Source organism: Aulostomus chinensis, chromosome 22, assembly GCF_037954235.1.
Source record: "Aulostomus chinensis isolate RoL2024-O1b breed Wild chromosome 22, RoL_Achi_v1.0, whole genome shotgun sequence".
NCBI classification, from domain to species: Eukaryota; Metazoa; Chordata; class Actinopteri; order Syngnathiformes; family Aulostomidae; genus Aulostomus; species Aulostomus chinensis.
This window is the reverse complement of record NC_141341.1, coordinates 23,043,986-23,332,343: the sequence shown is the minus strand read 5'-3', so window position 1 is coordinate 23,332,343 and position 288,358 is coordinate 23,043,986. Positions and strand designations below refer to the sequence as shown.

The 288,358-nt window shown below is 40.6% G+C and overlaps 2 protein-coding genes and 1 long non-coding RNA gene across 6 annotated transcripts; all 3 read right to left on the bottom strand.

The window, feature by feature from the left end:
• Nucleotides 1–86,498: 86,498 nt before the first annotated feature.
• On the bottom strand, nucleotides 86,499–206,134 carry khdrbs3 (KH domain containing, RNA binding, signal transduction associated 3). Of its 2 annotated transcripts, XR_015111152.1 has the most exons (11): nucleotides 205,608–206,134; nucleotides 155,725–155,843; nucleotides 142,421–142,537; nucleotides 133,905–134,051; nucleotides 133,014–133,153; nucleotides 125,959–126,139; nucleotides 116,324–116,406; nucleotides 97,930–97,982; nucleotides 90,802–90,941; nucleotides 88,812–88,862; nucleotides 86,499–86,593 (listed from the first exon to the last, which is right to left on the bottom strand). XR_015111152.1 is itself a non-coding variant. In XM_086192841.1 (9 exons), exons 1-9 carry the CDS (start codon nucleotides 205,696–205,698, stop codon nucleotides 90,850–90,852), a joined length of 1,023 nt encoding a protein of 340 aa, XP_086048967.1. In that variant the 5' UTR covers nucleotides 205,699–206,131; the 3' UTR covers nucleotides 89,448–90,849. The 2 variants fall into 2 exon arrangements, 1 of the variants encoding a protein (XP_086048967.1); XM_086192841.1 differs by lacking the exons at nucleotides 86,499–86,593; nucleotides 88,812–88,862 and having other exon boundaries at nucleotides 89,448–90,941; nucleotides 205,608–206,131.
• A 23,298-nt stretch (nucleotides 206,135–229,432) lies between these two features.
• Nucleotides 229,433–248,728, bottom strand: LOC147241184 (uncharacterized). The gene is made up of 4 exons (XR_015111262.1): nucleotides 248,606–248,728; nucleotides 239,448–239,554; nucleotides 239,147–239,327; nucleotides 229,433–230,074 (listed from the first exon to the last, which is right to left on the bottom strand). It is a non-coding gene; the product is annotated as an uncharacterized LOC147241184 (long non-coding RNA).
• A 6,954-nt stretch (nucleotides 248,729–255,682) lies between these two features.
• Nucleotides 255,683–265,378, bottom strand: LOC147241183 (CMP-N-acetylneuraminate-beta-galactosamide-alpha-2,3-sialyltransferase 1-like). Of its 3 annotated transcripts, none has more exons than XM_086194065.1 (7): nucleotides 265,269–265,378; nucleotides 262,960–263,211; nucleotides 261,189–261,385; nucleotides 260,169–260,336; nucleotides 257,180–257,225; nucleotides 256,966–257,085; nucleotides 255,683–256,449 (listed from the first exon to the last, which is right to left on the bottom strand). In XM_086194065.1, the coding sequence occupies exons 1-7, from the start codon at nucleotides 265,329–265,331 to the stop codon at nucleotides 256,282–256,284; spliced, it is 1,014 nt and encodes a 337-aa protein (XP_086050191.1). In that variant the 5' UTR covers nucleotides 265,332–265,378; the 3' UTR covers nucleotides 255,683–256,281. The 3 variants fall into 3 exon arrangements, with proteins under 3 accessions (XP_086050191.1, XP_086050190.1, XP_086050193.1); XM_086194064.1 differs by lacking the exon at nucleotides 265,269–265,378 and adding an exon at nucleotides 264,519–264,824; XM_086194067.1 differs by lacking the exons at nucleotides 255,683–256,449; nucleotides 256,966–257,085; nucleotides 257,180–257,225; nucleotides 265,269–265,378 and adding exons at nucleotides 257,241–260,056; nucleotides 264,519–264,840.
• Between the last annotated feature and the right edge of the window lie 22,980 nt (nucleotides 265,379–288,358).

Genomic DNA, 288,358 nt, shown 5'->3' with positions numbered 1-288,358 from the left:
TCCTGTTTTTCCTTCTCCTATCCTTGCATGCGTGGCGAGGGGCGGGGCGATCGGTGAGGGCATGGGGCTCCTGGCACACCTGCAGCTCATTCCAGTATTTCTGCCTCTCTCACTCCGTTTCCAGTGCCAGATGATTGTCGTATGCCTCAGACAGAACCTCGAGCTCTCTTGTGCCCTCACTAGATCTCCGGCCTCTCGCCTAGTCAGAGTTTTCCTCGGTGCCCTGCCACTGTTTTGAGTTTTTATGAACAAACTGTGTTTTGTGCCCACATTGTTGGTGAATTTTAGTTAGCGCAGTTCAAAGAGAGTCACAACCAAAAAGTCCTTTTTTTGTTCCCTTGAGAACTGATTTTGTGTTTAATTAAAAACCTCTTTGAACGCCACTCAGCATTTTTGGGTCCTGATTCCTGTGCCTCCCATCACAGGCTGGTTGCTTCTTTGTAAAAACAGTCACAGATAATGACAGTGTTACTGTGTTAGTCTCCGTCACAATCCCAGTATCTGTACTGAATCCTCGTTTCATCCCAAGTTTCCAGGTCATTCCTAAAAGTAGAGTTGAAGGCTTGGGTAGTTTGTCACTGGTATGATTAATGCAGGTCCAAGAGAATTTTTTTTCCTTCGTGAATTATAAAGATGAAGTTTCTATGCTGAGCTCAATGTCCCTCATGACTCATTTAACAGAGTCAAGTTGGACAAAAATAGTGATGCCACTTTGTTTTACCGTCTCTGTTAATCTTCAACTACAATATGAAAATAGAAGAATTATAAATATATCAAAGTAAGGACCAGTTAATCTTTTCATATTAATTTTATTTACTGTTACACCAACAGTATTCTGATGCCAATGTGTTTGGGCTTGGGTTTTCCATCATAATTGAGTAAATAAAAATCCACCAATTCCTTATGTCTCTCTATACCAAGAGATTAACTCTGTTTACATTCCCAGTACAAGCTCTGACTTTCCTGGTCTACAATCACTGTCTGCCTTAACCACTGCCAGAGAACACACTCTCATCTGCTGCTTTATTTCACACTTCACTTGCTATATTCTTTACCGAGCGGGACCTTAGAGTCATCAGAGCCTGACATCACCCTGAGAATGTTATGCAAATGTTTCAGCTGTGTGTGTGTGTGTGTGTGTGTGTGTGTGTGCGTGTGTGTGTGAAAAGTCAAGCGAAGGGGAAGCATGTTTGAGTTGAGCATTGATTCATTCGTACTCATTTAAAAAGGGCAAAAAGTTTCCCTGACGAAGCTGAAATGAAACACCTTTTGTCATGCTGATATCAATTTGCATAGGGAAAATAAAAGTGAGTTGTAACACAAAGAAATTGAATCAACAGTAACCTGATATGTCTCCTTTGTTTGTAAAAGGGTAGATGCTTTAAAAGAATATTTGGAGGTGATTGGGTGAAAAATCCGTCTATCATCCAAAACTTCCAATCAGAATAATGGACTAAGGTACACAACTTGATTTATAATTGTATGTTGGACTCATGCTGTAGGCAGACATTTATATTCCTGTTGTGGTCATTTGTGTACCGCAGGGTCATTTCACCTGGGTCTGAACACTCATTAAAGCTGTTCTCATTGTGCAAGGTGTTAACATTTCTTGACCATCAATTTTTTCTTTAAATATCCATTTACAACCTTTCAAGCGAATCATCCAATATAACGCAGATATACTCCATCCAGCCATATGCTAACTAATCCACAAACACTTTCATTTTGGCTAAAAATAAATAATAAAAATTACTTTTGATTAGACCCACTCAAGTAAATACTTGCTTGTGAAGCAAGGAGCAGAGAGGACATTGGCCCTCATTTATCAAACGAGGGTATGACCAAAAACCAGCGTAAAATATGCGAATGTGTACTTCTACACAAGCTGTGACACTCAGACCTGTCGTAAGAGTTCATCACCAAATATGCTCACGTTCAAATTGCTGAGTTCATGTACGCAAATTTAGAAATGAAATAAGGTGACTTGTGGTTCATAGACAGGTGTCAGAGAGTTGTTTTAAGAGCAGATGTTGCGTCACTGATGAAGATGTGTGCGTCACAACAATCCTTATGGTAAGTATGTAGCCTATTAATTAAAAAATGTTTTTTTAAAAAGTAAGTGTATCCAATCACCCTTCCAATTTGAATTTATGCATGGAACGCTGCTTTAATTAGGAACAGGTCAACAAACAATCCTGTAATTGAAAGCAATATTACATTAACAGATTTGTGATGTGATAGGTGGAACTTCAGTCAGTCACCTAGTTAAATGACCGCTTTGGCTGTGAGATGGTTAAGGCTCAGCATTGACAGATCTGGCTCTGTTAGGACCTTAACGCGCACATCGGGTGGGAGAGGGTTTTCGGGACCTCCAAGATTTTTTCCAGGAGAGTGATTGGTGGCTCATGAGTTGTTTTCATCTCCCTACACATCTCTTCCTGGAGTTACACCACAACCTAGAACCCCAATTAAGGAGAGAATCCCGGCGTTCCAGCGCCATCCTTGTGCCAGAACAGGTGCTATCCACCCTTAGGGTTTTTGGCCACAGGGTCCTTTCAGCAGTAGATCGGTGATGAGTCTGGATTAACCCAACCGTCACTCAGCCGAACTATGCCAGCAGTTCTCGGCTTTATACCCCAGAAAAGGTGTGCGATATTGCACAAAAGAACAGGGTGTCATTTGAGGACATGCACTCGCAGAACCCCCTGCCCGGAGATCCCTGGCCACAACCTCCACAGTCAGGAGCCCTCAGGAGGAGAGGGGAAATGATTCAGCGCTTTTAACATGAAGTGATGTTTGGGTAAGCAATGTTATTTCAAAAGGACAACGTTAAATGTTGCATGAACAAATCATTTATTTAGTGTTTTCAGGTTCTCATTGATGTCAATCAATGTGGTGTTGATTGCCTGAAGTGATTTGTTAATTTCTGCCATCCAACTGCACATATCAGTTTGCCTTTGTAGGACCTCACATTTAACAAGTGTAGCCCATATGATTCCCCTTAGACTAGAGAAAGGCTATAAGTTCGTCTTAAACCTATTTGTTTGAGTTGTTCAGAACCATTAATTCTCTACTAAAATAATACCATGTAATGCAACTTTTTTAACACCTTGAATAACTTCAGACAGACACCAGCACATGAATTTTAGAAATAGTAAATGTATTAAATGTAATGGTTGGGGAAGAGGTAGTTGAGTTTTAGGGAAAAGGGAATAGGGACACATCAAAATAACAAACAATGCAATTGGCTTTACCCAAAAATACACAATAAAGTGCAAAACAAAAAACAATTACACTACTTAGTGCAAATGACTATCAGTTCTTTCTTTTTTAACCAATCATGAAATACCTTCAATCAAAATGAATCATGAACCAGTACCTTAAATGAAATACCTGTTTTGTATATGTATCCTATTTATTGTAAACAATTAAGTACTTCTTTTTAGCCAACTAGATTACTTTTTAAACAATCTGAGTACCTCTTTTAATTTGTTACCTATTTAATTAATTAACCTATTTTAAACCACTAAATTATTGCTTTTAAATAACCAGAGTACCTGTTTTTTAAACCAGATCTATTTCAAACCCTGATATAAATTAAATGTTTTAAATCCTTTTAGGTATCAAAATACCTCCTCACAAAAATAAATGAAATGTAAACCTTATGAAATGTTTCACAAAATACAATATCTTTTAAGTACAACCCCAAAATACTTCAAAATGATTTATCAAAAACCTTTAAAGTGCACTGTTAATATTCCTAAACCGGCATCTAATGAAACGAGACCAAACAAAAACCCACCCACGTTGCAGGCCTGTTATGATTACTGCGGTCCAAAAAATGACATCCTTGACGAGGGTTACTCACAGTTCCAGGAGAAAACTTTCACTTCCTTTACTAACACTTGAAACAGTTGCGGTGGACACGTGATGCTCCGATGTCGAGTCAAGTCTCCAGACTTCGATCCAATGTCTTTATAGAAAGGGAATAAGTCTCTGAACTCTCACCCACTGTGAGAGATCCCGTACTCTCCTTCAACTAAAAGACGTAGCTTGCCGTTGCTAACAAGCACGCTGCACTGACACCGAAGGTCCGTCTGGAGGATAGCTACTAGCTTAGCTAACTAGCTGCTACATACACTGACTGTGGGGTGATCCAGCACGCTCTGTCCGACACATACGGGCGCTCCACAGTTCACAGTTCAGTTGTGTGTCACACAGAAAACTATACTAAATGTTCAGAACAAAAACTGTTTGTCACGCTCTTTCTTACTGTTACTTTTCATTCATAAAATTCTCCGTCCACATGTTACACCTGTTGCATCTTCATCATCCCGGTTCCTTCCCACAATTTCCTCTGCCTCCTGTCTCTACTTCCTGTCACCTGACATTCTCCTGACACTGTGATTCATTCTCCCTCTTCTTCGTTGATGAAAACACAGTTGTACACAAAATACATTACAGAAACACTTCAAGATAAACCCAAAAAAATAAACGAAACATAACACTACAGTTACATTCGTTTGTAAACACTTCTTTAGGTGAAACAAGAAATACTATAAAGTTAACTCTTTGTTTGAAATAACTCTTATTACTCTGAAACTGTAAGCGCAGGGTTACACAAGGAAGGACGTGGTGTAACTGCACAGAGGGAGGAGACGTGCTGCTGCACTGTTGGCTACATCTGGGAGGACTGGCCAGTGTCTGAGTCCCCTTCCACGCTCTCTGGTCCAAAATAAAAATAAGTTCCATGAAATTAATAAACGACACGTGTGATTACTTAACACAAAGCAATTTCATTGTTTAGACATGAGGGATGCCCCCCCTTTTTTGGTTTTGCCATTGCCTTGCTCAAACTTGGGTGCATCTTTGTCTCTTTAGCCCAGAATGCCTGAAATGGAAGAAGAACCGATAAGTGAGGCCACTCTCTCCTCTGCTGTTAGAGGTGGGTCTGACCTGCCTCCGCCAGTTTGTTGCGTTCTGCGCCTCAGAGCGGCAACACACCCATTTCTTCTTGACCTTATTGCAAATAAAACAGTTTTACCCACTTAGAATAGGAACTCAGTTGTTAATCTGACTTGGCACTGGACATATCCAATCCCTTTTCATGCCCTTGGTATCCAGACACTGGGAAATGAGAGTAATTTGAATCAGCATTTAGAATGACAGAAACATTATGGTCTGGGGCTTGGCCGTCAGTAACCGAACTATTTACAGGAGAGGAACCAATATAGATGAATCACATGGGCTTCATACTTATCCAATAAGTTACTAGAAATGTAAATGTCTCCATTTCTAAGAACAGATGTTTCCAACAGAAACACACAGGGCATCTAAATCTGAGGATATATCATGAAGTATTTCTTGTAAGTCATAATTGAGGCAGCAAAATGCCCTCGTAAAAAAAGGAATTTGACCTTTTCCCAGTGATTGTATAGGTAAATTGTGAACAAGAACTCCATGCATTCCATAATGCAGATTTGTGGAAATAAACAAATAGGCTAAGATCATGGCGGAATAGATATTTACCTCTGCCAAGTATATTATGTAAGGGATAATCATCTCATAGGTGTGCATATATACAGTTTTGGATGCACAACAGGGAAGCAAATAACCAACCAACGCGCAGTGGAGTGCATGTTCAGATATGTCCCGGTGCTATTATGGTGTGTTGTAAGTATGTTCTTGAAATTGTTCTTAGTTCTTTGAATTGTTTATCAGCCATTAGTAGAGAAGCTTTGACAGTTTAGAGTTGGTATTGTAACATCTTGGCTGGCGGAGTAATTTCAAACAAGTGTTTAAGCTTGAGCTGAACTAAGCGGTTTTAGTCAACACCCTGACACCCAATCAGAAAAGAGTATTCAGCCTGACCATTGTATAAGTTTGATTGGCTGTCAACCACTCAACGCGTCTTCTATTTCCTACAGAAGAGACCCAGGCAGGAGAACCACAACAGAAGAAGCCAGATGAGCATGTTATTTCATGAAGAAATCCAGATATTTTGTTGTGTCCTGTCTTCACGGAGGTAACCACCTGACGTGTCGTGCATCCAAAACCGTATATACTCATACCTTCCTCGATTATCCCTGACATGTGTCTGCTCTGACTGTCCGCAGGATTATTCAAAAACTACTTGGATTTTCTCTAAATGTGTACAAGTGAGTACGTGCAAAGGAAGAAGCTCAAGAGTGTTAGGCACCATCTGTTTAATATACCGAGATACCTGTTGGTCATTTGAGATCACCGTAGCTGCAGGGTCTACTGCTAATGACGTCACAAGGCAGCTCCTTTGTGTTGTTAATACGAGCAGACGTTGAGCTGTACCAGAGTGACTCTTCATTTAATAAAGTAGTTGTGAGGACTATAACTGGTGTCTTCCCTCATATCATGACATAGGGGAAAGCTGCTTTTTTTCGTGCAGAAGTGTATACTCTCCTGCATAATCTCAGTAGGGTTTTTGACAATTAAAGTAGCTAATCGCTTTGATTGAATATCAAAGACTGTCACTTTGTGTTCCTGAACAGCAAACATGACACAAATTAGACAAAATTAGGGACTCAAAAGTGCATGCAGAACAGCCAAGACAGGTTTTGCAGTTTGTTTTGTTTTTTAGACACACAGTGACTTAAAACATTTTTCCTCTAGGTCCATGAACAAATCTCTTTTTTGTTCGAAAAAAGTATTAGTTTAATTTTTCTTAATCATGTAGACACAATCTCCACTTTGTTGAAACAAACATAAAAGCTTTTAATTTTTATGGAAGTTATTGAACTTAGCTAGCATGTTGTGGCACTAATTTAGTTCATCCTACAGGCTACTCATCTCACAACTAAAGGATGTCCAATTCTATTTAAGTCTGATTTAATTTCTTTGCTCTGTTCCCATTTTGAACTGTACATTTTTTTTCACAAATAACACATAAGGTACAACTTCTCGTCTGCTATTCAAATACAGAACATAATTTTGTTACTGAACAGATATAGATAATGATCTTTCTTTGCACTCAGAGTAGACACTCAAAGTATTAAAATGATGAATCTGAAATGTCCCCTTTAATGCCTCCTAAAAATATTTAAAGCAGTTCTCAAATAGTTAACTTCCTGCATGATGTTTCTCTGATTCCAGTATGCAAAGAAAACATACCGTATTTATACATATATTGAGCTTGAAGTTTATTGTGACTAACTCCTATCAACTGTTATAGGAACAAATCATCAGAAAAACTGTCAAAAGACCTCCACTTTCAAACTTTGATGCAAATTGTCCAATATAATCCATGTCCTCTATCCAGCGCTATGCTAAATAATCCAAAAACTCTTGAGCAGAAATCATACTATAATACTTGTTGGGTGAAGTATCGCTTAAGGAAAGTCTTAATCATTCCAGATGGGTCCCATTAAAGAATTTGTCACTGCCTCCAAAATTGAGATTTTGTCACAGAAAATATGCAGATGCTAGTATTCATTCATCAGTCCAAGAAAATATCTTTCCTGTCTGTGATGGAACTGTTTAGGAGCCTTATTTGAAAAGTTGAGTACTTCCCAAACATTTCACTTTTGATTACCCCCACTGTATAGAAAGTAAATGAGAATATAATGTAAATGTTAGCTTTTAATTCACGTCTCCCTGGGGACACAACTGCCAAGGTCATTCAGCACCATGGGCCTGAGTATTTCTCACCTCGCTAGCAAATGAGCACCGTGTCATCTTACATTGGAATGTGATGGCGTGTATCTTTCTCACAAGCTCAATCTTGTTGTCAGGATTCACTCCGCATAAAGCAGCACATCAGGCACTGTGAAAAGATCTGGATATGAGGGAAATACCAAAAGGAATAAACACATCGATGGTAATTCAAGCTCATCTAGGATATATGTTCTAGGATACATGTTTTTTGGATGTTTTTCAGATTGCTTTTCTTTCTTTAATTTTAAAAAGTGTCTCCCTTTTCTTCATAATTGGTACCTCAAAATTTACTCTGCCAGTTGATTATTAACACCCCAGATATTGCAGCTAAAAGCAAACATATTTTATTACCTGGGGAGGCACTGCAAGGAATCTGAACTCAAATGATTGCAGATAGTAATATTGTAGAGGAAACGCATACCAGGGAATGGGTAATAATAGGACAAAATCATTGTTTTCATTCAAAGGAGAGCTAACTGCAATTAAAACAGAATACAAAGGCAAAAAGGGAAGCTGAAATACAGGATATGGAGCTCTCTTTTGTGTGGCTAATGGCCCTGTTCAAGCTTCATATTAACATCTCCTGGTTAATCAAAAATATGGACTGTTTAGGTGTGAGTGGACCCAACAATGTCTACGTCTACATGGATAGTAACACTCTGATAAGGCATATTAAGACAACAGCATGCTATGTGAATAGTATTTTCTGATGACCTTAAGCTGAATAAGGTCATCGTCAGCGTAAGCAATAATCAGATCAAGGATAAAGGTGCAGAGTATCCACAAAAGCAGAAATTTTTTCCCCCAGGATGCCAGATATGACTGCTGAACTACTAAGAAAGTATTAAGTAATTAAATATTGAGAAGGTAGAATTTTACTAAACCACAAAGTGATTATATCCTGCTAATATTTTATTGAAGAATTTGTGTAAAATTGACAGAACAGATATTATGATATTTCCCTACATTGTGTTTTTTGATGATATCACACAAACGTATTCACATACTTAATTGTCTGCAAATATTCGGACTGACTTCAAAAATGTGCAGTTTTCACACATGGCAGGAGAAGGAGCTTAGATTGCTGAATGTCTGGTTCCCTTGTTTCAAAGTCAATGGGTTTTTTTTACCGTTTTTGATACTTGATTGAAGAACTCTTTTTAATCATTTCTAATACAATATAAAATACATCAGTAAATGCTATACTTTTATGTGTATTGCTAGCAAGTGGCTAAATGAGGCTACAGAGGTTGTCATGGACATTATAATTCATCACGCTGGCAGGAAGGGTAACGGTGATTGTGCTGGCACTGCCAAGTCACCATCATTGTGTAGTTAGTCCATATCATACCTTTAGCTTTGCACTCCTAATGATTGACTTAACAGTAAAAATAAATCATAAAAGAAATGTTTAATTTTGAGTAAGTAAAAATTGAATGATAGTAATTTCACATAACACAAATTCACTGTAAAAAGCCCAACTTTTATTTTTTGGGCTAAAAATGCATTTTAAGTTAATAAAACTTTAAATTCTTAATATTAACATTGAGGCAGTAATTTAAGTGAAACCAGCAAAGTAACTTAGTGAGTTGGACAAACTGACATGTTTCAGTTTGGAGTCAATACAAGGTGCAAAAGTTCATTCTTTACCTTTTGCAGAATGGAGCTCAATGCACACAGCTTTAGCAGGTATGTATAACCTACTTTTCATTTAACTTATCAAATGTTGTCACTATTTATGGTGTGATGAATTAATTTGATAAGTTTAGGAGGCACTATCAACAGTTAAAGAGATATTTATTCTTTTGGGGAAGCCACAGTCTCTCCCCAGTACAGACACACACATAGCATGTAGCAGCTAGCATGACAGAGAGGCAGGGGTGAGAAAGTAGTGCAAAATAATGATGAGATGTAAATTTTTGCTCAAATGCAACTGTAACAAAAGCTTTTATTAGTGTTTCCCGCAGAAAATTGACTTGCCAAGGCAGTGAGTGGCGTGTGCGTTAGTGTGTTCGCACGTGGACAGCTGCTCACGCGTCGTGTGCGCGTGTTTTTCCTCTACTTTATTTTTCTTATTTTTTGTTCGAAAGAAAGTTAGCGAGACGGTGGAGTGAGTTAGCTAAGGTGGCCGCCCTAGCTACAAAGTGCTGCGGGAAACGGTCTCTGTATTTCAATGTGTTTTTCAACTCATCTGAACTGGCCATGCACACTGTAGGACCACAGCCTGAATACTGTTATTATCTGGGCGAACCAGTCAGCACACGCCAGGGCTCCTTAGACTGCATCGGGCCAGAGCCACTGCATTTCCACCTGAGATGGATCAACTGCTGGAAAAAATGGATAATGAGGTGAATTTCAGGCATAATAATACCATTTCCCTGGACATTATGTACATATCAAAAAACTACAAAAAATCAGAAAAAAATATATATATATATAAATGGTGTGTGTTTGTGTTTCAGACATCTGACATCACAGTGCATCAGCAGACTGCAGCATTGAAGGGCCTTCCATTGTATCTCCGAGACTGTCATAAGGAGCTGTTCAAGACCTGTCTTGTGAGTACAGTATTATGCCTTCATTCAACATGCGCTCTGTGTTTATTTCATTTTATTATGCTGTATCTGATTCAGATTTTTTTCCCCTATTGTCCTCTTTCTGGTGGAATTGGTGTTTTATACTGTGTAAAGGGGATACATTTTTGGTGTGACATGTTAAGTAGAGAAGGAAAATCTTGTTTATGCAATATTTGGAATAATTTTAGTAATAGCTTGTTGTGAGCCATAGCACTTTAATGGCAAATAGCTTGCAGTTGATGATTTGACTATTTCATGTTTGTCATCACAAGGAAACTGACCCAGAGGAGCAGCAGACAGAAGGCGTCACTGTGGGTATCCTGACTGTGATGGAAGATGATGGCTCAGCTGCTCCGTCCAGAGTCCAGAACATCGCTGTTATCATGGAAGCACACATTGTCCTTCAAGATCTCCCTGACATACCAACGGCAGTGGCTTACCTCTTTGGCCTGATCCATGCTCTAAACCTTAAGTATCCAAAAAAGCTGAGGTACACTTTTGAAACAATTCAGACGGTTTTTAGGGTCTTGCAACTGATCTCTCAGCAAGGGTCAGGTCCTTACAAAACAAACTACTTCAGTGACAAAAAAGATCTATATTTCAGAGAGCATTTCTCCATAATTGAGCAAACTGAGTTGGTAGATATCAGATAAGACCTTTGTTTATGCTTCTGTGTGTAAGGCTACTGAGCTTTTACTTGATGGAGCAGCATTACTGGAAAGGCTTGGTTCATTTTATTTATACTGCACTTGATTGTGACGTTTTTCCCCACTGAACTCATTCTGGTGACATATACTGTGTAATATGGGGGTACATTTTTGGTTGAGATTGAAATGTTTAATACAGTATGTCTACCTCTCACTGCTTTTATTTTATTTTGTCTCCCTATGCTAAAATAATTCAAAGATGCTCTCAGATTTATCCTGCACCTAAGTGAGTATAGTGTGCATTGATGGCATGATGACACATTTGCTACCAGCATTTGCTGGTAATATGTTGTAGTCTTGTTAGATTGGTGGTTCTGAATCCTTATCAGGACGTATTCAATTTTGTGAAGATATCAGATTTTGTTAAGATGTGGAATAGATTTTGTGAAGATGTGGATCATTTTAAGAGTTGAGTGTGAGATCTCACAAAATGTTAAATCACTGTATTTGATATTCAAGATGTGATTCATGCAATTGGGGTGTCACAATACCTGCTCACAGATTTAAAGCATTTTAAATTGAAATATCCCTTTTTAGTTGGGGTGGCTTTCTAGGTACCCCTAGGACACAACCCCTTCTGGTACATGTGGCTCTTTGTTAACTGCTGTGTTTTCTCTTCACATCAAACAAGGATGCCATTATTGTTTTGGATAGACCTTTGATTTTAAGTTCACAAAATTCAATCATTTTGATCAAGATTGATTTTATTCTAATATGAAGGAAAACTCTCAGAGGACTGTTTTAGTCGAGTTTAGTGACACCCCCATAGTCTTAGGTTTGAAACACGACCTTGATTACTAATCTCATTTCTCCCCCTGAGAAGTTGTTTCACAATAAAAAAAAGGTTTGAATGTAATGTACTTTGTGCATATTATTTACATTATTTATTTGAGGTATTCACCCTACTGTAACTGTTGCAGTGCAATTTGAATTCACATATTTATGACTCAAACTTGTATTATTGTTATATCATTATTATTATTATTATAAATAGTAGTAGTAGTTGTAAGGGCAACTTAGATTTGAGTTGTGTAAACTGAGAATTGAAAGTTAATTCAATGTAAAATTATGAGTTAAGAACATTTATACAACATGAAATTATAAGTTAGGCCAACTTAGAGTTGAGTTAAGAACATTTATAGAACATGAAATTATAAGTTAGGCCAACTAACTAAAAGGTTGAACACAACTTACAAGTTTGTTTGTTTGTCTAACTTAAAAGTTTACTGAAGTTTGTTGCCTTAAAATTGTGAGTTAGCCCAACTTTTTATTTTTTACGTTGTTGTTGTATGAATTGAGGATCGATCCATGTTCTTCAAAGTCACATGAAGGAAAATAAAGTCTCTATTGAAAAAGAGAATAGTAAGTTTACATTATGAATAAAATGCTTCAACATACATTGGTTCTGCATCAGGGGATTCCTGGTGGTTTAAGATTCCTGACTTAATGCTGTGTTTTCCCATTTGGGCACTTGGTTACGGTCTACATCCTGGGGAGAATCCAAAGACGACCAAAGTCATTAGACTTCATTCCCCAAGGACTGTGAATGTCTTGACACATTTCCATGACAAACCATTAATTGTTGAGTCATTACATTTTGCTGTAGTTTTTCTGCAGACCATGGTCTCCCAATAAATTCCATCTGCTTTCCTTAAAACAATGCTCCTTGGGTTAGGAGATCATAAGGCATGGAGTGGGGGTTTGTCTAATAGAACAAAAGAATTAGTGTATAATCAAAGATACATGGCAAGTTTGTAGCAAAAGACCTGCAGTGTGTCTGGTATAGCTTGTTAAAGATCCATCATGAAGCAGTGACACAATTGAGCAAAACATTTTCAGGTGAAAGAAAATATATATAAAATGTGTGTACACCTGGAAATAAGCAGAATGTGTTTTTCTGTTCCCTCTGCCAAAGACTACATTTGTAAATTAATCTTGCAGGTTGTGCTTCAAACGCAACTACTTTTGTAATATTGAGTTTTGACTTCCTAACATGATCTCTTCTGAACTTTCTGCTGCAGCCCAACTTGATCTGCAACTTAGTTGCAGAGGAGGAAACTCTCAAAACAATCTTAATGCATTGTGACTGCAGCCAGGAATTCTGATCTTTATCCTTCAGTTTCCTCTTCAGCTCAGGGAAACTGATGAAAACTAAGACAGTGATACATCAACATTGGTGACATCAATCATTTTATTTAAAGTTGATGATGTAAACATTAAGTGCAAAAAATTGTTGAGACTTCACAGTGGCAGTCATATCTGATTTATAGACTGATGAAAAGTGAATCCAGAGTCCCTTCTACACATTTGACTCTGAAAGTCTTGTTTCATGTTATTGACATTTTAAAGCTTAATTCTGAGAATGTATACACATGAGGGCATATTTTATTTGATAATAGAGTATCTAAATGTGAGTATGAGAAGAAGGGGGATTGTCATGTTAGATTAAAGAAAGTTTGTTTCACAACTGTGACATAGGTCTTGCTTTGATTAATTTATTTTAATAAGGATACTCCTGACTACAAAAAAAAAAATCATTCAGCAAGCTGTATGATCATATTACTAGTGCCGTTTAATTCTTTGTAAAGTTTAAAGACTTTTCCTACGGGCAATGGGAAAGAAGTATAAAAATCCATCATTGGCACCTTTTAAGTACTTGCAAACAGGTGTCTTGAGCTCACAAAGATATTTCTTTGACTCAAAAAAGCAGAAAGAGCCAACCACGTAAGCTTGAAGCTGATGGTGACTAACAGCTCGTAACAGCAAAACTGCCCAAAAATGCCAATTTACAAACTCTACTGAACATCATCTTTTATAATTGATATCTTCTTCTTCCAGCTGTGTGCTCAGTAATCTACAAAAGTTTTCATCTGAGCTAAAATCAAACGATAACCCCTCCAGTTTAGCTGTACCATGGACGAAGGCCAGCGAATTGATTCAAGCTAATGTCCCAGCTAGTCACACTCAATGCATGCAGTTTGTTTACAAACTTGGAAAAAAAAACCCAGACATTTTGGATAGTTTAGCTATTGTTTGTAGTCAGTTGACATTAGCTTCAGTTTACATGAATAAAGTAATGCAAGGAGGTAGAAAAATATCTTTGTAAGCTTAGATATAGGTATTTGGGGAAGTATCTCTTTAACGTGCTATTACTCATTGTGGCAGTATTGTTGAACAATCCATCCATTTTCGTCCACTTATCCTGTTAAGGGTCGCAGGGGGGCTGGAGTCTATCACAGCGGCTTTCAGGCGAGAGGCGGGGTTCACCCTGGACAGGTCACCAGTCCATCGCAGGGCCAACATATATAGACAAACAACCATTCAGTCTCACAGTCACACCTACGGTCAATTCAGAGTATCCAATTTGCCTAGTCCCCAATTGCATGTCTTTAGACGGTGGGAGGAAGCTAGAGTTCCAGACAGATTGTTGAACAATGTCTAATAATAATAATAATCATGTTGGTCTTCACAAACTTCTGATGTAATTTGATTTTGTACCCTCTGGGAACAATATAGGGTATTTTCATTTTGCGTGACATTATTGTTGTATGTGACATTATCTTGTTCCGTGACATTAAGCCCTCATGAGCTGATTTGTCAACACATTTTAATGTGGCAAATTTAAAAAAAAACAAAAAATACCCACGAAGGCCTGAGAGGGTGCGCAGAGGGCTGAGGGGCACATAAACTCTTAATTGCTCTGACTGTTGTCTTCAGCCCGACGTAAACTGAAAGAGAAAGCTGAGAGCCAAAAACAACAAAACATACAGAATCAAGTGCATTTACTTTGGAAAAGACATATGCCTCACCGTAGACTTAGCATTGATTTTTCTGCGTCACCTTGATTTCAGTTACGCCTCTGACTGTGTTGAATTTATTATGCATTATTTACATAATTTATCAGATTGTCTGTGAGCCGTATTGATGGAAAGTGACAGTTCTTAAGATGAAATTGCCGCTTATCTAATTTTGCATTTTTTCCCCTTTTCTCCGAGGCCATTGGAGGGTCTTAATGAGCCAATCAAGTTAAGCAGAATCACCACCTGTATCCCACCAGGAAAGATGATTGCACATTCAGTGCGAGTGAGTACTGGTGTTTTTCTTCTCTCTGCTAATTTGCCGGCTTTATCATCAGTAATTTAATATGGTCCACCTGTCACAGTGGGAGACACCAAAGAAACAGCAACAGATTTTAACCAGCTCTGACCTCAGTATCTCTGACCACCTGGCAATAACCTTGGACATCAACATTCCCATCCCCACCCCCAAACACAAAATAACTTTCAGGAATCTCAAATCCATCCCTCCTTCCGCCTTTTCCACAGCTCTCGCCAACCAAATGGCTGCCTCCCCCCCACCCCATCTGACAACCCCACTGACCTCCTCGACTACTGTAACCACACTCTCTCCTCCTGTCTCGACCAGTTGGCCAACATCAAAACCAAATCCGTCTCCTTCACCCACTCAGCTCCCTGGTTCACCCCTGATCTCCACCACTTTAAAGCCCGTAAGCACCAACAATAGAAGCCCCCAAAGCACTTGTATATTCCCCCAGTTGTTTTTTTTTTAAATTTTTGTTTCCTGTAATCCTTACTTAATTTTCTAGCCTAACAATTATCTGTGGATAAAGAGACACAAACGTTCTGACAGAAGCCATGATACTGAACTGGTGTTAGCTCTTGGTGGAAGAGGGAGACCTTTGATGGCTAATTAGTGCAGGCAGCTGTCAGAACAGCAACGGTGGAGATTTGAAAGTTTTGATACTTAGGTTATATTTATGCTTTCACAGCTTGCTTTGTTCTCTTAGGGATTATTGGGTTGCCAGGGATGGTACCAAGAAAAGAGAGTGGGGGAGGAGAGGGGAACATAAGATTTCTCCTTCCCGCACTGAATGTGACCACATTAATTATAGATCTTTGAACCAGCAGTTACATTCATTCTGCATATTTTTAGACTACACGAGGCTGATTTATTTCTTTAATCAAGATGACAGGTGTCACCTCGGTTCAGGAAAAAGATACTGAAAGCTGCTTAAAGTTGTCAGAGAGAGACATTTTGAGCAGGCTGAGGCAAGGCTGAGGTGTGAAGCATCTATTTGTGAATTCTTGCCTCAGGCTAAAGTGCAGGTGAGGTGTTTCATACTACAGGTATCAAATCACTATGATTTAACCATTTAGAGTATAGATTATGTTCTGGAAATCTCAGCAGCCTTCTGCCGCAGGTGTGAGCTCAGACTGAAGTTTCATTTTGCTGTGTCCTAACTGTGCCTTGGAATGACTTAAAATCTCTCACTGTAGATGTTGTTTCAAAGCCAGAAAAAATGCAGGACTTTTCAATCGAAACTGATAAAATACAGCACATAAATCCTCTCTAAAATTAAAATTAAGGGCTTATTTTATCCTCACCAAGCTAGGTATGGTCTGTTCTTGTCTCATAATACCAAATTTCTTTCTCAAGATGTCACAAACTGCTATGTTTCCATGTACTCTGATGCGCGTTTTTAAGTTTTGCATTAGAAAAGCTTGATAGAAATGGTGAACTTTGCAAAAAAAAAAAATTCCCCCTGATTTCATAAAAGGTTATTACAATTGCTTCTGGTAGTTTGTGCCTTTTCATACAGGAAGCAAATGGAGGGAGTCTTTTTTTATTTCTAAGAGAAGACACACACACCTTACCAGCGTCTACAGTCCTATCTATCTATATCTCTCTCTATCTCTCTTTCTATATAGATATATAATTTTCTTTTAAACTTGTCCTGTTCAGCAGCTGGGGCAAGCAGTATAAATGTTCCTAGTGCCTTGTTGTACTGAAGCAGTTTTACTCTGCAAAGGAGGAATCTGATATACTCCTCTTATCTCCTCCTTCCTGTGTTTAACTTTATTAGGAATGGTATTGGTTCATTGATAAAGCTACCAGACTGAGGCTCAGGAGTGGACAGACAGAGAGAACAGGGACAGGATAGGGAAGACAGGCGGAGGGGGGGGGGGGGCGACACAGAAACAACAACAGCAAAAAAAAAAAAGAAAAACGTTGGTTGCAGGATTTCCAGTGCAAATTTACCATCTTGTTAAATATAATTTAAAATAGATCTATGTGTGTGTATGTGTATGCTATGGTTTGTAATAGGATGCTGTGGGTAGCTGATGTGGGGGACCAGAAAAACACGCCCCCGGTCCAGGATAGCCAGTCCAGGAGACTGCCACAGGCCCAACCCATGCCAGCACCCGCAGGAAAGCATAGGAGCAGCAACCCCCGTCTCTAGGCAGCCCGCAGAGAGACAGAGGAGACAGAGGATCCCAGGCCCACCGGGCACTCCCCCACAGCATGAGCTAAGCACAGGGAAATGGAGCCCCTCCAGAGCCCCAACAGGGGGCCTGCCCCCGGCGAGACCGACACCCGCCCACACCCCAGAACGAGCTCCAGGCCACAAGGCACCACCAGCCAGCGACCCCACCCCCCCCACTCACCCGCCCCCGCCCACGAACGTGGCGAGCCAAAGGTGCCCGGGACCGCCACCCCTAGACAAAAGAAAATAAATAAATAAATAAGCTCTAGTTTATATGGGGTGGTTTAGCTTTCCAGAGAAATTTGGAGATGTTAGAGTCTAGAGCTTTGAACCAAGTCCGGGGAGGTTGGGTTGGAACCATCGAGAAAACAGTAAATTTTTGGCAAGATCATCATTTTCACTGTTGCTACTCTTCCCATAAGTGATATGGGTCTTGTCCTCCACCAGGTGAGATCATCCTCTATTTCTTTAATTAGGGCGATGTTATTTAGCCATGTTAAGTCAGAAAGTTTGGTGGATATGTTGATACCCAGGTATTTAATGTTTCCCGGCCGTAGTGGTGCGGCGAGCGTACTCTGGAAACCTGACTTTATAGGTGGGACAGTCAACTTACACCAATTAATAGAGTAGTCAGAGATGGTTGAGAATTTATCAATGAGTGCTATCCTTTCAGGAGAGATGTTTATGCATTTCGTAGGAAAAGTAATTCATCATCAGCATAAAAGCTTATCTTATGGTTCACATTTGCTGTATCAATTCCCTTGATGTTTTTGTTCTGCTGAACTGCAGCTGCGAGTGGCTCTATAAATATAGCAAAAAGGGAAGGGGAAAGTGGACAACCCTGTCTGGTTCCCGTTTGGAGAGAGAAGCTTGGAGAAGTTTGATCATTTGTTCTAACACAAGCACTGGGAGTGCGGTAAAATGTTTTGATCCAGCTCACAAAGTTATCTCCAAACCCAAACTTTTGTAATGCGGTGAGGAGAAATTTCCAATTTACCCTTTCGAATGCTTTTTCTGCATCTAGGGAGACACTTATGGCATCCTTGCTCTGACTGTTACAGCAGTCTATCAGGTTGATAAGTCTACGTGTGTTGTTGGTAGAGTGCCGTCCTTTAATAAACCTGGTCTGGTCAGGATGTATTATGTGAGGTGTTTCTTTTTCGAGCCTTCTAGCTAGCGCCTTGTTGATGACTTTAATGTCTGCATTTATAAGCGATTTTGGACGATAGCTTGATGGAAGTGCTGGGTCTTTGTCCGGTTTAAGGAGAGGGCTAATAATCACACGGTTCATGGTGAGTGGTAGGGTCGAGGTTTCCTGTATTTCAGTGAACATTTTGTAGAATATTGGTGCAAGCTCATGCCAAAACTCTTTGTAGAATTCTGCAGGAAAGCCATCCGGTCCCGGGGCTTTCTTGTTTGGCATATGTTTAAGGGCTTCTTAAAGTTCCTTGATAGAAATAGGTGACTCCAGAGCCATTATTTGGTCTTGATTTAATTTTGGCAAGTCAACTGTGCTCAGAAAGGTTTCAATGCTGGATTTAGATGGGTTAATCTCGGACGAATAAAGTTTTTTATAGAATTCCCTAAAAATGTAATTCATTTCTTCTGGGTCACATGTTATTTTCCCTGTGGAGTTCTTTATTGAGGATATTGTCTCAGTCTCTCAGTAGGTGTTCCTCTTGGGAGGTGGCATAAGATGTCTCCAAGGCTTTAATTTTTTTTTTTTAGTTCTGTTTCAAGAGCTTTCTCCTGTTTTTTCTTATATGACGAGTAAGATATTATTTTGCTTCACATGACTGCTTTTGCCGCCTGCCATAGCACACAAGCTGAGACATCAGGCTGGTCATTTATTTCACAGAATATTGTCCATTCCTCTTTAAAGAATTTAATAAAATCGGGGTCCTTGAGCAATGATGTATTCAATCTCCATTGTTTAGAAAGTGGGGTTTTTTTTTTGTGAGTGTCAGAGTGACTGGTGTGTGGTCGCTGATGGCAAGGGGGTGGATCTTGGTGTCAAAGACGTCCTTCACAATGGAGTTACTAATTAAAAAGTGGTCTAAACGGGAGTAGGAGTGGTGGATTGGCGAGTACTAGGTGTATTCCTTTAGTGTGGGGTGACGTGAGCACCAAGCATCGCAAAGACCAAAATCACTCATATACTGCTTTATTATATCGGATGATTGGCAAATGTGTTGACAAACTGCTCTACTGATTCTGTCCACTTGTGGGTTGAATACCAGGTTGAAGGCCCCTCCTACTATAAGGACTGTGTCTGAGTGGACTGAAAGTGCTGTGAAGAAGCTGTGGAGGAAGGAGGGGCCTTCAACATTTGGACCATATATACTGGAAATGCATACCTCTGTGTTGTTATTACTAGCTGTGTATGTGTGTGTCTCATGTGTCTCACCAGGTTGACTGCACCACCTGTGTCTTGTTTCCCCTCTTGTATTTAACCTGTGTTTTTTCCACGGTTAGGTTGTTGGGTCATTGTTGTCGTTGTCGCTGCTTGTTGTCCAGCCTCACGTCACGTCTGCCCGTCTACAGTCGTCAAGTCTCCAGTGTCCCCATCTCAAAATAAAACCCTCTTGTGCACCTATCCACTGTCTGCGCCTGGGTCTACTTCCCCTCACACCTCCCCGCACGTAACAGAATGACCCAACCAGAACGGACCCAGCAGAATGCTCCCCTCCATAAATGAATGAACCTCCTCCAATACTTCGCCTACACGGAGGAGAGGGAGTCGAACAAGGAGGAGGACTTCATGGGCACCCGGCTGGCCTTGGGAGGCCCTCGCTCGGTGCAGCGAGCCCTCTGGTCAGCTCGGCCCCCATCTGGGAGACCTCGGAGCTCTCAGCCCAAGGGCAAAAAGAGGGCGGGCCGCCCTCGTGCTCCCGGGCAGCCAGGTCCAGCCCTCACCACTCCTGTCTCGATGTTGGGGGTCCCGGCGGGCGCCACTCCTGTTTCGGCGTCGGGGGTCCCGGCGGACGCCACTCCTGTCTGGGCGTCGGGGGACTCGGCTGTTGCTAACCCTGCTCTGCCAAGGGCCCTGGCGGGCGCCACTCCTGCTCCGCCGAGGGTCCTGGCGGGCACCACTCCTGCTCCGCCGAGGGTCCTGGCGGTCGCAACTCCGGTCCCGGCACCAAGGGTTCTGGCGGGCACTATCCCTATCACAGCGGCTGCTACACCTTGTCCACCGCCACGGGTCCTCGCGGGCATGACTCCTGTTCTCGCTCCGAGGGTCCAGGCGGACGCCTCTCTTGCTCCTGTTGCTCTTCACGGCAACTTGGGCCTCCCCCCGGGTGCTCAGTGCCTCCTGGTGCGGCCCCCTGGCCGCCCCCCCGTCACTGTTGTGGTTCTGCCCACAGGTGTGGTGAGTGAGTGGGTGTTGTTAGTTTCACTGGTGTGTTCTTGCCCTTTCCCGCCTCCTGGCCACCCTGGTGTTGTTGTTTTTTTGGTTTTTGGGCCGTCTGGGAGCCAGCCCTTGGGGGGGGGGGGGGGGGGTACTGTCACGATCCCTGTCTCGTGCTTCCTATTTTATTTTGTAGTAATGTCCTGTCTTCCTGACCTCCCTCCTGTGATTACGTCATGTGTCTCACCTGGTTGATTGCACCTCTTGTATTTAACCTGTGTGTTTTCCTCGGTTAGGTTGTTGGGTCATTGTTTTCTGGCCTCATGCCAAGTGTCCCCGTCTGCAGTCGTCAAGTCTCCAGTGTCCCCGTCTCAAAATAAAACCCTCTAGTGCACCTATCCACTGTCTGCGCCTGGGTCTACTTCCCCCTCACACCTCCCCTACACGTAACATTCTTGGCTCTATTTTCAGCTTTGGCCACATTAACAGTCTTACATGCTAACTAACAAAACTATTGAGAGTAATTTGTCTATGTTATTTGGTGGGGTCATGAAGAACACATGCAGAATTGATGGGAACAGATTGACTAGTCAATTAGCTACTCCTGTATTTGTGGCTTTGTTGTGCACCTTGAATTTATGTTATCAATAATTTACAACTTCTTAAACCAATTTTTTACGTGTAATATAGATTGGAATGAGAAAAATAACATACGTAAATTAAAGTAATTTACATAACTTTTTGCTGAATGTAAGACTGTACCCGTTTGTGTGTTGGCTCATTCCTGTGGTAGCTTTGACACACTGTTTTCATGACCCGGCTCATGAGCCATGACAAAAGTGGAAATACACAGTTACAAAGTATCAGGGATTTATTTATAACAAACAAGAATAAATCATAACAACCCCAAAATGTACTACAAAATGAAGTGTGGATATCAGTGTGTGTTGATGGATGAATGTTCTGATAGGTAGTGTAAAGTGTTGGATGGAAAAAAATGATGAAGTACCAGGCCAAAGCCAACCAAGCAATAATGTTGTGCTGTCAGGATGGAACAAAAAAAGCTCACCCGGGAGAGCTGACAGCCAGGTCTTAAATAAGCCACCTGCAGGGAGAGTTGCCAGGTGCTCCCAGATAGCCTAACTGGGCTCCACCCATCAGCCAGGTACCTGGAAAAAAACCCAAACAGCAAAGAAAACACATAAAACAGACCTTGCTTGGCAGGAGACTGTCACTGTCATTAGAGGGATTTGAAAAAGACTGAAGCACACATTTCCCACTATAAAGTCTGAGATAGGATGATGGTCAGTACCAACTAAGTAACCACCAAGCCTATTTCATGGCTAAACTGGAGAATGTGTGTGCCCAGTATGAGTTTTGCTGTTAGCCATCAACTGTTGTGTGCTTAACTGAAATTCAGTTCTTCATTCATGAACTCACTGGCAACATTTGAAAGGTGGAAATAATCAAGATCAGATCATTGAAGTCAGGCAAATTAAATCTGTTTCTGTGGGACAAGGGTATTGAATAACCAATGTGTAACAATTTTAGGAGAGGAAAAGTCAATCAGGTGAACAAACCAGCCTCCATTAGCATGCGAGGTATACTGTGCCTAGATACATTATCTGACTAGCTATAGTAGTTTGAGATATTTCAATGATTTGACATTTCACTGCTTCTTAATATTAACTTTGTTTGTAATCATTAGACAAATGTGTCAAGCTTGTTAATTCTTAGGATCTATGTGTGCCAGAGTTTCTGTCTATTCATGCAGCATCCATTAGAAGTGTGAGACTAATGGATGACTTACCTGTCTTTTGTGGTTGCAATTATGGGGCAGTGCTGAGGGACTCTTGTGTTCTCATATGGCACCTTGGAAACCATAAGGCCATTAGGACTTGGCAGAAAATAAGACACATCCTATCTCTAATTTGTTTTGTCCAGAGATTAAATTAAATCATCCTTAAACTCAATTGAAAAGGAGAAGATTAAGTCTTATCCTGTGTGTTATTTCATGTGTCACCTTGGGGGGGGGGGGGATTTCCTCTAAATATGGTTGAAAAAGATCAATACCCTGTGTAGTGTAAAATGGCAGGTGACATCCTCTGAAGGGGAGATGTAATAATGGATCTTGCACGATGTCAGCAACATGATACTTTCTTCCTCCCATTTCTTCTTCAGTCTGCAAGTTGTATCATATCAGCTTAATGTTTTCGATGTGACTTTGATTAATATCAGATTCACAATGTTGTCTATTTTATAGACTAGAAGCGGGCTTTCATTGCAGTATCAGTTATTTTCGAGTCACCACAGTAATATTTACTGCAACTATACTTTGCTACCTGTGAGTATCCCTCATTATCCCACATTTGCTGCCTCTCCTCATCCAAGGGCCAGATGCAGAAAAACAGCCCTTTCTATGCTGGCACTGGTATTTATAAAAAGGGACATGCAGTGGGAATGTACATGTACCTACACACATACCTCATACCTTTTCGTTGTCCTTCAGAGTACCGCAAACAAATCAAAGATGTGACATTACTGGGTTTGACAGAATTTACAAGAAACCAATCAAATACAAAGGATGGAGAAAAATAGAAATAATCTACAAGACATAATTCCGAGGGGTGTATTGATCTGTCAAATAAGAGCAACTCTTTCCTCTCTCTTTGATCTATTGAAGGAAGCACCGAAATAAATGTTCAAATGTATTCTTTTCATTACAATGCAACGTGTATGTATGGATCTGTAATGCCAAATGCCCGCTCAGAACAGAACTTCAGAACAGCGATATAAAGAGATTGACACATACCTTATTGTCTTATTTCTGGATCAATCACTATTACTGTTAATTCTTTAGAGATACTGAAAATGACTGTGGCAAAGTTGCTCAGAAAAGTTGATTCTTTCAGCAGGACCCCCAGCAAAAATTAAACATAACAAATGACAAAAAGACAAAGGGCCGGCAAGGCTCAGAGGTAGAATAGCCGGACTGAAGGGTCGCAGGTTCAATCCTCACTACCTGATACTGAGCCCCTAATTGCTCCTGAAGGTCCAGTGATTGACTGGCTACTTATCAATTAACTTGCGTTCAGAATCTGTGCTTAGTAAAAATTCAAGTTGAGCTCTACTTCCTTTTGTGAAATTGATCCAAATCAAAAACAGAACGCACAGTAACCCTGTACTTCCTAAGACACATTCAACAGTAGAGGTAAGTGTGTATTGTACCTGAGGTGACTAACGGACTGACAAAGACAGCGGAGAGCTTCTTGTCTGTATAGAAGAGATGAGGTTGTTGTCCAGGGTGTAACTTTGTAACATTTGAGTTCAACTTTTGGGTGGTACGGGGGTGCAGTGGTTAGCACTTTCGCCTCACAGCAAGAAGGTTCTGGGTTCAAGTCCTGGCTCGGGCACGGGATCTTTCTGTGTGGAGTTTGCATGTTCTCCCTGTGCCTGTGTGGGTTCTCTCCAGGTACTCCAGCTTCCTCCACAGTCCAAAGACATGCAAATGGGGACTAGGCTAATTGGATACTCTAAACTGACCGTAAGTATGACTGAGGGCTGCTTCTTGCCTGAAAGCTGCTGGGCTAGGCTCCAGTCCCCCTGCCACCCTTAACGGGATAAATGGAAGGAGTTAAACTTTTGGCGGGGGGGGGGGGGGGGGTGGTGTTCTTTTCCTTTGGAGGGAGATCTGGGGTTGGCCATCACGCCCGCAACTCCTTTGGATATTTTTGTATTCATAAAAAAACGTATGTAAACTGATACAGCACCCACATATTGCAATGCAACACACATTACATTTGACTGAACAGGCTTCCAATTACAGGTCAGTCCCATGTCTTGTGTTTTGGGGAAAAGTGATGGATTGAATTGTATTTTATTTGGACCGCTCTGCCTTGTGGATCTAATTATCCGTTTTACTTATTAAGTCTTTTTTTTAAGCAATACCTACTTTTGCTGCCACTCAACCTGTCAAACCTGCACTGGCCTTTTCTTTCCCCAATGGATATGTAGGAGGCCAGACAGCCCCCCCAAAAAAGAAGAAAAAAAATCCAAAAAAGCTGGCATTGTTGAATGTCTTGTTGTTTCATCTCAAAATTAGGTTAAATAAGGTCAATGGTTCACACAAGCTGCAATGTTTTGCTTCACGGCATGAAATGCATTATTAATGACATTCTCCTTAATCACACCAAAACAGAAGAAGAGACAGTTGGGTCATGCATACACCATATACTTCTTTCAAAATATGTTAGATTTGTTCCAACAATTGCAGTCAAGGTTAAAAAATTACAATGGTTTTTTTTAAACTTTTGTTTGCCAAAATATAGAAATCTAATTGTCTTGTGCTCAAGGGTACTCATGGTGATGCTAACATTTGTGATGGCCTGCAGATGTATCTAATTCTTTGGCTTGAGCACTGGTTAAAGCGGGACCAATAGAAACTGATTTGGCAACGGCAAAAAAATATCACCTACAAACAAAAGAGGGAAAGTCTCCCCCATAATGCAGCTACCAGAATGTTTATAAAGAAGCAGCTTAGAACTTATCAGGGGGAAAAAATGTTAGATTTCATGTCAGTTGTAGAGGAGAACAAGATGCCTTTTAAATAGGAATGCCCCAGCAAATTTCCTTTGAGCTAAAATGTGTGACAGCTAGGTGTAGAAGCAATGGAGAGACAGAGGCAGGGTTTCTTGTCTGAAGGAGAAACTAACAGTGAGCCACCAAATTAGAGGGGCTTCCAGCTCTGTTCCTGCTCAGCAAATCCCAACAAGCCCCTTATTTAACACCACCCCATTGTGTGTGTGTACCATGGAGTTTACCATTTGGTGCAGTAGAGATTGGTCTGATCATTGCATGTCTTTGTTATTTTATCGTGCAAATGCTTTTGATGTGTAAATTGTTTCACAAAAAATTCTTTGGAAAATATTCCAATTTCCCATTACAGAAAGTAAGATCACTTTCCAGTCTGTGATTCTGCTTACACAATAGGCCCTTCTCATAACAGCCATTTAGACATATGGCAGGGTAAATGCAGGTATAATTGATGATAATTAATCATGATTCCATTTGCGTCACCACCATTACAGTTAGCCTGTATGCAAAATAAGAAGGCCCACCTAGAAGCAATACAGTTATACTATAACCCTGCAATTAAATGTCAAAGACTGCTTAGAAAAAGGCAAATTGTTGTAAGAACAAAAAATAGACAGGGTGAGTAAGTGGCATTGTTGTTGAATGTTGGACTAAAAATCAAAGACTATTAAAGAAAAAATAATTTTGGCAGAGTCCCCAACTACATTATATAGATTTTACATCTAACACACTGTGTCGCCAACTCCCCAGTAAGGAAAGCAGCTGATGGCTGTCCTAAAAGTCACTCAAAAGTCATTAGATGATGTCATAAGGAAGAGAGAGGATTAACGTTATGAGAGTTTTGTCAAAAATAAAATGTCAAAACCTTAAATATTTTTCGACCTGAAAATGAATTTTCTGTTGATACTTGTTTAGTTTTGAATAAGAATTCGATCATCCAGTTGATGATGAAAAAGAGCGAGCAACAGTAAGCAATATTGAACCAACAGCTGCTGGTTTGAAATATGTCACTTTCAAACTCACTTCAAGACTCCAGAGCCACTGGAACTTGTCTGCTGTGGCTTAAGCGATCTTTATTGAAAGTCCTCTGTGCTCCTGCTACTGCCAGGACTGCTAAGCTACTATGACCCAAAAGCAAATGGAATTTTGACGCTTGATTTCCAGTAGTTGATGATCTTCAAAATGAATGCCACTTTTGACTTTTAAAGTATGAATGCAAAAGTTAGAAGAACAGAACTATTGTTTGGCAGTGCAGAACTATGCCATGCTCACATATTCAATATTCGACATCACCACTAGAAGCTTAATGGTTCTTCTTATGCTTTGACCATGCATAATCTGTTTTCTCCCGTATCCAAATGTCTTGACAATCATATCTTTGATGGTTTGTCAATTGTTTTTGCTCTTATGTCTGTCAAAAGGGAAATTCTGTCTTGTTCCAGGCATTATGGAGTCTCACCAGTCGGTAAGCGTGGAAAATGATTGACCTCAGATCCATTCATTTTTATAAACAGACAAACATTCACTCTCACAGTCACACTTTACGGTCAACTTAGAAGAGTCTGATTAACCTAGTCCTCTCTTCCATGTCTTTGGACTGTGGGAGGAAGCCGCAGTACCTGGAGACAACCCATGCAGGCACAGGGAGAACATGCAAACTCCAGACATACATGACTTCTGATCTTCTAGGTCTTTCCAAATTCTTTACTTCTTCTTGAGACATGGACTTCAAAGAAAAAAAAATTGAGCTCAGCAGATGTGCCAAGTGACTTCAGTTGAGTATGGTCGTTTGCCATTTTTACTTTGATCCTGCATTTCCAACCATAAATCTCAGTGAAAGAACCTAGTACTCTCAGACAAGGGTACTACTGTGCCAGTGCCTCAGCAACGTTGCTGAAGTTGGCATCTGTTGGGTACGTGTATGTGTAGTATTCAGCCGGTTTCTCCAATATATCTTACAGCATTTTTGAGCTGGGTGTCAGTCTTTGGCTGTTGTGTGGACATTCTGTGTCATACGAGAATTGTGGGATTGGGAATTCTTTTGGCTACTGCTGTGTCCTGAGTAAGTCTGAGGAAAGGCTGCCAAACAATAACGTGTCATCTGTATGTACAGATAGTGAGGACTCATCACTTTCCAGCCCAGATGAGGAGATGCTACACACTGGTGGATCTACTGTGTCCAAGATGATAGTTGTATCTGGGTCTAACTGCACAACTTTGAGAACAATAAGATCCTTAATTACAGTTGCAGAGGTCAGATTCACAAATATGTTACCAAAATCAGTGTCCTGGAACTGCAGCCTTGTTTATCCATTGAATCCACACGCATTCTTGACCCCCCCAGTAAGTTCTTCCACTGCCACTGAATGAAGGGTGGGATTTTCTTCCCTGTCAATGCCTGTGGATCCCACAAATTTCCGGCACCTTATGGCAATTTACAGCCTGTGAACGTCGGGTTCGTGTGTGCCACAATTTGTCGGAAACAAACCATGAGAGCTCACGGGGAGGTCTGATGAATAGTAGTGAAACCGTAGCTGTCAAGAAAATCATGTCAGGACAGACTTAGATTTCCTCACTCACTATTGGAGGAAACTGCTCATTTTAAACAAGAAAAATCACTCGTGATTGGTTGAGAGATCTGTCCCTATTGGTTTCCCTGGGGTCATTACAAATGTAAAACCCTCCCCTGCAATAACAAAGTATGAATAATATATCTTTATTCATTCACATTCTTGTGATATGCAATTGGGTAGTACATTCATGGAATTGTTATCCTGAGGACTACACTATTATTACCAAAATATATTTTATTGGAGAAAGGAAACATGCACAAGAACATGTCTATGCAAAGAAAGAGGTTCATTGGCACAAACGAACACCACTATGTACAACTATTTACAAACACACAACTATTTACAAAGAGAAACCCAAACAACCTCCTGCATGAGAAGCCTACAATCCTATCACACCATAAACAGTTTGTTTGCAGCCTTGAATTTTTCCATTCTGTCTGCAATTAGTTGTCAGGAGGTGTGTTGCCTTGTATTTGGGGTTTGCTTCCAATCCAGACTCCAGTTTAGAACAGAGTTTGGAGAGCTCCTTGCTCCGAGAGGATTGAGGTTGCATAATCGATCCCGGCAAACCACCAACACCATCTTCCTCATCTGACATTAACTCAACAGTCACACACTTCCATAGCTCCACCTCATCCTCTGCTAGCACACTCCATCTCGTTTCCAGCAGTTTGAAAACAAAATCAATAAAGATAATCAGTACTACACAATCTCCTCCTGGAACCGTTACCTTATCGTGGTGAAGGAGTTTGAGTGCCCTAGTGACCCTAGGAGCTATGCTGTCGGGGGCATTTTGCTCCTGGTAGGGTCACCCAACGCAGACTGGTCCCAGGCAAAGGGCCAGACAAAGAAGGGTTCAACAGACCACTCATGGAAGTAACATCAAAGAATTTCTGTACCCAGCCGGGAGGGGCACCGGAGCCCCACCCTGGAGCCAGGCCTGGGGTAGGGGCTCGATAGGCAGCAACTTGCCCACGCTGTTTACAGTGGGGCCGGGAGGCTGCTGACATAACTGGGGAGATAATAGGGCGGTGGAAGGAATACTTTGAGGAACTCCTCAATCCCATCAACACGTACTCCATGGAGGAGACAGAGTTTGGGGAATGCTTGACGGGGGGGGGGGGGGTGTCCTCCAATTTCCAGGGCAGAAGTCGCCAAGGCAGTTGAGCAACTCCGGTGGTAGAGCTCCGGGGGTGGACAAGATTCGCCCTGGGTATCTCAAGGCTCTGGATGTTGTGTGGCTGTCTTGGTTGACATGTCTCTGCAACATTGCGTGGAAATTGGGAGCGGTGCCTTTGTAGTGGCAGACCGGGGTGGTGGTCGCCATCTTTAGAAAAGGGGACCAGAGGGTGTGTTCCAACTATTGGGAAATCACACTCTTTGGCCTCCCTGGAAAGGACTACGCCAGGGTACTGGAGAGGAGGGTCAGGGTGATAGTCGAACCTCAGATTGAGGAGGACCAGTGTGGTTTTTGTCCCGGCTGTGAAACAGGGGATCAGTTGTTCACCCTTGCTAGAGTGCTGGAGGGGGCATGGGAGTTTGCCCAACCAGTCCACATGTATTTTGTGGATCTGGAGAAGGATTATCACCATGTTCCCAGGAGTACCTGTGGGGGGTACTGCGGTAGTATGGGGTGGATGGCTCCTTACAAAGGACCATTCAGTCTTTCTATCGGAGGAGCGAGAGTCTGGTTCATGTTGCTGTCAGTAAGTCTGACTTGTTCCTGGTGAGGGTTGGACTCCACCAAGGCTGCCCTTTGTCACCGGTTCTGTTCATAACCTTTATGGACAGAATTTATTGGCACAGCCAGGTGGTGGAGGGGGGTCGAGTTTGGTTGTGGGAGGATGTCGTCTTTACTGTTTGCAGATGACGTGGTCCTCTAAGCTTCATCAGGGCATGACCTCCAGCTCTTGCTGGGACAGTTCGCAGCCGAATGTGAAGCGGCTGGGATGAGAATCAGTATCTCCAAGTCTGAGGCCATGGTCCTCAGCCAGAAAAGGCTGGCCAGGGAACGCCTCGGGATTCCCCAGGAAGAGCTGGTGGAAGTGGCTGGGGAGAGGACAGTCTGGGCTTCCTTGCTAAGGATGCTGCCCCTGTGACCCGGACCAACCAGATAAAGCGGAGGAGGAGGAGGACGACGACAAGTACTACACAATGCACTACACATAGAAACAGCACTTATTAATACACCTGAATAATAGTCACACTGACCAACAACCAATCCACTGTCTTACCCTCTTTCTTCTCGAGCGATTCCAAATTGAACTCCTCACAGCTTCTGCCTGCTCAGCCATCTCTGGCTTACCGAACCTGAAGCTCCTAGGTGCAGTCTCATAGTAGGTCTTAGAGGCAGCTGGAAAACAATTAAATGGAGTTGGTGTGGATATAAAAAAAAACTAAAAAAACGTACAAACCGCAGTAAAAATAATCAAGGAATGAGAAAACAGTGAAAGCTACTTACACACAATATCGTCATTCTCTGTTTCATGTAAATCTGGACTTGCATACGGCACTCTAAGCAAGTAAGAGGTCACTGCCTCATTATGAGGCGAGGTCATTCTGTGAAAACAAAATGCACGGTTAAGATTGACATCTATTAATGTACCCATTTCATTGTACAGCAGATGAAAGCATAAATCTTACCCTTCCACTAGTTAGTAGCACCTACCCAGAAACCCAGGTGATTGGGGCTAATGTGGCACTGGTGCTGGCGGCACGTAGCAGCAGGGTGTGAGACGTATGCTATTGTGGCTGTGTTTTAGTTAATACTTTGAGTTTTAATTAATATCCTTTTCTTCTTTTGAGGAATAATGGCAGCAGGGACTTAACTGTGTTTGGTCAGCATCCTTCTCTATTTTATGCTTTTTGTGCCACTTTTTGGGAAGCCTATCTATCCGCCGTGGCTTCCTACTCCTTCCTACTGCTTTGTGACTCCAGGACTGGGAATCTTGGATTCATCGGCAGATGTCCCTATGGAGATATACTGGTTGGATCCTTCCATGGGTTACCAGAGCCGGTCGTTCAGATTGAGGCGCACAAGGAAGCAGGGACTACACGGCGGACTGCACCAGAGGCTGAAGAGGCAGTGTCACCGTCAGATACCCCTGCCAACTTTCATACTGGTGAATGTCCAGTCACTACGGAATAAAGTGGATGAACTTCAAGGACATGTGAAGTTCCTGGCTGAGTACAGGTCTTTTGCCCCTGACAGATATCTGGCTTAAAGAGCAGGACCTGCAGTCAGATTTAGAAATAAACAGCTTCAGATTGCCCTATCACCAGGATAGAGACCCCACAGTGATCGGCAAATGTCTTGGTGGGGGTGTGTGTCTTTACGTTCATACGAACTGGTGTAAAACGGTGGTTGTCAGGGAGACACTGTGCACTGAAGATATTGAATTACTGTCTGTGTCACTGTGACCCTTTTTACCCAGGGAATTCCCCCAACTATTTTTTACTTTCATGTATATTGTCACGATCCCTGTCTCGTGTTTCCTGTTTTATTTTGTAGTAATGTCCTGTCTTCCTGACCTCCCTCCTGTGATTACCTCATGTGTCTCACTTCTTGTTATGTCTTGTTTCCCCTCTTGTATTTAACCTGTATGTTTCCTCAGTTGCGTGTTGGGTCATTGTCATTGTAGCCCTAGTCTGAATTGCAGGTATCGTAGTTGTCACTGTCACTAACGTCATTTGCTGTCGTTGTCAGTCAAGTCTCAAGTTGCCAGTCTCCAGCCGTCCCCGTCTCAAGCCTCCAGCCGTCCCCGTCTCAAGCCTCCGTTGCTCTTAATAAACCTCTTTTGTGCATCATCCTCACTGTCTGCATTTGGGTCTCCATCATCCCACAAACTCACATCGTGACATATAGTCACCCAAAGGCAAAGAAAAAACATAGAAAAAAGAATAGTCCGCACACATCAGCTCCCTTTTGTGCATTTATTTTAGCACATCAGAACACAGCGACGTTTCGAGCGTTGCCGGCCTTCTTCAGACTAAATCATGTGTACAGGACGCCATCTTTAAATCTACCCCGAAGGGTCACATGATCAGGGAAAAAAATTTCTGTATTCGCCGTGACAAATTTTATATATATATATATATATATATATATATATATATATATATATATGATAATAATACATTTTATTTATGAGGCGCCTTTCAAGGCACTCAAGGTCGCCGTGCAACAGTTAAAAAAAAAAAACAAAACATGCACAATTTAAAACAACAACAACAGAAGTCCCTAGCAGAGCACAGGAGAGGCATTCAGCCATACGCCTGTCTAAAAAGGTGAGATATATATATATATATAAATAAACACAACATAATTACAATCTCATATATGCATAGAACTCTAAATTGAACCAGATGGAAAACACATCAGGCCAGCCGGCTGTCATAAATCTACTTGAAAAATAGAGGCGCCTCTTAATATGTTTTATCAGTAGGATGGCTATTTTAACATGTTAAATCTAAGGATGTTTTAAACTATACGATAATTAAAAATGATACATCCTCAGATAGGACCAAAGATACCCATCACCACATTGTATTGAAACAATACACAGGTAGAAATATACAGGCAGAATCTCGCAGGTACATGCATAAGGTCAGAGGTCCATGAAACGCCACCTTCATAAATCACATGAAAAATATTTCGATGGCCACAAGACAATCAAAAAATTAAAAGATCACTCGAACACAGCAGAAAGAGGACCATGACCGACCAGTATGTTATAGAGTTTATAGGAATGGCTTAATGTTGAAGTCCTCATAAAGTCCTTTCGGTGCTAGAGTACCCAATGTGTATTTCCAGTATTAGTTCCCTCCTGAAGAGTAACATGTCCACATTTCCACCTCTGCGAGGGGGTTTGATGGACTCAATCCTGATGTATTTTAATTAGGTGACCCCATGACGGGCTTCTGTGAAGTGGACAGCGACTGGACTGGAAGGGTCCTGATTGCGGATAGCGCACCTGTGTTCAGTGATTCTGGTTTTTAAAGGTCTTGTGGTTTTGCCAATGTAGGAGAGGCCGCAGGGACACTGAAGCATGTAAATGAAATTTTTTGTTTTACAGGAGATGATGCTCTTGATGGGGAATTTCCTCCCAGAATGAGGATGGTTGAATGAGTGCGTTTTGTATGTGGAATTACATTGCTGACAGTTCCCACATCTGTCGTTACCAGGTTTGATCTGAGTGAGGAAATGTGAGGCAGCAGGAGGTGGTCGGTCTGCTCTCACCAGAATGTTACGTAGGTTTGGAGCTCTTTTGAAGATGACTCAAGGGAGGTTGTTGAAGCATCCTTTTAGTAAAAAAGGTCAGAGTTGAGGATGTACCAATGTTGTTTTATGGTTCTCGATTTCCCTTCCCACAGGTGAATACTGAATGCAACATGATATTTTAGTTTCAGATTTTTTATTGTATTGAAGCGTTAATTCTGTGAAGTCTTACGGAATCGTGTTTCAGCATTGGAAATCCAGTCCTCCTTGTACCTATTCTGTCTGAAGTGGTCCTGTAAAATAGCAGATTGCTCCTGAAAATCACCATCCTCACTAAAAATCCGTCTGCTTCGGTTGAACTGGGAACTGAACTGAACTGAACTGTGCACGACTTCTCTACTTATTCACCCAAAGGCAAATCCCACAGCCACAGCCACTCAGACTATGCTAAAAACAGTGCAGTGGCTCCAGGGAATAGCGCTGGATGCACCTCATTTTGTAATGGGTGATTCTAATCACTGCAGACCTGCAAAGTCCTTCTGTAACTTTTATCAGTATATGACGTGTCCCACTCGTTTTGGAAAGTGTCTTGATCTCTGTGCATATAAGTCCTTTAGCAGAGCTAAAACTGGGCTTGTCAGACCACATTGTAGTTTATTTATTTAGTTCCATCATACAAATCTGTCCTGAAGAGAAACAAGCTGGAGAAATGCTTGGTTCCGGTTTTGTCAGAGGAATCAATTCTCTGTCTCCACGACTGTTTCCATTACACAGACTGGGACCTGTTTAAGGAGGCCTGTGTGGATGTCGATAAACTCACTGATGTTGTCTCTTCCTATATGGTCTTTTTGTGAGTTCTCTATTCATTCCACAAAAGGAAATTTTTGTTTACCACAACAATAAGCCATGGGTGACAAAAAATGTCAAAAGCATAATTAATCAAAAAGGAACATTTTCTTCCAACAAGGAGACATTGGGAAACAGAGGGAGCTTCAAAAACTACTCTAAAAAAAAGAGCAAAAACTTGCCAAGTGTCAGTGTAACGACAAGTTTGACAGCATGCTAAGTGCAGGCAGCTCTAGCTGTGCATGGGAGGAAGTAAAATCCATGATGGGGATGCAACCAAAGACACGTATCCTGTATCCCTAAATGGAGGGTCTGATCAGGTGGTTTCTAATGAGCTTATCTCTTTTAACCATTGTAACATCTCTGATTTTACTGATGAACTGTCAGCTTTTACAAACATTGTCTCCTCTCAGAGCAGTGTTGTTGTTGAGGAAAGCAACACTGATAAGCTCTTTAGTAGAGTTAAGGAGATGAAAAGTCCTGGTCTTGATGGTATTGGAGGTTGTTCTTAAGAACTGTGCTGCCCAGCTGGCAGGCATATTTAGTTTTATCTTCTCGGTGTCCCTCTCGCTTCAGAGACTCCCCTCATTCTGGAAAGCTTCCATCATTGTTCTAGTACTTAAACCTGCATCTCCCAAATCTCCTGATGATTTTAGACCTGTTGCACTAACATCCCTGGTTATGAAGTCATTTGAAAAAAAAATCGTTAAGGAGTCTCTTCTGACCTGTGTCCAGGATAATCTGGACCCACTGCAGTTTGCTTACAGGTCAGGTAGAGGGGTTGAGGATGCAGTTGGCACTCTGCTGAACTTAGTTTTAACCCACCTTGAGGGAGCTGGGTCCCTTGCTAGATTTTTATTCATTGATATTTCATCTGCTTTTAACTGCATCCAGCCATATATTTTAGCGGGAGGATTTAGGGATTCCCACAACATTAATCCTGGTCTTGTAGCCTGGCTGACTGACTTTTTAACAGAGCAGCCACAACATCCATCCATCCATCCATCCATCGTCATCTTCCGCTTATTCCTACACATTAAGGGTCGCGGGGGGGCTGGAGCCTATCCCAGCGTCAACGGGCGAGAGGCGGGGTTCACCCTGGACAGGTCGCCAGTCCATCGCAGGGCCAACATAGAGAGACGAACAACCATTCACACTCACATTCATACCTACGGTCAATTAAGAGTCTTCAATCAGCCTAGTCCCCAATTGCATGTTTTTGGACTGTGGGAGGAAGCCGGAGTACCCGGAGAGAACCCACGCAGGTACAGGGAGAACATGCAAACTCCACACAGAAAGATCCCGTGCCCGAGCCGGGACTCGAACCTGGAACCTTCTTGCTGTGAGGCCACTTGCTGAGGAATGACGATCCTGATCATGGACCTGTAGTAAGGAATTTAGTAACTGGTGTAAATCTTCCTTTTTAAACATCAATTCAAAAACAAGGAAATGATTGACTTCCGGAGGAATCCTTCAGATGTCTCCTGTCAACATAGAGAATCAAGCTGTGGAGATAGTTAAGTACCTCGGCACTCACTTGGATAACAATCTGTCCTTTGAGCTTCACGTTGATGCCATGTTTAAGAAGGCTCATCAGCAATTGTATTTTTATCAAAAACTTTGTAGTTTTCATGTTGACAGTACTTTTATGAAAATGTGTTTTATTGAATCCCATTAACATATTTGTTGGTATGGTTCTTTCTCTTAATAGAAACAGACTGCAGGGGATTGTAAGACAGTGTGGGGAAATTGCAGGGATCAATCTAAAAGGATCTATCTGGCCTGTATCAAACATGAGTCCTTTGCAAGGCCCGTTTGATCATGTTGGATCAGAGCCACCCTCTGGCTCATGAGATCCTGCTGCTTCTGTCAGGGTGGAGGTATGTATGCTAAAATGCAGGACAAACAGATTTAAACACTTTTGTCTCTGCTGCCATTACTCTGCTCAATAAGTAGGTTTGCTTTTATCCTTAACTGACCTTTGCTGCCATTTTGTTCTGTTTTGGCTATTTTTCTATAACGTTGCAGTGGTCAATATTGTTAGGTATGACTGTTGGAGTGATTTAATGACTGCTGCTGCAGACCAAATTGCCCCTCTGGGATAATAAAGATTCCTCAAACCTACAGTTTAGTCTCTGTGGTGGAGCAGACATTACTTCCTGTAAATACAAGACTGAACAACACAATTCGATAGCCCCTTACACCGTTTCTGCGCACTTTTTCTTTTACACGGCCACTAGGCAAATTTTAGTTAACTAAAAGCTTACTTTATGGCTTTTTTTTAGCTGAACTAGTGTCAGGGTAAGTAGGCAGGGAAAGAGGACCCAAATGCAGACAGCAGGAGTTCAACCAAAAGGTACTTAATCATCAAAGAAAAAGTGACACAGGAACCTGAAAGTACCAGTGGAAGGGAAAATACAAAGTAGCAACAAACCCAAGATCAAACCAGACTAAAAACTTAAATGGGAACACAAGGGAGAAAATATGGCGCAGGAAACTAAGACATCCACAGATACAAACACTAGCAATGATCCAACATGAGACAGTGGGAAACACAGAGGTTAAATAGGCATGGGGAAAAGAGACACATGAGGTAATCACTGGAAGGAGCACAGGAAGACAGGACACTAACTACAAACAGGAATACGAGACAAGGATCATGACCACTAGCCACCACACAGTCTTACCTTTAGGGTAGCTGGCAACCAAACATTGTCTTGCTTATAGCATAGATGGCACCAAACTTTTTTTTTTTTTTCTGTAGCTCATCACAAAACATTTCTTCGTTTACCTCGTCACCAAACATATTCTTACCGCAATTTTGGGATTTTGCACCATCTTCTCTTTGTAGAAATACTCTCTCAAACACAGACTTTTGACTCCAAAGCAGCCAACTAGCCTCCATGGTCCCCAACCTGGAGTTAGCATTATTATATTAGCATGATGATATTGTTTTAAACCAAAACAGTGTTTATTTAGTCAGTTGAATGATGGAAGTCACGAGACCAAAGAAAAGACCTCGGCGCATCTGTGACCATGGCAACAGTGAAATGTATACTGTACTTTGAGCACAGTAAGCGCTATTTTAAAAATGGAGTTTGGGAGAAAAAAATTAATCTGTTTCACTTCCATTAAATACATCAATTCAAGCTAAAATTTAAAAGCCTATAATTGCTAGCCTGTGCCTGATTTATTTATATCAGAGATTTTCTTAAAAAAGGCACTTTTATGAATCTGCTGTTGTTTCATTCACAAAGTGCTTTAAAAAATATACCGTCATGTAACAGACTACCGTGGTTATAATGCATCCCAATAACTATTACTTAAGCAGAGGGAAGAATACTCAGGACTCTTCTGAATAGCGTAATCTCTAGATGTCTCTAGTAGTGGCCTTCCTTTCATTTTATAGATAGATAGATAGATGCTTTATTGGTTCCCATTGGGAAATTTCATGGTCCCAGGACCTCAAAAACATCACACCTAGCCTGCACTTACAACCTAAACGATATTTTTTTAAAAATACAGTGTACATGAATCGGGCGCGGGATCTTTCTGTGTGGAGTTTGCATGTTCTCCCCGTGCCTGCGTGGGTTCTCTCTGGTACTCCAGCTTCCTCCCACAGTCCAAAGACATGCAATTTGGGGACTAGGCTGACTGATTCTCTAAATTGACCATAGGTATGAATGTGAGTGTGAATGGTTGTTCGTCTCTGTGTGTTGGCCCTGTGATGGACTGGCACCTATCCAGGGTGAACCCCGCCTCTCGCCCGTAGATGCTGAGATAGGCTCCAGCCCCCCCGCGACCCTTACTAGTAAGGAATAAGAGGAAGATGATGGATGGAAGTGTACATGAATGAATTATATGGACAATAATAAAATTAAATAAAAGTTCACATAAATGATCTAAGGATGGCATCAGCATCTCCTTGCAGTGACAGACAGTGTGTGTGTTGAGGGTACTGTAAATAAGTAAGGTAGTGCAAGAAAGCCAGGGGACCAGGATTAAATAAGGACAATATAACATTGAAAAATAACACATACACACCAAATAATATAGCATATATAACAAATATAACACATGGGCCAAGCAAGGCACACATCAGTTTCTGACAATTTACAGCAGTTTTCTGTGTCGCCTGCAAATTGCTGTGAATTGCCGGAAACCTGAAATTCCATGACAATTTACAGTGCTACATACTGATGAAAATCCTACTTTTCATGCGGTGCTTCATCTTGCCCTGATTTCTCTCTACTGTGTCATGTGCTTTCACATGTGAAGGCGTATCAGTTGGAGGCTGAGGTAGAATGTCCAGTTTAATGCGCATTTTACAGCCATAGAGCAGTTCACTAGGTGAAGCAGAGGTGGTGGCATGTGGTTTCGCTCAGTACACCTGGTGCCAGGACAGTACAGCCTCTTTCCATGGCTGTGACTGCTGCATGGCTCTCTGTAAGCAACTTCTCAGGGGTGATGGAATCTTTCGAAAGCACCATTCGCTGCAGGATGGTACACAGATGTTTGACTATGGTGCATGCCACGTGCATCCATGAACTGAGGTCCATTGTCGATAACAATGCACTCTGGGTTGCCGTGGCAGCTGAAAGTCGACATCAGGAACTTAACATCTGCTGTCATGACACTGTGGGAGAAGGCAAGCTCAGGCCACGTAGTAGTCTGTTAGTGTTATGACATAACAGCAGGCAAGGGGAGCTGTTTCAAATGGCCCAACTATATCAAGGCCCAGTTTCTGCCACTGGCCCTCAGGGAGCCTGACAGGTTGCAGAGGAGTAGGGTGAGTGGAGGCTGTTTAATCATTTGACTGACAGGCAACACAAGAGGCTATGCAAGTATGAACCCCTAAGTCCATTTCTGGCCACTAATACAAATATCGCAGGTGCTGTTTAGTACATACAACTCCTTGATGACACTCATGAGCCAAATCTATCAAGGTCTGGCACACAGAGGTTGGCATCAGGAGTATTGAGCCTCTGAAAATTAAATTGTCTTTCACTGAGAGCCCCTCTTTCACCTTGTAGTGGGGATTCATGACCAGGTTCAATGTTCTGATGGAAGGAGACCAGCCAGAGTGAATCTGTTCATGCAGAGCTGTCATTTCAGGACTTGACCAGCAAGCAGCTTTAAAGTCAGTCACTGGAAGATTGTGCAGTGTGGAGGAGATCAGAGCCCCTACTTCAGGTTCCACATCAGCAGACAGCTCAGCAGGCAGCAGCAAGGAGAGATGAGAAAGGCAGTCAGTGGTGTAGTTTTGAGAACTAAGCAGTACACCATGTCATAATCAAAGCAGAGAGGGCATGCAGACCAGCATGCCGCATGCATCCCAGCTCTGCCTATCCTCGTGGTGGTTAGCAAAATGGTGAGTGCCTGATGAGCCATGGGCAAAGTAAAATGATGGTCCCATAAGTATGTCTGACACTTTACTGTAGCCCACACAAATGCTTATGCCTCCTTTTCAACTGTACTTGCATTCTGTTGTAGTAAGCGCATGGGAAGCAAAAGCCATTGGTTTCTCAGTGTCATCAGGCTGTATTTTGGCAAACACCATGCTCAGTCCTTAGTCCCTTGCATCTGTGGAGACAACTGAATAAAGTGTGGTGTCGTAAAGGGAAAGGGCTAGACTAGCCACCAGGAGCCTTTTAATCTCCTCAAAACTGCTTTGAGCAGCTTCAGTCCATGTCTTTGGCACAATCATGCACCAGGGCAACAACTGTAGCAAAGCCTGGTAAAAATTTAGAGTACCAGGACACAAGTTCTAAGATAGACCTGAGGGTGGCTGCGTCAGAAGGGGACGGGGCATTCAGGACTGCCTTAACGTGTTCTTGGTCAGGCAGGATCCCCACAGCAGTGATGACATGACCTAGGAAGCGCAATGTAGTCTGCTTTAAACGGCACTTGTCATTCAGAACTAAACCCGCCTCTTTTAGTTTCAGCAGGACAGTTCAGAGGCCAAAGCAGTAGATGTTGTAGCGTTTGTAGCTGTCACTGGTGTATCGGCAGTATCACCTCTAATGCACAGGTCCAGGGCAGTGAGTAAGTCCATACCTAGCAGTGCCATCCATCTCTCCACTACAAAGAATGTGGCTGCAGCAGAGGTGTTGTCCATGTGTACTTGAGCATGCAGGCATCCTAGCACAGGAATGTCGTCTCTTGTGTAAGTCACCAGCCTCGTAGAGGCTTGGAAGAATGTCTAGTAGATTTGACATGGCAGCATTGACACGGCAGAACCAGTGTCAACCACAAGTTGCATTGACACAGCAGAGGTAGTAGGGGTGGTAAGAATCACATTGTATAAGAGTCTCTTTGGGGCATGTGTCGAATTCTCCAGGTACAATATGGTGACATCTGGTAACTGTACTTCATGCTCATTACTAGATGGGGCTGAACCACAGACCCTAGTGTAATGTCCCTTTATACGGCAGGATTTACACTGCACTTTTGATGCAGGGCTCTGGGAGGAATTAGCTAAATGCTTGTCTGAGCCACATCTGAAGCAAGATCTGCAGTGGGAAGGAGGTGCTGTTACAGCTGTAGAAGTGAGGCGAGAGGTCTTTTTGTTTATCACATTATGGGTCTTAGATTGCATAACCTGCTCTGCAGCACCATCTGACTTAATTTTGTTAGCCTTCACTGCAGCAGCTTCCATCTGGATTGCTAATGTAGAAGCCTTCTCCAAAGTCAAGTTGGGCTCAGTTTATCCCTCATTCTGTCATTGTGCAGTTGGTCCAACAGCTGGTCCTGAATCATCTCATCTGGGTTAGCATCAAAAGCACTTTTAACAGGAAGTGAGCGGAAGGCAGCTATGTACAGATCTACTGTGTTGTGTGGCATTTGTGCTCTTTGTCAAAAAGTGTATCGCTCCACTACAATGTTAACTTTGGGAAAGAAGTGTCTCTGGCAGTGAGTAGAAAATCCTCTGCCACTCAGCGCCAAAGAATGCGTGCCTTACTTTGCCATTTGCACTGTACAAGTTACATTTAAATTATTTGCCTACATTTCTTGTTGTATAGAATTTTCTTTACCTTGTATAGTATTTCTTTTTACTTGTATAGCATTTTTTAACTTATTTATTTAGGTTCTATCGGAGTTGCACACCAATTTTGTTGTATCTGCACCATACAGTGACAATAAAGACATTCTATTCTATTCAATTCTATTGTATTCTAGGCAGTGAACTAAATTAGCTCTCTTGCAAGCTACTGGCGAAGAGTTTCCAGCTGCATTTATCGCTACCAAATAGTTGTTGAAGATATGGAGCCACCAGTCAAATGGCATAGACGGTTCTTTTGGACAAGGCAAAAACATGGCAGGTGCAGAAACACTGCACAGACATCTCATCACCAAATTGTGGGGTAGTCAATAATAAAGACAAACCTTGTATCTTAATAACATTTACTCTGATCGTGCTCAGCAGCCAGTACAAAATTGCAATAATAATTCTTCTCTCTCTTTCTGCACACACCTACATGTCCCTGTATTATTCAGTGGCTGGAGGTGGACCCAGAGGAACCCAATATTTAAAACAGGATGAGTTGTGTGTGATCTAAACGCGTATGCGACATGAGTAGACTTTCGTGTCTTTAGCAGTCTAGAGGGGAATGCGACAGTTGAGCATTTTTTAAGTTTTCCACTCCGGAGGTTGGCTCCAGTTTTTTGCGTTTCAAGCCCCCAAAACGTTGTTGCAGTGTGTTGTGCCAACTCAACCAGACCAAGAGATTAATTCAGAGATGTTACAATTAGCCCAGCTTTCGGCCTGTGAGGCCTAACACCCCTTTTCAAAGCCTGAATTCAAGTGACCACATGTTCTCAGACAAAGGGTCGTAAAAGGTTATGACCACTGGCCCCCCTCTGAGAACTCTGGCCACTCATCACATCCAAGAACCTGTCAAATGCTATTGGCTGAGAGCCAGTATCATCCCACATGAAGTGACATCATTGGCCTCCACATACAAAACTTCTGCGCGAAGAAGACTCTCTCTCTCTGTGATTTTCGCCTCTCGGTGATCTTCTTCTCTCGGTGGTTGTCTTCCCTTGGGTGGTTTGCAAGTCTTCAAGAAGATCCCACCCTCCGGTTCTCCACCTCGGACCTCGAGTACAGTGCAGCAACGACAGAGTCTCCAGAAGGACAACTCTCTCCCTCCTGTTCACTCGTCCAGAAAAGCCACGCAACCCGCGTGAACTGGTCCCTGGTGAAAGAAAGCTCAACAGCTTCTTCATCCTTCCCACCAGTAACTCCAGCAGACCCTGCAGGCTGCCCCGCCGCCGCTCTGCTGCCTTCCGAGTCGAGCCGAACCGTGCTCCGGAACACGGAAACTGAATCCCTTACCGCTCCACCGGGTCAAGTCAGGATTCCTTTAACTAGGCATTTTCTGGGCAGAGAAATAGCTTAGTGTGTTGTATAATGTCTATGAATGCTCTGTTTATGTGACGGAAGTCCTGTAATTAGCAGAAATTACATAGCATTATATATTATTTATTGTCGTTAGTTATTAATAACCGTGACATCTCAAGAAGGTGTTACCGGTTATTAATACTACACAAATGTGTTAACACACACATCTTTGGGTTTACCTTTGTTCTTTCCTTCCTCTCTCTCTCTCTCTCTCTCTCTCTCTCTCTCTCTCTCTCTCTCTCTCTCTCTCGCTAAGCACTCCGCTTAGTGATTAACATTCCGTAAGTTCTACCTCCACGGTGCTAACAAGCGGCTAGCTAGCCTCAGCTAACTAGCCTAGCTTTTAGCCCTGCTGCGACGCTAACTGGTTGCTAGGCAACCATACTACCCCTCCCCTTCTTCACTCACTCACACACACACGTTTACACACGCACGCGCACACGCGCACACACACATATTATCACTTGTGTCTTTCGTTTAGATAACAGTTGTACCAACGTGTTGCTGATTGATTGATACACGGTGTTAATAAATATATTTTGATTATATGAGAGAAGTCATAGTGTCTTTTGTGTACGAACTTGTGGTCACGTGTCTAAGCAATAGCCAGTGCTCGGATCTCATACCTCAACATCAGAGCTGTCCCTAGGTAGTTAATGTTACAGAATATTGACTGTTTAGGAGATAAACTCTGTTAGAGACTGATAACTGTTACAAGTTTGGTCGTATTATAGTTTCCCTGAACTCATCAGGGTGGTGCCCCGTATAATTAATATTTAATATTAATTAGTAATTTATTTATTAATCGATAATGATATTCGTAATTATCAATTATTATTATTTTTCGACCAATTCGCTCTTCAGCGCACAACAAGTGTAAGCAAAAGGCAGATCAGATAAAATATTTTGTTGTTTTCACCCATGAGCATTGTTGTGTAAACAGGGCCTAACTCTGTGTTTAGAGGTCTTGAAGTTCAAATATGCAATTGATTCCTGTGTTTGAACTGGCGAAACAAGTTCCACAATGTCCTTTAAGTTAGCAAGGAGTTGCCAGGCTGGTTCATGGGTGGGCACTTTCTGTGCAAGAAGCAATGGAAAAAATCTTATCAAACTCCAATTCTCATGTGCATTTCCACCAATTGTTTTCCTGGATGCATAGGTTTGTGTAACAGGATGGGGCTCATCTGTTTTATCAGTCCATTTAAAAGGAAAATCTTGAATTGGCTTGTTCAAAGTGTCCAAATCAAAATACTTCTTGGAAATGAGTACAGTCAGAGAGAGTGTTATTTTAACAGGAACTATTCCACACATACATCATGAACAACGTCCGGAGGGAACCCAGAAGTAACATTGAAATGGGAACGTTTTTCAGAACACATTTACTCTTAAAATCATAACAGTTGTTTAAAAGAATTTTCCTCTGTGGTTGTCAAATTATTTCCATGAATCTCTGAAGTTCTCGGAGAGAAATCTCCAGCTGAAAATTCTTTGGCCTGAATTTCTAATCTATCTGCCATACAAAACCTGCAAACATATGTGCCAGGAAAAACTCTCAACAAACCCAGCAAAACCATGTGTGCAAAGGTTGTTGACAACAACACACTGCAATGTGCCCTTTAAAGTTTTCCCCAACTTATCCACAAAAATCCTGTGTTGTTCCAATGTTATTAGATCAGCAATCAAAGGCAATCTAACACTTTCTTATAACCATGGATCTTGACATTATTGCTATTGATTGATGCAGCCAAATGGTCAGAGGACAGCGAGGAGTGACAACCTGTGCAAGATTGCCTAAAATCCAATACAAGGCAAAGATTTTGTGTTTTTTAGATCATTGCCAACTATCCAAATTACATTTTACTAAAATCAAAAAAAGGTTGAATCATAACCATAAATTAGAGGGTTTAGTGTAAATTAGTAAACATAATTTTCAACTCATGTAATGATAAAAAAAAACACAGTCAATGAACAACAACACTGTTTTACTTTTTCAGTACCAACCTTATGATTACAAACAGGTATGACCATGTGACCTTTTTAATATGAACAGTGTAGCTGTTAATATAAGCTAATAGCCAATTACTGCTCCTGGTTAATGTCTGCAAAACATGCCACGTGCTTTTATAGATGTGGTACACTGTGTATAAAAGTGTCATTGGTTCTATGATTTATTGGTTGTATGTATAATTGCCCAATTGCTGACTGCTGATGCATTCTTGCCTTGTCTTGTGGACAAGCCTGCACATCCTAATACCGCTTCAGATATCTAGAGGCAATCACTATATGAGCATGCTGACCAAGCCAATATATTATTACCAGCTCTGTTTGGGTTTTTTCATAAATATAAAAATAGATGTTTTTTCTGGTGCTGAATATAAAGTGAAGTAACTCAGGTATGTGGCTGCACAGATAACTCTGCATGTATGAATGAACAACCATGGTCAAAATATGCTGAGATTCCCATCAATGGAAAATGAAGGCAATTTGTGTAAAGCTTTTTGTCAGCTCTATTTGCTCCATTTCCATACCCCACCCTGCTGTTCCCACAGCCCCACCTCCACCCTTCTCACAAGCTATCAGGAAATAGGCATTCAATGCTTTTGAGATGACTTCCTGAAAGAAATGAATCTCTACGGGGAAATGAGAACAATGAATAATGAAACACTGAATGAGATGTGCCTGACCCGTGCTATTCGCACAACCTGTGCCGACACAGAGAACCATGTGTGAAATGTAAGGTTGTGATCACTGAGCTGGAAAGAGCCCATGTGTAGGACTATTAGACTGATGGGAAACAAATAGGTTTTCACAAGGCACATATAATTATTTGATTGAGGTCAGTTGCATAATATAGTGCTACAGTCAAGACTAATTCTTGTATTTTGCAACTGTAAAATAGATTATATATTCTCCCTTCAGTGGTAACAGCTGCATTTCTTCTGGGGACAGAATCTTTTTGTCTGACAACTTCACACTTTGTAGAATTAGAAAAAAAAAAACATTTGAATCTTTACTCCACTTGCACAGTAAATGCCTGGAATTAACATGATTTCAAAATTCTCTAGTATTGAAAAAAGGATATGGTCATGCAGTGGTTAGCCCTGTCACCTCACAGCAAGAAGGTTCTGGGTACAAGCCCCGGCTCAGGCACCGGATCTTTCTGTGTGGAGTGTCCATGTTCTCCTTGTGCCTGTGTGGGTTCTCTCAGGGTTCTCAGGCTTCCTCCCACTGTCCAAAGACATGCAAATGGGGACTAGGCTAATTGGATACTCTAATTGTTGTCTGTCTCTATGTGTTGGCCATGCAATGGACTGGCTACCTGTGCAGGGTGAAACCCGCCTCTCGCCCAAAGGCTGCTGGATAGGCTCCAGCCCCCCAGCAACCCTTAACAGGATAAGTGGTAGAAAATGGCAGGATGGATGGACTTAAGGTCTTAGGGAGTGTTCTATTTTGCAAACTATAAAACCCCACACAGAAAACAAGAATGTAGTCAAAAACCCATGAGGCTACATGGATACAGAATGTGAAAATAGTATCATCAAAATCTTCTCCAAGTTGCCAAAAAAGATGTTTTGGACTACAAATCCAGAAGATAATCAAAGCCATAAAAGTTCACTTTTAACAATTTCACATTGACCCAAGGAATTTGTTCAACTTTCTTCTGTGACATACATACAAGCTGTGTTGTAGTGTACTTTCACTATGTTGGCGCAATGAGACATCTTATGATCGGTATTTAGCAGAAAAGGAAAAAAAAACAAAAAACAGAAAAATCTGTTCCCTACAAGTTGTGGACCATTTCAAACCCAAAACACCAAAGATTATCATAACCACTGCAAAGCTGTGCATAAGTACAATACGAGAATAACCCCAACAATGAATTTGGTTGAACTAGCATATTGCATTCCATTATGACACATCGTCAAATCCCACAACGAAGAATGAAGGCAGGAGCTGTTGTAAAGTTAGCCACCACTGAGACAGTTTTACTAACCACAGCCAGCTAGACTGCTTCAACAGCCAAGAAGCTTCCTCACCATCAGCTACTTCACATCAGCTGCCTCTACAATTACGATTAAATGAATAATTGATCGTTAAATTCTCATTGATTAATCATGGAAATTTCTTGAAATCTATCCCTTATCAAGTCTATGGTATTGTTGGTATGAAAGTGTGCTTTTCTACCTCAGTCTGTCTGCAAGATGGCACAGTCAAATCCCAACCACCTGGAGGAAAAACCCTATCCAATCCATCACTTATACATCAAACTACATTTGCAAAAATCAAGACAGGACACAGACATAGTACAATGTACAATCATTTTAAGTGAACATACAAATGAACCAAGTTCCAGCATATAAAAAGTGCTACAAAAGACACTTTATACAAATTCAGCATGCAGTCCTCCATCGACCGCCACAATCCTGACATGGAGGAGTCAGCTTGAGCACTTACAAATCTTTCTAATCCCTTTCAACATAGAGCAGCATTTGCCAGACCCCTGCTCCTCCAGGGTCTTAGCAGGAGTGTGTGTGTGTGTGTGTGTGTGTGCGAGCGTGCGTGTGTGTGTGTGTGTGTGTGTGTGCACACGCATGCGTGTGTGTGAACATAGGTCTGTCAGTTAGGGTAAGTGAGGCTGTACGAAGGACTTTTGAGAGTCACAAGGAGAAGAGACAAAGCACAGTCACTGTATGAAACTTCACACTGTGCTGGAGATCATTTACGCTCTGGATAGCTGGTAGCTTACCACGAGTGTGTTATCAAAGGCTGTGAACGGCAAGATCCAGTAATTACTGAACACTGTTGAGCCTCCATTGCATGTGTGTGTATGTGTGCGTGTGTTCCATGCTGCATATTTTTAGTGACGTGAATGAGTTTATCGTCCATTTGGCTGTGTGTAATCATATTGACCACAAGTGGCAGGGGTGCATATCCAACTCAGACTGCTGCGTTTTGGGTCACTGAGCGCTCTTTACGAATCATTGATTTTGTTGTACAACAGCAAAAGACACAAGGCGAGGCTTCGTCTCATTACCGCATTCCCTGTGAGGCGCTAACAAACAGAGGGGGGCCACCGTCAAGTGTCACAGCAACCCAATTATGTTTTTTTTTTCTTTTGTCGTCAGACCCATTGCAGGGTCCCTGGGGGGCTTTCAGCATTTGCTAATTCTACCAGAGTCGCCAATTCCAATTTAATTCACCACATCATTTTCATCTTGGAAATGTTGGAATGGGTAATCGCATGATTGATTGAAGAGAACTGGTGTTCTGACAGAATACTGACAGGGACACAGCTGGCTGCCTGTCAGAGGGGACGACGAATGATATATGAGTATCTGCTCTCCAAACAAAACAAAAACCACTCACATTTACGAGGTGATAGTAAAGCCCTCATGATATGGTAGGCCAAATGTGTCACAGAAATAACTAATAGTACAAAAACAATGGTCAACGATCAAACTAAATTTCAAGCTAATTATTGGATAATTTAATAGTCAGTAAAATTATGTATTAAAAAAATGCATGCAAAAGGTTCCCTTTCAAAAGTACAAAGCAATCACAAAATGGTCATTAGTTACAAGATTTTTAAAAATGCATTAATTAGGGATTTTTCAAATCTATTTGAAAATGCAGGTTTTAAAGAGATAACATCTTAAAATTGAATTAGACATATTGATTTTAAACCGGAGATAAAAATGTAAATGAGAAGTGAATTTATTTTTCTGGTATTTTTCTTTTTCCAATTCGCCATTGTCCTTGCAGCGTCTTTGATCAACCTGTCCCAACTTTTCATATTGCATTTGGCCTGCACTGATAAAAATTGTAATAACCTGGATGTAACTCCATATCTCGTATTGTCACAATCAGAATAACTTGTTTCCTTTCAACCATATTATATTATATTTGATTGATTTTCTGTCAGAACCCTAAAATCAGACTTCAAGTTATGTGTTTAGTCTGAACCCCCAGTTACTTTGACCAGGTAGCATCGTTTGAGGGGAGATAGGTGTGCCTGCAGTTTGACGTAACTATGGAAAAAAACAATGGTGCTTCCTGAAAAGTCAGTACAGATGCCATACAGATGTACATATAGGTGTTTCCCTGTTACATTTTTCCTGATTACAATATTTTTTCTTCATATTAGTGTCTGTCTGCCATTTTCCACAGTTCCAACAGTTTCTTTGGACCTGTTAACTTAGATGAATTAGCATTTTATGTTATAATCATTTTTGCTGCCCAAAAAATGTCAAATGATGAATTTCTTTCTGGGTGGCACGGTGGTGCAGTGGTCAGCCCTGTCGCCTCACAGCAAAAAGTTTTTGGATTTGAGCCCCAGCTCGGGCGCAGGATCTTTCTGGGTGAGTCTGCATGTTCTCCCTGTTCCTGCTGGGTTCTCTCTGGTACTCCAGCTTCCTCCACAGTCCAAAGACATCAAGAGGGACCAGGTTAATCCAGACTCTAAATTGACCGTAGGCGTGGCTGGGAGAGCCAGTGGTTGTCTGTCTATATGTGTTGGCCCTGCCATGGACTGGTGACCTGTCCAGGGGGAACCCCACCTTATGCCCGAAGGCTGCTAGGATAGGCTCCAGCCCCCCCCCCCCCCCCCCGCAACCCTTAACAGGATAAGCGGTAGAAAATGGATGGATGGATGGAATTTCTTTCTATAGAGTAATTAATATACTCTCTATGAAACTACCACACTAGAAGGTGTATTCACTCATAACCAGAACACATTAAATGTAGCAAAAGACCTGTTTGCAATAAAATTGTGCATTTGCGCATTTGTACTCTCTGAACAACACAAAAACTTTGCTGTGAAGTTAAAGGATGTGACCTCTGCTGTTCCCCAAGAATAAAACAAGATGTATTAATTATATCATGCTCATCAAAGTCAGGCCCAATACCTTCAGTGATTAAACTGTAAAGATCTTAATTTCCTTCTGAGAATGATCTTTTTTCCCCTTCATTTTAATCATGGCTGCAAGAGAGCTGCGGAGCAATATTGAAATGCAAGAATACTCCCACACACAATCTCATTGCTCCTTTTAAACACAGACACAGACACGGTCGCGCGAGGTAGAAAACGCAATAGGGTTTCTCTCCATTAAATGTTAGAACTGTAAAAAGCTGCTGTCGCACGTTAATAAAAAATACTGTGTAATAAGTAAATATAAAATACTAAGGCCCCTTGCAATATAAGGCAATACTGCTTGATCGTGTGTGAGAAGCCGATGGGAACCTAAAAATCCATCAGATGGCAGTCTATGTAGTTTCTATGATCTGATTGATGCAGAAGAAAAGTGGTATTGATTGATTAGACTCTCTTTATCATGTTTATTGATTGTGTTTCAGTGCGCTCTGGATTACACCTGCTGGTCCATACTCTCAGTTTCAAACAGAGGAAAAAAAATGCAGCCTCAGGTAATGAAATATGAATATCTATTGAATTGGAAAAAATGCTTTCAAAAATATTGCTCAACAATGCAAAACTGATGGCCTTCTGAAATGATAATTATTTATGGGGGGGGGGGGGGCGGAGAATATGACATGTCGCAACCCATTCAGCATTTTTCATGCAAAAAGATTCAGTACTAGACAGTGTCTATATTGTCTCCATAAAGAAGAATGGGCTCAGGGAATATGTTTAAAAAAAAAAAGCAGGATCAATAACCAATCTAGAGAAGCAGAGAGGATCAGATTGAGCATGGTTATTAAATATACAACGATAATGGAGGATGCTTCAAGATGTTTGGCAGCTTTGAGATACGGTGTTGTTTTCAGAGGAAAATCTTGTGATAGTGTATAGATGAGGGGTGTTGTTTGCAGTGGAGAAACAATTCTGTGTTCAATGGCATTGACATATATGGAAGACATGGAGCCACAAAAACAGGCGTGTCATTGTTGCCAGAGCAGTGAACTGATGGAAGGCTAAAAACTGGGATCTGCTTTACTGTCAGGTTTTGTGTGAGCTGTATATCTATGGTGATTCTCACAATATCTGTCAATGAGCATATTAATCACTGAATGAAAATGCAGCTACTGGTATCCAGATTATTCATTTTGTGCAAGCGAATCCTCTCTTTATAAAACAACAAGTCAAAAGCATTGACATTACTCAAGCAGATGGATGATTTTCACAATTAAGGGGAAATTAACAATAGTCACACAAGATTTTTACATTATGTATTGATTTCAGTACCATCCATCCATTGTCTTCCGCTTGTTCCTATTAAGGGTTGCTGGGGGGCTGGAGCCTATTCAGCAGCCTTTGGGCGAGAGGCGGGGTTCACCCTGCACAGGTAGCCAGTCCATTGCAGGGCCAACACATAAAGACAGACAACCATTAGAGTATCAATCAGCCTAGTCCCCAATTGCATGTCTTAGGATGGTGGGAGGAAGCCGGAGTACCAGAGAGAACCCACGCAGGAACAGGGAGAACATGGAGACTCACACAGAAAGATCCCGTGCCCGAGCCGGGACTTGAACCCAGGACCTTCTTGCTGTGAGGCCACAGTGCTGACCACTGCACCACAGTGCAGCCTGATTTCAGTACCCATATACTCAAATGCAAATCTTTAAAACTTTTTCACAGAGACAGAAACTAAACAAAGAAAACAATGCTTCATTGTTAATTCTTTAAAATCTACCATCATAAACAAAATTTTAGGGCTCAACGATGTGTAACAAATTGTAAGATGAATGTTTATGTGAATGTATATGTACATTGTGGTCAAATCATATTTGTTGGTTAATATCCATTTGTGCAGGACGTTCTCATCCCAGATGGTCAAATAGCCATGTTCTCTCAGACTAGCAAGAAGCAGGTTTTTTAATGCAAAATAAATTACAATTTACTTGCATGCAGTGCACAGTGAAAGAATTATGTTACTATTGTCCAATATTACAACAATATTAGAATAGCATTATAACTTTTAATTGAAAATTGATGGCATGGGCCACATTTGAAAAGTGTAAAATTAGCATGAGATGGAAAAAAAAATTTAAAAATGATTATACATTGTTGTATTATTTTATATGATATAGTAAGAGCTCAAGAGTCCAGAGGCAAAAAATACAGATGGTTTAAAAAAACAGAGCTTCCCATGCACAAACAGTATGAGCTTCAGGTGCTGGTAGGCAGCAGGAACTTTGCCTTTTATTTAGAACAAATGGTTTGTTGAGCACCACCTGGGGTCTACCTGTGCACGTGTGCCTGTGTGACTGGAGAACACTGAATTTGTGAGCTGTGAAACTAAGTATGCAAGAATTCTTTATTGGGTGAAGTCTGTGTCAGTAAAATAAGAAAGTAGATCAGGTTGATGTCCTCATTAAAGCAGACTCCTTGAAAACAGCAAATAAATGTAACTTCTGAATTAGTCATGACTGCATACGGTGGTGCTGGCTGATGACCCACATTGATGGAGTTTCTCATGGTGTGTGTGGTCTGTTTATGGGAAACTGGGTTTGTAAATGACATATCACGGGACCCATGGGTACATGTATTGATTTAATCTGGTGGAAAATAGGAAAAACTATTATTTTGTAGCCCCCAATGAAAGCAGAATGTAATATTTCATACAGTGATGACAGTGGGACCACAAGTTGCATTTGTAATGGGTTTCAAAAATAAATGTTCATACTTTATGTTACTATTTCTTGTGCAGGGTGTCTTTTGTATTAAAATTCCAAAATGAAGATAAAATTTCACACCCTTGATTCATTATATGCCATTTACATTAACACAGACAAAGATACAGACAGATCACAAGATTCAAGCTAAATATACGTGGCTGTTTTTTCTGCATTCTGGAGTTGCCAAGAGGAAATGCAGGAAGGAGAAATAATATGTACTTAAGCTTATGAGAAAAATTGTCAGCACCTTCTTTTTGAGTGAAGAAGAGAACAGGCTTACTAATTAACAGATGCTGCTATTCTTGTCAGACTAATCATGAAAAACATTTCTGTAGTCCAGACATTGAACTGTTAGCCATTGGGATACTTCCATACTGAACACAGTCACTTCTTCCCTCCATTGAATCAGTAACCATGTGTGACAATCTCCTTTGCATGTCAGACCTTTCGTCATGATCTTTAGGAGCTCCAATTTCATAAGATTGGACAATAATTTGGGTAATTCACCCACGAGGATCTATACATTTCCTGATCTGAATCAGTGGATGCTGGAATTTAAAAAAAAAAGACGAGAGAATTTTAAAGAGCCAGATTTTGACAGATGCTGGATCACATGAGATTGAAAGTCCAGGCCAGCATAAGTTCTCCTACAGGCAAGGATGGGAGGGGGAGGCGAGAGGTTGCAACTTACAGCTTCGCTGATGCCAGTGATCTTGTATCATATTCCTTTCATAGACATCTGAAGTGGGTGATTTTTGTATATATCATGACCTTTCTTCTTGCTCCAACCTAAGACCAGAATGTACTTGCACAAAATCCTAGATCTAATCATTTAACAAGGGAATTGACATAAACATTTCATTTCTTTCAAGCAGAAAAGCTTCACAGACTGTCCTCTTCAGAAAAGCAGCAGCATGAGTCATTTCAGCAAATGCCTCAAAAATGGCATGTCTTTTAAGTGACAAAGCCCTCAAGCAGTTGCTGTAAATACAGCTGGAGCAAAGGAGGAGGTCGGAGTGGATAGTTAGTCATGAAAACTTCATGAAAGATTGCTATTCATTTCACATTCCCTGTAGCATTGTGTTGTTTGTTACTCAAACACTAGATTGTTTTCTAACCTTATTTCACACAAAATGAGCTTCTCCTTACCCTGTTGTGTTGAGACTTAATCTTAAACCAACCTTCCTGATGTTTTTTTTTTTTTTTTAATTTCTTCAAATAATTTACAACAGTTTTAAAGAGGCATACATTAATGAAGTGACCTGTTGACAGGAGCTGGCCATCAAGAAATGCCCCAGTGATGGATTGTGAATGGCCAGAACAAATAATGTGTTGAATGTCTGACTTAATAGCACCATGTTCAGTGTATTTTCATCCCAAAGTATATCTGAAAACATGACATGGTAACAGACCACATATAGCTGAAACAGTACTCAGCCTGCTGCAGGAGCACAGACTGACAAGTTGTGCTCTTCCTACATACGGGTGGAGGCAGAGGGAGGAGATATTACCAGATAGGAGATTTCTGAATGTCAGATAGTTGCTTGAACAGAGGTGTGAAAAAAACTAACATCCCTCAAAGTGCATTTTTTTATGACCAAGCCTTGTACTGGAAATAATGCTCCACCCTGGTCACCCTTCAATAGTGAAACAAATCACTTTTAACCAGAGGCTGAAAGAATAGTGAAATCAAATTTTACTCAAGTACTATTGCTTTGGGTGGCACGGTGGTGCAGTGGTCAGCACTGCTGCCTCACAGCAAGAAAGTTCCAGGTTGAGCCCTGGCACAATCACGGGATCTTTCTGTGTGGAGACTCTATGTTCTCCCTGTGCCTGGGTGGGTTCTCTCTGGTACTCCGGCTTCTTCCCACCACCCAAAGACATGCAATTGGAGACCAGGCCAATTGGATACTCTAAATTGACTGTAGGTGTGACTGTGAGTGTGAATGGTTGTTTGCCTCTATATGTTGGCCCTGCGATGGACTGGCGACCTGTCCAGGGTGGACTGCCGCTCGCCCGTAGCCGCTGGGATAGGCTCCAGCCCTCCCGCGACCCTTAACAGGAATAAGCGGAAGACAATGGATGGATGGATGGTTGTTTGAAAACATCCTCCAAAGCCTTTATTGTGGCCTGTGTTAAAACCACTTTAGGTATTAGTGCTATTATTTCTCATTTGAACAATACCATTACCGTAATTATCACAATTATGAATACCCAATTAACTAAAATAGTTGTTGGCTTTACTAATGTAATGTTTGTTTCGGGCGGCATGGCTCAGGGGTAGAGTGGCTGTCTAGTAACCAAAGGGTTGCTGGTTCAATCCTTGACCCCGGTGACCATGTCGAAGTGTCCTTGAGCAAGATACTGAACCCGTAATTGCTCCTGCTCACTGCACCGTGAGTGTGTGTGTGAATGGGTAAATGAGCTGACACTGTAGAGCGCTTTGAGTGCCGTTAAGGTAGAAAAGCACTATATAAAATTGAGTCCATTTACCATTTGGTACTGGGTACACCTTTATTCTGAAGGTCCTACTGCTACTACCGGAAGTAGACTACTCTTATGCTGATAATCACCAGACCGGATGTCAGTGTTACCCGACGTTGTATGCCTGAAGAGGGAATAAACGGAAGCTCCCGGAAAAACTAAGGAATAACAGTTGTACCCGTGTCCATTTATTATTTAGATAACGCTATAGTACAACTTCTATACAGTCTTTAACAACAACTAACATCTGCTATCCTTTCAGACCCCACTCTTGTTCCTCCAGCCATTAGTTTTATTCCTCCCTTTCCTCATCACCTGACCTCCCACCTACCTGTAAACATGACCCTGGCCCTACCCAGTTGCCCAGATTTTAAATATTGACCTGCTTATCATTTTTCACAGAGTAAAGTCAAGACAAATGTGTTTGTATAGCATCAAATCACAACAAAAGTGATCCCATGACACTTTACAAGTAGAGCAGGGGCCTCATGTATCAATACTTGCGTGGATCTCAATTGCGGTAGCAAGAATCATGAAAGTTGCGTACGCACAAAATAATCCGGATGTATCAATATGTGCGAGCGCCGGAATCCACACACGTTTCCTTGATACGTCCCAATCAGCGTGGATTTGAGCGCAAATGTCGGAGTGACCGGGCCCTCCCCCGTTACGCCCACCTATAAATATGCAAATTCATTTAAATAGGGCCTCCGCTGTCTGCACTGGCAAAATAATGTCAAAGAAAAAGAGGTTCACTGCGTGGAGCTGGAGGTGCTGGTAGGAGAGGTGGAGGAGAGACAGCAGATTCTGTTTGGAAGCCTGTCCAGTGGTGTCAGGACGAACAATGAGCGTTGTGAGTGGGATAAGAAGTGAGAGGGTGAAGGCGGTGGGTTCGGACCAACGCACCCCTGCGGAGATTAATAAAAACAGTGGTGGGACCTGTTATTGGCTAAAGTTCCCTTCTAATCACCAGTGTTGTTGATCATCATGTTCATACATCTGAACCTCTTCTAATGATGGAAAGAACGAGTCGCTACGTGTTTGAAGTTTCATGACGACGGTAGAAAAGTGTTGGCTCCTCCTTTACTGAACGATCAAAGTGATACAAAGCACAGTTTTCCTCATGAAACCTGCGCGAGCATCACTATGTCATCAGCTTGCACCACTGCTGGCGCTCTGAAAGATTTCTAATGTCTGCAATTCTAACTTCCTAAACAATGCAAGCTAAACAAAGGACTAAATTCAACACTGCGCAATCACTACATGCAATAACTACAATAATCAATTGGCTTAAATCTAAATTTGAATAACAATATGGAAAATGGCACTAACAGGACCTCATAATGGAGGTCAAGCGGCGTACAGTTGCCCTCCGGAGCAGTGCGGGCCAGACAGATGGGGGTCTGGAAGAGGGGCACCTGACGGAATTTGAGCAGCACCTGTGTGGGGGGGATTGTCGCCACCACCCACACTGACTCCGACAGCCTGGAGGGTACGTGGCAAACGCAACAAATACACAGAATCAGCCATTTAAATATACCAATATGTTTAATGTTTAACAGAAATTGATCCGTCAGCAATGCCGCCGACGTGGAGCACACCTGCTGGCTCCCTGGCCAGCCCGTCCGCTGGCTCAGAGTTATCCGCCAGGACCAGCGGCATGCGGGCCAGCCCTTCCCCCAGCCCCAGCCCCAGCACCAGGCCGACAAGCGGCGGACGGTCCTCCAGCCCACACAGACTTAGCGGCGCATCCTCCGGGTCACACAAATCCAGTGGGAGGGTCCTCAAACAGGCGGTCCTGCAGTCGCGGAAGGACATTATTAGGGGAATAACGGGATCAAGTGCGGCTCGACCGCCTGATGAATGTTCTGGAACGTTTAGTGGATAAAATAAATTAATCTGGCTTCATGAATTGTGTAATCGCTTCTTACCTATTAACATTGTGGAAATGAAATTCTGGCGTGCGAGGACGGCTGCCCGGCCGGGATCGGCATCCGTCCCTCCAGCCTCTGCGCATTGATGATCTTCACATTGATGGAGTGGAAACCCTTACGATGAACGTAAGCGTGTTCCTCAAGGGATGGCGCTTTTATGGCAACATGAGCGCAGTCATTAGAAAATTAGTCAGAATTGTGGAGCAAGTCCTCCCGCTCCCGTCTTATTGCACCGTTTGCCACATCCTCCAACAGCACAAGTGCTGCCATTGTTGAAAGTTGCACATTCAGCACAGTCATGAAGGCTCTTTTATAGTCGCTTAAGTACTGCCATCAGGTCTTTGTCTTTGTGTTTGTGTTGAAGGCTTTTTTGTGCCCGATGTATGTGGGGTTGTCAAATAATGTCAGTTACCAAACACCGCCACAGGGTGTCGCCAACGGACGAAGTGCAGTTAACGCAAGAATCGGCTTTCACTTCTACGGCACCTCCGGGGTTGGCGTGAAACAGCGCAAGAATCGACGAACTTTTCGCGTTGATACATCTGAACGTGAGCGCCGATCCTGGCGTACGCAATTTTTCTTGCGTAAACAGCCTTGATACATGAGGCCCTAGGTCTAGTACCACATTCCTTCAATGAATCTAACCCAACAATTCTCCATGAGCAAGCACATCCTGCAACGGCAGCGACAAAAACTATCCTTTTAACAGGCAGGAACATCGAGCAGATGCAGGCTCAACGGGGACGGCCTTCTGCTTTGACCGGTTGAGGGGAAGAGAGCAGGAGAGAGACAAAGACAGAGACAAAGACAGATAATGGAGGAAGACAGATAAACAGAAGGAAAGAGAGGGACAGAGATAAAGAGAGAGAGAAAGTGAAGAGACTGATGGACAGACGGGTTCGTGAGCAGGTGTTGCTACCAGTGGTAGCTTGAGCCTCTTCAGGTCTGTAGCCTCCCCCAGCAGCAGTATTGGTCAGAGATTTGGGATGTGGGAAAGCCCAAAGGCTCCGGAGAAGAAGACGAGGATAGTGTAGACGAGACATAGTATATTGTATCTCCTACAAACACATTTCACAAAAATGAAGCTAATTCAAGGTGTTATATTGGTTTACTAGGTGTGCTATAAGTACCAGAAAAAATTCATTTATATAGGGCTTCAGGCTGTAGCCATTCTATTTTGTATGAAGTGTCTTTCTGCAATGAGTCTTAACTACTTTTTTTTTAAGCTCTTTCTTGCTGGACTCTTTAATTTTTCAGTTTGTTTGTGTCTTGTACAAAAACTACAAACAAATTAAACCCATGTCCCTAAATCCTCCATTATCCCAAGTGTCTGATTCATCTATTTGTTCAAGGCAACATTTTAAGTTTCCCTTCATCTTACTGTCACATCCCATATTATAGTGGTTCTCCCACTTCATTGGCTTTGGGTGTTGTCCTGTTTGCTCAGTTGACTATTCCCCTGCTATTCCACCTTCTTTTTTGTTTAATTATTTTTATCAGAGCACACTTACAGATATCATTTCTTATAGAAAAATGTGTTTACAATAATAACTCACTTCACATAACTTACATGGAAATGTACTGCACGATATGTTTCAGCAGAAGGTTAAAGACTGACATTAGAAATATTTGATCTTGATAAGAAAGAAAAGTAAAGTATCTTCTGTTGTCAAAATCCTTACTACCAATGCTTCTCTTAATTGTACTATGCACAAATAATAGGAATACTGTCATTAATCCATATAACTCCATAAATTTAAGTCAAATAGCTGTTGACCTGCCTCTGAGAGCATCACATTTAGTATGGATTTGATCCTGTCAGAAGACACCATGCTGTAGAATTCTAGAGAGATGGTGTCACAGCTTTCAAGGAAGTCTGACAGGTACTTAACAAGTTTGTCCAGCTGCACGTCGTCACTGAAGTCAGCTACCGTTATCGGCTAGCTGTTAGCGCACCCTGCTAGCCTGCCAGTAGCCAGTATTTTATACTTTCAAATGAATTTACCATAGTCTGTAGTGTAAATTAACAACTCCACCTGACTGCTCCCTGGTTTTCAGTAAGCTTTCTAGTTTTAGAAAGACATCACTGGTGTAGACACTTGTCACTCAAATATGTCAGGCCAATGAGGAAGTTGTTTTGGATTGAAGTGAAGGGTTTTTGTTTTTTTTTGGTGAAAACATTTTTTTTTTGATTGAAGCAAACTTTTTGTGTCACCTTTGTGACATGCAGCAAAGGACCTCCGGCAGGGTTTCAGACTGGGGTCAGCTGGGTACGTGACATGTGCTCTAACCACTCAACCATCTGAGTGAGTCAATTTTGTGCTACTTATGCAAAAGTAGCAAGTAACAAGAGCAAACGAAAGAAATGTAGTGGAGTAAAAAGTACAATATTTGTCCCGCAAATGTAGTGGAGTGAAAGTAAAAGTATCCCCAATCTAAGTATCTCCAGTATAGTACAGATATGCAAAAACTGTACTTAACTACAGTACTCAAGTAAATTTACTTCCACCACTGTGTTTCGGTAATGAGGACCCAGGTTGTTGAACATTGTGGTTACCTCAGAACTATAGTTTTAATGTAACTGTCAGTCTGCTGTATTTGGTACAGTCTACAGCCATAATCATTGCCCATAATCTCACATCAAAATAAAAGATAAAAACAACCTTTTGAAGACAATAGCCAAAAGAGAAATAAAAGGATTTGGATACTTTTAACAGTCATCAAATATGAGACTGACCTCAAAAACAGGTCTTGTTTGTGGGTGTTTTAACATCAATAAGCTTCTTAAAGCAATGTAATACAGCAACAAAATACCTCAATTAATTAAAACTGGTAAAAGATCAGTAAAGCTCCTTCCCCCCTCTCTCCTAATACTCCCGTATTAATTAAAGATAGAAGATCATTGCTTCCCTTTCTGTACATAGTTAATGAGAAACTTTGAAGCCTCTAAATTAGCTGGAGAAACAATAGTAGATGAAATGTAAACAGGAAGCTATTTTGTATAGGAAATCATGTTGAATCTGTCATTTAGTTCTGAGCTGAAAAGATGTGGCATTAAGAGTGGATTTCAGTTTTCAACCAATCTGCCTTCACAGTCAGAATTTAAATGACATGTTAGGGGATAAAGGGATAAAGCTGCACTGCCCTGAAATTGTTCCACAGTGGCCTTAAGCACAGGAATACGAGGGAAATGGCTTTCATTGCATCATAACCTTGACCGCAGTGACTGCTCTGCTTTCAGTTTTGGCCATTGATGCACTGGAGGGCCACTTTGTGCCAGTATTACCCCTCTCAGTGCAGCAAGCCCACTGGCAAAAAATAATAAAATGAAATGTCAAATCAAAGAGAGGACAGAGAATGGTCTTTACCACAGGGCTAAGATTTTTTGAGTGAAATGGGAAAGTGGATTTACTGCTGCAGTTCTCTGTATTTGCTGGATATGCTGCAAATGGAGTCAGTGGATGGAATGAGATAAATGTACGCTCCACTTGAGAGGACGACGTTCATCGTGGATCAAGAATGGTTCTGCGTAGCATTACAACCAAGATTATGATAGAATAAAGAATAGCCATGCTAGTTGTGAGAAAATTACACCCCCCAAAGTACAATATTTAGTTCATAGCATCGTCAGATGCTGAAAAATTTATTCAGCATCATACTTACTACAAATATTTCAAAACCACTCTCATGTTAATGCCAGTGAACACAATGCCCACACCACAGGCTTCCTCCTTACCTCTCCTTTTATAGACTGAAATATGAAATATGAATTACTGGAATCAGCATCAGGAATATTATAATCATCCTCAAACTTAAAGTCTGGAGGCTTGAAAGGGGGACAGAGGCAGTACTCATGTCACCAGTCTCTCACATGTAAGTGCTGGGCAAAATTTGAAAAAGCAAATTACTGTGGCTGACATTCTACAAAAAAAACTGTACATTGTTGATTATTGTGACCTGCATGCCTTTTACTATGGTATCTGGACTGCATGCATGGTGAGTGGGACAACCAATGAATAAGCTAGGACAGGGGTCTGCAACCTGCAGCTCCGGAGCCGCATGCGGCTCTTTCATCCCTTTGTTGTGGCTCCCTGGAGGTTTTGGAAAGTAAATGAGTATTTTATTTAAATTGATTTTATTTTAATTCATCATTTCTTTACGGTAAATCTAAATTTGAAGATTATAGTGATCTTGAGGTATCAAAATAAAACGTTTTCAATGTCTTGAAGCTCAAAATACTCGTTACATTTGCTGATGTGCAACACCCGCAGTTTAGTTCAGTTTATTGAACTTGTAGATCCCCGGTAGCCCAACCATGGATAAATCAAAGAAAGTTTCTGAAGAAACGTTTTTGTTGCATGTAGAAATAGGATTTCGTTTTCTACGTAGCAGTTCATTGACTTCATAATGGTAACAAAAACGATATATATAGGGGAGGGGAGACAACACATTGAACCAGCCTTTTGGATGAGGCCCATTGGCTGGCTACACTGACAGAGATTGCAGGAAGAAGGAACTGATCTTTGGAACTTGTACATCAGAGCCATATCACTAGCAGTTGCATCTGGAGTTCACCAGATCTCTTTAAATCTTAAGTAGTACACAAGTTAATCAGAAGAAACTTAATGAATAGTAATTGATGTTACAAATAAATGTGCCATGCACAGGATGATTTATTTTTGATTTTTGTTGGCCAGTCTGAGAGTTAGAATCCTCATGGTTTTTTCAATGAAAAGTTGATAGTATTTTTACATTGAATATGGATTATTGCCCAAAATAAATTCAGTTTGATGAAGCATAAATGTTATTGCTAGAAGTGCACAGCTAATATTACATCATGGTTGACTTCAAGGTCAAAACACTAGCTTTGCACTTCTTAGTTTCCTCAATAATCACTATAGTCATATTTTGCCTTTTTTTTTTAGCAACTACTGTTTTGAGGACATTTAGAAAGAATGAAATTATGTTCCCAGGAACATGCTGCATATTGGTAGCTCATGCAGTGATATTATCAACACTCCATGGATCAGGTAGTTGTGGCAGCCTCCTGAAAGTCCAGATGCTGCAGGGAGGACCTCTGCTGACCCCTCAGCAGACCTGGGATCTGTGTAAAACAGGCCCACAATGATCATCCTAGGGCCCTTTTAGATGAGGTGTGCATAATAGGGAGGTTTCTCTCACTGAAGGATGAATCAATGTGGCATGAAGAAGAGAATTTCCACCCCATTTCCCCCCCTGATTACCCCACTGCATACAGCTCCTTAATAGCTTGTTGTGTGTCATAAATCTCTTTTTACCACCCTAGCATCACAGATGTATTACAGTGTATGCCTTACATATTAAAGCAAAGGTGTCATTGGGATTTGATGTTGGTATCATGTGGGGACAGTGCTGGAAGGATTCTGACTCCATGTTTCATTTATCGGGTTGTCAGGAACACACAGCTATGATGTGCGACCAGTCTGCTTATCTACCAACTGCACTCTTGTTTATATTAAGCTGTCCATCTATGGGAGAGTGTAAAGGATGCTGCTTCTTTAACCCCACAGGTGAGACCACAGTGGGCCCATTGGTGATACAAAAAGCACAAATCACCGTCTTCTGACAGCATTACGTAGCCTATTTTACTTATTCCAAAATAATTGGAACAAACCAAATGTCCATCCATCCATTTTCTTCCGCTTATTCCTGTTAAGGGTCGCGGGGGGGGGGTGGAGCCTATCCCAGCAGCTTTCGGCGAGAGGCGGGGTTCACCCTGGACAGGTCGCCAGTCCATCACAGGGCCAACACATTGAGACAAACAACCATTCACACTCACATTCACACCTAAAGTCAATTTAGAGTATCAATCAGCCTAGTCCCCAATTGCATGTCTTTGGACGGTGGGAGGAAGCTGGAGTACCAGAGAGAACCCATGCAGGAACAGGGGGAACATGGAGACTCCACACAGAAAGATCCTGTGCCCGAACCAGGACTCAAACCCGGAACCTTCTTGCTGTGAGGCGACAGTGCTAACCACTGCACCACCGTGCTAACCAAATGTAATATTAATGAAATGAGAATAATGATAATGCACAAAATGACGTTTTGTTTTCGTATGTAACTGGATTGTTGTGAGTTATGAGCAAATATAATTGTACGGTCTGCTATGTGATAATTTTGTCCTCTTTGCAAATTAACTAAAGTGACAAGAAAGATGGTTTAAATAACATAACTACACACTCCACTCATCCATCCATTTTTCTTTTCCACTTATCCGTTAAGTGTAGGGGGGGCTGGACCCTATCCCAGATGTCATTGGGTGAGAAGCAAGGTACAACCGGGATGGGTTGCCAGTCCATCACAGGGCCATCAGGAGCAATTGGGGGTTCAGTATCTTGCTCAAGGATACTTCAACATGGTCACCGGGGGAAGTGAGGATCGAACCAGCAACCCTTGAGTTGCTAGATGGCCACAACACCTCAAAGCCATGCCATCCCCCATAGCTGCACATCGTACACAAAATAATGCATATTCAAAAACTATAAATATACCAATAGTAATAAGGAGGAGAAATGTTGTGTAAAACAACCACTCCTCTTGACTCATATGAAAATGATGTTTGGGAAAAATAAAAAGACATGCCCTATAATAAAAGGAAGAGATGGGAAGAAGGAAGGCATTTTGCCTCAGTGAGCAGAATGAATACCAAGTGTTTAAATACTTCCCATATTCATGCACAGCTGCAGTTGGTAGTGAAATAACTGCTCAACAGCTGATAGAGTTGCTTGACCTAACTGAACTAACATGTGCACCTCTTTTGATGTGCATGTTGATGCAGAAAAAAACAGATTCCACAGTAATTCTTCATTTGATGTTCATCTGATAGGGTTGATATCATTGTGAGATTTCTGTGGATACACAAATAATTGTTGCCTCACATTAGAAATCCCAGCCATCCCAGTGACCATTTCAACTTAAAATGGTCCTTGGTTTTTAATATTGCCATAGATAAACAGACTACTGGACAACCAGGTCTAAAAGTAGACTATAATATCAATCTTGAAATTTAAGAACAAGACAGACATTTTTTATATGAGAGCATAAAAGTATTTTGTTTTTATCAAATAATCTTTCAACAGCCCGGTCAAGACTTTCAGACTTTTCATTTTAATCCAAAATAAATGCAACATTCAAATGAACTTGGGAATCATGAAAATATTTGCTCCGAGTCATGGAGAAATGATTGGAATTGAATGATGCCTACAGTAACTCAGTAATTACCCAGCAGGAACTCAGGTATCTATCCAGAGCTACTACTGCTTTACGTCACTTGCATCATTGAAGATGGTGGATGTGGTCCTTCATTATAAACTTTTTTCTTTTTTTTGATATTTTGTTCCTCTTATTTTTAGTTTTTTAGTGGTTGGCAGATTTCAGGTGCATTACAGCCACCTTCTGTTTGGTGTGTCATTTCTTTTTTGCACTCAGAGGTGACTGCAGTGTGAATGCAACATTGGAAATCTGCTGTTTGAAATTTCCGACATCCGATTACAGGCATAACATCTTCACTGGACTAGCTTTGATAAGACAAACACTGAAACCTCAAAAGTCCAAGTAAAGTACAATTCAGTCTACCTCGGATAGCAATGTAAACCACAGGAAATAAGTCACAGCGCATTGTGACTTGAAAATGAATGCTGGTAGCAAGAGAGAGGGGGGACATGGGGTGTGTTTGTATATGTGTGTGTGCACTTGTGTGTGTGTGTGTGTGTGTGTGTGTGTGTGTGTGTGTGTGTGTGTGTGTGTGTGTGTGTGTGTGTGTGTGTGTGTAGCAGCTCTGCCAGACGAATGGACGAGGAGCGGCTGCAGCATAATAATATCAGCAGGTCTCAGTGAGTAAAAACTCTTTTAGATGTCAGATTCAGACTTTGATGCAACATGTCTCAGAGGTTTAAAGAACGGAAGCAAAGAGGCTGTGTCACACTGTTTAATGTGGCTATGTTTGCACTGCCATCTAAGTAATTTTAAAATGCACCAATTACTGCTACAGGGCAGCTATCCTCTTCTTTCATGTCATCTTCTTTCTAAAAGGGAAGAGAAACATCTGTACCAGAGTACACAAACTGCAGACTGAACCCCGACAACATTAAGAGGCAAGTGGATTTTTCTTTGCTGTCACAGTTACATATGCAAATGTGACAGAAATGTACCAACTGGTCATAAAGAGCAGTGGGAGAGCTCGACACATTAGTCATCCCTGCAGAATGATCCACACTGACAGAACCACTAATTAATGGTTAAAAAAAGATTTGAGTGATTTCCATCCAGCTCTCCTCCACCTAATCAGTCTATAATAGTGTTTTCGTCCTCTGGGAGGATAATGTCTTCTCTCAGATGTCTGCTAGCTATGTCGTTAGCTCAAGGGAGCTTCTTCCAATTCTGATCAAACAAAAAAACCTTTGAAAAAATGTTGGTGGTCAAAGATACTTATCGTCTTTTTTATATATAAACGTATATATCCAATAAGACTGGATATTTTGGTGGTCAGTGGTCAAGGTCCTTGTAATATGCACACTTGATGGCGCACAGCAGTAATGCAGGATTTATAGATGTATTTCCAAGAGATGTTATTCTGTAGTACCTGTCAGAACCCCCCCCCCCTCAAAAAAAAAACATTACCATGACACCTTTTTCTGAGTAACTTTAAGAGAAAAAAAAATGGAAGAAGGATCTCTTTAAATTCCATTTGGTCTACATATAATCAACCAGTTAGTAAAAAATATTGGTTTATACACCTGTATATATATGTATATATATGTATATATATGTATATATATATATATATATATATATATATATATATATATATATATATATATTAGACCTGTCAGTCGATTAAAAAAATTAATCCGATTAATCACATGGTTGTCCATAGTTAACTCACGATTAATCACATTTTTTATCTGCTCTAAATCTACCTTAAACTGATATTTAAAAAAAAAATTTAATTAACCAAATCAACATGGGAGTAGGCAAATAGTTGTTTTCTGCAAATGCAGCATGTTTATGAGTGTTGGAGCAGTGTACTGTCCAGAAGTAGACTTAGACTTAGACTTAATACTTCCTTTATTGTCAATGCACAAAAAAAACATTACAGTGACATTTTGGCAATGAAATGCCGTTGCTTGGCTTCCAGATTACAACAGGGATGGAATTATAGGGCAGTTAAAAGATTAAATACAGACTCAGACACTAAAACTAAAAAACAACAAGAGAGATTTTGGATTTAGCAGTCTGATGGCAAGGGGGAAGTAACTGTTTCTGAGGCTGGCTGTTCTGCAGTGGATGCTGCGGAACCTTCTGCCAGACGCCAGCCGGGAGAACAGTCCATGCTGGGGGTGAGTGGGGTCAGAAAGGATCCAGTGGGCTCTGGATAGGCAGCGGTTGTCTGCTATGTCCCGGATGAGGGGGAGCAGGGTCCCGATGATCTTTTCTGCCGTCCACACCACTCTCTGCAGAGATGTCCAGTCTGAGGCCCTGCAGCTCCCAGACCAGACAGAGATGCAGCTGGTCAGCAGGCTCTCGATGGTCCCTCTGTAGAAGGTGGTTAGGATGGGAGGGGGAGGGAGGCTCTTCTCATCCGTCGCAGGAAGTGCAGGCGCTGCTGTGCCTTCTTCGCCAGGGAGGAGGTGTGGAGTGACCAGCTGAGGTTGTCGGTGATATGCACCCCCAGGTACTTGGTTGTGCTCACGACTTCCACGTCTGTGTCGTTAATGCCGAGGGGCGTGTGGCTGGGTCTGGATCTCCTGAAGTCTACGATGATCTCTGTGGTTTTGTCGACATTCAGGGCCAGGTTGTTCACCTTACACCAGTCCACAAGTTGTTGCACTTCCTCCCTGTAAGCCAGTTCGTTGTTGTCCTGAATGAGGCCCCAGTACAAACAAAACAAAAGATCCATCCATCCATCCATCCATCCATTTTCTCCCTCTTATCCTGTTCAGGGTGGTGGGGGTGGAGCCTATCCCAGCAGCCTTCCCCCTGGACAGGTCACCAGTCCATGGCAGGGCCAACACATAGAGACAGACAACCATTGGCTCTCCCAGCCACGCCTACGGTCAATTTAGAGTCTGGATTAACCTGGTCCCTCTTGATGTCTTTGGACTGTGAGACTTGTGACTGTGAAAAATAGACAGACAACCATTCACACTCACAGCCACGCCTACGGTAGTAGTATTCAATCAGCCTAGTCTCCATTTGCATGTCTTTGGACTGTGGAAGGAAGCCAGAGTACCAGGAGAGAAACCATGCAGGCACAGGGAGAACATGGAGACTCCATACAGAAAGACCCCATGCTCCAGCTGGGGCTCCACCCACAACCTTCTTGCTGGGGGGCCACAATGATGACCACTGCACCACCATGCCGCCCCCAAACAAAAGATGCACAGGGTAAAAAAAAAATAATTATAAACTCAAGCCCAACAAATATAATAGTAATGATTACTAGTACTAACTGAAGTACTTGAAGTACATTATTAAGCCATTAACACAAAAGGATGACCCTTATGCATTGCATCAAACTGTGATGCACAGAATAAATTAAATAAAATCAAAACAATGAATACAGTCCGCATCAAACGGGGGTAGTTCAACACAGAACAGGACTCAAATGATACAGTGGGGATATTGTGGGTGGTGGACGCCTCCAATGGGCCCCGTCATGCCAAACAATCCAGTGTGGTTTATTTAATGCCAGAAGGGAGCGGAGGGCTCTCTGCATCAGCTGTGTGCTTCGCGGACAAGTGACACTTAAGACTGCTCGTACTCCGGTGGAAACTAAATTCAGCTTTACAGTGTATGCATATCACTTGTTTCCTGTCGAGACTGCCATCTGGCAGGGCTTTGAAGTTGAACTTTCAATTTAAAACTGAGGTATTCTTTTCCATGTTCATCCTACCTTAACGCTCATCTGTGCTCAGTTTCTTGTTTTTTGTTTTTTTTTTGTTTACAAGTAGCTAACGGCTGCATCTCACGTGTGTGAAGAGTGGTGCGTTCACTTCTGGTTTTCCGCGAACTACTGCATGGTCAAAGGGTCAAAAAGCACCGTGCTCATTAATCATGATTTTTTTAAAAATCGGCAATAAAAGGACGTTGGGTTAACTAGTTAATAACGCGTTAACACTGACACCAATAATATATATATATAAACACTGGAGCTAGTTTCAATACACATTATATGTAATTTAAATTTTTGTAATCTTTTGGTGTAAACTTCAAACTTTGAATGAATCCTGATGTCTATTTCACTTTGTTCAGTTAACTGACTCAGAGTGGTTGTACGAACTTCACAGGAGGAAAAGTTAGACATTTGCGAAAAGAATAAGAAAAAAATTTGCCCCAGGCCTTATGTTTTCATGTAGGTAATCCACTACAAAATACAGAACAATCTGAGCTTGCACATTTGTTCAACACAATCTCCATAAATTCCATCAGCTCTCTGATACCATATACAAGTGTTTTTTCTCACCATCTATTATATTAATTTTTAATTTTTTTTTAATTATTATTACAGGATGGGTGTTTTTTTTAATCCACCAACTGAAAAAGTCTGTCAAACAAATACTATTATTACTGATGTTCAACATTTTGTTTTTATATTAATATAATAATTTTAATACATTTTATTTAAAGGCGCCTTTCTTGGCACTCAAGGTTGCCGTATAGAGCGCATTTAAAAGAAACACATCTAAAAACATCAAAACAACAATAAAGGATGAAAACAACACTTTTGTCACATTATGTTACATCAAGTGAAAAACACACAAGTTGTCAAAGATTCAAAGGAGAATTTCACATCTTTTCAAACAGTATTCATATTCTTTACGTGTAAGATATCATTATGAGGAGCAATATCAATGTCACAATGAAATACCTGTAATAGACATACTGTGTGTGCCTGGCATATACACTTGTCATAATTTGGGTACGCAATGATAGCCCATTTGCTGGATAATTCCCACGTTTAAGCTGATGTATTCGCCTCTGATGAAGAGAATGGACTGAGAAAGCAGCTGCCAACGGGGTGATGCTGAGTTCATGCATACCTTTGCTATGGAAATGAAGTCACAGCAACACTCCGTAATTGTTTTCTCACCGTCATTTGAAAAGAGGTGTCGAAGCAGTAACTTGTTTATCACAATAGCAATTCAATTGTGTGTTTGTCATAGACCACTGCACTTTTGTATTATAATAATAAACAAAATACCCCCCTTTCTGTGCAGAGAATGCAATCATCATGAACAGTAAGTGAAAGGTTCAGCTCACTGCTGCCAAAACTAATGACTCTTATGCTGTTCTAAATGTCTTCTTCAGTTTTATTTCTTATTTATTACTTTTTTAAATTTGTTTGTACAGATCCATTTAGTTTCCAAAGACAAGTGCTGCCCAGTAAGTGTCTGACTGCATTTTTTTTTCTTGAACGGTGGACATGACGATACATGTGATCACTAGTATAGATTGACCCAGCACATGCGTTTAACGCTGGGAATTGATTTGAAAAATGCAAGATTGAATTAACAAAACCTGGTAACCTGTTAAATACGAATTTAAAGTTTTTCAGCAACTTTACATCTACATTTGTAGTAGTAGTAAGTTTATAAACCACAGGGATGACATTGGGGAGGATGACGTAGAAGACATTAAATGATGTGTCTCCTCTGGCAGGTCATCTCTGAGGCACATACCAGAGGAGGTCATATGGAACTGAAACTGTTGTAGTTTACTTCGTTGCCAGTCCCATCCATGCCTTAAAATTGATGATTTGTATCTCAAATTATATTCCAAAACTAACCCACAGCCACTGTAATAAAACAAAGAACAAACCCATACATGACTCGGTCATTTCAAATGTAGCATGTTCAATCCTTTACTCAATCATCCTCTCCTCTAAACAGTGAAACTATCACATTTTGTACAAAATCCATAAAATGGTAAATGGACTGTATTTATATAGTGCCTATCCACCTTGGTGTTATAAACTATGTCACCTTCATTTCACTCACACACCTGATGGTGAAGGGCCATGCAAGATGCCAGCCTACTTATGAGGAGCAATTTGAGTTTGAGTATCTTGCTCTATACTACAGTCAAAGGGGGAAGTGGGGATCAAACCAGCGGCCCTTTCAGTTACCAGCGGGAATCCAAACTTTTCCCTGGGAGCGCCGAAAGGCAAACTAAATGGTGGGCCATGGGCCTACAGCAAACATGCATCGTTCATTATTAAATTTAAGGGTTTTTTTTTTTTCCGTGAAGAGTCATGTAATCTACCAATTACATGTTATTCTGGAGTTTGCAGCAGTTTGAGTTCAAACCTGTTTAAAAGTTAAATGTGTTGAAATAAAACCTGATTGGTGTGGATGGAGCCTTCATAAATCCCCCACTTAATCTTGTCACTGAATTGCTTTGCAGGATCAGGTGAGATCATTATTGTTTGAGACCACAACAGAAGCAAAAGAGCCTGCAGTCGAGTGTGTACATTTTAGTTTTGAGCTTCCATACAGACATCAGCTTGATTCATCTCAGAGGCCATGCAGACTGCAGGACAGCTCTGCCTGATCAGCGGACTTCTCTTCCGGCCCTGCATTCTGAGCAGCCACAAGGCGACCTCTGACCCTGGGCTAGTCATGGGGTTTTGATCCTACCTCCAGCCAGCGGCAGCACAGCTGTAGCAGCAGAGGGAGGTGTCCTTGGGCCCCAATTAGGCTCCTAAGTCCCAGCCGGTCCAGCATGGCAGGCCTCCTCCAGGGAACCGCTGCCTGACACTGATGCGGCTGTACAGCAGCTGAAGGGGAGGGCAGCGGGAGGTGCTACCTTTGAGGCAATGCCAATAACTGGTTTAAAAATGTATGGCACCGCTGTCAAACATTCTTCATTTCATGGTGCCATAGCAACCAACTCAGGCATGTGGCATGGCTGGAGGTGAGAAACAGGAGGGTCACATTTGTTTCCCCCATCTAGCTTTCACTGACAGACATACATACACTTTTCACTGACTCTGTTGAATATGATGGATCAATTAGGGGATTTGCAAAAAAGTATTTTTTGTAGCAGAAAATAGATTGAAAATCTATTACTGCGTCTGTAGGAATTCTGGACTGGACATTCACAGCTCTCATTAAAGAGTGCTGCAGGGATGACGTATTTTTGTTTGCCAGTGCAAAAGTTAGCATCACCTTGGGTTCCTGAACCAAAAGCTTATTGGATTTTTTTTTTCAATCAAACAAATGTAACAAGTGTAAATGTAAACCAGTGTTCAGGCTATTTTATTTTTTTGTGTGGCAACAGTGCTCATTAAATATGCAGGATCCCGAGTAATTATTTTTCCAGAATTTCAGGCAGTAGACTGACAGGGTGACGTGAGTGAAGGAAGACACAAATGAGGAAGCAGACACGGTGGTACACAGACAAAAGACACTGCCATTTAGTTTAGGTCAGGCGGAGGTTTTTTTACACTTTTAAAACCTCGATTTCCCTAAAAAATTGTCACATGTGAAGATTTCAGACTTGCATCCTAATGTTGTCCAATTTTGCTTGTCATAGAAACATTCATGTAACAAGTTTGATTTCTAAACCTTCATTCGAAAATGTCACCATGCAAAATGTCCCCAATAGAGCAGTTGGCTGAGAGCAACTTCTCAACTTATGTTAATGAGCATCTCCCATGTTGCATAGTGGCCAACAGTCTGGCAGCACGATCTGTGCTGTCACTTATCTGATGTGAAGGTGGCGTGGTAGGGACAGCTTGTAGCTATCAACTAAACACAGTGGGCCTGGTGCACACTGCCTTTTCATCAGCCTCTCTTCAATGCTTGTTTAATGCACATCTAATTCTCTCAATGAAGTCAGAGCTGCGCTTTATTGTTTCACAGAGCAAGTCTGATTCAAAGGGGCAACATGTTAGGGCGCTAAATTGATCATAATGGGTCCGCAAGGGGTTCGATAAGGGTTTTGATCAATAGTAAATGACTCTGTAATTGTTTGGCCTGGAACTGGTAACTGGCTTTCTTCCTGAACCAAGCTCCCTGCTGCTCACACACAAACACAAACTCAACCTCAGCTACAAAAGCAGCCATTTCAAACATTTCCGTCACAAGCATTTAAACGTGGCATAGCTACTGTAAAAGCTGCATTGTTATTCCAGTATTTATCACATCTACATGCTTCCCCATTGCAAGACATTGCTGTCTCATCCCTGAGCTAATTAAGCAGCATGCTGCTCAGTGTGAAAGTGGGACTTGTAAAGGGGTGGAGAGGTCTGTGCCAAACACCTGGTGATGTGCTACAAGTCCTCCTGCTAACAGAGCTAAAGATGAGTTGATATTGCCTCAATTTACATTTTTTCTAAAATGTGCTAACATTCTGGTTCATTTCTGGGTTTAAAAGACGAGGGAATTAATGAGCTCTGTTCTAATGCCGTTTTCAATGCATTATATGCACACGGGGAAGACAAAGCTTTCATTAGGATTGAGAGGACGGTTATGGAAGCCCTATCAAATTCTAGCAGACCAGCTAAAGCTATTCAGCCTGGATGCAAACCTCTCTGGAGGGGCTCTCGGTGGGTTCAACGCTTGCCAATCTTTTCACAGCTTTATTCATTTGCAATTTTTGTCTTTTTGTCAAATTTAATTACATTTGAGAGCAGTTAATAGTTTTGTTCATTAAAATGATTGCCTTTACAAAAAAGTTTTGTTTTTGGAGCAGCTCACAAGACACATGAGATCCTCTTCAGATGGTAAAACCATGGAAGAGAAGACGGGTGCATGGAAGCTGAAAACAAGATTTCAATTTAAGATGTGAAAGCTTTTTTCCTACTATGATAAGCAGATTCTGTAAGGAACAAACATGGTACAAATAGGAGGCTATATTCATGTAAGCTCAAGTTTGATTTGTCATGTATCTTACCTTAGGTTTTTCAGTTTAATGAAGGTTTTGAAAGCTTATTTACTTATTAACCTGACGAGGCCAACATACGCTGGACCCTGTTGGTAAGTATTTGGAAATGTGGCCACTTTGTTGTTTTTTGTGGCCATTCCTTTGTGTTTTTTTTTTTATTAATTCCATGCAATCCTTGCACTGCTTTGGTCCATGCTGTGTTTGAAAGGAATTAAAATAATATCAGTAGGCTACTTTTTAAAATTTCGCTTTAAATGAAAACATTTTGACTCTTTAGAAAGGAATTTTAAAATTCTCAGTCCATATTAAAGAAAATTTAAAAAAACAAAACACAGCAAAGTACACTGTAAAGTTCACCCCCCCAAAATTGACAGATAAATCAAGGGATCATTGTCAATTTAAGACCATATCAAGGAAATGCTTCCTATACTAGGTTTAATCAAATATTCACGAGTCTATAACATTCATCAACTGTTTACCATCATTGATGAACCTAAGAAAGAAATCATGTCTGGTTAAACTCATTATGACAAAGCTTTGCGCTCTAGCATATTGCTGCAATGCTCTAGCACCAGCAAGTAAATTTGTAAATTTGTAAAGTTCCCCACTGTGGGACGATTAAAGGTTGATCTTATCTTATCTTATCTTAAGTAACCACCACCAGCCCACCAGTGACATGAAATGTGTTCCTCACACTACATGCTTGCAGTCAGCAGGATACACGCTTATTGACTGACTGGCTCCCTGCTGAAGTATAAACGTATGAGTGTTGAACAGGGCTCATACCAGGAATGCACTGTACTTGTGAGTTTATTCTAAAGTAACTACTCAAGTGACAGAAAGAACAGTGAGTGAGTTGGAAAAACCTAATTAAAATCATCAGGAGGCAGTGCAAGGACACAGCGTGCGCCACAGTTTCGAGGTCATTTTCTGCTTCATTGGGGTTTCACTGGACGGACTTTATAGGTCCACCCACTGCTGGAGATCAGAAAAACCAAAGAAGTTAAACCCTGTATAGTCTTTGTTCTGATTTATTGGCATCCTAAAATGTGCAAATCAATTGTATCACAGACAGTTGAATACATTATTCATCAACTCAAATCCCCACTTTGATGTCGCTGATTTAGGTTTGCCCTGTCTCTTTAGAAACTACATTCATGCTACCTTAGCTGTGTAGCTGTCAATCCTCTAGGTAACCAAAATAGCTTAGTTAGCTTCATTTATCAGAGGACAGAAGTCATCCAGCAACAACCAAAAGATAGTCAGCTACAAGCTTATGTGAGCTGCATAGATATTTAGAAGAGTTTAACTAAAAGTCTATAAATATTCAACTGTGTAAAATATTAATGTTTTATTTTTACCCTCTTCCTTGCTTCTCATACTACCACTCAGACTTTGGACAACACAGCCAATCAAGAACAGCCAACTATATTTCTGTGTTCTGCCTTAATTGCGTCTTGCAATCAAAATCCATCGAGGTGAGTGTCACCGCACGGCAGCCATCTTGGGAACAAGTCTGGGCTAGCAAGGTGAGACATGAGCAGGAAACGGAACGCTCAATGATCATATTGAATCTGTGTGTAAAGTATCATCAGATAAATGGAATTTAGCTCGTAATTCTCAAAAAAACAACTTAAAATGTTGGTTTCAGTGACAGGGACAAGGAGGTGAGATGACAAAACACCTAAACATAAGAGATTATCATAATGTGTTTATGTAGACAAGCGCATATGCAAATACATTATTGCAGACCAACCCTTTGGCTTCAGTGACAGTGATTTCCCCACTAAACACTTTTAATTATTGTTGGAAAAAAGAGCAGCATCTTCTCTAAAAGATGAAATGCTCATTAATGTTTCATTTTAGTGAATTTGTCCGATTTTCTTTGTGTATATCGTAGTGGGATAGAAATCTGCTGGTTTGCTGTCTTCAGTGGTATGACAGCAAACCAGCACCAGTCATCTGGGTGACATAATGGCAACATGTATGTAGGATACCTTGTGTTTTCAAAAAGCAGTAAAACAGTGATTGTTATCCTGATCACATCAAATAACCATCTGTTAGCTATTGGAGCTAAATTATAATTTTACCGGAGAATGATATCCTAGCGTAGCTTAGACAACTGGCTCCTCAATAAGTTGTTTATGTGTCCCTGCTATTTCCCACCAACCTTTACACTGCTTGACTTTGTCATGTCATCCCTAAAATGTCTTGAAAGCAGCTGCTCAACAGTTTGGGTGTTCAACTTGACAGTATACCAGGCCCCCAAAATACCAGACTATCTATTGTGCTGTTGTGATATACTGCATATGGCATATGCAGAAATGAATTTGATATATCCCAACTTTTTTTTATATTTTCTTAATGAGGTGCATGTTTGTTCAATTTGTAAGCTGATGTGACTGGCTGATGATTGACAGGAGGTGGGGACTAAAATAACATCAGGAAATGGTGAATGAAAAAAGCAGCAGAAATCCGAGTTGGCTGGAAGTAAAAGTTAAGTGACGCTCTCGAGCTTGTCCCCAGTGGCGTTCTTGAGTCACAACATAAGTGTAGCACCTTGTACTGCTAAGTGTACTTTTCTGATGGATGAACCCTCAAGTTGCTACGTTTGTGTTGAATCGGATCAAATAAGTCATTCAGAAACCGAGGGTTAAAGATGTCTTTATTCTGAGAGGATACATGTTGTGTGTGCGATGGGCTCCAATATAGCTGGCTGGAAAAAGAACTGGACTTAGGATGGAACTGTCCTTTGTCTCTGACAGTACAAGCACAGAGGACTCTTGTGTATCTTTGGGGAAAGTCATTTGAAGAAGCCCAGTTTTATTCCTGGGAGAAGACAAAAAGATGCTAATTTCACCAGCCCTTGTTTTAGCGTGACCCTGCTGGACCTCCAGGGGAGGATTTCTTGTCTGAGGTACCCAAGAGATGTGATATTTTCCCCCAAGTGATTTATTAAACAGTGCTGGCTGTACAGCACAGGAGGGCTGTGATTGGGGGGTTGGGGAGGATGGAATAATTTTCCCAGGAGGTTATGTGCACACAGCTTTGTGACAAATTAACATCAGGAAGTCCCTCTTGTTTCTAGAAGCAAGGAAAGAAACATCCTCATGGCTCATTTACAGTACGATTTCAGGACCCCACATGCCCCTACCTTTCCAACGGCTCTCACATATTAAATAGATCCATTTAATTATACTAAAAATAAATTACCTCATTGTGTTTGACCTAAATATGACCATAACATGAAGTGATCTCTGAGGGTGAACAGCTACATGAGATTTGCCTGCAGGGATTTTATAACTATGATGGTAAAGGGAAAAATACAGAAGCAACTGGGAGGATTTCCAAGCAGCTCTTTGCCACTAATTTTACTGAAATGAAAACATTATGATTCACAGGTTCAACTTAAAAGGTAAGCCAAACAAACATTTGAATATAATCAGGGCTTTAGCTCCTAAACCAGCTCAGATTGTGGATTTCATCTCACAGAAAAAGAATACTGTTTCTTCTGCAGGTCAAAGTTTAAGAATTCAAAAGAAATCCAAAACTCTGGTGAAAATAAATATATTCTAACTGATTGGAAACATATGTTGGATATGATGATATGGTTATGCTTTTAGTGGCATCTTTCTACGGGAGCATAATTAAAAAAAAAAAAAAAATCGGAGGCTGTTTTTTTTTTTTTATGACATTTCAGTGCAGCATGAGCCAGAAAGACCTTGTTAAATTTGAATTACAGGTCAAGATATCCCAACTATTTTTCTCATTCTTTAAAGTTATAGTGCAGCATTTTTAGATATTAATCTCCATAATAACACAATCTTCTCATAAAAACGTTGTGGGATTTCTTGTGAAAATATATACAGTTATTTGTGCATATTCCTGTAAGTTTTCAACCGTAGATAACGTCATCGGAGATGCTCTTCGTAGTTGGTTGCTTCCAGCAGGGCAGTGAAGTTACAAATTTACCTGTTAGAACCAAATATGTTTCATCACATTGTATTTGAAAAATAGGCAAAGCAGCAAAAATATTCATTTGAACAGCAATAAGTCTCCATGTGGTCTGTATTCACCCTGTTTGAAGGGTTCGACCTGGCAATCAAAGAATGACAGAGCCTGACGGCACATCCCAGGACTCAAATGGGTAATCTTCTGCACTGAGAGCAGAAACATTGGAAATGTCTTTTTGTCTCAGCGGAAAACATAATCTTATACAACACTGTGGACAAGGTCTGGTTATGCATAGGTGCAAGAACCACTTGGTAAGGGAAAAACCTTGATTTGCATTATAGTTTAAATGAATTACTACCAACTACTGCAAATGTCCCAACATTGTCTCCAAATCACCAGGTTTTGTCACCAGTACAAATGCTTCAAAGCAAAGCTGTCCCAAACCCTTTCTGTGTAGACTTTTCTTTTTCTAATGAGAGAGCTTTTGTGGTGATTTGGCCCTGTGTAAGAAAAATGGACTTGACTTGCATCTCATTGAAGACACTTTGTATTAACTGACCTTTGCAAAAAGAAAAAAAAAAGAGAAATAGAAATATATCGAAATGAAACACACAGTCAGACCATGTGAGGTCAAAGTGTGCAAGTAGTTCCATCATTTTTGCTGCTAGGTGACCACGTAATATCAAATATAATAGTATTATCAGGCTGCCCTCGAGTAAGAACAGGTATATTGCAGAAAATAAAATGAATGGGTGAGGAGGAGGAGGCCATTGTCAAGCGGAGGATAAAAGTGCCTGATATCCTCCACCATTCCCTCAACAAAAAGAGGCACACAGACAAACAGTCCCAGAGGTCAGAAGGTCCGTATCGAGCTCCATCCAAGGGGCCGCAAGAATTTCATCATTACATCGAAACCTGATGTAAGGCTAAAACTGAGGCGGGTGCACCTGAAGGCACAGGAGACTGTCCCAGAGCCAAGACCAAACCACTACTGTGTCTGACTGCTGACATTTCTAGAGAGTATCGTGTCCGTTCATTTTGTACCATTTTCTCATCTTTCTTAACAGGTTTATAATTAAGGTTTTACAAAAACAGTAATAAATAATAAGTTATTAAAGAGAAAAGCTTTTTCTCAGGGTATGAGCAAGTCTTTGGTATACAAATCCTACAAACAACAAATGTTTAGGAGGTGATACTGCTGTTTCATCATACCAGTACCAGCATAAACTCTGCAGCTTGAAGGCAGTGCTTTGACTGGGCTTCAGTTGCAAGGATTTTTTTCTGGACCCTGCTGGGTGGGGACCCTCTCTAAGTGTCTGTGTGTCACCCAGTTATAAGCAGCACTGCCTTTATCAGTGATTTTGATAAAACGCCATGGCAACATTCAAGCAGCACAGCTGCCACACAGTTCAAGACTCAGATGTGTTCTTGGTCTCTTTGGAAAGGTAACATTCTTAGGTGTCTTGCAGAAGTGTCCGTTTGATTCTGGGATTTACTGACAAGGAGATACAGTGGTTAGAATAAAGAGTTTTTAGTTCCACCCAACTAATCTGTCTGATTGTTGGCTATGAAAAACTAGGTCCATGACCAGCAAGAGCTGAACAGAACTCACCAGTCCACAGACACAGGTCCTGACTTCCTTCATTCCAAATCTGAAGTCAAAATGTCAAAAAATGACCTGTATACAGTGTTTGGCACACAAAAAGTCCTATAAGTCATCCATCGGCCCTATTTGGAGACTCCAAAAGGACATCTGGATACCAAACACAAAAACATCAGATCCTAACATATTCTTGGTCTCTGATGACAACCAACACTGGCAGGATGCAGCTTTACATGGGATTCGGATATTTTTGGTCATTTTGGGATGAACAAATAGAGAACAATGAAGCAAATCATCAACAGCATCAAACAACTATAAGACTGTAAAAGTTTTCATAAATTGTTCTGTATTCTCAATTGAAATTGAATAAGGCTGACAATAATAACTGTGAGGCTGTTCCAGCCTCTCTCTCCCGCTCATACAGTCGGACTCACTGTAGATGAACGCGCCCCTCCCCCCTCTGACGCAGCTAATTCGCACATTCCTCATGCAAATCAGGCTGCTGACTGGGCGGCAGAAGTAAAGAGATGTAAACAATAGCATTAAAAACATGGCATAGCCTACTATTTATTGTTTGTACATGAACGCGCATCTGGAACAACTGGATCAGTCCCTCATAGCTCCATGTCTGGGTCCACTCCTGCAAAAAACTGCTCGATGTCTACCCGGTCGACCGCAGGCTCCTCAAAAATTTCTTAAATTTGATTTTATTTGATTTAAAAAAATATACATTTTTTTCCTTTAGAAAATATTGATTTAGTATTGTCCATGATATTGTACCACTTGGCCACCTATATGATGTTCTTAAAAAAAACAAAACACTAGCATTATTTTAAATGTACTCCATCAGAGTTTTCAAGATGATTTGGGAAAGGATATGATTGATACAAGATACAGTATTTGAGGGGACTCTTCCTGATTTGCTTTCCAGGAGTCAGAGGTAACAAATGACCAAGACAGACCCTTTTCATGTATTTGGTATACAGTAAAACAACAATATTAGACCAGCACTATGGCCTCAGATACAACATGATTCTATACAGCCAACCAGAAACCAAATTATGAGTGTGTGTGTGTGTGTGTGGGGGGGGGGGGGGGGGGGGGGGGTATACAATTTGCCCCTAATACACTATTTGGACACTACCATATTAGGCATTAGCCATTCAGTGGAAGCAAATTGGTTCAGTGACTTGCTCCAAACTTGAAGCACTTAAGCATGTGCTGCAAAGTCATCAAGTCACTGGTTTGAATTAAGCCTCTTGCTCGAACTTTAATCACCTTAATTCTGGCAGCAATGACAACAACAGTGGGAGTTCCAAACCCCTTCCCACTGCATCAGAAAAGAAGTACCTGGTGTTGTCAAAACAGCTCCGGTGTGTCGTATCTTGGGTTGGTACAGTATCTCTTAACAAGTTACTGGCAGAAGCAGCACATTTTCACCGCTTCCATAGTATAAATGGCAGCACCACGATCTGTTTACCATATTGTGAGACTGAGGTTGGAAGTTTTGTTCTCATCAGTGCTGAGTGGAGATGATTAATATTCCCAGACTGTGTTGAATGATGTTGATTTTTGTGTGGCCACGCCAACAAAAGGATATTTATTGACTTGCCGTTGTAATTGTTTCCATGATGTTGGTAGATCATTGTAACAGATGTTGTCACAGTCCCTCATAATGGTCGTTATGAGAACATGTTAAGAAAAAATTCTGCAATCAAAGCTTTGTGATGTGAGCCTATAATAAATGGACAGCATGTTGTTTATTGACCATGTTCCTGTGCAGCGATGAGGTGTCTGAATAAGGACAGTTTAAATGCCAAACACGGTTGGCTTAACAGGAGCCAAATGTTATATCGAAGGTCAATGTTCCATGAGTGGAAAAGACTGGAGAGGTAAACATTATAGGTGATGGGCTTTTAACTTGCATCATGAACGTGTCTGCAGCATTCTCTCACCGTATGAATCTATTCAGATGGTGTTTGCTGTATGAAATTTTGCTTCTACCTCCCAGTTTCTGCTGAAAGCATAAACAATTGTTTTAATCTCACTGCCGCTAGCATTGTGGGTTTAGAGAGAATATTTACGCTGGAAGCTCTTTCTTGCTGAGTAGAGGTAGGATTGGATAGCATAAGAATAACCAATAAAATGGCTGCAGCTTCATATTAGATTTAATGGGGGAAAAAGTAGGATATTTGTTTGCAGGTCCCTGGCCTCAGTGCACCGTTAAGGGCCTAGAGGGCTGCTGCTTCTGGCCAAACAGCTTCTGCTCTCGACAAGCACAGATGACAAATGAGATAAGAGCTGTCCGCTGCAGCCAGTGTCAGGTGTAATTGATCCAGGCGGAAAGCACACGCTCATTATGAAATTCTGGCTCCAGCATGTCACAGCTGTCTTTGACCTATTAAAATCGACAACTGCTTTTTGTCAAGTTTGGTTTCTATCTGGGTGCATTGATGGGAAGGGGGGGCGCATAAACAGATGGACTTTAATCTCAAATTTCACACAGCAGAGAAGCAACTTCAAAGTGGAACGGCCTGAAGGGTGGAAGTAGAGCAGGGTAAAAACCGTCAGCATTTACATGAGCAGAGAGAGCAGAGGAGGGGATATATGATACTTAAAAGGTTGCAGACAGCCTTTTCTAAACAAACCTATTTGATCTGCAACTATTGTTTCAAGGGCAAATTGAGGTAAATAAGATCCCTGCAGTGGTTGGTTTTGAAGTCTGACAAACATGCCAACTGTTGTGAGTCATTATGAGCTTTGCCGTGGAGTTAATAAAACTGTATTTACAATGGCTGAGACTTCACGACTGAGAGATTCCTCAGCAGTGGGGACAGAGGGTTGTTCCCTGACTGACTCCACCCCAATGCACCGGTGAAAGTAAAAGTATGCAAAGGAGGGGTTTGGTACATTTTACTTGGCCCAATCAAATTCTATTATTTCTCACTTTACCCTTGGGGACACATTCACCAGAGTGCGTGACTTGAGACACACATTCTTTGCACTCAGATATCTTTGTAATGGTTCATCGGAGCTTGTGAAACTACACAGCTGCGCCTTGACAATGGTACCTATCACTTATTTAAATGTTCAAGTATTTGTTCGAAAATCATTTTTGAATTTGGCTGAATGTGATCATAAATATGACTTGCAAATGCTGTGTGTTGATGTGCACTCCTTTTACTCTCATCTAAATAACTCACAAGCTGTCATCAGACAGATACGGCACACATCATATGAATCGGCAGAAACAGAGTTTTACAATGTTATAAGACACATACCTGTGCATCGAACGGATGTTTTACAACTAGACTGATTAAAAACTGCAAAATAATAAGTTTCCTTATTCGTCTATTCCAGTATTTCACTCATACTTGTCAGTCGCATTATAGAGAGGAACAACATGTCTTACTAGTTCCAGGGTGATCGTGTTCTCCTCTATGACAAACTACATCCATAATCCGGTTTTGATCACCGCAAATTCCTACAGGGTGTCCAGTATAAGCATGACATTGCGTCCTTTTCTGAATGATAGGAAAGTTTTGCTTCTCAAAACTTTCACCAGACTTTCTCCAAGTAAACAAAAGAGCACAGGCGTACACATTTTGCAGACGGAGGCAACTGTACCTGCGTACTTACAGCAGACGAGTGCGTCAAATGCACGTGGAGGCTACTGTCAATGCTCATGTGCAGATCGGATCAGGTTCAGGTCACTACAGGTCAGTGTTGGACACAGAAAAGACACACTTGGTAGAGCAGTGTACAATGTCAGGAAAAAAATGCCACCAAAGAAATAAACTGCAGCTGAAGAGGCACAACTCATCTATGAAGATGCCACTGCAGACTTTTGTCCCAGTGATCTGGAAATGCTCTTTGAAAGTGGATTATCTGACGATGAGGAGATGATTTTTCATGGAATAGATCCAACTCAAGATGATTCAAGATTTCTATAAGTTGTAATTATTTGCTACATAATAATATTTGCTATATAATAATATGTTGATATAATAACTATAGGGACACCCTTTTGAGGTATATAATATTGTACATAGTTGTGTAATTGTATTTTTTAATATCTATGCATGTTTCTTTCAAAATGAATCATATTTTCATCATTTATCAGGTCAGCTTCTGTTCGAAGTCTCCAGGACGAGAAGTGGGGTGAGCGATCTTTTGCTGTTGCTGCTCCCACACTGTAAACAAACTGCCCCCTGACATTCGCACCACTACTGACCTCAGCCTTTTTAAATCTAAGTTGAAGACCCACTTTTTTAGATTGGCGTTCGATTCTGACAAGGGCAGTCTTGTTTTTCTATATGCACTTGTATTTTATTTATTTTGTTTGGTCTATTTACTTTTGGACAGCTTTTGATAACCTGCAGCACTGACGCACTTTCCACAGTCTAAAACCTGTGTTTTATGTACTGCTTTTATGTACTGTTGTATAGCTTTGTTGTCAAGCACTTTGGGTACCTTTTTGGTTATTGTAAAGGGTTATACAAATACAATTTGATTGATTTGATTTGATAAGCAGAATATGTGTTTATTTCAGTAAAATGGCTTTTATTCTCGCCATGCACACACCGCATGTTTTAGCAAATTGTGAAGTCATAGAACATCCCACCATCATGGTTCTTATATTGTCAGTTTCCAGGGAAACTCCACCAACTCAATATGCCAAGATATGTGTGCTGGAAACCTTCTATGATGAGAAACATGCAGAAAATCCTAACCTTTTTTAATGTGAAAAAAAACGTTATTTCATGTAGAGACTGACCTCATAATGACCAAGGTAACAGTTCAAAAGCAAAGGATGTAAAATTACCTTAAAATCAGCTTGGGTCCCGAAGGATTAATGTGTCACTTTCAGTAAACTCCCACCTTCCTTTACCTGTCATACTGCTTCCTGGATGGGCGGAGCCCAAGAATCGATATAGGTTAGAGTAAGAGTTGCTGTGGCATGTACACATTACAGAAGCACAGAACTGTCAAGCATCACTTCTTATAATTATTTCTTTTTTTTCTCACAAGGAAAAACATCCTGTGCTTTTGTGTTATGTTTCTATGGCCACAATACTATTCCTTTTTCCTTTTTTATATCTAAGTGTTTCATTTTTTTTCATGATGATAACTCCTTGAGCAAAGATACATCAACCGGACACCAAGTCAATGTCCAGAAAATATCGACAAGGGGTTCTTGACAGACTTTCAGAAACCCGACGTGTTTTTCATGTCCTGCAGACGTACACACACTGATGTGTATGACACTGTTGATCCAGTCATGCTGTCGCCATGTGGTCATTTCACACATTTTACCCGAGCTTGGCGTGCACTTGGTATTGAATAAGCTTGATAATGGTGAAATTCCAAAAGACTGATGAAATTATACCATACTGAAGAAACGAAGTGTGCATCTTATGACAGCTCTGATGGCGGGTATATCTTTTATTCTCTTAAATGGCTCGCCCCTTTTTGTTTTGCTGTCTCTTTCTTAATTTTCTTTGTATCTTCACCACCTCTAAGTGTGCACCCTGCATAGATGCAAGAGTACTGAAGCTGGCTATTTCAAGCCTACAGACAAACAAATCTTTAAAAAAAAGTTATTCAATTTTTGGAATATGTCATTAAATTTTTCCCTTATTAATTATGCATTATATCTCTCACCCACCCCATCACTATTAATGATTATCATACTTTTATAAAAGCTTCATATTTAAAAACATAACTGCAATTGCAGTTACAAGTCCCATTTTCTGGCCTTCAGAAAAATAAAATAAATAAATAAATAAATGGCCTGTTAGACTCATGTGAATTGTAAAAAATAGATCATTCTTTGTTATCCCAGCCTTCCCCTTTCTGAGTAAACGAACAGGCTGGAACTTCCTGTTCAACTGTTCTAACATTTGTTGATATTCCTACAAACAAAACTCCTTCATGCTAAATATACTTCACTTTATTATCTACAAAATGTTTTACAAACTAAACATGTCATTATACAGCACATGGACATTGCACAGGGACAGTAGGAAAAGCAGACTTTACAGAATGTACACAATGTATATAGGCTACAGTATGTTCAGTGTAGCTCTATAGTATTTGCATTCACCGTGGTTTGGGTTTTCAGGTCATTCCTCTGATAATTGCTTTGCTCCAAAGAATTCTTTTCAGCTTGTCTCTCTTTGTCAGTATTTGTGTGCGCTTGCTCTCACCTTGTATTCTCCTTTTGTTTCCTGTCTCTTGTCAGTCGCAGCTTTTGTCTCTTCCTCCAACCTATTTCCTCTCGTTTGTGTTTCTTTTAAGAACTGATATATTTTTAATACGTGTTTTTTTTTTTGCCCTAACATCTATTCTACCCTCAATTTCCCTTATTCCACATTTCAAATGTGTTACTGAGGAACAGTAAGCTTACAAAAAAATAGGTATATTTCCCAGATAGATGAAAACAACATAAAATCTTTCAGTATATTTTTCTTGAAAGATTGCCAATGGCCAGCATTAGAGCAGAAAACTCTCTGTGTTATGGGTGTTTTTCAGTTTCGCTCTCTCAAAGCCATGAAATGATCAATCCCTCACAATCTGAGTTTCCACTTAGCAGGCGACACACACTGACCCCTGGTCACATCGGCATTCGCACCCAAGGGAGAACAAGGGACACTTCAACATTGATCAGAGGGTTTCAATCCCACCAGTTAATTACAGAACGAAAGGCAGGAAGCGGCATCTGCAGACCCGGAACATGATTAAGTGAAATGCAAGTGAACACATCACCAAACAGCCATTGCATTTAAAATGTTTTCTTATGCAAAAAAAAAAAAAGGACTTCTATATTTTACCGTGACTCAGATATACAAAATGGTCAAGGATCTGCAAAGAAACTTCCCCATAGATTTTCAGGGGAAATCAAATGTCAAATGTGTGTGTGGCGGTGAACTCTGGGAGCTGACTAGGCTGCTGGAGAGTGATGAGACATGCTAAATTGGTCGTTCTCTCTCACGGGACCTTGCACATCGGTGACAGTATCTCTTGTTTAATCATTGCAAACATGAATCAATTCCATATGTTAAGACTTTCTGGTTACAGACACATGGCATGCAGTGAGGCCCAGCAAGCACAGCGAACGGCTTGGCATGCTGGCTGCGGTGGTTAATACCACATAAGGTATATTTCAGACCAACCAAAACCTCATTGAGCTAGTAGGGACTGTCTACCCTAGTATGCCTTAGCGCGATACTGAAACAGTGGACATTTGAATGATTTGATGCTTTGATGAGAAGTGAATTTGAAAAAAAGTATATTTATTCACATCCAAATAAGCCCAAATCATATTTCTCATGAAATATCATAAAGTCGTATTCATTATTTTCTACTCAAAAACTACTTACAGTATCTGCCTATCCTGAAATGTGAGTATGATTTGATTGACTGAATGCAGTTGATTTGAATTTTGTTGATTGGTGCTCAGAGATACATCACACTTTTCTTGACAGTATCACCCAATTGAAATCAGGAATAAAACACATGGCAAATACAGACCTGTCACATTTGAAATAAGTACAATGTTTTCATGTAGCGGCTCGTCAATTATAGTGAAATTCTAAGAAGAGAAAATGGATTTTCAGCTTTTAATTCCCTCGAATGTGATGCCTGAAGTCTTTTGAAAACTCCCAACTTTGGGATCCATTGATCTGTATTCCAGTCTTGTAATAGAGTTGTCTCCTAGTGACAGATCACTACATCCTCCTTTGTATGCATTGCTAATCAAATAAGCGGCTCTTACTTTATTAACTTGGACAAGCTCACTTTAGATAAGCCTGCCATTTTAAGCCACTTCAGAGAGTGAATCCGCCCCCGAAGGTGATGAGAGTCAACTCTGGGAGCTCGGCAATGCCAGCTTTGGCTTGCCATGTTATTGTCTGAGGCTTGGCTTGAGGCTCCAGAAGAGAATCACTTCCTCTAATGGAAAACTATTGTCTGCTTCTGAGGACATACAACCACACGGAATACGGATCAGCCTATCTAGACTTATGCACAAGGCAAAATGTACCTCCCCATCCGATTGAAAGCCATTTTAGAAATGTAATATCCACTGAAGTCGATTCTGATTAAGCAATACATCTGTGTGTGGATGGGTGGTATTTTCTAACATCAGGGTACTGCACACTGAGAACCACAGAAAAAGAAAGACGAATAGAAGAAAAATGTTTTCCATCCCAAATTTTAACTCCAACAATGAAGCTAAGCATCTAAAACTGTCACAAGATGACAACAATGAGGCACTTGGTGAATTATTGATTCATGTAAGTGGAGTGGATGTAGGTTAATGAGCACGATAATATGAGATTAGAAGTGTTTTTGCCTCCTTCGCATATTGCATGACTTATTTATCTTTCTTGCTCAGTAGGTGACAGTTAATGTCTAATGTAAGAGGTAGATGCGTCCCCTCTAACAGGAGTCAGGGCAGGTTCACAGTCAGTTCAGAGCACTCCTGTGTGGATGTAAAATGTATACCCAACTGTAGAAAGTCTGAGGGAAATATTCTCCGACAGATTATCCCAGGGGATGAGAAACTCCTTTAGCCTGGTGGGTTTCATCCTTCCCTTCCCTTCTCCAGAGAATGATGATGTGTTGTACATGCATTGTCTTTTCCCTCCTCGACTGCATCTCAACAGGTCAGCCCCCCCCACCCCCCCACCTCCCCCTTGCAGGATTCACCTGTGAAGTCCACCATTTTGGCCAAAGGGGGAAGATCCTTTGTGTGTGGATACAGTTTCACACTGTGTGGGATCTTGAAGAAAGTTCATGTGTGGTTCATCAAATCTATCAAATAAAAACAAGGACAAGAACAGGAAAATAATGAGCCTAAACCACCTTTCAATAGGAAAATAAAACATTTTTAGGATGCCCTTTCATCAAACTTTCATATCTGCACTTCATGGCTGCAGTTTTTTGGGCTGCAGCAAATGAGACATTGTGTTTTTAGCATAATACAAGCAAAGAATGTCATTTTCAAACCACTGCAACAGGGACTCCATAATGGTTCCAGTGACACACAGTTATTGTCTCAACTAATTGCAAAGGTACAAAGCAAAGCAGCAGGACTGGAATTGCAATGAGAAGACTGTGGGGGGAAGAGAAAGAAAGCTGAGCTCCCCAACCAGTGGACAGTCAGAGGGATTTTACAAGCTCCCAAAAAATAACTCCACCCATCACGAGAACATCAAGGTGCCTCAAAGTCACATGAATATTTGATATGAGATGATAAGATTGTGCCCTTTGTGGAATATCTTATTTTCTATCACGAAACAGTCAGCCATTTCCTGTAAATGACACAGGCCTCAACACAAAAACCTTATTTATCTGTTTAAATACTGTATATATTAGATCCTTTTTGAAAACTGAAGGAACAACTGAAATTGTTCATTGGTAATTGCAACAATCAATTTGAAACTGCAGTGGTCTGTTTTCCTTGCAACCTTTTGAAAAATGAACTTCCAACTTTAAATCTCTCATGTATTTTAAACAGCTATATGCAAAACATTCTTGTAGACTACAAAAACACACAACCTATTCTTAATCAGGGCCCTCATGCTTTTTCACAAACCATTTGTCAGTACTCTCCCAGGGCTCCAGTAATGATGACGTTCATGTTCAACACTCCAACATACAACCTGTGGGTGCTTACTGGGGGACTGACGGATAAGGGTTTGTTTTTTTCAGCCTCAAGGCCAATACCAATACCAGTGATTAGTGATTAAGAAGACTATTACTCACAGAAGATTTTTGGAACTGATCTGCATTATGATAAAATCATGTTAAATTCACTTTTCAGCATTACCTTTTCACAAAAAGCACAAGGAGCCCAGCCTATACCAGCATAGGGATAGGCTGGCGACCCGCGCAGGGTGGTCGCCAGCCTATCACAGGGCCAACACATACAGACAGACAACCATTCACGCTCACATTCATACCTACGGTCAATTTAAAGTATCAATCAGTCTCGTCCCCAATTGCATGTCTTTGGACTGTGGGAGGAAGCCGGAGTACCAGAGAGAACCCACACAGGAACATGCAGACTCACACAGAAAGATCCTGTGCTCGAGCTGGGACTCGAACCCGGAGCCTTCTTGCTGTGAGTCGACAGTGAGGACCACTGCACCACCGTGCCTCCCACTACTTTATTATGTATGATTAAAAAACAACAGTAACTTTATGTGAACAACAGCCAATTAAAAAATCTGGCATCTGCTTTCCTCAGTGAATATACAAGTAATTGCCTGGTTCTCTATTATACATAATACTTTCTGAAAGCAGATGGAAATGATTTCTCTCTTCGTCAGAGTGGGATAAACCTTTGTAAGCAAAATGCAAACACATCTTTAATGACTAAACCAAAGCTACAAAGATAACAAAAAAAACTTTCCATAACTGACACAAGCCTTTTCAGAACTCTCAGCATTAGCAAGAGAAACCAACATGGATAAGATCCTGAAGAGGAGATACATAAGTGTTGATGACTGGGATATCAAAAAAAGTATTGCAATCAAGTTGATATGTGATTCATGATAATATCTGTTGAATATATTCTAAATCATTTTCTATTCATAGGAGAGTAGTTATTTGTTTGAATGCTTTTGTCCAGTTATGGTTACAGTCTCTCCCAGCACTATGCTCATTCTTTGAATGTAATGCATTGGCAGTATTATAGAAGTATTATTAGTTTTTCCAAATTTCCTGTAGAGATTGTGATAATATTTTTTGTGGAGGTGTTGTTTAATGTCGATGCCTGCCTATTGTTATGGTTGAATGTTGACTTTTGTGAGTAATTGACAAACCAGAGTCAAATTCCTTGTGGGTCATTACTCGGTCAGTAAAAGTAGTTCTGATTTGGATCCTGATTCTGAATTGGTCCAGTAAGAGTGTTTTTGTGGATTTATTAGAACTTGTCAGGATGATAAAGCTAGAAATATACAATTTCAACTCAACTGTCAAGTATGTAAACAAACTCATTGCCCTTTAGAGACAGTCCCCTACGTACCTGGAGCACCAGTGAGGCGGTGGATGACCTGGTATGACTCGGGACATCGACCTAGAAGTGAATAAAATAACACTATTACTGCACCAGGTCCAAGCACGTAACTACTGATAAAAGCAAAACAGTTACATAAGACAAATGGTATTTCATGTTTCCATTAGTATAACAGAGGGCAAATTTTATCAAAGTCTTAGAGTACAGTTATTTCATCATACAGCTTGTTGAAATATTACAGCGATTTATCATCACCTTTTACAGTGTTAGTTTTTTCTTTTTTTTCCTGTTAATGATATCTAATTATTCCCAGCTTTGTGGCTAGATTATAGATTTAACAGAGAAAAACATATTACATTTAGGTTTAGAGAGGTTTATGTGCAACTATGTTAGGGGAGAGGTTAAACTGGGTCAGATTGTTTACCTTGTGGGACGGAGGTCTTTTTAAACAGCTACTGCCATCCTCTCTCTGCTGAGGTCAGCTGGGAGTCATTTAGAGTCTCTTTAATGGACGGGGCAAAGGCAGGCTCTTTAAATGACTGGGAGAGGGCCACATGACCGGAGGAGAACAGAAAGAGCAAAACAAGAAGAGAGAGCAATCCCACCCCGCACCCACCCATGCTGAACAGCTCTAGAGGAGGTCAAGGAGGCCTTGATGCGGCGCTACGAGCCGATTCTGACAGGGTAAACACTCGGAAAGTTAATGTGTGTTTACTGATGATGCCTGACGTGATCAGCGTTGGCTTCACATCAAATTATATGAACAAACAGAGTGGATAGAGTTTCAAGAGAGGCAATGTCATTATTGCTAAATCCTCTAAATCTCAGTCGGAGAGGTTTCCTACAAAATGCATCACATGTTCAAATACAAGTTCTTATCAGATTAGCGAGGTCATGTACAAGGTCGCAAACAGCCATTTCCTGTTTGTAAACATTTTAGGCAAGGCCGTGATTTTATGTGAAAACAGACTTGTTTTCATATGTTTTTCATGTATGTAACATAATATAATTTATGATCTAATTCATAGAAGCCTGTTTGATAAATATTCCACATGTCTTGTTTCATGTTAGTTTAAATTAGTTTGTTTTAATGAGTCAATAATTATTCTCTCCACCACAAGTTGATTTCTTTCAAAATGTTTATTAAGCATCAACAAGAGGGAAATATTAAAGGGCTTACATAAGCTCAAAAATCCATGTAGCTGAACAAATCTCTTGATGGAAATAATTCACAAGCATGTGATGTAGTAAAATGGATAATTAGGCCTACAAAGTCCAAAAGGAGAGCATCTAAAAAAGAAACACAGAAATGAAAGGAAAGCTCTAGGACTATTTTGAAGCTCTGGATGTTTGGTGTCACTAAAGTAGGAGCAGTTATTTATAGATGTATTAAATTTTTGTGGGCATAATCATGAACACAACTACATAGGCTTCTCAGAAGAAAACAGCTGACAAGATCCACAGTTGCACACCATGCTTCTATAAGCCCTTTAACACTAACGTACTATTATATTACAAAAAAGGAGGAAACAGCAATACAATATGTATACAGTGGGACTTGGTTTTCAGTCTGAAAATGTATATTTTACAAGGGACACAAGTTCACCGACAACCCCTCTGAGATCTACAGTACTGCACTTTCCTAGAACTACTCTACTACAATTTAGTGATCAAGGTTTAAAGAGGAGAGGGAGATAAATTAAGTTACGCTGGCAGCTGTGTAGAAACATTGTATCGACAGCCATTGGTACAAAGCAAAAGATACAATGTTCTCCATCACAATCACATAGCTGAGAGAGAAACTTAATGTACTACTGAGTCTCTGATTAACTAATTACACATTTTATCCAGTGGGTTTTTATTATCGGGGGGGGGGGGGGGGATTCCATATTTAAAACCAGTTTTGACTCATTCAGCATCTCACTATTACTATTTCATTTATGTAGTGGTTTAGTTTTCATGTCTAAAAATGTGGGAGTGTCCATAGAAAATCCATTACTTGGGTTGAAACAGCCATGAGGACTCAGGTGTGGGCTGTACAAACAGTTCAATATCTGGAGTATGGCTGATCTCTGTACAATCCCTTGGTTGTTCGTGCCGACGGTGCCTTGCCGCGATTGTTTGCCCAGTCTTCCTGACCTGATTAAGCAGGGAAGAAAAGAAACAGATGGGGAGTGATTACAGAGGAGTTAAATCATTCATTCATTACAACTTGTGTTGGTCTCACAAGCTACAATTGGTAAATAATGCTCTCTTAAGAAACCTGAGAGTGCATTGAATTAGAGACTGACTTTTTTTTTTCACGAATCTGAAACTGTTTGCTGCTGGATTCCTTTGGGATGGGAGATGAAAAACAACAACACAGGGATGGGACCTGTGTCACTCTCTACATTGAATATTTGGTATTGATGCAGCTCAGCTTATCAAGCTGGGAATACAAGCAGTGAGCCACTTCGAGAATCTTGACTTACTTAGTCTAACTTACTTAATATCTGCAAGGAGGCATCTCAGATAATTGAATTGAGAGGATCAAATAGCTTCTTGAAAAGGAGCTGTTTAGTGCTCCCAGCCAAAAGGTCACAATTACCATTAGCCCAAATCAGCCTCTGTTCACCCTTTGCTTCTGTCAATGTGAAAGTGCCAGTATCGATGGCACCCTTTGTCTGATCTTCAGCCAGTGCTGAGACTTCCCTAGAGCTGAGGCTCACAAAGGCTTGTTTTCTCCCTGTGTACAGCCTGTTGGCAGCACACCGCCAATACCCCTTAATTAAACCTGTCACCCTTCCACTGACACTCACTTTGAAGAAATAGGCCAATTTAACCTTGTGTTTTGAAAACAAGGATAGGCCTAACATATCAGTGCTGTTCATCTGTTTCCTTTGAATTGTCACCTTTCTTTCTGGGTGACCCGTGTGGTTGCTATTCACTTGGCGGTTTTATTTTAGGTGCAGAGGTGTCAGACGCTAATGAGTTGAATGTGCTTGGTTCTTCCACTTTTGGAAGCAGAAAGTTAGAAAAGTTCTTTTCTTGGTTGTGACTTCCACGAGCAAATTAAAATCTCTTCAAAAAAAGGATGACTTTTTTTCTCGTCATTAATGGGCCAAAAAGTAGGCATCTGCACTTTTGAAAAGGGGGGGGGGGGGATAGAGACAACATGAATATTAAACAAATCTTTAACATTTAAAAGTTGCACAATAATTTAAAAAAAGCAATTGGGTAAATCAATTTTGTACAACACAATCAGTCACTCACTAAAAATATTCAAAGGTGAGGCGAGGAGGAATATTACCAAGCCCTGGTTGTTCTGTTGTAGCTGATTCTGTTGCTTTATTTTATTTATTAGGGAGCAACAAAGCCAGTCAGTCCAGAGCTGCTGACGCTGCGAGGAGAGCAGAGCAGCAGCCAGAACTCTGCGCAGCAAAGACTGCCTTCAACAGAACCAAAACAATTCCCAGCCTGGCTCATTAGGAACCAACAGAATTGCCAGTGAACAGAGCAGCGCACAAAGGAAGCTCTCGCCCTTCACTGGTGACAGGACCTTCCTACTGTAGCTAGCACAGTGTGCATGTATTGATTTGGTTTATTCACTTATTGGTGTGATGTGATACAAACTAAATATTCTCTTTTTTAACCGAGCACAGATCATTAACTCACATGGAATTGGCCTTAAACAGCCACAGAATACTCTCCTGCTTCACGTGCTCTTCATGCACATGGAAAACGCATTCGTTATAATTTATGATGTTTTAAGATTATAATATTGTTACACAATTAATTTAATCGCAGTCGCAATATCAGTTTGTCAGATTAAATAACCACACGAAACACTGCAATTTGCTACTTGATTTAAATAAATGTGTGTGTGTGGCCGTAAATGTCGCCGCCTTTCTGATCGTGTTGCGTCGGTTTACGCATGTCAGATGTGTGGTCACGTGACTATCAGGTTTACAGACTGCAGAATGATTTACGATGAGCGAGCCAACACTGGACTGGTGGCGAAAAAGAGCTCAGTGTTTGTCACATGGCAATGTTTTACATTCAGGTATACGGCATTGCTGAACAGAAAGACATGCTGCGCAACACTTGCAAAGTTTTAAGTGGTTGTGTCCCGTGGCAACACCACCAAGCTCTATTAACACCTGAGACAGCACTGAATCAGTGAATGCGTAGTGTTACTGTATGAATGCATGTGAGTGAAGGAAACAATGAACACAAACACAGAGTCAAGTTAAAAGTCATCACAGCCATATGACAAACCAGCAAAGCAAAATTACAGAAACTTTTGGGAGTGTCATGCAGTAACGATACAATTTTGAAATAAAAGGTCATAACTGTCTGATAAAAAGTGAATGAATTACTCTCATTATTTCAATATACTACACTGATTCTAAATTATGTCATAATTATGACTGTCTATCTCATATTATGGCTACCATGGAATACAGTTCTTCAAGGTTCTTAATCAGAATTATTTATTAATTATATCACAATCACAAATATTAATATTGTTTCCTCATTCACCAAATTGCTAAAAGAATGAATATTGTGTTTCACATGAATAATCTTTTTTTTTTTTTAAAGCTTTTGAAATTACAATCTTTCACAACCTCTACGTCAAAACTTCAAATCTTACTCACCTTTAACTACCCGCTGATACGAGTATTTGAATTAAAATCAGGGCTCATAATTTGTACCAATACATTTCCATGACCTTTTCTGTGATTGATTAAAAAATTTCGATGACCATAAATTGTCTGAAGCATCACTTTCACTCATTAAAATTACACAGAAATCCATCTTCAATTTTACATGCATACATTTCCAGTCCTGAAAATTGATATTTTAAAATTCCACGACTTTTCCGCATTTTTCATGATTTTAAGGGTCCTATGTAATGTCCTTCAACTCGAAATATTCTGTTTAGTTGAGCCACGGTGGTACTGACAACCTCACTAAAACAAGAAGTATTTACTTTCACCTGCTGAAAGTTGAGAACAAGACTACTATTCCATTTATTCTGCTATCTGAACACATGGCCCATGTGTACAAATAAAAATGAAGCAGCAAATTAATGTTTGATCTATTTTTTTCAGATCTCCAAAACTAAAGATTCAGCCGGTGGCTGTTTATGTGTAAGAGTATCAGATGGAGAGTAAAGGTAATCTTGATGTGATACGGCCATCATGACAATCCAGGCTTCTTTTCATTCATCCATTTATTCACTCCACGTCTTGTTTTCCAGTTGCTAGGCCTGTCGGTCTTCCCAGATCCCGTCACTCCTTTCACAAGTCTGTTTTATCACCTGATCAGCCCATCTCTTGCACACCTGTCTCTCAGTCTCTTCTCACCTTCTCAGGCAAACCTACCCCAATCACTTCATGTAGTCAGTCGAAGCCTCTCAGCGTTACATAACAATGTAGTAGTTTGTCTTCACTGATTGTCTGCCTGGTTTTGACTTCAGTTAAATTATTGTTTCTGAATTCAGCTTTTATTCTCTGAGTCTGGGGGTCAGATTTACAGATTCATTACTTCAACCGTACCCACAAAGACAGAAATATGTGTTTGCCTTCTTTCTGTCAGATGTGTACAGCCATGTGTTTGCATGTTATACATCTGAATCATTGTGTGCTTGTTTGCACATGCATGAGTAGAATGTCCAGTCCCATAACCTGAAGGAATTGGAGGCTGCCATGACGCACCCCGAATGATTTCACATTCATATGAATCGATGCTGCTGTTCAGTCATTCTTTAGACAGAGCAAGGAAAAGGCCAGCAAAGGAAAAACAGCAATTTCACTTACTGCAACTTTGAAATGATGGTCAGAGAAGTTGAAAGCTGGCACAGCACAGGGACAAAACAAAGAACTACTAAATGTGCAAAGTGAAATGTGTCTGAAGTGATTAATTCAGTTCATTCTGATTATGGGACCTTAGATGAAGTGAAAAAAAAAAGAGGGAAAGTAATGAAAATCAAGCACGAGGTGAGGAGGCACATGGAGAGGGGGACTTCACTTCTCTCTACGCATGCCAAAGTCCTCTTACAGTGTAAAATGCAATGATGCACAGCCATTATGCAAAACTGATCATTTACAGAGCTCAACAGTGTGGTTCTGGAAGTGAAAATCCCATTCATTCTCTACACAGAGGATTTAATTTTTAGCCATAATGCAGTGCCCATGTAACCATGAGTGAGCAGGCTGCAAAACAAGGGAATATGAAGCGTCAACATTTCATGAAATCATCCTTGTTTGAAGAGAAACAGGTTTTATTAGCCATCTCAAAAGGAAGCTCTACACTATCCACAATCTTCAAGTGTATGAGCGACATTTGATTGGTAGAAATCTTAACTGAATTAATCACAAGTTCCAGCAATCTTTTGTGGCGAGCCTGACTGCAGAAACATGATTTCTTTCTGAGGAGATATTATATATCTATTGACCTCAGTGACAAGTTAGCCAGGAACAACAGAAATGGTCAGTCAGTCATAAAATATTGGGCTGGAAATACATTTGCTATGGCTGATGGGGTAATTAATGTCCAAACTATTGAGTTACTTAAGTACACCTTCTATAGGGATGCGCTCGTATACAGTTTCATTGTGTGCCGTGGTCTGAAAAGATCGCAGTTAAAACCACAAAGATTACCTATCATACCTTGGCTCGGTATCTGCTGCTTCTTAAAGACAAAGTTCTCCAGCTGTTAACAAATTTTATGCAGCCCTTTCCCCTGCTGCATGTCTGGACATGCCTTAAGCAGTCAGTAGTGTCTGACTGTCCTGTGTTGTTTATATTGTAATGGTTGAGGGAGATGCATTGGCGGAGCCCCCAGAAGAACTTTTAACCCCATCTAAAAAGTGTGGGAATATTTTGGCTGTTGTAAAAGCACAGATGGCCAGTTTGAAGAGGAAGGCCAGTCAGCATACAAAAAATGCAGGTGCAGAGTGACTGCTAGAGGAGGCCTTTTTTACACAGTCCTTATTTCCACGAGCCGCAGTGCCATTTACCTCTGTACTCTATACAGTAAAGATTTCCACCAGCAGCATGTAAGACATGTCATGTTTGACCGTCCGCTTTTAAAAAAGTTGCTCGGGTTCTGTTGATGTGGTGGTTGTCCCCAGGTTTCCATGTTTATCATGGTGTACTTGTTTTATTTTAAAAATTAATTTCATCCACTATCCTGTTTGTGTGGGAGCTCCCTGTCCGGTGCAATCTGCTCTGCAAGGGCCCCCCTCCTCTCGCCTAAAGGCTGCTGCAATCCTTAACAGGATCAGCGGAAGAAAATAGATGGATGGTGTTTGAGAGGATGTGAGAGTATATGTGTGTGTAGTGAATCAACGTTGAAACAATTGATATTTGTTTCAAGTGTGATTTGACTAAAGAAAATCAGAAATTAAAATTCATTTTCCAGTTGTTTTTGTTTGTGAGTAAGAATAGAACTAAATATTGATATGCAATGTTCACTGACATTCAAAGTATATGTTCTATGTTGTAAAAATGAAATTACTTTGCTCAAAGTTTATTTTTTAGTTTCCTCTTAAGAAAGCCAGATTTTATTACAAACACATAAAAGTTTGCAACACCATGATACCTATTTTTTTCCAAGGTTATCATCCATCAAAATGTCATAGTGGAACATCCCTACTTGAGCTTCTGCCTTTTTCCCATTTTCCTTTGATCCGTTTGCGCCAAAACAAATATCTTATGGTCATGATTTAATCTGCTTGCTGGTTCACTTGGTTAATGGTTTAAAACCCATCATATAAAGATTTGCTGAAACGTCAGTGAGAAAGTGGTTGGGAAATTTATTTGTGGACCCCGGGCTGTTCAAAAGCAGGTAATCACTGTTCAGCTCTATAAATAAATCACACAAGTCAATCCACAATCACATCAGTGAGCAGCACAGGGCAACAGACAAGGGCTGCACCGTGATAGCGTTACATGGTCCGTATTGGTAGATGTTATGTATTTTTAATCATTTCATATCAGCACAGTTTTGCTCAAATTTCTTCTTGAACAGCAATTGTTGTTTATGGTAAATAAATGATTTTACTACATTTTCAAATTCACAATGTTAACATTCTTTCCAGTTTGTAGAAAATGTGAACAATATGAACTTGAGTCTATGCAGGTAACATGGACACCTATAAATATTGGCCAAAATCAGTCATAAACCATTGGATATCTGCAAGACACAAACAACAAACAAGCAAACAAACCAAAAGCAACAAAAACCAAAGAACACACTTATTTTCACTAAATCTAAAATAGATATTCAGGTTTTTTCAGAGTCTTACTGTAATGTTTAAATTGGAAACTAATGACAATTACACTGAAATAGACAAATAATTGTTCAAATTATTATGTATTATTTTTTTCTTTTTTTGTGTTTTCTTTTACTTCCCCATGTGGGTGACGACATACACGGCAATTCAGATTTGTTGGAGGTAAAAAGCCTAACTAGCGCTGCACTATTGATTCAATTGATTTGCATGTGTGTCAAAAGAAAAACACTAAAATTTGTGAGCAAAATCAATTTTCTGAAGTTAATATTGTTAATATTAACTTTTTAATAATTATATTATTATATATATATAATTAATTATTCAGCGCAAAGCTTGTGCTCGGTGAAGCACAGGCATCATTGTTAGTTTTGGGCCGTTTTCATGCTAAGGGCCCTCGCCCTTCAACTAGCATTTGCACCTGACCTGCGCTGAGGCGTGGTCGGGGACAACTATGGGACATTGCTACTTTGGCACGAGAAAACATGACGAGGGTCAACTAGCAAATGTGCCTTATTGCAATGTGCTTCGATTGATGTCTGACAACATGAAAACACACAACATACCAGGTCCTGGCACAACATGGGCTTTAAAGGGAATGACATGAGGTACTCTGAGTAGTTTGATCGATGTCACGCCTGAGACACACCTATGCATAATTACATGTGTACTGACAGCCTCTTTACACTGTGCAGTGTGGTTTGCACTCTGATTATGCATCCTCTAAATGCCAAAATGAGGCTGAACATGCATGTTACACACATAGCACATTCGCCAACCTACTGCTGCCATGGATCCCTGATATAGGGCCGTATGAGTACATTTAGGTAAGAGAAGTCTATAACTCACCGTATGAATTGTATGATTCCCCACTGTGCCCGTATTCGTAGTAGTCATCTGAGCTGTAGATAGAACAAACAAACAGGAGGAGGGAATATCAGAACAACAAAAGAAACAATGTATTCTGTTCCTCACACTTAAGCTCAGACAGAAAAATCAACCCTAACCTCAACTCATGCAGGGAATTCAATAGGAGATAATTAACAGAATTCTCAGAACACAGATGGTTACAAATCATTCTTGTAGAGTCTGTAGAGGGACCATGGATACAATACATTTACATATGTACTGACGATGGCAAATGTTAAATATACTTTAAAAATCCATTTTTACCCCAGGTAACACACTATTAGATGTTGAATTCATAAGAGAACCTCTGAAAATGATTGTTGAGATAAAACAGGCTATAATTCCCAGTAGGAAATGTGACAATTAAGAGCAGCAAAGAAGTCATTCACAACCAGATAGTTTAAAAAAAACACCTCATATGTGCTGAGGGTTAATGAAAATAAAATGATATGTGTGTGTGTGTATATATATATATATATATATATATATATATATAAATGTGTGTGTGTGTATAAAGCATAAAAGTAAAACACAGGAGGCAACTCTCAATCACTCTAATGTTAGGATGATTTTACAAGGCAATCTCCTCCACCTCACTGCTCGAGGAACCAATCCAGTTCCATATCATTGAATATGAAGATCAATGAGAGGTGGCAACTTTAATAAAAAATAAAAAGACGGGGAGGCAAGTTGCACAGCAGTTCATCTCTTGCTTAGTTCTTTATTTATTTGCAGTCGGCCGTGAGATGCTGACAGAACAATCCTGCGTCAGTATCACTCAGCAACAGCGCTATCATTCAAGAGAGGCAATTCATCATAAGGCTGCCACTGAGCCGACACCAGCCATCACAGCCGGGTCCTCTCTGCCTGTCAGTCAGCCTGTCAGAGACAGGAACACCTTTCCGCTGCCCGGATTAGAGAGCTGAAAGCACCTGAAATGCTGAGGACAAAGAGGTGACAGAGTGGAGCTAACTCATTACAGTTAACTCTCTGTGTTGCAGTGCTTGAGTAGCATCTACAGCCAGATGTGGAAGAGCCTACATGTGTTCTAAGAACCAAGGTTGAGATACCCTCTCTATCAAATAAAACCAATTTGCAGCAACTGTGTTGAAAAAAATCCTGTAAAACAATTCATTTTTCCATTTTTGTGTGATTCTAAAAAATATAACATATTCCAACGCACAAAGACTTCTTAATGCATTTTTTTTTGCACTTTGACTCAAGATTTTATAGAGGATTGTGCTTCATTAATTTAATTTTCATTGAAAAATTTACAAGAACAATGAAAATGATGAAATATGATTATTTATGCTTGGGTCACGACCCTATGGAGGTATACGTTCCATTGTGAGAATGTTGTGACACGTTCTTCCCCCATCAAATAATTGTAGCCCCTACAATGTAACATGTAGATAAAGAGTATATAACTTCTTTTAAAAAAATAAAAATAAAAATGATTGATTGATGCCATCTGCTTGTCGTCTGCTACCAACATTCTTTGAAATACTTCACATGGTCTCTTCATCTAATTCCGACTTCATCTGTTGCCACTTCAAGCTGATACAATATGGGTGACTATTTGTTTCATTTACAGAATATCGCAGTAACATTACCCTAAATTTACAGTGTTTGTCAGTTTTTACACGTGTGCAAACAGTCACATTTATGCAGATGCGTGTTTTATTAAGTATTTATATTCAATTCTACTCAATTCTACTCACATTAGTTTTTTATTAAAATGACAGCAACAACGTTGAATTGAAATGCATCTATCATCAATCAATGCCTTGTTACTTTGGATACTTTTAACTTCATTTGATCCCTGTTTTATTTATCATTTAATGTTTCTGTTGAATATTTGTGAATTTTATATTTCCCTGGAAATAGCCCTGACCTTTAAGGCTCAGGTAACCACCCTCAATGTTCCCTTGAAGTGACCTGCAGGTCAGGAATTTTTAAACCTGCCCTACCCATTAAAGAGCCAATCTACCCAACCAGAGAAAAAGAATAATTAACTTAAAAAAATGTGAATTATTTTTTAAAAAGTTGAATTAACAGCTACGACCCAACCAGTGAGACGGAAATCATCAAAGTTACAGTGTTCTTTCTGTATGAATTCATACTTTATTGGCTATTTTATAACAGTAGTCAGGAGGACTGAGTGACTGAGAGCTGTCTGTGGTGCTGATGCTGCTGCAGCAAGCAGAGGCTGTCAGTGTGCTCTCTGTCTGTCCACAGATGAGAGACAGATAAATAATCAGGTGAATTGTTATGTGATGAACTCTCTATAACACACACACACACACACACACACACACACACACACACACACACACAGTGCAATTTTGGAAAACACTCAACTGGTGTATACTATTTTTGTGCATTGCTGAGGGAATGAATAATTGCTGGAGACCCACTCTTTGTCCTATCCATGACATCCACCATGGATTGTGGATGATTGAAATATTCCTCTCCAATTCAACATCAATTTTAGGATGTTTTACAGGATAATTCCTCAATCATTTTCACTTTTTGTCCCAAATTAAATCCACTTCAGGACCTCCTCACAGACTATATGCTTGACTTCCCCTGTTGAACCAAGACATATCAACAGCCCAGTTAAATGACTCCGCTTCAGCAGGATTTGTTTACATCTGTCAACCTCACAGTTTCAGTCACGGCGGTGGTCTTGCGATAATTTTTTTGCAAGAAGAGGAAAATCTCGCAGCTGCCTGTCCACGCATCCACCTTGTTCGAATCCACTGTATGTCAGCTCTTGGGACCCTTTTCAATAACTATTGCTACTGTTTATCGTCCCTCTAACACAGACCTTTTCAATGATTTTACTGCATTTCTTACCCACCTGTCCACTCTCTCACCAATATCACACTCTTGGGTGGTTTCAATATACATGTTGGCAATACGCATCTCCCTCTAACCAGAGATTTCACATTTTGCCTAGAGAGTTTTGGACTTCAGCAACATATCAACTTCTCCATCCACTCTAAAGGTCATATTCTTAAACTAGTCTTTTACTCTGGTGTCACCCCTTCCTACTGTACATCTCACAAACTTCCTGTGACTGACCCTTTTTTCATTTCATTCACTGTGAATCTCACTCTCTCTGTTACAAAGCTCCCTCATTCCATCTCATTCCGTAACAATAACGATGTCAACCATGATGCTCTTTCCCACAGTACTGACTACCTCCTGGATCATCACCACCAATCTATCCGTGATGAACTGGTTTCACACTACAATGATGGATCCTGATCCTAAATCCCCTTTCTCCTGTAAAAACCCACACCACTTCTTTCTCCTGCTTGGCCGCTCAGTTCATGCTTGTGCCTTATGAAAGCCAAGGGGCGGCAATTGAAAGACTATACAAAAAAACTGGTTTAACTTTTCACTTCAACATGCACAAATATCATATGGTGCACAATAAGGACTCCGACTCACAAACATAGTCAACCACTCTGCCATCATTCACTCCAATGAAGGTAACACAAAGTCATTGTTCTCACTCCTCAACATCACCTGTCCTCCAGAAGCCTTACCACCCCACGCATTAAACAGCCCTCTGCAACTCCCTCATGACTTTCTTCGTTGGTAAAATACAAAAGATCCACTCCCACCTTGGCCCACACATGCACCGCTCCAGTGCTTCAGCCACCTCCACACCCATTTCCAGTTTCTGCCCCTCTATCACCCCCAAAATCTCTGAACTCATCCGTAACTCCAAACCACTCACTTGTCAACTAGATCCTCTCCCCACAGTCCTGGTGAAAGCCTGCCTCCCCTCCCTGGTCCCCCTCATTTCCTTCATCATCCATTCTTTCCTCACCATTAGTGCTGTCTCCACATCATTCAAGACTGCTTCCATCATTCCCATTCTGAAAAAACCTGGTGCCTCCAACTCCATCAGTAGCTTACCCATAACAACCCTCACGAGCAGTTCCAATTTGGCTTCCATCCCCTCCATAGCACAGAAACTGCACTCTTAAAAATAACCAATGATCTCCTCATGGCAGCTGAGTGTGGTTGACTATCCATATTTGTCCTTCTTGATCTGAGTGCAGCCTTTGTCAACATCTGTCACACAACCATCCTCATAAGACTTCTCTCCATCAGCATCACTCACACTCCCTTAACCTTGTTAAATCCTACCTCTCCCACCACACTCAGTTTGTCCAACTGAAATTATTAAGATCACATCTATCCTCTGTTGTCAGAGGCATGCCCCAAGGCTAGGTCCTGGGGCCCCTACTCTTTATTTCCAATTTTCACCCCCTGAGCAATATCTTCTGTAAATATAAAATCCATCTCCACTGTTAGGTGGATGACACCCAGCTCTACCTCTCTGGCAAACCCCTTTCCACCGCTTTCCCTTCCTGACTGCTTATTTGTGATTCATTCCTGGTTTTCATCAAACTTTCTCAAATTAAACGGCAATAAAACTGATGTTCTCCTCATCGGCTCTAAATCCACATTATCGAAAACTGACAGTCTCTCTCTCTCAAAATTGATAGCTCATTTGCCTCCCCCCTCCCCACAGGTTAAGAGTCTGTGTCATCCTTGACAGAACATTATCCTTCCAAGCCCACATCAGAAGCATTACCTGATCTGCCTACTTTCACCTTTGCAATATCAATCGTCTCCGTGCCTCCCTCACCCCACACACTACTGATATTTACTGATATTTTTGTCCATAGTCTAGTCACTTTCTGGCTTGACTAGTGCAACTCTCTTCTGTTTGGTCTCCCTCAGAAGTGACTCAACAAAGTTTAGGTGGTTTCAGAACTCTGACACTGGCATCATTCCATGGACCCCATCTACCTGTCACATCTCCTCTGTCTTACAACAGCTACAATGGCTCCCCATTACTCACCACATCCAATACAAGATCTTACTTTTAACATAAAAGACCATCTAAAAGTTGGCCCCCTGATACCTCTCTGGCCTACTGCCCATTAGCTTGCCTGCCCCCACTCCCATCAACCTCACTTTCACCTCACACAGTGCTAACCACTGCACCACCATGCCACCCATATATAAATTATTTATTACTATTACTTCAAATTCTGGGCTGGCACGGTGGTGCAGTGGCAAACACTGTCGCCTCACAGCAAGAAGGTTCTGGGTTCGAGCCCCAGCTGGAGCACGGGATCTTTCTGTGTGGAGTCTGCATGTTCTCCCTGTGCCTGCGTGGGTTCTCTCTGGGTACTCCGGTTTTCCCCCACAGTCCAAAGACATGCAACTGGGGACTAGGCTGATTGATACTCTAAGTTGACTGTAGGCGTGGCTGTGAGTGCGAATGGTTGTCTGTTGTCTGTCTATATGTGTTGGCCCTGCGATGGACTGGCAACCCATCCAGAGTGAACCCTAGCTCTCGCCTGAAGGCTGCTTGGATAGGCTCCAGCCCCTCCATGACCCTTAACAGGATAAGCAGTAGAAAATGGATGGATGGATGGATGAATTTCAAATCCTTCATTGAGCAGGGGTCAGGGCAGACATCTCTTGAAGATATATAGCAATCCTGGCAAGTCAACCACATTTCCTGGGTAGCTAAAATCCACAAGAGGTTAGTCAAACATGTATTTTGTGTTTAATTTGTGTGAAGTGATCCTTTTTTAGGCCGCCTCCTTGGCTCTGATGAAGACCCTTGACAGCATCAATGTGGCAGTTTTGTTTTTCCGAAGGAAAAAAAAGACATTCTTGGAAAGAATAAGGAAGACAAGGCCGATGCAGGTCGGACGGTAGGCAGAATCATTTTAAGCGTGCTTTGGTGGCTCAATGAGACATGAGACAGCTCCCTAAAGAGGCTTGTGCCTTAAGTCCAGCTTAGCATAAATTTTACACAGTTAATAATTCTACTACAAACAATGCCAAGCCAGGAGAAGCAAACAAGACTTTTCCCCTGTGCTAATGTAGTCTCCCTGCAGGAAGTAAAGCCAGCTGTTGTTGCTTTGAGGTTTCCAATCAACCCTCCTGGCATATGTGCCATCATGCATCTACCATGACTGTCAAGTCACTGGAATCTCCTTGACACCCCTCATTGGCTGACAGAGAGGGAGAGGAGAGAGACACAGACACACATGACAACTGAATGCATGTTTTGGCACGTCATGTTGTGTACCCTGAGACAGGCTTTGACAGGATGATAAATAATTAGATTTCACACTATGTTAAATTGCAGGGATGTTTTTTCAGAGTGGTAGTCATCGAAATTAACATCAATTGTTATGAATGTCAGAATAACAGTTTATGACATTTCACGATGCTTGTAGACATATTGTGAAGGTATGTGTAATAATTAGGTAATCTTAAGCTTTTTCTGTAAAGGTCTCTCATTTATCTAAAAATAATAATTGGAAAAAAATACTTACATCACTAGAATGCTACCTAGGGCTGCTTAGTTTAGAGAGACTTGTTCCATGCTGCAGACTGTCAGCACCCCCCCCCCTAATTTATTTCCACTATGTTTATCTCAGAAAAAAATGGGAGGCAGGATTTTACCCTTAATTCTCTGTTGCTAAAAGGCATAACAGTAGGTGATGTGGTGAAACCTGCCAGTTCAGACTTGCCCCATGCACAAAAGAGGGGAGAGCAACAACAGCTATGAGGTGCCTCTAATTTGTGAGGTGACGTTTTATCAATGCTCCTGCACAACCTCTCTCTCTGTTCACTTTCTCCTCTCAATTACAGAGAGCAATAAGACATGAGACTCACCCTCAAGGTCATTGATTCAGATAAAGTTCTGCATCATCCACTGCCCTACAGCAAACTTGACATCACTCACACTCTCTGTGACTGAATAAGAGAATCTAAAATCCAGTAAGATGTATCCAAATATATTCCCTATAGCTCTATTAAGATAATTATTCTTATTGCTAACAAAGCCTGCAAAGCAATGAGACAATCACATGAATGCCTTAAACTTGCCTTGCATTATATGCCTCCACCAAACAGTTGCAGTATAGATCCATAGTTTAAGTTAACTGTTTGGTTACTTAGAACTGAGAACAAAAAACAGAACATTATTCCCTCCTTGCCGACTGAGATCGATTAGGATAATGGTCAGAAAAGTGTTTTAGCAAAACACTGTCATGTCACATCAAAGTTTGACCTTTTTGACATGACTTCATCATTTTATGTTATAAGAATCTGCTTAGATTTTTGTCATAATCACCTAAAATGTGGTCTGTTAGGTCACAGTGACCTTGACCTCTGATCACAAAAAAAAATCTGTTCATCCTTGAGTCCATCTGAACCAAACTTGAGGAAATTCCTTTGCTGAGATGAAGTGATCAGGGGAACAAAAATATCAATACTGCAATATATTCTTATGTGCCCACTTGCAAAGTATCAATGGACTTCTGACAGATATTGATTTTATATATTATATCATCTGGATGTGGCGTGGTGGTGCATTGATTACCACTGTTGCCTCAAAGCAGGCTCTTGGTCTTTCTGTGTGGAGTATGCATGTTCTCCCTGTGCCTGTGTGGTTTCTCTCTGGATACTCTAAATTGACCTTAAATGTGGCTGTGAGTGTGAATGGTTGTCTGTCTCTATGTGTTGGCCCTGCGATGGACTGGCAACCCATCCAGGTTGAACCCCGCCTAATGCCCGAAGGCAGCTGGGATAGGCTCCAGCCCCCTGCAACCCTTAACAGGATAAGTGGAAGAAAATGGATGGATGGATGGATGGATGGATGGATGGATGGATGGATGGATGGATGGATGGATGGATGGATATTTTCTGGATATTATGAGCAAATATAGCACTTCACAATAAAGTACTCAAAATTTGGTTGATAAAGTTTACCTATGAGATTAGAAGAACTCTGAACTTACAAGTACACTTTGAAGAATTTGCCCTCAAAGATATATTTGCTACCTCAAAAGTACAACAATCAAGAGGACTAAGTACATTTTTTGACAAACATTTGTGCCATTTTAAGTACACATTGGTACTTATATTTTTGTGTGTGTATCTGATGGTTAAAAAGTGAGGACCTAATGGTTAGCGTGGGCAAAGTTTTGTGAAAATTACATACTATGAACTCTTTGTCACTCTCAGCCCTTTTACACGATATTGGGATAGATGTAAGTATGTACAACTACGTACAGACGTAATGCCTATGACCCCAGCTGTCTCTTAAGCTGAAGTAGAGGATGCATTGCCAAGTGTAAACAATTTAGAATGGTATGAGAGAAACAGAAGAAAAATGAGAAAGTTCAGCCTGAAAACCCTGTCGCCTGCCCCAGTATCATATCCTTGGACATCGTACATTCATCATCATTGATCCCATATCACAGCTTCTTCTATTCAAAAGTGCACAGCTGGCACAACTGAACACATGCGTGAGATGAGGTGCCTGGGGCACTTAGATCTCACTTGAGATATTGCCTTGTCATAGGTGTGAATGTGCTTTGACTTTCTAAATAGGTCAGCTTTTGATTTGACATTCATTAGCAGAAGGCGTCGTTGCTTTGTGTCTCCCTGAACTTCGCTGGCCAAGAAAAAAATACCACATCTGTCCGTCTGAAGTTGAACCATAAACAACAAATATTACATGTGTGTGTCTTTTCATCAAAATCTGATACCAGGAGCCCTTTTCCACAGGTAAAAACTCGCCTCTGTAGTGCATCTGTCATCTCTGTAAATGCTGCATCTTAAGCATTGATGCTGCTGTTAGGGTGAAACAGATGGTGGCGTTAAATCTGAATGATGTAGTACACGTCCCAAGTGGACCATGTTTTCAGTCATCACCATTACTCTTCCAGTCCTCTGTGGTGAATTTGAAGACACCTAGTTCAGTCAGGACCACTCTCATACCAAAAAAAAAAAAGAAAAAAAAAGCCCACTTACTTACTTACAAGGCTACTAAACAATTCACTTTGGCAAATGGCTCAGGTGAATGTCATACTGGCAAGTATAAGCATATTAATGCAGCACCTTTAATCCCATAATAAAGCCAGCAGCAGTCATGTTCACAGCAATATACAAAGGACTCTACAGGTCAATAATAGAAATAAAGCACAAACACAAACCAGGACACCGTAAATATATGCAAATAGAATGGTATTAATACTCTTATCAATACTGCTTGTTGGATGAGGCAGACAAAAAAATGGCAAAATAAGTAGCAATAACTCACATTAGATTGTTATAATTTTGTCAGATTTGAATTTGGAGATTAATTTTAAGACATTTAGACCAGAGAGGTTCTTGTTCATTTGACACAGTTGTTTAGTAATATCATTCCAATTCCATCTGTGCTCTGTTCTATGGTGTATTTAAAGGACTTTGTCTCCTCCTGTTTTACAAATACGAGAGCCCCCCCCCCCCCCCCCCATCCATTCCCAAGAAATTAGCTAAACTGCTTTTCTTGGGTATTAATATCTGACAAACACCAAACTTAGTGATCTGAAACTATGCATTTTTCTTTCATAATGGACTATTGTTTGCTTGTATTGCTTTGTTGACTTGTTTGTTGGAGTTGACTGTGCCTGGGAAGACCGGATGGAGGAGACATTTGAGAGGAGGAGGGCCAAGTATGAAGAGCTGGCAGGCGAATGCCGACACAATGGATGGAAGACCCGGTGTAACCCCATCGAGGTTGGATGCCGTGGGTTTGCAGGCCACTCACTCTGCAGGGCTCTCAAGATGTTGGGAATAAGGGGACTGCACAGCAAGAAAGCCATCAGGAACATCATTGATGCTCCTAAAAAGGCATCAAGAAGGCTGTGGATCAAGAGGGGTGATCCATGGGCCACACAAGCTACCTTGACACAAGCTGGGGACTGATCACCCTTGGCTAGATCGCCTAGGCGAGGGTGTCTGACGTTGAAAGACAGGAAACACCTGATGACCTCATGTTACATCACTGATGATGTGTCTAGGCTGCACCAGGAGGTGTATAATAACCAGTTTGTTAAATGTTTCAACAAACTGCTCCTTTTCCTTTTTAGGAATGTCTAATGAAAATGTAGTATTTTTGGGAGGACTCTACAATGGACAATCATATTGTTAAAATCTGAATGCCTTCAAAGGTCTTTTAAGAACGGCTCTGAAGGAAATGCAGTGCTTTTTAAAAAAAAAAAAGACATCAAGATTACAAAGACATGGAAGTGGCGTTTGAAGGCAACGAGCCCTGTGCCTTCTAGTTGGTCAAGGTTTTCCAGCTTAAGTAAATACAATAGCCTTAATACTTCCTGTGGTGACGGTCCTTTTGTAATCATGTCTGTTATTCTTTTTTGGCACAAGGTTGCAAGGTAAAATGTTGACTAAAATGCCCCACACTGAAAGCTCTGATTACACCAGCGCGGTTTTGATTTCCTCAGACAACAATACAATGAAAATGGATGGAAAAGCAGTTCTACCCTTTCACCATTTAGTATAAAGTGAAGCTCACATAATTTCAAATAGAAACCCTCCTTATGGATACACTAGTGATTGCTCAATGTGGTGGCTGATTGCAAAGCCATCTTCAATGCTGCCCCCCTGCTGAAGAGTCACAAAGAGGCTACTCAAAGGTTATAAATGATTCTTTTTTTCTGAGTAGTTTCTTTTTTGTCCTGTTTTTTTTGTAGAGTTCATCATATCTTTCTGGAGAAAACACTGCCTCTAGAAATGGGACATATAGAAATTGGAATGTAAGAAACTTTCCAAGTGAGGGGACATTACATTTCCAACGTCCCACTTAGTCTAGAGGCAGAGATTGTGGTGTAAATCCTGCCCTTCTTCTTCCTTAGATTGTCTAAATCCCACCACAGCTTCTGCCACTCTTCTTGACAAGGTGCTGTCTACCTTGAAAACAGCATTAAGGTACTCATCATCTGTAGCATCACAAGCATTTTTGCAAACACATAGCTAACAAGGCAAAACTCTAGTAAAATGTCCACAAATCCCATAAATTCTTATGATCTTATCCTTGTTCACCTCTGGGCCGATGCACATGTAATGTATGCATGAGATAATTTGAGGTCAGTATGGAGCATCTTTAATGGAATAGATCAGTGTACAAGGATAAACCACAAAGCAAACAATTAATTCAAATTGCTGAGTGTCTTTCAAGCCACTGTGGAACAATTTAGATGATCTATATTATTACCATGCATACTGTGCTTGGAAATGAAGAAAATATGTGGGAGTGAACAAAGGTGTGTAGCCATGCTAGCGGTTCTGTGAGGTTCTTTGAGGTATTTTACTAGTTAATGATGAACTCAAAGTACAAAGCATATGTCATTAGATACTGCTGCCTAGAGGGTTATGTTTTCACCCACGTGAGTCAGTTTGTCTGTAATACGCAAAAATAACAAGACTGATTTTTATGAAGGCGGTTGAGGCTTTTGGCAAGGGCCACCTTTTCATTAACTCTAAGCAGTGCTGGTTCTCTACCAATTCATATAGAAACCAGCCTGGCCCCATTTACTCCGCATTGCCTAGAGGCATTACCAAGATGGCTGAGTAGACGTGGGACTGAGATGCATGCTGGCCATCTTGGATGGTGTAGGTGTCAGAGTAAAATTGAAGTCCAGATTGACTGATTAAGGAATATCAAAGTACATTCAGGAGCTAATGTAAATATTGCTTCTGAAAAAAAATCTTACAAACACAACAGAGGACAGGCTGATAACTGATGTATTGGATCTTGGTATGCAGTATGTCCCCTTTTGTGTACAGGGACATGAATAAAATCATGAGGCAAGGACCATTGTGTTTGAAATTGTTTGTGCTCATAGTGAATTAATAGAATTTCATAATGTTCATCCATCCATCCATTTTCTACTGCTTATCCTGTTAAGGGGGGCTGGAGCCTATCCCAGCAGCCTTCAGGTGAGAAGCGGGGTTCACCCTGGACAGGTCACCAGTCCATCACAGGGCCAACACATATAGACAAACAACCATTCACACTCACAGCCACACCTACAGTCAATTTAAAGTATCAATCAGCCTAGTCCCATTTGCATGTCTTTGGACTGTGGGAGGAAGCCGGAGTACCAGAGAGAACCCACGCAGACACAGGAAGAACAAGCAGACTCCACACAGAAAGATCCGGCGTCCGAGCTGGGGCTCAAACCCAGAACCTTCTTGTTGTGAGGCAACAGTGCTGACCACTGCACCACCGTGCAGCCCAGGTGTAAATCTCACATGGAAAAGCCATAAATTATCACTTAGTTGTCGTGAAATAGCCCAAAAATATATCATCTGTCATCTTCTAGCACACAAATCTAACCATACAACTCACAGTGGAACATTTTGTCTATCTCTGTGTTTGATAGTTTACATCCACAGGGCCACTCGACGAGCCTCTTAAAATTTTCTGGGCACCTTCTGAATATTTTCTTTCCTAAGTAATATTTGAATGGACTAAAATATGCACTATATCTTTGTTATATGCAATAAAATGAATAAATGACTGTAGGACATCTATCTGTCCATCTATCTATCTATCTAAATCTCTCTCTCTCTCTCTCTCTCTCTCTCTCTCTGTGTATATATATATATATATATATATATATATATATATATATATATATATATATATATATATATATAAGTATATTCTAGTAATATACAAGCTATGTGTATGAATGTTAAAAAGCTTGTTAGATTGTTTTGTCAAGGTTTCAAGCCATTGATTTTGTAGCACCATGGAACATAGAAATAAGGCCCCTCTGTTCTCCTGCATGTCAGTCTGATGTACTGAGACTTACAGTTGTTCCTCAACGATGCATCTGCCCTTTAAAACACTGTCACATAGCCATTCTTGTACCCAGGGGCTTCCAGGATCCTCTTTATAACAAAGCAAGGTGCAAAGGAAGGTGTGAGGTGTCAGCAGACGGACGTCTCTAAGGTGTCAAGAATGAAATAATGCTTTGATCACAACCAAGCTGCAGGAGATGGCCCAGCCATGAACCCTCCAAGTGTCCAACCACAGCTGTTGTCCCTCTCATTTTCCTACAGAGATGTCACCTTTTCTCTGTTAATAAAATTAAAGACACTCCACACAAGCACTCTCTTCCAACATCCTTGACCTCAGGACTTGATTGGTACCAAGGGACTGCAATTTCTGATAGCACTCCTGAGATAAAACCCACTCTGAACAAGATGAAAGCTCGATGAGCTGTGTTTTAATAACATGGTAGGAGGAGGCTGGGATTTGGAGGCCCGACTGCCTGGATCTGTTCCATGAGGTCCCTCATCGCCCGCTATCTTCTGAAAGATGTAAACATCACAAAATGCCTTTAAGGCATCTTAAACCCATTTTTAGTACAGTAGTCATGTGTTGCAAGTTATGTAAGTCTTAGTTTATGAGGTGAAATTATGTCTTACTTGTGTTGTATATGACCCAGTGTGTGTAATATTTAATAACAAGCAAGAGGCCATCTTTGCTTACTTTTTGCTGTGACAATCCATTGAGACAGAACAGTGTAAACATTTTCACAATATGCATTTTAATCAAAACCTAAAAACTTACATAAAATTCCTCTAAATTCTGTTCAGTGTACAGCAAAATACACAAGACAAACATGCATTTAACCTGCAACTGCTCTAGCTGCTGGAAATATACAACCACAAGAGGTCATTCATTTTATTTTCTGATTTGGTAAAATGTGGATACCTTTAGCCATGGTGAGCCAAATGATCCTGTGGGTTGCTGCTAAGCATCCACAATGTCGGGTGACTTTTATGTGTCTGAAAAAAAAATCGATGTAATGAACATCTACTCTGAGGTGGCAATGTATGTAATTAAGGTATTACCTAATGCCTACTGTCATGTAGGATGATATCATGTTCGTTGTTTTGAGTGTCGAGCCTAGACGTGATCCTTACTTACAGCTAAATGAATCACATGCAATATGGAAATGTATTTCATGATAATTTGTGAAATCCAGTAATGCTGCATTACAATCTGTTTAAGAGCAGCAGCCTTTTAAAACGATCCTCTTCCTTTCCCTTCGTGTTCACAAATGGCTGGCCTGTTTCGAGCATAAGCCATCGGGGTAATACCATGACAGCGAGACTGTAAATTGTTCTGCTTGTTATCCTCCGGCAACTGAAATCCTGCCAAGCAGTCAGAGCTCGGATTGGTGACTGGGAGCTCCTTAGGCTGGGAGAAACATTGTTAGGAGACTTCCTGTCCGCGTACAAACACACACACATACACAGGTGCACACACACACAAACACACACACACACACACACACATACACACACACACATGCTCCTCTCTCCTCAAGGTTTTGCTGCAGCTGAGACCCTGCATGACTCTCCTCAGGCTCAAATGAAAAATAATGTACCTTTGTTCATCATAAAGCAAAATAGGATTGTAACTGTGAAGATGAACCTATTACAGCTGCACTATCTTCTTCATTACAACTGATAAAAGACAGTAATTAAAGGTTAATTACTATGGATGCATAATATAATTAAGGAGCCCTTGTCTGTTTTTTTTTTCTTTTTTTTTGCAGGAGGTCGCAATGACCTGAAGCAAGGAATCAACGATTTAAGAATCTTAAAATCAAACCTTTCATAAACTATTACATGATGCAAAAAGAAAGCAGCAGAAAGTCACTTTTTAACCAAATCTAGAAGACAAACTCTCTCTCTCTCTCTCTCTCTCTCTGTCTGTCTGTCTCTCTCTCTCTCTCTCTCTCTCTCTCTCACACACACACACACACACACACACAGAAAACACAAAAAGAATCAGTAAATCAGGCATCTCTGGGGCACATGCTTCGATGTCTGGCCCATATTAGCTCCTTTGTCTCTCACCAGATAACAGTCATGAAAATCTCTATGAGTTGACCCAGCCTCTAGCCTTTATAGGATGGGCTCCCTTTCTCTTCCTCCACCCTCAGTAAAACATCCCCCTTCTATTTCTCACAAGGCTGCTTTGGAAATGAGTAGCTGTTGATTTTTTGAGGTGAACCGGTATCCCCTTCCCCTGCCCAACCTTACTGTGGATGCTTGAAGACACAAACCTCAGCATGTCAGCGAGGGAGAGGAGGGTGTGTGCTTTTGTGGGGGTGGTCTTGCCCCCCTCAAAAAAGATAGCACAAAAGATGGATGAAGCCTGGGTGACATACATCCTGACACCTCCATAAAGGAACACATCGACCACCCTGCTCACAAAAGCCAGGGGACAAAATCTGTTTTCCCTTTTTTTCTTTTTCTCTGCAGCTGCAGCCAGATACAATCCAATTTCTGATGCCCTTAATGTGGCAAGTCATTATTTCTTTGAAATGAAGTGGCATGTGTACATAAAGGTAAGCACATTGTATGCTTGTAAAAAACAGTGGGAGACCAGCAAACCAAAGCGAGAGCTTTTTGACCTTGTGTGGCTTGCAGAGTGTGATCGCTCCCTGTATGTAAGAAATCAATATTCTGCATTTAGCTGTGCAGGACCCTCTGTTAAATGGAGAAACGCACCACCTGGACTGTTTGTTTAACATTGACTTTAAAAGCATATTCAGCATTGCCCTTTGGCCCGATATTCTAAATAGTGATCAAGATTATATGCTTATTAACAATATTCTGAAGGGATGGCATGGCTTGGCGGTAGAGTGGCCGTCTGGCAACGGAAGGGTTGCTGGTTCGATCCTCTGTTCCCCCGTGACCATGTCGAAGTATCCTTGAGCCAGATACTGAGCCTCTAATTGCTCCTGATGGCCATGCAAAGGACTGGCAACCCATCTAGGGTGTACCCTCCCTCCCGCCCATTGTCAGCTGGGATAGGCTCCCCCCACAACCCTGAACGGAAAACCAGTATCGCTGTTCCCTTTGTTTTTGATCTAAAGTCTTGTCTCTTATATAATAACCTTTTTTTTATTTTGCCAGCTGACTCTACAGTTTGTGCATTCTCTTCAAAAGGTTTGAGCATTTTGTGTGACTTTTCTGATTATGTTTCCGATGTTTGTAAAATCTAAAGAAAGAAAGACAATCGAAAGGTTGCAGCGAGCTTGATTTGTCACGGACAGGAAGTACGTCTCATATTCAAACAGGGCAGCAAATAGCTCATGCGCTATAATTAGCTGTTCTAATCCTGAATTATGTCAAAAGTTTGAATTTTTTTCCTTTTTTCCAGAGTTCCTCAAACCAAAATGGCCAGACTGCAGCAAATCCTCTTTTCTCGAGCACTGCTCATAAACATTTTTGTAGTGCTTTTTTATTCAGTGCCCTTGCTCAAGCTGTTAGTTAAAAGATGGCATCTCAAAAGAGGAAAACATGATAACTCAGTTTCTGAGATTATTATTAATTCTAAGTGGATGCCAAATATCAACTAGACAGCAGTGTTTGAACTATGTTTTTTCACCCTCAACATAGTGTCTTTTCATTCTTTTTTTTTTTGGTAGTACTTGTTAAGATGTCTTTAATGTAAATGTTAGATTAATGATTTATTAAAACCAGGACATCGCGCTATGGTTCCAAATTCATTTTTTTCTCCTTTTAGCTCTGCTGTGGATGCAACAATATATTTACCAGCTAGTTGCAGCATATCTGTTTGGTACAGGTGATGTACAGAGAGTAACGGAGACGAGCTGCCTGCTGTTGCACTGAAAATGAAATAACGCAAGAGTGGTGAAAGTCAACAGTAACACTGCAGGCAACAAAAAACAAACTAACGAGCTGAAAACTACTCTTTGCTACATGCTGAGGAGAAATGTATAGTTGGGTCTTAATGGCCTGTGGATTCGTCACAACCAACAACTTTCCTATTATGCGTGATCAATTGATCCATTGCAAAGACAAAAAAATATTGATATGTCTAATTTTAATCATGGGTTTGCGAAAGAAAAAATGGAAAAGAATTAAAAAAAATCTACCTACACCCCCTGTAAGCTTATCTGTGTTATGTACAAATTTAATACTACCCATCTATGAATACTTTAATGACAGATTTCCAGCATATTCACTGACAGGAGCACTCAACAGCTACACTGACTCTAATAACCAATAATGACTAGCTGAAAGGATTAGAGAATACAGTTCTGCTGGTATTTTCCCTGCAGCAACTGACATTATTGATCATATTTTGTTATTGTAAAAGTTTGAAAATGATGGCTTTGGTTTGGCCTCATTGCCCTGGTTTGTAAGCTGTCTAACAGACAGGAAACAGACAGTCTTCTCTTCTAGCAGCTTGACAGATGTTGCTCGAGTTGTCTTGGGCTTTTACAGCAGTCTTTCAAAGGATTTACCAATTGTTTGGAATAAGTCTATTATTTCAACATATGCTGATGATTCAACATCTGTAATCACAGCCAATGAGTTAAATACAGTTCTAAATGAGGGGGTGGCGGCACGGTGGTGCAGTGGTCAGCACTGTTGCCTCACAGCAAGAAGGTTCCGGGTTCGAGCCCCGGCTCGGAGTCTGCATGTTCTCCCTGTTCCTGCGTGGGTTCTCTCTGGTACTCCGGCTTCTTCCCACCGTCCAAAGACATGCAATTGGGGACGAGACTGATTGATACTCTAAATTGACCATAGGTATGAATGTGAGTGTGAATGGTTGTCTGTCTCTATGTGTTGGCCCTGCAATGGACTGGCAACCTGTTCAGGGTGAACCCTGCCTCTCGCCTGTCGCCGCTGGGATAGGCTCCAGCCCCCCGCGACCCTTAACAGGAATAAGCGGAAGAAAATGGATGGATGGATGAAGAGGTTAAGTGCTTCAGTTGAATGGATTAACAGAAACACGGATGTGGGGGAGACTCATGGCATGATACAAGAACCAATTAAACCTGTCAGTAAACAACACGTATATCTGCCACGCAGTTGCAGGGTATTGTCATAGATGATAAACTTTCAAAGGGAAAAAACATGTATAACATTGCAATATTGCTGTGTGTTTATGTTGGTTAGGTTTGGTATGTGTGGTCATACAGTACATACGTATAGACTTGTGTATGCTTTCATATCTGTTTTGTTATTATTAAGTTATTAATTCAAGTAAATGAATTATATTGATTTTATAAATGTTTGATTATATTACTGCTATTATTGTCATGTTACACTAATATTAATAGAATCAATGTAAGTAGATACTTGGTGTATGTAATGTATTGCATTGTAAAATAATACCTGTTTGTGCCAGTGATCAATAGATTGGTATTACTTCTATCCCTCATCTTGCATCTTTTTTATCACCTGTAATTGTGCTCATCTGTCTTAGTGCAGTTTACTATGATGAACATGGAACAAGTGGTTATAGGGTGGAAATGGGTCAGCCAGGGGACTGGTTGGAGAGCAATGTTAAGTTTGTTTCAATCAAATCTTTGCGATATGTGGGATGTCTCAACACTTAAGAGAAAAAAAAATTGGAACTTACTTTTGTCCTTGATTACTGTAGTTATTGTCATAGGACTCATATCCTTGCTCATCATACGCTGTTCCATAGCCGTCATCGTATTCCTGAAAATACACAAAGGCAGCTCAACCAGAGAACAAATCAGAAAAGCAACACTCCGATGTAAATGTTCAATACTGAAGAACTGTTGGTATGACAGCAACATTATAAACTTGCTTTGTACTACTCCTCATATGTATTGTTCACAGGGATGATGCAATTTTGAATTTAGCATGACAATGGTTTCCAAAGCCAGTGTCATTTGACATTTGATTTTGTTTTATTTCTAAAAGTAAGCTCTGCAGCACACAAAAGTTTATGAGACTTTTGTTCTGCATGACAACGTCAGGCTTAAATGCAGTCGTTCGAGGCATGGTGGCATGACTTCAACATCACACAGCTTGGCGCTTCTTGGTCAACATCATCAGCTTGAAAACAGAGGAAGCACCAAGCTGTGTGTTTTTGAAATGATGAGTCTGTGCTTCTAATGCATAGTATGACAACCTGTGTAATTTCATTTAGCTACTTGTGATCAACCATTGTTTTTGGGACTTATAATTTGCTTTGAAATTAATGAATGGGGATTTTACTGACCAATTTTTATCCTGCAGAACAAAAGCCGTTGACCTTTGCACCTCTCTCCAACTATTTTGTAAGTTGTTAAAAAAGAGCTCTTATCAAACCATAACTTCCCTATGTTGGGCTTGTTCAGCACTTATTTAGGCCGAGCTGTTTGAGCTGCAGCAGCCCTGTGCTACAACATAAGAGGGGCAACTGCGGCCTTCCTCCTGTCTTTGAGTCAACTGAGGGACAGTGGGATGCAAAGACTCTTGCTGTGGCTACGTTTCATCACCACCTCAAAGGATGAGCCTTGAACATCTGTTTGGGCTCCAGCAATCTGCCCCATCCACCCCTTTGCACTCCACCCAGGCCCCCGTCAAAAGAAACATCAAAGTGAACCACTGTTACACCCGTCCTAATTTAGGATAAATGGGACTTATGTTCCACAAAAGGCATCGACCCCTTGTGACATGTCTCTCATCCCCCACACACTTCTTGGCTAATTCCATCTGCCCCTGATTTGCATGCTTGAAATTAATGTCTGAAAGATTTAGCAGCAGAAGAAAATGCTCATCACATCCACATAATTATTAAGGCCCTAATTCCTGATGAGAAATGTGCATTTGCCAAACGACAAGTACTTGAATTGACTCTTTTATCTTTAATCCTCCAGAAACGTGAATCTACATATGACCCTCATATGACAAAGACACCCTGATGTAATACCCGCTTGTTTCCTGGTTTTATAAAATTTAAATGTTTTACAAGAATGTAATTTACTTCTGTTAGTTGGTCACATATTTGACCAGAGGGCTGCATTGCTTAGACTGCAGGGTAGACCCGGCAGGCGTATTTTACAAATAGTTTCTCGTGGAACCTCTCCTTGGTCATCCCATTGGGCAGGTTTCAAGATGTGTTTGTCATTCCTTTGCTTTTGGTGAGTGTGCACTGAGGTCTTTCTTTTTCTATTTGTCTAGAGGTAGCTGAAAGGGAATTCTAGTCCCTCCTGGTATTTGTAATTCTGCTGTTACAAGAGCTTTGGCAAATTCCCAAATAGCTAATGCTAATGCAAGGACAAAGTTGAGTCAACAACTCTTCTTTTGCTGAACAACTTGAAGGTCTGTACAAAATGAAGGAACAGCGGTTTTCAAAAAATATAGTGCAAATTAGTAGAAGGGATGTACTGTACTTCAAAGCAATGACACGTTTTTTATTTGAAATACTTCCTTTGTTTTTGTATGATATTCCCCTGTTATGTGTCAAAACTAAGCATCATTCACTTTAGAAGTTTTCTCCATTACACAGTTCCTATTGCCTACTGCAGGCTGGAATAAACAAGCACTGTTATGAATAATGAAGAATCAGAATCTCAGCAGGCAGACAAAAAGTAAAATCGTGTAGCATGGATATAAAAGCAGCCTCAGCTGTCTAATAAAATTGTTTCTTTGAGGATAAAAACAACAGTACCGTCAAAACCTGTACTAAACGACAGTCAACTGTCACTGGTGAATAGTTGAAGCTGACCAGATACGCTCCCATGACAAATGAAGTCCTATCAGTTTGTCCAGACAAACAATAATTACATTTAAAATGAAATTGTATTATTGCTCCTTTTACGTTTTACTTTTAAGCGTGATTCTTTTTAGAAAGAGCAACAGTATCGTTAAAAACCTGGCATTATTATAGTATATTGAAAAGGTGGAGAGACAATTACAATCAGTGATCACAAACCCTAGACACAGTTTAAATGTTGATTATTTCCCTGGTTTTATTTAACCAATTGGAGCTAACACAGACCTTAAAACAAAGCAAACACTCCTCCTACATATTTAAATATCCCCTTTTGTTTTTAATTTAGCTTAATTGACCTATTTCAAATACATTTTCAATAAAAATAATTGTGCATACATTATCAAGTTGATTGGGTTTGAGGGCACTGCGTTTACTTGGATTCACAGTTCAAGCTTTGCCCTTTAGTGCTTCCCCATGAATAAAATATAACACTAATAACTAATATTAGGCTTTTTTCTGCAAAAAGAAGAGTTTACATCAAAATTCACTGCTGTAGACATGGGTATTTATCAGCACCAGCTCAGACAGCCATTGATGTGAACATGTACCCTGAATGTGACAATTTGTGGCCTGGTCAAGCTCTTCACATCCACCCACCATGAGTGGTCAAAGATCCACAATGAAAGACAAAATGTACGTGGAGGCTAGGGAAGCTTACGGCCATTGGCAACTTTAGCAACTTGACAAATTGAACCAGACAGTGTTCCAGCACTCTCACAACATTGAGTTGGATAAACACTGGACTGTCATTTTTAAATAGACATAAGAAAAGTATTTAGTGATGTAATTCAAACTAGCCTCAAACCCTTGAACACATTTTTTTTTATTATTTCTGGGGAGAATTCATAACATCAAATGCAGAGGAAGCATTCGGCACAATGGTACAGAATACTTTCTTTGTCTTCAGCTTGAACCATTTGTGTTAAAAGAACATGCTTTTCATCTCTTCGGTGACTCTAGGTGCTTCACACATTTTGGTAGAACTGATAGTAAGGGCTACATTAAACTTTAACAGTGTTATTACCATTTATTAGAGCAGCGACTCTATAACTGAGTTCCAAGCAAGTTGAGAAGAGAAACATTGGCCTCTAAATCACACGAGCACATTTAAAAGAATTCCCCTCTCTAGCGTTTGACATCTGGAGAAACAACTTTTAAGTTGGAATGTGACGGTGATGATAATGCAAGTGAAGCTATTGCTGTATCTGATGTTTGCATTGATATACCGTTTACTCAAAATATCCAAGAGAACACAGTGGCTTAACAATAGAGCAATGCTGCTGTGTTTCTAACACTAAACAGGATTAGTGTGACAGTGAGAGGTTGGGGGTTGTTAGGTGGGGGCAGAGACAGCGAGGGAAAGAGATAGCAGCCCCTAAGTGAGTCTTTCATTTGTATGCCAGCGAATGGCTGAGAGGCGTGTTGTTAAAAGATAAGGACTGGCCTCTGAGGCCACTGAAGACTAGCAGAGGGCCTGGCACTGCTTGTTACAACAGTGGTATCACAGCTGCTCCACCATGCTCTACAATACCACTGCAACAGATAGACTGCCACTGATAGGTTCCCTGTACGCAAGGCACAAACCAAATGAGTTCAACTCAATATTCTCACATTATGAAGTCTGCAAATATTTGCACATTCTGCATGTCCCTACTTTATACCGAATAGGTGTCGCAAACAACAAAGTGAGAAAATTGAGCAAATATTAAGAAAAAGGTTTGTTTTCCACATAATAATACCATCTGTTCAAAGAAAAATATCTGGCCTCTATGCAACCATGTCACACTTTGCTTTTAGCTTATAATGGATAGGAGTAAAATAACACGAAGAAAATAAATAATCCAGTATTGGCACCCCTTGGTCATCAGCCGCAGTAGAACAAAATAGCAAAGAATCATATTTCAGCACTTTCTGCAAGCATATTTCAAATAGCTGAACATGCTGGAAATTGCTGAATTGTTTCTGCACCAGTGCAAGAAATACTACTTGCACTATCAGATTGAGGATGCCAAAAACATGTCCCATGCATCAAGTTGAAGAATAACTAGCTTGTGTTACACTTGACAAATGTCTTGCCCTTGTTTCTCTTATTTTACCATCCTTGTTTTTGATCTGGGCTACATTTATCGAAAGCTTATTCACATCTGCCAAGTATTATCTGGAGAATCCATGTCATTAATGATGTCGTCCTGAAGAAATACATCTGCGCTGAAAAAAATGAAAGTTAACACTGCAGCCTCAGCCTGTCTAAACTCTCCTCCAGGGACGATTTGTGGTACATCCAGGACAGGTCTTCAGTCCATGAAACATCTCACACCTCTACAGACAGCCATTCCCTCGAACATACTCACCTGTTGGCAAATTTGGGGATATTCAGCATTATATTTGGGGATATTTATACAAATGTCATTCCTAAAACTAACAGTTTGTCATGGGCTTTACTGAGGCAGCACAGTGCTGCAGTGGTCAGCACTGTGCTGCCTCACAGCAAGAAGGTTCCGAGTTTGAGTTTCAGCTTGGGCACTGGATCTTTCTGTGTGAGTCTCCATGTTCTCCCTGTTCCTGCTGGGTTCTCTCTGGTACTCCAGCTTGCTCCACAGTCCAAAGACATCAAGAGGGGACCAGGTTAATCCAGACTCTAAATTGACTGTAGGTGTGACTGGGAGAGCCAATGGTTGTCTGTCTATATGTGTTGGCCCTGCCATGGACTGGTGACCTGTCCAGGGTGACCCAGCCTCACACCTGAAGGCTGCTGGGATAGGCTCCAGCCCCCCTGCGACCCCGAAAAGGATAAGCAGTAGAAAATGGATGGATGGCATGGATAGGTTTTACTGATGCCCCCTAATTCTTATGCCCCACATCAAATCACAGCTGCTCATATTGATGTCTTCCATGTTTTGAACATGACACAATTTTAATTTTGATCAACTGGTAAGATTGTCAAAGGTCTTGATTCCTTTTTGATGCCATGTCCTCATATCAATATCTGCTTATCATGTTTTCTATAGAATAAAAAATACTAAAGGAGCAATAAATTAGATTTTCACCATGAGACTGCACCAATGAGCAATGCTTTTTTGATGAAATCACTCAAAACATGGTAGACATCTTTGATGTAAACTTATTTTCAGGTCATCAGGAAGCATCTAAGCATATTTGGGGGCCCTTTCAGAATTTAAAAAATTTTTGTCTATCATGAGAACTGAGGAATTCCTGATCGACTAATCTGATCAATTTTACTAGTAATGGTTAACCTGCCATGTTGCTCATTCAGTTATCTACTTGTATTGTAGTCTGTCAATAAAACCCAAGGAGAAGTCAACTTCGACTCTCGGGTAGATCTGTTCCCATGAGTCGCATTCAATGTAACAAGAGCACCAGAGAAAACAAACAGGGCAGTAAAAAGCAGCATGAAGGGCACTGACCAGGCCTATCTGGTTAATATGTTATATATTTTGCTCAAGGCTGTTTTTCAAACTTAACACTGAATGATGTTAAGAGTTCTGCCTCCTATGCTGAAGAGTTGAATTTGTGCCTGAATTTTTTTTTTGGCCAGAGATAACTCTGGATATGAAGGAGGTCTTTTTCTTGGTCTTGAATAATTGTTTTATACTAGTATTGTGTGGGAGTTTAAAGGTGCTATGGACACATTTTTTTTGCCCTAACAAACCACTTATGGTCAGAGTTTGGATAGCAGTAATAAAACAAAAAATCCATGTAGTTGATTTCATCGTAATACATTTGTTTATGTTGTCACACATTAACAGTAACAACATAACCCTGTCAGAGGCTAAAGTTACTAACTTGAGCATTTGCTATTGTTAGTTAGCAAATGTTAACTTAGCAGTCCAGTACCATGGATTTTAAGCCTCATTTGGTCTTTCAGCTTGGACCAGCATAAAAATGAAGAACCAGTGTTGACCCTCATCTTGTGCCTTCATCGGTCTGACAGTATTTGAGACAGATAACTGAATACACCCCTATGTTGCTCAGCCATTTCTCTGGTTAATCCAAACCTGGCACCTCCGATCCTCCTGAGGTTGGTGATGACATACAGATAATGTGTGATATCAACATGTTTAGGCTACTGGCTTCAAAATCCTTCAGTTTGTCAGCAAAATTGCTGGAATGTAAACATCTTGGACTGAAAAAAATAATTATTTCACATATAATAAATAATATGATAATAAAGTAGACAAATGTAGACTTTCATTCTGCACCTTTCTAAAAAGATATGTTGGTTTTGTTTTGTTTTTTTAAATCAGGGTCTTTTGCACATTTTTGGTATTACAACAGTCTTACCCACTCTTAGAAGACACATGAGGAAAAGCATGTCTCTTCTAAGTACCATTAGAGTCTGTGTCAAAATTTGGGCAACTTCTTAGAGATATCAGTGTTTTGGTGAAAGGACGGATCTGCTAGAACCAGATGAAAAGTCAAAGGATCACTGAGCTCATTGTGATTCATCCTTAGGGCACTGTGAATATTATAAATAATAGGGAGGCATGATAATATTGGCATGTCATCGTAGATATTGGTATTGGTTTATATGACTATATTAATATCAACCCAGTTTCACGCATGTCTTTTGCAAACGTGTTTTTATATAGATAATATCAATATTGGTAGATATCAGCCATCAGGTGTGAAATATAAGCATATTTGCACCAAAAAAAAAATCCAATACTGTGCATTCCTAATAAAAAATATAAATATTGTGTCAGGATGGCCCAGAACTGAACAATCAATTGAAGTTCCAAAAACACAGCATTTCAGTGGCAAATGAAAACATAAAAGGAGTAAATGCAGTCCATTAAAAAAAACTGTTGTAATGAATGAGATTAAAAGTGCATTATTGAAATTACAGATGGTTTACATTTGCACAAAATAAATATGATTAAATGCTATCTGCAGGCATTACAAACAAAGGCTTTTTTTTGTTGTTGTTTATCTCACATGGAAACGGCTAAATTGTCTTCTCCACTACTCTACCCTGACATGCCAGTTGGGTACAGCTTTATTACTGTATGTGAAATACTTTCCTGGCCGTTGCACTCAATTTAGATTAAAACAGCTACAAGGACAATGCCACAGAGAACACAATGCAATTAACAATGCTTGGCTCTCAACAGGGCTGTACGTGTGGAGAGGGGCCTGAGGGGGATGATAGGGTTTTTTTAACAGTCAGCAAGGACCATCAATGCTCAGAACAGATTGCTGTATCTAGAGGATTTAATATTAACAATACCAGCCCCCACATTTCCTGGGCTTTTCACCCAAAGGGATTAAACTTTGGTGTGAATAGACATGAGTACATTAAACTTCAATGTTGGACCTCTAGATGGAACATGACAGTAAAGTTCTTTGACTAGCCTCTTCAGGCTACAAACTGCTCAAAAATGAAGAAGGCAGCCTTATTTCTGGAATTAGAATTATAGTCCATTTTAGTCTTCTCCAAATGGGATTTGCATCAGGTAAGACAGAGATATTTAATGTGCTTAATGAATTACATGAAATGAGATTTGACTGTAATCGTAGAAACCATGCAAGATTGATGGCACTGCCAAGAATGGATCAAGAGATAATAACATTTCTGTAATTTCATTTGGTGGCAATTGAATTGTAAGTAATTTGATACTGTTAGACTGAGCACAAACAGACGCTTGAACAGAGGTGGATTGGGATAAAACCCTGGAGAAAGAGACAAATGACAATCCCCACGATGCAACCTCCATCTGTTGCTGCTTCTTCTTCTCTTCTGGACAAGAGAGAAGACAAGAGCCTACTGTTGAACAAAAGCTTGGCCTGTGGCAATGCATCACAGTTAAGACAAGGAAAACATGAATGTGAGTAACTGGTAAGCAGTGACAAATGAAAGCAAAAATAAATGAAGTGGAAACATCGTTTTTTTTCATGTCATTGATGAATACAAAGATCTGTTTGTCAGCACCTGATGGAGAACACGAGACCTGGGATGGTGATGCATTCAGATACCACAGTAAGACTCATTCAGCCTCTAATTTGCAGTGATGTGCTTAGATTTATCATCTGGCAGATGTTAAGGGTTGTTTTTTTTCCCACCCAGATACACAGGTGCAGGTGTCCAGGGATGCAGTTTACAACTGCGACAATGATGGGAAACAGCTGGTCCAGAAGTCATTCCCTACGACCTCCACGCATTTGAATTGCAACCTCTGAATAAACCTGTCAGATGTGCTTAGGTATGGGCTGCTGGGGCAATTTTCCAACGCAGGCCACCTCCTCTCCCTTTCTATCTTCTAAATATGCAGTGTTGATGCAGGAGCCTCAGGGGAACTTGCCTTGACAGGGCACCAGGAGACTCTCTTGGCAAATGCACAAAGGCTCCGACTCAAAAACCTTATCTATTCATCTCTGGCAGCTGTTGTATTAGGGCTACATTCCCTTAAGACTCTGCAGGTGAGCTACGAGAACAAATCACAATAAAGGCTAAGAGCTTGTAAACTACATACGGTTGTCTGTTCAGGGTTGCCTACATGTTCCACCAATATTGGCTTATTGTGCTCGTATTGTTCCTGAGATGCGGTAGGGCCTTTCCAAGGTGGAGTCCACTACAAGCAAAAGTTTTTGCATGGTCTCTCCTTCCTTCCTGTTTCAAGACCTCCCCTGCAGCTTGGAGGATAAAATGAGATCAACCTGTACAAATATGAGGGGTTTGGAAGAGACAGGAAGCAATGAGGACCCAAGTCACACACCAGCCCACTTCCTTAAGCATTGCTGGTTCCTGCCTCATGCAGACCGTACCCATGATATTAGATGGTATATAGTTAGATATGAATAACTATATATTATCTATATAAGATAATATGAAACCTTTCCTTGAGTATTATTAATATTGTTATGTTTATGGTTAAATCACTCAGCTATAATAAACCACACTGCACTTCATAATGAATGTATTCAATTTGAATATGCTCCAAAGACATATGTTTAACTATATATATATATATATATATATATATATATATATATATATATATAGTTAAACATATGTTTTGATGACATCTCTCAAGTTAGGTAAGTCAAGTCTCACAAGTTATGGTTTAGAATCTAGATCTGATCTTTGAATAAATTCAGTCAATATGTAAGTATTGGCACCAGATTGTTTTTGTATTGAACACTCACTTTCATTATTGACTAATCTGCCAATCATTCTTTCTATCTGTTTTCTATCTTTTTACTGTAGAAATGTCAAAATGCCCCTCACAAGTTCCCACAGGCAATTGTGACATTTTGAAATAGGACTTATTCCAGTGCCAAAGAGGCTCTGTTGGTTGATTTATCTGACAGGAAAATCTGATTCAAACTACAAAAAAAATGAAGTTTTTGGAATAAGCATTGGTCTGCACCCTCAGATTGCACTCCCTATTAAAATTGTGTGTTAAATTTAAATGATAGACTGAATGACTATTGCCGTATATTTGTGAGAGTCTTAATACACTTACGTATTCTCCATACGTGTCCTGAACTATTGGAGGAGCTGGTCGGTATCCAGCCGTTGGGGGGGCTCCTCTTGCTCTCTGCACTCCCCTCCCTCTGGAGGATGGTGTGCGGCTGGGAGGGGCTCCTCTGGGTGCTGCTCCTCTAGGTACTGCTGCATGCAGGGGGGGGACTCCTCCTCGACTCCTGCCACCATACACAGTAAAAGAATATATTGTGTAGAACATAGTGCAAGAAATGAACAGTTGGAGGGAGATGTGCACACATGCATGGATCAGGGAGCTCCCACATTTTCCACAAAGCAACTTTTACTCATGATTTGCATTCAAGGTTACTATCAAAAGACCACTGACATCAATACGTGACGTCAACTGCATTCTATGCTGCTATGATAATTTGCTGTAATTGATTATATTTGGAGTCAACCTGCCTCATCTATACCCACCACAGCAAGTGATAGCTTGTTTCGACCAGGTTAACTTACCTGGAGTAAGAAATAAACTACTTGATTTGAGTTGAGTATTTTTTTTAGGATCATGTGATCATCCAGTGTTCAGAGGACAGAGAGCCTGCTGGGCCAATCAATGAATCAAGTGATCTATCGTCATTCTGATCCAGCCTTCCACTGACTCAGAGAGAGAAGGCCCACTAGGAAAGCTGGACCCTGATCAAGTAAAACTGTACCAGTTATTTTGCTAGGTTATATGTGTATGTGAAGAGAGAGAGAACAAATGTGGTGAGCATGTCAAGAAAACACAAGTCATGTCAGTTACTTGAAACATTGCATGTCTTTTGGCTGACATATGTTTTCCTCTGAGATTGTTGAAGTAGAAATGTTCAGGTTTGAAAAAAAAGACAACTGACACTTGGACCTTGATGTTCTATTATCACATGTTGTTACTGCTTTGTGTTCTAAGTTTAGAAATAAATACCTTTAAATGAGCATATCATGTAGCTCTGTACCCATAATAGTTACAGTCAGATACTGATCTGTACAGTCATCCAGATGAATTAACACGGAATCTGCTTTCTAAAATGCACTGTCATCAAATGGAAGCAAAGTCACATGGCTTTGATAGAAATCAAAGACAGGCTGACCTTGTGGTTTAGTGGTAAAATGTCAGTGGAGCTTTTTTACACCAGCTGAGCTTTCTTCAAAATGCAGTTATGATCTGAAGCAGCAGCAGAAAAACACAAAGGTTGCTCTCCGGGCCATTTTCTCTTCATCCTTTCCACTTCATCTGTACGGAATATTGGTGAAACATCTCAGATTTGGGGCATGAGGAGAAAAAAAATCTCTTAAATGTCTCACTAACAGGGACGGTAGTGGATATTTACTTGATGAAAAGGAAACGGCCAGAAGCAGATAAAGTAGAAGTGACAGTCAATTTGTATTTAAACGCAAGACTCCTTTTCTGGCATCAAGAAGAAGTGTGCCTCTATGTACAGGGTCTACTCAGGTTTTAGCAAGAAATACATGAGCAGAGTAGTGGTATTAATGAAAGTTAAGCACATTTTGGTGTGAGTATGTAGGGATGACTCAAGATTCAAGAGTTTCTAGGGCTTATCACACAAATAAGTCACAGAAGAGGCTCATTACAGTGTCATGTGAAAACTCAGCCAATAATATTCTGACCCACATCAATAAAAAAAAAAAAAATCCATTTTAGTGACCTTGATTATATCAAAATGTGAAGACTGATTTTATTTTATAAACACAAAGAACACAAGTCACAACTATTTGGGGGGTTTTCCTCTATAGAGCAAAGGATTGGCACAGAAAATGTTAAAAACTCCTTATGGCTATTAATATTTTTGTTTAAACCCTATTGAGGTCTCACAGAAGTTAAATTTGGCTTTACTTAGCTATTGTTTATTGACTCAAGTCAATATTTGAGGCCATTTATTATAAAGTGTAGTTTCATACTGAATTAAGCCTGCTCAGTTAATGGGCAGGCTGGTCTATTTCACTCAGATAAACAACCAGAACATGGATATGGCAGCATACTAGGGCACAGAAACCCTCCATATTGCCTCCATATTCAGATACTCCATATTTATTGTTAGAGATAGGGATGTTAAGATTGACTAATGTATTGATAGGCCTCAGTTACTGCAGACGTGGCAGCATTATTTGAAACAGCCTGAATCAGTAAATATCTGGGTGTTAATCGCAGATTCATTGTTTGTTGGTGTTCTGATATATTTCCATATGATGAACATATATTTAATTTCTGCCATCAATGAATGCCGTTGTCTCTTTGTCCTGTCTTCTTTCATCCTGTATTGTTCTCTATCTGTGCCACCCACAGCCACTCTCTTGCTCACACAAAACAGCCACTCCCCCTGCTCTCTCCCTCTGCTGTCCTTGCTCTTCATTTCCTCAAAAGTTGCTGGAAAGTGAAAAGACATCACGCCAATCAACGCTGACAAAGGTAGTGTGGATTCTGCTCAAGATTTATATGAAAGCTGAAGGATAATGTTGCAAAAATGCCACTCAAACAGCAGACCACACTGATCACAACATCAAACCAACAGCAAACGGTTTTGAAGTTCCAGATTCTTGTTTACAAAATCTCAAGTCACAACAAATGAGATTCCTAATTAACATCACTGGGAATGCACTGGAGATTTATTTGCAGTCTAGAGCTGGGCAATAAATCAACTCATATCAGTTCATTAAAATGTAGAGTATAGGGCAATTTTTAAAAGAGAACATTGATTTCACTTTGGTAACTGGTAAGTCTAACAGACTTCACAGGTACGCGCCTCTGTACAAGTCTGAAATGGCGTGGATTGGTGTTTTGCTGTCACTCATCTCCCTGACAGGTGATGGAGGACAAACAGTAAGCATGTACAATTTGGAAATACTTTACATTTGAGGTAAAGGAAAGGTGAAGGGTGAAAGCAAGCTATACGTAGGCTACCTCCAACAAGCAAGTGCTGGGCACGACACACTAGCTTCAATGAGCTTGATTCCATCTGTCATTTTACGAAACCATTATCCAAGTTGAAACTACTCCCCTTCAGAACCTTCAGATCTGAGGAACGACAGACAGAAAAGTATGAGTTGAAAGGAAAATAGTTGGACTGTGGTCCGAAATCTGAAAGCACACAGTACTCTTTTCTTGAACTGCTGTAAACTGTCAACAAATTCTCATGTGTGTAACAGTACATTTTCTGCAATGACTCTACCTGAAACGATACAATGGTATAGGTTTGATCCCCGCCGGCCAATGATTCTCAGTACAATGTAAAGCCACCAACAAAAAGGTGCAATTTAATGCAACGTCATTGTTGGTCATGCACCATGACAAAACAGGTGTTTCGTTATACATTGGTGGTGGATTCTAAACAGTATAAACAGTTGGTGCATTTGCGCTTTTTCAGTGACATGCAGCAGAGCCCTGTCTTGTACCTCTTTATCTTATCTCTTTACCTCTAATATTTGATTGTTCATAGAGCTGAAATAACATTTCTGAAGGGATGCATCATACACATAAAAAAAAACACAAAGAAGCAAAAGAAAAAAAAACAGAGAGCATTGAAGGCCATGTGAACAGGGACCTCCTCCAGGTGTTCCAGGTCATTCACATTACTGTTTTAGGCTTCCAATTCTATCCACAGGCCTCCCCCGCTAATTACCCTAACCATCAGCACATGGGGATCAGTTGACAGCTCAGTCCCTCACTTCATCTGAATATCCAAGAAATACTGTATCAGTTCTGAGGATGTAAAACACAAAATCAATCCTTGACCTGAAGTGCAACTCCAAAAAGAATAAAATTCAACCCCTGTCCCTCCCTGGAGTTTGGTTCCAGAGTTGCGGCTATGTGTGGGGGGTCAGCCCCATCAGATCTAACTGGTAGCACTCAACCCTTGCTAGCTGCTCCAGGTCCTTCCCCCCAGAGAGGTGACTTTCAACATCCCCACAACTAGCTTCTGCAGCTCTGGTCCAGTCTGTCATCCACCAGGGTTGTGTGGTTCTCCCCATGGGTCTTCAGCGATAAGAAGAGTCCACATTGCTGTGACCAGACCAGGGGCTTGCTGATGGGCCCACCTTCCCTGCCTAGCTCCAGAAAGGGAACCTGGGTTTCCTCCTGGCAGGGTCTCACATCTGCTTGTCTGCTCTCATTGGATCAGTTCACAGCCCAGTGTGAATTGGCTAAATCTGAGGCCATGGTTCTCAGCAGGTAAATTCTTCACTTGAGGTAGGAAATACAAGCTGCGGAAATGGGTTCCCTCAGAAGAGGGCTGGGGTCTCCCTGAGGGATAGGTAAGAAGTTTGGTCATCTCCAAGGGACTCGAAATAGAGTGGCTACTCCTTTAAGACAAAAGGATTCTGTTGAAATTGTTCAGCCTTCTGGTCAGGATGCCACCTGGATATCTCCCCAAGGGAGGTGTTCCAGGCACATCCAGCTGGGCAGAGCAACTGGTTTTGGATAAGTGATTGAAGATAGATGGATTGATGGATGGATGGATGGATGGATGGATGGATGGATGGATGGATGGATGGATAAAAGTGATTTTTCATGTGATCTATCAAAGAAATACTATTACAAGGCATGTCTATATCACATTTTAAAACATTTGACTAATCAGACCAAATGCTTTGGCATTTTCTCTTCAACTAAATATAGTTGTTGGTCATTAATGGGTAAATCCATGTCAGCCTTCACGTCCAGTAATCTTGAGTGACTATGGAATTAACACGGGGTGGGCGGGATGAACTTGCCCTGCAATAATGGCTGGATGCTCCCAAACTGCCCTTCGGATTTAAGTCAGACATCTGAGTGGATGGAAGAAAGGAGGTGTGGCTGAGATGGACTAATCATGCAAGAATGAATGAAAGAGTCGTCCTTATTAAACTTTCACTGAGCTTTATTGCCTGTTCAAAAAGCTGGCCTCTCCAGCATTAAATCTTTTTCGCATCTCTTGTCCTTTTGGGCTGCTTTGATGTAAAAAGGGTCTGTCAAGTTTAGGAGGCTACACACGTGATAAAGGCACAGTATAGCAGACTATGATTAAACATTAACACAGCAGTTATTCCCTCATGCCATTTGAAACAAGGAAATGCAAAGTTAAATCAGCAGCATAACTTTAGAAATATATTGAGGAGCTTTAGTCTCTAGGTCTATGCCAGTCACCTATGGATTCTCGCTCCCCTTTGCATTTGCTGCTGAGGTCTGCACACAGTCAGCACAGTTATCCATATCAGGGCTCATTTCTCTGCCTTCAGAAGAAGCTATTTGCTGGAATTCATTCATCTCAAATATGAGGGGAAAAAAACTTCCACAAAGCAAAAAAAAAATCATTCAAACTAATCAGAATTGCAGCTTTTTGTTTGCTCTTATTCCACTGTGTCCTGCTGGAATAATTTCATATCACTATGCAATGGTATATTCTCCAAGAACACAAACAGAAGCTAAGATGAAATGACAGAGTAAGTTTCCTTACCGGCCACCTTTTTTGTTAAGGTTCAAAAGTGCAGGATTCAAGCAACCAGTGAGATTTTTGTTTCCTGTGGCAACATTTGCATGAACATAAGAGAGTTTTCTTTTTCCAGGAATACATCTGCATAGAACATCCAGTTCCTGGTATTTTTACGATATAACAATTCCCGTTATGCCTATGTGTCTCCTTTATTATGATATAAAATGGTGTAAAGATAGTAATATCTGTTAAATGAGTGACAAAACTTTTATTTCTCATGTAGAGTGTAGTTAAACTTAAGGTACCAGGACGAAACCATTATTATTTGTCAAGATCAAAGGTTTTCCATCTTATTGTAAATTTACCATTGAACTGCATCTATGAGCTGTTCTTGCTCAGTAAATGAGGAATTAAAACATGTAAAAAAGTACAGTAAGAGGCATTTTTGAATGAGGTTTAGTTATATGCCAGAAATAAGGTCTGTAGTGCACAACAGCTTAAGCTGTTTTAATGTTTTGTTCTAAAACACATCAGTAAGTGCTGCACTCTGGAATTTCAAAGGTTTTCATGTTTTGTCCCAAAGCATCAATTGCAAAGACCTTGGAGGTTTTCCCTGATGTTAAAAATAATCATGAAAAATTGCAGAGCTAATGCAGTGATGTAGAAATAGTCCATTTAGGGCGTGTTTCCACTGGCTCACTTCAGCTCGGGTTGGGTGGGGTCGGGTTACGTCTCGGTACGGGTGCATTTCCACTAGCACTAGGTACAAGTCCAGCATGGGTGGAGTTCCGCGGCATAATTTGTGTGCGACTCAACAACAACAATGGACGACAAAGAGGCAGCGTTACGCCTGTCTCTCGCTCAGTGGTAGACGACATAAGCAGGTAAGTTACCCAATCAGCGTCCCACTCTGTTTACGTCACACTTTAGTCCCCGCTCGGCTCGCTTGGAACTTTAGCTGAGCAGGGACCAAAATGGTAGCGGTTACTGTGTTGGGGCCACTTAAAACGTGGCCAAACCGACCCGACCCCATCCAACCAGAGCTGAAGTGGAAACATGCCCTTAGTGTTCGCTTGTACCTCAAACAATCAAGTTTTATGTTTTTTGGGTTTACTCCAAAATTCAGTGTAAGAATATCATTGGCTTCTGGTCGAAGGAACTGATGAAAATGCTAAATAATATGTAAGCCTACCAAACTATAAGTCATCCCAACATCAGTCTATTGACAACAGCAGTGCATATCCACCCATTGTCCCTTTTCCTTAGCAATTCTGCCCAAGATTGCTGAGCTGAATTCCTGGTGAGGAGGGTATTATTGACACACACAACTGAAGAGGAGGTCTTTGGTGTGACAAGCATGACGTGTAATGTAGAAATGACAAGCAAAAAGGTCAAATATGACTGAATGTACACAACTTACCAGATGTGCACAGTGCTGCAGTTCTAAATGACACCATTAAGTCTGAGAGTGCAAGAGGATCCTGTACGCATCTATTTACAGAAGAAAGCCTTCTCAGTTGCTCCCCAACTGTAAATAATACCCATTCCCCAGCAGGACCAAAGTGCACACATGTACAATAATTAGCACACACATGCACGGACACACACATTCTTAGAAGTAGGCTACCTGGGAGGCCCTGGAACAGGTGTCCCTCTTCCACGGGCAGCTGACTTGCCCCTCACTGATGGCACCTTGGCATCCTCCGAGCCACCATTCAGGTATGTGAGCTCCTGCAGCTGAGCCTGTCTGATCTCATCATTGTAATCCTGCACACACACATAGGAAACATTACACACAGCAACACACTTGCTTTCAATTACACTGTATCAAATTACGCACTTTATCTCCAGGGCTAAAGCCCCGGGAATATCTAATTAATGCACTTTAAAGTAGTGCTGTGACCACCATTCCTGCGGCAATCAAACATTTCAGATCTGTTGATAAATCCACACTACATCATCGGCCTTTATCTTTTCCCACTGTTGTTTTTTTTTGCCATTGAATTAAAATACATAATTAACGTGGAAATGAGTCTTTAATCTTTAAAGATTGATATGAATATTGTTCTTTGTCTGCTCCACCAATATGTTTTGTGGTGACAGCGGAACAAGGTAGCAGAGAGGGGGTGGAGTGTGTGCTGGTAATTAATGATGAGATGTAAATCATTATAGCTCAGAGCATTGAAGAGATCATTTATAATTAATGGAGGAAGAGTAAATGTGCATGCTGCTACCAAGGAGGCCCATGCAGAGAGACCCCCCTCTCGGGCTCCTTTATTCCTGTTAGACCTCCTGCCCACTATCACACACTCAACTCAGACAGAATTGGAGTGCAAGTTAAGAGTGTGAGGTGAAGAGTGAGCTGGTTGTTCAACTGTGGACAGGCTGAAAATGAGCCAACGAGCAGCTGGATAGACTTTCTGGAGAAAGTGCTGAGAACCTGTGTGTGTGTGTGTGTGTGTGTGTGTGTGTGTGTGTGTGTGTGTGTGTGTGTGTGTGTGTGTGTGTGTGTGTGTACCGGTATGAGAAACTTCTTGATCTCCTCCAGAGCATGGCCCATCCTGGCGTACGCCTCAGCTGGCGGGGCAAATACTTCAATTAGGACGTGCAGGTCTTCATTCAGGTGGTGATATTTGGCCTCACCACTCTGACGTAGCTCTTCTTCCTGACAATACAAACACCTTGTTTTCATATGTCTTTATCAAGGAATGAACACCCATTAGCTGTCACAGTAAGAGCATTTATCTTGTTTCCATGTGTATTTCCGAAAAGATTTTCAGCAGTGAGTTTCCCATAACTATTGCTGGTTTGATGCCTAAAGAGTAATAACTAGATCTTACAAAGGTACGTTTCACCAAAATACAACCCTTGAAGTCCTGCAGCTGTCAAACATGAAATGATGGTTGCTTCTGTACTATCACAGCTGCTTTCACACACACTTCATCGCAATAATCACTCATCGTCCATGACACCTCACAGTGCAACTTCCTTTCATCAAACTAAAAAAAGCCATTGTTAAAGGATTCTTGTGATCTCTGATTTTCACTATATCATATGGTACTACTTGCAAAACATGTATTTTTAATTACCTCCAATGCAAATAAAAAGTGGTGGTTCATATCTAGCATTATTTTATATTCTAATCTGAAGAATCATTGTGGTGTCAAGAGCAGCTCAAAAAAATACAAATGGACTTGCTGCAGAACTGTTCCCCAGATAATTATCTGTCACTCAGCTTAGGGACAGTGTATTTTTAACCACGTCAGTGGAATGACACCGGTTATGCAAAAAGTTCAAGACAGATTTTTTTTCAAGAAATGACACATTGCATAATTATCCATGTCAGTGCAAGAACTTAACATTTTCATAACAGAAAATTAAGCTAACACTTTTGGACTCAAAAGTGATTCCAATAAATTGAAGAGCAAAAACAGTGATGAGCATGTTAAAGTCGAAGGTTACTTCTTTCATATTATGTTGTAATTGTAATAGCCCTCTGCAACACACTTCAAATGTATCTGCAAATCTTCCACATCTATAAAACTCTCAACTTCCTAAACTACGATGTCATGCAGTAGCCAATGAAAACGGTGATAACGTGGCAGGTGGTGATGTCAAACTACTGTCATTGCACCTTGTAAACATTGTTTATTGCCAAAATTGAGTCATTGATAAAGAAGGGCTCTCAGATGCTTCAGAAGGAGAGACTGTGTCTGTTCAAACAAATTTTCTTGGCTGACAGCTCTGTGCTTGTCTGAAAGTGCTCAACTGTCCAAGAGTTTTCTCTTTGTTTTCTGGTTGCTACGATATGGTATCTCAGCGGAAGTATACATGGCAGCACAAGTTTAAGTACTCCTCTGGTCTTTTCTCTGCATTAAGTAGTGGCACAGGAATGCGTCTGACAGCCCAGAAATCAGCATTGTTGACAGTCCAGTTCCCTCATCTCAAGGCCAATGGGTTGTTTGGTTAAATACCTGAAATAAGGTCAGTGGTTAACACTAGCTTAAGGAATTTAACGTTTTTCAAAGCATTTACGTCACTGTAAAACAAAAATTTGCAAAACAAGTAATTAAAGGACTACTATTGGGTGTTCCAGACAATACATGAAACACTGAAAACGAATGAAGCATGAATCTAGTTTCATTGACATTGGAGTCATGCATACACAGCGGAGTTCATTTCTAGCATACAGTTAGTTTTGCACTTATATTTTTTTTCCCATGCAGGAAGTGACGAGTACATGTAGCGTGTACCTGACAATGGCACATTCCCCTTGATAACATCTACTAAGAACAACTGAAACCAGAAATAGATGTTTTCAGAGGAATAATCTTTTTACCTCGATGTCAATTTTGATAAGTTGCTTGGAAATTATACGCCATGTAGGTTTCATCACATAAAGCCAAAAATACAATCAATCCTTTAGCATTTAGACCATACAACAAAAGTAGTTTTACCACTCTTTTTTGTCATAGTTGGCAGACAGCACTGATCCATCCATCAGCATGCAATCACATCATAGTGCCTCTGGAATATATCGATCAGCCTGTCAGATCAGACTGGTCCTGGTTGACAGCACCAGTTAGGTCAACTAATTAGTTTCACTTAACATTGTTGTCTACAGCACACCGTCAACACCCAGTCACTCCCTGTGCTGAATAGAACATGTTTTACAGCGTCTTTGCTGCAGTTCCAGCATAATGTTCGATATCTGTCGCCAGCACAGAATGTATTGACGTGTGGAGAGTAACGTTCTGTTGCTTTAAACACATGTAAGTAGGAGTGCAGACATAAAAGTGCTTGTTCTTGTTGTTTACTTTTACTGAATCCCCTGAAATTAGAACAGATGTTACCGGCTCCTCTCCTCCTCTGTGTGCAGAGACTGCCATAGAAAAGTATACCATGTAACAGCAAGGGGCTGCACAGGCCATTCAGGCCCGACAGAAGCAGGCCACTATCATATTATTGATGGCGAGAAATAGGACAGCAAAACCCCCAAATGTCTCCCACCACATAACACAAAGAAAACAACAGGTTTGGTGTCCCAGTTTCTTCTTTTCAACAGAAAAAGGGGGAAAAAAAGTCTTCTCAGGGGCCTTCCAATGGCGGCAACTTCCTTTTTCCCTGCTCCCTCTCCAGCACCATGTAAGCCAACCTCTCTGATGTCATCTAATTATAAATAACCTTCTTTTAAGAGCGCCTGTGGTATGTTAATGATATGTTAATTTCCCCCATAAATCTGGGCTTTTATGGGCAGGGTTCTCCTTTGCGCATAGCACCAGTGCTGGTGGAGCTGCTGGTGTCGAGTAGTGTTAGATAGAGACAACTGCCTTCACAGCGCTCTCTCTCTCTCGCTCTCTCGTTCTCTTCTTCCTTTTATCCGTTCCTTCATATATATGCATGGAAAAAATATAGAAAACAATCATGTTGAGCTTAACTATCATCAGCAAAACATCAGAGGTCAAATATTAGCATTAGTCATTTGGGGACCTCTTTAAGCTAACTCCTCCACAGTTTATTAAATATGTGCGAACTGTTCATGTTGCACTGGATAATACATCTTAATCTGTGAGTGATACCATTCGTATCATATGATAATAAAGCTGTTCTCATACATGTAGGCTTTTCTACCAGCACTGACAAGTGTGGTGCCTGAGCTCCAGCAGCGTCCTACAACAGCTCAGCAGCCCACAGTGAGGGATTACAGCTGTCTCTTCCACATATCTACTGGCAGCATCTTTTTCTCTTTAAATCTGCTTATGAAAAGCCTGGAAAGAGAGCCTCGGTACTGTGGACACTCCTGCAGACGCAGCTTTGGGGTAAAGAATAAAATCAAGCTGGTCAATTAATTCAAGGTCTAAGTGAATATTTAAAGCAGAGGTAGGCGATATAGATTTAACACTGCATCATAATGTTTCATTGTGTTTACTCGTGGTAGCGCTATAAGGGGCTATATGAAATTAGCACAAGCCCTTTATTTGGCCTCAAGTCATTTCTGTATATGTTCTTGGTGTATGTGGGGTCTGTGCAAACCTGACTGACCCAAAATGTCAAATTTATTCATTGTCAAATAATTAAGTTGGCTAAAATGAAAGACAATTTGCCTCTGAAATTAGAATTCAAGAGAAAACAAAAAACTCACAGAATTTTACATCTTGACATAACCCTTTTTTTTTTTTGTTAATACAGCAAATATGTCTATAGGGCCACAATATAATATAAGTTTTTTCCCACTTAAAAATGTAATGTTACTTTCAGCAAATTATTTGAAAAAAACATCAGTCAATCAAAACATCATCATCATCATCATCATCATCATCATCATCATCATCATCACCACCATCCTCATCATCAACAACAACAGACATCAATTTAGGAAAAATGGATTTAGTTGTGTTATCTGTTTACTGCTCCTCCACTTATCTCTTCTATTTTATCTGACACAAGGACAGCAGTTTTCCATTGTCCACTGCTTTCTAATAAACAAACACTCAATGCACACACAAAAGTTGAATACCCTTCTGGCTGTGCCATCTGTTTCATATCTGCCTAACGCCACAGACACCTGCATTGAAGATTAAGCACAAGGAATCCTGCTATGCAGTGTGGGCTGGGTTAGGTCGATAAAATATATGCACATGGAAATGATTTGAACTACAAGAAACAGTTATTTTAATTTATAATAACCGTAAAATAAGCAGGAGCTGGACATTGATTCACTGACCATGTATTACTCGCGAAGCCTGTGATAGCGTACATGTGCTGATGTCAATTAGATTACCTACTGTAGATCTTCAAATAATGATGAGCTTTCCAAAGTGAGGATCACACACAAATAGAATGGTATTTTTGGATGGGGAGCAGTTCATACAGCCCCATATGGATGTCTGTGAATGAAGTTGTGCAGCTCACCATGAAAGACAGGATTCACTGAAACAAAGACGGTGTGATTGACTTTGGCAGCATCTGAAATTAAAGAAGATTAAAGAAAGAGTACAGCTCCCTAAGGAGGAAAATGGATGGGTTAATCACAGTGCTAACGAGAAGGTGTTGCAGAACACGGAAGCCTCTACATCATTGTGCTCTGACAACAGCAGGACAATCGAGGCGCAATAACCAGGTGGTGAGACTCGGATTCCAACAGCTTTGTGCCTTTCAACCTCTCTGCACTCACATTATTGTCAACACAAGATCAATGTAGCAGCAAATATTTGAGCGTTCCAGCTCTTCCTATGGTCTCAGGGCCCTATCTTACACACGTTGCAAGGCCCATAGCAGGTGTCAGTGCTAGTTTCATTCGACACAATTGTCATTTTCTTGCCCAGCACCTGTGTTTAAATAGAAAACGTACTTGTGCTCGTCTGTGTACAATTTACACTCAAAACTTGAGGTACAGGCAAGAACAGTTCTGTACTCTGCAGACAGAATTTCCACTCAAAGGTTCATGAGTTAACTGAAAAAGTGCAACAACTAACTTGCAGGAAGTTTACACTTATATATGCAAATGTCTTTCAAAACATTTGTTTTCAGAGACTTTTCAGGTTGGGTGTGTCTAACAAAACTTGTTGATCACTAATCGATCATCTTTCCTGCAGAGTCATTACAAGACTTGTCGGAAACATTACTAAAACAAAATATCAGGATATTTGCTCTTATGTTACCAGTTTACACTGTCAAATTAGCTTTTGATGGGATGGAAGGCTGGAGGATGGTGCAGGCAGAGGCTCCGAGGCCCCCACGCCTGCCCTTCACTAAAAACGAGCACTGTTGTATGCTTTGCTTATCCCACCAGGAGGTAACCGATATCTGTAATCTCCTGGCAAATGATCTGGAGACTGATGCCAGACGTCCCCATGCCCCCCGCCGTCAAAGTCACTGCTGCACCGCATTTTCGTATTGCAAATAGGTCATTCCAGCATCAGCTTTCCACGCTGTAACATTCGGATACACAAAAACCCCTCAATGATTAATTAAAAGAGACAGAAAACAGCACCTTGCCGCTTGCAACTGAATCATACTTTGAGATTAGGATGCTTTAGATGCACTCCTAAACCATTCAGCGATTATTTTTTCCCTTTCCCCGTATCTGGGGCTGTAGCAGGTAGTGTCAGATTGCCTTCATCCCCCACAGTGCATACATTTTTTTTTGCTATGTGTTTAAATTGTTTAACAAGGACCGCATAAGTCTATGAAGGAATCTTCTTGCACAGGCAACACAACACATCCTCAAGGATTGCTTGATTGACCTGGAGAAAGTAAAATGCCAGGGCTAATAAGGTGATCAGCTCACTTGGACAAGTTGTTAACATGATATTGATTTGATGGTTTATTTCTTACAATGTTGAACTGAAAGCTTCTCCATTTGATTCATTAACATATCCCAGCTGAGTTTTGTCCTCATCATCTGAGCCATAAATATTCACCTCAGCAGTACCAAACACTGCATTTTATTACTCTGACGATGTTTACAATGCACTTTGTTCATATGTCATTCATAGCTTGATTATAAAGTGTTTGATTCTGAAAAACATTGTGGAAATAGATACTGCCGTTAACAGTGTTTTTTGATGAATGGATTAATACGAATCCAAAATCATCTTTATGCTTTTGAACCTTGCCTCGTGACACTTCTTGTTTGACAGTCCATCGTGTGGGAAGGTTCCCTCCTCTATGGTTCTCCTTGAGGTTTCTGCCTTTCTTCACCATTAAAACGGGTTTTCAAAAGAACATTTTTCCTCACCCTGATGGAGGGTCTAAGGACTGAGGATGTCACACTGTATACAGATTGTAAAGTCCCTCGAGGCAAATTCTGATTTGAGATTTTATTTTATTTTATTTTGTAAATCAAATTTGACTAAGTAATTGATCGACATGTCAATAACATGAAACAAAACTTCTTCTATAGAATCTTAGATCTGAGTATTAAATCTTGATACTTTTATTGCTTCAATACTGATGTTTGTCTTTCATAACCTGAATTGCATTTTATTTCCCTATGTTTTAAAACTGTTTGAGCAGAAAAATAACACAAAGCTGGAATGTAAAACTAAAGAGTTCAAACATATTTGATTTTTGTTAAAATGGATTTTAATTGTATGAAGCAAAGGTATTTTTTAAAATATAAGACATTTTTACCCATCCATATTCATGATTTACATTTATGTTCTGAAACTTTATTCAGATGTATTTATTTAACATTTATTTAACCAGGTTAAATTAATAAATAAATAAATTAAGATTAAAAAGATGAAAAATTTAGCTGAATCAGTATTACCTAAGATAAATTCATTTTTACTTTGCTACTTAATTATGTACATAAGGGCAAGTAAAAGCGCCCCATTTTTCTGAGTGTGCAATTGAAAATGATATGATAATAATCTCTACATTGAAACCTGATATACATCATTTTCTGACCAGCAAGTACATTTTTATCTTGTGTGTTCCACAGGGTTTACTGTACTACAAGAATACTTTGATCAGTATAAGTATATAAATATAATATCAATATAAATAGAAAAAATATATATCTTCAAAGGCAGTGGAGTCTCACTCAGACCCTCTGTGAAAACACAGAGACAGGTTTATTTTTACTCATCTTGAAGGAGCTTTGCGTGAGAGGAGACCTATGTTTTTCCTCCACGGCGGCCCGTCCCCCTGACCTACACCAGGAATCTCAAGTGCTGGAAACTGTTACAGCATATTCAGTGCAGCTCAGAACAGGAAGCTCAAGATAGCAGCAGGAGCGAATCCCTCTTTCTCTTCAAAAAAAGCAGCAGCAGCAGCTGCAGCAGCAGCAGCAGTAAGGCTGCACAGCTCTCTCCAACAGAAAGCTGTCAGTCATAAATTGTGTAGCAGGTTTGTGAGACAGATGCAGGCTGCACCGGTCAGCACATCTCCATGACTGATCTTTTCTCCGGGTGCTCGACAGGTGTCGGCCATCACAGACTATTGATCTCTGCAATCAAAAAGAATGTGCTGTATGATAACGAGAGCCGTCGCTGCCAACAAATCACAGGGACACAGACTAGCAAGTCAATTTATTCCCAGTTAACCAAATCCACAATCAATTCTGCTGCCGAGCTGCAGTGAGAGCCATTTATATCCTTCTGTACCCACACCATCATTGAAAAATGGGCGTTGTTAAACTGGATTGTGTTATTAATTCCAAGTTATAGCCTCCTCAATACTTTATCATGAACTTTCCATTTATCTATATATACTGATGTCCAAATCAGTGTTTCCCTTACAGAGTGTGTATGAAAACAGAAACATAAATCCAGATAGTGGTGTTGTGCCCACAGTCTGCATGTGTGTATTCTATTTACAGGGAATGATGTTTTGCATCTCCCAAGATCCTTGGAATTTCCATAAACATTTGAAATGTGTTTTCAAGATGAAGCTGTTTTTCAAAGCGGCATGCAGTCAATGTGACCCTCCAGCTGTCAATCAACTGAGGTCTTACTTGCTGGAGTGATCTGCTCTCGCTGATTTAATATTAGACAAACAGCCACTCGGATCATCAGTTGCCTGACTGTAATGGAGAAAAAACACTATAATAGAATTTCAGCACGTGAAATCCACTCAAAGGGATCATATATTTAAGAGGGAATACTCTTAAAAGTATTTTTTCTAAGCAAAAATACAAATTGACCGGTTTTCTTTGACAAACTAATATGCATTTGGAATTGTTTTTTCCCTATTTGTTGATATTTTTATAAAACAAGAAAGGGTGGATAATGAAATTATTTTTTAGATGCAGCTCAGCTATTCATTGAGGATTCTGCTTCATGCATGTTACTGTCTACTGTCACTTATCCAACAAATTGTTTTTTTTTTCTGTTGTTTTTTGGGGGGCTAAAAATACTGAGGACTGGTAAAGCACAGAGTCGTTCTCAGTCAAGGATTTATTTTTGTCCCGAAATAATTTAATGAAAAAGATCTCAAAATATCTGTGATGGCTTTGTCCGTGTTGTGAAAACAGAAGACTGAGCAACACAAGCTGGCAAGAATGAAAGGATTTCAGAGTACTGTTACCTTGTCTTTGTCTCTCATGGACCCTTTTCCCAGAATCGACATCTTCGTGAGTGTGTCCTCCTGTAGTCTTTTTAACGAGTTCCCACGTGGTCCGAGGAGTTTGCCGACAAAGTTAAACTGCAAGAGAGAGAGCGAGTGTGGATCAATCAAGCATCTGTGTGTTTGAGATAAAGAGCAAAGACGTTCCTTAAGTCAATCACACATGGCTTAACCAACACTAGCTCTTGATTGAAGCTAATAAAACTTGTCAGACGTTTTTTTTTTTGTTTTCTGCCCATGTCTTGCTAGCATCAGTATAGAAACAATTTTGAGATAACTCACTTTGTTACTTTTTGATCCTTTGTGATATAAAGATGCTTAGTGACTGGGTATCTCTCTGAAAATAGAAAATTTACCAGCAGTAGGAGTAGTGTAGCTGTGGTTTGCAAGCGTTGGTGACAAAGTGAGCAAAAGAAGCAACCATATTATTTACTACATTGATAGAATTTCATATCAGCCTTGTACATTTTTCAATACTTCTAATAAGGATGGCAGTGAAGCATAACCTAATCCCGGTGCAAATATATATATGCAGAAATGAGAGCGAAGAAAGCAGTCACTGAGTTGTTAAAAACATCGAAAAATCGTTACCTCTTAGGTCTCACCCCTTAAACACTTTTCTGAACTCGTTTTGATATTTCTAAGGTTGCAACTACTGGATATTGTCATCAACAATTTATAAGATTATCATTTGCACCATTAATTAATACATCTTTTAGACTAATAATTGACTACAGACTTTAAAACTGAGACAGAAATTTTGTAAAATTGTATGTATTTCCTAGGACCCAAAGTTATTGTTTGTGAAAAAATTGCTTCTGTTGTCCATCAATAGTCCAAAACCCAAAGACTCTTTGTGTTCTGATATAAATTACAAAAAGATTTGATATGTTTTTCCCATAAAATGACAGAAATCAATTATACAATTAATTTGACTTCAATAAGAAAAATAATCAGTTAATTGTTGAATTACATTTGTGCATACATGGGCCAATATATCATAAAAGAATGACCTCTGGCGTGTCACCATAAGGTTTAGTAGCTTAGTTTACTTCCCAAGGTCATAGTGTTTTTAGCATTAAAACCCAAATGTTATGCATTACTGTATTGAGCAATACTGAGTACAGACACCCATCAAAGTCCCAGAGCCTTAACATGGGTTAAACACAATCCTTCCCGTAGCTGGGGATGGTCAGCGAGACAAAAGGAGAGCGATGCCTTTCTCCTCCTCTTCATGTTTTCCTTTAACAGTGAGTTATACAGCTGTCTCCCTCAGCTATCTGGGCCATCAATTAACTAGGAGGAGGTAAAAGAAAGAGCCAGTTTTGTTCTACACCTCACCTATATCTCTCCTGCCTTTTGTTCAGAGAGCGAGTGCTTATTAGGAGGCTTCTGCCAATTCCTGGGTGAGGGATTTGAGAGGCAAGCTTTAGTGATTGGTTCTAGTGCAGTAACTGACTGTTGGCTTTTTATCCTGATTAGGCTGAACTCTGGTAGGTACTGTATCTTCCTTCAGCTTTGATAATTACACCCAGTCCCTTCACTTGGTGGTGATAAAGAGAGACCGAAGTCAGCCTTGCACCACTGTGCTAATTCTGTGCCATCAAGAGTACATAGCCTCCTGCACAGGTTATCAAAAAGACCAACTTGGATGCAAACCTGGTGAAATTCGTTCACTCATTAACTCCAAGAATATCAAAACTGTGTCCAGATAATGACCCATCCAGGGCGTAAACCGGCTCTCGCCAAGGGCAGCTGGGATGGGCTCCCCCCCGCAACCCTAACAGGATAAGTGGTAGAAAATGGATGGATGGATGGTCCAGATAAATCTATTTAACACTGTCTAAGCAAACAAGATGTGTCCTGTCTCTCATGAATTCAAGTTTACACAAAGATGAAGGAAGTTGACAGCACTACTGGTGACCAAAGGCTGTTGGAAGCTGTTTTAATGTTCTGAGTTTAACTGATGTCTTGCACATCCATCATTGCGGCTTAATAGAGCTTTGATCACTTAGCACCCTTCAGAGCCAGATCACACATCCCACGTCTCTTGCAGCGTTTCCATACATGCTGTGCAGCCATTCCAGGTTGGGCACTGGATACAGTGTCCAGGATGTTTGTGAGGACGTCTTTATTCGAATGCTGTTTGATATTTTGGTGTAAATGCCGAAACAACAAACTAATTTTGAATCATCTGACATAAATTGGTGCCTTGAAACACTGCTTTCACTTTACATTGATGACACATTCAAAAATGTGTGTTTTGCCTTTAAAGTGCAAAAAAAAAAAAAGTGTGTCTTGAGCTCACAAAGGGATTTATTTCACTGAAATGGAAGTGTTTTGGTATGCTTGCTTTGAGGTCAAATCAAAGTGTGAGTGAATTACTGAGAGTATGGCTGGATAAAGTACATGTGGATTTTCCTGGATGATGCACTTGAGAGTTGCTGTTGTTTTGCTGTAGCTGGAATAAGCCATCAGCCGCTAATAGCTTCAAGCTAAATATATGTCGCTGCTGAAGGTGTGATTTTTGTGTGAATCAGTATAAAATAAAGATGTTTTCTTTCGTCTTTGGACCCATAATATTTAATTCAAAATCATATTTTGACATAAAATTGGGTTGTAATAAATATTGCACCTTCCTGGCAATTGAAAATTGGTGTGGGCTGTCACATGAATTTGTCTGTGTGTCCTCATACAACAAAGATTGTTAGTGATGTAACAGCCTTTGTTTGTGTCTGAATGTAAATACTTTAGACTTTTTAATATTTGTAACACCAATGCCAGAAAATTCCATCCATCCATCCATTTTCGTCCACTTATCCTCTTAAGGGTCGCGGGGGGGGTGGAGCCTATCCCAGCATCTACGGCGAGAGGAGGGGTTCCCCCTGGACAGGTCGCCAGTCCATCGCAGTGCCAACATATAGACAGACAACCATTCACACTCCCAGCCACACCTACGGTCAATTTAGAGTATCAATCAGCCTCGTCCCCTCTTGATGTCTTTGGACTGTGGGAGGAAGGTGGAGTACCAGAGAGAACCCACACAGGAACAGGGGGAACATGGAGACTCACCCAGAAAGATCTCGTTCCCGAGCTCAAACCCAGAAACCTCTTACTGTGAGGCGATGGTGCTGACCACTGCACTGCTGTGCCACCAGTGCCAGTAAATTTCAGAGAGATATCTGAATACATCGGTGGTTGGTGGATATGTTTGGAGAGACACACCTTCATCTCATATGGATGGTCATCCACATATAGAAGTCTCACTGAATGCATAACTGTGGTCCCTGCTGTTTATCAGATGTCAAAATCTGTTTGATTCCTGCAGTGATAGATGCTTTGGGGATTTGCTAATGCTTTCGTTATCCTGAGGGATTATGTGAGTGACAGAAACCTGCCTGGACTCCCGTGCTGGCTCATGTCATTACACCATGAGAGCGGATTGGGCTGCGGGTGCCTGTAATCACCAGAATAAAAGCTGATGTGTTTAATCACAAGTCACCTCTTGCTGCTCTGTCTTTTAGGTGCATGAAAAATAAATGAAATGAAATGAAAAAAAAATCATATTTACATATGAAACCATCCAGTTTGGAAGTGGAAGGGAAAAAAATGGTGGACATACATGTAAGTGAGGAAAGGATGTATTTTATCACACTTAACTTGAAGCAGGGGGGAGGGGTGGCAGCGGCGAGATCGTTTCATCATCTGCTGAATGCAATAGTGCGAGCCTTAGTGAAAGGTGTGATCAAAGAGAGACAGCAGAGTGATTACGCTGAGGACAGCAGGACAGCACCAACAGCAGAGGCATAAATCACTGCTCCGAGCACAGAGAAAAGCCACAGTCCAAACTGGAAATAAACCAGTGGCTCTCCTTGCTGCTCACTAATGGCCATGCAGAGTTTTCTGACCAAAGATGGTCTCCGTTAGAGGGCCAACAGATCCTACAAATTTTAAGAGGGGCTCTGGGGCCTCATTTATAAACGCTGCATAAACACAGAAAAAAGATTCAACACAAACTTTATAAAAAAAAAAAATATTATATAAAAATTCTCATAAAATAAAATATTATCAAAATATTTATAAAGATCTAACTTGACGGCAAAATGTGCAGTCCTACAGGGGAGCTCTGACCCATGCGTACAAACATTATGCAGACGAGGGAAACTGGCACATGCATTTATAGTTTGCTGTAGTAAACGGCTCCATAAACACAGTTGGATTTGAAATGATATGATAAATAGTACATCTGGTTCTTGGTAAAAGTCTGCTCTAGGTCTCTTTTGCTGTCACTACCACTAGATGGTGCTCATTGTGATATTATTAAAGAACTACAGCCCAGCCCTTCAATACCTTTTAATAATATTGTCCAATTTTGTGGGCATCACCAAGTACCATTGTAGTTTTCATGAAGTTTTAGTGCATAAAATCGCTGCATTGATCATGTTCTGTCAGATGCACCAGACCTAACATGGCATCACCACACACTCCTCACCACACGTGCCTGAATTGTGTCGCCAACGAAGTGTGTCACCTATAAAGTGTGTTGCCTACGAAGTGTGTAAATAAAGCTGATAACAGCTTTTCATCATGACACTCCTAATCTTCTTGTCACAGGGCAGCCAAGTTAACCACTAGAAAACTTAAATGAAAAAAATGGATAGCATCAAACCTCCATTTCTAAATAACGGGATTGATGCAGTCATGTTGTTACATTGGGATGTCATCAGTCCGATTCCCCTAAACTTATGACCACTACACTGACACTCATGCATTGATGCATGGTCCACATTTCTGGCTCTTTCCAGCAGTTGTTGATCGACCGCCTCTTTTCATTCATTCAGTATTCTCCAGCTGCTTTACATCGATCATCTAAGGTTGAATGTGGGAGTGTCGAGGGCAGGATGTGAAGCAGATTTCACGTGTTTACATTTTCAGGTAGACTGTGATTTATAAAGGCAGTATGACATGCATATGCACTACTTTATATATCGGGATATTTTTGTGTGCATCAGCAGTCAGCTTTCCTGCCCAGCTTTACAAATGATGCCCCTGATCCTTGCTCATGATGTGGGATATTTGTAGTTCTTTACTGAGTGTGATATTACATATAATACAGATTCATACATCATTTTGACGGCACGGCGGTGCAGTGGTCAAGGCTGTCGTCTCACAACAGGAACTTTCGGGTTTGAGTCCCGGCTGGAGCACAGGGTCTTAATGTGTGGAGTCTCCATGTTCTCCCTGTGCCTGTGTGGGTTCTCTCTGGTACTCCAGCTTCCTCCCACCGTCCAAAGACAGGAAAATGGGGACTAGGCTAATTGAATATTCCAAAATGACAGTGGCTGTGAGTGTGAATGGTTGTCTGTCTCTATGTGATGGCTCTGTGATGGACTGGCGACCTGTCCAGGGTGAACCCCGCCTCTCACCTGAAGGCTGCTGGGATAGACTCCACCCCCCACGACCCTTAACAGGATAAGCAGTAGAAAATGGATGGATGGATGGATGGATGGATGGATGGATGGACATCATTTTGAATTCAACAGTGTTTTCAAACCAACTGGGTTGTATTCAGATTCAGGCTGTTTTTTTTCCCCTTAAGTTCATTTTTAGGGTGATCAGAAGCACTGCAACTCATCCATTTATTTCACAATTTGCTGATTATTTTTTTGGTTTATAAAATGTCCAGAAATTGACTCCATGAATCATGAAAAACAAAAGAAGCAGCACAAATTTCAGTGTGCAGCAACTATTAGTTTAAGTTTGCACATTTTTCCATAATTTAACAAGCTCAAATCTACTTTGTACCTGTTAGTACTACTACTCTGTCTACTACGTGTAGCACTTGCTAACGTAATGGGTGTATCTGTATTTTGATAACAATGTAATGTATGAGTTCATAATTCATGGAAGGTTCATTGTGTATTGGTGTATTGAAAAAGCATAAATATCGTTAAAATACGATTTAAAAAAGAGTTAAAAAAATCTAAAAGAGATATGTGTTAAAAAGGTATAAGTTCATGTCATGTCAGATAAAAGAAGAAAGAGTTAAGTTCAACTGAGACATATTTTTTTATTATTTCTCTAAGTGTAATTACGTGATGTTATGTATGCAATATCACTTGTTTAAGAGGTGTCAATCACAAAAGCCTTTGCTGTGATTGACTTAAGTGCGAAGTTCAGAGACTCTGGCCAATAGCGTGAGCAGTTTGGCGTGAGTGGGCGGGCTCTAGACGGTGTTGATTTGCCGAAGAAGTAGAAGAAAGGGGAAGAGAGTTTGAGACGCGAGCTAGCCAAACTGCATCTGAGATTTGTCCAGGGAAAAGAGACAGAGGGACGCGAGCTAGCAAAGCTGCGTCGGAGTTTTTCGAGAAGAAAAGATACAGAGAGACGCGACTTAGCCCAACCGCGTCGAAGTCTTGAGATTTTATTTTTGTGGCCGAAAGTTTTAATTTTAAGGTGTACGGACAGTCACCTAATAAAATAGACTTTTGTGCCTTGTTGGGAGGATTTGCGCCCTGCCGGTGTGGACGAGAGCTGTCGAACGGAATCGTCTAGGAGCGGACTGTGGGCCTTGGCTGGCAACGACGGAGAGCCGCCATTTCCCGCCATTCCCCTCGGTTTCCCCACGGCCAGTTGGGAGCCATTGACTGCTGTCGGTAACCGTGAGTAACTGCTAAAGTGCACGTGCTTTTATTCTGCTTCCGGAGAGTGAAACGGCCAGTGAGTTTTAGGCCTCAACGCACACGAGCAACGAAACAGGCCTGCAACGGGGTTTTGGGGTTAGCTTTTCCCAGACTGTTGTGGACTGTGGTGTGTGTGTGTGTGTGTGTGAAAGTGTGTGTGGGGGTTTATTGCAATATTGGCTTGCTTTGTGTTTCCTGATATCTGGTGTGAGTAACCAGTGATTTACGGTGTCTAAAGTGATTTAAAAGGGTGAAATTTCTGTTAATTGTTACATTTATTATCACTGAACCCAAGTGATTATTTCATAGTTTGTTTGTTTTTTTTTTTAATTTAGTCTGAACTCTAAAAAAAACCTCTACTAAAAGAGTTGTTGCATTTAAAGGCTATTGTGTGTGGTTTTATTTACCCAGTCTATACCTTAGTTATTAAGCAAAATATTCAAGGGAATATCATAAGAGTAACCCAGGTCCCGCCCCATAGGTTCATGAGACGGGTGTTACATACGTATGGAAATTTCAACAGAATCTCTCAAGGCAGCTAACAGCATTTCAAGACAGCAAGCAGCTGGAACTCGTTCCCGGAAGACAAAACACATTAAACATTTGACCAGCGATTTTGGCAACCTCCTTAATACAGCTGTTAAAATAACTCATGTAATTCTTTTAACTGTATCATGACTGTGGTATAAGCTGGATGATCAACTCATAGTTGTACATATATACAGTTTTGGATGTACTTCGCAGAGGTAACCACTTGGCCATCCAAAACTATATACTGTATACACACCTACGAGTTCATTATCCCTTACTTGATAATAGAATTTAATTTAAAGTTATGGAAATTGTTTATTCCCATTAATAGTGCAGTTGGACAGCGAGAAGGTAATTCCAGTAAGGGTAAGGGTAATTCTGATGCAACAACATAACATGTTCTCTCTGCCCCTTGCCATTCTGGTTGCTAAGGTAACGTTTCAACACGCCTTCAAAATAAGATACACCACATTAAAAATTATAAAGTGCATGAAAAATACATCTCACTACAATGCTGAATCAGCGGGAGCCTGAGCTTGTTCTTCTGCAACGAGACGGTCCCATCTAGGACTGATGAGAGACAATGACACCCGAAGTGTTTTGCTTATGTCCAGTCTACTCCTGCAATTTCGTTTTGTTTGCTGTCACTGCAGCAAACCCCATTTCACGCAAATAAGATGAAGGAAATGGCAACAGGGTTTTTAGTGCTGTTGAGACAAACTCAGGGTATTCTGCTGTCACTTTGGCTCAGTCTCTAGTATATCATGGTCCGAGACCACAGAGTGACCCTCTTGACTGGATGCGAAACGTGGTAGCCAACAGAGCTCTACCTGTTTCAAGTAGAAGAATTATAACCAGGACTTCGCTTCTGTAAAGCCGATCCCTAATTCCCCACCTCGCTGGAGACCAACCATCCCGCCAGGAAGACACGGAAGCCACAGAGAACCACGGAGGACACCAAGGATGGACCAAACTTATTGCTTCACCTGCACAACAGTAAGAGGTTTGTAGCTCTGGGCAGATTTTCATGATTAGAGTGTTTTGAACTGTTTGCTTGTTGTTATACGGATAACCACGTCCACAGCTGCTATTATCAGTATTGTTCAAATATCGTTTGCATTGTTGTTACCACTGTTTGCTTGTCTTATCACACTTAGGTGAACTGTGATTTTCCACCTGCAGTAGATCAGACTATTTGGTTATCGGTCAGATTTTTTTGGTGGTGCCCCGTTTTATTATTAATTTTGATTAATAAGATTTAATAATTTTTGAGAGCAATTTTCATCAACTTTGTTGATTATTAATTATAACTAATAACCAAATTTCACTCCTGCACTGCTCAACACTCTTCTTCTGTCTCCTCACTGGGCATTTTCTCCTTTGAAAATAAGTTTTCCAAAGAAATTTGTGTTTTTACTCATTTTGCAAGTTTGTGGGTTTAATTTTAGCAGTGACATATAACGTGACCGAGACAAGAGTTAAGACAAGCGTCAAGAGTGAGTCATAGATGGATTCAATGGAGAGAAGTCGGTCATTTTTCAAAATAAAACATTGTTCAGACTCCATCCATCCATCCATCCATTTTCTTCTGCTTATCTTGTTAAGGGTCACGGGGGGGCTGGAGCCTATCCCAGCTGCCTTCGAGTGAGAGGCGGGTTCACCCTGGAGAAGTCGCAAGTCCATCACAGGGCCAACACATAGAGACAGACAACCATTCACACTCACAGCCACACCTACACTCAAGAGCAGTGTTATTATTGTAATACTGTTTAGTGCAGTGGTCAGCACTGCTGCTTCACAGTAAGAAGGTTCTGGGTTCGAGTCACAGGATCTTTCTGTGTGAGTCTCCATGTTCTCCCTGTGCCTACGTGGGTTCTCTCCGGTACTCCGGCTTCCTCCCACCGTCCAAAGACATGCAATTGGGGACTAGGCTGATTGATACTCTAAGTTGACCGTAGATATGAATGTGAGGGTGAATGGTTGTCTGTCTGTATGTGTTGGTCCTGTGATGGACTGGCAACCTGTCCAGGATGTACTGCCTCTCGCCCGAAAGCCACTGGGATAGGATTCAGCCCTCACGTGGCCCAGGATAAGCGGAAGAAAATGGATGGATGGATGGATGTTTATGTGACATCACTCAACAATGGAAAATAAGTTGGTTGTGTTCACATCCAGGTCACATTCATGAAAGATTTCTGTTTTCCAAAGTTGATGTCTGTCAGCTTTTGTTTTGTTACATTTCATTCTATATCTGAGTAGGCTACAATAAAGATAAAGAAGTTTGCACAGGATGAATTTAATCTCAATACACACGCTGTGTGTGGCTGTGCCACTTCAATGCCACAAGCCAAAAGGTGAAGTCTGCAGCTCAGAAGAAAACCCATTCAAGTCAGACGCATCACTCTTGCCATTGCTACCTGACAAATAGAACAAATTGAATTTGTCTTCCTTAGTGGTTTGTTGGAGCTCTAAACAGCGTATTAGTGGCTCTACTTATCAAATCTGTCAAAGCAAATCTGTTTAGCTGTGAACCTCAGAGACACGAATCAGCCTCCACGACATACATACAATACATCTCCCTGGGAGCTCCACAGCAATACTTTTCAGATATAATTTCAGATTGAGTGATTAATAATACACATGTGGTTATGCAGTGCATTGATCCACTTTCGTCCAAACAGAATTATCTCCAAAAACAAGACAACTGAGTAACAGAATATTGATATTAATGTGAATAATACCATGATTTTGTTTTTGTTTTTTTAAATTAAGAAATGTGCTGCCATCCTGCTGAATGCAACAGAACAGAATTATGCCCACAGAACTCAGCAGAGGAGTTATTTGACCTGCTGAGAATAGGATCCCCCATTGTAAAGTCAGGAACACACACGAAGGAAACTCACAGCAAAGTACTTAAGTGAATTGTGTACTCCTGTTCTGTTCTATGAATATACTCAACCAACCCAATACACATACTGACATATTCATATTTTTTGAAAGAGTTTACTGGCTAGTTTTCTCCTGTTTAGAAAAGTAGAACTGATTTTACACTATTTCTATGAGGAACACACATTGCATTGACATCATACGCTCGCTGTTTGTCCTTTAACTGCACAACACTTTACCGTTCCTGCTATTACCACTGATTGTTCATTAGGGACTGACTATTGTCTGTGTGTAGTCTCCTGCTATTGTGAATAAAAAAAGTGCCCTAAACTTGTGATTTCCACTGCACAATGTCAAAATGGCAACATTTTCAACTACTGCCACACATTGATATTTTAACAGTGCTTCAAAATGAGTCACCTTTGAGTACACATATAGGTTTTATTTTGTACTGTAACACTTCTGTCGACCGTACAAGTGGATTGGCAGTTTACTAGTTATTTCCACCCGAAACCCTTCAGTGTTAAAAAGTACACTTTGAAGTATACAGCATGTGAACTGAAAAAAAGGAATTACTGCTAGTTAAAGCCTTACATCTCCATTTAATCATTGATTGGGATAGGTGACAAGTGATTTTACATACCAGAAGACAGTATGATATACAGTATATTAATATTGAAAAAAGGGCCCTGAATATGATGACATTCTTTTTTCCCCATATCACCCAGCCTTATTTTATACTGACACAAACTACAGTAGCCTGTAATCATCTGCACACATCTTGGCTCAGTTTCCTTCTTTCTCTCCCACTTTGTGTTCAATGACAAACCTGTTAAATTAAATAATTGTCAAGGAGTTGATATGGCCCTACAGTGGGTCTTCAAAACTAGCATAAATGTTAGAATAAATGCAGGGTGTGGACTATGGTAAAAGCAGGCATATTGCTGAATAATACGCCCTTCGAGTTAAAGCAGCACTGGTATTATTTAATATGTGTGTCATTAAAGTTCTAATCAGCACGATATTGAGCAGAGCACTAAAGCAAAAGATATCTCTAGAGCTTCTGATTTTATTTTTATTTTTTTCAACTGTGTTTGGCTCCTTTGCCATGTTTCCTCCCCGACACTGCAGGTTATTGCTGCCCTTGCCCCTGGAGGGCCGAGGTGAAAACTTTGAGTAATGTCCCTTTCTAAGTGTGGCCTTCTCACTTTTACACCGGCCTCCCCAACATGCTCCCAGCGGGAAATCCCCACATACACAGAGCACAAGATAATACACAATAAACGCTGCTGCCGGTGAAGGTTTCTTGTGTCGCAGGCAAGGCTGAAGTGTTCTCAAATGCAGCAATGGTGTAGCTCAGAGAAACCTAAACTGGAGGTCACTGTGAAGCTGACTGTCACAAAATCCGAGCACGTGACACATAGTAAATGCATTCTTACCCTCTCAGCAATACATTTCTCGTGTGACGGTGTTTACTACTGGGCCCTAAAGAACATTTTTACAAATAAATCTCTGTGACTTTCTCACGCCTTTGAGAAACATTTTCATGATCATATTATACATTGTTTAAAACATCTGTTCACGCGTGAAAAATAACCAGAAATCCCTGTTAAAATTCGACAGTGATACATTTAACTACAATTAACAACAAGCTAAATGGTTTGATTGATACATCATAAACAGGAAATTTGGTGAGTTTTTTTTTTCCTCAGTTCATTTCAATTTCAATTTATTTAGGACAGCCCCTTGAGATGCAGCATCTCCTTTTCAAGGGGGTCCCAACACAGACACACCAAACGTAAATACAATGCATACATACATACAAATCATGACAATAATAAACAACAGACACAACATACTGCTCTACCACAACCCCACCCACCTCTGCACAAGCTCTCAAATAATAGGTAACTATCAAAGTAAAGAAACCGGGAACAATGCAAAATATACTGTATGTATATGCACGCATACATATACTGTATATATTCACATATTCCTAAATTACAAGGCAATAGGTCATAATAACAGGAGCATCAAAATACAATTGGGCTTTAAAAAAAAATACCATAAAAAAATTCAAAAACAAGAACAGCTTGTTCTTAAGTGGGAAAATAAATTTGATCTGAAGATATAAAAAGAATTGACGGACTTTCAAAAGGAGGGCAGATTATTCCAATCAGATGGCGCCTTGTATTTGAATGACCTACGACCTGTCTCTTTATGAATCTTAGGGACTGTGAAAAATGGTTATGTCAGATGTCTAAGAGGATGCGAAGATGTATACTGGACCAGGAACTGTTTTAAATATGGTGGGATGTTTGAATAGATACATTTAAAAAGAAACAAGAACCAATGAAAATGACGTCTGGATTTAGGGTTAAGCCAGTTGAGGGCCTCATACGTGAGGCCACCATGTGTACAAAATGGACATCTCAAAATAAATCTGCATAACGAGTTCTATAAAATATTGAGAGGGTTGAGACTGGAGTCTGTGGTGTTTTGGTAAACAACATCTGCGTAATCTTCATCCTAACTAAACCACATATATTCTAGTCTAAGAGGTATTTGCAGCAAAATTTCCATTTCCTAAAATTTTTTTTTTAAAAATCCTAGCTTTTGTTAATTTTTTTGAACAACTTTTCTAGCCCTGGAAGTTGCTATTCTCAGATTCTATGGCTTTTTCTTTTTCATTTTGAGGGGGAAATGGTTCTCAGAGATAGTACCTTTATTCATCAATAACAAATCCATGTTGATGTCATTATTCTCATCAAACATTCATAAATATCCAGACAAATTAATTTACTGAGACACCATGTGACATTGACCAAGGTTACTGTAATAGAGAAATGTGTGAGGATGAGAGGAAAATGATACTTGTAATACTTCAAAAGCTTCAACAGTTCTTCAGAAAGGAAGCAACATCCCTAATATAGTTCTACTCCAGTTCTGTCAGCACAAAATCTGCCTCCACGCTGTCTTTCGGATATATGCTACATCTAATAACATAAAACATCAACAAAAACTGTCAAGTGGCAGTTGTAAGGAACTGAAATCAAAATCAGAACAAGTTGGCTTCATTATCTATAAATAACTCCATCTAAAATTCTCTATCTGTGCACATCACATTCTTGGAGATGTCTCGGGTGGTGATATTATGGCACTTACTTTAGGAAACTGCTTGACTGGTATTAAAACTTTCTGGCCCAGTTTCATGTTCTTGTTGATGACGACGTCAATGAACTTCTCCTCTTCCTTCCCCTCATCTTTCTGAATTTTTTCAATCTCTACAAACAAGGGAGAAGAAAAGTAATGAATCAGTGTTGGCAAGAAGGAAATATACAGATGTAACTGAAGGAAAATGTTCACAACTGGTCCCTGGTGGGACTGCAGACAACCATTATCCTCATTATTGATGGGCCTTTTCACACACACACCACTTTAACTCCTAACAGCAAGGAATAAAAGCAGTTGCAAGAATGGAAATAATGATGTCTGGATTCTGTTTAGCTGCTTTGATTTCAGGGTCCAGGTATTCTTCTTGCTGCCTCAATGTCACACTGCCACGGCTTAATGGGTCACCTAAGTGGAACACTGTCATTGCTAACAATATTAGTAACACCTGTGTTTTTCTACTGAGACACGTCCAAATGTCTGCTGTTAAACAGTACAAGTCTTTGGATTACAGGTTAGTTTCTTCAAGACTGAGATGAGGAGCACCTACCTTTTTGTAAGACCCAATTGAACATTTCATTTTTAAACTTCTGGTACAAAATTAAAATACAAAATGACAACTAGCAAGCTTCAGGGGACACAGACATAAGAGCAGGTGTCATGTCAAGGGTCTTTCCTCTTATTATCATCAAGTGTGCTCTGCAAATGGCAAGTGTGGATGAAGATGTGGCAGAACAGCTAGACTATATGGGAGAATAGTAAATGTATGCAAAAAAACCCAAACAAAAACACAAGTTTCCTGAGTAGAACATGGTTTTAAATCAATGATATTTTGCAATGGGGCAACATGGTGGCACAGTAGTTAGTAATGTCGCCTCACAGTAAGAATGTTCCGGGTTCAAGCCCTGGCTGGAGCACAGGGTCTTTTTGGGTGAGTCTCCATGTTCTCACTGTTCCTGCTGGGTTCTCTCTGGTACTCCAGCTTCCTCCACAGTCCAAAGACATCAAGAGGGACCAGGTTAATCCAGACTCTAAATTGACCGTAGGCGTGGCTGGGAGAGCCAATGGTTGTCTGTCTCTATGTGTTGGCCCTGCCATGGACTGGCGACCCGTCCAGGGTGAACCCCGTCTTTTGCCTGAAGGCAGCTGGGATAGTTCCCCCCCCCCCGACCCTTAACAGGATAAGCAGTAGAAAATGGATGGACGGATGAATGAATGGATGGATGGATGGATGGATGGATGGATGGATGGATATTTTGCAAGGGCACCATCACTGTATCCTGAGCTTAGCAGAACAGAGTTTTTTTTTCCCTAGAGATAGTGATTTTCTGGCATCATGTTTTTTTTTTAAATGAATTAATAAAAATTAATCAGTTATTTTCCCTCCAAATAATACAATCCATGCAACAGTTCTCTGTTTTATGAGCTTTGGAATCATAGATTTTTAAGAAACGATTCTCAGAAAACAAAACAAAAAAAACATATTTAGCAATGGAGCTTGTTAGCAGTGAGATATACTAATGCTTAAAGTATCAGCTAACAAGGGGTAGGCCACTAGCTAAATTAAGTTTTGGTTACACTTAAAAAAGTTATTATGACAAATATCATGTTGAACCACTTCATGAAGACCAATTTAGCAGTTAGGGCCAAGCTCAAACAGAGCAGTTGGGGAAACGTCCTTGAGCTGTTAGTGCTCATGGTTTTGAACTATGGAGACCCCTCTTTGTCCTTTTAAAGCTGAGCTGGTCTCGAGCTTCATCATCAGCTTAAACTAGGACTGAAATGAGTTGGGTGACTAACAAGGTAAACACCCATGAAATAAAAATTGATAGTGCCACACAGCTATGAGGACTCTGCTCACTTCTCTCAGTTTTTAAATATCTTCACAAGTGAAATGAATTGATAAAAACATTTGAGAAAAATGATGGGGGCAAAAAATGATTAGATGTGGGCTGCAGAGTTAGTATTTTCTCCACAGAAATTGGATGGGTATTAATTTTCTCATCTCTCTTTGGGAAAGAATGAAAATAAGATTTTTTTCTGAAAATGTTTGTTTTTTTCCCCCTACTTTTTCATTCCTGTATCTGCCCCTGTATATCATAAAAGAAAACAGAATTTTATTTTTTCAAATGAACATGACTGTTGCTCATTTTCTCTTGATCCCTCTGCATTAGTTTGCAGACGTGCTCAACCCTCTTTTGTAAACATAATAACCCTGTTTTTATTGACAAAGACTGCGAGGTCCCTTCAGTATCATTTGTTTCTTCTACTGGCTGAGAATCCATCACCATAGCACTTTAAGCAGTGCTGCCAATTAACATGTTCAGATACTACATGCACCTTTCATGAGTCCCTTTCATGTGCTTGTAAAACTGATAGGGAGGACCCTAAATCTCACACGCCGCAGGCTAGCAAAAATATTGGCTACCACGCCTCTTCTGGTGGTGGAGGCAGACTTTGATGTATTTAGAAATGTAACCTAGAACGTTTAATCATGTGGATAACATCTGTGTTTCCGGAAAATGGTTTTGCAGAGAGAGCAGCTGAGAGGTGAGCAGGGGCTTTGACAAAAATTCAAAGCTAGAGGCCTTGGGGGGGAGTCAGAGGGCAACCTCCATCACTGATTTATTTATGTGAAAAATATTTTGAATCAAACAATATGATTAAATCAGGCCACCATGCTAGAGTGACCATATTTTGATTACCGAAAAACCAGGACACTTGGCCTGGCAATGAGATACTCGAATGATATTCAAAGTTTACTCAAAGATGCCTTTTGTGTTTGAAAATTATTTTGCAATATGACAAAAAAAAAAAAAAAAAAAAAACAACCCTCAGGACGGGCAGGACAGGCCATGACAACAGGACATGTCCTGGGAAAACAGGACATTTGGTCGGCCATTTTAAGACTTACCATTTCTGTAAATATTTGAAATCAAGCATGTTCCCACATTCGAGATGTACCACGTCACATTTTTTTTTCAATTTACACTTGAAATGAGTCAGTAAGGAGTCAAGCATGTTGACAGCGGAGTCTAGAAACTATGAACACAATTGTGACTTCTCAAAGCTCTGCTGCATTTCATCTGCAGAATGCAATTAAAACCTTTGATATGAGTTTTTCCCAGGATAAAGAATAACTGAACTGTCGGTGAGATGGAGATATCATTAGCTCTAGTTTATCTTAAGGGAGGAATAAATTACAGCATTAATATTAGTGCATCACCTAGCAACATGCCAAGACATTGCTTCTTCCATGGTGCGTTGTCCTCAAAACATTCAGCTTCTTATGTATGAGGAGATTGAGACTAAGATTGCCTTTCAGCTGCATTGCATCTATGGTTTCCTCTTCTCAGGTTTACAGCACAATTCTTCCACACAGCTCATAGGGAAAATCTTGCTTTTCAAGTCCAAATAGACCTACACAGAGCACAACAATCAATCAGCAGGTGTAACAAGCAGCCAGACTGCAGCTTCAAATGAGCTCACCCTCTGAACATGGTAGCCAGCAAGAATTAACTAACCACAGTTCTTTCAGAAGATCTTGTTTGAGCTGCAGTTTATGAGGGAGAAAATGTGGTGACGTGAACTGCAAAGCACCCCCGAGTCATTAGCACCTGCTCAAAAGAAGATTTAAACATGCATCACCGACACAAGCACAATGTGCCAGTTGTATTCTTTTTTTTCTTTCCTGCCATTTCCACGGGATTCTCCTCTGACTGCAAATGGATAGGGAGTAGTGTGATATTTAAATCTGGCTGAGGCACAACACAAACTGTTAGTGAGGCAGTGTCTTGGAATGCTCAGACTCATTAAAACATATCAGAGCAACCAAGTCTCTTTGTCGATCAAAATGTCTTTTAAATCTCATCTCACACTTTGCAGAAGTGTTGATTTTCTGAAGTTACAAAGACCAAAAGGAATTCAACGAGTTTATGAGGCATTTATGATTTGTTTGAGTGGCAGAGAACGGCATGGATTCCATAAGATTGAAACTTTGTCGAACTGTTTGGTTAGTTTGTCACTGTTTGGGGCATTTGTATATTCTTCAGTTCAGGACACTTTTCATAATTTTGCTTGATCCTTTAATTTACAACCAGAAATGTGTTAAACACTCCTATAGCTGAAGAGCTCAATCGAAAACACTAGCATGCTACGATGATGGATTCCATGCTTTTTTGAGCATGTTAGCTTGTAGGTAAATGTACTGTACAGGAAAAACCTTACAGATCTGCTTTGGTGTCTATTACCTTCTTGTTACCTACATTAATGTTGGGCACAGCTACAAAAAAACACTACCAATGTTTGATGTCCACCACGCAAGAGAACACAATTGCAGGTCAGAGATTATTGGTTTGTTTGTTTTTGATTAAAATTGGATTGGGTTCAATTCAGTCTGTTCTTAAGGGCTTCTGGGTGTTTCTGTATATGGGATTATGCATCAACCATGAATTCATATAAATGGGAGGGATTGACAAACTATTAGGAACACCTATCGTTCTTCAGTTCAACAGCACCAAATTTGACAGCCTCCAAAATGACGATTGAAATAAATTAAATATTCAATAAAAGATTCTCACATGTAATCCTCAGGAAAGCAAGGTTTATTGCAGGGTAGCTTAATCATAACATGATGTACTTGATCAAATGGAAAACTGTGTACATGTGAGATATTTCCTCATCATGATATTACTGAATGTAAGGTTCACTTTTGGAAACAATTAAATCAGTAATATGTGTTTTGGTGAGGAAAATGTAAAACTAAAAATACTGTCAATAAGGTTTGTGACATCATTCAGCCCATGGCCCTGCCCCGAAAACAACAGCCGTTCAACAACTAAAGGACCAGGGCATGGCCCATCAGGGCGCAAGGAATCCAAGAGATCAAGGGGCAGTGCATGAACTTTCAATTTAATTAGTATGCCCGTGATCAAAGTCAAAAATTTAAGTAGAACGCAAAGATCCAAGTGAAACCTCATTAAGATTCAGAGATAAGTCAAGGACATTGTCATGTCACACAACCCATGGCCCTGAGAGCACACACTACAGTAATACATAAATTTGATTCTCAGTACTATTTTTATATATGCCTTTGATTGACAGCAAGAAGGTTCCAGGTCCGAGCCCCAGTTCAAGTTTCTGTGTGGAGTCCGCATCCCTGTGCCTGCGTGGGTTCTCTCTGGGTACTCTGGCTTCCTCCCACAATCCTAAGACGTGCAAGTTAGGTTAATCAGCGACTCTAAATTGACCGTAGACTGGTGTCTGTCCAGTGTGTGTCCTGGCTCACGCCGAAGCTGGGAGCAGCCATAGGCTCCCACCCCCCTGGCAGATGAGCGGGACAGAAAAAGGATGGATGGATGGAGCTTTGATTGCGATTGAAATGTGCTTTTTTTCAATTTCAATTTGACTGTATCATCATACCTTGTGATGTGAATTGATCTGAGACTCTTTAAGGCTTAACATAAAAAATGATCACATATGATCATTGAAACAATGTCGTACTCCTTGACACTTGGACTAGAATGGAAGAAATGCTTTTCATTATAGTACAAGGTAAGTTTTCCTTTCAGTATTTGAAAAATATTAGTTTCATTTTATATCTTATGAGCAATAACTGCTGCTTGTGTTGATTTGATGTGAATGTAAAGAATACAACTGAGTGAGCATTTCTCTAACAAGACTCTGGTTGCTCAGAGTGGTGCCAATTTGGTAAACAAGATGTGTGGAGCAAATGCTCACAGCCAACAGATATAATGAGTTAGACACTGGTATATGCAGTGATCTGAATACCTGCTGTGCAAGAGCTCATCATGTCTCTGGATGTTCAGGAGTATTCCAGCATCAGTTTAGATTGAAAACTTTACCTTATGATAAAGATGTATGCAGTTACAGCAGGTCAAAGGTTTAATGGAAATGAATAGAAACCTCTGAGCAGACCAAGCGAAGACATTTCGCCAATATAATGATAAAATGTAGCACAGCTGTCTGGTGCTACATTTCAGTATTTATCTAAAACATGTATTCATCTATATGGTGCCTCCTAGCAACAAAAGTTTCTCAAGAAACGTTTTTACTGCAGGAAAGACCAGCTGTCGGAAGGTCCATCTTCCTTCGTGTACTATCCCTTTGGTCTAATAAGAAGAAATCGTTCGACATTTCAATCAAGCAACATGGCATGATAGCTTTATTGCCTTTGCTCTCGATGCAAAGTGTTCTTCGCTGTGTTAGCTATAGGCATTGTTGCCTACATTTCTTATCACTGAATGGAGACAACGTATGTTTTTTTCTTTTCCATTTGTATTTTAATAAGTCATACATGACGCATCTGCATGGAGAAGTGCTCCACATTTAAAATAAGTAGATGTTGACTTTCTCTCCCGCTCCAGCGAGTGTCAGAGGCTATAAAAGCATATCTTGTGTAAATGGTGCACAATGATTGTTAATCGGAAGCTTTCCAACACTGCTTTGATGCAACTGATGCAGCACACGATTTTCTGCTGCAGACAATCTCATTATTTTGTTGTCTGGCAATCAGGAGTCAAAAGAATGAAATGATCAAATGGGAAAGGTGCATCATTACTCTAATTTTCCAGTTTTCATGCTTGCACAAACACAATAAAAAGATATTGAGGTTACGTAGAAGTAGAAATGAAACGTAAAACAATATTTAGATTACAGCTTGTTAACTAGACGATTTTTTTTGTGCACATGAAGGTCCTTAACACATTTGCTCAGCCATCTTCTTTGAGCGGGGGATGGATTCTTCAGGAACACAAAATTTACTGTGCGGCAGTTCTGGTTATTGCATGTTAACCATTTTAACGATACTTTTAGGATGTTCCGAGATGTTGATGTTCCACGTTTTTAGTCATTTTAAATACGTTTCAAATTTGCTGTCTACTAATTACTTCTGTGTGACTGTACCAGGGCTGAAATATGATTAATCTGAAAATGATAAATCTCATTATTGCCATCTTCATGATAACAGAAAATCTCAAAAATCAAACCTGATTTGTATATGAAGATGTGTTGCCATGTCTCAATAAATCAGGGCAAACTTGACTTAATGTTTCATGTTGTTTCTTCATGCTATAAAGAGCCTGCATTGGACTGAGTGACTGCCAAGGGTTTCAGGCCATCCGTTCAGTGCCAGAAACAGTTTGCCCCACACACATTTCATGTGTGCTGCCAGTGTGACCACACACATTTAGTGTGAATCATGGTGTCAAGGCTGTGACCCTTGAAAGAGAAATGCTAACAGTAAAAAAAAAGAAAAAAAAGTGGGGTGGGGGGGCTCAACTCTCTCCTGTCCTGAAATCTCAATTTCACTCTGGCTCCTCCAATGCCTTGACAAGGTCAGGCTGGCAGCAGGAATTCGTCTCGCCCCCTAATCTGGAGATTACATTCTCAGCGGCCGGGCAAGGCCCTCCCTCCTTCCCTTTCTGCCTCTCTCCCTGCAACCCTGCCAGCCTGGCTTTCAACTGCGAGGTAACGAGCCAAGACCCGCTTACAGTGTAGAGATAATGTCCACGGATTAAGACAGAGAGCCCCTCGAGTGGTGCCTCTTTCATTTCAGCATCCGGTCTGTGAAGTATCATAAATACATCCAGCCAGTAATGGACGCCATTCTCTGGATCTCTGTGGAGGTTAAAGTCTGTCCTCTTATGGAAGTGTATGGTAGCATATGATCTTAATCCGCCAAACTCAGCAGTAATGGAAATAAAAAGAAAACTTTCACTGTAAAAATCGTAAAATGTTTAAGGTTGTTCAAAGTGCACAGGCTTGCTTTTTAGCTCCTTTAAGCGCCTTAAAGACGCCAGAAGTGCCATGGGCCTCTGCTTCATGTGACATCATTCCATAAACTTGAGGGAAGGGTTATGTGATTATCATTTTGATAGTTGTAGGGTAAATTCATCCTGGCACCTGTTCATCTAAATTCCAAGGGGATTATCAAAGTTATCTCATCCTGCCAAAATTTCGCTTTAAAAATGTTCCCCTATCCATGAAATCATGACCAGCTTCATGACACATCAGGCGTGCAGACAGTGAACAGTTTTAAGTAACACTTGCAAATATATGGCAGTTTTCTGCTTGTCTGCAGTATTCCTAGAGGTCAGAAGGAAAATAAAACTGGTATTAGCAAGAAATCAGAAGAGATCATGGAGCTGAATTAAACAACTACTAAATACACAAACTTGTATTCTTTCTGCAGATGTCCTCTACCCGCATGACAGATAATAGAAGAATCTCACTACATATCACATCAGTAAATACATTTTCCAGAGGGCTGGTCAGGATGATAGACAAAGTCATTATATTTATATGATGTTAAAAACAGATTTATCGTGTCTAAGTCTGACTATACATACATGGCGAGAACCCAACAGTATCAAAGGAATATTTCATCTGAGAGAAAATAATCATGATTTGATGGGAAAGCCTGCGTCCAGAAGGAAGCTGGTAAAGAATAAATAAAAAAAAAATCATTTTATCTCAACTAAATAAGCTATACATGGAACAGCTGCCCGATGAAATGAGAACGTGTTTAGCAAAAATCTCATTTCAATGAGTAAAGAAAGCATTTTAAAGTTTAAATCAAAACAAGAGTTTGGACTTATGTGATTTACTCTTTTTTGTTTTGTTTTTTCTTTGGTTATACATTTTATTTTTTTAAAAATCAAAGAAGTTGGGAAAAAAAACGACAATACTCGTGCAGTTTGAGATGAAGAAACATACATCTCTGTGTGGACTACTCCAGCTGTTTCATTGACAGTTTGTGCATTTTAGTCCATTATTCAACAGGCTTCAAAATGTTTTGGATATGATGTGAAAGGTCAACTGGAAGAGCGTGTGACGGCAATCAATTGTAAGGTGGCATATCCCTCTGGAAGCAGACATACTTCAATCAAATAATCTTTTTTCCCTGGCTCATGTACACCAGAACAGCCACACTTGAACAATTAAATGGCATAATCAGGCTCAACTATAGCTCACCTACAACTGTACATGCAAACCCACTTACAGAACAGCATGTAGACATCCATACTTGCCATTAGTGGCAAACCCAACCTCCTGCAGCTCAAGAAATGAAGAAATCAAGGCTGCAATGAAAACACTGGAAATGAAGTCAATAATTTGAAGTTACCAGAAGTATCATGCATCAGGTATGTTAAAGACTTCAGCAAGCAAAAGTAACATGTTGGTCTATTAAGAAGTTTCATCCACTTGTTTCAGAAAAAAAAATTGTAATAAAACTGTATCAGCCATTGTGGACAAGCACGCTACATGTCTTTGTACGCTACATGAGATTCATCAAGACGTGTAGCATCAACACGTTATGCTACATGTCTTTATGAGATTCATCAAGACATGTAGCATCAACACGTTATGCTACATGTCTTTATGAGATTCATCAAGACATGTAGCATCAACACGTTATGCTACATACTATATGGTGGATTCAGAACTGTAGCCTTGAAAGCGCTGAATGCAGAATAAGTTTGATGCTCAAACATCTTATATAGGTTAATGTATTCCCCCATACATAATTCAAAATATTTCTCATCATCAAATATTCTGTTTTAACACAATAGATGGGAAAACAGCAAACTGCTCTGAAGTTTCTTGAAAGCCTACTGAAAGAAATCATGTTTTCAATTGAGTGTTTGCAGATTCTTAAGAGAAGTTGTAGATACTGTAAACCATTTTTTTATTCAGGGAGAAGAGATTTCCTTTAAAGTCCCACTGAAATCGCAATTCATCATTCCCACTTGCGGTCAAAACTAAAGAAAACATGCATTTTTCAATATGGTGGGAATTTTGCATAATTTAAAACAATTTAACAAAGGCCTTTGTGGAAATACTCTTTATTATCTCCAGTGACTGAAGAGGTGTGTTGATGTCAGTGAGAATGTTGTAAAACCATCTAAGAGGTCTTAAGTAGGTATGTTGACATGCTCGTCATTATGCAGCTAATTAGCTATCTAGCCAGGTGAATGTTTGCTTGCTGACTCGACCAACACACTAAGGAGCAGGAAGAGACGGGTGCTCATGTAAGATAGGAGGGAGACTTCAGCAGAAAAGTGTGGGTTGTTGTTCAGAGTCTGGCTCCGGTGAATTACAGAGTAGATGTGAGCTGTAAAGAAAATGTCCTTTAATTTCAGCTGGATCCGTCTAATGTGAGAATAAAACTCATGTAAATACATTTTTGGAAATGGGCAAGAAACTTCGCAGGAGCTTACTGACCGACTGAGTCCCGACTGTTGATACACATGAGTGCTGAGCAACAATTTTTCATTTTAACTAACCAATGCCTGAAATACACCGGGTCCTTCTGGGATGCATAAAATGCAGCACGAAGGGTCCGGTTCTATAGAGTTTCTCTTACTGCAGATGTCTGGAAGACCACGTAATCACACAGGACAGAAAGTATACCTGCTATGTAAAAGTAGAGATCTGTCGAACACTCATCAGCCGTGACGAACACAGGCATGTGATTGACTGCATTTGTCATTCACGTCCACATTATGCAATGGAGAAAAATCCAGGTTTCAACCAATTGCCTGGTATAAACAATAAGTCAGTTGCTGGGCAAATTTTAAAATAAATAAACAGAAAATTTATGCTACTGCTATCTGGTTTGGCAGGGGCACTGGTTTACTAGGTTAGTACGACAGTACAGTAGTAAAGTGTCACAAAAAAAACACACAAAAAAAACGAGAGGGAGCACAGTGAAATATTTGGGTACATTTTTCTCCTGTAAAGGAATAAGTCCCGCATCTCAAATAGTTGTATAAATTGTTTTTTGAGACCGTCCAATTTGACTCATTTTTTAAACAGTCTTGGGTTAGGGTTAGGCATAAAACAATTGCTTAGGATTAGGAAAAGATGATGTTTTGATTTCAAATGAGCAACCAAAGTCATCAGCTGTCTCCCTCAGGGGACACATGAAATTCTTTGGAAGTACTTCTTCTAATTTTCCAGACCACACCAATTATGAATGTGTGAACATGTGTTTGCAATACACAGGAATATCATCATACGGCAGCAGGGTGACTCCGCAGCACCTACTGAATAGTAGGTACAAGCAAAGCCTGCACAACAAATGAAAACTTCATCTATGTGTTACCACTGGATCTATTTACCAATTTATGGTTAAGGAGGCACCTCCGTTCTATCAAGGATGGGCCAGATGACTGGCTGAGGTCTAATAGTTAAAGAAAAATGGTTTGATCCCAGGGGCAGCATGGCTCAGGAGGTACAGTGAGCGTCTAGCAATCAATGGGTCGCTGGTTCGTTCCTCACCTCCCCCCGACCCTTTTGAAGTGTCCTTGAGCAAGATACTGAACCCCTAATTGCACCCGTTGGGACTAGCAACCTGTCCAGGGTGTACCTGCCTCTTGCCCAATGTCAACTGGGACAGGCTCCAGCCCCCCTGCGACCCTTAACGGATAAGCGGTGTAGAAGATGGATGGATGGTATGATCCCCGTAAACTGGTCTAATCTTTGAAAACACCCATTTACTGCTCTCTGCTCTGATTACAGTTGAGATGAATCACTTACTTTGTTTAGCAATCTACAGTAGCAGTAAGCTCACAATGCTTTATCTTCATTAGGCCATCTGCAGATCGGTGTGTGTGGGTGTGTGCGTGCGTGCGTGCGCGTGTGTGAGAACAACATTAGGTCCAGCCTGTGTGATATATATCCTGAATGAACAAAGTAACAAAAAAAAAAATCAAGCTTCAAAAAGGTGTCATCTTCAAATAATAAATCATCTGTCTGCTCACACCCCAACCTCAACAATAAAACATTTTTTGTGCACCTCGACATGAAAGGACCACGCAAAGGCCACAATTAACATGAGCTGATGTTTATCAGTTAGACATCCCTTTCCCTAATGAAGTCTCCCATAAAAGTGTCATTAAGCTGGCGGGCTGGGGAGGAGGATTCAAGCATAAAACTGAAAACCGTGCAGCTTAATGTACATCATTATCTGTGGCTGCATTATCAAAATATACTGAATCATCATAACTCATAATGATCAGACCACCTTCATTTTGGATTTCAATTACTCATTGTGTGCCAATTAAAACTTCAGAAAAATGGTTGGAAGTATACTTGTTTGGGTCTGCAAACACTGAAATTCATTATTGCAATTAGATTGCAGTTCGTCAGCCTTTCACGGCAGTGAGCATCAAACAATTCAAAAAGATCAATATTACAAATGAAATGAGGCACTCGATGTTCTCCAGTGCAAACACATTCATTTCTACCGAAAAGCAGAGACATTGTTTGGCATCGACTGTGACGGCTGGCAGAGAATCTCTGGATCAGCTCTACAAACACATCCTCTTTTGTTTTATTACCACAGATTATCTGACAGTTTTGTATTGAGGATTAATAAACACCGCCGCTAAGTACATGATCACACAGAAGATGTACAAGTATTTAAATCTGTCCATCTATCCAGCTTATTTAAATCTGTCTCTCTCTTACAGAACATGAACGTGAAGCAACATTAGCTCCTCAATAACACACAGATTATTTATAATCATCATCAGATAATTTTTACAACTACATTCAAAGTCAAAAAACCTCAAACCTGGATTCAAACCTTTGTTCTTTTGGGGGGAAAAAATTGTTTTGAAAAGAAAGACGGTTTTAAGACAGATTTGAGTTTTTGCCATCTAAAAACTTGTCTTGTGTGGGGATGGGGTCCAAGTAGTCCCAAGCGCAGGAATCAAGAAGCAGCTCAACACCAAAGAAGTGAATCTTTATTTCTTGAAGAAAAAAAAAAAAGGATCTGAAGAAAAAGTTGCCTGGAACAAAAGGCCATGAGCAGGCAAGTATCTCTGGAACCTTCTCACATCCAAAGACAATCTTTTTTTCATTTTCCTTCAAGGCTAAAAACACCCTTTATAACGGCTATTACAGTGCTCTTTTGAAGGTGTATTTATTCCTTACATCAACAGGTGTATTTAGGCCTTTTGTCCATCAAAGTGTTTTTTTTTTCTTCTTTTAGTTTGCTTGTTTGTTTTGTTGTTGTTTTTTTTTCTCCAGCTGAAAACAGCAGGCGTGCTCCTCAAAGTGGCCAGCTGGATACTCAGTGTTTGGTTTCTATGAGATAGAATGTCCATGAAAATAAAAATGTCGGCACATAGTGCTTCTACCTGTCCTTGCCCTGAGCAAAATACGGACTGACCCCCAGAGGGAGAGAAGTCCCACCTCATCTCAACTTTGATTGGATGACTGGGTAAAAAGTGACAGTGAAGAGCATTGCGTTTTACCCTTGGCTACTGGAAAAAAGAATGCCAAATATACTCATAAGTATGACCACTACTTAATTATTTTTCATTAGCATCCAATGTCTTTTTTATGTGTATCAGGGCTTTTTTCTTCCCCAATAACTCAACTTCTCTGTCTGCCATTCTTGCTGCCCATCAGTGATGTAATTATTCCCACCCTTTACGCAATTGATAGTAATTTGGTAATCTAAATTAAACACGATTGGAGGATCTGAAAATAGAGTGGATGGCCCAACACCATTCATAGCATTATGTTAACTTTGTGCGTGTAGTGCCTTCACTTACACTGTAAAACCATGAAAGTGGCGCTCATTTGTGAGGATTATCTTGCAAAACTACACCTGTCAGTCCCATCACCTTTTATTTGCCACAGATCTTACAAGGCTGATGCTGAAGTCAGCCTAAGAATTAAGGCAACAAGGAGCAGGTGACCAGTGGAAAGCAGAGTGTTTGAGGGGAAACAGGAGCAGGGCTGAGCTGACAAGGGCTGGTGCTGGACAGGGGGGCAACTGAAGGACTGGGACACAGTGCAGGAAGACAACCAAAAGACAACAGACACAGAAAACACAAGTCCAAACCAAAACAATCTCATGAATCACTGAGTCCAAAACAGAAAATAATGATAAGAGTCCAGGCAGAGTTGTAAAACTGTTAGGTAGATTTATTACACCTCAGTGGGCAGAGATCCCACTTTTGTCTGGCTGACAAACATAATTGTAATTGGCACTCCATCCATTTCACACATGACCAGCTTACTAGTCAGGAGGAGTGCGACTAGCCTCTCATAACAGTTGTAACCTGTCTTTCATGGCTCTGAAGGAGCTTTGCAGAGTCTTGAAAAATAAGCCTGGTGATTGCATTGGGGTTATTTTAAGGCTATACATTGCAAACTTAGTTTTATGCCAGCAGTGAAGGTCTAATGAGAGATCCCATAAACTTTCATGATGGAAAGCATATGACCTGTCATTTTTGGAGCTGAGGACTAAAGGTCAGAATCAGTCAGCTTCTCCTGCTGTTTGATTTATACTTAATATACTTACATGACTGGGAAATGTAGAAAAACACAACGGAAGCCCCGTTATTGCTCTAGTAACATGCAAATGAACCATTCATTATGCAAATCAAAAATGAAATCTGAATTAGTCTGAATCCTCAGAAATATATGTAACATTACTATATATATATATATATATATATATATATCTCTTAGGTGTATAATTAGGATTGAGGGACCTGTAGTACAAACTGCTTCATGAGACAGGTCACTGTATTTTTTCAAATAAAAGCCAGTAGTCAATTAAAAGGCGGGTCTCATTTAGTGGCCAGGGGCATGGTCGACTCGTTCAAATAAAGGTCGGCCCCAATTACAGGCTGGGAAATAACAGGAAAAAAATGGAGAAAGAACTGACTGTCAAAGAGAGAGAGCGAGAGAGAGAGAGAGAGAGAGAGAGAGAGAGAGAGAGAGAGGAACCAGTAATCTAATGTCGGCTTTCTTGAGCCAAGAAAATAGGAGCAGAGTAAAAAAACATCTCAAATATTGTGCTTTTACGCGCAACAAATTAGAAATAAAGGAGGCTTCCTTCCCGCTTCAAATAAATGCATGGTACTGTGGTTTCTCCATCTGGGGGGGCAGGACACCCATGGGTGCACAAGATCATTTCAGGCTGTCACTAAACGGTTGTGTAAAGAAATAACTATTCTTAACTTTTTTCTGTAACAGTGACATCATTTGTCTTGGCATAGATTTTAATGAGTATGTGGGAGTCAAAGGTACCTGCACTTGTCGACTGTAAAACTAGATTAAACTAAAAACTATGAAAGCAACTAAGTGCTTTAAGACTATCAGGCTAAATTGTACTACATTTTCAAGACAACTGGTCCAGTTACTTCAGTAACATGAGAATGTATTTCTGTTACTTATTGTTCTTGTAGGCCTGTGATAGTGCAGTCATTTAAATATGTCTATTGATCATGAGATATTACGATATGATAGGATCCATATTGTGATACTCTCAATAATTACGGAATACTGTTGTGTACAACCTGGCTAGTCTCATAATATGTGTACATCATATTGTATTGGTAACTTGAAGGACAAATAGAGTCAAAATTATTTAAATATAGTGTGATAAACTATTGATACTAGGGTCTGTATTATTGATGTAGTATTGTTAAAACAAACAAGAAAAATAAAACTATTTTTACCCTGTTGATTTATTGTTAACTTGACTTTCGCTCTTCAGGGCCTACATTAACACAGGAGACCCATTACTGACGAGAGCAGGTTTAATGTAATGGGTTGTGAAGAACTCATATGAGCTCCAAACAAACTGCTCGTGTGTGTGACTTTGACCAGTCAGAGTTAGCTAAGTGTGGAAAATAGCAGCTGGGGAGTCAGTAACATGTAAGCAAGTCAAATTAGACGTAGAGTAAAAGACAAGAAAATGTCTTGATTAAGCTGCAGTCAGACATCTTGGAGCATAACCGAAAGCCTAAAAGGATTTCAGTCTTACTGCGCCGGGAGCCGACCATGATGAGTTTTATGAGGGAGGTCCTAACGAGTCTCAGTGGACTGTCAAAATGGAAGGGTGTCTCTACTTTTTTAACAGAGCTGCTTTTGCCGGCGGCACTGATGATATGCTTCCTATAAGGAAAAAAAATCTCTTCTATCTCATCTTATTTCTTTTCCTTCCTCTTTCACTCACACAAGCCCTCTAATGTCGCATGAATATTTCAAGGCCAGAAAAGATCCAAAACCTTTGCACTCCTTATTTTTGATTACTTGTTTTGTGATCTGAGGAGCTGAAGCTGAAGACATGTCATCTAGGATGAAGGCATTCGCAATGGCTGGGATGTAGAATGTCATAACTTTTATACTTTTATGTGGACGGTTATATGATGTAAGCATCTCAATCCACAGTGGGCAAAGCTCAGGCTTACAATTTATAGATGCTCAATGAAAGACTTTTTTTTTTTTTTTTTACCATGAACTCATCTGCGCAGGGAAGAAAAACTAACAGCTCGATTTTGTGTGTGTGTTAAATACTTCTGCTGTTGAACTGTGTCAGGTTGCTTCAAGTGAGACTGCTGCAAATCTCTGAGATAAAGAAAAGGGAGATTCTCAAGCCAGTTTGTGTGTTGGCAATCTATTCCTCGGCAATGACGTGTTACACCTGCACTTATTGCTCAAGTTTGACAGAATATATTTTATTCGCCTCTTTGAAACGATTTATCATGCCATTATTTATACATTTATATGCAATAAATATGCAGGACCCTTCTAATGAGCTGAGAAACTAATTAAATAGTTAGATGATATTTTCACATTTCTTTTACCAAACCTCCATTATATAACTGTCAAAAGTCTTAATTATAAAAAGGAGATTAAAATGATCTCACAATGATCAAATATTAATACAGCCGGTGTGATCATTTCTCTCAGCCATCATATTTCTTAATAATAACTGGACGTATATGGGATATTTTTTCTCCCGTATCATTTGTCTGCAAGAGACGTGACCTCAATAAAAAGCCAGGGACAGATTATTCCAGATTCAGCTTTAGTCTACATTTTCAAATCATCTCAGCACAGTTAATTACGTTTATGATCACCTGGATTTGTAGCCATCATGCGAGAGGATTTAATCGGGCCTTTCAGTGGAGAGACTGGATGAAGAACATCTATGTTCTCTTCAAGGCCATGGACACAGTTTGGAAAAAGTAAAAGTATTTCAGTAAATCTCCTTATCGTCCCAGGATGGCATATAGCGTTACAGCAACTGATACCCTTCAATGGATGAGGAACAGATATGCACAGCTCTTATTTCCAGGCTCACGCACTGAAAGCATTGTGGACATATAACTGTTATGCAGCTTTCACTTTGACCACTTAGACAACGTGATGTTGGTGCTAAATTTAAAAGAAAGAGCAACCAGGGGAAGGGAGACTTGCTCTAAGTTAGGCTAAAACTAGTTTCATCAGCTACTGTATAGCAAAGGAAGATGCTAAATGTTAGCACATGAATCAGTCATTCAAGAATGACATTGTTTTCATGCTAATTAGTAGCTAGTCGTTTACTTGTGTATTTAGTTGTCTTTTGCTTATTTATTTTGCAAATATATAGAATTGACTTCAGTTACCTAACATGGTGATAGTATGAAAGGGGCATGGTTTCTATCAGGGGTGGTCACCTGGACCTTGTGACATAAACCAGCTCTCAGAACAAAAGAAAAGACCACATCAGGGTGGTTAAATATATTGATACTGCAATTTATCATGATAGCTAAACTGGCATTACAATTTAATACAATGACACCAAACACTGATATTTTTATTTCAACTGTTATTGTCATAAATGGCTTCTCTCATTGACATTAGGATGAAAATTTGTAGAAGTAGGATATTGTGTGTGTGTGTGTGTGTGTGTGTGTGTGTGTGTGTGTGTGTGTGTGTGTGTGTGTGTGTGTGTGTGTGTGTGTGGCTAAGTGGGTATGGGTGTACAAATCATATTGTGATACTGAACTTATGATGGATCAGAAAATAAAATACCAACATGTAGAACACCACACATCTCGTTCCTGTCCTTGTAAGCATAATATGAGGAAACGGCATGCACTAAGAGGCAGCACCTTCTGCTTAAATTCCTGTCTTTATAGTAATAAATAAACTCAGCCACTCATGTCAGTAGTCTCTAATCTCTGAAAGAGCTGAACCACATGTCATCAGTAGCGCAACAAATTGAAAAACGATCATCTGCAGCCAGCAGCATATTTAACATATTGAACATTCATTTGCTGCCAATTCAAATGCATCTTCTGTTTGGAGGATTTTACATTAACGATACGTTTTAGATGTTACTCAATTTGTGCTGCTCATTTATTTCAAGTATTTAGTTTTCTCCTGTTAATTAAATCAACCACAGTGGCAGCAGTGTGACTCAACATCTATTTCATTTTCGACTAAAATGTGGTGCGCTCATCATCTCAATGAAACCGGATTGTTTTATCCTCCTGTGCACATTGTAAAACACCACACAAAAAGGCAATGCTTGGTATCAAACCAAGTTAGAATATGGCCAACAACTGGATGGCTGCTTGTTGCTCAAGCAACATCAACCAAATTAGAAATTAACTTTTGTCATCTGCAGTAAGAACAAATGGATTGAACTAGCTGCCGCATACTGACATTGAATAGGAGAAAGTAAGAGATAGGCATCTATTTGATAATTACAAGTAACAAATGGCATTTCTATAAAAGTAAAGCTCACTTGCATTTCTCCTCTCACCTCCCTCTTAGTGTATATACAGTTACAGTGAGCCAGCCTGTGATTTATAATGCATTACTTAACATTAAATATTTGTATGGTTTCCCTCTTTGCTTTTGCTGCTGGTCAGTTCAGTTGCAGATGATCTGGAATAATAAATGATAAGACCCAAGGAAGCGTTTAGTGTCCAGCTGCAAAGTGAATCTAGAGAGATGTTGATAGAGAGGGGAAGGAGGTGGAGGGCAGGTTCGAACTGTAGGCAGCTGCAGTGGGCTGCTCTGAACGGGCAGCAGGCAGGCTGATGGATTACACCGTCTCTCTCCTGGGTAAACGGACACCACCACCCCTCCCCTTTTAACAATGTCTCAGCCTGTATCGTCATTGAAATGTCTCCAAAGATGGAGGTGAACATGCAGCTGAGCCACTTAATCTGAGAGGCTGCATTTCTACCTCAGCGGTGGGTTTGAGAGACCTTTTCTAAACAAATCTGATATCATTTACACAGAAATGACTTCTATACCAATACCAATCTCATCTGATGACAGGCACAATGCCGAAAAACAGAACAATCTGGCCGCTCATTGATTCAGTCAAGACTAATTGCCGGGAAAGAAAGCCATATTGTTTTCATACATATTTCCTATATCATTGTTGTTTGCTGTGCAGCAGTGAGTAGCAGTGACTCCCTGACCGTGGCTTGACGTGTGGTTTTACAGGTTAGACCACCAGGGATCATAGCTGCTTCTCCTAGCATCAATGAAACATTTGAAGGCCTGCTAGCAGCTACAGCCACTTCAAGTCAGTGCTAAAAGGTCACAATGCTTAAGAGTGTACTCTGGCTAAATAAATAATGAGGGATGGGAATGTGTAAGAGCAAAGCAGCGAAAATTAACCCCCGTCCCCTAAACCACACATGTACTTTCACATTTCCTCTCATAGTGTCTGTGTCAAGAGGCTGTCCTCATGTTTCACAGCTATACAAACTCCTAAGTCCTCAGTAAAGCCCTTGACATTTTCTCCAATACTTTGTCAAGCTTTTGAAAAGCAGAGAGCCATGCCCTCGTCTCAAAGCTTCCCTGTGTGGAGGCTGAGAGTGACAAATGACAGCAACAACGTTTCAATCACTGCAGGTGAAAACTCACCTTACAGGCAGAGTAAAAACACTTTTATTAGAGCAATATTAATGGAGCAAATAACTGATGAAGATAGTCAAACTTCTTTTAAATTTCTAAAAATGTGTCTGTAAACTTTTATAATTGTCTAAATCTGAGGCAGTGTTATTACCATAATTCAGAAATAGACACAGATTGCCTAAACAAATCAATGTTTAGCCTTCTTTCTAGGAAAATTCCTTACAAGATGGATAAAATGAGACAAGAGAAGATAATATTCATTACGCTTCTAAATTTCAAGGAGTTATCACAGACAGGCCTCTGCCGGAGATCACATTTCCTATATGCTGAAGGTAATAAATTAAATTAAATAACATGTACAAAAAAGTGATTAAAAAAGAGTATCTGGAATAATGGGAATGTTGTAAAATGTTAAAAATACATGCATCGTATGGTATTGCAAGGGGAACGTGAGCCTTTCAGCAATTAAACACTTTACTGACCTCCACGTTAAGCCCTATGATTACATTTTTTTTTTATTATTTCTTAAATTGAAACAATTAAAATTACATTCATTGGTTCCGCGTCTGAACAACAACCCAAACATCAAAGAAAAAAATTATGATGAACTAAGAGGTTAAATACATATTTTCTTATTATTATTTTTCGATGAAAAAAAGGAAATTTGTGGCGATGAGCAATGGAGGGTTGTTGGGTTTTTTTTCTCTGATATTGTGACACTTCAACGTGTCCTGCCACTTACTGTTCATTGCCCGTCTTAAATTTGTTGGCAGACCACTTTGAAATAAAATGTGATGGTAAAAAGCGTATGTTGAGGACTGGACTGACCTGCATTATTGATTGATTCATCTGCACAGGTTTATGAAATTAACCCTTGCTACTCTGATGACACACTCTCCACAGGCCATATACTGGATTAACCTTTTGTATATTGTGAAGCTTTTGAATGCAGAAGCAAACATGAATAGGGCCTTGTTATATTCTGCTCCTGTGCTAAATGATCAAATCAATTATGAGTGCTTAGCTTCAGGCCCCTGCTTTCGGAGTGATAGTGTCAACTGTCTCATTCCGTGCATGCTGAGTCACCCAGTGTGCACTGCCAAGCACTTACTAGATCCCCAGGAAGCACATCAAACCCGGGATTTTATGAAAGAAGATACTGTGGGGGGGGGGGGGGGGTGGATGACTAGTGACAAGATCAACAGGAGGAAAATGAGAAAAAGTGATAAAAACTAAGCACCTGAGTGAAAGTCATTGTGCTTGGTCGAAGTCTGAAGCAGAGGGAGCGCTTGTCTTGCGGCCATTCATACCCTCATGGCCTTGTATCCTGAGGTTACAAGTTGCTTGAGGGGCAAGAAGTCTGCAATTAATCATCGAACGTGGAGCTTAAAAAGATTTGTTCACCACCTTTATTAAAGACATTGAATACAGAGAGTTCTTTATTTGTGCAGTGGATTTGTCTTCCCTTTATCCCATCCCCTAGGAGACGATATGTGTGATCAAATAGCCGGCAAACTCATGGAAAATAATGACTCAGTGTTGCTGGACTAGCCTGTGGACAGAGATTAAGGAAATGAAAAAGAGTTCATGGAGTTATTCATGCCGCTCTCCTGGTCTCATTATCGACCACATGCCGGAGGGAATGACACTTTGGCTCGCAGCACCTGTGCCCTCACAGCCACGCTAACTTTGCCATGACTCTAAACAATATCAGGATGGAGAAAATTAAAGCTGTAAGTGAGCAAGGCAGGGGAGCAGTGGCAGGAGGGGAAAGCTCAGTAAAAGCTCTTTTGCTCTATTGACTAACAGCTTGAATGTTGACGGGAAACCCACAATGGCTCTGGGTATACATAGACTTTATATGTCCAAAAGGTGGCTTTGATCGTGTTTACAATTGCACCAAACTTAGCAGATTGAGATGCAGCATGGGGAGGATAATTAACACAGTTCCACAAGGGCAAGAATAAATTCTTTATTTTTTATTTATTAATTAAATAAATTATTATTTCCCAAACCAGTGGAATGTACTATCTCTAAAGCTTCACATGCAGTGTAGCAAAATAAATGTATAATGTATAGCTACTGACTTTACAACTTCTTGCTTTGTCATTTTGGCAGACAGACACAGTTAAATGTGTCTAGCTTGAGAGAGAAGGTACCTCTTTGTAGACCACCACTGCACCAAGCACTCATCACCTCTGAAAGCTTTGATTATTTGTTCCAAAGAAATTTTTTGGAGTGACTGGACTTCTTTGGCCTCATGAGCAACAAACTCACATTGCAGTGACTCAGCTTTTGGAAGGGAACTGTATATTTCATTTTATGTTACCTTTAAATATACATTTTTCCTTTCCCCTACTAACTAGCAGACAAATGTATAAATTAACCATACATACACGCAAGACTACTTGACATGGGGAAAAGTATATTAACACAGGCAATGCATTCAGTCTGCATGAATCATTCTCCCACGCAGAGCCATCTCCATTCCTGTACGTCTGACAGTGGAACATTGAGCAGGAGATGAGAAGAAGTCATGACTAAAAGTAACAACCCAATGCTATCTGCAAATGTTTAGAATGCAGGAAAGAAGATAAGTAACAGCTAACATTACCGTATAAATCGTGCACAAGCAGAGGGAGCACAACTAATTTCTGCATGTATTTGCTCTTACAACACAAAGAACAATGCTGAAAATTCCAAAGGGTTAACCAGAGCAAAACAAAAGACCTCAGTCACAGCAAAGAAATGAATAAACTGCAACTCCTGAGCACTGCATGAGCGTCACTGGTGCATTTCCTCGTTGAAGACTTAGAAGTTAAAGTCTGATGTCTAAAGGCAGAAGAGATGTTCATCTCACCCACTGGGATTGATTACATATGTCTTGATTCTCATACTTGTTGTGAGCCACTGACTCAGTACGATACTTTTCAGCGATTTAACAATGTGATACAAGTCCTGGCACCCATGAATGCATTTAGTTTGTTAGTTTGAGTACTGCAACACCAGTGGGGGGCAGCAATATGCCTTGGCTATATCTTGACTGCTGGAAGTTCAAAGAACACCAAATAAATCAGTGAACACGCTCAGTGGTTTTGTAAAACAATGACGAAAGCAAATTGAAAAAGTTGCTGGGTTCTGTTGTTACGGACTGAAATCATACTGTGGCTCAATGCACTGTAGGTAATCTTATTTAACTTAATGTAAACTTGTTATCATTTGAAATTAACAGAGGACTTTTAAACTAGAGGGAGAAGAACTTTTAACTCTTTATATCAAATTTTGTCAGTAAGATGATGTGGCACTCTTTCATACAAAGAGTGGGTTGGCGGTAAAATTTGGTGGCTTGGTGTTTGCATTTCTCTACCATCTACTTGTGTCTGCATGACCTGTAAATTTGCTGACCTTTTTTTTTTTTTCTTTTGTAATATTTAAAAACAAGGAGGGAAGGAGTCCACCAGGGTAGGCCAATCAACGGGGCGGGGGGAGGGGGGGTGGACTGTGGAGGTCATCATCTACACTCACCAGTGTGCCTTGCTATCGTCACATCTCAGTGACAAAACACACAGTCATTTTTACCTCCACCAGCCCTTGGAGTCCCTCTACAGTTGGGTGGTGTGATATGATGATAAAAGAACATGAACAATTAGAATGTGCCCACCATCTGCATTTAAACTGAGGTTGTTTGCATTGCGCATCAGTGGACATTCCATCTGTTACAGTTCCAGGCTCAGACACGAGACACATTTTTCCCTTAACCAAATCACCCACTTTGTTTGTGTTAGCTTCAACTCTGCAGATTGAGTTAGCACCATGGAGAGTTAGAGTGACTTTTTCTGACTAGTTGGGTTGCACATCTTACTGCTATAGGTCTTGTTCAGTATGGAGACTCATAGACATAATCAGTTAGGGAACATGAGTGCCTCACTATCAAGGCACTGTAATTAGAGGTAGCCAAAGTTTGGATTTCCGCAACCCTGGAGAGCAAACAAAAGATTAAACAGCTGGACAAAGCTCATTTAAAAAAAATGAATATATTATTTACTTGAATATAATACATTACTTTTTGTTTCTCTGGGTAGCACAGATGGAGTGCATGAATATTTAGTTACACACAGTACATCCGAGGGCACTTAAAAAGATCACTGTGGAATCAAATACTTTATACCATCGCTACCATTTAAGCTAAATAGATGGCCAGTGGACTCACTAAATGATAGGTATGTGTCCATTCATTTCATGAAATTATTATTTGATATCTTCACAGTTATCTTGAAGGTTTAAGTTTAAACAAAGTTTTTATATGATTCAAATAATTTAAGTCAACCAGAAGCATTCAAAAAACAGAACTAATCAGGTGAGAATGTTTATTTATATATATACTGTATATATATGAAACTAGCATTTCCATGATTTAAAATCCACCATATTTCAAGATTCATATTTCTCTTGACACCACATAGGTAGGTATCTGTGCCCGAGAGTAGATTTGTATGGCAACTTCTTACTTCTCACAGTTTACTTCATTTCTGATGTTGCCTAGATGCTGCAGCTGCAGAAAGGAGTGGCTCATTTGAACTCGCGGTCAGATGGTTCGCTCTCTTTTATGTCATTAGCAAGCAAGAGAGTGTTGCGCTTGGAAAAAACCTTTTCTTGAAAAGTGGCTCATTCTGGATTTTGAGAATATTGTGTAAAATAAACTTTTTGTTTGGCCCAAAAAAAAAAAGCTGAACTAATATGTGCCTAAATTTGATATATCATCCATCTGTCCATTTTATAGATTGCTTATTTGTCAAGGGTCAAGGGGGGGGGGGGGGGGGGGCTGGAACTTACCACAGCTGACACTCTGCATGGGTCACCAGTCTATTGCAAGGCCATCAAGAGCAATTAGGGGCTCAGTATTCTGATTCAGAAAACTTTTTTTGTCCCCGTGGGGGTAATTAAAGGAGCAGGGAGCGGTACAGTTGGTTACACAGCAACAACACACATTAGGTAAAACTTGCCCAAGGATACTTCAACATGGTCACCTGGGAAAGTGAGGATTGAACCAGCAACCCTAGGTTGCTAGACGGCCACTCTACCTCTGATCCATGCCACTGATATATCATGTGATGATAGAAAGAATGGTAGACTCAAGGATTTGACTGCAATATTCTAGCATCCGGCATAAATCCATGTCAGGTGCATGTCAATGTTTGCATTTCAGTGGCCTGTGTTGCATACATTGTTGCAGTCACATTTCTTAGCTGCTGACATTGTCTGGTGAACAGTGGAAGTTTGCTGCTTATTTCAGTTTATATAACAGCCGGATTAAAATTCAAATAAAAGCACAAAAAAGTCATGACACCAGGCAGTATCTGTGATACCTTCAGATAAATACCAGTTCCTGGGTAATACTGATCAAAACCCTTTTCTAAAAATTTTAGAATCCTCCATTTAACCTACTGAACACGTTTTGTTGTGTCGGAGGAAGCCAGATGCCCAGAAAGAACCCACATGTACATGGGGGGAACATACTAACATCATACAGGGGGACCCAGGCCAAATGTGGGCTATGAAGGAAGACTTCTAACCACTGCACCACCGGATCACCCCCAAATGAATTTCATAACTTGAAAATATACATGAATTTACCAAAATATGGATGGAGATAATTTTTCATGTTTTTGTCAGTTTAGCATTTTTTCCTCAAAGCAGTTGTACAACATAAAAAAATAAACCACATCGTGCTTCCTTAGGAAATTTGTTGTTGCATGAGAAGGCATCTTTCAAACATGATAACATTGAAAGAATTTGGTCAACACCATCAAAGTATCAGAGGTCGATACCCTGCACTACTTGGTACTTGACTTACGAACAATTGGTTCCAGCCCTGAAATAACCATACACTTTGACCCTTAACATTCCGGGAGTTTTGGTCTCTTAGTTTGGAACCCTTTTTACTTTTTCTTTTGCTTTAATTCAGATTCAACGACATGATTATGACAGCTCCCTCCCCATTGTAATTAAATCTGCTAGTCTTAGAAAGCAACAAATAGTACGTCCACCATGATTGATGGAATACATTGATTTCTCTACATCTGGGCCAATTCGGCCAACAGAAGTGCGGCAGAATGTACAGGCTGACACAGACCTCCATCCCCCATAGTTGCAGCTGCCGCCAGGCTGTCAGGAAGATGAAAATATGCCTGGCTTCATTTAGTGCTGTGGGGATCCTGTGGTGAAAAGGGGCAGGTAGAGCTAATGGACTACTCTGGGCCACAGTGGGGCTGTCAACTCAGCAACGCTGCCGGCTCTCTCTCCAGGATGCACCATTTTTATGACAATCACTCTGAGTCCATGGCAAGCAAATCGAGGCCCAGGAGCCATCACCTTTGTGCTCTGATTGTGCAGGATTTACTGTAAACAAAATCCATTTTCAGAGAACTTACGATTATTTCAGAACCAGCTATGTTGACATGAATCAAAACCCTGCACTGCAGAACATAAGATAAAATGTAAAAACATTGCTAAAGCTGAATTTGAGTCAAGCCTTTGTAGTTATCACTTCATCTTTTAAACAAATTCCCCAAAAGTGTCCAACTTCAAGTCAATAGTTATTTCACACTAAAATGCCTGTATTTCTCCACTGAAATTCCAGCCTAAACAACTTGTAAATATGGAGTTTTTTGCGTGTGTATCACTTGCATAATGTAAATGTATTTATTTGTATACACATCTGTGAAAATCACACATTTGAGTCGCAAACTGAGAGCTAGATCTATCATGAGCTGTCAGTCTCAGAGAGCAATGAGAGAGATAGAGCAGCTGCACTGACTGACAGAGAGGAAATTGAAGTGTCACACCAAACATGTTAACCATATTTTGCTGTGTGTTGTCACCCACTGGCACGATGCTTCAGTCAGGCAACCAGTGCAGGGAGAACTGCAGCAGGAATTAAAATTCAGTGGGAGGAAGTGATAAAATAATAGGGATTGTTTTCAAACGACTGATCACTTTTACCACAATGTAAGGCAATGCTCCCTCCATTGTCCTTCAGAGATGTAAGCTAGCACTCTATTGGCTGACAGTAATCTTTGACAGTGTTGTCAAACTCAGACCTGCGATTTGAGACATTGGGCAAATAAGGCTGTGAAAATGAGAAAAACAAGAGACTGTGAGTGGTGTGCATTCTCCTTGGGATGACAGTTCCTAGTGTAGCACATTGAAAATGTGACTTTATGTCATGTGAAAGTGAGAATCCATTCTAACACCACTGCAGAGGCATGTGTAATGCGTAAGTGCATCACTACCCACTGCACATTATTAGCATTGCCACTTCAAGATGGCAAATATACAGGGCAGCTGTCCACTGATGTCGTCAAGTTCTCTCAGTTCAAGTTTGAGTTCGAACTCAATGAGGTACGAATTAAATTGCACTTTAGAGTGTTAATGGTTGATTTAAATCTGGAAAAAAAATGGTTAGCTATGGTGCTGTAACAATGGCAGATCATGGAAAATGTGTTTGTATTGGCAGAGAAAACATTCTACGAAATGATTGCTGCGTAAGTCTAGGTGTGAAATGAACATTTAAGCACATATATACTAACTGTGGGAAGGTGATAATGGAATGGAATTGCAGTAACTAAAGGTCACATTCACATTATGTGTCGTTAACGGCACTGCTGGAGGGATACAGAACATCTTCCTGCTGTTTCAGATAGTTAAATGACAAATTGTACCACACTCTTCGGTAAGACATAACTCTGTTTTAATGACTCAAAGTTATTTTTGAGTAACTTTAATTGTTTGATGATGTTGAAGACACTGTGAAGAAGTGAGAGTGGACTGATGTCACTGGTGATTTTTGTATTGCCAGCCCTGTCTTTAGTGGGGCCAATGACAATAAGAATACCTTGCTGGTGATTCCATTTACGAGCTTCTGGTGAGGGGCCGACTGAGTGTTCCTGATAATATTTAGTCCTACGAGGCTTAATATTCATCACAGCTCTTCTTATCTCCGAAGCCTCCGTCATCTCAGTCAGGTGCTAAACTAATGTTAAGACTGAGACAAAGGCTGTCCTTAACAAAGTTGATAAATATGTGGTATAGAACCCCAAATACCTGCACATGCTGCCTCTGTGCTGTGATTGTCTGTGCTGATCAGCTCTCTTGCAATCATCCTCCAGTTACACAACAAAAGAACATTTTCTTATTTTACTAATCGGTTTACTAATAGGTTTCAGAGCACCAAAGGATGAGGGAACTACTTGAAAATTGTGTTATAGGCTCATCATTTTGGCATATTCATATATCCATCCATCTATTTTCTAGACTGCTTATCCGATAAGGGTCGCAGGGGGGCTGGAGCCCATCTCAGCTGACATTTGGTGAGAGGCAGGGTTCACCCTGCATGGGCTGCCAGTCTGTCACATGGCCATCAGGAGCAATTAGGGGCTCAGTATCTTGCTCAAGGACACTTCAACATGGTCAACAGGGGAAGTGAGGATTGAACCAGTGACCCTTCAGTTGCTAGATGGCCAATCTACCTACGAGCCATACTGCCCCTACTTTCATACATATTAAATTTGAAAAGAAAAAAATATATCCTCGAACGCCACCCTTTCTAGAAATGGTGATGTACATCTTCCCTCAACCTCAGGTGCTATATATCAAGTTTTTTTTAGTAAAAAAAAAAACCTTAATATTATTTATTTCAATTATGTTTATTTTGGGGCACCACGGTGGTGCAGTGTTGTTGCCTCACAGCAAGAAGGTGCCGGTTTGAGCCCCGGCTCCAGCACAGGATCTTTCTGGGTGAGTCTCCATGTTCTCCCTGTTCCTGTGTGGGTTCTCTCTGGTACTCCAGCTTCCTCCCACAGTCCAAAGACATCAAGAGGGGTCGAGGCTAATCGGATTTTCTAAATTGACTGTAGGCACCGCTATGAGTGTAAATGGTTGTCTGTCTATATGTTGGCCCTGCGATGGACTGGAGACCCGTCCAGGGTGAACCCGGCCTCACGCCTGAAGGCTGCTGGGATAGGCTCCAGCCCCCCCGCGACCCTTAACAGGATAAGCAGAAGAAAATGGATGAATGGATGGATGGATGGATGGATGGATGGTGTTAATTTTGTGGTTGTTGAAAACAAAACTCCAAGACTGTACAGTGTTTTTTTAAGATTCTACTAAAGCTGATGCTTAATTAAGCTGAAAAAAAATCTTCTAACGACACACAATTAAATAATCACATTTTCATATTACCAGTCAGCTTTTAGCAATGACTTAAAGTAAGGCCCTAATTAATCAAAGCTCTTCTAAATTCTCATGTTCCAAAACTCCACCCATGAATGCGTTATCTATAGCACTATTATGTATTAGAGGCAGAACATCTTACTGTATAACAATAAATAACGTTTAGTGTCTAATATAAAAGCTATTCAGTATAGTATAGCACTGCCTGCGCTAAAAAAATGTTCGTCTCAGCAAATATCAGCCCGCCAATTAAGTGCTGACCCTATCATGTAATTAATTAATTAATTAATGTATTTATTTTATGTTTGTTTTAATACACAATTTCACAATATTGTTAAATGGTGAAAAATCAGCAACACACCTGCTGGAAATTTCAAACATTTGTTCAGTCACGCAAACCCCCTACAATCTGGAAAAATATGGCCACAGTATAATGAAGAGTAAATAAACTTGTGGACAAATTAACTTTGACATTTTGAATGTTGGGTCACGTCGAAGAACTACGTGTCATATCCTGCTTTGTCATTTGAATATTGGGATTCAAAACATTTCAGAAAAAATACTTGTAATAATTGATACTGTGAAGTGGCATCATTAACATCTTTGTAATTTTCTTCTTGGGTTCTGTATCTAATTATGAGGTAAATCATATGTATTGTCTATGATTGGGAGTCATCTGTTTTCTATTTTTTTCCGTCGCGATAAAGAGCAAGCACTTTATCTCAAACCACAAAATATTTTAATATAACTTTCTATCTTACTCGTCCTGAATTATGTCTAGATGGGTATGTTTTAAAGTAAATCCAAGTACTGCCTATCCTTTCATCATGTGCACTTTTCTGTGTATTTTGTCCAGCTCAGTGGTGTGTGTGGCTCTTATGATGTTCGATCTGGTGCTGGCAACGTTGGGGAATGTGAAGGTCAGTGCTGGGCAAAACTGGGAGGCTGCCAGCTGATCATTTTGTACCCTCCTACTCTTTGTCGATAAGAGAGTAGCAGTTGGTTTATGCGCTCTGTGCGTGCCGCTGTTAGACAAAAATGATTTGTGAGAGAAGATGCTTCACCCTATAACAGCTGTTCAACTGTGAGCGGATTGATTGAATCTGTTTCTTTTCAAACTCAGAGTAATAGGTCTCATCTGTTGAAGATCCTTTTATGTCGGTTTCAGGAGTCATACCTCAATTAAAGTTCCAATTTATATCATGTCAATAATTTAAGACCATCACTTCCTAACCAGGACCTTTTCTATTTGGATTAAGTTGCTCATAAAACAATGTGTGTTAAATCCAAAGGGGCTCACTTGTAGTTTTAAAGTGCAGACACAATCTGCACAGCATTTCATCTGCTGCTATCACATCAGGCACAGCAATGGTAAATACTCGCTAATACATAGAACCAGGGCCACCAAAACCTGATCAAAATTTTTAATATTGGAATTCTATTATCATAACAAGGTCATTACTGAACACATATACGGGGTGGCATGGCTTGAAGGTAGAGTGGCTGTCTAGCAACCAAGGGGTCACTGGTTCAGTCCTCACTTCCAAAGTATACTTGAGCAAGATACTGAGCCCCTTATTGCTCCTGACGGCCCCGGACGGACTGGTGACCCGTCCAGGGAGAACCCCAGCTCTCACCCAATGTCAGCTGGGATAGGCTCCAGCCCTCCCATGACCCTTAACAGATAAGTGGCATAGAAAATGGATGGGATGGATGGATACTTCACACACTGCAAATTATGTTCAGCAATCTATGTGGTTAAACTAATCCTGCGGAGGGACATATATTTTCTAATAGGGCTAGAGAAAAGACAATTCCAAATCAATGCAATCGGTAAATTCTTTTGTCTGAACCAATATAAAAAGCTTGTTATCATCACGGTTCTATGGCTGCTGCACCTCAGTAACTACAGTAAGAACCCTACGCTCTCTCGTAGCGCTCAGCTCCTACAGTCCCAACAGACGCTGAACACTACTTCACTCAGAGGAGAGAACACCAGACATGCACATCTCATTAATTATGTCTCAGTTGAAATATCAGTCCACAGCTCCCAGCCATTTGACTCAGGCAGAGGTAATGAAACCCTGTGCACTGAAGCTAAATGAGACAGCCCCAGGGTGAGGTTGCCAGTTTGGGAGGGAACTAAATACAGTATGAGGATAAAGCTGAAACTTAGGGGCAATCAGTTTGTCTAAAGTTTGTGGATAAGGGGATAGGTGGATTAGACCACAATAAAAGATGTCATATATAAAACCATGACCCCTTCTCAGGCAGAGCGTCATATCAGTCTGTATGGTATTCAACTCACTGACGTCCAAATCCTTAACAAGTCCCTAAATGTCAAAGCCTTGAGAAGGCCACGCTCAATTATATGGATAAAGTAACATTCATGCTGTCAAAAAAAGAGAGAAGCGAAACCCTTTGGAGTCAATAGGGATGGATAGAGTAGTGACCCACCGCTGCATCCACATGTGCAGGAAGTTAATCGCTGTTGGCAGCAGAGACAACAGTGTTTCTGCGTTTGTGCAAATTGAAGAAACATAACCATAAATTTGCAAGCAGCAGATCAATATGGGCCAGACGTGCCCGAGTCCTGAGAAATGTATCCAGGGAAACCATTCAATAGCTCCGATCAAAGATTGACTGGTGGCCTGCTATTCATCTCCCATTACCTGCCACAGGCCAGTGGCCATAGTGAATGTGTATGAGATGTTTGGAGACAGATTTGGCCATTAAGGCTTGCACTGATGTGTACAACAGGCAAATGGGGGATTTCTCCTTGTATCATTGCTGCAATCATGGTCGTTCATCAGATGTGGTCCATTAGACTAGTCATGTTACAAAGGGCGGTGCCCAAACCCTCTATATATTATGTCACAAACCCCCGAGAAAACATATTTCATCTCATATTGCTTACATGACAGATAATTGATCGCGTGAGTTGGGTATCCAACATTCTGCTCACAGGAGGCTTGAGGACTTTGTCTGTTTTAATACAGTCATTCAAACTAAAACAATGCTTAGTTGGGGAAAAAGACATGTTTCTCTTTTTTTACTTCAGTGGCAAGGACAGAGCTGTGACTATGTTTAATAGAAATGTTCCCATTATGCACAGCAGCATCTCCGGAGACTCCCCTTAAATACGGGACTACTCAATCATGACGGAAGGAATCCATGTTGGAATGAAATGGGTCATATGATACTTTAAATAAATATGATAATGAGGCAGACACTCGCAATTGCCAGGGGAGTTATTTGTGTTGGGTGAATAGAACAGTAGGTAGACAGGAATAATATTGCTACTGTGAAAGCAGAGAGGATGCTGGTCCACAGTTGCACACAGAAGTACTATGGTCTGTGTGAGTGGAAATAAACTTTTGTCAGCATCCAAATTGAACATGATGTGAATGCTGTGAAATTTAAAATTTGTATTATGAATTGCATGATTTTTTTCTCAAGTAATATGGGACATTTGAGCAAGAGCCACGGCTATATCTCATGTAATATAATATACATTCAGCATAATTGACTTTTTAAAATACAACTAGGAATGATTCTTTAATTTTTAGTGAGACTTTATAATATTTGCTGAATGCAGATGACTTTGGCCAGATGTTCAACACGTCACATGTGTTATAGCCCAAGTACAGCCATGAAGAGTCAAGCTTGCTCCATAAGCTACAGGTCACACATACAAATCCAATTACATACAATCCAGCTACTAAAATAGAATAACAGGGCTTTTGAAAGATTTGTCTAATATGACGTAAAATACGCCTTGCCATGCTGAGGCGATTCAGTGTTTGACAGTGATTCAGTACTTGACAAAAAAAAATTATCAGATTTTCAAGAGAAGGCTGTTCTTTTCTGGAAGGCAATTATGTGCGAGTTTGAATCTCTACTTGGAAGGAAAAAAAACCTTAAATATGTAAGTGGGGATGTCAAACTAGGGATGAATGGAAGGTTTATCTAGAGAGTTTGGGTCTTGATGGAGGATTCACAAAATCCCTTTACTATGCCACCTGAAGAGCTCGGTGAGGTCATCAAGATTGTTTTAGTTTTGATTCAACAATGCCCCATTGCGTACTCGATCTAGCCATATGAGCAGGTATCTAGATACCTGCGTCAGCGTGGCAAATATTTGGCCTTTTTTAAACATCATTCATTGATCAATGATATGATTCCCAAAGGTTCCTCCCGAAATTTAGGATGCATTCAGCAGTAAAATACAATCTTTCTGTCAATTGCTTTACATAAAACATTTTTCCAAATTATCAGGTGACTAATACCATGTTTAGAGTTGTTACACTCAGGACACTCACCCACTGTGGAAAAACAAAACAAAACACAGAAGCCAAGGTGATGATGATGATGATGATGACAAAACTAATTCAGTGATGAGCAGCAAGACTGCTAAATATCAAAATCAGCCTTCAATACCATTATCCATAACAGTTGGTACATCATTTGATCAACAGAGCTGTTTTACTGTAGACAAAATCATAATAATACACGAAGGGCCCTATTTAAGCAATCTATGAAAGTGCCAAAATGGGGCATCGTCAAGCATAAATGCCATCGCAAGTTTCAAGCTGGCACATGTGCTCACTTTTAACTAGCAAATGAACTTGCGCTCCACCTGCGGTGACAGGAAATCTAATAATATGAAAATCAATTTAGAGCAACTGAATAAAAAGTACGGATTTTTTTCTGTAAATGTGAATAGGCAGATGCTACAGTGGTGAAACTACGACCTAACATAAAATGAGCAATGAGGTCCCTTGTGTCCCTGTTTTGTTTTACAAATCAATGAACTTTCCGTCATTGATTTTGAATACAATGCTCCTCGCGCAGGCAGCTGTTTCATGTATACGACAAGGTGAGCCACGAGCTGTAGATTTGTCATAATACTATTTGCTTCTGTGAAATTTCAGTCACTTTTGTGTCCTAAGATGCTGGATACAACCGCCAGCACAAGACCTCTAAGGCCCACAAGACCCCAAAATCAGCTTTAATTCCAGGCCCTGAAATTCAATCCACTCTTGTGTGTGTGTGTGTGTGTGTGTGTGTGTGTGTGTGTGTGTGTGTGTGTGTGTGTGTGTGTGTGTGTGTGTGTGTGTGTGTGTGTGTGTGTGGTGTCACCCTGGGTGCTAGGCTCTTATCAGCTCACCCAGAATGAGAAGCTGTCAATACAACAACCACAGAGAAAGAAAACCATCCCTACCCCCTACATCTCGTATCAATGCGGCCCATCTTCACACAGAACCAAGCCTGGTCGGACTGCAATTAAAACCTCAGCCCTCTGGTGGAGGGGTGGGCCCGAACCACAGATCTATAAACTTGATTTGTATCACTTCACCTCCTGCAGCCTCCCATCGACACACCAGCACAAGAGGTGTTGACTGTGTGGACTGCATGCTCACTCTAATTACAGTCTTGCGTGCACACATATGCATCACTTATGACAAAGAAGAACTTAGTTGTGACACTTGTGATCTAAAAAAAAGAATGAGCTGCCTAATAAGTGACTAAAGAAATTAACTTTTAGTTTTAGAAATACCTTTGTGGTAGAGCTGCTGCACTCTGCAGAAAAATCCATATTAACATGTTTTGTTTTTCCTCAAATGTTTGAGAATCTTATTTTCTTAAAACATGAAGACAATGTCAGCATGCAGCATCATTTATTCCAGATATGTCAGGGATAAGCTTCGTGATATTTTTTTTTTCTTATCAAAATTCATAAAAAACACCTAATGGAACAAAGAATAACTTACTAACCAGTATTGTCCTTGTATCCAAAGGCTGATATATGTTCCTCTGTGCCTCAGAGATGCTTTTAGTCCAAGCACTATCAGCTAGATTGTATTTAATGACATGTAAGTGGCATTTATCCATTTCTAGCCAAACTAAATTCATGTCAGTGCTTTCAGTCACGGGGCAAAAGTAATTAGCAGAGAAATTTTGCATCAGATTCTATTTGTGGTGTTTCCTACACTTAATGCCCCTAAAGTATTTTAATGTGGGGCTTACAAATATCCCCAAACAAATACACTATTTATTGCTGTTTCAGTAATATTTGATTAAAAAAAAAATACAGTTCCCAGCTGTGTTAGGAAACGCTAAGCCTTGTTTGTAGTGTGACAGTCAGGGTAGTGGTGTGGGAGGGTCTCTAAAGACATTGTTGGTTTAATGCTTTTTGTCGTGTTCTCAAGTATTTTTTCAACATATTGACACTCAGAAATGTGTGGTTATTTGTAGAAGTGCAGCTATTTTAAGATATTGCATTCCAATAAAGTATATTAAAAAAATTAATCAAAAGTATTTAATTAAAAGGGTTTCCTTTGTGTTATTGTGCACTAATATATTGGGGTTTCTGTCAAAAAAATGTGCAATTGCGCAACAACTGAACCTTTTAAATCAAAGTCTAATTAACTTAAGCTCTATTTTCTTGCTCTTAATTGAGTTAGTTTAGTAGCACAAGGCAGTGATTTTAAATTAAGATTTAACATGACAGCTTTCGTTTTTTTATTGTTATTTAATAAATGGTAACAACAAAATTTGCATAAGAGCAAGTAACAACAGACTTCATGCAAGTAGACTTCCCTCCCTGAACTCCGATCCCTCAGTTTAGCACTGGCTGGTGTGGTTTCTGCTTGTTTTGTTCTTGTTTTTGTTCGCTGAGGATGTACAGAAAAAAACTCCAGGTTTCCCACACTAACAATGGTTGCAGAGAGAAAGATTCAGAGTTAACAAGCAGGAAGATGGAGATCTATGTCCCTGAACAAGCAAATCAGAGGTCAAACATTGCAAAAAGTGCTACTAAATGACAGTGAGGGAGGACATGGAGTAAGACATCTGTTTGAGCAGTAAATTAATGATTTTACTGCAGTGTGGATAAGTTTGCCTGTTAAGAGGGTTGCATCTATCCTGACTTGACCCCTTGTTTAGTGTTTGGCTATAATAGTTAATGAATGTTTTACATCCAATTGCAAGAACAGTTAACAAGGTAAAAAAAAAAAAAAAGTCAATACACATGCAGCATCTGGTAGCCATGTTCTATCAGTGGGAATAAGGAGAGGACATCATCCACTAATCAGCAACTATCACATACAACTGAAAAAAACTGTGCTTTGCTTTTTGTTCTATTTTAATGTTGTTGTTTTTTAAATATGAGACAAAAACTCAAAAGAAACAGAGATCCCTGAACATCTCAACACAATCATTCTTTGATATCAAGCTCTTGAAAGAGAGGTTTGTGACACAGTGAAACCGGACATGGCGGGGAGATCTCGTGGCTCTGGTGGAATGTCCATCTCTTGCACTCTCTCCATACATTGCAACATGACTACTTCTGCAGTGAAAACCAAGAAAACAGTGAATTTCATTGATGGATATCTTAACCATCATCATCCTATCTTTTTCTGTTTCTGATAGATCACTAATACACTTATTGGCATGGTGATGTTTTTATCTGGGAGTTGTGATATCAGTGTCTACATGACACAGCACATGTGAAAATAAACTTTGTTAGATTGTTTATAAGAATTCTAAGGGGCTAAATTACTAAACAATACAAACCATGATCTTTTGCTGTCAACAGCCAAGTGCAAAAATATTATCCCTGGGACCTTCAACCAGACTCTATTGAGGTAGTGTAGATGAGAGGGTTCACAACAGAGGAGAGAAAAAAACAACATGCACTCTCTCTGTCTTGACAAGGGGATGATTTAAAAGAAACCCTCCTTAACAGTGCTACAAATATTTGGGACAAACTTTGGGCTCAGTGGTTAATTGGATTTGAGTTTATGTTTGTGGAATATATCTGTGGTTTTCTTCTAAATGGTATTTGTGGTGATTACTTTGATGAGTTGCAGTCACTGTGGCTTGTTAAGCAGACACTGTAGGTCTAATCATTTCTTACATTTACAGGAAGTCTAGAATGACCTACTTAATTTCTGAAGCCTGAAAAATGGTTACAAAATATCTGTGCATATGATAATACTCTTGAATTGATGTTTTCCTTCTCCCTCAAATTTGTAGTTTTATTTTCTTCTTTCCTTTCTTTTTCCCATCTCCCTTTTTTCTCACTCTTTAAAATAATTAATATTCTCATAATTTATGAACATATTTTTGATAGTTTCTTGTGTACAATGTGATACATAAAACCTCCATATTTGTTCCCACTCTACCACACTCAGGCAATATCGTCGTATTGATGATCCAATGAAAAATATAAATGCCACAATCTGTGCTGATTACAATCCAACCCCAGCAGCATGTCAGTCATCAGAGAAGTAATCTAAGGGGAATTTCTACCAGCAGCATTGTTCTCAACTGTTGTACATATTTATCATCAGAATTGATCCCAGGAGATTGTCAAACCTGTGTTTTGTTTTTTTCTGTGTGTGTGTGTGTGTGTGTGTGTGTGTGTGTGTGTGTGTGAGTGTGTTTCTGACCTTCTTGCTCTGAATCTTTACATCTTGTGTCATCATCGAATAGTTTGAGTGTAGATTCAGGAAAATCTGTTTGGCAAACATGCTTAAAAATAACAATTAGTACCACCATTCCCTATAAACATGGATTTGCTGTACGCACATGCAGAACATGGACTCCAAAAGTACTACACAAGTGTGGGGTCCTCGTGCCAATTGGTTTCAGAGAAAAACTGAGGCTATGAAAAAATATTTCCACATAGGTGAGAGGCTCAGGAGGGAATTTTTTCGTTCAGCTGATGCACCTCCACCTTCAGCAGGCGCCATGGTGGCTTGGCTGCAGCTGCTATATTAATGCTAATGTACTTGCCACCTCTGTCACTTTGTGTGTTTTTTTCTTTTCACTTCAGATGGATGTAATGGAGTGGGGGAAGGAAAAACACTGGGAGAACTGAGGAGAAAATGAGATGGTCAAAATTGAAGTATTTAGATCAATTTCTATTTTATAATTCAAATTGTGACACCCTTTCACCCACAGAGTGCTTGAAAACAATGTCTAGTATACTTAAAGAATAAAGAAATACAATCAGATATAGGTACATCCAGTAGGCATGTTAATTCTCACAACATCAGAGTGGGCCAAGCAGCGTCCTCGACTGTGTCAACTTCAGATAATTTTGTCTATGTCACACTGATGTTTGAGGGGAGCCCTGCAACATATTATTGTACCTACAGTGTAAGACATCATTTATTTAGAGTGTAGGTGACTTGCACCATCTGTTTTTAAAGCAACAGGCTCAGCCAGACTCTCTGCCAGCAAAAAGGCACCAGGTCCCCGGGCTTATCTTGGTCGAGGTGAGCTGCTGCTCCTCTGCACCAGCGAGGTGGAACGATAAACATAATTAAATTGAGTTGGATTACACAAAATGGATCGGATCAGTTGGGAAGGCGGAGAAGCTAATCCAGTGCAATCCTCTCTACAGAGGTGCCAACCACACAAAACGACATAAATAAAGAAGAGGGAAAGGGAAGTGGTGGCTGGGGAGATCAAGACAGGGCCACAGAAAAGACTCCTTCAAGTACTCTTAAAGCCCGCCGTAAAGTCAAATATCAACTGGAATAGCCCAGTGTAGTGCAGAAAATACAAGTCTGGGCTGAAAAATACATCTGGAATTAAAACGTGTCAAAAATGGATGTTACTGTAAGCGTGTTGAGAGCGGGATGTTTTTGGAAAGCTTCCATTGTGTCAGAAATGAATAAGTAATTAATTAAGAGCAAGTTGGAAAATATACTTGAGTTTCATCCCAGCAGTAATGACAGAAATATTGTCACATACTAATTTCACCAGTCCCTACCTGTTAGCACTGAATATGCACACACCATTACAGTCGGATAAGATTGAGGTATATGTCATGCAGGCAGCTGTCTGCGGTTTTATGTGAGTTTCTGTATTTTCTTTTAAGACATCTAAACTTTTTTATTTATCACTAACTCATCTACAACAGCACTCCCTTTACTGCATTTTTTCCAATTTCATTCTGTTCCTCCATTTTTCATCCCTAGCCACAGATTGCATTTCCCTTTTGTAACTGACTTTGGTACAATCCCCTACAAATAACCTTTCCCTGGGGACAAAGACTTTGCTTTCTCGTCAGTCTTGCTACATTCCTACCATCTGTGTCTTTTCTGTCCCCATCTCCTTCTTGTCTCTGTCTAAGGTATAGTAAAGACAGTCATACAATCTATTAGATTAGTCTGTTTCTCAGCCTAATCCAGTGTAATTCTATTTTGTCCAGTCATGGGCATCATTTGTATATTGATGATTAATGACTCTGCAGGTGTTTAAACAATCTACCCTGCCTGCTTGGATACAGACAATAGCATGAAATGAAATGAAATTGAAAATCAAATTAAATACTGTCCAAAATTGTTAGGTGGCCTTCAGTAATATGTTGCCAAAAAAAAAAAAAAAAAACATGGACAGTAATCAAACTAGGGGTGGCTAAAAACTTTATTCTCGGACACAACACAGTTCTCCCTGGAAAGTTTATCTCTTGATGCAGACTAATCCATTGGCATGAAGGTCACCAGTAACAGTAGCAGTAATTCCATCTGGGCAGTGTGTGTGTGTGTGTGTGTGTGTGTGTGTGAGTGCAGTGCTCTACGGGAGTACAAAGCGAAATATGTTGTTAAGCACCATAGCTGACAGTCAAGGCATTCCTGTTGACACGTCAACCCGCCTGTCTGTATTAGATGTTTGATCTGACACTGACCAAGTGATTCAACGCATTTAGAAAAGTATCTTGATGACAGACATGCAGACCTGTGCACAAACTTAAAGAGCAACAGGTCAGATAGTGATAGTGATAGTTTTCATCATCACAACAGTATTAACAGTCAAATTTCATCTATTTTGTGAAAAGCAAACTTTTTTAACTGTCAACATTTTTTGACACGGTGCTCTAGAAATATTCAAGTGCACGGAGCATTCACACTGGTAACATCAAATTGTAAACTCAATCAGCTAAGAAATCAGACGTTACTGATCAACTCCACAAGTCATACAAGCAAAGATTAATTATAATCAGTCAGTAGGCTGCTGGTATTGTTAATCAAGGTGTGTGCATTTTGGTTAACAATTATGTCAGTTAAAATGTGTTCAGTGTAGAACAGACCTTAGTCAAGGAGGATTTTCAATACATGATGTCTGGTGAATTCATCTAGTTATCTTAGTCATGGATTATCAAAACACAGCGTTTTAAAAGAGGCTAGTAGTCACAGAAAAAAAATTCTCAAATCTTAATAAGAAATCCAAATTTTGATGCATAGATGCATTGATAATGGCGTCAATCATTGAAATGTGGCCCCTAAATTGGAGTTGAAGAGTGAGCTGCCTAAAGATTCTACCGCAAATCATACCATCTACTTATGCTTGTCTGAATTAAGTTTTCTAAAATAACCTGAGTGTCTATTCTCCTCCACCCTATTTTTGAATGGAACACTTTTTAGACATAGTTGTTGCATTTCAGAAATATTTTCAGTTATTACTAATAATGAGAAGAAGAGGGAGTGTACACTTAAACTGAAACCATCCATCCATCCATCCATTTTCTTCCGCATATCCTGTTAAGGGTTGTGGGGGGGCTGGAGCCTATCCCAGCAGCCTTCGGGCGAGGGGCGGGGTTACCTTGTACAGGTCACCAGTCCATCGCTGGGCCAACACATATAAACAGACAACCATTCACACTCATGATCAGTTTAGAGTATCAATCAGCCTCGTCCCCAATTGATGTCTTCGACTGTGGCGGGAAGCTGGAGTACCAGAGAGAACCCACGCAGGAACAGGGAGAACATGCAGACTCCACACAGAAAGATCCTGTGCCTGAGCTGGGACTCGAACCTGGAACCTTCTTGCTGTGAGAAGACAGTGCTAACGCCTGACTCCATTATATTAAATTGGTCATTCAGTTTTATCTGTATTATGGAATGCAAAAAGATGTAATCAACATTGATTTACAGTCTTTTTAATGTATTTTTAATGTTCTACAGTAACTAAACATGTTTTGCACTTTAATTGAATGAAAAACATCAAGTCATAAGCTATAAAATATCAAATGTATTTTAGGTACTTCTGGAGATGAAGAGCTCCACTGCTGATCTGAATTAGCACTAACCAGAGTCCTGCCTGTGGCAGTCTAATTTACAGGCATGAACCACCACGCAGGTTCTCACCATGCATACAGCGACACTAAAGCTGCATTGCATTAGTCTTTCATTTCCTTGTTTGCTTACCCTCAGAGCTTGGTAACATGTAACAACGCACGTCACGCAGGGGTCAATTGGAGAGCGGAAAGGAAAGTGTGGGAGTTATTGGAGGCGATAAGTGGAACACACCTGCCCTTGTACACTTTGATCCAAAACTATCATGGATCAACCGCATGTTGTAGATATAGAGTAATACTGCTTTTTACAGACACAGTAATAACAAAAAATGTCTGTCGACTCATGTCAAAGAGGTGACGGCATCTTCTGCAGGCAATAAGTCAGCATTTGGTAATTAGCAGTTTATCAAAGTTTGCTTTTTTTTCAGTTTACAAGTTTTGCTATCAGTTCAGTTCAGCTGCAGTTACTTTCCAGATTAAGGTTGTTAGTTTTGGGGTGGCACGGTGATGCAGTGGTGAGCACAGTCTGCTGGTACAGGCTCCGGCCCCCCCACGCCCCTTAACAAGATAAGTGGTAGGAAATTAATGGATGGGTGGATGGTTGCTAGTTTCAGTTAAATTATTGCTTAAAAATGTTCAGGTTTTGATTTGGTTCATTATTATTACTAATCTTATTTTAGTTTGACAAAGAGTAAAATTAAAAAAAAAATTTCAGTTATAATCAAATTAAGAAGTAAATAAGTGCAGTCCATTGTCATCTTCCGCTTATTCCTACACATTAAGGGTCATGGGGGGGTGGAGCCTATCCCAGCATCAACGGGCGAGAGGCGGGGTTCACCCTAGACAGGTCGCCAGTCCGTCGCAGGGCCAACACACAGAGACGAACAACCATTCACATACAGTCAATTTAGATTATCAATCAGCCTCGTCCCCTCTTGATGTCTTTGGACTGTGGGAGGAAGCTGGAGTACCAGAGAGAACCCAGGCAGGAACAGGGAGAACATGCAAACTCCACACAGAGAGATCCCGTGCCCGAGCCGGGACTCAAACCCGGAACCTTCTTGCTGTGAGGCCACAGTGCTGACCACTGCGGCACCGTGCAGCCAAATAAGTGCAGTATTATCTTTTATTTCAATTAATTAAAGTATTCATTTCTACATCATTTTAGCTTTTATCTTAAGGTAATGTCAATAACCCTGGTAAATAGCTGCAGCAGTTTCTGTATGATTTATATCATAATTTGTATTACTGCTATGGTTTTATGATAGCTATTAATTCAGAAACTACCTTGCTTAATTCATTCATCTTCTGCTTCTTTGATGGTGAGAAAGAAGACCATGGATTTATTTTCTTATACCAAATGCAAAACTGCAATGCATTATGGGGAACATTCACCTCTAGCGTGATCGTGATTGTTGGCTCCCCACCTCAGCCCTCTGAGGGTGGATCTCAAGAAGTTTACTTCAGTTTTCAGAGAAATGGAATGACACTTTTGATGGCAGCTGGCGGGGATTCCCCCGAGGGCAAATGCTGAGAGGAAGTCAACGATAGCAAGTTAAACCACTATTGGAATGCAGCTAAACTTTCTTAAAATCAAAAAAGGAGGAAAAAACTATGAAAGTGTTTGGAACAACAATCCTGATCAGAGTCTCTGTTCTCTATATTTGTACTACATTCTCAGTGCTGTTTTTCCAAGCATTACATAACCCTCTCTCTATTACATGGAATACCCTGATCTACTTGTTTCCTCTTGTTAGTTTTGAATGAATTATTCATACCAAATGTTAACTGTAATTGTTTTAACTGACATTATGATTCAAATATACTGCTGTTTTTGGCATTCGAAAAATAGATATTCCAGAAGAATTCATCTTCCCTGAAGTAAATCATGCCATCACTTGTGCCCATCCCTACGCAGCCAGCTTTTGCAGCTATTACAAACATACCACTTGATTTTGTTGTTGTTTTTTTATTCTTTTTTTTCAATTTATTTAAATATCTAAATGTAAGTAAATTATCTAATTAATTTTAGGTGTGTTGTTACATTGGTCTGTTGCACCTGTTCCCCTTGGGAAAGTCTTAGGGCAGAGGTGAATCTACTGAAATTAACTGTCAAGTTTTATTAACAAAAGCTTTGTCCAGTAACTTGGAGCACAAAAATTGTAAATGACAACTGGACAAGTACAATGCAATAGTGTGTCTCTAATTGTGTCAGCAGTGCTTGTATTAACCAATTTTAAAGGATAGCAAGTTTTAGCTAAGATAAAATGATCTCCTCACCAGAGATGGAACATCATCTTTCAGCGTACTCCTGCAGCCCAAACAAGAACAGCGTGCATTATTTAAGATGCCTTGTCTGGTTGCTTTAATTGAGAGTCAACTCTGGTAGACAGCTCAAGGCAGGCCCTCGGCAATGTATGCATCCAGTTTGGAGGAGGAAAATGCACATCTTTGTGGCATTTCAAATATGAGTGCAGCATTTATACCAAACAGCATGTTCTACATGGAAATTTGACAACCTCAACATGGAATCAACAAGTTGAGCCCAAGGCAAGTTTTGCACCAGTTGGAGGCGGCAACATGGTGATAGATTACATGGACAATGACAGACAGGGCCAATGAGCCAACAGCTAGATGCAATAACTGTACTTACTCAGAAAGTACGAAGGTTGATTGAAAACGTCAAAAAGTTTAACTTGATAATATGTGTCATTGGATGCATCCCAGTCTTTTCAAAGACTACACCTTTTTTTGTGAAACTCCCCAACCTTACATCAGCCTGAGGGTGAGTAGATCCTGAACAGAGTACAACGCAGACTCTCTTCTATTGAACATAGCTCAAATTTCTCAATTAATTTTCCAGAGTGGTCAAGAAGTATTTTTTTTAATTAATTAGACCCCTTAAGGAGTCTGAAAAGTCACTAAATGAGTGACAGAGTTGCCGTGTTGGCAACTGGGGGATTAACCACGATTATTAATTTCTGCTCATCAGTTCAAATATTGATGACTTGGTGGAGGAAGAGATGAGAAATTTCTGCAGTTTAAATAAACCACCAAACTGGGAGATTGGGAGTGAGGTAAGTCACATGAATCTGGAGATGTCTGCCTGAAGTGGCTCAAAGGCATCCCTCCATTTCATCCATTCTCATTGATAACCATGATCATGTCTATAATGTGTTTCATACACAGTTGTATTACAGTAATAATCCAGGTTTGACATTTTAAGTGTATTAAAATGTAGAAAGTATGTGTATCTTCATAAAGAAATCATTGTCTCATTATTGCTGCCATAATGTGTGAGAACATGCATCCCACATTAGCAGTGAAATCAATGTGGTTATATGAACTGTCATGTCTGGAAACGATTCTTTGAGGGTTTATAGCTGGAATTTGCCAGCGCTGGTCCTGGCCTACATTTCACTCCTGCATACCAGCAGGGTCTTGGGCAAAACAGAGAAACAGCTCTGCTCAGCAGCCTTCCTCTGCCATGAATGCAGAACGGGTTGCTGGAGCTTCCTGTCTGCACTTCCACTTCACTTGCAAGTTCACTACATCTGAGGGTCAAATCACAAGTCAGCTCTCTGCCTCATGCAGCTTCAGTACTGAGGCTGCGTCTCCAACTCACTCACTGTGTGGCTCAGCATGTCGGCCAGCCGCAGATCCACAGATCATTATCACCATCAAGCACTGTTTCCCCAACAAAACGATATCTCTGCCTTTGATCCTATGCCAAAGCTTATTTTTGTTCACTTCTGGGCATTCTAATCCAGGAACTGCTCTCACTTGAGGCTAGACTCAAGCATGACTAAAAATACCTCTCTGCTCTGTTGATGAGATGGAAATGTATAAATTAACTATGAGGCATCATGTCTGAAATAAGGATACTCTCACAAACCTGACAGTTTGTGTAGTGTGTGTGTGTGTGTGTGTGTGTGTGTGTGTGTGTGTGTGTGTGTGTGTGTGTGTGTGTGTGTGTGTTTGGCATATTTTCGTCATGTGTAAGCTAGCTTTGAGTGTTAATATATCAAGCATTGTGCTGGGCTGTTGCCGTGGAACATCCAATTAAAAAGTACAAGATGTGAAGCTTATGTGCAGCGCTAAAGTTAAAATGTCTAAACTGGGCCAGAGGTCCTGAAACATTCAGACTGGGCTGCACGGGGTTCTGCTTCCACACGCTGAAAAGACACAATACTTTGGCTGCACGTTCACACGTACTGTCACGGTTCATAACAAGCTCTCTAGGAAATAACAACTGCAGTTCAATTGTATGAAGAAACATCCTGATAACTATGAAAGTTGCAATGACCATAACAATATTTGTACACGGATACCAGTTTTTGTCCATACCCTTCTGTATCCCTGAAGGCCTAAAAGGTGGGGTTTGTTACCTCTGTGACAGGCAGAGGTATTGGGCATTGGCTTGTCTGTCACGTAGCAAGATAACTCAAAAAGTTGATGGATGGATTTTGGATGAATTTTGATGAAAACTGGTATGATGATAGATTGCGGAAAAATCAATTTCATTTCAGAACTGATGCAGAAATTCAGGTGACGCTGTCGACAGTAACAAAACAGACAAAATCATAAAAGGTTTGAGGACGTCCAAATTCCAAATCCTATATCTTTTTAGTTTGCCTTGTATTCTGATATGTTATGGCCCAGCTATAGATGAGTCATGCCCACCTCCTTATTCTCTGAATTCTATTCATATGTTCTCCATTTTATTGACTCTTAGTATTATTGATGTATTCATCATAGTTGATATACTTGTCATAGTTGAGGGATTGTTTTAATGTGATACTGTATTTACTGTATTATATAGAACACTACATTTTATGCGCGCCCCAGGATGATCAGCTGCTGCTTAGGCCAAAACTAATGGAAATCCAAATAAATGGAAATAAAATGAATTTTTTTTGTGTGTGTGTGTTTTATGCTCGTTGACAACCTTGGAAATCCTGCTTTCTGTTAATGTTGTTGTTTGAGTTGTACATACATGATATCTAGTATTAACTAGTAAAGCGCATTATTAATTGAATCATAATGTCATTCAGTGTAATTATATCATCACAAAAAAAAACAGTTGACTGTATTGATTGAATTTTAATGGGGACTGTACAGATGTTGCTTTGTTTTTCTAAAAATATAGCTTTTGTTACTGCAATTTTTTTTTTAATTTGGTGAAACCTAGTTATTTTATAACTGCCTAAATGATTGTTTTCATACTCCTTGTTGTAGTTTAAGTTTGTTGGTTTGAGTATGACAACTTTAAAAATATTAGTCTTTTGTGTGCATCTTGATAGATATATATGTATATGTAAATGTACATATACATACATGTACTATATATAGATATATACATACTTACAGATCTATACCGTATATATACTGTAGCATGAAGAAGAAGAAGATGACAGTATTGCAGTCGCAATACACAATAATCACAATCTGACTTTTTCAGAAAATCAGCATTATTTGTATCTGTATTTTCCTGGTTTCATGTAGAGATGAAAAATTACGGCCTGACTGATACACAGCAGTTCATTGTAATCAGCTGATAACAGCCTATCTCAAACATATCAGTATTGGCTAGGACCTAACAGATTATTGGCCGATATGAACTGATGTGACGACAGTTTTAGTGCAGGCAGTGATATAAATTTGAAAAATTAAAGTTATTTATTGTGACACAGTAAAACGGTCTACCTCGATTATGCGTCCTTGCCTCAAGTATCAAACCATATTTAAGGGATAATTGCAAAAAATGTGTGCTCATGCACTATACTCTATTCTCTTTATATATCTTGACATATATGCTTAAAGAATGTCAGCTGATAAAATTTTTTTTTCTTCTGGAAATATTTTACCAATTGGCATTCGCCCACATAACCCCACAACAATCGGGGCCAAATCAAGATACTATGTGTTGGCCTTCTCTATTGTAGCTGCCCTGATTTCATCTAAGTATAAAATGCACCTCAGGCCACCTGAGATGTTACAGCACGATAAGCCATTCGTTACTAAGCCGCTGCTGATATTCTTTTCTATATCGGCTGGTCCTGCTCATGTCAAGTTTGGCTTCAAATATTTCTGCGTCTCCAACTGTCTGCCACTGACTGTATGAGGCTTGTCACAAGGGCAGAGATATGGTCCTGGGCGGGGGGGCTCTGCAAATGGCCCACACTTATCAAAGCGATCCCGGAGCTTCTAACACAATGCTCCCCTAATTTCTACTGAAAGGACGTCTCTCCAGACCTGGAGTAATCTCATATTCTCTGCTTGCATGCAGTAACTCTAGTTACTCTTGCCAATTGCATAATCAAGTCCAGAACTCATCAGCAAGATGGCAGAAGAAGTGCTCTATTAAGCTGCATCGTGTTCCATCTGTTGTGTAAGAGAAAGATAACAGTATTTACAGTTTTGGAGTTGTGGCAGACTGTTTCGGCCAAATTTTCTGCACTGCAGAGTTCTGCTTACTTCATGAAATGTCACAGATTAATTCTGCCACTTGCAGTGGTTTCCTACTGAAATCTCAACCCCACCAGACAAACTGTATAAAAGCTGTTATATCCACAACTTGTGTTAGGAAACACTATTTGAATGTAAAACACAGGGGGAACATTTAGTCCAAAGGCTTATTTTTTAGCTTTTCCTGGCTCACACCACACTCCTGAGTATTTCATCATTTTTATTAGGTTTTGGGAAAAGGCCAATATTTGCTGTGGCTCTGAGACGACCTGCAGTGTGAATACAGGACTGCAGGACAAATTCTGTCAAGGAAGTGGTTGGTAAATATCTTTCAACTGGGACGAAGCAACCAGCCCTCTAATGTATCATTGAGGATATGTCTTACAAAAAAAAAAGAAAGAAAAAAAGATCCAGTTTTGAATAATGAAAGCAGCTGGTAACAAAAAGTGCAGAGTAAAACCCGGCCTGGCCTTCTATGCCATCTATTTACACTATGGTGTACATGAATTGGTACATGAGTTTTTCATAAATCCCCTTCTGCCTCACCTGCAGCTGTCATTACATCCATTACACCAACATACGCTGACCGAATCTGAATTCAATTTACCTTCACACATCCCAGTACTAAAGGGTGTCAATATAAGGTTAAAAAGGTAACTCAGGGTTTTCCAGCACATCTTGGAGTCTGCTACATTTCTTTATCATTGGGCCAATTGAGGATCCAGCAAGAGCACTAAACCGTCATTCATCTTTCACATCAGTCACTCCAAAATTAGACCACCAACACTTCCATCATGCAATTCATTTGACCAAAAACCTAATTTACAGTAATGTGATTCAATCTGATTATATCTGGAGGGTTTTTTTTAATTATTTTTTCATTTGTAATAATGTGATAAAGAGTCTCACATCTGAAATGATTAATTGACCGAAACGTATTTCTGGTTTCACAGTTGTGAGATTTTGCGGCTTTAATTTATATCATTGTAAATGAGATATCACTAGACTGTTTGATTTGATGACATCACATTTTGCTTTAGGATTCATGGACAAAATATTTGAATGTAAAATTAAAATGCATCAATTGCTGCCTTAATGAATGAATGGGTTGGAAGATAGCAGTCATTGTAAGGGTGGCGTGATATTGGATTATTGCCGATATCTGATATTTTACGACTTATTTTAGCTGATATTAGCCAATGTGGATATTACCTGTATAACAAAAAGTCTATATGATATTCACATTTTGTGCATAGATGAATGTTGGGACTATGAGAATGTATGGTTTTGTTTCTCCACAAGCGAACATCTAATTCATATATTTCCTATTTTTTTTCTCATCGTTGATTATTTCCTCGTCGTCAATGAGCAAAGAGGATTGGCCTTTGGCACGAACGGGCTGCAATAAATATCAGAGTTACACTGTGATCAGTTTAAAGCATCACTGGGGTTTCAGCTATGGGAGGGAGCAGCTAGGATAGCCAAGCACAACAAAAAACAACTTGGTGCATCACCTGCTTCTTGGGGTTCAGCTTTCAGTTGCATAGCAGCGGGACTGTTTACATTGGACGAGTGCTTGGTGTATATCACATTTAAGCCGACCTTCTGTTCAACAAAACCCCACAAGTGGAACTTAAAGAACACACTCCCCATGTGAGGAGCTCCATGGGGCTGCAGCTGAAGGAGTATTTGCAAAAAAAAAAAAAAAAAATTCCAACAGCTTCAAAGCTGAGATCTGTGCAACGGATTAATTAAAGCGTTTGCAAGTGCTGCTGCTACTCCAACCCTTCAAAATTCTATTTCAGTCATGTGCACTTCTTCAAAGGAAAACGCAAAAGAAACACATGTACATTTGAATATCAGTGTGATTATTCTTTCACAGTTTACACGTCTGGATGGGAAATAGCTGACTGCAGCCTGAAGACTAGGATGGGAAGTGGCTTTATTATGAGAGGTCTCTCTGAAACTTGTACTTGCCTGTTACGCTAATTGAAATAAAGGTATTCTCTGAACAAATGTAGATTCAGCTTGTCCTTTCTTACAGTCATGCACAGTTTTCCAGCTCTGTGGACTTGAATCTGCTTTAGAGGTTCCACCAGTCTATTTGCAAAAAAAAAAAGTTTGTAAACCTGAGCAAGAAAGAAAATGTGTGTTTGTCAACTTGTTCTGTTCTACACAAGATTGTTTGCTGCAGAACTTGGCCAGGTAGCAAAAGGGACCTTCCTATTAAACAGGAAAAACTCTAATTAAATTTGAATTATGAGCAGCGGCGGTATGCGGCCTACAATCCCTTTCACAAACATGAACTTTTAAACCTTCAGGCATGGTTATAGACTATTCTAAACTATGCTGCTTACTTCCGTCTTTTGGCACGGACATTTACCTTGATCCAGTAGCCGAAGGGAGTGCTGAAAAGAAGGGTCCAGCGTGTCCTTCTCTGCCATGAGCTCCGGCAAGTAGTTTTCGCTCCCCATCTCGTCCAGGACTGCGCCTCCAAGAACACGACTCACAAGGACGGTAAGTCAATAAAAACAAAACAAAAAAACACCAAAAAAAACAAAACAAAAAAAAAAAACTTGCTCAACCTCCAACCGCCTCCAAGTCGGGGCAGCCGCCAGGTATTTCTATGAGACCAAAAAGGCGGGTGATGGTGTGGCTCGCGCTACAAGAGCGTTTCTCTGTCCTGACGCAGACATACACACACTCTCACACACACACACACATACACACACTCACTCACACACTCACACAAACAAGACTGAGCGGTTAAATATGAGCAGGAAGGTTTTATCCCATCCGAGTGTTGGTATGAGCCCCGCTGCGCATCCCAGCCGTGGCAAGCTTTCCTCTCCTCTCAGGGTGGACCGGCTCTTTGAAGCTCGCTCTGATGGAGCCGCTGATAAACCGAGGCTGCCAGCTATTGGTCGCCGAGCGCCACACGCAGCCGGTGGAGCAGGGGGCGGAGCGACACGCCGGAGCTGTCCGCGGTGCTGAGTCTGGTCATTACCATATCATTATCATGAAGTCACCGGGAACAAGGGCGCTAATTCAGAAACACCGCGCAAGGGCAAAGTGCCTGCATCTGATATCCTCAGCCTAGACAAACAGCGTTTGCTAGTATATGATGTCATTACAACATAATACCAGTGCAGCAATTCAGTAACCAGTGACAATATAGAAAAATGCAATTAACAGAACAGAGGCCCCAGGGTTCCTCTTATTTCCAAGATAAATAGCACATTACAGATTTGTAGTTGAATTTTTCTCATAAACCCATAAAGAATCCATTATATCCGGAGCTGTGGCCCAGAATGTGGTCATTAAATGAAAAACAACTTTGTTTAAAAAAAATGTTAAGCCTTTATAAACTAGAAATACACTCATGGACCATATAGCCTTTTATACTTTTACTTTATAAAGATGCACACAAACTCTTACACAGTTTTGTAACTGATTTAGTCTTTTTTTGTTTGTTTGTTTGTTTTTTCCTTTTTACAAACCTTGAATGCCATTTTAAAAGGAATATAAAAACTTTGGCCATTTGTTGGTTTGTTAATTTCACTTTTCTTTAATTTTACTATCAAATTTATTGACATTCACAAATGAAGCCTCATATGCATGTAAAGATATTTACAGCTAGAAATGTGCAATAAAACAAACCTATAAAGGTCACAAGGGGGGAGGGTTCTGGTATATGGTCCACAACCCCACAAAGAAAATCAACCTGGTAGTTTTTTGTGATCATGTGACCTCCTAAGCAAAGGCAATAACTACATTTGTAGAGATGGTCACTCTATAACACTTGATCTACATTTTTGATTGAGTGGCGTATTCACAAACGAATTTCCATGTAATAGAATGACCAAAAAGCAAAGGAAACATGATGGATCTGGTAACATGGTCTCACCCCAATGTCAAAGACCAACATTGGATCAACTCCCTCTGAGGTCCACAGCCGACGTTAAGTACCCCTCTGCATCGCCAGCCCACGTTGAGGGGACCCCCTCTGCATCGCATGGTTTTGTCTAACGTTCTCATCCATTGCAACCAGCAATGCAGGACTCTGTCCTACAATTTTGTATTCTGTCTGGTACCATTTGCTTACTTATCTAATATTCTTTGTGTAGTTAGGGAATAGGGGCGAGACCGTGTTGCCTGGATGGCTAATCCCCTTTCAACAAAATCCAAAAATGATAGATTTGCATTCAAATCTATTGGATTGCCCTCAATGTTGTTAAGCGATGCAGAGGGGGTACCCTGCACGTCGGCTGTGGATGACAGGGGGAGTTGACCAAACATCGATTTTTGATGAATAGGGGACGAGACCGCGCTGGAACTGGGGCCTTGAGGACAGCGTTCAGCTTTACCGGGCTGGTAATCCAGACTCTGTGATTGGAAATTATTATAAATCAGATCCAGAGATCAGATTTAAAACAACAATCCCTCTATTCTCTATAGACACGTCAGCTCCAAAACATATAACAATGATGCAGCTTTGCTTTCTTTCTTCATTACATATACAGTACATGTTAAAGGTCAAGTCAGGTAAAATATTTTTCAAAAGCATGTAACGTGTTAGGTTACATTACATTACATCATGCTACGTTACATTACATTACGTCACGTTATGTTACATTCGTGTACTTAAATCTAGTAGTTCCTTTCCAGGATTTCTGTCTTTTTATCTTAACAGAAAATGGTTTAAAGGGCAATGATGATACTACTCTTTAGCTTTTTTAGCTTTTGAAATAGTATCCAGTACTTGGCTTTCAGTAGTGTAGTAGTGTAGTGCCAGCCAGGCTGTGTGATACGGATCTGATAACCTGGCTAAGACATCAATACAGACTGTACGATGATACCACCTCCTGAATCACTCTGTCAGACTTTTATCACAAGCTATCTTCTGCCGGAGAATCGTGATAATAGCAGTCTTTGAACCTCTCTCACAGTGCGACGTAGGAACAGCATTTTGGAGCCAAGTCCAAAGATATTACCACATTTGGTCATCTTTTGTCTGGATGGCTCAAAAACATATGGTATATACCCAGCTTTAGAGAGGAATATGATCCGCTAAAGCCTCCTACAGACTGAGAGATTTAGTAATCTTATAAGTTTAGTGCCAGTCTGACTGTGCGGCACAAATAAAAAACTTGGATCAGACATCAGTATAGACTGTATGATGCTGCCACCTGATGCTACCACAGGCTGGGACACAAATCAATCAGATATCATCAGCAGCATTTCCTGACGCATTCCTACTGGTTAGTTAGTAGATGTAGGTCATAGCGGCGGCCACACAGTGAGATAGTTACCCTAAATTTGTGACACTGTCAGACTTTTGTCACAGGTTAACTTCAATTGCATTACCCTGATAACGGCCGTCTTTGCACCTCATTCACTGTGCGATATAGGACAACTGCTTTGGAGCCAAGACCAGAGTTTTCATCATGTGAAGTGGGCTTTCATCTGGGAGGGCCTAGAATTGCACAGTGTATATCTGGTTTAATTTATTTGAACAAACTAATGAGTAACTTAAACAAAAAAGAAAAACTAGAAGGCGCTCAAAGACAACATACCTCTGCCAAATCCAAAAGAGTTTGTTTTGTTTTTTCCAAATATTAAACAGATCAGCCCAAAAGTGTTTGGGTTCCTCCTTGGGCCTTTCTACACCCCAAAGATTCAGCCTCGTATTTTTTACAGGTAAACACACACCAATGAAAATATCAACAGTTCCAGTGGATGCACATCATTTGCGGACATTTCTCTTTTTTTCCTGCATTTGTTTAATGGGAAAAAAAATGTATGAATCCAAGATTTATCCATAGAAAAGACCTCTGAGAAAAGACCAGCATGTGAAAATACATTAGCTGGTCTCTAGCATGTTAGCCAGGATTATGTTTGGCATTAAAAAAGCTTGGATGATGTGTATTGAGAGACATACATTTGACCTGTTGTGTTTAAACAAGACAGTGCAGGAGCATTCTGTAATCATCTTCTTAACACATTGAAGCTATGGATTGCTTGTAATTGTTGGGACAACCTGTCAATAGTTCTCAGGAAATCCATTCACCTTCTCATAGGTCAAGCAGGCATTTCTCCTGGGCGTGTTTATGAATTAATCAAATAAGAAAAGCTTGTTGTTTAGAAGGCAGCAACATGGAAACTAGATAATTACTTTTACAACCAAACCTGGTGAGGGAGTTCTCTAGCTGTGCTACTGAAAGACAGGCGATCCAGACAGAAGATATCTTAAGATATAGTCCCAAATCGACTCTATCAGACATCCTGTGCTTTCCTGGAAACATACAATGAATGTAGTTATGTCTTTGTTGGGAATTCGGTCTGTTCAACATCCAGGAAGAAGAGGATTTGTACACAAGCTACTTATTTGTTGGGAAATGTGGGAAAAAAAAGATAAGGATTCTGTCAATATTTGTGGAGGATGCTGAGGTAGCCTCAGGTGGGTGGCTATCTGTAGGCCGATCAACAATGGTTACATAATTGAGACTTCTTTTTTTTTCTCCTCAATTCTATTTCAATAACTTGGAGAGAATGTGACCCAGAGGCAAAAAACCAAGATGAGTTTATGCATATTTATCAATGTTGTGTGCTCCATGAACTCTTTCATTTCTTTCATTTTTTTTTAATGGCTTGATTTGCAGTCAACAATAACTGCTCTGGGTATTTTCCTCTCTCTTTCCCTCCCTCTCTCTCTCTCTCTCTCTCTATTTCTATACATATATGAACAGATAGAGTTTGAGGAGGGCTCTGGGGAATACTATTATCGGTGATATTGTAAAAGGCTTTCAAATGAGAAGTGCCAAAACATACATTCTAAAGGACTCTTGTAAAAGTAGAACTTCTGATTCAATCTATTTACTCAAGTAAAAGTTAAAACCTACAAGCTGGTAAATGTACCCACAAGTGATTAAATGTACAACTGTTTTTTTCTACCGTCTTTGTGATTTGTGATTTTCTGTGAAAGATACAAAAAACAGAAACTGTCAAATTAAACTGCATTAAATTAAATAATATAAGATGCCAGTTCTCTTTAGTTCAGTGTCCCTAAGTCATCTGTCCTTTTTATTGAGGGAGTATGGCAAGTGTCCTAATACCTGACAGACATCTTCTCCTTCTTCCTTCGACACTCTGGCCCCTTTTGTTAAAGGGTAAAGCGATCTGCCCCCTTCTAATTTTTTTTTTTATTATTATTCTAATGACATATTTTATGTCATAACTGTGACAAAAATATTTACAAATTTAAGAGTATACAGATATTTGTGTTAAAATGTCGGTAAGAGAAGTACAATGTTGTCAGAAAAATATATAGTCAAGTACAGATACCTGAAAAATCTACTTAGAATCAGTAGAATTACAAAGTAGTTGTACCTCATTACTTCCCGTCTCTGTAATGAATCATTTCAAGTTAAGCACCTGATAACTTTGTGATTCATGAAACTACAGTTGTCTTCTATTCATCCATGTAACCTCTTGTCTTAAGCATGTTGGAGTCGTTGTTTTTTTTTATACTCCCCCTTGGGCGTGAGTGATTCACGGCAAAGAGAGGCGCATTATGAATCAGCTTACTTTTTAATCTTTCCCAGAGACCATTAAAAACCAGCTCAAATGCACTAATCTCCTATTCAGGGGAGCATTTTATTTATAGATATGCTTGCCATCTGTTGCTCCCTGTCTCAGTTAACAAAGCCTCACATTGTCATTGATGTTTGCATCAAAGTTGAAAGCCTACAGTATATGTGCCTTTCTCAAGAAGCATGTTTTCAAAGGGAATGTGCTATGTGATTGCAGTACACCAGTGGCAATGAAAATAATCATGTTTTATGAGGCAACATTTTTATTTAAGTTATAGGAGACCACAAGGGCAGCCGTGTTGGTGTAAACAAACCTATGAGCAATGTTCTGTCAGATGGGTGTAAAGAATGAACAACAGAGGGCCATTACATTGACAAAGTGTTATTTTGATCATTAGAAAATGGCTGCCCTCTTTCTAGCCCTACTGTGAACTACCTGGAACGAGACAGCCCGTTTGGCACCCCGCAGTGTCATATATAATATATTCACCCATCCCATTATGCCTGCACACATCTGCATTCTGAATCAGTGTTCTTCCTCGCTTAACAAGAGGCAGGAATCTAATCAGCGCTCCAACTTCTTCACAGTGACTTGATGTAATCCTAACTGATTTAAATGGAAGCACTTGTCTTGTCAGCTTTCAATCTTCATAAAATTTCATTTCAGTTAGAAGATGTCACAGGGGTCCTGTCACCCGAGGAGTAATTAGACCTTGATGTGTCCACGAGCTGATTGCAGTGTCATTTGGTGTCACAGACGGCCCTGGGATTCTGTCCTGTGGATGCTCCCGCATGTTCCCACTTTGTTTTTGCCCTGTGCTGTGAAATGGATGGGATTACAGTGGCAAACTCTTAACACCTAAAATTAGTAGATTCTTTCCTTCACAGCATTTATGGGTGGGCTCAGGGATTATTTCCAGTGACAACACTGCCTCCTTGTGACCATGTCAAATTATTTAAAGAGATGTGAGAGAAACCAAAAACTTTTTTATTGGTACTCTCCTATATTAATTATAAGAGATCAAAAAATAAATTATGACATTCATATCATAGTGTCCTTCCTTCTTTGTTAATCTTGAACCCAAGTTTTACCTTTGTAAAGGAGATTAGTGCTTCTTGTCCAACGGTCTGTGAGCAAGTCCTGCAAAACCTAAGTTTCTGATTTGGAGGACCCAGTGCAGGGTTTTAGAAAGATCTTTGTGAGATCAAGAAAATTAACTGAGTGTAACTGAAAAACAATTTTGGGGGGGTCAAATAACACTTTGCATTTTGAGGCAGATCTGTTAAAGGTACACCGAGTTTGGCCGAGGTCACTCTGATGGAGGTACGTGCTCTCTTTGTGCCTCCTTATTGTTTCCTCTTATACTTCTCAAATGCTTTCAGTATCCCTCAGTAAGAGTGGAGTAAAGCACAATTTCTACCAGTCCTTTGGGTCTCAAGGTAATTTAAACAAAGTGCTTCTTTCAAGATATTGTTTTCCTCCTCATACAGTTCCACAATGCTGCTTGAGTAACAAAAGGCACCTTATTGTGGCTACTAAATGGAGTACTCACATCCATTAAACAGCCATTCAACAGAATTATATTGCCAGCGCCGATCAATCAGGTGCATTGATCACACATCGCAGGCTTTGAAGTGCAGACTCTGGTCTCCTCTCCTGGAAGTGTTGTGCAAAAGAAACCTAATGAGAAACTGTCAGCAGTGCACAGGTAAACAAATCAATGGCACCCAGCCATTCTCCCAAGGTCGAGACACACACACACACACACACACACACACACACACACACACACACACACACACACAAACACACACACACCTAGCAGACTTGGGTTTGCCAAGCCTTGACTGCATAAATGGCACTGTCAAAAGTAGATTTTTGGGAGATAAATAGAGTTTTAATGAGATTAGCAAAACCATTTTTGGTTATTTATTAACTGTGGATTAAAAATTCAAATGTTTTTCGATCTATAGAGCAGGAGCACATCCTTTTTGGGAATAGTTTTACTGTCCCTCCTTTTTAGTGTAAGACAAGCAGTTAGATAAAGTGCTCTCTGTGTGCCCACCTAGAACTCCAGAGCGCCATCACACAGATTAGTTAGCGTGGCTGCAATGAATACCAGCAGTGATGGGGCAGTCGACAAAGTAATCTCTGAAGTCATCAAATGATCTTTTGCCTAAATTAATGAAAATGAGTTATGCTAAACATTCACTGTGAAAAAACTTGAAATTTATGGAATAATGTTATTTTATGAGACCTAAACCCGGAACTACTTTGACGACTAAGCCTCCCGTCTCCTCTTGCTCTCTTACCTTCAACAGCTTGCAGTTCCTCCTTCATGTATATTTTGGTTCAAATAAATTTGGTTTGTTCAGAAGTGATCCTCCTAATATTTTACAAAGTCTGCCATGATTAGTAACAGCAGTAGCTCTTCTAGTTGTCATCACAAACCAAAAATTGACCAAAGTTATGATGGGACTTGAGGTTGCTGCGTCAAATCACAACATTCAGTCAGGAACGTAGTTCTGAGTCAGAACTACGTTCCTGGAGTAGAAACCAGGCTGACTTTGAGATTCCCACAGCTTTTTGTATGGCACTGTATGAACCATAGACTTGAACTTGCTGTGTCAGATGCAGTTGATGAGGTGAACTCTGTCAGTCACTTTAAAACTTTTGTCCAGAAGCAATACACTTTGTATAGTGTGTCAAACAAAAACGTAGTAATCGCAGCAGCTGAAGTAGGCTCTCAGCTTCTTCACATTGGCAGAATCTTGGATGTACGCTGGGTTGCCAGTAGCTTTCGGACTGTTCGTGCTGTTTGGACATCCCTGGAAGCTCTTGGGCAGCACTTTAAAAATGCTTCCAGTGATGAGATGAGGTCCACCAAAGAGAGGCAGATGTACAGAGGTTTGTTAGACCGTGTTCAAAGTCCAGAATTTATTTGTGACCTTGGGCTCATGTACGACACTCTTCAAGAACTAAGTCTCCTGTCACAGGAGCTTCAGTCTCATTCTATAACTCTCCTCAGAGCAGAGCATCTGCTGAAACGCTCAATCAGAGTGATTCAGTCATTTAAAGAGAGTCCAGGTGAGAAATACTGTATGGTGAGGCTTGAGAAGCAAAACAGATTGGGAAGTATCGGTCTATAGCCCTGAAAGTAAATGCAAAGCTGAAGTCAATCAATCCAGGCCAGTTTCTACAAAGTCTTGTAAACAATCTAGAGAAGCGCTTGTCTTTTAAAGATGAGCCCATACTGGACCTCAGCATCCTTGACCACAGTAAGTGGCCAACAAAGCCAAACATTCGCCATGGTGAAGAACAAGTAAAGTGACTGTGCAAGCGTTTTAACTTGTGCACAGACCAAGCACTCAATGGGATGCGGGACCTACTAGAAGACCCGAGTAGTGAGCCTGATGACCTCAAACCCCTCATAAACGGTATGAAAACATTCCCCGTGAGTACAGCAGAGTGTGAGAGAAACTTCAGCCTCATGAATAATATAAGCTCAGACAAGAGGGCTGTCCTGCTCATCTCAAACATTTCACACTTAATGATGATTAATATTAATGGCCCACCAACTTCCAAGTTTGATCCTGGAAAATATACAAGGACCTGGTTAAAGAGCCATCGCGCTGCCTCTTCTGTGTGCTCTAGACAGTGCAGTGTGGAAACTCCTGCAGAAGGCAAATCTGTCTGGAATATACTGTAGTATGAGCAAAGGTCAGATGGTCAGATGTGCTGGGTTGAGAGAATGCATATCTTTTACATTTAAGTCCTGGGAGCTCTAGCACTTGTTTGTTTTTGATTTTTTTTTTATTTTTTTGATTGCATATGGTCATGAATGTGGGTCGCATACATGGCTATGTATGTGTGTGTGAGGGCGTACTTTATTTTCCGTTGTATTTTATTCACATGTCCTGGTGTAAGTGTCAGCATCCTAGTGGTACTATGCATTGTCAACTTCAGATTTAAAGTGTTTTATTTAAATAAATGTCCAAAAAAATAACTGAAACAACATGTTTGCCTCATGATAAATACATTTCTTTAGTATAATACACTTCTTTTCAATACACTTCTCAAGGGACCACTACACCACTGGTTCTGACTGTGAATCTGACTCTAAAAAAAACAACATCTCATAATATTTTGAACAGTAAACAGGCAAAGTTGTGGATTGATGCATATTCAATGACGTATGAGATGTCTTTGTCCACTGCCCTACTGCCCCACTGCCAATGAAATTGGAGATAAACACTTATCAAAATGTAAATTTGTGATGTGGGGAAATCTGGCAAATGGTTTAAAAGAACAATCAGTAAGTCATGAAATGCAAGAAATATTTGTGCGCAAGTTAGTGACTCTGTCTGCGTCTTTGTATTTACCTTGAACGAGCAGGAGTACAATCATGCAGCTGAAGAAGTCTGGGATCTACTAAACTGCAGGTTTGTCCTGAGTTCTCATCGTGCACTTAAATACAGGGGCGAGGCACAAGGTCAGCAGCACTAATTATTCTGTGGAAAGCATGCTGGTCTATAGTGGGTGATTTCATTTCCTGTCATTAGCTACAGTGATTAAGCACAATGATACCATGATAGCATCAGCAACTACCGCAAAGCCCCAGGGTGTTCTCAGTATTCTCTAATATTATCTGACTATCTCTCTGCATGGGTTAACCCTCCTGTGGTGTTCAAGTCTTTATCTTAAAGCCATCTTACGCAATTAATAATTATTGGAGTGAGACGAAATTGCTAAAAAGCCCACACGCTCTTCATGTTAAAAAAAAAATCAACATCAACAATAACATCTTTTAGGAACCTAAGTTGTGCTTTTAAGCTTGAGGTGCAGAGGTTGTGTTAATTTTGGCATTTTCTATTTAGTCATTATACTCCTGTTTAGTCATAATCACCCTGTTTGGTTTGATAAATTTTAGTCGACTGAATGTCCAGCCTGAGTTCATGAAAAGGCTTGATTGATGCCTGATGCCTTTATGGTGAGCCTTGACGTGTCTCTTGAGGTTTTTTGGGTAGCTCATTTTCTTTGACCAAAACGCTTATTATTTTTGGTCATATTTTAGTCATAAATTCGTCAGTCAGTCAATCATTTTAATCAACAAAATCTGTAAAAGCTGATGTCTCATTTCAGACAATGTGATAGTTTAGTCAAGATTTGATCAAGGGTTGTCAACAAAAAGGGGCTTTGAAATTAACATTAATACAATTCACACATATATACAAAATAGCAATTTTAGCCTCCTTTTAGGGTTGGTCATGCTAAACCTGCTAAAAGTCTTGAAAGCCATGTATTACTTTTTACTAACAAAACAGGAGAAGACAGCAGTAGGTTTGAATATCATGGTAATTAAAAACACAATTAAATGAAATTGTACTATGTTCAGAAATTGTTGTCATTATTCCTGTAACTCTTAAAGTATCCCGTTGATTTTTCAAGGTGAGTCAAAGATTTTTAGCGAATTGAGTTAGTAGAGATGATCAGATAATGCATGCATTTCTGTAAGCTAACCAGCTGACTCTTCATTCTTTTTGTTAACATAATCCAAATGCTTGAAACTGAAATGGGATTTATAGTAGCCTTTATTTACAGTACATAATTGGACAGTGACTTAAAGTGTTGAAACAAACCCTAACTTATTTGACAGAAGTTCTGTATCGTTGCAAATAGCATACCGCTGTCCTTTTTTTACTATCTTGTGTGAAAAATCATCCCAGGTCATTTACCATAGCCAAATACCAAATACCAAAGGGATTTTTTTGTGCTGGTATGATCCAGCTTTGTAAACTGAAATTAAGACTATTGATTCACTAAACTATACAAATAATTCCAAAAAGTTCTTCACATTTAGATCTGAATTAACCTATTTTCATCTTGCTCCTGTGTAGCCAGATGTTCCTTCATTGCTGTGCCAGCACAAGAGAATCATGTGCCTCAACACTGTGACAGAAAAAAGGCTCCAGCTTGTTTGTTTTGTGTTTGTAAGTCTATCATAATCAAGCGGGTATTGCTGAGCCAAGGATACAGTGGAGGTGCCCTTGCAAAATGATAAATAGTCACACATCTTTACAACCATTTACTTGAAATAACCCAACAGACCTGCAGTATTTAAACTAAGTTTCATCAAAGCCTGCTGTTGTTGCTTCCAGCTTGTTTGGACAGAAGTTGCTGTTTCACTTAGCTGAAGATACAGCAGCATGCACCAAGGTAACTGAGACCTGCTGGTTGGAGTAGCAAGGACAAAAATATCACTTTAGAGAGATTAGCAACCAGTTCCCTTTCACACTGATGTGAAGCAACAATATCATTCATGAATAGTTTTCATATTGTTGGCCATCCAACAGTCCAACAGAGCCGATACAGCTCTGCAGCTATATAATATATATATTTCAACTATGGACAGTCTTCTTCTGAACTTTAGGTTTTATTTTTTCATTTGTGGTGTATTTCTATTTCCTTCAGTTCAGTTCCTTTATTCGTCCCTTCCGGGAAATTTGAATTACACACACAGCTATCACAAATAATCACAATTATTACTGGTTGAACATAATAATGGCACACATCAGAATTAAACAAAGCACATATACATTTGATCTTGTCTGTACGCTAAACTTCAGCAGTCCGTTGTCCAAATGGAGGCAGAGTGAGTGCGAGGCATCACAGTGTGCACCGCGCCACGGATCCTGGGGGAGGTCAGGCTGCAGCCATGGTCTCAGCGCTGCCACCCTGAGGAGGTGGGGAGGGCAGAGGCAGGATGGGGTGGGGGAAAGGGTGGAGAGGGTGGGGGAGGTCAGGAGCATGAGGGGGAGGGGGGAGAGTGCGTGGAATTTTGCTTCACCCACACAGGTGGAATTCTCCCGGAGGATAAACAACGGGGTAGATGTGTCTGCGTTATTCACTTCACGTCGGCCATTTTCCTTTGTAGTTTTTCTGTTTTTCCCTTGTTTTTCATAGGTACATGGTGTCATCTATTTGCAAAATCTCCATTATTCCCTGTCTATGGCTGTGTTCATTTTGATTCTGCCATTTTCAGATTCATTTGCCATTCCTTCTGCCCTATTAAATTGACCCCAGCCAGATTTATGTAGTTGTCTCTACCTGCCGTTTTTGATCTGCCATGTGTGTCCGATCTTTTGTGTACAATCTGGATTGTAAAAGTAATAACTGCAATACTGTCCAAACAAAATGAAACTTGCAACAAAGGAACTGAATTCCAAACTTTGGAAAGACCCCAGAGATATTTCTGCTGGATGACCGCTCTCTGACCCCCAGTCTTACAATAAAGAACAAAACAGGACCCATAATTAAACCACATCAAGGATAGCTTTAATGGTCTTCACCGGACATTGAACTCATTGTTATGGACCCACAACTTTGAATTGAATGTGTGTCTTGGATTCACACACTCAAACATCCCCACACAGACATTGTACTTCCCCCGGGATACCTCCCTCAAGGACTAAATGACTGTTTCACCAATTTATATGCCTTTCTTGCTCTCTGGACTCTGGAATCACTGACTAAGATGTCAATGATGCACAACACAGAATAATAACAATCCACTCTGCATCATTTATCAGAACATTTCTCTCTTAGTTTATAGTCTCAAGTTATTATAGACTGTGAATATTTCAAGTTTAATTGTTTGGGGTTTGATGTTATTTTTATCATCAGGATCAAATGTCTGTCATGTCTGTATTCAGTAGAATAAAATATCACCCAGTTTTATGATTGAATCTATCAATAAAAGTTGTAGACAGGGCTGTCAATTGTAAAGTGCATCTGCAACAGTTATCTGTTTAGGTGTGAAAAGGAAAATCACAGAGGAAAAGTACTTGGTTTTATTTGGCATGGACATAGTTGTGTCAAAGTTGTCCTGAGCACCTTCCCTTGCACAATGAAGACGCCTTTCCTCTTCCTATCATCTGATGAATGCTGACAGACAAGAGGGGTGGAGACAGAGAGGTGTTCATGAAATTACTGGCTATACCTGATTTGACTGAACACCCCAGATGACACCAAAAATGTGCTACAAGCGATGCACTTCCAATTTACTTCATCTCTGAAACAAGCATCTCATTAATTGGCCGTTTTTCAAATCCATGAGCTCCGGCATTGCTGGACTGAGTGGTTTTCAACTCATTTGAACTGTTTGTCACCCAATTACATCTGAAAATGTAGTTTTAAGCAGTTAGGCTTTTTATATTGTATCGGAAGGGTACATGACCTATTTAAATGTTTGTGTTATTGGCATATTGATTTTACTGTTGTTAAAGATAGAAAACTGTAAAATTCTATGTCCCATGCCGACTTAATATCTGAACTGAAAACTGACAGCAATGCGGTGGCCATGTATGTGGAACAGAATCAGACTGAATCATTTTTGACAGAGTCAAGTTCTGCAATTAAACTCAGACACAGCAAAAAAGTATTTGTATCTGTTCTATTGATCTTGATGAACTTTCATTTTTAGTATAGCAGACTGTTACCTTCTTCCGGGTTACTACGGGTTTTTAAAAAAGATACATATTTCATCACTGTTTTTAGGGCCTGAGCCAGAAGGTACTTCAGGCGAAGACCCTATTGAGTTTTTTACTTCTTTTCTTTTAAACAAGTAGTAGAAAAATCATTTTAAAGAATATCTGCGTGTGTGTGTGTGTGTGTGTGTGTGTGTGTGTGTGTGTGTGTGTGTGTGTGTGTAAAATTGACAAGCATGCTTTGATCTGATGTTCCTTAAATCAAGATACATGATTCTCTTTTGGTGTCCTAGTTTTCCTGATACATCTGCATTGGAGAAGCTTCATTCACATGCCCATCCACCAGCTGAGTCTCCTGAGGCTTTATCTAATGTAACGGGACCCAATTTCCTGGTCCTCTCCAGAGTTCCTCATTGCCATATTGACCTCAGGGAGGGTTTCAATAAAGTGTGTCCTCCTGACCCTATGTGATTGTGTCAAGTGTCTGCTAAGCTGCTACCAGAGAGACATGATGGGGGAGGTCATGGAGCTGGTTCTTTGTGAACACGAAGGAAAAGATGCTTCCGCCCATGCATTATTATCAGTAGAAGCCTGAATTACATCACCATCAAGAGCAAGTGCCCACGATCGCATATCTTTGGCTTTTGAACAACTGGTATCATGTCTTCACCAATTTATACCTGCTTTTCATGAGAGCTGAGAAGAGTGACACAACAGTAAAGGACATGTTTGATTTGTTGGGCCAGCGTTGAGATGTATAAGAGAGAGAAAGGCCTTTGGTTGTCTCTTTGTTTGATGTTGTTGAGTTTAAGTTGTGTTTTACAGGGTCAAAACAAACTTCTTCAAAGATTCTTTTATTCTGACCTAAACATTCAACTGGGCCTTCAGCTGTTTGCTCATCACAGCAAAAAAAACACCTCTGTGGGATTTACGGAAAAACAAGAACCAGAAACTGTAAAACTTTGGTCCTGAAGTTTAGTTAGTTTAAATGATCATACTTGCGGGTGGCACGCTGTTTAGCACTGTTGCCTCACAGCAAGAAGGTTCTGGGTTCCAGCACAGGATCTTTCTGTGTGAGTCTCCATGTTCTCCCTGTTCCTGCTGGGTTCTCTCTGGTACTCCAGCTTCCTCCACAGTCCAAAGACATCAAGAGGGACCAGGTTAATCCAGACTCTAAATTGACCGTAGGTGTGGCTGGGAGAGCCAATGGTTGTCTGTCTCTATGTGTTGGCCCTGCCATGGACTGGTGACCAGTCCAGGGTGAACCCCGCCTCTTGTTTGAAGACAGCTGGGATAGGCTCCAGCCCCTCCCCTTAAATGGATGGATCATACTAGCTGCAAATAATAATGAAACCAAATCGGATGACATTTAATGACTTTTGGGTGGGGGGGGGGGGGTATCACAGTGGACAGGAAAAAATATTTTGAGTGGATAGGTTGGAAAAATTAGCATTGGGTACAAAACACATAACATTTAGGTGCCAACTCACAGACTGCCCTTTAGCATGATTAATCGGTTTTCTAGAAATACACAATTTTGGGGTTTAAGTATGTTTGGGCTGGAATGCTGATGTTTGATAATGTTTTATAAAAGCATAATAATCCATCCATCCATCCACTGTCTTCCTCTTATTCCTACCCATTAAGGGTCGTGGGGGGCTGGAGCCTATCCCAGCGTCAACGGGCGAGAGGAGGGGTTCACCCTGGACAGGTCGCCAGTCCATCGCAGGGCCAACACACAGAGACAGACAACCATTCACACTTACATTCACACCTACGGTCAATTTAGAGTATCAATCAGCCTCGTCCCCAATTGCATGGCTTTGGATGGTGGGAAGAAGCTGGAGTACCAGAGAGAACCCACGCAGGCACGGGGAGAACATGGAGACTCACACAGGAAGATCCCGTGAAGTATAATAATAAATTATGTATATTCTGATTACATTTTGTCAGACGTTGCTTAATAAAAGTGAGCTTTGTGTTTTTTTGGCTTATCCAGTTTAAGTAACACAACAAATGAGGTCTTTATAAATCAAATCATAGTCATTTTGTCCCACAGCAAAGTCTCTCTGAGCTCCTCCAGCAGATACCAAGAGGCCTGTAGGGCTTTTATGGCTGGACAGGCATCTTCTGCTCTCCATTAGAACTGTCAGCTCGACTGAATGACTCTCTTTAATCACTTCAAATATCATTTCACACAAGACATTTCAATCCCCTCCAGAGCAGCATCAAAGACAAAGGCACGTCAAGTTAGACCTTGCAAGCAGGCTTGCAGCCGGCACCATCACAAACAACGAAAGGCTGCTTTTCAGGGAAAATGCGCGAGTGTTTTGGTGTGAAACAGCTAAATGAGAAAAGATGAAAGAATGAAGAATTTTTTTTCACTGTAAATCACATTTAATTTGATAGCTCCTTCAATGCAGCTCAAGTATCCCCCCTTTGAATCAGGATTGTATACAGACCAAATCCTTTGAGTTGTGATTTTGATATGACCAAGTGATCCCTCATGATGGAACAGATCAAAGACTCAATTTTCTGCTTGTCTGATGTTTCAATGTCGAAACTATTTCCTGGGAAGCTTTGCCCTAGCGTTCTTACAGGCTGACCACCCACTGGAATAACGATCTGCCCACACTGCTGTTTGCTACAGAGGACACTCTCTCTAAGCCGAGTTTCCTTTTACAAGAATTTGTATCATGCTTCATCCTGTGTTGACATACCTCCATGTACTGAATTCCAGCCACAAACCCAAGTGTTACAGGTTCTGCTTGCAATTACTCCATTATTGACCTTTAACTCTCATGGAGGGCAACAGTCATAAGGTTAAGGAACTGGCTGATACAATAGCTTTCCTCCAGAGGGTTTTTTTACGCCAACATGTGTTCTCAGAGTTATACAGCAGCATGGTGGAAAATTTAAATTGGGGAAGTCACAAAAGATGTGCAGCAAAGTTTGGCAGTTACTTGGGTGTTGGATTACATCAGATATGCTGTTTTCTTATGGTACATATATGCATTTTCTTCTGAAATTAAACAGCTGGCTTTAGTACTAAACATCACATTTCTTACTTCTTACTAGCCATTATCCTATAGTTAATTGATAACGCCATTACTCTGTTGAAGCTGCTTTTTATAACATCCATTGGTGTTTATTTGAAACAATTCATTAAGTTCTGATCCAGCTTTTTGGATCCCAAACCAATTCCCATTACTAATTACTACTGAGTGTCAGCCCATACGGATCTGATCTGATGTGGTATGCAGCTACACAGTTGCACACTGCATAACAATCCAATGTACGTGCTTGCCAGGTTACTTTGTAGGTGACCCCTGACTACAAAGCTTGTGTGGTATGTGCTCTATGAGCTGTTGTACAGGATTTGTCATCTATAGTGTGTGGACATCAGGCAAACAAGCGAGATATCCTACTGAAAGGATTGTAAGCCTTAATTTTTTGAAGGTTCATTTAGAACATCGGTTACCTCATTAATGTTTACTTAATAGTTAATTTAAGTTTAATTAATGTGGGCCTCCAATATAGAAACTAACTACGGCCCGCGGGCTGGATACGGCACGCCTCCACATTTGGCCCCGCCCCCTGAATAATACCAGAGACGCATTTTGATTTTTTTTTTCTATAAATGTGTATTTGTATTTGATAATAAAATTGATAGCTAGCTCTGAACTATTTTCATTATTAACTATTAAAGGTGTGTTCACACCAAACGCGACGTGAATTTTCACGTCGCTTTATTCGCGTCATTCGCGAATGAAGCGACGTGAAAATTCGCATTGCCGTTTGGTGTGAACACACAGTCAGTCAGTAACTATTTCATACACGCATGGAGCGTGATATTCTAGTCCACCCTTCTGCAGTCTGTGCCCCTATCTGGCAACCCCCAGAAAAAAATCCTAGACCCGAACCCAGAGAGGGTTATTTGGTAGTGTCATTATAGATTTCCTGACTTTTTTTCCGTGAAGAACCCAGAGAGGGTTATTTGGTTGTGTGGCTTTCTGGAAAACAATACATTTTTACGTTGAGGCAACTCCATGATCGTCACACTTTTTCTGTTACAAACTGACCCCGGCCCCCCATCAGAGAAGGGGAAAGTTAAGGGAAAGCCCTCACAGAAAAAAGTTGCGGGACCCCTGCCATACAAGATAAGTCCACTTGTCCCTGCTGTCTGGCTGTCAGCTTGCAGATATGCAGCTTTACCACCTGCCTCATCTGCATCATCAACTAGTTTGGTCTCATTATGATAGATTTCAGTAACATTGAACAACAGTGACAATTTGAATATGTAACAGTTTTCAACAACACAAACTTAGTCATGTGGAGGACACACAAGAATTCTTACGAGGCAGAAGAGATTTGTATTAACACCAAAAGGCCACAAGAAAGTGCATTTTAGTTGACTTCATTTTTTTATCATTTGCTGGACATACTATGTGATTCTTAATAAATCATGAACTTGGCACATTTGCTGCATGTTTTTCTAAACATTTTCAGCAAGCAGTGATAAGTTGCTGTCAAAATTACAAGGATTGTTCCGCACATGAGAGGACCTTGTTTTTGAAGTGAGCATTTGGAGTAAGAGGACTTTCTATCTTTCTTCAGTTTCCCAGCACATCTCCAAAGTAAGCATATCGCTATGCGATGAAGAGTCTAAAGCTGCTTCTCATTGTTAGATTCTGATGAAAATAGTTTTCACTTTGTGAACGTTAAAGAGTTAGCTATGTCTTCTAGTATGACTCTGTTGGATACTTAGATCTGTTGCAATTTTTTTTCTTCTTCCATATAAGTCCATTGCAACCAGGAAAATCCCCTACAGCAGCGGTCGCCAATAGGCAGATCGCAGTCCGGACCCAACAGACATCACCTCCGGACCCAGACAAATTGTAAAATAATAATAATAACAACAATAACAATAATAATGAATAAAAAGTTGTGACCAAGCGATTTTAACAGCTTATGTCTCTAAAAATATTAAACACCTTAAATAAACTATACAGTTATGGTAGGCTATGTTTTTGTTTCAATATTATGATACCAGGAACGTTAGCTGATGCCAGCACTATGCAGCATGAGCTGTCAAAGCTGCAAGCTCTGGGGGACTGGTGAGTGCTCGCGCTGCAGACTTAACGCTGCGATTGACAGAAGGAAAAAGCATGCGTTAGTTGAGAGGGGGAAGGAAAGAAAATTCATTCAGTTCGTGGTTCAAGAGAAGGATGGCGTGCTCGAAGAGGAGTGTTATGAATATGTGTGTGTGTTTGTGGAGAGTGTTTTTCCCGTGTACGTGTGTGTGCGAGAGTGTGTGAGTGTTTTCAGGTGTGAGCTGGCCTATTAGGTGGACCCCTTTCAACTTGTCATCTGATTGGCTGACCCAGAGACTCTTAGGTTTTAAAAGCTCTGCTCACCTTGAAGAAGCTTTCTTATCACCTGTGAGTACATGCAGCAGCAGCAGCAGGAGGAGGAGGAGGAGGAGGAGGAGGAGGAGGAGGAGCCGCCGCTGCCGCCGCCGCCACCGCCGCCGCCGCCGTCTTTGTTATATTTCGTAACAGCTGGAGAGCTTGTACTGTTCAGTTAAATCAGAGTGAGAATTGCTGTTGCTGTTGGAACCTGTGTTCTCCTGTTGTAAGTTAGGAGCTGAGGTAAGCCGCCTGTCATTTGTTTGTTGTCTGTTACATTAGAGTGGTTAGGGATGAGAGCTGTTTTGTTTGTTGTTTAAAGCTGGGAACTAACTCTGAAAATAAAACCTCTGAGCGGAAGTTCTTTTGAATTTGTGGTGCTGTTGTCCTTACGGTAGTGCCTTAAGTGTTCAGAGCATATTTATGTCAACTTCGGTTTCCTAGACCCCGGGCGTAACAAGGAGAAAGGTAGACAGAGAGAACCGAACATTTAAAGACAAGTGGATGGACTCATATGTTTATTCTGCCTCCACACAGCACTAAGCCCGTGTGCCTGATATGCTACGAGACGGTGGCACTTGTCAAAAGTAGCAAAGTGAAGAGATATTATTGAATGCACTTTAAGACCTATGTGGCCCCCTGCTGGACAATGTTTCAGGTTAATGTGGAAAAAAAATGACAATAAATACTGTTGAAATATTATTGAAATGTAGGCTACTTCATTTGATCTGAAAGTTCATTGTTTAGCAAACACACTGATACAAAGAGCTTAAAGTCTACTTCCATTGGCTAAAATGCCACTGAATCATAATGTAAACCCTGACTGCTGGCGAACATGCAGGCATACAGTAGGCCTATCGGTGAAATCAATGGCCATAAAAAAAATTACGATAGACCTCCAAATCCAAGCTTAAAGACTTTTTTTAAAACTGGACCCATTAGCATTTCAATTGGATACCCCTGCCCTATAGCACAGACGGCTTGAGTCAGTCTGTCGCCTCTTCTCAGCCTGCCCAGCAGACGAAAGCTGTGCCAAATGTGAGTATTAAGTACTAGTTTTGCCACAAACCGCTGAGAGAATCATTACCACCTCACTAACTTGGTCCTACCTTCTCTCTTCCAATCTTTATGTCTCTCTAACTCTCTCTTGCACTCTTTTTATAAAAGTTATGGGATACAAATATTTTGTGTCATATTTGTATCTTCTCTTTATGAGACCCACTCCTATGCATTGGCTGTATCTCTGACTGGTCTCAGGCCAGCCTCAGCTTAGGTGGTGAGTGTGAAAGTGAGAAAAGGAAGGCAAAGAACAGAGAATGGAGGGCAAAGATCAGTGTGTGGTCTTCTGGAGGACGTGGGGGAGAAGAACTCAAAGATCTGGAAGAGAAACTTGATTTATACTGAGACAAAATAAAAACTGGACCAAAACACTTGTTTACTTGTCCATCTCTTTTAGACTTCCTAGTCCTCTCGTTATTTTAAGGAACCGTACTAATCAATCTGTATCAACTAGATTTCAGATCTTTTGATACTGTCAAACCATGAGACCACGAAAGACCAAATGAAGTGTGCCCTCACTCTCCATCTTCGTGGTCCAAAGGCATGCAAATATCTGAGTCTCTCCATCTGAACCTCTCACATCCACTTAAACATGAGCGGTATTCTTCATGCCATTTGAAATGCACTTTAAGTATTTGTTCAGAAGTATTACAGTTGTTGAAAATTATAATTTAAAAAGTAAAAATGCTCCAGCAGCACAATAGTACATCGAACAACTTGGGGTTGTGGCCTTCATCAGGGTCAAGAAACGCACTACAGACATCATTTATATAAAAAGGTAGAGCTGTGAAAAGGGTAAAATAAAAAAAAAACATCATAAATTAAATAAACTTTAGACCAAAATATGTCAGCCATTAGATCACATGTGAAAGTACTGTAAGTTTAGAGGTCATGTGACTTGGAACCAGTAAGATGCAGACAGGTAGGCGCAGAGGAGAGGTGTTGTACCATATTTGATCATGAACATGTACCCAGCAGCAGGAAATGGTTCATGTTAAATCTCTCTTCAAAGAGATAGGAATAAAAGCAAGTTTTCAAAAAAAAGGAGGGTGAGGAAACAAGGAAGTATTGACTTAAAACAACTCGTAAAAACATCTAAAACCAATATAAAAAAAACGACAAAACAAGTCTCAACATAAAATCATTGAGAAAAGTTTAAATAATAAATCCAAAATGCTCCTGTCCTCTTATTTTATTGATATTGCCACCTCTTTACATTTTATCACTTTCAAACCTTGGAACAACAAATGTTAAAATGTCTTGCGACAGGACTGGTGATGCCATTCTTTTCAATGGCATTCCCATGTTCACCAATTCTGTTTTGGAGAGCGGGAAGTCAGTGCAGTTTTCACAAACTGAAACAGTTGCTGCTATAAGTTCCAGTGCTGGCATTCTGTGACCCCCTCTGTCTGCGTTTGTGGCTACAAATGCATCAGATTATGGCTTGGGTGGCGTGCTGACCCCAATACACCCAGATAGGACTGAACGCACTGCAGCATTCACGTTGCAGAGTCTCACTGCAGCGTACAGAAAATATTCAAAAGTAGAAAAAGAGGCTCTAGCCTGCGTGTGGGCTGTCGAGAAGTGGAGGTCGTATCTCTGGGGCCGGCGCTTCCCTCTAAGAACTGACCACGTTGCTTGCCACCAAATGGATTGGCCGGGCAGGCATGAGAGTGGCATGGTGGTCAGCTCAGTTGCTTTGCTGCACCAACTTACCTACCAGCTTAATGACAAATTGGCCAGGCCAGCACCTGCTTCACTACAGCCCGTTCAACTGCCTAGGAAGCCATTGGAGAAGGTGGGATTGGACATTGTTGGTCCTTTTAGAATGCCCGTGCCTCCTATAGGTTTGAAGTGACTTTGGTAGACTATCATAGCAAGTGGCCAGAGGTGGCATTTTCTCAGGTTGTCACTGCTGAAGTTGTCATCTTGTTTCTGCAGTTGTGGATTTTCTGGCAGGGCTGTGTAGCCAAGTCGGGGCCTGTTGGAGACTGGGCCTCCTCCTGCCTGAGTCTTGACACCTTCTTTCTCAGTAAAAGTCTCAAGAGCTTTCAGAGTCTGAGACTCAACTACGTTCTGATAGTAAAAGATACAAAGTTCAAATAAGCACTGGAGTCCAGCAAAGCTGAGTTCTGAGAGCTTTATTATCCTTGCGGAGTACAAAGCCTGACCTGTTCTACAGAAACAACTGAATAGATATAGACAATACATCTCTTTTTATACTATAAAATGGCAATAGGGATGTGGCGTCCACCACATCCTTTTTTCATCAATATATATTGATATCATTATTTGGTTTATAATAGAGTCGGTTTTGAGGGTTATTCAATGATACAGTTTTTATTGGAATCACAAGTCATATGCTCTTCATGGTAGGGAGTGGAACTAACCACATATTCAGCAGGGAAGGGATCCTAGTTATATTGTGGTTGATAATGGGCCACAGTTCCTCTCTAGTGTTTTTACTGATTTTCTTTTGGAGAGGGGAATATTTTACCTGTGCAGTAGTATCTACTACTACCCACAGTGCAACAGGGTGGTAGAAAGATGGAATGAGTGCTGAAGGAATGTATCCTAGCTGCAGAACAGATGCAGAAAATGTGTTGTGTTGGCCACTAGGTGGAATACAATTGGTAAGTTTGCCAATGGAAAAAAAAAGAGAAAAAAACAGGGAAGATGCATGTACACGGAGAGTACACCTCAGTTCGGCTAATAAAGTTGCCTGTGGAAAAGCAGTCTTTCCTCGCTGGTTATTCTGCTCCTGCCACCTCCAAACATAACAAAAGTCAGGATTTTATACTTTGGATACAGTGAATTTACTAACCCTGTAAATCCTTCGCTGGCAGTCCCTGAAAATGGCTGTAGGTCTTTGGCTATATACTCACTGATACATCTTGAGTGATGTTGCAAACACTTCCCATATCATCTTTTGGCCGTGCTGGCTTTTGCATCTTTGCAAGTCTTTTCAGGATGATTTGCCAAGTAGCTTCTCATATTACTCGTATTCCCTGTCATGTATATCATAGCAGTCCGTCAGCGAATGCATAAAGTTTTCGCCTTTCCTTCCTCTTTTTCCTTCTTCATTTCTTTACACTGGGAACCAAAATTTTTCCACGGGTCAGATTTACACTCACTTGAGCATCTGCAGTGTCTCTCATTTTCCCTTAATACTAAAGAGAAAGGAGCGCAAAAGATGGTGTACATGCAAGGGTTGACGGTAACTGTAGTTCCAACTCAAACAAAAAACTACACCATTTGACCGCAACACCTATAATTTGAAATGTATAGGTATTCCTATTCCTATGTCCATGGCAAAGTCAATACTTTTTTGTGATTGCAATAACATGAAATTGATGATCACGATACATCCCTAGAGGCAAAATTTTTATTACTAACTGTTAAATACCAATAAAACTTTTTGACTCAAGCTATTTAGTTGGGATGACCAGAGCTGTGACACAGATGTAGCAGCTAACATTACATAGAGGTTCTATTGATGTCTGAAAGAAAATAACCACAGCATATGAATGATGTTTTTGGACAGTTTATAGAATGTGTTTTTTTACAAGACATTCAACAACAACCCCAGAATGTTGTGGTTGTTTTTGTCAGATAAGCTTGGCAGAGTTCTTCCTTTTTTGGAGTGTAAAGGATCAAATTAGCACAGTTGGGAAAACTAAAATTGGATAGTGGCACTTACAAACTTACAAAAACTTAAATAATCAGCTGACAGTAAAATTAAACTTAAATTGGCTGAAATTAGAGGGCTATAGTTGTACCAGACCAACCCTTGACTTTATTTAACTGATTAAAGGTGCATTTTATTGCTTACGAATCAATTAACATTTTTAATGTTAAATCAATAATATGCTATTTCTTCTCTCTAATAATCTCCCCTCAACTGAAAGCCATTATCCTTCTCCCAGTGATACATTTTCCAATGACAAACTGACAATCAGCTGTCAGTAGTGGTCTGGCTTTTTCCTGTCATGAAACAGAGCTCACCATATCTATTACCTCTGCCCTCTTCAACCTTTGAGGCACAATGTCCCATGTTTTTACCTGAGAGGACATGGCTCCAGCATTAAGCAGCACATCCCTCTCTGTCTCTGCCAGGCCTGCTGGGACCTCTTAGGTGACAGTGTCAGTCGGGCTCAGGTTGAGGGCTTCCTCTAGCTAGCTGCTTGGCTGCCTGCCCGCCCCTCTTCCTCTGTGTTCAATGGACATTGATCCCCAGAAGCGACACTGTGTCCCAGGGAGGGGTAAGCAGATACACCTCGTTGCCTCCAACAATCATTCTGCCCCTGTAGGGACAGGTCGTGGTAAATTAATAGTGTGCTTGCAGCGACTAGATATTGTTAATGTATTTGGTATTGATAGAGTGAGATAACATGAGTAGCTTCAGCTTTACTTAACACAAAACATAAATCCTCCAAGGCCACTGAGGAGCAGCAGTATGGGCAGACAGTTATTTCAAGCTTTTAGCCAATGATTGTAGACAGAGACCCATTCATTTAAATCATCTAAATAACTGTCACAGCACTGTGAGGACAAGTTTATTGATCTCCCTCCCACCCTAAAATTAAAATGTTGAACAAATACAGTATTCTTTTAAATGCTTCACACAGCGTATGATTATTGTTTTCAGGACAGTTTTATTGGGAAGTACTTACAGCAATAGAAACAACACTTTGTAACTTTCTTCTCAAAATAATGACAACTTCTTATATTTTTACATCATAGAGATTCAAACCAACTATGTGCAAATATCATCTTTACTTAACCTGACTATAGTATATCTAGAATTATTTGACGGTAAAACCATTATTGAATAACCTGGTATTCATAAAAGGTGATTCTACCTCCAGTTTGTGGCATAATCCACTTGATTCTTCATAAGCTGTCCGGTTGCTACAGTACATACACACTTTGTAAGCCTACTTTGAACTTTGGGGTTTGAAAGGCTTTGGTGTACTGTCACACAGCTTATAAGGCTGATCTACGTTAAATTTGTTTTCAGATGAAAAAAGACCTTTGGGTCAGTACACAGCTGACTAACTTCATGAAACATAAACTATCTGATGGGTCCAGCCCAGTGTCCCTATGAAAGATGGCGAATTGATTCTATAAGTCATAATTCAGAAACAATTTATATTGCAGGTTATTGTGTTATTGTTAGCGATACCACTACGTATTTACATGAAAATGTCCTATATGCAGAAGGACTTGTGAGTCCAGGACTGGTCTATACAGCAATCAAAGAACTCACCTAAAAAGATGGTAGAGAGCGTCCTCATCAGATTTGATGGACACCCATAAGCAGTAAGCAGCTTGTCAGAAATCCAAATGCTATTCTTTATTAATCTTCACTTTGACATATTGACAGCGCTGCCATGGATCATCTGGCTAGTTCAAAGCTCTGTGGATCTGGTCCATGGCTAACAACTGCGAGCACAAGACTATATTACACTGCAAGTGGCATAATGTTGGATGTAGTCCCTTACTAACAAAACTATCAGTCTAAATGAACTGATCTCTGATCAGAACATTGACTTTTTATCTCTTTGTGAAACTTGACATCACATTGGTGGTTATCTCACAATAAATGAAGCTACTCTGGCAATCTACAAATAGATTGAAAAGGCATTCTGCCCCACCATGTCCACGAGGCAGTGATTTATATGGATACATCTGACTTTGTTGAATCCTCCTGACTTCCCATCTTTTGAATGTGGAGCTGCAAGATCTGTAATGCCTGGCGCTCTACTAGTCTCCATCTATAGACCACTTAGGGAAAGGTCAACTTGTATATCAGATTTTTCTGACCTTGAGCCCAACCTTCTCTAGGCTGGTGGTACTTGGTGCCTCCTGCCTTCTCATAACATATCATGTACAAGGACCAACCCATAAGCATGGCTGTATCCTTGATCTGGTCATCACTCGTGATATCTCAGTTACCAACACCCAGGTTATATAGCTTTGCATGTGCGACCATCACTTGGTGCTACTGAACACAGACGTCTTCTGCCTCCAGGACCAAGCACTTCATCATTTTCTGCAAGTCCAAAAATATTGACCATGATCAGCTCTCACCCACTCTCTCCTCTGCTCTGTCTCAGCCCAATACTGCCCTCTCACTAGAAGAGCAAATAGACTGATATAACAGACCTCAGCAGGAAGGCCTACACAGGTTTGCCCCTCAAAAAACTCAGATGGGGTCTTTTTGTTGCGTAACCCCTTGCTATACTGACTGGGTTAGAGTCCTTTAATCTGAGAGATAGAAAATTTAGTGCCAATTTAGGCAAACTGGATTAACTACCCATCAACCATCCCTGGCAGAACACCAGAAAACCTATTCCTCTGCCATGAGAGCTACCAGGATGTCATACTACTCCACTCCACTTTTGGTGAAGATTCACAGTCATCCAGGTCATGGCTTCTCTAATGTGCTGTGTCATAGTCAACTGTACTATTTTAGTTTGTTGAAGAATTGTTGCCTCTCATTCAAGAGGCTTCTTCAGTTCTAAGTCACTGGTAGGGACTGGCAGGCTTTTATGACTGCATGGATGTGACCCTCTTACAGGGTCACTTGTCACATGTGAGATCTGGCTTTCAGAGTTTTTGAGGTCACATGAGAGTTGTTGAAGTCGCATGACAGTGGGAATCTGATCCAACTGATATTGATGTGGGTCGTTAGGGCCAGGGCCTGAATGGGTGTTGAGTTTCCAAGTGAGGGTGCTCAGGACCATACTGTAAGTGGGGGACAGGTGGTGATGAATTCCATCAGGAATGGTCACTCCAGTTTGACATAGTTTCCTTAAGTCCTCCTTCAAACTATTTGTCTTCTCTGGCCAAGATGTGTACATCACTGTTCTCTAAAAGAATGTCCCTTCCCCTTCAGATGTAGATGGACAGTTAAACCACTGGACCACCAAAATAGTCATTCATATGTGCCCCATTCTAGTGCCCCCCCCCCCCCCCATCCCCTCATTGTTAAGGTATATGCTTCCGATGTTGGTGTGGGGGCAATCCTTTCCCAATCATCCCCTCAAGATGGGCTGCATCCAAGTGACTTTTTTGCTCATCGGTTGTCTCCCACAAAGAAATTATGATATCAGCAACTGAGAGTTGCTTGAATGAAGGAATGAACTGAAGGAATGGAGAAATTGGCTGGAGATGGCAGAAGCACTATTTGTTATTTGGATATACCACAAAAATCTGGAATACCTCAAGAAAGCCAAGCGCCTCAACTCTGGGCAAGCTTGGTGGGCCCTTTTCTTTTCCAATTTAAGTTTTATCTACTCTTATCATCCACGTTCAAAGAATAGAGAGCTTAGATGCCTTTTTTCGCCAGTTGGTCAATGACTCTCAAACAGAGCTGAAACTATTCTGCCTCAACAGTGCCTTAATGCTTCCGCCCTGCTCAACATTGAACAGACCGTGCAAGGAGCCCTCCACTACTATCCATCTCCTGGTATTAATGCGAAAGGAAGATTGCATGTTCCTGAACTTGAAAACACACAGGTTCAGGCAGATTTTGCTTACCACTCTTGCTAATCCTGCTGGACCTGAGTGCTGCCTTTGATACGCTATAAAATCGCCCACTCCCCCAAAACTCCACCCAGTCACTTAGTTAAGACAGCCTTAATCTACTTGGTGTCCTGTGCACAAAGCTGTCAGCAAAGGGTGACCAAGCTTTCTCCACTCTGGGTCTATGCCTGTGGAACCACCTGGCCTCAGACTCTCTAGCTGCTTTAAAAAAAACAAGCCTTCGAGGACTCATCGGTTCCACGTTGACTTTCATTTGTGTCCTGCAGTGGAAATCCCTTCTCCATTGTCAAGTCAAATCAACTGTTATTTGTATGGCACCAAGTCACAACAAAGGTTATCACATGACACCTAACAAATTGAGTAGTTCTAACACGTCCCCTTTTCAATTGATGTACACCCATCAATTCTCCAGGAGGATGTACAGCTTGAGACAGCAGCAAACAAAAACCAAGAACATTGAGCGGACCCACACTTAATGGGCAAGGCCATCTGCATTGTTGCATTGTTGAGTTGCTTTGTTTTGTGGGTTTCATGTTTGTTAAATTGTTGCACCTTCAGTATGAGTAGGAGGATTCTTGTCAGTGTTGGACTCTTAAGTGCAGAATTGTCTCATTATTTCCCTGCAGCTGGTAAGACACTACATAAGATTGTGAAGTTCATTATTTGGACAGCTCTACACGGAAGCAACACACCTGACTTCTTTATTGTCTAAATGTGTTGTGCATCTGTAGACTACTATATCTGCCTGTGTACAGGGTCTGTAGAGAAAGTTCTAGTGAGGGTAAATGTAAAGCAGTGTTTCCTGAATATCACCCATCCCTTTCCCCATCTGCCTCCAAGTAACACACTTTCTTTGAAGGAGAATGAAGGGGACATGAAGCTGCTTGCCTATTAATCAATGGGTGGAAATAACCTTTGTTTGAAAATTTCTTATAGTATGTTGGGTAGGATTGTTGCGCTGGTCTAAAAATATGTTGTGGTCATGTTGTATTCACACTCTGGCCTAAATAAGTACCACAGTGGTCAGCACTGAATGATGGCAACCAACACCTTTGATGGGCTTAGTCCAAGATAACAGTGATGCCTCTGCACACAGGTGGCTCTGAGAAAAAGCAGACAATCAGAGACCAGTAGCAAGCCCATGGATGCAAAGACAGCAGGTAGGAACTACAGCAGTGCAGGATCCCTTGATGTAGACACAAAGAATAGGACTAATGCAATCATTTGAGTTCATCCACATCATTCGTGGGCCAGCATGACCTTAGGAAGAGAAGCCATCTTGAAACCAAAGGGTTAACATTTCTGGCTGTGACCATGTTGAAGTGTCCTTGAACAAGATACCAAATGAAGTGTCCTTGAACAAGATACCAAACTCCTATTTGGTCCTGATGAGTAGGTTGGTGCCTTGCATAGTTTTCTGAGAACAAGAACTAATAACTAAACGGAGAGCCTAATTAGTTCATGGGAAAATACCTCGGAAGAAAAGCAGGCCAGAGTGACTGATAAAACATAAGACAATCTAAAAATGACAAATACAGAAAACCTAACTAAAATTCAAACTCCACAAATGACACAAGAAATAGGGTTAGCACATGAGGGCAGGGATGGCGCTGATAGGATGAGACTCTAAGAACAGGACTGTGGATGATGAGGATTGATGCACCAATGACACACAGGTGATCATACAAAAAATAGAAACAGACTTAGACAGTAAGTAACTTTGAGTAACAGGCACATGAGGTACATACATTTAGGATATAAAACAAGGAGCTGACAAGGGGTATGATCAAAACACAGAAAAAACACAACACCCCAAGGAAATAAAGAAACAACACGAAGTAACAAAGAAAAACTTACAAGGTAATAAGAAAACAAACATTGCCCCCTAAAGTTTGGCTCATTTGACTTGTGTTAGTGCTTTGCACAGCACTCAGGCACTGTATGCTTCTGTGGGATAGATATGACGTGGGCTTCAGAACGGTACACTTGCACATACAGAAGCATGAGCACAGACATGAGTGCACACAAATGAGGCAACAGTTTAAAGCAAAGTAGAAAGGCACTATATTAATATAGTCCATTTACATTTGGTACAAGTTTGCCTGCAGGATGAAATATGATTATCTTTGCTTCAGGTATTTTCCTCCAAAAACAAACCCTCCCATCACTTTGTGATTTTCCATTCCTAATACAGGAAATGTTGGATGAATGGTTTATTCACTTTTTCAGACATTATTGAACCACTACTTCCTGCCTCTTCTCCAAGCCATAGTGTGGAACATTTCATTATTAACATTATGGCTCAACTGCAGCCTCCTCCACCATTGCAGGACAGTAGTGAATATCTGGTCCACTGTCAGGCTCTGTATGCTTGTATGCAGGCCCGTAACTACCATTGAGGACACCCAGGTCATATCCTTGGTATTTTTTTCCCATGTTTTTTTTTTTTTAAACTCAAATGTTTAATAAATTTATGATAAAAATCCTTCTGACTTTGATTGATTGGTGGAAAATTCAGCAGCTATTCTCATTTGTTTATTCTGAAATTAAAGTCCACATAAGACAATCTTTTTTACCATCACCGTTTTAAAACGTAGCTGAACTATCCGACACTTGAAAGATTGTATCATATGACGCAGCCTCGCGAAAGTCAGCTAAGCACCACGGGATATAGCCTACGTTCTCGTCAAACTCCGCGCAGTCAGTTTTTTTGTCGGGTGGAATTTGAAAATGGAAGCAAGATGGAGAAGTCTACTCAAAAACAAACAAAACTCAGCTTTGGAAAGCCAACAGGCCAGGGGAAAAGAGAGAAGGAGGTGAGTTGCTTTCACTCGTGAGACGGTGCAGTATTTGGTTTTCCCTGTGTTCCCTGTGTTTCCCCTGTAGTGATGTAACTCCCCTGTGCGGGTGCCTCACCATTCATACTATGTCCTTGCATGGCAGCTAGGGATGCTTGATCAATGATCATTATAATCAGTGTAGTTTTTAATTAGCATTTCAAGCAACAGTTGTTCAAGCAACAACTGGCTAGATAGGATTTCGTTTTCCAGTTGGCACAAAAATCCTTTGAGAGAAGGTCGAGGATTTTTCATCTCATGACGTTGTTGGGAACCTCGACACGACTTGGGCTATTTGGCTAACTTAACTATATCACTATAACATGAACCCAAGAAGATGCTATATTATCACTCTCTCTCTCACTCACACATACATTCTCATTAACTCTCTCTCTCTCTCTCTCTCTCTCACTCACACTCACACTCACACACACACACACACACACCTGAAGGAGAGTCAACAGATTTGCACCCCAAACTGTTTCCCCGCTTTTCTTCTAACTGTGCCAAAAAAGCATGCAGTTCCTGACTGCTGTACAGAGCACTAACAACAGTCAAATGTACCAGACCTTAGGGGGCAACGTTTCTCTTATGACATCATTAGTTTCCATGTGTTACTTTTTGTTGTTCCTTGTTTTCCTTGGGGTCTGATTTGTTTTTTATGTGTTTTGATCATACCCTTTGCCAGTTCCTATTTTAAATCTATTTCCCTCATGTACCTCTTACTTTTATTTTCCCTTTTTTATTACCCAATCATAACCCAGAATTTCCACTGGGAACAGCTGCATCATATTCTGGCTGCGATGCATTTCCCATCGCTAAAGTTTGGCTTTGGTGTTTCGCCCATCCAGCTTTATTAACTTGCTTGGATTCTGCTAATTTTGTTGTCTCTTGGTCTTATATCATGTGCACATAGAGTCTGTGATTATATTGTGTCCTTTTCTGTCTGTTCTTGCAATCAGGAGTTTGCACATACTATTTTATTTTGAAATTCACTGGATTCACTATGCTGTTGCAACTTCCTGTCTTGTTCAATCTGCTCTGTGCAGGTTGATGCACTATTCAGCAAAAATAGACTCAGTAGACCGTCTTTTTAGGTTGCTTTTGAAGTACAGTTTTAAAAATTACTGAAAATTTTAAAATATTTGATTCGTCCAAATTGTGGCTGTGCAAACAGTTTGCTCAAGGAAATTTAATTTGAGATTTCTTTTTCAGGTATAACTGTTAAAACTGAAAGTATTATTATTATTATCAGTAGTAGTAGTAGTGGTTGTAGTAGCAGTAATGGTTTAACAGATAATATCACATCAGTACAGGGTTAGTAGTATACAGCTTTTAAAGATTATATTAAAATATTTTAACACATTCTTATAGCTCTGGTGTCTGTACTCAGCATCGGCAGGTAATCAGATAAAAGATGGAATCGGATAATAAGTTCAGGTAACAGAATTGGTAACAAGAAAGAAAAATTGCTATTGGAACATCCTGGAACATGCTTTGGATGCGCTGCCGTACCGCTAATAGCAATTTTAGCATTAAATATAATAGCGGCCATCAGCTGGGTTTGAGTCCCAGCCACCCCAGGTTCTCTGTGTGGAGCCAGCATGTTGTCCTTGTGCCTATGTGGGGTTTCCCTGGGTGCTCCAGTTTTTTCCACCATCAAAAACATTTAATGTTATCACTGTCAGTGCTCCTGGTCAAGAACTTTTTTCCTCAAGCGCTGCCTGTTCACTGCGCTTGAGAGGATAGAATAAAATGAATGTTGTTTTTTTTTTTATTGCAATATACATATAAAAATAAGGGGTCATTGTTTCAGAGCAACAGTCACTAAATGTAAGCTCCGTGGTGTCTGATATGACCTATCCTTGACCCCACACATTGTAACCCATTTGCTCAAGCAATCCAAAATCCCACAACACCCAAATGCAGTGATCACTTCCTGTGGTTGTCATATTTGTCTTAAGACTAATCTATCATAATGGTGAAAGGTAAAGGTATCAGGGGAAAACTAACTAATAAACAGGTAATATTGAATACAGCATTATGAACAGTAAGAGTCTATGAAAGATGTTATAGTAATGAAATTTAATTAGGCCTAAAATGAAGTTCTCCTGCAAGCGCGGCTGGAGGTGGATCAAGCATTGAGAAGAAATTACCCAGCAAATTACAGGATTGCGTCACATGTAACTAAAACGGCAATAGTGGATGCAAACAGAATATAGTATTTTCCATTTCCTGTAAGAATAAATTTGGTTTGGGTTAAGCAGGCAAGTCTACTATTTTCATACAGAGTATTGTTGGAGTATTGTTATAACCAAGTGTTCTGGGTGGATTGGAATGGAAAGAGACTCAGTACTCTGAAAAAAAAAAACAGGTGTGTAATGTCACCAACATAACAGAGTCAAAATTCACAAAGTGAAACTCAAAATCATACAAAAAAGTGCTAACCAAAAATTCGTAGTCAACAAAGTGCCAACAAAAGAGGCCAGGCAGGAAGCTGGCTGGTCACAGCAGACAAACTAAAAACCACAGGCAGCAGCAAGGCATACGACACTGGGGAAAAAAGTAAAAGTAAAAATTAGCTTGAGAACCAAAAATTCAGAGGAGGAAACATAAGGCGCAGTACAAGGACTGGGAAGAAAAAAAACGCACACTAGTGATTGAAGAAGTGGCAAGGGTTATTTGGCACAGGTAACTACCTTAAGAGGCTGAAATGATATGGCAGCGAAGCAAGGTCTAAGCTGGTGTTTTATGGCGCACTTAATTAGGGTGCATAGATGACAGGTTTGCATCAGCTGCCACCTGGGAAAGAGTTGACTAGCCACACTTCTTGCAGAGACAACCATTATGAGCGCCCTTGACACCCATGAACACTTCTCCAGGCTGTACCCCTCGGGGGCAGAGATGAGACCTTACCGAGGGGACAGCTGTGTCAGCTGGGGAATAATGGAGGCTTGAAACTATATAGCAACATGAAAGGAGACATACCCATGGCTGACCTGATCAGATGGCCCATGCATGGCAGTCGGGTGGACAAGGAGGCAGGGAGACGGGAGACAACGCAGGGAGTATTCCAGCTCTTGATTCACCTGTCTGGCCATTAGTCCGGGGATGATAGCCAGAAGAGAGGCTGGTAGTGGCCCCCAGAGCCTGACAACACTTTCCACACCTGGGAAGAGAACCAGGGGCCCCGGTCAGAACAGTAGTCAAAAAACATGAAAGACCAGAGTTTAGTCTCTAGAGCTGAGGGAAGTTTAGGCAACCACAATGGTAAGGATGGTTATATTACCTTCTGATGGTGGAAGACTGGTAAAGTCCACAGCTATGTGTGACCAGGGGCAATGATGTATGGGCAGAGACCGGAGGAGACCGGCTGGGCCCTGGTGTGATGCTTTGCTGTGGGCACAGACAGAGCAGTCTTCAATAAATTCCTGGGTGTCTGCTGCCATGGAAGACCACCAGAAACATTGTTGCAGCAGAGCAAGGGTCCCGTGAAAACCAGGATGACAGGCCACCTTCGAAAAGTGCCCCCACTGGAGGACGGCAGATCTCAAATCTGGGGGAGCAAATAGCTGGCACCGTGGGCATTCACAAGGCAAGGGTTGACCGTGCAGGGTCTCCTGCACTATCTTCCATCTGGCTGCTCCCACCAAACCTGAAGTTGGGATGATGGTCTCTTCAGCTGACTCCTCCACTGCTGGGGAAAACTGTCGGGAGAGAGCGTCGGGCTTGATGTCCCGGGACCCCGGGCATTAAGTTAGAGTGAAATTCAAGTGGCCCAGGAAAAGAGCCCATCAAGCCTGCTGTGAGTTTAGTCTGCGGGCAGAGCAAGGTAGGAAAGGTTCTTCACCCTCTAGCCAGTGTCACCACTCTTGGAGAGCATCACTGCAAGCAACTCGTTGTTCCCCACATCATAATTTCTCTCTGCTAGGATAAGCTGATGGGAGTAAAAGTCACATGGGTGGAGTTTCTAATCGGTGGGTGAGCACTGAGAGAGGAAAGCCCCTAGTCCAGAGTCAGGGGCATCCACCTCTGTGACAGACTGAAGATAGACTGATCGGATGAATGAGCATGGGGTGCACTGGAAAACAGTTGCTTTAGGTTCTCAAAGGCAGATTGAGCTGATTTTGACCACACAAAAGCCTGTTTTACAGAGGTCATCTGCTATTGCTTTTAATAAATAGCCTATAAAAACTGGCAAATCCAAGAAACCTTTCAAATTTCTTATGTGGAGGGCACAGGTCACTCTTGCACCTCCAGATTTCTCTGGGTCAGGTTTAAGTTGGCCCTACTTGATGATAAACCCCAAGAAACAGAGTGGAGACATAAAAACTCACACTTTTCTGTTTTAATAAAAAGCTTGTTCTCCTTTCATCCTTAGGGACTCATTCATGCAAAGTGCGTGACTTTAGACACACATTCTTGTCACGCAAATATCTCTGGAGCATCATCAGAGCGCGATCACACGCATATCATGTGAAACTACACAGCTGCGCCTTTACAGTGGTATCTATCACTTATTTTTGCATTCAAGTATTTGTTAGAAAATAATTTTTGAATTTGACTGAATGTAATCATAAATGCAGTTCACAAAATGCTGTGCGTTGATGTGTACTCCTTTTACTCTCATCTAAATAACTCACAAACCCTTCATCGGTCAGATATGGCACAAAATCAGCTTTTCAATGATATAAGACACATACATGTGCATCGAATGTATCTTTCTTTACAGCTAAACTGACAATAGACTGCAAAATAAATTGGCTTTTTGGTTTACTCCAGCCTTCAGCTATCAGGTTTCCCTCCTGTGGAACCGCCTCCCAGTTTCGGTCCGGGATGCAGACACCCTCTCTACCTTTAAGAGCAGAGTAAAGACCTTCCTTTTTGATCAGGCTTATAGTTGGGCTGCTTAGGCTGGCCCTTAGATATGCTGCTATAGGCTTAGACTGCCGGGGATCTCCCATGGTGCACTGGGCTTCTCTCTACTCCTCTCTGTCCTCCTATATTTGTCATACATAAATCATACTCATACATATTACTAACTCATCTTCTTCTCTGGAGCCTTCAGGCTCCCCTCATCCCAGATCCCAGGTGCTGCAGGAGGACCTGAAGAGGCTCAAGCTGCCACCCGTAGCTCCACCTGCTCACGTCCCCGTCTGTCCAACAGTCTCTTCCCTTTCTCTCTCTCTTTATCTCTGTCCCTCTTTCCTTCTGCATATCTGTCTTCCTCCATTATCTGTCTTTGTCTCTGCCCTGCTCTCCTGCTCTCTTTCCCCCCAACCGGTCAAAGCTGAAGGCCGTCCCCATTGAACCTGGATCTGCTCGACCTTCCTGCCTGTTAAAAGGAAGGTTTTCGTCGCCACTGTTGCAGGATGTGCTTGCTGATGGAGAACTGTTGGGTGTAAATTCATTGAGGGAGAGTGGTGATAACTTTTGTTGTGATTTGGCGCTGTATAAATAAAATTGAATTGAATTGAATATTTCACTCCTATTTGTCAATCGCATTATAGAGAAGAACATCATATCCTAACCGATTCCTAGGTTACCACGTTTTCCTCTGACAAACTACATCCATAATCTGGTTTTGATCACTTATAGGGTGTCCAGTATAAGCATGACATTGCGTCCTTTTCTGAATGATAGGGAAGATTGGTCTCTCAAACTTCCTCCAAGTCAACAAAAGAGCACAGGTAAATGGACTCAATTTTATATAGCGCTTTTCTACCTTAGCGGCACTCAAAGCGCTTTACAGTGTTGTCTCATTCACCATTCACACACACACACTGATGTGATGCACCAACCTACTCATCAGGAGCAATTATGGGTCCAGTATCTTGCTCAAGGACACTTCGACATGGTCACCAGGGTCGAGAATCGAACCAGCGACCTTTCGGTTGCTAGACAGCCAGTCTACCCCTGAGCCATGCCGCCCCAAGTGTACACATTTTGCAGATGGAGGCTACTGTGCATGTGCTGATCGGTTCAGGTCACTACAGGTCAGTGTTGGACACTGAAAAGACGTGCTTGGTAGAGCAGTGTACAATGTCAGAAAAAAAATACCTCCAAAGAAATATACTGCAGCTGAAGCGGCACAACTCATCTATGAAGAAGCCAGATATTCAAGATGTCCAATATAAGTATTGAAAGCAGTCTTCCATTTGTCCCCTTACAAATTCATATCAGGTGATAAGGGTTCCTTAGATCTAGCTTGGAAAAAAAATTATGGTATCGTGAAGTGGACCAAAAGCGGAGTCCATAAGGGGTAGAGGACATTTGTTTTTAACTGTAATCTCATTCAGTCCTGCATAGGCAATACAAGGGTGAAGACTCTTGTCTCTCTTTTCCACAAATAAAAAACCTCCCACTGGGGATGAGGAGGGGCAAATGAGGCCTACAGCCAGAGATTTGGTGATGTACTTTTCCATAGCTTGCTTCTCGGGGAGAGAGGTTATAGAGTCTTTTAGAGGGAAGAGGAGCCCAGGGGACCAAATCTATGGTGCGGTCACAAGGTTGGTGTGGGGGAGATTACCAGAGAGAATGAGTAAGATAGGGCGGTTAAATGGGTTTCTTGGGTCAGTTTTCCTCCATTGGCTCCGCTATTGGGCGTGTGGGGATGTTAGCCTGAGTAACCAGAATACAGTCCACAAAATTTTCATCAGCCCCACAATCCATTAATACCTGAACTGGTAGTGAGTCCTGGCCCAGGTGTAATGCACCTGTAACCAGGATCCATTTGGGCGAGTTGGAGGTCAACAAAGATTTGCTCATCAGTGCCCTCCTGCCAGCTACTGAGCTTGGTCTTTTGGCACCTCTGGGCATTGAGCGAGAAAGTGGCCCTTCTGTCTGCAGTAGAGAGTCAGTCAGTTGAGTCATCCGTCTTTGTCTTTCTTGTTGGGAGAGACCAGTCCAGCCGCGTTGCATGGGCTCATCAGGACTAAATGCACCCCGCGAACTGCAGTTGTCCAAAGACGAGGCAGCGAGAGGTTGAGGAGTCTCTGGAGACAAGTGGGGAGTCAGCAGGATAAGGTGGGATCTCTGCTTATGTGTTCTTTCCCTTCGTCGCTCTCCTAGCCAGTTATCTAATCATATGGCTAAATCAATGAGTGTGTCTGATGATGTAGTTTCATCCCCAACAGCCAACTCATCCTTAACTTCTTCTGAAAGACCCTGTAAAAACAGTCCCTACAGAGCTGCCTGATTCCATTCCGTTTCAGCTGCAAGAATGCAGAAAGAAACTGAGTAGTCGGCAACTGACTGATTACCCTGTTTTAGGGATCGGAGCTGACTGACTGTGATCATCCCATTAAAGGGAGAGAAGCAAACTTTCCACATCTCCTGCAAAAAAGCCTAAAATTCAGAACTCAGCATAGGATTATTTGTGGTTGGGGTTAGAGCCAAGCAGCTGCCCAATCAGACAGGAGACTCGAGACAAAAGCTACTCTGGAATTGTCTGAGGGATAAGTACACAGCTGTTGACTGAACTTAAGCAAGCATTGATGAAGGAATCAAGCACATGTACTGTCCCTAAGTCACCCGAGTATCTGGCTGGGATAGGGACGATCCCGTAGCAGCCTAAGATGAGAGAGCCTTCTTGTGCTTAGCAGCCTCTGCCGGGTCCATTCTGGCCAGATCGGCCTGTTACGACCAATTGTTCTGGGTGGACTGGAATGGCAAGAGACTGACGCAGTACTCTGAGAAAAAAAACAGGTGTTTAATGTCACCAGCATAACAGAGTCAAAATTCACAAAGTAAAATAAAAATTTGTAAAATAGTGCTGAACCAAAACTTCATAGTTAACAAAGTACCAATAATAGAGGCCAGGCAGGAAGCTGGCTGATCACAGCAGACAAACTAAAAACCACAGGCGGCAGCGAGGCATACAACACTGGGGACCAAAAGGAAAAGTAAAAATTAGCTTGGGAACAAAAAAGTTAGAGGGGGAAACTTCAGGCGCAGTCCAAGGACTGCAAAAAACAGAGCGCTAGTGATTCGAGAAGTGGCAAAGGTTAGTCAGCACAAGTAACTACTATGAGGATAAAACAATCTGGCAGCGATGCTGAGCCGGTGTTTTATGGAGCACTTGATTAAGGTGGATTGATAACAGGTGTGCATCAGCTGCCACCTGGGAAAGAGTTGACCAACCACACCTCCTGCCACACCCCCTGCACAGACAACAGGCACGAGGGAAAAAAAGGTAAGGGAGAACAACACAACATAGAACGCAGAAACAACCAGGCCATCACAAGTATTTCTTTTTGAGTTTAATTGTGTTAAATATGACAGAATCATGGCATGCAAGTACAACAGTAAAGCAGAAGAAGCCAGTTTCATGTCTAACATGGCATCAGTGAATGGATGCATACTGTATATGTAAAGGTTAAAGACAAGCAACATGGTGTTATTTCCCATACTTGCTTTGAACCAATATTTGCTCAAAGGCTTGTATGTCCATAGTCCTGATAGTGGTACTACAGCAGTTGCTTTAAGCTTAAACATTTTGGAGATTCATAGCAAATCAGCCATATTTGCTTTGAGGTGGTAGTGATTTTTGAAGTCCATCATTCTCAAGAACTTGTTGAACTTACTGTCTACCTCATTTTTTTCTTTTGACGATGCCAAACTTGGTGGACTGCATGTTCTGGCTGTGTGCCACAAAAGTTCCAGTTAGATTTTTGTTTGATCAAAATTAGAGCCAATACTGCCTTAAATTGTTTTACTGTTAACAATAATTTAAACGACTGCAAACTGTCACTAAATAAATCTTCAACAATCATGAAAAGACAAACTTTTAATTTCAGGTGGATGTAGTTTGAGTGTACGTATGCACATTTTGTATGTGAATTTCATTCAAATTTGATTAATGTGACTCCTATTTTTCAAAAAATAAAGTAATCTAAATTTTAAATCTCTGCTTAAAATACTATATGGGATTAATTTCATAATTTAAAAATAATTGTATTCACATGTGTTTTTTTTTAATTGAGCATCAACTTTTTAGGTTCAAATTAAACTTTAATGAATTAATTTAAACAAAAAAGCACTGAGACAATAATGTAGAAATTCCTCTCAGAATCGGCTTTAAATGTCAATGATATTTATCATATTTAGGACATTTGGCTGAAAAGCACAGGACAACATTCCTTTTAGCAGTGCTGTTGCTTACAAATCTGTTCATATCTCACAAAAGGCTCTAGAAGGAGAAAGTGTTCCACTCCAGTGCACAGAGAAAATCAGTCTCTCGTTTAATAGCTCTCGGCAATTTCAGACCACACAACGACAAGGGAATCAATTTTCCTGGTTAGGTTATAGATGGATTTTCTTCGCCCACTCTTTTCATAAGAAATAACTGAGATACGTTTTATGAATTATGAAGAAATCTTGAGCAGTGCTACTGAGGGCACGCTGCTATGCTGAAACCTAATGAATATACATTGAGAGAAAATTTCAAAAATTTGCATTTGCTGAACTTGCTGCACATTTATGGCCACAATTGGTTGCTTAGAGAGTAATCTAGCACATATTCATGTGTACTGAACATTAAATACTGAATAAATGTACTGTAATCCATCATGATTATTCACAATTTTACTTGGTGACGCTCCATCATGAAGACATGCTGAGTAGCCAGCTCGAGCCTGACCTCATGTGGTTGAGTTTGTATAGAGCACTTTAAGTTCATTGGCACTCTTAGGTTTTGTAGTTGGTGAAAACAGGATAGAAAGACACAATACAAAAAACAATCTCAGTTGATTGACCCAGTATCATTACTTTATCACAGTATTGGTCAGTTTCTTATTTTTACATTTCAATGATAAAATAATACTAAAAAATAATTACACACTTTTACTTTTTTTGTTCCATTGGTAGAGAAAAGTTATATGTAGCAGTTATATAGCTGTAAGTGTACCTTGCTGTGTAGTACAGCAAGGTACACTTACAGCTATATAACTACTGTCCTACAGTACAATATTCCTTAAAAATATTGGAGAATAGTACAGGCGCTATCACAGCAGTATCTCCATTTTGCTATCTTTTGCTGGGCCTTTTTTTTTTAATGGAGAAAACAAACTGAATTTAACCAAAACCATTATGGAAAACCTGCAACACAACCCAATCAATGGGCTTGCTTAACCAAGACTTAGAAAGTCACAAACCAAAAAAGTGCCATAGCAAGACAGCATATTACCCAAATATACCGTCATTTTGTAAAAGACAGTAGGGGGCCCTGGGTCAGAGGTTCAAGTAGGGTTGAAGTAAAAACTCATCCAAAATATGTGTTTTTCTTTTCAAGTACTCACAAATAGGTGCCTTGCACTCACAAAGATGATGTTTTTCCTCCTGTGCCTCTTCTTCTCCAGAATACAGAAAGTGCCTCTCACATATGTTTTAAGCTAATTACAATTTACAGCTAACAACAGCTACACTGACAAACCAACAGCAAAGCTGCCCCCTTCCCCCCCAAAAAACTGTTAAACCTTTAACAAGTATAACAAGACAAATAAGATTGTGCACTTGAGAGTGTGTAAACAGGCGTTTGTCTGTAGTTTTGTTGTAATTTTGTTGCTGTAGCTGTTGTTAGCTGTCAGTCACAGATAGCTCCAAGCTAAATATTCATGGCTGGCTCTTTCTGCATTCTGGAGATTTGTGAGTACTTGAAAAGTCAAAAAAACGTGTTTTTGGTAAAGTACGACTTTAAATTTCCCCATAGACTTTGACATCCTCTTTGACAACAGATCATGGCAGCAAGCGCGACAGTTATTATTCTTGACAGTCTTAAAATATTTCCCCCCTTGGTATAGTTACATGCTGCATGGCTGCTCACCAAGACACGCAAAAGTAAAGAAGAGGTGACACTGTCAGAGCTCATCACCACAATGCATGCAACACAAAACTTTGCACTGATCATTAATTATACTAATGAAGTCAAGATTGATCAGAAATGTCAACCTTCTTTACTTCTCATTATTTAACACACAGGGCCAAATATACTCAATGGCTTGAAACATCAGTGAGACATTATTGTCAGAGGAATAAACACATCTACATCAGCTGGTGAAACCTACCTTTACCTCAGGTGACATGTCAGAGTGATGGTAATTTTTGATAATGGCCAGCTGCTTACTGGCATCCCACATAACTTGGACTGATCATTATCCTCAAGCGTCAAATGAAGCACATAATGGCCTTAGTTTTGCAAGTATGGTAAAGAACGAGGCAGACAAATATCAATCAATGTGGGCCTTCATCCCACCAGTTCTTGATATACCTCAGCTTGATTATTATTATCCATATTATCCATCCATCCAGAGCCCATCCCGGCTAACACACACACACACACACACACTTACATATATATATATATATATATATATATATATATATATATATATATATATATATACACATACATATACACTGTATACACACACACACACACACACACACACACACACACACACACAGCATATATGTCCCAGACCAAACAATTATTTGACAAGAGAACAATAGTGCAACAGTGGCGGTCATTTTGCAGAGCACAAACCTTAAAATAAATATGATCACGAATTTAAATTCTGGCATGAATAAAACTAGGATTTGTAGGCTGGCTGTGCAGTGTTAACAGTTTTTAGCTATTTAACAAGGTTCCTATTTATACATGATGTTTATTATATTTGATATTTGTATTATTCTATTGACTTCACTTTTGCTTTATTGGTTTTGTGTCTGTAACTTAAAAATAAAGTGTAAATAAACAAATATAATAAATACTGTTAAGTACATTTGAGATGCAGGACTTAAATCAGAAATATGCTGTTGTTGTTTGTACATTGCTGTAGCCTCAAATTTCTTCAGTTCATCTTGAGTTCCTAAGCTGCAGTGGTTTAAACGAAGCGGGAGCAGCTGTCCAATTTAAGAACTGCACTTGTACAACACCACTGCTTTTAAAGTTTCATTGAGGAAGGCGTGATGAATGGTTGAATTTCAGGTGCGAAATAGAAATGCAATTTTTATTCCCCGTCAGTCAGGCCCGCGGTAGGCGGGACTGTGTTGCCATGACAATGACGTCAATGTTGGTGTCGAGTAACCAAAGGTCAAAATAAAGACAAGTGAATGAAAATGGAAGGAATCATAACAGGCTGGTCTGGATAGGACTCAGCGTGACCATATGAAGTTAAACTTCACACACATTAATGGCGAATGGACGCAGACTCTGTGTTATTTGGGATTAATCGTTTTGTTCCCTGGTAAGGAAACGTCAAACAGCAGAAGGTTAGGGTCACAGACAAGCTAGCAGTAGCTAGCAGCTACTACAGCGAGCTAGCTAGCCTAGGTCGTTGGCTAAAGCTAATGCTAACAGTTACTACATTCTTGTGTGTTTACTCTGGCTGAATGCCTGACAAAATAAAGTTACTTAAGACATTTCGCTAACTGTATAAATTCACTTACGACAGTTGACGCTTCTGAATGGAGGCTATATTGCTGTTAAAGTTAGCTTTTCCAGTGTTGCAGTCAGGATAGGACACAGTAGCTGGCCTTGTAAGTTAACTGTATGTTTACCAGCTGTGTTTCTTCAGTGGCGTTACACCGTTATACAATACCACAATAACTAACTCCTGGATTATTCGGGTTTTTTTTCTTCTTGACAAATTAGACCATGTTAGTTGGGAAGTTAATGTAACATAGTATGCTAGCTCCTCCACTTTGATAAGCTCTGTGAGAAGTCAAGGTAAACAACATATTTATGTGCCCCAGAATATACATATATAAATATTGTTGCTGTTTAAATGATGAGAACCAAATAGATGCTTTGGAATGAGAAATGTTTAAGATTTGTCTTTCAAAGTGAGCAATGGCAATATTATACAGCCAGACCTCTTAAACAGCAATGAGGTCAGGCTAACTTGTCTGCTATTCTTCTTTAAGGAAAACAGAAGACTGTAGAAGATGATGATGGATACTGGAATCTTCATTCACTCATAATATCATCTACTGATTGTTATCCTGGTCTGCGCCCTACCCCTTCCTAAGTGTGTATGCTAGACATTGCTGTCAAAAGATATCATTTAGAGGAGGCCTTCAAAGTTTTTAGTCATTGCCCTACATGGTGTTTCATCTCTGTTTGTGTGTCAGTGACTGAGTTTACTACTCTGCTATGTAGTTTGGGGCTGTAAACATCCCCGACTGGAAGCTGTATATCTGCAGAGCTTTCAGTCTGATGTTTGCTGCTGCCAGCTATCTCCAGCTCCACGGAAAGGAACAAATACTCTCTTTCCATATATCTGATCTTCTTGTTTAAAATCCATATCTAGCTGTCTCCAGAGCCTTTTCTAAACTGTACCCATGAGGTCACATTTGAGCTGGTGGCTTATTTCCTCTCGATTGTTGTTCCAACTTCGCTCATGTAAACATCCTACACTCAGCTGGAATGAGTTGCAGCAGAAGCTGAGAGAAGGTTGTTTACTTGAGCCGGCTGGAAGTGACACTGACATAAAGACAGCTGAGCTCCTGTTGTCACACCAAGGTCACACATCACTGGTACATCTGTGGCTTTGATATGTAGAATACACCAGTATTTGCTGCTCAGGCATATTTGTGGATGTGTCATATTTTTATGTCAATGCAAATTGAAGCTGTTGTGAGTGTTTTGTCAGATACAATAAGAAGTTGACTGTAAATAAAAACTAATAAAGCAGAAAAGTAAAAAGGGTTCCTTGGTGTTGATCTTATGTAGTGAGGGCAAATGGGACACGTGATCATATGCAGCTGTCCCTTCCAAAGTGAAAGGTTCTCTGTAGTGATGTTTAATCTTTATTCTGTCTTGAAAATTATACATGACAGTTTAACGATGTGATATCTCAATCTGTGATTTAACCTTTTTCATTTTTTTCCAAATAGAAGGTGCCCAGTATAACAGCGCTCCTGTCAATGTAGTATAAGTTTGATGCCAAGGTCATGTATTGGCTTTAGGCTGGGAAGAATATAGATCAGCATAGATAGCAAAGAAAATACACAGAAAAAGTTAATCTAGATTTAAAATCCTGCTGTTGTCCTCCATGAGATATTCTGTTCCTGCCCTCTCAATGAGCTTTAAAAAAAAAAATTAAATCCCATTGTAAATTGTTGTGTGTGTATATATATGTATGTATGTGTAATATATATATATATATATATATATATATATATATATATATATATATATATATATATATGTATTAGTGTGTGTGTACCCCCTCACCATGTCATATTTAAGGAATAATGGCATAGGAATGGAAATGGGAATTAGTGTATTCAATCGTTCCACTCTCTAATGATATCTATCATTATATTGTAGCTATATTTAGTATTTTTCACTTAACCTCTTCAGACAACCAGTGAACTTGAATCAGTTGATTTGACTTTATTAGCTAGCCTACCATATTTTCACCACTAGATGTCACTCTTTTACTTCTGTTGGTTGCTGAAAGCGCCAAAGCCTGGAGCACCAATTACTTATGCAGTCTGTAACCTCATTGCCGTCACTGCTCAGGAAAGTTAGCTGAGAGTGGCAAAGCATGTGCAGGTCAAAGATAGTTTCTTGTTTCTGCGAATGCGTGAAAGTGAGAGGAAAAGCATTATATATGACCTCTAGGATTTCACCTCTATCAAAGAGGGGGCCGTAAGCATTTCAACAAGATGCTGTTCAAACTCTCATTGTTTTTTTCAGTTGAGTTTTTACAAAGTTACGTTATCAGCTCATCAAATGGTCTTTACTGTCAACAGGTTGTGAAAGGTAACACAAACAACAGGTCATCTTTCATCACAGTGGTTGAAACCTTGCTGTGTCTGCTCTTCTGAACCACTGCAGCCAGCAGGTGGCTTTATCATTGCTCTCCATGCAGGTGCCGAGAAACCAGCGGTGCAGGATCAAGGTTAGGGTTCAGGAAGGTTTTTAAGCCTTCCCTAAAACACAGAAAGGTGACCTTTACATCCCAGGCCTCATCATGTCAATCAAATCATACAAAAGTGTGGGAAAGCTGCCAATGGAAAGCATCTACCCTAAAATTTTAAGGGTTATTCTAGTAGTTTGAGATCCAGTCATATTTCAGCATCAGGTTCATTATCTGACTTGATAATATTGACTAGTAAGTAAATGTAAAATATGAATTAGCTAAGTAGTATTCCATCTGCACTTGAGCTGTTGCTGTCCCAGTAACTTGTTTTTTTTGTTCAAAAGAACTGTATGATATCACCTTTAGCTATTTCACAAAATATGATGGGTATAAATGGAGATTAGTATTAGAAAGAGCACAGGTCACCAGTTTGAAATGTACATATATTTGCTAGTGTCTGTGGGTCCCAGCACGCAAGCCTTCACAGTTCCTGAATGATGACAATTCTACAACTGCTGCTGTTTACTGATGTCGATATAATTTCAACAGCTCTTTTGAGATTTTCTTCCCATTTATATTTCCTCTCATTCCAGCAGAAGTTTGTCCTTCCTTGTACTGCGAAATCAATGCCTTACTTATTTACCTGTTTTGGTGTCTTTACTGAGAAATTAGTTTTTTTGTGAAATAAAGAGTAATTAACTACCTACTTCAGGCAACTTGAATGTGTTTTGCTGCTCTGTGTCTTCTATTAAAGTACTGTAGGAGAATTGCCCCTCCTGTAAAACTAGCCAGGGTGAAAATAAGTAATGACCAAACATTTACTTTGGTGTGAAGGTGAGATCCATGGCTCCTATTACACAAAGGTGATCCTACATGTAACAGGCTGATGCTGTTGCCGTGAATGATGATTAATTTATTAAGCCTTTCTTAGCATTCACACAAAACATTTAGAGCAAGATACTGAACCCCTAATTGCTCCTGATGAGTAGGTGGCACGTCAGCCTCAACTATCCGTGTTTCAACGGGTGAATGAGAGTGTAAAGCACTTTTAACACCGCAAATGTAGAAAGGCACTATATAAAAATGAGTCCATCTACCATTTAACATGTGCATTTCTACATTATTCACACGCTCTAAGTCTGACATTAAACCCTATTTTGTTTAAGTATACGTAAAATTGGTGTTGGTTATGATGTGTAATTATCAAAAGGAATACATTTTACCCAGTTACTGACACAAATTCTGACTTAAAGCAAGGTACAAAATGTCTGGTGGGGATCTTCCATATGTTGAAACCCTAATGATCAGACCAGCTCCTGAGTGCCAGTTAGTTTCCTCAGTAGTGATGCACTCAGCGAGCACAGACCTCTGGCAAAGAATGTATACGAGTATTTCCTTAGAAGTGGATGAATGTGCTGCGACATATGTCAGAATCAGCCCTATTTAAGCAATCTGTGGCACCTCATTGTCCGCGGATGGCGCTATGTGTGCTATGGGCCAAAAGATATACCAGGGCTGTTCTCCCCCGACCAGGAGTAGAACAGGCAACTCCATTTCCTGCTCAAGATCACCGCAACATCGCTCCACCCTGACATCGTGGCGTGGTCTGCCAAGGCAAAATCTGTACTCCTCATCGAGCTCACAGTACCAGCAGAGGAGGGGATCGAGGCTGCGTATGAACAGAAGAAGGCCAAGTGCTCCGAACTGGCTGCTGAGTGCCGGATGGCTGGCTGGAAGACTACCATCTATCCAGTGGAAGTTGGATGCCGAGGCTGTGTGGGTCAGTCAACCACACGCCTTCTGAGGGATGCAGGAGTGACCGGAGGGAACCTGAAGAAGGAAACCAAAGAGCTGGCAGAGGAGGCAGAGAAAGGGAGCTTTTGGCTCTGGTTGAGGAGGAAGGACAATTGCTGGGGAAAGAACAACTAACCCCAACAACAGCTGGGAGACATCCCTGCCACCGCTCTGCCACCAGGAGACATTCCAGGATTAAAGTAACGAAACGTTGGTGATTGGTTGCTCCTAGCTGATGACCCTGCAGCTGACCCGTGGGCACCGGAGTAGGTGCGACCAGCAGAAATGCCTTGCAGGCGATTCCATCTCCCAGTACACACTACTGCAGTGCGCTCCAGACATCCTCAGCTGCATTTAGGTGTTTTGAAAGTCCAGTATCAGAGTGCAAGCCACTGCATGGGTGCCAAGAGGCTGTCATTAAACACCTAATTATTCATAGATGTGTTTCAATTATGACATCAATCAAATGAATCAGAGTGGTATGTTTCATTTCCTTTCAAGCCCAGGTGGTGCCAGGACTTGGTATGTTACGGGGTCAGTGGCACACATTTCTATTTAAGAGAAGTGAGCGCTTCTCATCTGGAAATGGACCTCAGTGCACAAGCATACCTTATGTTCATAAAAGGGAGCAGCAGGAGGCCACCCAAACCATGAAGTGCCCCGATTGACCACAATAAAGGCATAAATTAGCCTTGCGTCGCCGTTCTCGTTCCTCAGTGGACAGACTGGCACGGCCAAGCTGCATGGGTCCAGAACTGTAGACATAGACTGGGCCAAGTTGGGAGAAGCACCTCATGATGCACTGACAGATACATGAGCTGAGCTGGGGGTGTGTTTTGCTTCTCCCTTGTGAGCCTGGATATGAAGGTCTATATTAATAGCGCAAGCAATGACATCATCAAGAGGAAGGGGTAGGGGGTAAGACATCATCCTTAATGTAATCAGCCAGTCCATGAGGAAAAGCATCACGAAGAGCACTCTTGTTTCAGTCACTCACGCGCCTTTGTGCAGAAGTCTACTGAGTAATGTCACACACAGACTGACTTTTCTGACCTATGCTAAGAAGGCCACCAGAGTCAGTGGAGTAGACACCCTGCCCGAAGACTTTGTGGAGCTCAGCAGCAAATGACTCAAAAGAAGCACAAGCAGTAGTCTGTCTATCCCACTCGGCTGTACCCCATAGCTTAGCTCTCCATGTTAACTGGTTTGAGGTAGAGACCACTTTAGCTCTCTCAGAAGCAAAAGTGAGGGGTGCAATACAAAAAAGATCACGCTTTTTGTCAGGAAAGGGTTGCAACCTTCAGGCTCACCAACATAACGTTCAGGTGCTCCAATACGTGGTTCAGAAACTGGTCCTGGTGGCAGAATGGAACTCGTTGTTGGGGCAGGGGCAGGGACAGCAGCTGAGCTAACAGGGGCTAAATGGGCGATGACTGTAGTTAGTTGCTGCACTTGGTCTGCCAGAGGTGAGAGCCTGTTCCTGTGTGGTTGCAGCCTGTTTAGCCTCAGCTGAGGCAGATGCCATGAGGGCCCCATGGTTCTGGAAGACTCCTTCGATCTGTTCTAAATGATTCTTGACACAGGAAGTGTGTGCTGTGTCCATGTTTGGCCAGATTGTACTGAAAAGGGGTTTGTATGGACCCAAATGCAATCACACTTGTTTGACTGGTAATGACTGTTGACACCGGAGTGGAGCGTGGTCGAGGTTCTGCTGTGGGTCAGAACCGTGAGATCCAGACACGTAAGGGCAGACAGAAGTGTGGCTGGAACAAAAAGGGTCGACGCCAGGAAGTCAGTCCGAAGGATACTGCTGGTGAGTGTTGCATGGGAGCGCAACAATCTGGCAGGAGAGGAAGACCTAAATAATGTAAGAACAAGTGCTGGTGGTTGAGGCTGATTAGCTGAGGAGGTTGGCTGAGGGAGTGAGCGGAGATGTGTTCAGTGGGACAATGAAAAATAGGTGGCAAGAACCTGCAGACCATGACAACAGTACTATAAATGTGTGGGCAATATATATTTGTTCGTGGCATCAAAAATGTGAGCTCTAAAGGGAGTTGAAGAGGTCCTCAGGTGTGCACACAGTAAAAATACTCTGATGTGCTCCAAAAGTGGACCTTATAGGCAGGCCAAGACCTCAAGGTGGTTTTGGTTTGCTTTTGAGCTAACTCTGGATTGGTTCATTTGTAGTGAGAACATGATCGGCCCTCAGGCCACCTCAACTACCAGTGTACTTTACATGTTTGAACCTGCAGTGCCGGTATTTTGCATTTGTAACGCATCAGATCATTCTAGCTCTAAGATGTTTGTTTATAGGAAAAATTTAGAGGAGAAAAGCACTAGCCCAAATACAGAACCTTCTTCCTCTATTTTTTGTCTTGTTCCTGCCCCAGATGCATCCCAACTATAAACACAGTGAACGTTATCACGATGTTCTCTTTTGGAAAACTACCTGACTGTGTTTTTAGCCATGCATTTTGGTTCACTTGGTTTTTTTTCTCTGTATGAAAACATCCCATACCTGGGTGGAATCACTCAAGACTCAAAAGAGCAAATAGAAGCCCTCAGTTTACCAACTAAACTTTAAGTGAGACTCTGGGTCACACTTAAAATGGGAGTGTATGGAACCGATGGAGCTTACCCCTGTGGACCATGGAGGAACACGTCTAAGACATTCTGGTCTGGTAACCGCAACTGGTCTTCCTCAGTAGTAATGGTTTGTCCCACATCATGTCAAATAAACTTGATATTTAGGCTTATACAGAATTTTCTAACTGCAAGCTTATTCTTGCCAAAGAAATTCCTCATCCTCACATGAAGATGAAAGCGTGTTTCCTTATGTTAATTTTTAATCGCATTTCTTGATCATATCATAAAATATGCAGACATCATTCAGCCAGACAGGGAAACATGCAACTGTGCATATTATACAAAAAAATAGCAGATATATTTATTGTGAAACAGGTGACGTGTGGCTTCTTATTTGAAATTCATTGGTTAAATAAATTGGTAAAAACATAAAATAAAATTGTTCTTTCTTTATGTTTCCAAAAAAAATTAATAAGATTTCCAATAAGACAATTAATGCTGGCTGCAAAAGAGAAGTGAAACAAGTCAATTCTGCTGGCTGGAGACAACCGATTACATCTTTGGCAAATGAAGCAACTTGAATTTGTCATATACTGTAGTTATCAAAACCACAAAGTTGAGCTTGATAAAAAAGAGTAAAAAAAACACCTGGTAGTGATATAAACCATTCTGTTGAGTGTAAATTGTGCAACAGGAGCAGAGGTGAAGCGCGTGACGTGACTCACTTAAACCTGCCTACTGGAAATAACAAAACATATAATTAATTATTAATTAAGAAATTATTAATGGAAAGGTAGCACGTTGTTGTCCATTCATGTCTTCAAGCTAAAACATTGCTTTTGTTAGTGCAACACCACACAAAGAGAGAAAAAATTACTGTCCTTTAAAAAACTGTATTTTCTGCTTTTGATGGAGTTGCTGAATGAAATCATATTCATGTTTTCCAGCATGAGGTCCAGTTCGCAGGTTTTTGTTCTTCAGTACTTCAAAGTAATGATTCCAATTTCCATCACTGTCTGCTCCAAACCCAAAAACACTCACCTGGGAAAAGAGAAACAACATCTTTTAAGTGGATGGCTCCTGTTCATTTCATTTGATGAAATTAAATGAGTGATCATTTGATGTAACTCCATAAAAGGTTCATTCCTTAAATTCTTGCATTTTTTTCTTCAAATAATGTTTTCTGTACTACTAAGCTCAATTCCTACGCAATAATCCATTTCATTTATGGCTATCTTACAAGACACTCAAGGTCACTTTATAACAAGTGAAATACAAATTATAGATAAAATTACCAGAATCAGTACAACTACGTTTAGTGAGCAGGCTAGTTTGAACGCATAGATTTTTAGAACAGTGTAACAATTTGATCAGGGAGGCAGTTCCATAGTTTGGGTGCAGCAAAGGAAAAGGCCCTGGTAACCTTTCTGTTGAGGTTGATGATTGATAGACATAAATACGCAAGGCAGTTCTAAAAATGGAAAAATCTGAATCATCAATCAGTGATTTATCAACTGTCAGTCCATCAGATCTCCAAACTCCTGAAGTGAAACTTACCTTGTCACACATGTGCATGCTGGCAGCCAGAGTCAAGAAACCTGTGGATGGGTAGCTGCCTTTGTTCTTCAGCCAAACTTCATGGACATATTTCATGAACGCTGGGTTGAGGATCATCACCTGTGACAATTACATTTTAATTGTGTTGAAAAACGTTCAAAATAATACACTATATGACACATACAAGACTCATATAAGATCATGTGATACTCACTAAATCCTGGTTACCTCTCTGCTGTGGGTTCTTTTGACTGTTTTCTCTGTTGAAGGTGAAAATCATTGTTAAAATCCACACAGACGAAACTCTTTATTAAGTATTTAAATCTTGCAATTTTATGAAATAGCCAGAGTAAGAAAGAAACATATGTTGAGGATTCATCATTTGAATCCATCGATTAAATTCAATCAATTAGATTCATTAATGATACATCAAAGTGTGGGGATGAATTAAACAAAGACTTTTATTTTATTTATTTATTTATTTATTGAAATGTATTAATAAATTAATAAATTAATTTATTGAAACAAATTTATTTATTTATTATTTATTTATTTATTTATTTATTTATTTTTATTTCTTTACTTTTAACAAAGACTTTTAAAAGAAATGCTGCAATTTGAGTACCAGATTTAGCTTCAGCTAATTTTCATTTGCACTCCCTTAGCTAGTTACATACACATAAAATTGCAACCCTATATTTCTGAATAAATTAGATAATTTTTCATGAAATTAAAAAAAAAAATTGCACCCTTTTCCTAAAATTAATGGGACATTATTTTCACAAAGAGAAAATAATTAGAAGATTTTTTTTCTCATGAAACTTAACTCAATAATTCTGAAATTGAGGATTTTTGTAGGTCTATGTAACTCTGTACATACTATAGCTTCAAGTGTTGTGATGAATTATGACTCCATGTTAAATATTAGCAACCGTGAATATGACATTTAGCATTTCCTTAAGGTTTGCAGTTACAAAAAACAAAACAAAAATTTTCAGTGTTGAAGAGGTACTTCCACTGTGAACACAAGAACTGTGCTCAGTTCACACACACATGCAAAAGCTCTGGGTGGGTGAGTTCTCCATATGCATGGATCTCAACAAAACTCCCCATTCACAGAAATAAAAGAGTCTATTCACTTTAAAGTACAGCTCTACTAATGCATCAAACTGTACCAGTGTGATTGGTCAGTGTTTCTCGGCCTATAAATGGAGATCAGAATGATTCCGGTCCCCGAGCTGTTCTTTCGGAATGATGAATGCTGATTCTGAATTCACGTGCAAAGTTCAACACAGACAAAGTGACAATATCATAATGTTATCTTTCTCTTCACATATTCGTTTGATGCTCCAAATTAATAATTATTAAAAAAAAAAAAAACAATCAGTGCAAATTGCATACACCAAACACATCCCCTTTCTGTCTTAGTCCTGGTATCTGAGATCGGACTGCAATGGAATTCAAACTGGTAGCACCAGCAACACAAGAGACACGTGTCTGATTTCCTCTTGCCATCCCCAGTGTGTCATTTGCAACAAGTAAACATAACAAGCAGTGACTGTGACCACAAATAGGTTCCAAAACCATTTCAACTTTTTATTAAATACATTCAAAGGACTTTACCTTATGGGGACATTAATAAATGTTAGTTCATGCTTATATAAGAATTCTGCAGGAGTATATTCAAGCATATTTGCTTTAATACTTTTGTGGCCCTCATTCTAAACTGGGAAATGTGTAACCACTGAGTAACTCTCAGCTCTCACCCCCATAACCCCATTCAAACATCCCCCAGTTTTCCCCTCCATCTTTGCTGTAACCTGTACCACATGAATATTAGATACAATAGTTAACTGATGGTTAACTAAGCATCACCTAGCTGCCTGTCATCATAGCACACTTACTGTAATGTATTTCCTTGTATCAACAAGCTATGGTTTAGTTTGATAGTATAAGGCATACATGTACTTCCACTTGTTTGAATTAATTCTGCATCCAATGATTCTCAGGCTAGGACCCGAAAGATTGACAGAGCAAAAGAGCTTGCTGGAACACACAGATCACCTTTTAATATTCTTTATTTATAATGTATCTGGATAAAACGATTTAAAGGTAATCCACAATGAACGCTTATGTTTATAGATAAAAGGCAAATAGTTATTTTTGGGAAAGGTCAAGGTGGGAGTCAAAATACCTCAGGATATGGTACACGTCCCAATACTGTACATTGGTACGATACAATCGGCAATACATACATTATGTATTTTGTGTAGTTGACGATTTCATTCAAAATGTATTGTTAAAAAATACATTGTTAACAAACTATTGTGACATATTGCTGATGCAATTTTATTGCAAATCTCAACAAAATACACACCTTTGTTTTGGCCAGGCATGTGCCACTCACTTCGCGGACATTTTCTCAGAGTGGCTCCATTAATTGACAGCATAATAAATGCAAAATGAGCAACTTGCCTACACCGTTTACAGCTGGGACAGCAGGCTGCTGACATCAGCTGGGGAGATAATTGGACAGTGGACAGAACACTTTGAAGAACTCCTCAATCCCACCAATGTGTATTCCGTGGAGGAAACAGAGCTGGGGGAGGATTCGCGGGGGGGGGGGGGGGGGGTCGTCCGTGGAGGAGTTAATGTATCTCAGGATCTTGAGCGATCTCAGCGAGGGTAGGATGGAGTGGGAATTGACAGGTGGATCGGGGCGGCATCCACATTGTTGCGGGCGCTAAACCAGTCCGTTGGCATGAAGAGGGAGGTAAGTGAAAAGGCAAAGCTTTTTTGACCTCTGGATAAGGACCAAAAGAACAGGATCACAAATACAAGCGGCCAAGATGAGTTTCCTCCACAGGGTGGCTGGGCTCTCCCTCAGAGACAGGGTGAGAAGCTCAGTCATTCAGGAGGGACTCAGAGTAGAGCCGCTGCTCCTCCATGATGAGAGGAGTCAGTGGAGGTGGGATCTGATGAAGATGCCTCCTGGACGCCTCCCTTGAGAGGTTTTCCAGGCATGTCCAACCGGGAGGAGGCCTCAGGGTTGACCCGGGACACGCTGGAGGAATTATATCTTTCGGCTAGCCTGGGAAAGCCTCCGGCGATTTTAGAATGAGATTCTTTTGTGACTAAATTCACCTACATAGATTTTTTTTATTCAAATTTGGGTAACAAAGATATTATTTTTTTACACCTACCCTGGGGTGAAGGTGTTGAGGAGCCACAGCAGATCTTTTATCTTGAAAGGAAACAGAACAAGATGTGTGGTGTTGTCCAGATACACAGCGCTCTCTGGATACATCACATGGTGAGTAGTTTTAGTACCAACATCTTCCTCATAGCCTTTGGTGCGGCCGTGGTTCATCCTAGGGTACAGAGGGATATGTACACAATGTCATCTTGTTCAAGGAGAACTTTATGTTTAATAACATCAGCGTTACAATTAAAACCATCCATCCATCCATTTTCTTCTGCTTATTCCTGTTAAGGGTCACAGGGGGGGGGGGGGGGCTGGAGCCTATCCCAGCGGCTATGGGCGAGAGGTGGGGTTCACATTGGACAGGTCGCCAGTTTACAGTATCAATCAGCCTCGTCTCCAATTGCATGTCTTTGGACTGTGGGAGGAAGCTGGAGTACCAGAGAGAACCCACACAGGAACAGGGAGAACATGGAGACTCACACAGAAAGATCCCGTGCCAGAACCTTCTTGCTGTGAGGCAACAGTGCTGACCACTGCACTACCGTGCAGCCTACAATCAAAACCACCAACCAAATATTGCTGAGGAGCCCCTGTATGTGCTGGACATCTGGGGACAGATTCCAGTTTTCTTCTCTGGAAGCTTAGAGTTTCAGAGTTGATGAAATGATGAGATGAAACACACTAGAATTTCTATGAAGTCTGGTTGTTATAAAAATTCATTTCACATGCCATGATGGGGTCTGGCCATTATTTAGAGGACTGGGAAAATATGCGATGATGTCTGTGGAATGTGTCGGTGTAAACAGGAGGAAGCAGAAACATCCAGCTCTAAGGTATATAAACCCAAGTGTTCCTGCTCCAAAGTGAGTCTTTTCCCTGTGACCTCACTTGCGTGTTGCATTGTAAAATGTTCAATTTTGTACAAGAAAATAAATTCAACTTAAACTTTGATTCTTCAATCCAGTCTCTATCATTTAAAAGTCATTGAGAAGAAATTCTTGTGTCACTGGTGATTTACCTTATTACAATATCATGATAATCTATCAGAGGTCCATGACGTGATCCCTTCAAATTCCCGGAATTCCCCACCACTGCACAGCTCTGGCAGCGGCCAGACTGAACCTCCACAACATTTGGAGAGGATGGGAACAGTTCCAACAGTTTGCTCACTGTTGCACTGTAGAAATTGAAGTTGCCTCTTTCCAGCTGTAGGCGCTGAAACAAGAGGACATTCGTCATCTGCTCAACATCATGCATTTGTCTTCAGTTTCATCACATACAGGTAAACCTATTTTGTTGTGGGGTGGAATGAGACACTTATGATGAGTAAGGGTCTTACCTGCCATAGGTAATGGTCAGCTCATCCTCTGTTTGGTGAATCGGCATGAGGCAGCATCAGGGAGCATTGATGCTGCACTGGTACGAGTATCAGCACAAACATGTCTTTGAACCACAAACATCTGTATCTGCCTCACTCTGTATTATGCAGCAGTTCAGCCGTTTAGGTCAGAAAGTGATGTCATCCAGTCAGATGGCTAACAAACATTTACAAAGATTTCAAAGACAGATTCTGAATCTGCAAAACTTCTGTCTCTGTATGCTCTGGCTCGTGTGAGTATGTTCTTGTCCCCACAGTGACAGGCACAGTATTGTCACTGTCACAATTACTCATGTTCCCCTAAATGATCTTTTATAGAAGCAGCTGAAAGGCTGAACCAGCAGCTGATTTGTGGTGTGACACAGCATGCGGCAAATACGGCTGCTGGTGCGCATAGGAATATGGACATTGTGTGGTTGAGGAATGTCCGTCTGATGGGAATGCAAAGCACCAAAAATGTGCAATGAGGAAGAAAAGAGACATGTCTACTTGAAATGGGTGGACTTGCCAGTGGCTAAAAGATGTTTGTGTTAGAACTTAGTGGTCTACAGCAGCATCCTCAAATGTTCCTGCAGCTGCATCTTGCTGACTCTCCAGGCAGAGGATGAGCTGACCGTTGTCTCCGGCAGGTGAGACACTGACTGGGCATCAAAACCCTCCATCAAAATAACTGGACCATCCCTTTGAGAGGTTCAGACTCTGTTTCTGAGTATATTTACTGTATGGCCAGTAGATACTTGTCTTTTTCCCCTTTTATTTCATAAATCCCTCTCTGTAATAACTGAATGTTGGATGTGGTTTGTTTTAAAAGGGTTGTTTAAAACTGTACACTTCAAGCATATTCTCACCTGCATACACGCACAAACAAACACACACATACTCTCACTCACGAGAACAAACAAGTATGGCAATTCACTTTTTGGTTTCATGTCTTTTGTATGTGTGTCTGTTTGTGCGTTGTTGTTTAATTGGACAGTCAGGTGATTTATCGATTTCTGGCTTGGCTTCCTGACCTAAAACGGATGTCACACCAATGGCCCCAAAAACGATGTCATCCAGTTTGGTTTGTAATTAAAATCTTCTACAACAAAACAGGTGGTCACAGTAAATCGAAAGAAATATAGAAGTCATGATTGTGATACATTATAAAGCTTTACTTTATCATTTCTGTGGTGGAGTTTTTTTGTTTGTTTGTTTTTTTTGGAAAGGAACGTTTAGTACTTCATTGATTTTTTAATCCAGTTTCATTTGCGAAAATATGCAGCTTGTGTTTGTTTCAATAATTACTGACTAAAAACCCTTAGCCAATACATTTTCTGCATTGGTAAAGCTAAATTGGCATAAAGATTACAAAAAAAGATAATAATTCATACATTTAATGATTGATTCATTAAGATAAAGATGAATTCACCTTCCACCAGTTGAAAGCTTCCTCTGGAGTTCCCTGCATTCTTGACATAAAAGGTTTAGGAGATTTTTCAATAAGCTCCCGAAACCAGGGGTCATCCTCTGTTAAACATTTGTTACATGCACAAAGGCTTGACTCCAGTGGGGTTAGGAAGTACAGAGAAAAATTCCACGAGACAGCCATGGTGATGACACAGAGCAGAGCGACGAGAAATCCAATTTTTCCCACCCTGGAAAGCATCTTGGCAATGTGACGCTAGTAAATGCAGAACAGATAAGAGGAAAAAATGAGAAATGAAACACAAATGTGACAAGATGCATGAAGATGACAAAAACAACAAAAACGGGTCCGTGAAATTTAGACAAATAACGTAACTATTGTGGGCTCATGTTCATGGCTCATGTCCATCATTAAAATAATTCACAGTAGCCTATGCACCTCATGTAATAGTACATGAAGTGCATAATACATGAGGTACATAATAATACCTCATGTATGAAATAGTTGATTTTTTATGTGAGCCAAGCTGACACCCTTGATGGACAATCCACCTCACTACCTATGTTTCTTTTTTATATATCATGTGTGCCACTTGTCTAACTTTCCTGACTCTGCTACTGGAACAAGTTGAATCAAAGTCAAATTGAGTCCATTTACAAGTGTGGGATCAATAATCCATCCTAACTTATCCAGAGGGCAGCATTGTCCCAGGTGACAAAAAGAATGCTGAAGGCTTTGAAGTATATATACATATACACACACACACACACACACACACACGCACACCTGTTGAGGTTACCTCCGCGAGGATCAAAATGAAACCGTTGATTACAAAAGTAAAGATAATGACGACTCTGTAAATCTGTTCTAACCTGTAGCCACATTCTACAGCACTGCATGAATTCCACCTGTTTGTTTTCCATGTGAGTTACGAATCGCATGTCTCCAGTCGGGGTGCCTAAATTATTTCCCTTCAAAAGTTGAACTCTCCGGTGGGCCATGGGTCAGAAGCACCTTGTGTGGTTGTAATGCAAAATAAAGATACCTAGTTATTGTTTATTGTTTACCGTTTATATATATATATATATATATATATATATATATATATATATATATATATATATATATATATATATAAAATTCATGTTTCATCACCCCAACTTTACTCTTTAGATTACTCCTCTAAAGAAAACTAAGTAATTAGAATTGTCCATTTAGTGCTATTCATAGCATCAAGCTGTGTCTATGGGGAAGAGCGATCTAAAGTCATCCACTAGAAACAAGTCTGTTCCCAAAGAGCAAAAAACGGTGAGACTTCCTCATATCTGCGTACAACGAAGAACAATACCACCGTGAGGGGTGACTGCTCAGTGTCAGCCAGTTTTGTTAGACACAGGCCATGACAGTGAGCTGCAATATCAATCAGCCGTACAGCTACGAACAGGTCTTAATCATAGATCCATTTCTTTTTGCATTCAAACTTTCAACAGATGTAAATATATACCAGGCCGCGCTGCAGCTCTACATCTGATGTGTTAAGATCCTTTTTTTTTGTGCCTTACCTTAAAAAAACGATTTTTCCAAAAACGGACAGGTGAGGTAAGAAACGTTCCCGTAAGAGCTGCGAAATGCTGCTTCCACTGATCAACAACAGGTACAAGAACAGGTGGAGTAGCCCGGAGGGAGGGCATGGGAGCGGTATCTATAGCAACGTGGTGAAGCTCGGCTCACGTCAGGTTCTCTCAGATCCCGTCAGTCGCCAAATCAGGATTTTATTGATAAGCCCGGGATCCGCTTTCAGAAAAATAACGGCTGTCGAGTCAGGCCCCATTTTAGCAAAGGACCCTAAATATATTGTTTGCGTACACACAAAGCATCACAGTAATGCATACAAAATTTCAAAATAAAAGCGCCGTTTCCTTGAGCATGGACTCAGGCTTTCTTTCCGTCATTCTGAAGATTATGAATGGGTGAAAAAACCAAAACAAATATGAAATCAACAAGATAAAATAATAAATTTAAAATACGAAATTTGCCTCTTGAAAAAAACTCTAATAAAATGTAAGGTTTAAGGCTTTTGTTTTTTTCTAAGTGTGTGGATGAAAAATCAAACATATTAATAAATAAATTGTGTAACTGTGCTTGCTGTGAGGCTGTCAAAGTTTCAGAAAATACACCTACTCAACCGGATGTCTTTTGCTTAATACTACTACTACTAGTAATAATAACAATAACAACAACAATAATAATAATAATAATAATAATAATAATAATAATTGTATTCATAATACATAAACAATTTGGCAACTCACCCATCTGAGGAAAAACGAGAGAATCACGTTTTTCAGTAGATCCTTGCCCATCCTGTCCCTCATGGTAGGGAAAATGAGTGAATGATGTTATGTATGTTACCTCTTGTTAGGACACTGCATGTATTACATTAACACAGGGACAACTGACTGTAAACAGCTGCTGTGCAACTCACATAACTGGTTTTGAAATCAACTGGTACAGCGGATCTGCAGCAGCTCATTCCTGTGTATGTGTCCTTTTTTGTTTGTTTGTTTGTTTGTTTGTTTTGTGAACGTATTTCCGTGCCTTTGCCTTTATTTTATATTACCTGACTAAAATGTACTTGGAAAAAAAATATCAAAATTGGTCCAACCTGCAATAAGTACACCACTATACATGTTACAACTTCAAAATAATACGCTGAACCAACAAAACACATAGAAGGGGGAGAACTTTATAGATGTATTCAGAGTGTGAGGAGGGCCTCTGCTGTTTCAGAGGAGGCTCAGTTACAAATGAGTAAATGCATATCAGCAATTAACAGGCACCATTTTGCATTGGAGACACCCAAATGTACGTGATTTGGTTAAAGGACTGAAGGAAACTATTTAGCTTTTATCTCCAATTTCTACAAAAAGTGATTTGTCTGCTTTCTTGGTGGCTTTGCACCTTAATCTACTTGTTGTTTTTTACCTCTCAAAAGCATCACGAGCTCCAACTGCAGATTGAGATTGGGATGAGCTTTCCTCCCTCCTCCTCACATATCTGAGGAGGAGGCCAGATCTAATCTCTCCTTGGTTGTCCAGCAACCTCAGCGGCCTCCTGTCTGCACATGTCCCACTAGCTGTGCCAGATTGTTCTTCTTCTTGTTTTATTTGTTCTTCATTCTTCTGGATGTCTCCCACTTTTGTCTTCCACTCTCTGGGTGTGCACTCTCTTGCTTGTCTGTCAGTAGCAGTAGTTTGAGTTTAACCCTATATGTCCTCCAGTAAGGCCCATCCAACCCTAAACTCGTGGAATAGGCCATTCATAGAATTTAAGGGGTTCCATGTACAGGCATTTTACTTGCTGGGTTTCAGCCCTGAACATCGCAGGTCTAATATTTCTGTCAGGGCCGCTGACCAATGAGGTAACCTACCGCTTCATACAGAAGGGACTGAATACAGACGGCACGTTTCTTTGGAATCTCTTGAGTGATAAAAAAAATACTTTCTTGTTTTCTTTGAATAGATTATAAATTATGTTCCAAAATCAGAGTAAAGGCCCTTTAATTTCTTGAGCCAACTAATTAAAATACACAATGGAAAAAAAAAATTGGGAGCCAATTGTCTGGTCAGCGCTTCATTTTTTTTACAATGGATCGAGCATGGATTATAAGAACCAGCACTCAAACTAAAATTATGAAAAATAATTTTGATTCCTTCAGTTTGTGCTGTAATTTGTACATAAAACAGTGTAATAAAAATGATATATAATTACAATAGTTATAAATAGAGCAGGGTAACAAAATTAATTTAATGTAAGCTGGTAAAGAACTTCAGAAACTTGATACATACAGTGGGAAGTTTTTTTTCTAGTTCATTAATTATTTTCTTTCTTCTTTTGGCAACGATGTCTTGGTAAATACCTCATAAAAAGGCAGAATACCACGTTATGATATACCAGGCATATGTACAGCAAGGTACGTATGGTTATTTTGAAGGAATGTGGATAAGGTGCAGGAATGGGTTTTATTTCTTTAAATAAAACTACAAAACAGACAAGGCTTAATTGGACAAACTAAACAGGAAATTCAACTTCATGACTGGACAAACTGGACAAAATCTAAATGAACTAATGACACAACAAACAGCAGGCGTAAGAACATGAGGGCAACCAAGAAGCTGATTGGTTAAGGAGACAAAGGGACCAGTGCAGTTCTGACAAGGACTGTTGACAATAGGGGACAGGTGTAGACATGAGACAAGAGGAAAGAAAACAAGAATACAGCACATAATAAAAACTGTCAAGCCTATAATAGGAAGGTAGGGCTTTTTTAAGATATTTTTGAGCGCGCAAACAGAACGCATGACCGAAGCCACATTCTGACTGCCACAGGAAAAGTGATTAATGTGACTGCATGTTTTCCACTCCTGCATCAATGGAGGGTGGAAGGAAGAAGTGTCCCTCTGGACAACCATGAGAGAAGGTGCTATTGCATATTCTATTGCATGTATGAAGAAACAGTCTACTCATTTTGCGGTCAAATAAGGCAAAGAATGGCTGTCAGATCATGGATCACATTCTTCTTCTTCTTCTTCTTCTTATTAGTCGTTGTTTTTGCTGGCTAATCTGTCCTCATTATGCTCATACATGCGCCGGCTATGACAGATCCCACTATCTTTGCTGTAATCTTCAATGATTACTTCTTGCTTGTTTGCTCTACTGCAACAAGACTTTGTTCATTTGTCTTGTTTAACTTCCATTCAGGTGTGCACACAATTTCTTTTGTTCCAGTTTTGCGCCACTAAAAATAACAATGAACATCTCAGCCCATTTGGGCTAAGTGCACTGCCTTGGACAAATGAAAAAGATAAACTCCAGATGGACCTGTAGCAATGTCCGTTTCAGAGGTGGTACAGATAGTGGGTCAGAAAACACATGGACAAACCTCCTTCATCCTTTTATCCAAGTCACATGAGAGGTTACAGCTGTTGTTAGAGAAAAGTAAAAACGACAAAAGACATGGGTTCCAGGACTGCTTATCTGCTGCTCCTCCATCCTCAGCTAGCCTGATCTTTCAATTGGACGTTTAAACTTCTTGGGATGGTTTCCTGGAGATGCCCGGTTCCTTCTCGTGACTGGTAATGTACTTGCTGCATTTAAAAAAAAATTGTCTTTTTTCTTTTTCTTCTCCTTTTTTTGTTGCTTTTCTCTACCATGCGCTGTGGCTGTAGAAATGTGGAACAATGGCAAACAGGACATACTGCATAGTGAGTAAACCTCATTCATCAACATGCAATGACAACTGAGGCCCATGAGTTTCAGCTTCTCTACTAGTATGTGGACATTTGTTTTTGAGTATGTTTTTACACATCTGCATTTGAAATAATGTGCAGAAAAGATGCGCTGTCTGTGTGCATTACCCCGAGGACACAGTAATGTTGGCCATATAAATGAACATCCCCTCTCACAGGCTATTGTTGGGATCCATGTTTGAGGAAAGAAAGACATTCATTTCAGAGTCAATGTGAATGTTTGTAGTGTGCATGCATTACTCAGCAGCATGTAGGTAGAATGCAAATGCTCATGCGCGCCAGAAAGTCTGTATTTTTCCAAGTGTGCGACATGCACTAGTGTCCTTTCATCCAAGTAGACAAACACACATAAGGACGACAACACTTATCTGACTTGCTTTCACCACATGAAAAATTATTTTGGCCAGTTTCTACGGATCAACTGAAACCATTGTTATCTGACCTCCTGTGCAGGACCAACAGACTGAAGAACTCCTTCATCCCCGAGCCATCAAACTGTTAAACTCCTCACTGGCTATGCACATATACAAATCACATTCAGGCACACAGAGGCACACGCACACGCGCATGTATATCTATATCTATATCTATATCAATATCATCTATATCTATATCATCTATATCTATATATCTATCTATATCTATATATATATCTATATCTATATATATATGTGTATATATATATATGTAGGGGCTGCACGGTGGTGCAGTGGTCAGCACTGTGGCCTCACAGCAAGAAGGTTCCGGGTTCAAGTCCCGGCTCAGGCACGGGATCTTTCTGTGTGGAGTCTCCATGTTCTCCCTGTTCCTGTGTGGGTTCTCTCTGGTACTCCAGCTTCCTCCACAGTCCAAAGACATCAAGAGGGGACGAGGCTGATTGATACTCTAAATTGACTGTAGGTGTGACTGTGAGTGTGAATGGTTGTCTGTCTCTATGTTGGCACTGTGATGGACTGGTGACCTGTCCAGGATGAACCCCGCCTCTCGCCCGTAGATGCTGGGATAGGCTCCAGCCCCCCATGACCCTTACTAGTAAGGAATAAGCGGAAGATGACGATGGATAGATATAGATATATCTATATCTATCTATATCTATATATAGATATAGATATATCTATATATATATATATATATATATATATATATATATATATATATATATATATCTGTCTTTGTTTTCTTTTCTTTTCTATACAGTTCTATTTATGTCTATTCGTTTTACCTTTATGGCAACAGTGCTGTGAATGTTTAGGAGATTGCAATTTCCCTGGCGGAACATCCAAAAGGGATCAATAAAGTAGTCTGTCTGTCTGTCTGTCCATGTATTTTCAGAAGAGAAGATTGAAGTTAAAGGTAAAAACAACTATAGAGCACTTGACTCATTTCACAGATACATTTCCAGTGAATGAACCAGCCAATATTATGAAATTTAACTTATGTTACATTAATAAACTGTAATTAATAAACAATATGACGTATAATAATTGCCCCCTTGATTTTGTCAATTTTCATTTTTATTTATTTATTCAAACATTAAAATTTCGCAAACACAAATAAATGTTTCAAATGAGGACAGGTAGGAAACCCTTGAAGAGCTTCTGACTCACAAATTCAAAAAGGAAAACAAAGAAATATCATGTAAAGCTTCTGTCGAATTTAGAACCTTGAATATTTTATTTAGTCTTTATAATAGGGTTATTTCATAATTTACCTATTGTTTATCAAACATATTTTTAGAAGTTATACGGACAACTCCGCCATATCATGCTTTGACTAAGACAAATGACAAATTCAAATAATCTAGTGTATGGAAAAAAAAAAATTCACGTGAGTTTTTGCATAACTCATGAAAGGTAGCACCAGTGCTCCTCTGTAGGCACCTCAGACGCCAGTCAGCTGCTGTATTTCACTCTTTGCTTGAGCGCTTGGCTGTGTCAGCAGATGTTGAGATACATTTCTGTGCATCAAAGTCACAAAGGAATGAGCTATGTTCTGACTGTTCGTGGAGACAGGGAGGTGAGCAAACTTTTTACAATCTGTCCAACAACAACCACCTAACCATACAGAGGGACTGATGTATCTCACATGCAAATGTCCATTGAAAACTCTGTCCAAGGTGAAAGGATTACCACCACGACGGAGAGAAAAAGAATGACTAGGAGGCGTCTGACGGTGGTTGAGGCACCCACAGAAGCTGTTTGGAAAAGGGGGACAAAAAGCTCAGCATTGGATCGATGAGCCATCTAACTATCGCCATCTTTCACGACCAACGTCTGTCAGTCCAATCAACAAATTGACGTAGAAGGTGAAGCTAGTCGATGAAAAGGGTGAAAATGACCTTCTTTTTCAAGAGAAGAAACGCCTTTCAGCTCAGATAGAATTGATGCTACAGCGGCATCTACACTGACCCCTCAGGAGCTTCTGACCTGAAATGCAACCGTGGTCCCAACCACCAGTATACTTACCTCATTCAATCGTGGACATTGGTTGCACAAATAACTTCTGCTTTGGCCGCAACTTAAACAGTTAAGTTAAATTAACACAGTTTGTTAATATTCAATAAACCTGTCTATTTTGTGTTGATATAATGTGACTGAAACATGTTTTAATAAAGTAAAGGAAGCTCTTGTAGCAATTTAATCCGACTTCATTGTATCACTTTATTTAAACACTATTCAATTATGTTCCTGCAATACTATTTGGTCACTGAAATATTATGATGTTTTCGTGTTACATCTAAGTGTTATATTCTAGTGTCAGTTAAACAATTTCACAATGGAGACCTACAGTCAGATGATTGTATTGTTCTCTTTCAAGGTGGTTGCCTGTCACCACGAGTAGCCTTTCAAAACAAAATATCGTATTTCAGTTAAAGATTACAAGCAACCATCTTAGAAGAGAACAATACAAACATTCTTTCATTGTCAAGATTAAATTAAATAACAATTGTGATTGTTGTCAATTTAATGAAATACTCAAAGTGTCATTGATGTCTGTAGCCCTCCCAAATTTCAAATGATTCAAAAGGATTACGATCAGATTTAAAATGCAAAAACAGTTACAATTTATAAATAATTAATCAAAATGTAATTGTTTCATGGTTCAAGTCCTTTATTCAAGATGGACTAAAGAAGCACTGAGGGTAAAAAAAACAAACCCTACTGTGGCATCGTGTTTTAGAATTCATAGACATGAGTGCTACACCTGTAAGTGCCTTTAAAATATGTAGGTCACCGTGTTTAACACAAAACCAAATTTTCACAACTGGTAAAACACAGACGCTCACGCGTGCACACACAAACATACACACGCACACACACACACACACACACACACACACACACACACACACACACACAAACACACAAACTACATCGGCACTGTGTTTTAGTATTAAAAAAACCTGACCTGAATTAAACCAAAAAGGCATCAGTGCTACACCTGCAATTGCTGTTTGCATTTTGTAGGTCAGTTTTTAACACGCAACTTTTCAGAGCAAAGATGTGCATGTGCACACACACGCACACACACACACACACACGTACAAACTAACACACAGGCCATGAATCAACAGTGCCTCACTTGTCAGCTCTCCTTACTGGAGCAGTTTGTTTTGAAGCTTTGGGCTTTTCTGGAGAGTTGAGTCACATCCAACTCCATGACCACCTTTTGTTTTACCTCAAAAGTGTAGCAAAGCTGTGATGGATACTTCATGTTTAAAGAGTAGAAAAGTCCAAAAAGCATGGCGGTTGCAAGGGCCACATGATCAAGGTCTTGGAGAACCACCACGCCCTCAATGATGATGCCCACATCAGAGTCGTTGGCTGGTGTCTCTCTGGTGACGTAGATTCCCACCGTTGTCCTCTGGATGGCGCTAAGTGCAGCAGCCTCAGTTGTGTCCTAATAGAAAATAGAACATTTCTTAAAGCTTTTTTTTCTCTTTTAAATGTTGCAATTCTATTGCTGTGTCACATTCAAACCCATGTGAGCAGCATAGCAAATAACTTGGGCCAGAGAACGCAATGTTGCGATTCATTCTGAGAGAAAAAGGAAGAACATAAATTCCAGATCAAATAAGGAGGAGCCTTAAAGCTTGACCTTAGTTAAGTTTGTAAGACATTGCAGAAGCAGGTGATGCCACTCAGATGATTTTCCCCCAGGCAGTGAGTGACTTCATAAATCACACACAATTAACACACACATACATTATATTTGCACTCTTATCAAGGAATCTCACAAATGTTTACATTCTGTAAATTGAAATGCCAATTGGAATGATTCTCTTCACATCAGGCAGGCCAGCAGGCAGACAGGCAGACAGACAGACTGACCCACTGACCCAAAGTCACAATCTGCTCACACAGCGCTCTCCATTTTCTCCTGCACCAGCAAATCAGAATTCTCATTTAGGTAGATGCAGACTCCTCTGATGAGGGACTCCCTTACAGCATCGCTGTCATCCTCAAGAAGTATAACAAAAAAAAAACAAAAAGATATTTGAACTTCAATTTTCAGTAGGACTGAAGAAAGTTATCAAATACTGCTCTGACTGTTTTAACAGGTCAGCATGTGACACCAGCATCTAGAAAACATAATGGACTGCATATTAACCTTTTACAGAACCAATCTAATTCATATACACTTAACATTTAAAAATGTAAAAGTTACTTACGGTCATTGGGGCAGTTAAGTCCTTCAGCTTTTTGCCAGGCTCCCTGGATCGCTGTTCAAACCTTGACTGTCGAGGCATGGTTGTGATGCGCTTGAACTCTGCGTTTATCTGAAACAACATGAGATAGTTTTTAAATAATGACACAAATGGCAATTAAATGTACAACTCTCTGAGCGCTGATGATGAGAGCTAACAACATGAAATCGATTCAGATGAATTCATAGTGCATTCCATGTTCTAAAGGTGCACGCATGGGCAGCTTGTATGCATACGAAGGGCAGGCCTTGCATCGCCACATTCACTCCTCTTGCACCATTCACTGTATAAGTGGAAACAAAGAAGGATCCATGTCTAGTGAGGAGAAAACTGCATTTGATGAAAAAATGCATTCTTGAAATAAACAGTGACGAACAAGAGGAAGGTATACACAACAGTCAGAGGAGGAACTTTTTAAGGGCTCTTTCAGACCAGTCCCGTTTGGAGCGTTCACTCCAGAAACACTAAATAATCCGTGAAAGTGCAACACTAATGAATCACATCTATGGTCACTGTAAGATCAACGTCCTGTTCTCGCCACAAAAACTTGAGCCCACAAGTCATCAGCTGACTCCACGGGGACTTCCATTTCTCTATGATCTGCAGCAGGCTGAGAAAAAGGCACAGAAAAATGTAGTGAAATAAACATGCCGCTGATGAACACTTGGCACCTTTATTTTGGTAAGTAAACTATCAAATCATTAATGTGACCATTGGCTTCTCTGGTGAGAACGGAAAGCAGGGCTGCCAACTCGCACGCAGTGACCGTGACAGTCACGTATTTGAAGTGTTTCACACGCACTCACGCCACACTCTCACGCACTGTGTGGCGTGGTGAAAAAATTCTAGGAATTCAGGTCTGTTTCAGTATACGATTTCCGGGCGCCGGCGAACGTGTTGTGACACTGGAATCTCACTCTTGACAATTTCTGAACGTTGGCAGCCCTGGGAAAGCCATTCTCGAAGCCTAGCAGAGACTGATGCTACTTGATCAAACACTGAGCCGACGAGGGTTGCTCACTGTCACGTCCGTCCCGGTCCGCTCCAGTCCCTAACTTTGACACAGTTGTGTTAGATACACGCAAGATGCTTACATAAATAGATGGCATTCTAGGGCCAACCAACAGTCAAAGCAGGATTGAGCCGGCTGTGTCGGGATTAACATGTATTTTTACAGTTTGACTGTCAGGGTGCCGTTGGAAAGATGTTTGATATCTTTACTTCTGTTTGTGTTTGTGTCAGTACAACGAAAAACTAGATCTTCCTGCATCTGAGGTGATTAAATTCCATTTGAAAATGTAGCTTTGTGTCACTACGTCTGTGTTATTAGACTTCAACACATTAAACAATGTTTTATCATCATACACCGAAAGCAAAGATATTCCGTCTGAAACTTTGCTTTATGTCTCTGTTTGTTTATCTACTGTCACTTCGTACCATTAAACTACACCTGATCTTCCTTCGCCTGGGGCAATGAAATTCCATCCTAAACCCTAACTAAAGCTCCTTTGGCTGTTTATACTATCACTTTGTTCCATTTGAATGAACTTAATCTTTCTTTACCAGAGGGAATCAACTTCTAACATTGTTTTTTTTCCTTGCGTCCAGTCACTGTACCATTTTTAAAAGTTGATCCTCCTAAGGCAAGGAAGTTCCTTTTGAAATGAACCTTGGGTGTATTTGCCACCATGCTGCTGCCGGCAAGCTCATCATGTCATCTTTTGGCTGAGAGTTGGTTCGTCATCTTTTTCTGTACATGTTGTTCTAAATATGTGGTCAACAATGTTGAAAGCTAAGGCATTCCCTTTATTGTTTGTGTTTACACTTTTGTAAGTGTTTAACTAGTCCAGATCCAGGGAAGATCAGTGGAGTGACCGCTCTCATGAAGCAGAAAGCCCCGCGTGTTATTGCTCCATCGTGAGGCACTTTTCACAAAAAGGATGGATGACGAGTTGAATCAGGTGCAACAGGAGGTTTTTCAAGAAGTGAATTTTATTAAAGCTCGCCCCATGAAACACAGACTGTTTACTCTGCTTTGTAATGAGATGGTCCGCTGTTTCAAGGGGCTTGATCTCGGCTCACAACTAGAAGGTCCTCGGTTCGATTCCCTCACTGGACGCTGTGGGCGCAGTGTGGCGCGTCCTCTCCTCCACATCGCTGGTGCCCACATCTTGGAATTTGCATTTTCTCCCCATTTCTCCAGGGGTTTCCTATACAGGAAATTATCCTGGTCAGTATTAGCACCTCCTCTGGTCAATTGGAGAGCCTGATGGGACGGGAAAAGAATCGGTGGGAATAACGTGATCCTCCCATGTGCTACGGCCTGCTGGTGAAAGTCCCCCCTGTCTCGTGACAAGAGGTGGTCTGCTAACAGGCCATGTATAGGAGGATGCATGAGTCCAGTTCAGGGTGTAGGAGAATGAGAGTTGTCTCATCGCTATGACCTGTGCCGACACGAAAACATGTCAACCCAAGACAGGAGCCATCTGGGAAAGCAAGTCCACCACACATACACATGATACAGAGGCGCTCATGTACAGACAGCCAAGGTCCGAGATAAGTGTAATGGGGGAATGTCCCATTCCTTTCTGGTCCTAGAAGTGTAAAGTCCATCACGTCTCACTAACACACACACACACACACACAGTCTGAATACAGTTTAAAAAGGTATGTTATTCTCTGTATTAGGGGGAAGATATCTCTGACTGTGTTGCTAGTAGGATTCGTCGCTAAGAAAAAAAACATCCCCCATCTGGCACCTGAGACTCAGTCCTCTGATTCCTCTTGTCCACCTTTTCTGCCACAACAGGGGCTCTCCCCAGTTGGAGAGATAGGTAGCGCCTGTAAGGCGGTGCCCAGGATTTGTAACAAATTGCCACCAGGTGTTTGAGAAAAATGGGTAACAAAAATCAGGAATAAAAAAAAAAAAGGGAGAGGTTTTATTTCTTTTGTTCTGTTTTTGTCTGTCAACAGTTTGTTGTTGAAAAGTTTATTATTCAGTGGGAATATAATACAGTGATGAAAACATGTTGTTAATCATATTCTTATGCTAAACAAATGGAATAATTATGAACAAATGCCAGAAAATCATTCTAAAACATGATATTTCTTTACATATTTTGTAGCATTGTAGGTGGGTTAGAGAAGGGGGTCTGCGGCCAGAGCTCATGCTGTTTGGGGGGGGCCATGGAATGGAAAAGTTTGGGAACCCGTGGTCTACACTCCGGTCTGTGTACTCACACATGGAATGTAATCACTGTAATATCTTAAAAAAAGAATTATTTCCTAAGTTTTAAAGACATCTTGTTTTAATCTAATGCATTTCAGACTGAGAAAAAATTACAGGGTTCACAACTAACCTCAAATTTTGGCTAAAGTCAATCAAACGACTGTGTGTTTGACACATTTGTCGTACCTATTTTTTAGCATAGCTGTTTTATTTGAGTTTTCTGTGTCTTTCCCTCTCATGCAATGTGTTTGTGGTTCTGAAGCTGCTCTATTTTGTCAACCTGCCCAAGAACACCAGATGTGAATTAGCTGCTAGCTAACTCTGGAACATCTACCTCTAACAGTGTGCCGTCCTCATCTAAAATAAACAATAGGAAAAGGAAAAATATTTTTGTGAAATATGCTTATTTGCCATCTTCCCTTAATCTAGACAAAATGATAAATCCCCTTCTGTCCTTCCTGCTCTTTCCAGAGTAACTTCCTGCCCTCCAACGTTTCTCAACTTTGTAATGACCTGCCCTCGTCTCATGAGCTCCCCTGGCTCCAATTATCCTGCCCTTCTCCTGCCTTCAGTCTGTGTGCTTCCCTGTGTTGTGGCAGTTCATCTTAGTACCTCAGTGCCATGAATCCCAGCCTTGTTTTCATTCACGCTCTGTTTTTTGGATTATTATCTGTTAACTCGAGCACATTTTTGCCTTATCCCCCCTGGCCTGTTTCCTGTTAATGGACAGATCCTCCACTGACTAACTCATTTGTTGAGTCAATAAGTTCATTTTCTGTTTAGCTCCTCCAACAGTTCTTGTAGTTTGTGTGTGGGTTTTTCCTCAGGGATTGTAGGTCACCCACGTATTCCAGAGCTCAGAGCCCAACACAAACTGCTTAAGTAGTTACAGGTAAGAAAGTAAAACAGGGAAAAGAATAATCAAACGGGAGCTATTATGCTCTTTTGTGTTTTCTTACCTATAAATGTTGCTAATATGATTCATGTTAAACAATGGCAAAGGGTCACATAATGAGATACGTGCATTTTGAAGTCAGCCCTGCAGGATGTTTCAGTTGGTTTTGCACACTGACGGTTACCATCTTTTTAAAAAGTTGGTTTTTTTTTTGTTTTTTTTAACTTGTGACATCAAGGAGTACTGGATTCCGATATATGCTCCCTGCATGCACACAGCCTTACCCAACCCCTCCCTGCACTCAGCTCTGAAGGTGTTACTTCTTTATAGTGTAACACTGCAGTGGGTCCCAGAAAAAAAAAATTTCAGTGTGAGGAAAAATTAACTTTGTTTAGCTTTTCTCAAGAGACAAGCACCATGCAAAAGTGGACAGAGGTGCAAAACTGGATTAGAGGCAAGCTTGAAGCTAAAGGAAAAGGCTGTTCCTTGGCTGTGTTGAAGACTCAGAAGCTCCAACTGTTAGTAAAATTTGATCAGTGTCCTATCTGTGTTGATTTTGTTCGTCATGTGACAACAGTGGTTCTAGGTAATGCTTTCTATCAACACTGAACTCCTGCACCAGAAAAGGGATTGGAAATCCTCGGAGTGCTGGTCGATCACAGTAGAGTTGGCTCAGTAGAAAGTGTCGACAGAGCCGGCAAAGGAGAGTGGTAAATAACACACACTGCAGGCTAGAGAAAATCTGGGTAGAGGATGAGACCCGGGCCCAGATCTACCCTGTGTTTAATGGTGTCCCGCTGCGCTGTAGGAGTCCAGAATAAATAACAAAGACCTATGTTAGTAAAATAGCTCCCTGTAAATTATACATGTTTGATGGAACTCTCCAACTTTTGGGGAATACATGTTCACCTTCCTCCCAGAGTCAGATAAGGTAGGTGCCCTTCTCTCCTCTATGTTGCAATGGCGAGCCTAGACCCAAAGTCATTTTCATACACAAAGAGTTTGAGTGTTTGTGAAGCACAAATGTATTCACTCCAGTTGCTGTATGTGGTCAGAGTCTTGGAGTCCTTTGAGGGTACGAACACCCCTGCGGAGCTTTTTCTTATTGTGACTGGCAGTAGAATAAAGATCTCACCTCAAGATGCATATTTGAGGACTTGAGACTTGCTAGATAAACACTGATTCAAGACTCGGCTTGACTTTGATTTGCTGTTCATGCCTTGAGACTTAGGCTGTAAGATTCCAGATTTAATGTGTTTTTGTTTGTGTGTTTAAGCCATTCTCCCTGCACATAGGAAAATGGCCCTCTATATATCTAGAAATATTCCCTAAAACATGATGGAATCTACATTGGAGGGACAGATGCTTTCCCTGTTGTTGTCAGCAGCCAGTGTCAAGTCAGTATCCACAGGTGCAACAGCTGAAACCTTCTATATGCTACATTCCCAGTTACACCAGTATCTTCTCACCAGTCGTCAACTGTGTCCTCTTGGCCCCTCGTGTTATTTTCATATGTCTTCTTGCTTTGGTGGGACATTTTTCTGTGGCATTCTTGTTCATGTAAAATCATTTATATTCATTCCACCATTTTACTTTGTTTTAAACAGTGTGTCTTTCACACACAGTTGGAGCTTGTTGGGAGGGCACGCAGACAAAGAGAAAGTGGTCACAGCACAGGTCATTTTTCTCATTCTCTGGCTTTGTCAAGTCAAGTTGATTTGTATGGCACATTCCAAAAGACCCAATGTTCTTGAAAATATTAAAAATAAATCATAATAAAAGTTACATGTCAGTGCCTTTATTTTACGACTGAATAATCATTTATATTGATCCACTTCTGAGAGAATAATTTCAGTTTAAGTGCACACAAAATTCTTCCTCTTTTGCATGCAATGTTCCAGAATTAAGGTCCTCTCCAACTGTGATGGATGGCTGACCTTATCAGGTATTTTGAGGGTGTTGATTATGCCAATTTGCCCAGTTTGGGAAGGCATGTTCATTGAGAACAGATTGGATTCCTCGTGTTTATACAGCTCATTTATGAGCATTTCCTGGTGAGTGTTTGCTGAATCTGATGTGGCACCCTTGTACAGCTCCACCTCACACAAAAAGTATGAGAAATTGAAGAAATACAAAGCAGTTCTTTCATGATGCCCACGGAGTTGCTGTCACTTGTGCTGGCCCTGGTTCCATCATCATCACATCAGAGATGAGAACCATTCTGTGACATGTTGAGAGTACGTGTTCTAGGGTTCCTCTCAGAGGCAGCTGTGTTGGTGCATCATCTTCACTTTCATTCTTCTAAATGTGCTTCATATTCTGAATCCTCCTCTTCTCTTTCTCTTCCTCACTGCCTTCCTCAGTTCCCTTATGTCCAAGCCCATCCCTCCTTAAATGCAAAAAACATGCAGCGGGGGCCTCATTTTAATGCGTAAATGTGGTGCAATTATGTGCAAACCAATGTGACGGCAGTGCCTTAATTACATGCAAATGCAGTAAAATGATGCACAACCCCAAGTTATTCATCAGACCAGCATGTGTCAAGTCAGGTCATTTGTGACGAGGGGAAGGTCTCTCATCTCCATCAACACAGGCACTGCTGCAGTGGTGATTGACAGTCAACAGCTGACCAACTGCTGGTCAGAGCTGAAGAGCAGAAAAAGAAATGGCAATTTAGACACAATTTGAATCCAGGGCAGGCAAAAGTGGGAAGAAAAAAAAAAACAAGAAGAAATTTGAGCGTCACCCATGAGTGGGTATGTTGTTTAAAAGTAAAGATACAAGACTATGACCACCTTATGCACTTATGCTGCAATTCACAGCATTAAAGAAGTCCAGTCTCTTTTATGGGGCTCCTAGAGATTCATGATTTCCAGTGGCAGTCATTCTTATTCAAACCTGCCTTCTGCTGCATTCTGCGTTTAGCGCTGCTCAACACGAGAGCTAAATCGTCCAGCTGCCACACATATATAAAAGTTAAAGGTCACAGCTTGATGTTACTTTTTTAAAGAAAAAAAATCTGTTGGTGACATTGTTTTATCATGGTGACCTTCTTTGTGACTCAGACTTATTATTGTAGATGTATTCATTTGTTTATTTCAGGTTTAAGTTACTTTTGCTGATAGGCACAGTGGTCTGACTTTTTTTTCTATTTCAAGTTAAAATGATTAGTTTAAGGAAAACGAATTTAAACAATAAGGTTGTAGCTCAAGGAGGATTATTTTATATTAATCTATTTATTCCAGGTTAAAATGTGCTTTTTTAATCGATTTCAGGTTTAAGACATTTTTTTGAGAATATCTGCTGTTTAAATATTTTTTCATTATTGATTGATGATCTACTTTGTTCCAATTGTCTCTAACTTTTACGAATTAAGGTTATTATTTGTATTATGTGCGTGTACGCGTTCGTGCGTGCATGTGTGTGTGTGTGCGCGTGTGAACGGATGAATGACAAGACACTGTAAAGCACTTTGAGTGTCGCGAAGGGAGAAAGGTGCTTTATAAAAATGAGTCCATCCATCTACCATGAAACTTCTAACAAAGTGCTGTTTGCAACACTCAGTAAATCTCCAAATGTCTGAATTCTAGATTGCTCTTGCAGAGCAGCTGGCCCCTTCCTCCATGGTGTGTTTGTTGAGAGCAATGATGGTCAAGCTCTTCGTCCCACTTTATGTCAAGGACTTTTAACTGTCATTCCAAAGCCTTAGAAAGAGCCACTTTTGATTGATAATTGGGAGCCAATCTGCCTTCTCAACAATGACTACAAAATATTGGCTTTAAATTTTTGCCATGACAATGAAAGCTACATTACTGATGAAACACAAAGTGGTTTTAGGAGACATGTAGCTAATAGCATCAGGCTTGTGCTAGACCTTATTGATTCTGCTGACCTTTGCAATGATAATAGCTTAATTTTGTTCATAGATGCTTTTGAAACCATTGACCATAACTTTATGTTTCAAGCCTTGGAAAAATTTGGTTTTGGCCCTTACTTTTGTGCAGCCATCAAGACCATATATAAAAATGCTAACTGTTCGATTAAACCGCATGCTGGTGCGTCTCCAAGATTTGATCTAAAAAGCAGTGTCAGACAAGACTGCCCACTCTCCCCATACCTGTTCTTGATCTGTACTCAATTACTTTCAGATTTTATTAAACTCAGCCACCTAGATGGTATCACAGCTGAAAGACAATTCTACAATCCTACAATTTCATTTAGCAGACGCTTTTGTCCAAAGCGACGTACAACACTAGCAAGAATTTAGACCTAATTAAGGAAAAGCCTATAGGAAGCGCAAAAGTGCTTCAGTTGTGATTTGGTCACAGGTACTGCCATCTAGTGGCAGAAGAAGTGTTGCCCCCCCACCTTTTTTTTTAATTATTTTTATATAACAGACATACAACATCACACAACCCAGTTAGTGCTACATAATCACTAAGTGCTGGGTCTTGGACCCTCTGACTTACTCTACCCCAAAGAGGAGCAGAGTCAGGTTCAGTGCCTCGGTGCTCTCTGAACAATTGAGTCTTCAATTGTCTCTTAAAAGTAGAAAGGGACTCAGCAGAACGCACAGAGTTGGGTAGTTGGTTCCACCATTTGGGAACAACAGAAGAGAAGAGTCTGGCTAGGGATTTGGAGCAGCGCTGGGCTGGAAGCACCAGGTGTCTTTGGCATGCAGAGCATAGTGGGCGAGAAGGAGAGTAGACCTGGATCAGGGATTCCAGGTAGGCTGGAGCCGTTCTTGGGATTGTTTTGTAAGCCAAGAGAAGTGCCTTGAATTTGATCCTGGCTGCCAGACAAGACAGATCATCATTAATCAGCGAGCTGATGATACCACTTTATTTTTAAAGGATGCTTCGCAGGTTCCATTAGCATCGCCATAATTAAGACATTTGTCTGTTTAAACATCAGTAAGTGTGAATTGTTGTCCCTAAAAATTGTAATGCTCCCTCTATCTCTGCCGTACTTCAGGAAACATCAGTCACCAATGTTATCAACAACAATCAAAATCCTCGATGCTCTCTGAATTTCAACCCCATCATGGGAAATGTACAGAAGAAAACTGAATTCATGGCTTCAGAGAGATTTGTCCATCAGAGGAAGAATTTTGCAATGCAGAGAGCATTTCCTGTCCCGTGCACGGCCTTGTGTCTTGCTGCAAAAAAACAGACCACTGATGTTATGGATAAGATGCTTTAAAAATTGGTATGGAGAAACAAGATAAATTATATCAGTAAATCAATTTTAATGAACTCATGTGAACAAGGTGCCCTGAATTTCCTTGATTTTTTTACCCTAAATAATACCTTCAAAATGAATTGGATGAAACAGTTTCTTAAAAACCCATCTTAAACCTGGAATTTCATCCCCAATTACTCATTTTCAAAACTTGGTGGCCTTAAATTTATTTTACTTTCAGTTACAATGTTGAAAAAAATCCCCTTAAAGCTATCCAGGTGTTATGATCCAGCATTCCTGTGCTTTTTCCCTCTCTCTACCCAGTTCCGAGCTCCGCCCCTGTTGGTTGGTGATTGGCTGCTCCCTCTGTCAGTCACTCTGCGGCACACAGGAAACACCAGCTGAATCCATTCCCTGATTACCCCCCTAGGTATTCAAGTCCGAGCTGGTTGTTTCCGTGTGCCGGAATATTAAATAGCATCCGTCGTCTTGACCTGCTCACCTTCTGTGCATTTTGTACGTTTTTTTCTGAGTTTGCTGTCTCGTTGCTGTTTTCTAGTTTTTTCTCATTGTTACCTTTCTAGTCCGAGTACAGAGACCTCCTCGTTGATTGTAACTTTTTCTAAGTGTGATTTCGCTCCACTTTTTCTTGAGCCACTAAGGTGTGCCAGAAGACCCAGTATTTCTGTGGTATTTTTGTTAAAGTCATTTGCTGGATTATAGCAGCAGAGTGCTGACCTTTTGATTTCCTTAGGTTTCCGTTCCCATTCTATTTGGCTCGCTGATTCCTCGGCCTTGATTTATTTTTCCCCCAAATTCTTATTTCACCCCAGAGTTCGTCTGATGGTCGCCTTTTGTTATCGTTCCTTCAGCTTGTAGTGCTGCCCGTGTTTAGATTTAGTGTTTTTCCAAATTTTAGTTTTTGCGCTCCGTGCGTTTTATTAGCGTCTTACTTGTTTGTTGTGTCTCAGAGAAACCACGACCACTGTACACTAAACCTTGTTTGTTAAACCTTGAGCTCCTTGTGTGGACACTTTGTCTCCTCTTGTGCTGATTCTGGTAGCCTGGTGAAGGCAGGTCTAACACCAGGTTCCATACACAAATGCTTCTTTCCTGGTTTTTAATGTACAAACATAATTTCTCACCCAACAGATATCATATTTGGAACAATAGAGACAATGATCCATCCATTTTCTTCCACTTATCCTGTTGGGGGGCTGCAGCCTATCCCAGCAGCTCTTAAGGTGAGAGGTGGGGTTCACCCTGGACAGATCGCCAGTCCATCGCAGGGCCAACACACAGAGACAAACAACCATTCACACTCACATTCCTACCTACAGTCAATTTAGAGAATCAATCAGCCTCGTCCCCATTTGCATGTCTTTGGACGGTGGGAGGAAGCTGGAGAACCCTGAAAAAACCCTCGCAGGCACAAGGAAAACCTACAGACTCCACACAGAAAGACCCCATGCCCGAGCCGGGACTCAAACCCAGAACCTTCTTGCTGTGAGGCGACAGTGCTGACCACTGCACCACCGTGCCGCCCACAACAGACATACATGATGCTATCCCGTCTGGTGGTATAATGCTTCCTAAAAACTTTATAGCATCTGAACTGACTTTATTGAGTTTGACACTGCTGACACGAGCGTTGGTCAAATCTGTTTTTCCAACTAAAAGAAATAACTGTGATACACGTGCTTTAGTTCAGAAGGACGTAGTCTCTGCTCCAAATGTAATCTCTTCCTGCCACAGCTTCACTCCTGACCTGAATTGGAAGAAAATCTGGTGTCTTCCCTCTAAATATCTGACGTTCCTCTGGTTAATCGCTATCTGGCAGCTCCTGGGCTCCTGAGGTCGTGACCTCACGTCGACGCTCCTGATATCAGCGTGCTCACGCTACTGACCCAGAGATCCTCAACAGAGATCAGCCAACACTTTGGAATGTTACAATCATCACAATGTTGTATTTAAAAACGTTTAAATAATTATTTTATCACTATCATGATATTTTCAGGTAGAGTTAGACTGTCACTCTGCACCTTTCTAAAAGATCTGTTCATCAATTTATGAATTGTTTGTTTTCTGAAAATGAGTCCAGTTGTTGATGAATGCAGAATTGAGTTCAATTGCTAAATCCTGCTCACAGGGATTTGTGACGTTTTTTTACTTTTATTCAGGAGTTTCTAAAAGTCCCTGTTGAAAAGGGTCAGAGTTGAAGTCTGAAGAGTTCATGTTGGGATCAAGTTGAGTAATGAGGCAACAGACAAAGACAGAAGTACCTGAAACTGGATGGGTAAGACAAAGTATCTCTGAATTTTAACTTTTTTCTTTTATAAATTGTAAAACACAGGCAACCTGGTCAAGACCCTCAGCATCCTCACCTCTAAAAAAGCTGATGTTGTTAATAAATAAAAACACAAAGTGATTTCCAATATATTGGCACCAATATATTTGTTATTTAAATAAAAAATTGCTACTGCAATTATATTATTGACAAAGATATTTGATTCAGATTGTAGTCACATGTAAATGCAGTCTGACATCTTTATGACACTTTAGAAACATTTATATTCACACATCAGGCAGATCAGTTAGCATTTATGACTCTTTAATATTTTCTCTCTGCTTTTCTTTCTTCCTGTCCTTCATGATGACTTGGGCCGTTGTCCCCTGTCCCTCCCTGGTCTTTCCCTCTGTCTCACACTCTCATTCTCTGCTTTGGGATCGGTCTCATCTCCTGTCTCGCTCAAAGTCCTGCTTCTGTTCTCCTCCCCACCTCTTGACCCTATTCCCTCTGCCAATGTGGGGCAGGTCCCTCTCCCTGTGCAGGCCAAGATTGTGGCCTCCTCTGTGACTCAGGGGACCAACAAGTGCCTCTGGGGAAGTCGGTAATGATGGGGCCCCTTCTGTCCTCACTGGTCTGGTGGAGGTCCCCAGTAAGCCGGACCTGGTGGCGGCTCCATAAAAGTCAGGGGAGGAGGGGGCTGCGGAGGAGGAGGACCAGGGAAAGGAGGGGGAGGCCCACAGAAAGGGGGAGGAGGGGGCTGCTCTAGAGGAGGACCACAGAAAGGGGGATGAGGCCCACAGAAAGGCGAAGGAGGTGGCATCATAGGGGGAGGCCCACAGAAGGGGGAGGAGGTGGCATCATAGGGGGAGGACCACAGAAAGGGGGAGGAGGTGGCATCATAGGGGGAGGCCCACAGAAAGGGGGAGGAGGTGGCATCATAGGGGGAGGACCACAGAAAGGGGGAGGAGGTGGCATCATCAGGGGAGGCCCACAGAAAGGGGGAGGAGGTGGCATCATCGGGGGAGGACCACAGAAAGGGGGAGGTCCATGGGGGAATGCTCCTGGTGCTGGTCTCATGGCATTCTGTCCCTGCATCAGAGGAGGTGGGGGGTGGTTTGCTGACAGGCACATGGGCATTTTAGGGGCAGTGCTCGTCATCTATGTCCTTACACACTGTAGGAGCCAGAGTGGTCACGTTCTTTGTGTGACAGTGTGTAAGGACATAGATGACGAGCACTACCCCTAAAATGCCCATGTGCCTGTCTAAAATGTTGTAACAATACGTACATGGTCCACTAGCCACTGTCACATGACAACAGTATAAGCATTAACATAAATCAGTGTTTTCAACTTCAATATAAACTCAACTTTTGTGACCTTTTTTTTTTTTCCATTCCCCCCCCAAAGGCCATATGACACCAGTCTACAGGTCAAGTCTGCAGACTGGCTTGGACACCCGACCAGATCTGGTCACAACCCCACCAGGTGGGTGGGTTGAGGATGCTGTCACACTCCGACTAACAGGAGCAGTTTCTAACTCAGTGGCTCCGTCAGAATGGCTGTTTGCATCTGTGTTCTCCAAGCACGCTGCTTGAGTGGGCTGGTGGATTGGTCCTGGTTGAAGTTGATGGTGGTTCCATCGCAGCTCAGCCCCTTGCTGTGTCCTGATGACAAAATGATCTTGGGGTGGTGACCTTACTTGAGAAATAAAAAGTACACTCGTAAATGTATTCAAAATGAGTTATCGGAATTTTTGGCAGGAATTGTGCAGGATGGAATTGTAAATGAAGTAAAATCCAGTGAGCAGTTCTCAATTAGGTTGATGAGACAAACGATGTCAGCAAAAAGGAGCAAATGTCCCTTGTTGGAAGGCGCTGTTATGATGGTGTGGTACAGGAGAGCTTCCTTGAGTGTCAGGAAGCAGAAAACTTAAATGCAGCTAGTTTAACTAATAAAATAAGTTCCTGCTTGGATAAACATTGGCTGGAATACAAAGAGAATCTGGTGGGTGTGGTCAAGGCTCAGACGGCGCTGCAGTTATGAGTGGAAAGGATTCTGTCCAAGCTAGAGTGAAGGAAGCAGCCAGTATGCATTTGATATTCACTGCAACGCACACTGTGTTTAAACCATGTTCTTGTAAGAAGTAACTGAAGCTGGATGGGTTTTTTTTTCTCACTGTCGGAAAAGTTGTATGTGTTCATGTCAAGCTCATATGTCCACCAAAGATGGCTTGAAGTCCAGAAGGAAATGTTCAGTGGCTCACCACAAGAACTCCAGTGGCTAAGCAACACTAGCTGGGCCTAATGTCTCATGGATAGGTTGACTGCAGTACTTAATCCATCTTAAAGGCACTGAGAAATTATTTTTTTCAGAAATTGTGTGTGTGTGTGTGTGTGTGTGTTTTCATGGAATAAATGTGTGATCTGTGATCTTAATGTGTGATCTGTGATCTTAATGTTTGAGCTGTGATCTTACTTTGACAGCAGTTCAGTCTGTGATCTTTGTTTGTGTGATGCATCACATCACATTACACTGAAGTCACATCATAAGTAGAACTTTGAGATCAAAGTCAGTCAACTGACTAATTTCTTGAATTTCACAATTCAGTCTTTGATCCCAAAATGACATATGAACCTCAGTATATATAAGAGAGGACAGTTATGTATTCACAAACTCAGCTTCATCATTGAAGACATTTAAACCTCGCTGCTAGAACATAATCAGGACAACAATGAGCAAAATTCGCAGCAGGAGACTTAGGAACCCACGCTTGGCCAGACGCAGCTCTGGTGTCAGTGCCTTTGGAAAGGATTCCCCCTCCTCCAGGTCTGGAGCTGCCTCTCCTTATCAGTCCGTCCTCAACATCATCTTCAAGAAGAGGGGGACTGACTCAGAAGTTACGGTCACAATGCCAGACCCCATTGTGCAGCAGTTTCTGGCTTCCACACAGAAGCGTGCGGTGAAGGAAGAAGTCGACCGGCCATATGATTACAGGAGGGTCGACTTCTATGAGGAGTACGATCCCTGTGGAGGCTACAAGGGGCCGAAGAACCACATTCAGACTGTCAGCAAAGCTGCAGTCTCCAAGCAGCCTGAGGACACCGGTGGTGCTGTGCTGGACCTCAGTCAGCTTCTGCTGCTTGGGAAGAAGGTGGACGAGCTGGTGAGGTCCTCATCATTTGCTGATGTGATCAGCCAGTGGAGAGATCCCAGGCAGAGAAGAGATCCTCACCAGGATGCAGCTGGCCAGCTGGTAACTGGCATCCCCCCATCAGCAAACTACCCCCCACCTCCTCTGATGCAGGGACAGAATGCCATGAGACCAGCACCAGGAGCATTCCCCCATGGACCTCCCCCTTTCTGTGGTCCTCCCCCGATGATGCCACCTCCTCCCCCTTTCTGTGGGCATCCCCCGATGATGCCACCTCTTCCTCCTTTCTGTGGTCCTCCCCCTATGATGCCACCTCCTCCCCCTTTCTGTGGTCCTCCCCCTATGATGCCACCTCCTCCCCCTTTCTGTGGGCCTCCCCCTATGATGCCACCTCCTTCGCCTTTCTGTGGGCCTCATCCCCCTTTCTGTGGTCCTCCTCTAGAGCAGCCCCCTCCTCCCCCTTTCTGTGGGCCTCCCCCTCCTTTCCCTGGTCCTCCTCCTCCGCAGCCCCCTCCTCCCCTGACTTTTATGGAGCCGCCACCAGGTCCGGCTTACTGGGGACCTCCACCAGACCAGTGAGGACAGAAGGGGCCCCATCATTACCGACTTCCCCAGAGGCACTTGTTGGTCCCCTGAGTC

Coding starts and splice junctions, on each gene's coding strand:
- LOC147241183 (XM_086194064.1), bottom strand. CDS start 264,647: ATGCCCTCCCTCCGGGCTACTCCACCTGTTCTTGTACCTGTTGTTGAT. Junction 257,226..260,168: donor CTCAACACCTTCACCCCAGG/GTAGGTGTAAAA, acceptor CACCTTCAACAG/AGAAAACAGTCAAAAGAACC. Junction 256,450..256,965: donor GCATGCACATGTGTGACAAG/GTAAGTTTCACT, acceptor CTCTTTTCCCAG/GTGAGTGTTTTTGGGTTTGG.
- khdrbs3 (XM_086192841.1), bottom strand. CDS start 205,698: ATGGGGAGCGAAAACTACTTGCCGGAGCTCATGGCAGAGAAGGACACG. Junction 155,844..205,607: donor CCTTCGGCTACTGGATCAAG/GTAAATGTCCGT, acceptor CCTTGTTTGTAG/AGATTGAAAAAATTCAGAAA. Junction 116,407..125,958: donor AGGACACGTATGGAGAATAC/GTAAGTGTATTA, acceptor GTGTATTTTCAG/GAATACGATGACGGCTATGG.